At 39.8% G+C, this 288,358-nt stretch overlaps 2 protein-coding genes across 3 annotated transcripts; both read left to right on the top strand.

The window, feature by feature from the left end:
* The first annotated feature begins 8,736 nt into the window (after positions 1-8,736).
* TNFRSF11B (TNF receptor superfamily member 11b) lies at positions 8,737-25,793 on the top strand. The gene is made up of 5 exons (XM_062568396.1): positions 8,737-9,025; positions 18,816-19,185; positions 22,821-23,015; positions 23,339-23,563; positions 24,723-25,793. The coding sequence occupies exons 1-5, from the start codon at positions 8,996-8,998 to the stop codon at positions 25,109-25,111; spliced, it is 1,209 nt and encodes a 402-aa protein (XP_062424380.1). The 5' UTR covers positions 8,737-8,995; the 3' UTR covers positions 25,112-25,793.
* Positions 25,794-118,211: 92,418 nt separating this feature from the next.
* SAMD12 (sterile alpha motif domain containing 12) lies at positions 118,212-287,475 on the top strand. Of its 2 annotated transcripts, none has more exons than XM_062570568.1 (5): positions 118,212-118,279; positions 136,612-136,787; positions 165,042-165,141; positions 199,723-199,863; positions 283,763-287,475. In XM_062570568.1, the coding sequence occupies exons 1-5, from the start codon at positions 118,267-118,269 to the stop codon at positions 283,783-283,785; spliced, it is 453 nt and encodes a 150-aa protein (XP_062426552.1). In that variant the 5' UTR covers positions 118,212-118,266; the 3' UTR covers positions 283,786-287,475. The 2 variants fall into 2 exon arrangements, with proteins under 2 accessions (XP_062426552.1, XP_062426551.1); XM_062570567.1 differs by having other exon boundaries at positions 165,042-165,171.
* The last annotated feature ends 883 nt before the right edge of the window (positions 287,476-288,358 follow it).

Below are 288,358 nucleotides of genomic sequence, written 5' to 3'. Positions count from 1 at the left end.
GGGTGATCGAGAAAGGATGTCTCTGAGTGCAGCCTTCCGCTATCACAAGCCACACAACATATAATCCCTTTCTCAAGCTTCTTAGTTTACTGAAATAAAGCATTCTGAAACCAGTTTGGTCCCCAATTGTCTCCTGTGCACCACAGTGACTTCAAATGGCAATAGCTTTAAATAATTTAAGTATTTGGGCTTCCAGAACTAATATTATTCTTGAAAAAAAGTCTTTTTTCTCAATTTTTCTTCTATTTTTCATGGGCGGGCCCTTTCTGTTCTTCTCGTGTATTCTGCCATTGTGAAAATGTCCCATTGTATTTAATAACAAATACTCAAGCAAGTCCTATAAAAGAGTATTACACTTCTGCAAAAGCTACTCCAAAATCCCCTTAGAATTTATTCATGACAATCCGTAAGGTTTTTTTTTAACTATTATATCACAAGGATATAATTTTGTATTAAATTTTAACAGCTCAACAAGTGTATGAAAAGATAATCATTTTCTATTAACTGCTAAAGGACTTTTCTCCATGAGGATATAAGCAAGCCCTACAGGAACGAGTAGCTTTGCTGCAGAAGGATTTTTCAGGCTTAGAGAGCTTGGGGGAGGGTGTTTGAGTGCATTAGCATTCCCTCCACATTCCTGCCTGCTGTTCCACATGCTCTGTTTTGTGCCTCAATAAACTGCTCTGGATGCAGATCAAAATTATTTAAAAGAATTCACAGCGAAAAAAAAAAGACAACAGAGCAGCATTTTCTATGTATTTCCACATTTCCTTTCCTTTCATTGACATTTACTGTTAGCCTTTTCATAGCAATATGTAAAATGGAGTCAGAAGCAGGGAAGGAAAATGCTTTTGCTGATAAGAAATGCTTTTATATTTTAGAGAGAAGTTCTCAAAACAAATCAGAATGCTCTTAGCTTTCCATGTGCATTCAGCATAAACAATTTAAAGAAGAACCATTGAATTCTTTAGCTGAAAGGGCATTTAAAAATTATTATTATTATTTCTTGTTTGCAATATCTGCTTATACATAGGAAAAAGCATGTTCATCTCTGCTCTGTTAATCTTTTTTAATAGGGAGAACATTCACTTCCTCTATTTATTTTTCACTTCTCAGACTCTAGCATCTTAAATCAGTCCAAGAGCAGCCCTAGTGAAGGAGCCAGATTGCCAGCTTCTAGAGCTAAAACAAGCTGCAGGAACATGAACATGATCAACAAACTGTCACGAACAGTTAAGTGGATAGGATCACCTGTAATACGTGCATTTATCAAGCAACCTTCCCTTTCCTCCTGCTAAAAAAACTGGTTTCCTATTCGCAGCCTTGAGGGATCTTAACTGCTTTTGTTCACTAAGACAAACCCAGTTCGTGGCCTACCACCACAGACTGCATGCTGCTTCTGCAAGGTTTTCCATAGTGGTGATACCCTTGAAGCCTGATTCAATGGGAATGTGGTAATATGCAAAATTATCTCATAGTACAAAGCTGTATTGCTTACTCTGATAGCAGACCAGATGGATCCCAGAAATACAAAAGTGTATGAAGATCCCCATGCAAAAGAAAGAACGAAGGCTACAAAGTTGAAGGGGAACCTCAAAGGCAAAATCCTCCAAACATTGGCAGCAGACAAGCTCAGAAGGAAGCCTAGAGGGAAGCCTAGGGGATTTGTTAGAGAAATGAATAAAAGTGAAATCAAGGAAGAGTTACATCTTGCACACACACATACATATGGAGAAGTCAAATGTCCAGTGGTTACAATTCATGTTGGGTGAAATATAGCAAACTCATGGTGCTCACTGAGGCATCGTATGGTAGATGTAACACCCTTAAATCACCACCACTCCCCTGTGGACAAATGCTGTGTGTGTTTGGACAATCTTTTCAAAAACCTCCAGGCTGAAGCCCCAGTCACTGGCATTTCTGCTGTTGCTTTCAGGGAGATACACTGCTGTGCCTATGGGGAAAGGGATTAAATACGCATGAAATTGTGAGTGTAGTTTGGTTTCCATCAAAGCTTGATTTAGGTTACTTGTCAGCCCTGAATAAGTATTAACAGTAATTAATAATTTTGTTAGCACAGTGAGCAAAGAGCAGCACGCACGACAACTCCTAATTCCACGGAAACTTCAGTACTTTAAGTGAGGGCTGTACAATGCATTCCTCGCTGCTAAGGAGATAAAACATGCTTTGCAAGGTCCTGATGGACTAAACAAAAGAAAATATCTGGCCTTAGGGAGCAGAGGAATGTCCTGGAGCATCCAGCGGCAATGTAGCCCAGCTGCTTTTCTGGACTGCCTCTCCTCAGGAGTCAAAATACTTTCCACCTTCTCCCTCCTGCACTTTCTGTTTTTGAATCTTCTCTGCCAAGAAAAGGACAAAAGCTCTATTATGCCTGAAGTTTGGCCACAGGCAAAAGTACCTAAAAGATGCTTGGCACATTTACTACATGAGTATGTGCTATTTCTGCAGAAAATGTGGCAAGCTTCCTGAGTGACTACTGCCATCTCCCACGAATTGCTTATTCCTTTTGTGTTACTTTATGGAGGTCTCTCCTTTTTTTCTTGGTTTACACCACTGTACTCCCTTTGAAGCCAACATCTGCAGAACTGGCATTGCAGGAGGAATCTGAAACAAATTTTGATAGCATTTTTGGGGAGAAAATGTTCATTTTTACCACTTTTATTGTAATTCTTTCTGTGTATAGTCATAATTGGGGCTTTTGGTGGGTGGTGCTGAACAAAGGCAAAGGGAGCCAGTGTACTTTCCTAAGAAACTTTAAAACTTAGGAAGTACAGCATGTAGAAGGCAGAGAAGTACATTCAATTTTTATGCATATATACATATGCTATACATATAAAAATAATCCTTCACTTATGGTAGCCTGTCCTGCCTCTCAGATATTTGTCTCTTACAGGCAGCAGGTTGCTCTAGAAAGTGAAGAGTCTTCAAACTTCATCCAAGAGCAATGGCGTATGAAGAGAGGACAGCACTGGTGAAAACAGAGGTGGTGGTCGTAGGAAAATGGGCAAGCTGAGGCTCGGCTCAGTCATATAGAGAAATAAACACAAGCCACATGAAAAGAAACACAAATACAATTAGGAGAGGAAAGACCACATATCTCTCAAACACAAGGACAAGTAGTTTTAACTAAATTCAGTTACAAAAGGAGAAGTTATTGGAGAGAGTCAAAGGAGCATGGTATTGACATACCACAACAGGGCAGTCAGAAGCTTTTTATAAGTAAGGTCAAAAGGAATGCAATATATGTCTGAAGTTACTGAATTTGTAATGTTATCTTCATACTTCACAAGACTGGCATAAAGATCACTCAGTGTGTGAAAGTGGAAAGTATTACTTATATACCTAATATTTTTATTCCAGCTGACTTAATGTCTGCACTCTCTCTCTCATAGTGCTTTTTCTATCACACTCTCTTCAGCAAAAGTCTATATTTGAGGTTTCAGTCTCTTATTTAGTCTATACTTCAGTTTCTTCAGCTTTCAAACCCACTGCTGTACTGTAGAGGATTCTTGATACAAGAAGCAGCCAGCTACTTCTAGTAAATAATAATTGCCTTTAACTATCTTCCTGGTTGGAAGGGCAGAGCATAGCAATCCACAGGACATGAAACCATCTCGATGTAAATGATATAGCCATGCATTAAGTTGCACAAGGTGATAGCTGGTTCACACAGTTGAATAAACTCAGTATCTGAGAGGGACAATTTCAGAGTGTGTAGCACAAAACCTCAGATGTCCATGCAAAATTTATTGAAGATTGAGCATGGCATCATTGCTGGCCTGACATCTTTGCATATGTGGAAAAACAGAAGGAAGGAAAATTGGTGCTATGTTAATACCACCCAAATATACACAATGAAGTCAGACTGAAAGAAATGAAATTACAGCTGCTCTTCATGAGCTAACAGGACCATTTTCCTTAACCAGTGACCTTCAATTACAGAGTAGCAAGCAAATTAGTAGCGACAAAAAAGAAAAACCTGTTAGCCAGAAAATCTTACTGGCTAAAGCTTTTCTTGTTTCAGTTCCAATTTCCTCAGCTTTCGGTAAAGTATGTGTTGTCTCTTTTGGAGTATTGGTGTTGACTGGAAATGTTGATTCTGGGAACAATGAATTCCTTCTTATCAAATGGTTGGATATTGTGACTGGGTTTTTCATAAGACATTAAAGCTTTCTGAGTGATGGTGGGGTTTGAATCATTGCAGGAAGCTTCTTGCATCTAGAGAAATTGAGTCAGGAAGTAATTCAAGGCCAGCGAGGCCAGGGTAGGAATGACTAAATCAAACAGCCATTTTCTCAGTTTCCAACCCTCCAGTATTCCTTATGTGTGCTCTTGCTTGCCTATAGAGGGGAGAGGTTGTGAAGCAGGCCAGGATGCAGATTCACTGGGCATCAGCTCAGTGTTCCACATCCAGATGTCCAGGGTAGACTCTCTCTTAACTACAGCCATCTGAAGCTAGGAGTCTTGTCCTGTCTGATTCAGGTTGCTTATACACTTTGACAGATTCACAAATCCAGACAACTGAGGTGGTATGAATCCCCTTTGAATCCACTTTGAGGGACAGTGTAGTTAATGTTATCTACAAGCTAAGAGTGTCCATAGAGAAAGGTAGCACTCTTTATATTCACAAATTGCTTTAAATCTCAGCTAGGCAAGTCCTGCATGGAAAAAAGTATATGATCTTCTTCATTCTGACATTTGAGGAGAGGTTTATATTTATGGTTGGTGACTTTATATACATTTTGTGACTCTAATTTTTCCATGCCTTCATTGAAACCTTTAAATCTTATAATCCAAATCCAGATCTGTTTTGATAGGACAAGCTCCATTTTTTCTCTCTAGATACATAACTGAACAAGTGAGGTTTTCCTTTTGGCTTATTAGCACCTCATATCTGCCTCAGATTTACAAGAGAAATGAGCGAAGGTCTCAATCTGAAACTGAAGCCAAACCATTTACAAGATAAAGTAAGCCACATATTTAAAATAAAGATAACCATTTAGGTATACATTTTCTTTTGACAATATTATTAGCTAAAGACCTTTTCTATTCCTTCAGTATATGTTGGCATGAAATTATTTCCCTGTGGCTTCTAAGTCATATGAGAAAATGGAGATAGGAAAATATCTGGAGGTGGTTTTCACCAACTTAATCAGCAAAATCTGAAACATGCTTTCCTGCTACCTGCATTACTACACTGTCTGCAGACTATCAGGTTTCTTCAAGACTCCTTTTTCAAGTGTTTCACAGAGCAGTTCAGGTCATCAGCTCCTACAATTCCAATAGATAGATTCATTTCGAAGGGATTATTGTAACAACGTGGTAGAATGCCATATTGTCTCCTTCTTGCAGCTACTAATCTGTTTGCTTTCAGAGGCAATTGATCTTTTTGAGATTCTTCTTCCTCTCAGTTTGACAGAAATCAATGACGAAGCCCTGTTAATGACGAAGCCCTGAGTGTTTTCTAAATGCAAGGTGTAATGAACTTGGAGTCCCAAGCCTGAAGCCACAGTCTTCCCACTGTTTGTTGCTTGCGCTCAGTAAACATCCCACTGATATATTGAGATGACTCAGCTACACAGCATTCACCTGCCAGCACCAACTCACTGGTCTGGACTTGTGAGTTTTTCCAGATAGCAAACATGCATAAAGAGCAAAGCCATTTATAGACCTGGTGATTATAATGATGCATGGGAACAAAAAATAGATTTATAACAATCATAACATCCAGGACAGCAATACAAATAATGAGGATAAAAAACAGGGAAAGATAAATACCTGTCTGGAAATATGACTACTACTGAATCAATAAGCTGATGTCCCACCAAAAGCACATCATTACAGATTGAAAGCCCTATGGTATCTTCCAGCCTGCCTAACAAAAGTGGTCCTTTTTCTCCAGTTTCATGTACCGATAAAAGTTGCAATGACCTATTTCTGTTAACTGCAGAGCTGTTTCTGCACCACTGTTAACTAATTATTTTTAAAGGGCAAACTAGTCATATTCCTGTAGGACATAGCCGACTATTAGTGCATATATTCACCATGCTAGGTTTATTAGTAAAAAGAATAAAACCCGACTTTTTAGTTCCTTTTCCTATTACAGCTTGTAAACTCTGCTACAGATAGTGAGAAATTAAAAGGACATAACTTTTAAAAAATAATTTTGGGCAGTGTTCCTTCCCTGTTATGGCATGTAGTCATAACCGTGGTTCTTTTAAACACGGCTGAGAACAGTTTGGTTGTAGCATGGACAAGTGTTTATTACAGGGTTGTTGCCTCGTCCTGTGATTCTGTGCTCTGCAAAGCACATCTTAACTAATTCCCAAAGGCAAAGTGGCAGCTCTGCAGAGCACTTGTGGAAACACTGAAACTGCAGTTTAAGCCTTGTAAAAATGTAGCTCTTCTCTGAAAAGTGACACTAAAAGTGGTGTTGTGGGGGATCCTGTCTTTATTGTCTATTTGTGATTTCCAGATCAAACATGCAAAGTACAGCTATGTAGTTTCCTCCAAACATCTGCAGCCAGACCCCAGCGAGATCAGGAAGTTAAAAGTTTCATGTTCAGGTGTCGTAAGATGACGGTCCCCTTAGCATCTGTCCAAACCTGCTGCCTTCCATGAAACAGATATACCCTGGCCCCCTTTCATTTAGATGAATGAGCTTAAAGAAGACCTGTTTTCTTCTCATTAAACTGTGTTAGGTTTTCTACTTCTGATGGGAATAAAATCTATTTTCCTGCAGATCAGCAAATCTGACTCTGAATACAAATATATCTGAAGCAAACCTGTTGAAAAGATGCTACTTTTCTAACCATAACCACATGTTAGGCCAAACAATATTAACAGCTTTTTTTGTTTCCTCATCTGGTTCATGGCATAAAATACTATGATCTCTATAAAATTCAGGTATGAACAATATTCTGTATACATATTAACCTGTATAAGAAAATGCTTATGAGTTACTTTTTATTTCTCTAGAGACCCAGCTCTCATGTGTTTAGGGCTGGCACTAGTGATGAGAATACACAATTCAGCCCAAAGTCCACTGAAGTTCAGTTACACTACAGGAGCTAGATATGGGTTTGCTTATCTGGGAGGATAAAGCTATTTGGCCTAAGTAACATCTGCTGATGGGGCCAGTATTGTGAGTACCCTTGGAAGTTGGTCTCTGTATGAAGAATTCAGCTCTCTGGTATAGCTACCCTTATATGGTCAAAGATGTCCATGTAGAAAATGGTCTTCTCCCCACCTCACCAAGAAAACATAGAGGTAGATCCTCAGTTACTGTCAATCAGCACTATTCCACCAAAGCTAATGTGTCTCCCTACATCTGTCCCTTTTTCTGGGCAATAGGTTGATTAATATACTTAAGAGTAGACGTTAAAGTAATAAAAGCTTTTAGAAAGATTACAGGAACAGTTACAACATCTACTCAAGGTGCAAAAATAGGCAAGTTGTGTCTACTACCCAGCAGAAGCCAGCAACACTCTTCTGGGCGGTGAGGTTTCCTTCTAGTTTTCACATAGCCTCTTACAAAGAACTTATCACTAATTCAAGTGCCTTTGAATTTTTATTGTGTTGCCAAGTATACTCAGCATCTGTTTCAATTTTAGGGTATGCTTGACGGGGTGTTCAAATGGTTACAGATGTGTGAGGAGGCATTGGCAAGGCTTTCTTTGATGAAGAGCACGGTTTCCTGACTTTTTGTGAAACAACATGCAAGCTTTTTCCACCTCCCTCTTTTGCCAATCCCGCACAGCCTTGTGACGCAAAGGGGGCAAAACTGCACAACTCAGAGCCAGTGTGGGCCCCAGATTTCAAATGCTCAAGAGCTGGGCTACGAAGAGCTGAGGTTTTGGTCTGGCCTGTGAAAAAGAAGAGAAAACCATCTGTGAAAATTGGATGCATATCTGGGTTTGGCTTCTACCCTGGGATCCCACAGAGGCTGAACTATGGATGATAACCACTATCTGAACGTCTGCAGGTTGGGAGAAGAAATAGTTTCTCTGCCCCTTTGTACAGAAGCTGCTGCTCCGCTGCAGCACCCCGTACGCCGGGTGCAGGCAGAGTCCCGGTTACCAGAGCTGCTCCAGGGAGCGCTCCCAGAGACCTGCTCGTCCTGAACGCTTGGGCCCTGCTGCTTCACAAAAATGCCCTTTTCTCCCTCAAAGTGCTGCATGGCCGGGGTGGGGGCCAGGGCAAGATCTCCAAGGCTCAGGACAAGCACACGGCCCTGAGAAGGGCTTCACCGGTGGATGAGGGTTTGCCAAAGGCACTAACACCTCTTTTTTTTTAGACTCTGAATGTCACCCAAAAATCACAGTCCCCCCGCATGTGCGAAAGCCCCGTGTCACCCCCCCCCCGGCCTTGTAGAGCCCCTGGGGGGCAGCAGGGGCCCCGGGGCAGTGGGACAGCATGCGGTGCCACTGCAGCAGCAGAGCCGGGGAACCGGCAGGGCTTCTCCTTCCCCGCAGCCTCCCCCCAGCCCCGCTCCGGCCGCCCCGCAGGAGCCGAGCGGAGGGCGCCCACCCGGGGGCTGTTTCTAAATGCCTCTGCTGCAGGCCTGCTCCGAGCCAGCTGCTCGGCGCGGGGGGGGGGAGGGGGGCGGCAGACAGACGGACAGACAGACAGAGCCCAATTAAGCCCTCCCCTGGCCAGCCCCTGACACTCCCTCCTGCATTTTCCAGTCTGTGGTTGCGGCGCTCAAAGGGTTCCATTAAGTCATCAAGTTTTACAGGTTCCTTAAAAAAAAAAAAAAAAAAAAAAAAAAAAGGAGAGAGAGGGAGAAAAGTTTGGTCATGGATAGGGAATGAGTGATCAAAGCTGAGCCAAAGCTTCCTGTTACACCGGGACTATATATATATCGTGCCTTTAATGTTGGGGGATGCAGGCAGGCTGCTAGGAGGCTGGAGCACGAGCTGACTCCCTGCCTGATTTCCCAGCTCGCTCGCTGAGGTTTCTTCCACCGACCACAATGAACAAGTTCCTGTGCTGCACACTTGTGGTAAGTCCTTTCAGCGAGGTAGATAGGCTTTAAGATGCATCACGGCGTCAGAGAGGAGGCTGTAAAGACACAGAGGAGCCTTCTGTTTGGAGGGTTTTCTTTGTTTTGGTTTTCTTTTCTTTCTTTCTTTTTCTTTTTTTTTTGTCTTCTCTCCGTTTTCCTGGTGAATCCGTTTGTTTCCATCACACTGGGCTTTCGCGGCGGGGTTTGAAGTCAGACGGACACTTGCCGCTTCAGGAAGGAAGCAGAGATTTTGATCACTCTCTCAAGGTAGTGGCACGGTTTGCTTTTCGTACGCCTTCTTTCTCTGCTTCCCCTCACCTTCTGCAAGGCTTCAGCATCCTGGCCCAACATTAAAACATCATATCGAGGAATGAATTTTAGAAAATGTAGGCTGGGATGTTTGCTTTTGGTTTACAAAAAGCTCCATCCTTGCCTATCTGTGTAATCTTATTTACAGTGGTGCTGGTCAGCATCTCAAATGCTGGGCTGGCTTTCTTACCCTGAAAAACCGCTGTGAACTCCAGAAAGATCTCAAAAGCACGAGCATGTGGTGCTTATTTTGGCTTAGAAAATTCAGCTTCATGTGCAAGAAAATGATGAATTGGTAGCTGTGTCAGTAGCTATTGCAGACAAAAGTTGTGTTATTAAATCCTAGATAAGCCCCTGCTTTAATAAGTTTTTGTTTACTTGGTGTTCTAGAAAGATATTTCCAAGTGCAAATTTAGAGATGTCAGCAGTGAAATAAATTTTTCAAAATGTCATTTAATCTGTTTAGCTATATGAAATTTTGTATGACGTCAGACTAATTTAAAACTGTGCACAGACAAGATACTGTGTAATATCTATTTGCAGACTATTCATCTTTTGAATAAGAAAATATTAAAAAAAAAACATTAAAAATAATATTCAAAGTAGGCTGTTATGTATGCCAGCACAGCAACTTGTTTCTAGTTCGTTTTAATGAGTACATTAATGTTGTGGTAGGACATTAGAACTGAGCTCTGTTTATTCTGAAAGCTCTTTATAAATGTAGCAAGATTTCCAGGATCCAGTGAGTAATGCGTGTTTATTGCTTTCTGCATAACTTTCTGAAAGAGCTGTTTGAGAACAACCAAGAACAACCTTGAAACCCAAGTAACTAATGGTGCAAGGGCAGCAAAAATTGTTTGGCTGGTAGTCAGCAAATTGAAATGCAGGACTGTAACTTTTTCATCTAATGTATGATGGTCTTTGTCTGTACAAAAGCACAGGAAGTTAATTTGGGAATTTCAGCAATAGCTTGTTATCAGCTCGCCTTCTTATCAGTGCTTGTCATAAAATAATAACACATCAGCATTTTGGTCTTAAATAAATGTTATATGCCCATTCACATTCTTTCATAAAGTAACAGTGTTGGGTGAAGTTCAGCGTAACCCTTGTTTAGAGCTGTCTCTGTCAGGGAGGGTGATTTTTGATTTATTTTATGGGCTGAGTCAGAATATGTCAGAATGGCAGGAGTATATATCAAAGAGCTTCAGAATTCAACTACAGGCTTTATTTAAAAGTAACTTACCTAATGTTATCATGAAATTTAAGCACTGCCAGCTGCGCCAGAGCTCAGAAGAGAAGTTTTAGTACCTGTTTCATAAGAAGGTGTGTAGGCACAAGACTGGTTCACGGTTGCGTGCGTTTGGCTTACACATCTTAAGCTTGGGTTGGAGGCACCAGAGGTAAAAAAGACAGTTTGGACTTGATGTACTTTCAGCTTTGGTCTCTTTACTTAACATTTCAAGAAAAGGGGACCTGCTGTGGTAGAGCGTGCATGTACGTGCTGTTTGCCGGAACACTAAAACTGCTTACGAACAGAGAAGCGTTATGAAATAGGGCTGAATTGAAAGAAATTCCCCAGAGTTGGATCTCGTTACTTGTCACGTAACTATCTTGACCCTTAAACATGACCTTTCTCTATTTTGGATCGCTGGATGCATGTGACATGCTTTTTCTGGCCTGCGTCTTGGGTTTGTTGTGTGTAGGCAGTAATGGCTTTGCAACCCGCTAGGGTAGGAGTTTTCTTTCTGTCTGTCTGTCTTTCTTTCCTTCCTTCTTTCTTTCTGTCCGTCTTTGTGTTTATTGGTTAAAAATAAAACACTGAAGTTACTAAAAGAATTTTTAAAAGATATTGTTGTAGTTTGAATTACACCCTTTACTCTAATCTCGTACAAACTTTAATTTTGCTCCTTTTGTACTTCTATATTAGTAGATTTGTTACTCTGATGGACTTCCTGGAGAAAAACACCTGTTTCCATATAATGTTGGACATACTGTTTCTCTAGGTAGATGGTCAGTTATTAGTAACCCTGTTCAATGCAGAGGCAGACTGTGGTCACGGCTGTAACATCCTAGGTTTGGGTTAGCTCTAAATCTTGCTGTCACTGATGAAAAATGTTCCAAAATATGATTTATGGATGAGATACATCTTTGGGGTGCATAGCTGGTTAGTGGTTTTTACTATCTTCTTCCACAAGCTTCAAGGAAAATGTAATTCACATAAACGAAGACTTTCAGTTTAGCATTTCTTTGGTAATGCACTAAACTGCTTTTACAGTGAACGTCATTTTCCTACCACTGAAAATGAAACAGTAGTTTAGACCTCTCAATTGCTTTCTAAATGACAGCTAACTGTCTCACAAAATCTCTGCTAGATTTTAATTGCTGCTGTATTGCTTTACTTATGGAGAAGTGAAGACAGAGGTTGATACCCATGGTTTTGAACACAGGTGGCTCAGAAGAGTTACTAGTCATATCCCTTATATAAAAGAGAGGTCTCGTCTTTGCAAAACATCTTCCATGCAAAAGGAGGCCTTGTTATGTCCAAAGTGAGTGGATAGGTCCTTTTGTCCTGAAACGGCTGACAGAGTGGTGAAACAGCTTTATATGTGAATCTCAGGCCATTAAAATGACTCAGTTTTAGCTTTCATTTGTATGCCGGACACTCAGTTGTGGCCTGCTGAAAGGTGCGTTTAGTTTGAGCTGCAATCTGAGTGAATTACGGCGTACATAGTTCTCCACAGAGAACTCCATCATCCCAGAGAAGTCAGACTTGGTGATTGCATGGAAGCCCCCAAAACAGCCAGGCAAGGAAGATGAGGTCTGGGCATCTCCCAGCTGACCAGACGAACAAGAGTCATTTCGCTTTAGATCAGTCATTTGTAACAGATGGTCAGGGCAGCAGGACAGTGCTTTGTATGGGACACTGAGGTACTGTTTGGATTTGCAGAGCTACTGGTTACGGGGGCCTATCTAATACCTTTCAGCACTATATTTTGCTGCTCAGATGTTTCACTGGGGCATTCTGCCTAAGAGCTGAGGGGTAGGTCAAGGCTTCTTGCTTTAGCTTTATCCAAATAGTTGATATAAAGGCAAAGTAGGAGAGTTGTGAGGTTTTACTTTGAACCCAACGCAAACACTAGCAGCCATCTGACAGATGCCTTCAGCGATTATTTATCAAGCAGGAAAATATGCTTCGGTATGGCTGTGGAATGCAAACCAGAACAGATTTATCTTTCTCAGCAAATTAAACATTCTCCTTTGGTCTACAACCCAAAACCACAAAGCCAAGCTATATAATAATATTTTCGTATGCTCAAAAACCACTTTTTTTTTTCTCTCACAAAGCAGTGATTTAAAGGGATGATGCTTGAAGGACTTTTGCTGTATGTGCTTTGTCTTCTAGTTCATTTTGATTCAACAAGAAAAAGCAAGCAGCTCTTTGCCTTACATTTAAAGATGAAAGGAAAGGGCGTGTACTTCTTTTAATGCCCAGGATTCAAAATGAAATTTCACAATCGAATTATTTTTCTTTCAAGAATATCTTCTAAAGGCTCAAAGAAATGGACTGTACAGGCCTTTTATGTTACAACTGATGGCTTTGTGTATGCTGACATAAAGAAGGTATGGAAAAATACTGCTTTAGGCCTAATATGTTGAGAATCAACAATCAAAGGGTTTCTTTTTAACCTTGGGTAACTCATTTTAAGCAAAATGTCAAAATACATTAAATATAGTAAGTGACAATACAAAAACACAAAATTACAAAAATATATAAAATACTAGCCAATCCAATTTGGACAACCTTCTCTAAGCTAAAGGCTCCATTATGGTTGTGAGCAAACCCTGCTTAAAGCATCTTGCAGTACTTATTGTTATGACACTGACTCTAGACTTACATTGCAGTATTTAAAATTGATCCTAACTGTTTACACAGAGAAGTCCTTTCTCAGAGGAAGCCAGGATTTGGCCTTGAGAGATGGATGAAGACTGAGTTTTTCTGTCTTTTCGGAACTGGGCCCATGACAATGGGGGGGGGGGGAAATTTCACCTTATAGATTGATAGATGTAGCTGATGATATTAGATTTTTTTTTGTTTTAGCAATTATTTTGTTACTAATAACATTTCCTATTCATATGACAGAATAACCTTTGGGATTGCTTTTAAAATTGAGCCTTGCTTTTCACTACCCTTGGGAAGACCCTTTCCAAATGAGTGTGCTCTGAATCAAGCTAAAAGTTAATTTGCTGAGATGAACAAGGTGCCAGGTATCGTTGCCTTCCAGAAAGGATTATAAAGAATATGCTTAGGATCTAAAATTGAAGCAAACAGCCTAGATCTTTTGAATCCATTACTTTGCTCTTCCAGGAAACCAGACTTCATCATTTGTTTTCAGAAATGCGTCAAGAGCTGTATTTTAAGCAATTATGTTTTCATATACTCTGATAATGCCATCTCTTAAAGCCAAGGCTGAGGTATTTAGTACTTATCCCACCCTTACATAACAGACATTCAGTTCAATCAAAGGTTTTATCTAAGTAAGGATTTGCTACCAAGTTAGTCCTAGTATGGCTTAGGAGGAGAAAGGTCAGGAATGACATTAAATGCATTTAATTAGCATTTAATCTGGATCAGGAACGTGCTTCTGAAGGGCTTCTCTGAATTGTCTTCATTTACTGTGTTTTAGTTTGTACATCAGAGCAGACTTGAAGTGCACAAAGTGGATTTACAAAAGTAAGCTGGATTGATGAAAGTAAATCCAAAGACAGACTCCATAGACCCACCAGATGTGCTCCAGCAAGTAAGGGCTGCTTGGTCTATGGAACCAGGCTGGTGTTGGTCCTGAATCCCTCCTCACCCTGAAACATGCAAAATAAGGATATCAAGTTCTTGGCACCAACCATTTTGCTCTACAAATCTCCTCTTACAAGTGACACAACTTGTTAATGTAAGCACAGCTGAGGGTATTCTTGACTCTGTAACTGGCCAGGGGAAGGGATAAGTTAGTGAAGTTCCCACTAGCCTACTCTGTAAGCTGGGGAACAGAAGTGGTCTTTCCATTCTATTAGTGAAGCTCTCAGACCAGTTCTGGGAGTCCAAGTTACTTCAGTAAAACTATCAGAAATCACACCTAATTGCCTTGAACCATTCTCATAGAATCACGAAATGGTTGAGGTCAGAAGGGACCTCTGGAGATCATCCAGTCCACCCACCCCTGCTCAAGCAGAGTCACATAGACTAAGGATCTCATCCAGGAGGATTTTGAATATCTCCAGAGAAGGAGACTCCACAACCTCTCTGGGCAACCTGTGCCAGGGCTCTGTCACTCTCACAGTAAAGAAGTTTTTCCTCATATTCAGGTGGAACTTCCTGGGTTTCAGTTTGTGCCCATTGCCTCTTGTTGCATGGCACCACTGGAAAGAGTTTGTCCCCGTCCCCTTGACACCCTCCCTTCAGGTACTTGTACACATTGATAAGATCCCCCTCAGTCTTCTCTTCTCTAGGCTAAAGAGGGCCAGCTCTCGCAGCCATTCCTCGCAGTAGTCGAGACGAGGCTGAGTAGAGTGGCAGGATCACCTTGCCCAATCTGCTGGCAACACTCTTTCTAATGCACCCCAGGATCCTCACCTTTTTTTCTGTAAAACTTCAGAAAATTTGATTACTTTTATTTTGGCACTGAATGTAGGTTTGAGGCTAACTTCTGGTTTTCAGGTTATATATTAAATACTTATAATACTCAAATGAGCTAGCCACTTTCTATTGCGATAGAAGGAAATCTTACAGTTCTATTATCTATGCATTACTAGGGGATCTATAGTAGTTTTGTGAAGAATTATGATATCTTGGATTGGAGTCTAGAAATGTACTTAACCATAGACAAATGGCTGTACTGGGTCTAAGAAAAAAACATGAAAAAAAAAGCCCTAAAAATCTCCATATCCTCTCTGTGACAGAAATTGATAACTGACACAGAGAGGAGAGTTTAAGAAAAAAGGGAACATACAGTGATATTTCTCCAAAGCATTTTTCCAGAATCAAGTGATTTTTGATTTGGGATCTCCTGGCCAGGAAGTGATATTTCTGTTTAACGGATTTTTAAAAAATTATTTGTATGTTTATTAGAATTTTCCTTTGTTTCTTTGTCAAATTGTCTTTTGAATACAGCTGTCTGCAATATTCTTTACCAAGGGGTTCCACAGCTTACCTGTGTTTATAAGTTTGTAATAGTTATAATATAGTAAGAAAAAATGATCTAGCTCTGTGTTCAAAATGAAATATAAAATGTTCTGGTAAAATATTGAAATATTAATTGCATTTCTAGCTTTAGTTTGACTGAAGAGTCTTTGGTAATAATTATTTACAAAGTAGAAGAATTTGAGCGGGCGTGTGGCTCAGCCAATGACTGATTGATTGTTGCAGCTCCATAATGTGTGTTTCTGGGAATGAAGAGGGCTGGAATGTGATCTTCTTTTAAAAACACAAAGAAACAAATCAAATGTCAAGTCCAATGGTCCTTTTTGATGCTGATTTGTTAATCCTATTATTACATTTATTGGTTATGTTCATTTATATTACTAGTATTCTGCTCAGCAGCAATAATACACAGCTATTTGTGCCTCCAAAGGGAAAACTTAGCATAGTCTCAAACATGTATCGTTCACGTATTTTTTGATCCTCTGTCTGGGCCTATGCAGTGATTTTTTTTTCAAGTGATATAATTAAAATTCAGATCAATTTCTTTCTGGACCTGAGTCAAATTGGTTTCGGTTCTTATCGGATTGCTTCATATAGCGGTTGGTTCTCCAGGAAGCAAGTGCCTCCGTTTTTCCCCACAAAACCCCCTGCTCTCATATCCTCATTGTTGAAGTTGAACACTTTCAAATCCTGACTCATCCCCTGCAGCAAAATTGCTTACTTGGCTCTCATATATGATTTCCAAAGGAAATTTTCAAGTATGCAAAATAGACAAAATCTTGTTGCTGTTACTCCTCTACATTACAAGAGGAGTCAGGCATTCATGACATGAGACCTGTTGAGTACCTGAAAATGTGACCAAGTGCGGAGGATGCACAACCCCGAGGAGCAGGGTCTGTTGCTGCAGAGACAGCTTGGGGTTTGTAGTGGACTCGTGCATCACACAGTGGGAAAACTAGTGTTTCTGCGCTAGGACATGCTGAAATATCTGACTGCTGTCCCAAATCATTTTCACAGTGATGTCCTATTTTCAACTCTATTTCTGAAGCTCTTGGGTTTCCATAGACATCTGCATGACATGCTGGTTTATGCTTGTCTTTGCAGCATGTGCACCTCATGTTACAGTCTGAGATATTCTGTAATCCTGTATGAGAATGAGTGTGTCCATGCAAGTATTGGCCTCTGTGGGATGGATGTTTAATTCTTGCTATATTATCTAATCCTGAATAAAAATCCTAGACGAAAACCTGACTGTTAACATCAACAACTGATGAGATTTCAAGGACTTCTTTGTTACTAGGTTAATAGCTGCAGAGTTGCCAAGGATGAGTGCATTTTTTCATCAACAGAAAGACATTCACTTTTTAAAAATGTGCTGCACCCTGTTATTAAGTAGATCCCATGAAATAGATCCAGGCATTTAAGAAAAATTGATCTGTATGTCATCAACAAACTTCAATGAGAAATAAGGAATTTCTCACAGTGGAAGGCATTGTGCTTTGAGACCAAAAGAAAAAGTGGATTCTCCACATCTGTATGTCATCAACAAACTTCAATGAGAAATAAGGAATTTCTCACAGTGGAAGGCATTGTGCTTTGAGACCAAAAGAAAAAGTGCATTCTCCACCTATGAAAATCACAGATGAAAATTGGACAAATTGCAGGGCTTAGTCAAGAGTAACTAACCAGAAGAGGATGTGGGGAATATCCATACTATCTGGTATAGCCAAATAAAAAGAGGATTCATAAACAGGCAACAGGACACTGCAATTAAGAACACTCTGTTAGGCAGTAAGAGTTCTTATTTTAGGTACCTAATATTAGTTGGTGGCAATGCTGTGACTTGTGCAGGTGCAGATCAGTGATTCAGTTGTCCTTTCAAGTCTTAATAAGAATTTCACATAAGAGGTGCAGCTCTGTGGCAAGAGCGAGGCCCCTAAGTGAAGCTTCTTTAGGAAAGTTAGAATCTGAATGAATATAAAGAGTTAATTTCCCTTACTCTTTGGGGACATGTACATCAGAAAAAAAAGGGGGGGGGGGGAATATCTTCTTGAAACTAAATTGGCAACCCTGTATTAGCTAACTGTGATGAAAATAGCAATGATGACAAGTCGGCTAGATCTTTAATTTAGATGGACCTATACATAGAAAAATTTCATCATTAGAGCCAGTTTACTTCATCTTTATAGGATGAGCAAGTTTTAATAGAGAAGCAGCACGTCGATCATGCAGCCTTCAGGCAGAGCTGAGGTCTCAGCCTGAAACCCCAGCTCAAGGCTGACCACATGGGGCTATTCTTCGGGAAGTACGCAAGAGTTCTGTTTTTGAAGGGCTGTGAGAATCACATAACCAAATTTTGAGTTAGAGTAGACCAAAATGACATGATCTCTAAGCTGTCGCTACAGAAGGGCAGGGTCATCTCAGACCGCTAGTTCCGAAATCGCACCAAAATGTAGATTATTGCGGGAAGCTGCAGGGATTGTGGCTGTCATGATTTCCGTAAGGGCTGAACCGGTTCCTCCGGACAGAGCTAAGCATTCCCCGAGTGTACTTTTGAACAGGAAGTGAAAGCATTGGTCTGACCTATTCCAGCTTGTGTGACTAAGTCTTTAATGTAATGTAACTTCCACCGCTGCAGCATTCTTTACCTCCTTCTGAAGCTACATCTTTATAGTTGAAGTAGCTGCCATGTTTCATCTCAAGAGTCATTTCATTTTAATTCAAAATTAATGAAAGGCATTAAAAAGTAACACACATTGTTCATTTCCAGTAAAAATAAATATTGTAAGGAATCATCCTTTAAAGATACCTCCAGTAAATGGGGCAGTACACTTACGAGATTTGTACACTCAGACACTTGCCATTTCTTTTGCATCTGAAGTGTCTGATGTTTAAGAGTGCAAAATTCCCATCTTGCTGTGCACTGAGCATGATGCAAAGGAAATTAGCAGGCTAAGTTCTCTGATACCAGGAGGTTAAAAAGATCATTGCCCAGTGATTTTAAAAGGGTGTAAGCGGGAGAATAATAGGATCTATAGCTGTAGATGAACTAAGAACAAGGAAGTACTTATATTGGTAAGATTTTCTGGATAAAATCCAAAAGGTTTCCCGTTCAGAGATAGACATGGGAGAGTCTGGAAGCTGGCTAATATTTTCTAAATTTCTAACATAAACATTTGACTGAAGATAGGGACAGGATTAAACTCATAAACTCATTAAAATCTAGGTTTCTTTGTGTTGCCACTTAGGACTAAAGTGAACAATTTTTTATTTTCCCATCACTAGCTCTTGGATATTTCTGTTAAGTGGACCATCCAGGATCTCTCTCCTCCAAAGTATCTCCATTACGACCCAGGAACATCTCGTGAACTGACGTGTGACCAGTGCCCTCCTGGATCCTACGTAAAGCGGCACTGTACGGCTACCAGCAAGACACAGTGTGCCCCATGTCCGGACCAGTACTATGCCGAAGACTGGAACAGCAACGACGAGTGCCAGTACTGCAACACCGTTTGCAAAGAACTGCAATATGTTAAGCAAGAATGCACGAGCACACAGAACCGCGTCTGCGAGTGCATCGAAGGGAGATACCTCGAGCTAGAGTTTTGCTTAAAGCACACGGAGTGTTCTCCTGGTTTCGGTGTTGCACAGCCAGGTATGTATCTGTTCTCAATAAGCACTGAATTAATTAGAGTTCTACAATGCACAAAGTGAGGACTTGTGGCACTTACAAGATTAGGAGGCAGGCTTGTCCGGAGGAAATTACAGGATGGTAAATTGTAAAGCCAATTGAACCTGTCCCTGGTCTGCATTGTTTGGACTGTAGCCAAAGGAACATTTCTCAGTGGAATATCCCAGCGCCTTCTGTAATATATTACTTAATGGCAGTAGCAAATGCAGCAAATTGCACTCTAATGAGAAATATGATGGATTATCCCTTTTAAAGGAACATTATCTGGAATGTAGTATTTGTGTGTGTGATAAATAATGTTTTTCATTTTGAAATCTACTGTTTCAAGGAACAGTATATCTTGACAAACACCAGGAGCAGTAAGTGCTTTGACACCTAGTGTATAATTATAACACAATATTAATATAGCTCTAGCATCAGAGCAATATGTGGTAATAATTAATTATCAATGCTTTAAGTGGAACTCTTAGTGAAATTGTTACCTTTTCTTTGTTAAATAAACTGGTACCATGTATGTCTGACAGGAATAGAATGAAATGAAGTTTTTCAGTAGAGCGTATTCCTCATTATAGACAACATAATTGTTAAACCAATAGTAAGTTCTTCTCTGAAAACAAAATACATTCTTTATCATTTGGCAAATGCCATGGCCCAGTTTAGTTCCGGTATTTAATATGGCCTAAAAGAACTGTAAACTGTCATTATGCCGGAGGTTGATCACTGCCTAGAGAAGGACACCAAGGAAGGGAACACGGAAAGTCAAGAAGCGTCTCAGATACGAAGCTGAAGGAAACCAATCTCCAAAGCTCTGGAATTACTTCCCTAGTAATTTCATATATGCAGTAAGAAATTAGGGCTAGCCAGAACATTGTAGAGCTATGCTGGTCAAGAGATAGTCAGGAGTGTTTTCTCCAGTTATTAATATCTTGCTGGAAAATAACTTTGATGTAGTGAGTAATGTAGCTGCTGTAGAGCGTCACTATTCCCTGAGTAATTGACTAATTAAAAACTAACTTGGTGCCACATCTGCTTGTGGCACTTTTAAGGATTTCCATGCAGTTCCACTAGCAGCTACCACATTTCAGTATTAGAAATCTTCACTAACCTAAATTGTTTTATCCAACGGCTTGGGTCACTGAGGTTTCACTGTACCTTAGCAGCAAGTCAAAAGGGGACGGAAACAAAATTCCCAGAAAGCCCATGTGGGAAATGCACAAAGAAACATAAATTGAGCAAACCACCTGCTGCATCCCTGGAAGAACATTGAAACCATGACTACAAATTTGGATCCCTCAGTTCAAAATGAAGCAAACTTTGGAAGAAGATAAATTGTTGAATCGTATAATTTATTGGAAAGTTGGTTTCCAAAAGCGCATCAGAATGAACAGACTAAAGCCAAGCAGACCTCAAACAAGGAACAAAAACACTGTAAAAATAATTTTGTCCCTTTGAGTCAATATTCAGTTTTTGAGTTGAGACATTGACTAAGAATTTAATAAGTGTGAGCCATATCATTGTGTTCTCACTTTCTGCCATGTGGCACCATGAATTGTATTGATTTAAACTCAGGTGAAATAAAGCCTGAGTGTATTAAAAAAAGCTTCCACTGCAACATAGGGAGATAGTGTGATCCAGTGCCTGGTTCAGGGCTTAGAGGACTGGAAATCTGACCGTGGTTCCCCATTGCCAGCTGCTCGTGGTCATGCTGGGCAAATCACTTTACCTCAGTAGTCCCCATTTGTGAGTGCAAATTAAGGTTTGTTCCTTTCTGCAGCAGCCAGCCCTATGCCTGGCAGAGCTTCTGGTAGCAGTTCGCATGGGAATTAGCACTGCTACGAGGCAGCGCTATCTCCCCTGCAGCATCTGCTGTTCCCCTTGAGAGAACGGGGGATTCCAGGCAAATTGAAGGGAGCGGCAGAGGGTGGCCGGGCCGGGACGCGGCAGTTCGTGCCCTGAACACGAGACACCAGATAAGCAGTGAAGAAGAAGCTGGCAAATGCTGGAGATTACTTTATACTCAACCCTGAGAATGCTGATGATTATCTGTTTTATTTCCCTCTTGGATGAAGAAGGTTACATAGGAAACTCTAAAAAGGGAGATCAACTGTTTGCAGGGACTTTCTACTTTCTTCCCTTTCCAAGCTGCTGGAGCACAGGAATAACATGTCTGTAGTAGCGAGGGTTACTAAAAATTCAGACTTCCCCACAGTGCTGATTGCTGCCTGTGCAGGTGCAATAGGCGATAGTGTGTTGGTTGGACTTCTGTGTAATCTAGATCCAAAAGCAGCGGGTGTTCTACAGGAAAATGTGAGGGCAGACCTGCATGCAGCCTTCCACCATTTGCTGCTGCTTGCGGGGGGCTGGAAGCACAGGTTGATTTGTTTTTAAGCAATATATGGGCTCTCTGATTTTAGGTGCACAAAAACTAAAAGCGCTTTGTTTTCACTTATCTACTGAAAGAAGTGCGAGATCATGAGTATGCAAATATTATTACTTATTTCGTGGCTATCAGAAATCTTGAGCTTCATAGTCTTTTTTTTCTCTAAGCAAATGCTCAAAATATAAAATCTACCTAAAAGCTAACATTAAAATAAGCATCCACATGCAAATACTCCCAAAATACACTAGATGGAGGCATTTTCATATTCAAATATCATTTCCAATTATAAAAAAAGAATTTTAAGCATATGCTTAAGTCTATATTCAATAATGCAAGAATGGTATTAGACTTTAGACACTTGCGTAAGTGTTTGCTAAATAAAGATGACTTGGGGTGAACATAAAGCATTTATTAGTGCTGTTATTTTCTTGTCACTGCTGACTAGGCTGTTTGTGTTATTTCAGATCTCATGCTTTCATTTTCTTCCTCTAAGTCAATTTGATAGACTTAAATAAAATATTACTCAATTGTTGTATCATATGTTTAAGTCTAGAGCAATAACTATGTGATTATAGTAGCCAAACACCACGTAAAAATATGTATGTATATTAATTTTTTTGCTATATTGGATATATTTTATTTACTTTAAATATTTTTTTCAGCCCAAGAAAAATTTCAGAAATATTTCTTGCATTCTATTTTTCAAAATAGTTTCAAACTTGAAAGGTGAAAGTACAGTTCAGAGGGTCTTAGTTGATCTTTAGCTGAGTTACATTTTTGGCTGGAATTAAATAATCCTTCCTAGTAATGTTCTGCATGGGTATTACAAAGTAGAATTTAGTGTCTTGTGCCAGTTATTTGTTTTACAGGGTATTTGTAGGGATGAAAGATGGTCAGACATCATGTAATGTCTAAATAGACTCAAGTAATTATTAATTTACAAGATCTTATAGGTGCTGGTAACACGTATATGTGCAAGAACATTATTTACTCTATTACTCCAGGAGGAACATCACTCTCTGAAAATCTCTTTTGTTTTTAAAAATTAAAGCTTTTTTTTGTCCTAAATATTCTTCCTTCTTACATGGGAAACACGAAGAGCAGAAGTCATCACAATTTTGAGAGGGATATATTCACGCATTTTTGTAGTCCTGTATTTTTTTTTTTTTAACAATTTAGCTTATATGTAAGTGGATGTTTTGTTTTCCTGTTTCCAAAGGTACCCCTGAGAGTGACACTGTATGTAAGAGATGTCCAGAAGGATATTTCTCGAATGAAACATCATCCAAAGCGGCTTGTCAAAAACACACAAACTGTAGTGCACTGGGTTTGAAGATAGCGTTGAAGGGAAATGCAGTTCGTGACAACGTGTGCCAGGGAAATACAGATACATCAGCTCAAAAATGTGGCATAGGTGCGTATGATATTAAAGAAGGGTTCCCTGAAAACATACCTTTGATTATTGTTAAAATGAAAGTATCAGCATTTATGATAAAAGCATCTAAAGGTGTTAGTCATTTACCTGCTGTAGTGACGGATATAGTAGAACTGTAACTACCGTAGGTCAGAGCGAAGGGAACTCAAGCACAGAGGGCGACTGTGAGGACCACTCTTCAGTTCTTAGTGTTTTTAAAACTCTTCTCTTATCATCCTTGCTGCACACTGTTTTTTTCAGAGATGAGCAGTGTAACTGAGATCAAAACAATTGACATATTTTTTTTCTCTCTTTTCTTTTAGATGTAACCCTGTGCGAGGAGGCTTTGTTTAGGTTTGCTGTTCCTAATCAGCTCACACCTAACTGGCTGAACATACTGGCAGACAGTCTGCCTGGGACAAAGGTCAACACAGAACATATAGAAAGGATTAAGCAAAGGCACAGTTCTCAAGAGCAGACCTTCCAACTCTTGAAATTGTGGAAGCAGCAAAACAAAGAGCAAGATATAGTCAAGAAGATTATCCAAGGTACCTTGTACTGATAGCACGTATGTTAGAAGCAACCTTCTAAAAGGCATTTTACAAATTGCGTGGGGTCGAACCCCCCCCCCCCCCCCCCCCCGGTGATAGGGTATGCTCTGAGTTGGAGGTGCAGGGGTGGGTTTGGCTGAGGGGTGTTGGTGCAGGAGCACCGACGCTGAGGTCAGCTGTGCAGGGGTAACTAGGAGCAAGATTCAGCTTTTTACACTCAGTTCTGCCCAGACTTGCCACACATGGCCCCTTTGGGAGCATGCATGGTGTCCAAGTCTGGATCCCCTTTGAGGGCTGTACAGCCCGCGGAAACGTTTCCCACAGCGATGTCTGAGCAGCGGCTGTTGAGGTTAGAGGGAGCTGGATGTGTACAACTGAGAGTCCAGTTTGTTTTAAAATAAAGCTCTACCAGTGCTGATTGACAGCTCAGACAGAGACATCTTTTGCAGAATGGGGACAGCCTGGGAATACGACTGAAGAGCTTTCCCTTCTTCTTGCCTTCTGGTAGCTATTTGTCATGCCAGTTCACGGCTTTGTTTGCGCTGAAGCTGCCCGTACTGGTGCCAAAGGTGGAACAGTGCTGCAATGTTAGCACTGAGATTTTTATGAAAGCCAGGCCACCTCTTTTCATGTAAGCCACCATCAACAACCACCACATTTTAACGACCTTTTGTCTACAAGGAATAGATTAGAAAAATGCTGTTGCTTTTTCATCGTCTTTTGAATATGTATGGTTATATCAGATTGTGAAGTGTCTAAAATGCTTCAAAAACTGAAATGGCAGTGCTTATTTCAGCAAAGCTTGCCTAGACATTTCCAAATTAAGAAAAGAAAATTATTCATTCTCTGGTACCAAACATTTGGAATCCTACCATGTCTAGGGAACATTTTGCAAGATGCGTGAAAAAAGTTTATAGAAATACATACTTGCTACTAATTGTGTGTAGTTTGGGGCTGTTTGTATTTGCAAAGTTAATTACAATCTTAAGGGCTTTTCAAGATTGGAGCCTAAAATAGCATTACTAATATAATTATTTGAAATAAAATTAAAAAATATGGGAAGGAGTATTCACCTTTATGTTTTAGAAGTTTTTTTGCAGAACATCATTAAGTTGTAATGCGTTGTACTTATGGCTCTTCTTTTTGCTTTATTTAGATATTGATCTTTGTGAAAATAGTGTCTTAAAACATATTGGCCACCCTAATCTCACCTTTGAACATCTCAACACACTGATGGCAAGCTTACCAGGCAAGAAAGTGGGAAAAGAAGATATCGAGCGCACAATGAAACTGTGTCAACCTACGGAACAAATTCTGAAGCTGCTCAATTTGTGGAGAATAAAGAATGGAGACCAAGACACCATTAAAGGTTTAATGTATGGACTGAAGCACTTGAAAACATACCACTTTCCAAAAACAACCATCCAAAGTCTGAAGAAGGTGATAAAGTTTCTTCACAGATTTACAATGTATAGATTATACCAAAAACTGGTTTTAGAAATGATAGGGAACCAAGTTAAATCGGTGAAAGTAAGATGTGTCTAACTCAAGATACTTTTCATTCTCCATTGACTATTTTTCCCTAATTACTGCCAGCAGTAATTAAACTGGAACATTGTTTCCCTACATTATGTCTTTCTATTTATAGAAATGCCTGACTGGAGTAGCTCTAAGTCCTTTGCAGTGTTCTTGGAGGGTATTTTTATAAAATCACTTTTGTAAAAGCTATTAACCTGTTGGTAACACTAAGAGCCTGATTATGCATTTTGCACATTCAGAATTGAAAAGCCCCACTATAGTCACTAGATGAGAGAAGAATGCTGGACCAGGCTCTAATACAGTATTTGCTATTTATATTCCTTAAGGTATAAACATTTTTGTTGTACATATTTATTAAGTTAAATGGAAATTGTATGAGACTGAATTTTAGGAAGAGAAATGAAAAGCACACTGTATATATTCTAGTTAAACAAAAATGATCTCATCTATTTTTCTGGCAAAATTTTGTAGCATGCTCTAAAAGTTCTTAATTCTTTACATTGTATATTTGAAAAGTATAATTGCATAGTTTTATCTGTATAAGTTGTGGTATCTTTTGGTAGAGATGTTTTAATTTATCCGATGATTTTAACTCAAATACGGTGAAAATATAGCATAAGTGACCTGAATATTTAAATATTCTGTGAGAAAGTGAATGTATCATATTTAAGAAGCTGGATTTTTACATAGAATTTATAACCTTATTTTATAAAACAATTAAATTTTTCAGTTTACGTTTTGAGTGATGTTTTACTCTCGACTCTGAAATGGGCAGGAACAACAAAGACGAGCGGCATAGATTTTGATGCTTATCATGGGCTTGGCTGCCTACTACCCCCTGCCTGTTCTAGTAGTTAGTATGCGAGCCAAGTAAATATTGACCAGCACTAGATTGTCACGGTCGCCATGCAGGTGTCAAAGAACCTAAAAAGTACGAAAGATTCGAGCTGATAGGGCACAGCCAGATGCGCTGCAACCAGCTACAACTCCGTAGATGCATCTGGCCCAGTGTCATTCCTGGCCCAGTGTCATTCTTGGAGAGAGCTCGCAACCTTTGCCCTAACCACAGCTTGTAATTTCATGGAGGAGAGATGATGCACTGGCCCCGCTGGGCTTGGAATGCCTCATATATTGCCACTGTGTTTAAAGGAAGGGAGCACAGAGAGGTCACACTGAAAAAAAAAAAAAAAAAGAAAGAAAGAAAAAAAAAATCACTACCCGTTGCCCTCAGCTGCAGAATGAGGCATCTGTAGAGAAATGGGCTCAAAACAAGGGAAAAAAGAGTGTTACAACCATTGGGGCCGTTACTGAAAGGTCAGGTAATGGTAAGGGTCACTGGGCGTTCCCACCGCGAGCCAGGGCACTGGGTGGCTCGAGGGGGGATCTGCACTCTTGGGATGGTTTTTTGCTTTTTTTCTTTAAACTATCCATACAGACATGGGATATTCAATATATTTTTTTTCCCGGGGGAAGGGAAAAAGAAAAGCTATCTGTGTTTAGCTTTCTATGACAAGTATTCCTGTATTACAGATGAGAGGATCTTAAGCAAAGAATGAAAAAAATTCCTGTTAGGTACAATAGGCTTGGAAATGAACATCAAAAGCAGTGTCCTTGCAGAGAGTAAAAACAGGACATTCTGTGTAAAAACTTGGTTTTTATTTTCCCTAGAATCTCACATCACTTTTTGCTTCAAAGTGCAAGCACACAGGACTACACCCCCCCTTTTATATTTCACATGCTATGAATGAGAATCGTGTTTATCAGTGTAGCTCTTTCATGTTGATTCATGTTAAACCATTTGCATACTTTCACAGCAAATACTGGGTTAAAGTATAGTTGAAGAGTTTCAGAAAGGATCGCAGCAGAGTCACAAATTTGGAAAGCAGAACTCCGATCTTTCCATGATGCTGCTAGGTGTGGAAGTTTGGGATGTTATATAAAATTAGAATAATCGTCTTACTGGCAGCAGTATGAAGAGGAATCCCACACACCTCTTATAAACCTTTCCACCCTAATCCTTTCTAAATGAAGTCCCTTAACTACAACTCTTCAGCAATTGGTAGTGTAGTATCAAATAACAATACGATTAAAAAATATGTAAATGGAGTCAGTTTAACAGAGTTAACTGAGCAGTGGAAAGCACAGTTGTGTCTTGCTTAGTACTTCAAAGTGTTTTCACCTTTCTGGCAGATATATTTTTACTTCCATATTGCAATTATATGCAACTCTCCTCATAAATAACATGGTAAATGCTTGTGGTCCTTCCTGAGTGACAGTGCCGAAGGGGATGGTCAGAGGCACAGAGTACCTATAGGTATGCTATAGCTACTACTCCATAATTTTCTCTGAAAATTCAGCATTAAGCTGAATTTTTGAATTTGTGCCTTTTAAGATAGGGTGGCTCGTTTTGCTTTGTTTTGTTTTGTTTTGCCTAAACACAGCTGTTTAATGAATTATACCCTTTAAAGCTGCCTCAGCCAACCAGGCTGACACTTCTCATGCCTGATTTGTCACCTGAGCTCTGCTCAGCTGGAAGGAATCAAACACGGAGCAGCGCACGCAGGCAGCGCTCGGGCCGCGTTCGCCTCCCAGGGAGCCTGCACCCAAAATAGCCAGGACAAACAAAAGTGAGACCCAGGGCAATGAGGGGGAGGTGAAGCAAACAGAAAGTGGGAGGACTGCTTGGGGAAAAAAAAAAAAAAAGTAATAGTAATAGTAATGGAGATGTGGGTTTGGGGGTTGTTTGTTTGCCAAGGAAAACTGGCCTCCCGCTTGGGCGGTGGATGCTCCACAGCATCGGCTTCTCCCCGGGGTCGCTGGTACCCAGTGGCAACAGTAGGACCACCACTGCTCTCTGCCTCCTGCTGAGGACCGTGCTGTGGGGCAGGAGACATGGGAGAGCATCGCTGCTGGAGAGGCAGGACCTCTGTCCGGGTGGGCAGCCCCGTCCGCCCCTGCTCCTCGCCTCCGAGCTGTGCTCCTCCCGGTTGGTCCTTACTCCTGGGGCCCCTCCTGTCGCCACGTCCCCATGGACATCACCTCCCTCCGGCTCGCGCGCGCCGCTGGGCTCCTCCTCGGCTCCCGGCCGTGCCCTCCATCACCAGAGCACGTTTCTGTCTTACAGCACCATGGGTTTACAGCAGGCCCTTCGGATTTCGAAATTTTCTACAGCCTCAGTCTGTAGTTCTGCTCAACGCGTGCTTGTCCCCAGCGAGGCAACGTCCTGGGCCTCGGAGAAAAAGCATGTCGTGGAGTAGGAGCGAAATTAAGGACCTCAGTATCTCGTTTCTTCTTTAATCATCTCTCTTACACTGAGCACATCACCGAACGTGATAGATTCCTGGTCCCTGGCTGCTTCGTTGGTACTTTCATAGAAAAATTACCAGTCAATAATACACTTTGCTGCAGATCAATCAAGACCCTTAACTGCCTTCAGGCACCCATCCTGCGTGACCCAATGCAGGTTGTTGCCACTTCCAAGGCAAATCACCTCTGAGGTGTATGACTCCCGAGCCGTAAAGTAATTCAAGACTGAGGCTCATAAATAAATAAATTTGCAAATAAATTAAAAAGATTTTTTTTTGCATTTTATCAAAAATTACTAAATTTTGGAAAAACGTCACCTGTGGGAAATACCCATCCTCCAAAGTATTTCTTTGAAGTAACATGGAGAAGCAAAATAATTCAGAGAAAAACAACTGGAAGAAGAGTTTTGCTTTTTTTTGTTTGTTTGTTTTGTTTTGTTTTGTTCCTTCACCTTAACTAGATGATAGAACCAATATTGGCAGCAGGCTGAGTAGCAAGGAGATAAAAATAGCTACAAAGCCAACACTCAAGGACACTGTAGTCCTTAAGTAAGTGAATATTCCCAGTGGACTCCAAGGACAAATCTACGGGCTAGGGCTATGGCAATGGGTTCATAACTGTAATGAATTTCATAATTCTATTTTTATATTAGAGTTTTAGACTGAACAAAGCTTGAGACAAAGCAGGCAATTGCAATGCAAAAGTAGTTTATTCTACTTATCATCCTCATGTCTTATATTTATGGCAAGTTTGCGTAGGATTCCTCTGTTTGTTTTTACGCATTTAAAAAAAGTGCTTTCATGCTACCAGGTTATTTTTTTTAAATCATCCTGACCTTTAGTACCTAGGAGGTTATTTAAAAGGAACCACATGATGAAAGATTGTGGCTTTGGCAATATTTCATATATGAAGAGGACAGGGCGTGGTTCAATAGTTGTGAATACAGAATGTTCTAGAAAATATTTTCTTCTTTTTTTCTTAATCTAAGAAAGTCTTCATTCACTTCTAAATAATTAAACTTACCAGCAACTGAGATATATATCATCCTGAATGTGCAAAATTTTGTCAGCACACGAAACATGAATTTATTTCTATTAATAGTATTGATGGTTTTGTATTCATATTGTGCCTCAGCTGGGTCTACAACACTTTGGATTAGTGATATAATAGATCCTGAAGTATGGTTTTTCCCACCTAATGCAGTGGAAATTCAATGTCTTTAAAAAATGGGTCAGATTCTTGTTTTCCTCTGAAGAGGAGAGACAGAAGTCACAGATCACGGCTTGCAGGAGCCTGGTCAGACAGAAGGAAACCTGATGTTTTCAGGAAGCGTGTCCAAGCGCAGGAGATGGGTGAGTGCTTGAGGAAGGATGTTTTGAATTGCAACAAAATAAGCTGCAGAGTGGCTGGCAGGCAGGTGAGGTGACGCAGATGCGAGGTGGGTTTGGAAGCTGGAGCAGGGATGCAAGGAACAGGCTGTCGCTGCTGTTGAAGTGTTTTGAAGGTCCGAGAAGGTCAACACAGAAACCTCAGGAAGCCTGAGGAACCAGGCAGGGAAATTGCACTTTCTGCCTCAAAACTGGACGCTCTTGAAATGATCACAGAAACTGGGATACTGACAGCAAATACCACCTCTCTGGAGGAAAGAGATTTCTCTGACAGCTGATGGCCAAGACCTAATTTTATGCTGGCAGAGCACGCTTGCAGATAAGCGATGGCAGCACCAAAGCTGTTACATGCCCAGCTGCGGAGGGGCGATCACAGTGACTCCCCCATGCTCTGCACCTGGCCACGGGTCACCCATGAGTCTGGTTGCCCATAGGGGTGCCCAGCCTTACCGAAAGACTCACTGCAGATGGGCTGCGTGTTGAAACCCTGGTCCCTCCTTCTGCAGCCCTGCGGCTGGCTTAGGCATCCCTGTGAAACCTGGACTTGCAGCCTGATGCTCCTGGTGGGATGAGGCGTCCAAGCAATCCCTTTGGGTGCAGGAATTGCCTCACTTTCCTGCCACATCCGGGGCTGCTAGTGCCTACCTCCAAATGCCAGAAGCACTCAGCTGGGAAGGAGGCAGCAGGGGTTAATTCCCCCCCCCCCCCCGGGCCATGCCCGCAGGCTATGGGGAAGTGCCTTAGTGTGGGCTGGGGACAGCATGGGATGTGCCAGCTTTTGTCCTCTTGCTGAATGGGTCCACCCCAGAACAGTGGTTGTATTAAACAGGCATAGAAATAAGGGCGTACCCAGCATGGGGAGCCAGAACTGGGACCTGCAATGCTCTTGGCCTTTGAGGAAAGCAAGTGTGTGACAAGGGTGTGCTCCTGAGCATGGCTTCTGGTCCGATCAGCCCCAGGACCTCCAGGCAGGTGGTTGTCCTTGTGAGACCAGGGCTGTCAGAGCACATCTGGCCAGCACAGAGACCAGCAGCCTCCCTTGGCGAAGGTGGGCATGTGGGGAGGCATGCATGTATGGAGATGCCCTGTGCCTCCTGGATAGTCGTGTGTCCCTGTGGCACCAGAAAAAGGTGATGGCAACGGCATACGAGGAATGGGATGCGGTGGCTGGCACAGCTGGGCCAGGTACCATAGGGGCCATTTGAAGGAGTTCATGGACCTGATTTCCCTGCAAATTGTGCTTGTGTAAATCTAGAGTGACTGCAGAACTCAGTGGGCATTAGGTCTATCTAAAATAAAATTAAATAAAAGCAAATCCCCCAAATCTTATTCCAGAGACCCTGGGGTGTCAGTAGTTCTTCAAAGGTGAGAAATGTCTTTCCGTCTAGGAGGAGTGGATTCATTTAGCAACCAGAGTCATTTCTGTAGATAATTTTGTACCCCTAATGTGATAGTAAACTTGAAACTGCTCCATGTAATCCATTTTCCTTAATCATACTTTGACATAAAATATGTCCTGTTCCGGGGCATCAGTGAAGTTTTATTAAACTCACAGGAGTTCTTATATGACTAACTTAAGATTTTGGAGCAGGGGATTGAACATTGGTGTTTTACATGGCTGCACAAATCTGGAAGGATTGTAAGACCTAACACTTTGTTCTTTTAAATATGAAGGAAAAAAGATCTCTTCATTTTAAACATAAGAGCCTCATAATAACTCCAGATATGGAGACTTTTTCCCATCCAGCCATGCCATCCCTGACCTGTCGCTATGCAGAAAGTGAGCAAGAAACAAATTGATGCTGCAAGGAGCAATGTCAAGAGCTGTTGGTTTAGCTCCCAAGCTGCTACACCTTAAGTAACTGAACATACTCAATATACTCTGTCAATGTTCAGGCTCTATCAGGGGCTCGTGATGAGAGATAAGCACCATGCTATTGCTTTGAGCTATGCTGTATTTACAAGCTGGTTTGAAATTGCGGAAATTGCACCTATTCCCACACAAATCTCCCTTCTCACTCTGACACCGCTGTAAGAGGGTGGTTTCTGCAATATCCCACAATGTAATTCTGAAGAATATAGGACAAACTAGAACACCCACAGAATACAGGCTGAAAAGAATCTGACAACCAAAAAACCTGGGTTATATGAAGGGTAATGACTAGTAAGAACCGTTGAGCCAGGAAAATACAATCCTAGGAAGAATCATCATTGCTCCCACGGTGCAGATATGATAAGACATATGCTCCAGTTTTGCTGGAGCAACAATAAATCTGACACAAAAAAAGGGTCATTCCTGTTGTATGCTGAGTCTTACTCATGGCTAAAATCCTGACAGGCCCATTCAGCACTGAAAATACTTAATCAGCAATTTTCTAGGTTTGTTCTAAGCCTCAGAGACACCATTCCCAGGGAAAGCTAATGACAGAAATAAATGTATGCTTCCAAAGTTGGCAACTTAAACTATATATCGAAATAATTACAATTCTAATAATAGCAATAAGAATTCCTACAATTCTTTAATAACCACCTGTGTTCTTCTTTTCTAGGAGAACACTGAATTTACAGTTGGGCCCCGGAGATACTCACTTTTGCTCTGGAGGAAGTTAATGTTCAACAGGCCGAATTCAGAGATGCCTGGAGGGAGCCTCTTGTCAACACAGAAGGGAGGCTTGGGGTAATTTCCCCACCTCCTGTGCAGCTTACTACCTTGTTGGTAAGTTATCCGTGTTGGAGATAATGGGTCCTTGGCCATCAACTACATAATGCTCAACAGTGTTTTTTCATGTTCCAAATGTAAGGTGTTTTCCAAAAAAATTCCCACTGGGGCATAACAAGCTGGCAGTGTTTGCCTGAAAAATCCCAGGTATTGAATCTTCTGGGAAAGAATGTGGACTCACTGATGGCTCAATACAAGCACCAATACAAAGTAAGAGAGTCGCTTTTTTTCAGACAGGAAGAAGGAAGCTATAGATACGGGAAAGCAAGGGGAAGGTCTGAGGAAAGAAGAACTTTCCATTTCCTTATGATTAAAGACATACTGGAAGAAGGTTGGGTTTAGACTCATTTATGATACAGGTGTTCAGCAGATCTGTATGAATGTATCTGATTCAGGGTCTCAAGAGCACAAATTCAGTATTGACTCTTATGCTGTGGAGCATCTATCTCTGTTCTTATCTTATGCCATGAATTAAATCTACCCCTCCCTTCTCCCCACTGAGACTTTGAAAACCAAGCAATCCTCCTTTCCATGAATGAAACCCGAAAAGGATGAGAAAACACTTATTTACAATGGACGTTTTGGAACTGCCCTCTGTGGGAGGACATCTGATTTATGATGTGGTGTCACTCGTGACATCAGTAGAACAGCTCACTATCTAAAGTAGAAGGCAATCTTTAGCCACTCTGTCAAGCAAAAAGAAGTTTTACTTATTAAATATCTTTTTAATTACAATATAAGGTTCATATGCAGTATTTTTTGCACATCCAAGGCTTACATACTTCTGTAAGATGTGCAAATACTCTAAAGAAAAGAGCCACCTCCTAAAAAAGAATTTGCCACAGGCAGTAAAATAGTCTGTACCACTGCCAGCATAGGTACTTATTGCTACTAAAGGAAATACTTTTCATATGACAGCTACAGTCTTCAGACAGAGAATTATAATGAAAAATGCTGTTTCAATGTTTATTTGGAGTAAGAAAATCGCCTTGCGTCTGGAAAGATGTGCCGATGAGGAATGAACCCAATTCCATTTTACTTCAGCTATACCGTGCAGGATTACCCGAGCGATAACCGCAGCCATTGGGAGCCAGCCCAGCCCTTTGGCAACCTGTTCGGAGCCATCTTAATCCCCTGACTCTCAAGGCTGAGCAATAACCAGAGAAATTCTTGTGGAAGCTCGGATTGCAGATCCACGGGCTTCTCACTTATTATTCCCAGGCAGGCATGCGCTGCTTGTGCTGAAGGGGAATTCTGAGCCCCCGGTTACAGGCACCTGACTGCCGGGTTATGCTAATCTGTCTGGTTTCAGTCTAGCCTCCGCAGACTTTTTTTTCCCTCTGTGTTTGTTTTAGTTCCTCTTATCTTTTTGAATTTCTCTGTAAATAGAAATTTAATCTTTCAGTGGAAGCGTGATTCTAATCTTGCTTGGACTGGTGTTGCAGGCTCTAGTACCTTAGTTCAAAGCTTTATGTCGTTTATTGAAAGCGTAAGGGAATGGCAGGGCTCCACAACCTGATAGATTAGCTATCTGCTGCCTGGAGATACATTTTTAACTAGAGGAGAAAACAAGGGTTACCACGGGGAGCAGTGATCTTGGAACTCCTTTACTGAAGCTTATTCACTGCTGGAGGCCAGTAGGGAGCTTCAGGGAAACAATTAGCATCTACTTGCTTATGACAGGAGCAGAAAAAAAATCTCAGATTAAGTCATTATTTCTTCAGCTTGTGGGTCACTTTTTCTATGTTACTTTGAGACAGAATCTTGGTTTTCTTTTAAATGCTTAACTAAACTAATATCAATACACTACAAGAGGAAAACCCAAGTAGTTCATATTTTCCATGTTAACTATATTAACACTTCACATTTTGCTGCTCAGACCAATACATTTGTGCCCAAAAGGACTTGATGCCATGTTTTGTTTGAATATGACAACTGAAGAGGTTTGACTTAGTTATTTGTTAACTGCCTCTGCTTGGTGCAGCGCTTTGCTCCTCTTTCATGGTTACTAAGTCACCATGGCTGCAGGGCTGTGGCTGACAGAGGGAAGCTAAATGCATTTAAGTTTTTCATCTTACATGTAATTTTCCCTTACTCTGTCAGGAAAGGCTGAGGGAGTCCCAGCTCAGAATACTCTACTGTCACTTTTAGGTCACTCACATGGGAAAATTGCAAAGCCCTCTTGGATTCAAAGCCAGAGACTAAGCTACACTTCTTCTGAAAAGGCCTATTTAATTTAAGTCAAGCAAGAAATTCTGTTTGGTTTTTTTCCTTAAACCAAGCAAAAGCAAATTTAACATACTCAACATAAAACTTAAATTAATATGCAAAAAGGGTAAGAAAAAATTAATTCTTTTCATAATTCTATTCTTATTTTCTAAGCATAAAAGAGCTGAACTAAGCTAAAATGGAAGTCCGCACTACCTGAACTCAGTAACTACAACAATTCCAATTCACACAATAGATATGCATTACTGTAAAAATTGAAAAGGATATAAATTGTATTTAAACCTTTAGAAATAATTAAATAATGTGCTGATATTTATGCAACGAACAGATAGATCTAACTGCTTAGAAGACTAAGAGCCAGGAAAAAATATGCTTCTCATATCTTATACTGTGCAAATATTGTGGATATATATTCTGACATTAAATGGAAACAGAAAACCCTTCCTTTCATAGGCATTGTCACAGACAATTTCTGGGCAGGCACAGAACTGCTTAATTCCTCTGTGTAGAAAAGGCAAATAGTATTTTTACAATTTATACAAGTACAAATAAAGAAGGAACAGAAATGATAGGAACTGAAAGCATCCGTAAGTCCCTGGTTGTGGCAGACGCTCTTCTTTCGATGGCCTCCATCTTCTGCCAGGCAGGATGGTAGAGAAGGAAATGGCTTAGAGTTCCACTTGGCTTGTGTCCCTTTTTTAAAAGGGCCCCAAACTTTTTACATCATGGTCTAAAAGGACCCCAAACTTTTTACATCATGGTACTTCCAAAATTATACAGGTCCACTGTCCCAGTTTTTGCCCTGGTGCTTGCTCCCCTGTTTTCCTCTGAGTTACAGGCTGTTCTTTGTGGCATAGCTGAGGTCTTATAAAGTCTCCTTTATAAAGTCCAGTTAGTAAATTAAACCCACTAATAACGACATCCAAAACCAACAGGGCCCAAAGTCACAAAGTAAGAAGCATTTTTTCCTGCACTTCTGTATCTCTTTAGAAAACAAGCCAAACTTCTAAGAGAGTTGGCAGAATGTATTAAAAGGAGTTTTTCTTACCAAGAAAGAGCAACAACCAAGTGTTGAAATGATTACCTTCAAAAGAGCTCAAAGATGGACACATTTACTTTGCTTTTTTCACCTGGGTTATCCATTAATTTTTTTTTTTTTAGGCAGAAATTACTTGATTCATGTTCAATAAACAGTGAAAGCAGCTTTTTTCTGATGTTGTATAACATTGTTACTCAAAAGTGTAGCTTTTTTCTATGGCACAAATGAATAATTGTCATTTTTGTGGAAATTCTGGAAAGGGGACTCATTGAGGAAATCAGTTATTTAGCTCTTCTGGAAGAGAGGCCCATCGTTTCTTAAAAACTCCTGAACTTCTTGCTTAGCAGTCTATGTGCATTAATATAGCCCTGAACTAAAAAGGGTATTTACACTAACTTATGTGTCCGTCTTCCTTTGGCATTGAAATAGGTGGTGAGGAATGATGTAATGAGGCTGCAGAAAAGTCAACATATTAAAAAGAGCTGAGCCCAGGACCATATCCTGGATCTGAGCCATCTTTTCATTCTGGCAAAACTGTGATTAGGGTCTGAGCGCTCAGCTCTACCCTGGTGTCTATGACCAAACACAGGGAAGCCTCTTCCTTCTCCCACCACCTGTCAGCTCCTCAGCATAGGGGAAGTTTGAGCAAAATCCCGACTTCTAGGCTAGAAGCCTCGTTTGGGTTCATGTGCAGCCAGAAGCTCCATGAGCTGTTTGTCTCTGGCAGGCAGTTCATTTAACTGCCCACGCTGAGTGGCAGCTCCATGGCTTAACTCACACTGCTAAATAAGTTGCTGTTACGAAATGGTTGAGAATTGAAAGAGGTCTGAGAGAGACAGGGGAGAGAAGGACTACTGAAAGAGAGATTCAGAAGAAAGAGTAGGCAACAGTGAAGGAAAAGCCAGGATAAAACAAAATACAGTATAATTAAAGAGGCAACATATTTTTGTATTCTGGGACCAGCTTTCACAAGGCATGTTTGATGTATGTTAGAGACTCTGTATATCCAGACTCTGTCTGGTTTTATGTTGGTCTTAAAGGATCTTCCTAAGGAGTCTGTCAGTGTTCTGCATGGTTAGAGGTAAAGATTGCAACTGGGCACTAAGAAGGAAAACTGGGAAGAGAGAACAAACAGAACTGAGATGTACTGGCAAAGTGAACAACAATACAAGCAGAAGGAAAAAAAGCAGCAAGTTTTGCCTTCTTTTACCAGAAAAACACAAGATGACTATGCACTGACTGTACACCTACTTACTTACAGATGGCAGTCCTGGTCTTCTGCAGGTTTAGTATCCACTTAGGAAATCAGGGAAGCTAGGTATTGTCCTAGAGGGTGTCGAAAATCAGGAATCATCCTTCATTCATAGCATAGATTAGTTGGACACTTCACAACAGTAAAATAACCAGACTATCCCAATGCCACCAAGTTGTCCATGCTGTGAAACCTGCTGGAAGCTGGCCAAAAGGCCATACGTGGGAGGAGGTCTAAGGCCCATACTGCCTGGCACGGTCTCTGGAGAGGCTGTGGTGTATGTCTCAGCCTTCATCCTGCTGTAGGAGGTGTTGAACATGGTGCACAACATGGTGCTGAAGGTGGCTGGACTCCGTTTTTCTCCAGTCCTCTGGAAATCAGTCTCCCTTCCTCAGGAGAGTCACTTGTATTTGCTTTTAAAGTCTGTACTTGAAGGAAAAATTCACCTGTTTATTATAACAAAGTGGACTTGAAAATAGACGGTGTGCATGTGTGCTTAGGTCAGAAGTGCATTTGCCTCAGCTGATAATTACTCTGTATTTTTAGCGCCAGGGTGGGCAAATCTTTCTATTTTCTCTGTTAGACAAAAAAATATATTTCCTTCCTGTTACACACCCAGAACTCAGAAAGATTGTTGCTCTGACGGCACTGTCTACTTCGTTAACACACGCGCAAAAGCTGCTTAAAAGAAGATGGAAAAATATCGCTTCGTTTTATTTTAAGCTTTTCACTTTTTTACCAATGTGAAATTTCAGCTCAGATGGAGTGAACTCTAAACTTCGCAGTCCATAATTCTTCAATTCTAAAGCTGCAGTTATAATGTAGGTCTATATTCAGATCAATATTCAGAAACAAATGCTTAAAGAGGAGCTATAGATGCATGCAGAATTATGTTATTGTTAGTCTTGTTTTTTAAAAAATATGTCTCAATTTTACAGTTTCTGTGGGTGTATTTTTCAAAAAATCCCTCATTTACTCAAATAAAACATGCTTAACTAATTAACTTTAAACTACTTTCATGTTTTCTTCATTTCACTAAGATAAAGCAGTGATAAAAATATACTAAGAATGAAATTATTCCTTATATAAAAGCCTGTTTTCCAAGAAAACGGCTCCCAGAGATTTGAGATGAAGGGATTCTACCTCATTAGGAGGCTAAGTCTTGTCAATCTGTTTACATGGAGAACAAATGAAATATAAGAATTAAGATGGGTTAAGAAATCAAGTGTAACAGTTATTTAAAACCTTACAGAAAGCAACACTGTGGAACTTTTGTTCAAATTTCTGTTTATTAAGATGTGACAAATCCTGTAATCTGGCAAAATGAACACACAGACCAGATGCTCTTTCGTGGCTTTAGGCATTTCTCCTGTGTAGCAGGCCGTGATGACTGCGACCTTGACCAGACCGAAGCACCTTGCAACGGCCGACGTGCTTCGTGCCAGCCCTTCGATCGGCGCCCGCGGATTAGCTGGATGTGTGAGTCTGGAGCTCTGTCCTGCGCTGTGCACAGGCTAAAATACTTGAAGAGAATCAGATCGATTTCCCCTTCCCCTTTTGCGTATTAGTCGTTTCTCTATTTCTCGCTGGCTCCTTTTATGAGTTATATTTAATAACACCCTTGGATGGTTTTTAAAAACATGCTGTTTTAATGTTTCTTTAACAAAACACAAATTCCCATCAGACATAATTTTATAGTCTTATTACTCATACAAACGTTGAATTCTCCTCTATATTCCTATTGACCTTGGCTTTAGTGAAATCCTGTGGCTGTGCCTTAGTGCTTCTGCATAATGTAAAATCATTTCCCTTTGGTAAGATTTACACTACACTGCTTTAAATATGATTGAATATCTCCTTGTTCTTGCAAGAAGGCAAATAAGGCATCCTTTACCTGACTGTCCTTTCTTATTTGTTTCCAAATTAAACAGTCCACTGATTATTTGCTCTTACACTGGAGTGCTTTGCATAGCTGGGTGAAGGCCGTTTGCAGATTAGAGCAGTGGAGTAGGGTGAGAAGAGGAAAATGGACTGCAAAGAGCTGTTCCCCTGGCAATGCCTCTCCACTCGTGTACGGAGGAGAAAGGCTGGGGTAGTTCATTCAAACTCTTCTTCCCTCTTCCTCCTACAGGACTCCTTGCTTGCTGACACGACCCTAATTTTGTGTCTATGTTCTTTCAACTTAAAAGCTATTTCCAGTGGATGGATGTCCCTCAACCTGAGCATCATGCAGCCTCTGGTGAGGGGGTTCCAGAACTGAGAGGTATAAAAAGACCCATACACACATTGTACAGCAGCTCTGAAAGCAACTGAAAGAACAAAATACCCCAAAAGGGGAAGTTATTTTTCATGATGTTCCATATTCCAAGTGCCAGTTTAGCCCAGCTCCTAGACTGCACATTTCCCCTTTCTAATAGGGAGGCTGAGGTGGCTAAACTTTTCTCATGATCTTAATGTGTTCAGTCTGTTAGCAGTAATCATGGCCAGGTGCAAATACCAAGTGGTTCCTGTTAAAATTAACAAGCACACTGGTCTAAGACTCCACCCAGAAACCTGGGAAAATTAAATATTTTCCCTAGGCACCTTAACAGGCTATACTTCCCCTCTCACAAGCCCTACACCGCTTTGTAAACAAAAGGAATGCTATTATTGAGAAAAAAAGAACATAAAAATAATTTGGGAGAATACAGAGATAATAGACAAGTGTTTCTACCAATACTTTCTACACACCTCCCTATCTTGCAGCATCTTTGGCAATTGGCTACTTTTTTCTGTTTCCCAAGGGGCTGTGTGAATTTCTATTAGCGAAATGCCTCCTCACACATTCTTTTTGTTGCCTTATCATATCTTACTGAGTTGCTTATCAGATCCAAACATTTTTATCCTCTATGAAAATAATGTGTAATCCACGACTGGTCCTTCACACCTTCTCTTGTCAAGCTCTTACTGTCCAGCTGCAACAGGGAGTACCTGGGTTGGTCCTTGTGGGATCTCATAATCCAGCTAGTGATTTCAGAATAAGAACTTAGATTGAAGGTGCAGCTCAGCTAAGTCTTTTCATTTCTAGTCTTACCCTTTTAGCCTCAATGAGGAGTCATCAGTATCTTCGACCATATCTCTATATTGCCACCTTTCATTGCTGCCTCTAGCTGTAATGTCTAGACCTGACCTGGCTGTCACGATTACAGCTGTGGAGATGCTAAGCAGAGGAAGCTCATCATTTGTATGCTACATCTCCCACCATGATGTCATTGCATGGTTTTCCACCATGATGTCATACATAAGTCATCCTTTTCCTGACAGCTAGCAACTGCAAGAACCCACATCCCCTCTAGAATTCATGCAAACATCACCACATCATAAAGACAGCATTCACAGGCAAAAAGCACAGTTATGTAGAGTCCATGCAATAAAACTACAACTATTCAGGTCTAAAAAATCTAAACAGCTAAAATATTTGCGTTGACAGAAGGGGAGGTCACCTATTAAATGAAACATGATACAGTGTCTAGGGCACCAAGGCAGAAGAGCAGAGAGTTCCTTCTTCTGTGAGCTTGCAGAAGATCACTAAGGACACTTTTTTTGCCTGATAGTATTTCCAGGCCAGGCTTCCAGGTTTGATGGGAACATGGCTCCACATCAAACCCAAGAAAGCTGGCAGGTTTTTGGAGGCCTTTTGAATTTGCCAGTGATTGTTTCATTTCTCCTTTTCTTCAGTGCCTCTGACATAAATTCAGTAGTAAAAGCCCAGAGAAAAAGCAGAAGCAATGAAGATGGCCAGAACAATAAAGAATATACACTCAAAATAAAAGTCTATATCCTACCCTTCCGGCCTTTCCTTAGCACTCCTGCTACTGCCATTGCCAAACTAGCTTGCACATGTTGCAGCTACAGCTCTCAGCCTCATCTCAGAAGATGCCAAAGCATGTGTCACTTGAAGGGTAAGTAGGCAGTGACATTCCCTGTGCACATTAAGGCCTCTGTCGGCAGCTGGAGGGGCTGACAGTTTTAATAAAGGTGCCTTATGTAATAATCAGTCATTTACCACTTAGGTACACAGCAGGTAGATAAAGGTGTGTGTCATTCCCCCACATGTCAACACCATAACACACATTATGGTGCCTACTCCAGATCACAAAGCAAACTGTCACCATGCTTGACCTTCATCCACCGACCCACAGGCTCCTTTTGAGGGGGCTGAATCACTGGGATTTGAGAAAAATGCCTAAGCAAACATCTCTCCAGTCTTCATCACTGCAATCTGCTAGTATGGTACATGCTATGGGCTGAAGGTGTCAGCTGAAGTTGGAGAGAGGCAAAGACCAAGAAGGGACAAATGCCACAAGAGAGACTTTTTTTTTTCTATTGAAAAGCTCCTTCTGCCCTGTCAAAGGAGACCTACTGCTGAAACTCCACACAGCATGATTTTTGTGGGTCAGGAACAAATGGTAATGGGTTGCAAATGGCTTGCATCCCCAGACCTAACCACTTTTAGCCCCCTGGAAAAGGGTGGTGCTTCCCAGCTGCCTGCTGGGCATGGTCTCTGGCCAGTGCTGTCCCCTGCTGAGCCATGCCCTGGTGTTGACTGGCAGAGCGCTTGTTAGCCCTGGCCAGCACCCTGCTGGGGGCACCCCCAAACCAGTGTGAACAACCGCATACCAGTCTTTAGACATATGAATTTACTGGCAGAGGCTGGCAGTGCTCTGCTGATTGGCCAGAGTCTGTAGCCTTCCCGTTTACTGCTCTACCCTGGGCTGTCCAATGCTGTCCTTTCTGCCTCTCCAGGCCATAGGTTCCTCTTTGCCGAACCTGTACCCAAGCCTGGATGAACCCCAGATCCCCCACGCCTCTCTCCTCTTTCACTTTTCTGCCCTTAGGCACTAGCTGTTAACCAAATCCCCGGCTCCAACAATCTGAATAAGCTAATCTGAGTTTGTGGTAATCAAGTGGTAAATCAACTAAGCCAATCTGATTTTCCCACAAAACCTCGTCTTTCCACAACATTTATTTTCTCCCATCTGCCTCCTCTATCACTGAACCTCACCTGCATCAGAAGGAGAACTGCAAGCTGCAGCGCCACTGGAGCTCTTGCTTCCCCTGCACAACCTCCCCTGGAACCTGCTGGGAAGGAGGTAGTCAAGTGCTGCCCAAGGAAACTGCCTTTTCTTCAGTTCTGCCGGAACAGCCATGTGGTGCTCAGCGAGTACCATGCCCAGGTGCATGAATGTGTGAACGGGATGAACTCAGTGCAGTACTGATGGACACGCAGGCTGCACATAGGCCCAGGCTGTGCTTGGCTGCCTTGTCGACACAGCCAAAATCATCCCTGTCTGAAGAACACTGGTTACTGATACTCTGGTCGCTGGCGATGGACCTGGGATGCACACCTGTGCACAACTCAGTAGGCCCAAAATTCAAATATTCCCCTTACTGTGAAATCACTCTCTTGTTTTTCGCAAGGGACTGAACAATTGCTATTCAGGCCAAAATTTAATCCCAGTGTTGCAACAATGGACCATAATGACCTGGAGGTGTTTTGGATTTGTTTTTTGTTGTAGCAAGCCAGATAGACAGAGAACTGCAATTTTTCCCTAAGAACCTCAAAGGAAAAATCAAATTTTATTAAAGATACCATGGAGGATGATTGCTACTTTCACAATTTATTGCTCCACTTCACAACAACAAAATGTATGAAACTAGCTCAACCATATATCTAGTCATACAAAGGCAATCAAAAGCACATTACAAATAATATATGATTCAACACAATGCAATATCATTCATAATACAATTCTAAAAGTCTCAGAAAAAATGGAATCCCACAGCCTATCTGATTTTCCTGACCTGTATGTAACAAAAATTGGATTAGTTTTCATCCAGTACTTGTTTTTATGAGGCTGAAGCAAAACAAAATTAAGTTAGTGCAAGGAGGAAGCAGAACATAGAGTAAGTGTCTACATATCTAATCCTGTCATTTTAGATTGAGTGCAATAACACAACAAAAAATACAAAAAAATAAATTTAGAATCAGAAGAATATTAGTAGAATAAGGAGCGTTGACAATAAATCAGAGTTAGCAATTTTGTATGATACCTTTGTAAATTGTAATATGTATTATAGCCCAACAAAATTAACATCTGAAAGTAGTGGAAAGTACTAATGTCTGCCATCTGGGAAGTTCTTGCATCCAAAGACAATTCTAGAGCTTATTAAAGTCAGTGGTCTGGCTGGATCTTTTTCCAGGTATAACAGAACAGCTTGGGTAAAAACAGCAAAAATTGATCAAAACAGTTACAGATCCATAAATAAATATTAATCCACATCAGTTATTGTAGAAATTCTTTACAGACTAGATTCTCTGAAAAATTTAATGTTTTCTTTGAACAAAGTAGTAAATTTAGACAATTCTTTACTTGATGAGTCTATGCTGCTCATTTCCCGTACTGGCAAAGAATTGTGAATAAGCACAATTTCATGGCTATGGGCCCATGAACTGGCTTTAAAATAAAGAATTGTAGGGAGATAGTAGTGGTGCAATAAAATGGGCCGACAGCATGAGCACACGTTTGAGCAGATTTTGTTAATTGTCTGGTGAACAGGTAAGACGGATACTCAGAGAACCTGCCATGTGTCCTATCAGGAATGTGTGGATACCCAAGCGGGACATTTTCTCGACGCAATGGTTAAGAATTTAAAAATGAAGACACTATGAAATTTTTTTCACTGTCTTATTACCAGCCCAACTTCTTCCACCTAGCACCTCTTCGGTGGTGCAATGACTCTGAGGGATGAGTGCTGATGCAAACTGTGAGACACTCTTTCATGGGCACTCAGCTTAATCACAAAATCACTGAGGTTGGAGGAGACCTTTGGAGATCATACAGTCCAACTCCTCTGCTCAAGCAGGGTCACCTAAAGCACATTTCCCAAGACCGTGTTCAGTCATGTTTTGAGTATCTCCAAGAATAGAGCCTTCATAGCCTCTCTGGGCAACCTTCTCCAGTGTCCTACCATTTGGCAGTAAAAATATTTTTTCTTAGATTTAAACAAATTCCTTGTATTTCAGTTTGTGCCTGTTGCTTCTTGTCCTATCACTGGATACCACTGAGAAGAGTCTGGCCTCACCCTCTTTACACTCTCCCTTCAGGTATTTATACAAGACAAGATCCCCTAAGCCTTCTCTTCTCCAAGCTGAACAGTCCCAGCTCCTTCAGCCTCTTCTCATGTGAAAGATGCTCCAGTCCCTAAATCATCTTTGTACCCTTTGCTGGACTCACTCCAGTATGTCTATGTCTCTGTTGCACTGGGGAGCCCAGTACTGGACCCAGCACTCCAGGTGCATCTAAACAGTGCTGAGTAGAGGGGAAGGATCATCTCCTTCAACCTGCTGGCAATCCTCTGCCTAATGCAGCCCAGTATGTTATTGGCTTTCTTGGCCAAGAAGGCATATCACTGGCCCATGTTCAATCTGTCCTCAAGGGTCTTATCTGCAAAGCCTGTCTCCAGCTGGTCAGCTCCCAGCCTGTGCCGGTTTGTCCGTTTGTCGGGTTGTTCCTCCTTGGGTGCAGGACTTGGCATTTCCCTTTGTTAAAGCTATGTCCTTCCTGTAAAGGGAGAAACTTGAAAGGCAAAACACTTTCAGACTGGAGAGATGGAAGGAAAATAATAGCAGAGGGCAGCTGCTCCAGGGAATGTTGAAAAGTGGCCCTCTTTTGCCGAAAGATGATCGGTGATCCTTACAGCCTCTAATAACAACCCAATGTGCTCCTTCAAGCTATGGTTGGATCCAGCAGAATAACCACTGTCTGCGTAAGTGACGCAACTGGACCGAGGCCCGTGTGCAGCGACGTGTGGGCGCCAAACTGTGAAGACACGATAGGGGTAGGTGCGGGTGACATTTGCGGTTGGCTGGACTGAGGGCCCCATTTCATTCCTCGCACTGAGGCCCATGCCAATCACGCTGCAACACTGCCCGGATAATTAAGTTTTGAAGCAAGAACAGAAGAACAGGCTTAATCCTGGTTAACATAAAGCCTCTGCTAAAACTGATGTGCACATTTTTAAGAGTTTATTTCAAGCTGACTAAACCACTAAAAGAGGATGTTCATTATTACTATTTCTCTTGAAGCAAATTAATTTCCATTCCCCCTGAAGCGAACCTTGAAGAGTGAAGAAGGATCACAAAAGCTAATGGGGAAGGCGTCGTCTATGTAACACCACCAAAAAATATTCAGTTACTTTGTCCCCACAAAGCCACTGGGTAATTTAAAATAATAAAACATTAAAAAACAGCACAGTTTGTTTCTCTGTAATTTAGAAGCATAAAAGGGAACTGATGTTATAATTACAGACTGAAAAACAACCAAAGTCCCATTTTTAAAGTTATTTAAGTGGATTTTTCAATCACTATTAGCTTCTCCAAAGGGAACACAAAACCTCCTGTCAAGGACTTCATTCAAATTTGAAGCAGACTGAGCAAAATTAATGGACCCAAAAAGGAGCTGGAGGGGACCTTAATAAACCAGAAGTGGTTAGCATGCTACAAGGTCTATCAATGCTGAGACTAGAATTCGCTTTAGGCAGAGCTCAGGGAAATAATCACAGATTTAGCATGTCTACAACGTTTTCCATTGGGCCAGATCAGTATCCTCACCTTACACATCAGCCACTTGAGGCACAGAAACAATAAGATCAAAAGATCTTCTGCTTGTTGAATAGCCAGAAATAAAACTCAAGATAACCTGCCTCTGGTATTTTTCTTAAAACTACTAATCCTTTGGGATCTGATGTAGTTAATGACAGCCATTCTCAAAAATTAATCAGTTTAACCTTAAATGCTATAGGACCACCAGAGCCACCTAAGAGAATGCGTGTAATTTCTTCATTTATTCTTCAGGGAAGCTAAAGAAGAAGAGTCTTTTCCAGTAAACCTCTTTGGTGAAGCAGAGGGAGACAACATAGCTTTAAGGATAGTGTGGCTTTTCCAATAATATTCCTTGTTCTGAGGTAAAAAGAAGCCACTTCCAAAAACTTTGTGTCCTTCCTTGGCAGTTCAGAATGATGGTGTTGATCACTGCCCATTCCACTCAGGAGGTCACAGGGATGGGTCTCCTCCCTTGCCTCTGGAAGGCGTTGTTGCCTATGTCCGCCAGAACACATTTGCGGGCAAGGCTTCTGACTTTCTCATTTCCTTTTCTGTTTTGTTGTGCAGGGATTTTAAGCACTTGGCTTCAGGGATCTCTTTTTATAGGTCTTTTGCCTTTGTTTATTGTTATTTTGTTTTTAGTTGTTTTTGTTAAGGTGCCCAGTATCCTTCAGGCATGGATGCCCATAAATTAACATGCATTATTATTATAATAAAGTTGCGTCACCGCTGAAAGCCAGGCTGTCCAACATAGACCTCTAAATAGAGGGGTAAGTGAGAAGTTGGATGGCATTGCCCTCTACAACAAGGCACACAGCAGGAAGTATCTAATCTGGGACGTGGAAAATATGGAGAGGATACGTATGAAGTGGTGTTCATGTATGCTTCTGGTGGCCTGCAAAGTTCATCAAAAGACCTTGAAAACTGGGATGGCCATGAAAATCCTTAAAACTTTCATAGGGAACTGAGATGAATTATATGCTTAAAAGATTGTGGTTGTCCTAAACTATTGGGATTAAATGCTAAAACAGGCAGCACGCTTAGACACCCATCTCAAATGAGCTAACCAGATCAAGGGAGCAGTGACTGTGCACTACCACAATTACAGGGAAAGTTTGCTTATTGCAACAGCTACCTATGAAGTGAAGAGTGCAACAATCAAATAAAACAGGCTACTTTTTTTCCAGGCCTTTTCTTTGCATATTGAAAATAAATTATCTCACTTCAGAGCTTTGAATACAAGCAAACATTCCCCATTTGTTATTGCTTGTCAGTTCTCTGCTGTGATCAATCCAGCTCATAGACAAACCTTCAAAGATTTAGCAGTTCTCTTTGTAAGTGTGAAAATGCTAGGTCGGATCGAGCCTGCTCAGCTAGGAAACCTTGAAATTGTGCCACAATTTTGGGCACCTAACAAAGCTAGGTGCCCTAAGATGTCCATGAAGGAGATACTCCTTTAAAGGCTTTCAGAAAAAATCTTCCATCTAAGGTAAATGCATAATGTTGAAAGGGGAGTCTTCAAAAGACAAGAGGAATGCCTCCATTCAGGAGGCCTTAAAAACCTGCTTCTCACCATTGACCATCCAAGGAATGTGGTCACTTGTGGTAAAGGTATCAGGCCACAAAATTTAGCCACAAGTTAGTTGCCCTGGTTAGCTAAACTGAATCCAGTTTATGAATGTTTATCTTATTATATACATTCTCATTTTTACAGTATCTCTTATATGAGGACCTTATTGTGTTCTTACATATAAAGGCTCACCACACTCTTGTAAAGAAAGCAAACACAACTTCCGTTTTCCTATAAGGAAACTGACCCACAGAGACAGGACAAACTGACTTAAGTTAGGTTTGCAGTGACTACCTATGGACTGGAAGTTGTGTGTTGTCTTCGTTTTGTAAGGTTATCTGCAAAGGAATAAAATCCACACCTGTGGTCAAAAACCATACGTAAAATGGTGAAAATACAGCTGCTAAAAATCATTCTCCAGGCTAACATCAAAGCTCCTAAAGCCTAAAGCTCCTATAGCCTAAAGCTCCTAAAGCTAAGCTCACAGTCTCTCATATTAATGTGTCTTGTTAATTCATGGTTTATAGATTTATTCATGTTCCTATGTTTTCTGTACAAAAACATGAACTACCAGTAATTCTGCCTTCTGTTTAGTTTTAAGTTTGAAAATCTGAAATGTTTTCTTATCATTTCTTAGCTGGCTGGATTTTTTAACCTTTCCTAATTGAAAAACTACGGATTCTGTTCTGGGTTTTTTTGTTTGTTTGTTTTGTTTTGTTTTGTTCTGTTCTGGTTTTTGCACCAACTGATGACTTAGCAAGCAGAAAAGCTTACTAGAAAAACCTCTTGGACAGCAGTCCTAAAAGTCATGTCTGATTTGTCATTCCCTGGATATTATTAACAGTCAATCTTCACATTTATTTCAATTAGTAGGGAGAGATTAGAGGGCTGATCTAAAACTACGTGATAATGAAATCTGAACTCATACTTTCATTAACTTGCTGGAAAATCCTACTTTCATTTTGCAAACCAGTGAAAGCATACCTGACCAGACACTACTTTGAAAGCCACAGTTGCAAAATTTCTACATTAAGAAGTCCTTTTTCTATTTTTATTTGTGAAAAGATACATTGCCCTTAACACACATATCGGTGTCTTGCATTGCCGTATTATGAGAGTATGATGAATGACAATAGCAAACATCCCTTTCTACAGAGATGGGAAAAGATGCAGGCAAATGTCTATTATCCACGCCAAAATATTTTCACTCAGCTTGCAGTACTCTCAGTCCCGCCCCCCCCAGATTTTAAATATAATACACAAAAGTAATTGTGAAATGCAGAAATTATTATGGTGTTATTAGAAAAGATAATAAAACTGCCTGAAAATTAACAGTTACTTCTTCAAGTGAAATGAAAATGATGGGTGATTTTATTATGCATCCTCCTAAGCAGAGTCCTCCAGTGTTTGCTTGTCATTTTCCATCAGAATTTAGCCATAGGTGAAATTTGAGGAGTCCATACTTCATGTTCCTATTAATACTGATGCTAGTCTGGGCAGCTCACTACTTGCTTGCTTCATTGCTAGGATCTGAAATGTGCAGTAGATTCTGCTCTTAAATAAATCTCCTCCTCTGCACCACTGCTTCTGAGTAGGTCCTACTGAAAATTAGCTAGAAGTTGGAATAGATAAAAATGTGTGGTCTTGGATTTTATGTCATACAAACAAGAGAGAAACTTTTTTTTCTACTTTATGTCCATGCAAGAAAGAACATTTGATTTCCTACAGTCTTCTCAGCATCTGTGTAACATCTCAGTCACAGACTTCACAAAATCAGGACACTTCAGCCAGTGCATGGTTAATAATCCATCAACTTTGTTCCAGTTAAATCCACATAAAATACCTCAGGGTTAAATTTTTTATAAATTTTTTATAAATTTTTTTGGCTAAGATAAATTGGGCCATGTTAATTGAATCATCTGCCACAGTATTTTTCTCCCTCTACTGAAGTACAATTCAGTTATTCATTTGTGTTAATTAATAATCCTTCAAGAGCCAAAGCATTAGTACATCATTTATTCCTTGCTGCCAGGAAAATTATACAAAGGACTTTGTATTCATTGCTCTGTTGCCAGAAGTACTATACTTAAGAAATGGAAAAATGGTGAAACAGACATCTCGTTCTGTAAAAGTAATAAATATTCTTATTTGGCCCATTTTCACTGCAGAAGGGATATATCAGACTTTGCTTATCTTCTCCTTGAACAAAAACACAGCATTGGTGGTCAAATGGGAGACTTCAACAAGCAAATCTTGTATAAATTGCCAACTCACTTTGAAAAAGATAAGTCCTTCCCTAGACACTTTTCTTTCTTATCTATAACCAGAGCTATACAACTGTTACGTTCTCTTAACTGCAACACTCATTAATGGGAACTACTCAGTGATAACTACATCACGGTATGCAGATAATGTCCCTAGCTGTGATTCAACTAGGGAAAATACATCCCTCCTACAAAGATAAAAAACATGAAACTTTCCCATGAGTATCTGTTCCAGGAGGGGAGGCAGTTCGGTGCCCATCAGATGGCTCTTCTGCTGCAAGCACCTTCTCTGGATTCAGGAACTGAGCTGCACAGGTAGTGTCTGGCGTGGTCAGAAAGCTTTAGCTTCGCAAATAGACTGTGCAGTTAACATTTCGGTCAGTTCATTTAATTATTCTCTTCTAACTAGCTATTCTTGAATAGTGGTTGTCTGTGTTTTTATATCACTCTAAATTGCCTGTTTGTTTTCTGCACACCTTTTTACCCAAGTGTCACTACAAAATTCATCAAATGGAAAACTTGCCTAAACATTTATTAAAATGTTCATTCTTATTCAGCAAAGCTGTAACTCAAAGTAATCTACTTGCTCATAAAGGATGATCTTATCCATCCAAATGAAGAGCCCTAAGAGATATTGGAATATAATGTAGAGGTTTATGAATTCATTACATAAAAAAGTTGCCTGTCAAAGGAGTAGAATAGGCCACCCCCACCCCAAGATGTGTGTTTTGGTCTCCCTTGTCTCCAGATAAGGCACAAAGATAGTATTCAGTCGGGATAGGTTTTACTTCAGTGCATAAGTGACTATTTGAATATCTAAATATATTGGTTGTTCCTCAAGAAAACAATTTCTCCTACAAGATTATGTAGTATTTGGAAAGCACCCAAGTAAGATCTTCTTAAAACTGTCTGGTTTTCTGGTGGTTTTGTGCTCAAACGAAACAGATGTGCTCAGGTTTTGCTGCCCTCTGCCAGTACAGGCACAAGTACTGTGGTAAAGAAAAAAAAAATCTGGTAACCAAACCTTTGATATAGAAAAACCACATAGAGTTGAGTCATAAACTGTGGACACGAGACAACTAATTATGGGTTATGTTAGGCATGGGGAACAGGTTAACTGCTCCATAATTACAATTGAGATCGCTGTGGACACAGTCAAGGAAACCCAGTTAATAGAAAGAAGTAAATGAAAATATATTGGTATCTATGAAGGAAAACAAGTCCTGTCTGTTTTCTTTAGCTTCTTCTGTGATTTCAGATGTTCTTGATGTTTTACTGCTGCTTAAAAATCGTATTTACAAAGTATAAACAGGGGGTTATATTTCATGTTCTGCTATTTTTTCATAAAAATAGCAGGGAAGGAGATAGTAAGGGTTTCTTTAATAAGTACTTTCTATGGGCTGCATTACTAGTGGAGCGAAATTCTGGATAATAGCGACGCAATACAAACCAGGAGTCTGTGAAATGGAAACTTCTATGAAATGGATCAGCAAATGGTGGAAAGGAGATGGGTAGTAATATTGAAATGGGTGGTAGTCCCAAAGGGCAACGGGGAAAAGGATTTGGCACTACAAACTGGGCTCCCTTGAGGCCATCACCTGTGGCAGAGCTCTGCAGCTGCCAGGGCACCCTGTCTGGCAGCGACAGTCTCCATTCTGCCAGGGCTCAGGAAGAGCTTTCTGCACTGGGGCAACCTCTTCCACAGAAGAAAAACATCTGGCAACAACAACTGAGTGATAAAAGTGAGGTGAGCATCCTGACAGACTTCATTCCCAAGCCTTCCCTGAAGGCCTGACTCAGATCTGTTTGCAGGCTTCCCCTTTTTCTCCTAGCTGCGTGGAAACTTTTATCCTGGTTCCTTTAACTGGCCCTCCAAAAGTACACACCATTTCTGAGTACAGGGCCTATATATAGCTTCCCTCTTCAACGCCACCTCAGTGTCAGAGGCTGTTTCCCGTTGACATCAGCTAAATGTGGTACTGAAGTTTGAGGTTGAGGTGCTGGGCCTTTTACCTGAGTGAGTGGGCAGGCAGGCAAGTGGACACACAGCTTGCTTGACCTCACTGTGGCATCACAGCTTGCAAAATGCAGTTGCAGGCAAACACTGGCTCCTCGGGTTTCTCCATTTGTTGCATTGACTCTACTGTTGGTACCATTACAAGAACAACACTTGCAGGCCCTGTTGGGTGCTCTGTATGCCTAGCACCAGGACCTGCCAGCTCAGCCTACTGCTCTGCCTCATTGGGCATTTTCCTTCCAGCTGCAGGCCTGGGTTTGCAGGTGTGGACAAGAGACACAGATCTTTGGTCTTTGGGGCACACAAGCCTTCTGCTTGGCTTTGATCCGCAGCTGCAAAGGTACAGCTCTTCTCTTCTGAAAATCAGTGAGCATGTCACAACATCCTTCATTATGTGCCATAAAAATTTCTAGTAGTTTCTGAGTCCCGTATGCATCAGGGAAGTAGTGTCTATGTAAAACACATCGGCATCAGTGTATTTGTCCAAGTTAATCGTATGAGAAATGTTGTCCAATGTTTATAAATCCATCTAGTGTTTCTCAAGCCTCCACAGTTTTCATGTTGAAAACAACTTAGTCATCAGCAGATTTTAACTAGATTGCTGCCTGCTTCCTCCCACATTAGTATATGAGATAACACTGGTCCCACTACAGATCTCTGAGTTTACATCACTGTTGTTTTTTTTTTATTATTTTTTTTTCCTGTGCTACAGAACACTTCCCCTGTGTAACTACTCTTAGGTCCTTGCCAAGACTTCACTTCTTCCCCTATGGTTACCTATACACCAGCCGTTTGTACTATGGATATTTGGAAAGTCTATTCAAAAGATTATGAAGAGCTCCTTTCAACACTTAAGTAAATTTTGTTTTCCAGATCACCTTTTCTGAAACTAGCCTTCAGGCCATACTATTCCAGTCACTAACAAATTGCTCCCCCCCACTCACCAAGCCTATCATTTCGGAAGACAGAAGAACTTGTGATTTCCCTCCACACAAAGAAATGTCTCGAGACCTCAACCCTGAGTTATGAACATGTAGAAATTTTGCAGCCACTGCATATTAGAAATAACAACTAATTATAAAATAGCAGAAAGTGAAACGTAATTACAAAGGAAGAATATTTAAATGCCACCATGGTTTATTTTGAGAGATGAATCTGCCTTGAAGATGAAGGATTTCCCGCATGAGATTCAGCTGGAGAAATGCAGATTCTTAAGTTGCTTTTTGATCTAAAGGCAGCTTCTATACTTTTCGTTTTATCACCTCCTTTGAAGAGAATCATGACTCAGAGAGGCACAGGGTTAAGAATGGAATGAACATTAAAAAGCTCCTGTCACTAAAGCTAGACTACAAAAAAGATTTTCAGAGACTCCAAACCTATGATATTTTTTGCTGCTTGTCCTGGCAGTGGTGTGATAGGATTCAAAATAAATTTGGGCCCTGACAAATGGCAATTGCTGCTCCAAGTGATAGAAGAGATGATTTCAGAAAACCTTTATGTATCATCAAGCAAGGACCATATATATCAGTGTTCTAGGATCCACTTCCAAGTAATCTGACTAGAGCACATCAGGTGAAGAAATAATAATAATAAAAAAAAAAAAAAAAAGAGGAAAGAAAAAAAGGAGAGAGAGCGAGCAGGGCAGCTGGGAGTTGTTAGATTATCCAGCTACCTACCATACAAAAAGATGAAAGTACCAGTGCAGCTTTGATGACTGCTATAGTCATCTCTATAGCTGCAAGCACCTGTTTTTGTGTGTACGCAGAATTGGCTGGATAAGGTATTTGGATTTTTGTCGGCTAGGTGTGTGACTGGTTGCTCAGTGGACCCCTGGCAGAGCACCCGGGTGGGTGCTGTCTATTTGTTCTTGCTGCTGCTCTCCTGGGACCAGAGCTTGAAAAGATAGGTGGCAGTAAATGTATCTTTTGATTACATTAATTTGGAAAACTAGGGTAGTTCATAGGCTCTCCCACTACTTGGTTCAAAAAATTTATGTTAACACATTGGAGTCGTCCAGCTTCCCTTTAAACATTCAGGAATCCGAACGCAATGTGTGCTGCTGCTGGATGTATGCCATGGACCAGACTTCTCCCTTGGAGTTCACAGCAGAAGAAGCTAAACTCTAAGTTTCAATTCCACTTCAGAAATCTTCTTATATTTGCTGCTCAAATTTTTGGAGAATATCTCTGGCATTGTCTAATCCTGAGCATTGTCTGTCTTTATTTATTTTATTTTTTTTTTTTTTAAAAAAAAAAACTTTCAAGCTTCTCACCTTCTACAGTCTTATTTTGGTACCTATTTCCTTCATGTCCAATTTAGGTATGGGCCGCTTTCCCAGAACTAAAATGAAGGCATGAGTAAGAAAAATGGTATGCGGAGTATGAACTCTGGTGAGAAGCAGTTGCCCTCCATTACCGCCACTGAAGCCTTATTGTCAACATGATGAGGCAGTCGCAGCACCCACGAAGGCAGCTATGTTTGGCAGAGGAAGAGGTGATAACCAATAATCAATTATTTCTTAAACTGAGTTTCAACTTCATAGACTCACATCAAGGAGCAAAAAACACCTCTCTCTGAATCTGGGCGGGACGCATGGACATGCCGTTCATCTGCACGGGATGAGTCTCTCTCATAGAGCATCCCATACCAAAGAGGCCTCTTCCTAAACCTCCTCAAACCTGCAGGGGTCTTCCTATTGACTTCAGCGGGGTTGTCGACCTCAGCTCAGCATGCCTATGCTACTGGCAATGTCACATCAGCAGTTTTAACCTATTTTTATTTGCTTGGCATGACAATGCATTATATTCCTCTGAGTTGCTGAGATGAGTAGGTTTATTTCTGGGACCCCGACATCACTGTGGTGCCAAAACAGCCTCCCTGGCATGTATGAAAACTACTGCTGGCTCTGAATCCTGCTGCCATCTTCACGTGGTGTTTTGGCTTCCCTGTGGAGTACTTCTACTTCCTTTCTGTGAACCATATGATCCGTTCCCACATATGCTTAATGACCGTTTGTATAAAATAACATTATGACAAGTGATGAAATAATACTAAAGAAGCAAGACCACACAACCTCCACGGAAGCTTAAACTGGGTACATACAACTGCTTACACTTTCTACTGCTTCTTCTTCCTATCTTGCAGTAATACACATCAAACTGAAATTTGAAAACAAGGAGTGAATATGCATTAAAAATAAAGATCTTAATTCTTTTTTTAAGCATATTATCTTATTTACTAAAACAAATGGGTAAAACTATCATCAGGAAAACATTGTTACATGACCAGCGCCAGAATTGTATTCTTACCACTGGATCATAATTCCCTTTCTTTCCATTCCTTAAAGGTTCATTCAGTTCTAACTTCTACAGTAATGTTTATCTAGAGTACCTAATTATATAGTGCAACCTGCATCTGGAGTGCTGGTTCAAGGTTATTATAGTTCCCCACAGACATAACAAAAATATTGTTTTAAACTTATCCATTGAAGAAAATGGCTGCCTCTTACCACTGATAGAAATATAGGGATATAAAATAAAATTATTAGAACTTTATTAACATAGCAGTGTTGTCTACTCAGAAGCCTGAATTACCTTCACGACACTCGCTGTCACAGAACTGCCTCCTCATTTATACTTCTTCAGCAGACATAAAATCTGAAGAATGTAAAACAAATGTTTAAGACCTATAAAATGACAGATTGTAGTGATAGACAAATAACCGAGGTGAATTTTATGAATGCTATGAGTACATGTTTCAAACAAAGCAGGTTGGGAAAACTGGGTAAGATTAATGAAAGACAAATAATAAAATGGAGCAGGAATATAATGATTTCTCAGTACTCAATGTCTGAAAAACAAGGTTCTGCATAATCTATATAGTAATGATTACACATAGAGCACTATTACTTTTACTACAAAGAAAAAAACTTTCTTTTTGGCAGCAGTAAAAGGAAAGTGGGTAGATAAAACAAACTCTTTAATTCATATGTCCTTACTCATAGGTTTCCCGTCAAGCATGGTTTCTGCTTTATTTAGAATCAATACTAAGTAAGGAAAGGATAAATATATAAATCGCAAAACTCTTTCTGTGGGTGTATTGGTAGCCAAAGTAAATTGTCTGAGGTTTGGAGAAACCATGCACTTATTCTGTACTTGCTCTAAAATTCAGAAGTGATGAAGAAATATTTTGTTTAAATCCCTAGAATGAGGGTTCTAAGGACTGCTTGAAGCATGGGCCGTGTTTGCCACATACAGCGGGGTAAGAGATGGCAGCAGCCTTCCTGATAAACCCCTTGCTGCTTATTTCCGTATTCCTGCGCTCTGTGAGAAGGGTGAGTGTCACACAAAGCCGAAACGGGAAGTCGGGGTCCCGTGGCCGTGCGCTGCTGTTGTTTCTGCCACGCCAACCGAGTGCAAGGCGTCTACAGGCAATAGAGCCATAGGGAGCTGTAAGCATCCCTCTCCTAAGGGACTCAGGCTAAGGAGGCCTGATCCTGCCAAGGACTCAAGCTGCTGCTCAAAAGCAAACATACAAGTAGCTCCTTTAAAGTCAGCAATGACTTTAAGATAAAGAATGCGCTTATAACTGTTTTACTGGCAGTGGCATAAAGTAAGATTAACCATATTTTACCAATCCCCCAAAGAGGGCATAGTTATCAGCCAATTCACTTATCCTCTTTCTGTGTCAGTGGCCTTTCTGTGACATGGTTGCAGTAAACACCTGGGAAATGATGTGACCGTGTTGTAGAACTTCACATTTCTGGTGCATGCAAAGAAATTCAGGGAAAAGTAAGTCAGAAATGCAGAAGCACACTCTGATTTTTTTAGAACTCTTCTGGTTAGTTGCTCTGGTAAGACAGTCCTCAGATAATGAATACAGCTGGGAGAAATTACAAGTTTATTAAAGGTATGATTTAATATTATTTGAAAGCTCCTGGGATTTTTAGTATGTCAATATTTTTTATTCTATTTAATCATTAGCAACATACTTCACCTTTATGATGTGGGTAAAAAATAGTAACAATATTAAAATAGGTTTGGGAACATGGGAACTGAACCTTCCAGGTGTTTTAAATAAGGTAAAGCTGAAAAATAGGAATGTGTGAAATACATCTGTTTGATACAGGTACTGCTATGCAGCAGGGCTCATCAATTCTAGACCACTTAAATCAGACCTTAAAAGTCAGGCACTCTGAAAGCCATCTGGACAGTTAAGCCTGATCAAGACACTGTAGAAGAATCCTTCATCCTTTATGAAAGATTTGGCCCTGCAAGGAACTAAACATCACCTCAACAGGTGAGTGCCACCAGCTAGCAAGGTCTGTCTTCCGTTCAGTAAAAATTACCAGAAGTGGATCAACATCCTGAAGAATTATTGCTTCTGTTATATTGTACCTTTTGATTGAACCATCCCCTTCCCTCTCTGCCTTCTTTCTTCCTTTCTTCATCCTTTCTTCCTTCTTTCCTCCTTTCCTCTCTTTCTCCCTTACTCACATTGCCCATTCTCTAAAGAAATGGCAGGAAAATGAATCAAGCAGTCAAAATGAGCATAACAAACAGAAGGAAAGGATCTCTGTCTTTATCACTTGGGATCCAAAGGGAATGAAATCAGCTTGAGAAATTTTCAAATTTTGTATAAAATTAGCTGGATGCCAAACCACATGGTTTAGATGCGTGAGATGAAAACTGCTGTCACAGGAGCTGTGGAAGGTCAAATGATGAGACAACTTCTTCATGTGCTTGTGTCCAACAATGACAAAAATCTGGAAGGAAGCAGTGATATCAAGGGTGATACCTGGGATAATAGGCTGCCAGCACTGCCATAGTATTTTTGTTGCTTATCTAGATAGAATTGAAAGATATAGCAAAAAAAAAAAAAAAAAAAGTCGTAAGATGGGTCATCATTCACATATGAGAGGTCCAAACACATGTAGTTCTAGAGTCACTGCATTTCTGAGGGGCTGATACTGAGCTGGCAGAACTGGCAAGCATCCTTGCCTTAGGAGCAGCTGGTAGAGGAGTAGAGATGAAAAGGCAATAGCGTCAGAGGAGGGTCATGTACAGCACGGATGGTGGGAGGTGCCACATATCTTACTTGCATGGGTCATGCAGGTGATTAGGAGTGCAGGGGAAGGCCTGCAGCAAATCTCTGCCAAATTTCTTATGGTATAAACACCAGGAGAAATTCACTGGTCTTGAGTGGAAAGTCTGGGAGAGGATGACAACCCATCCTACTTCAATTTGATTATTTATTTCAATCTTTAGAAATAACAGGGAAGGTATTTGTGTTCCACACTACAGCTCACTATTCCAAATAAAGGGTAACTTGTAGGTATAATACAATACTTGAGAGAGTCTCTTGTTTGATATATAAGACCCCAGTTAAACAGTAAAAGACTTAAAGGCCCTTTAGGTCAAAATGGCAAAAAAAAAAAAAAAAAAAAAAAAAAATAAAAGAAGCAGAAGAAAGCATAAGGAGCTCCAGCAGAGAGATCAGCTGTAAAACAGCTAGGAAGATCCATCTGTAATACCCAGACGAAGAAGACCCAGAGCCTGCTAACAGAAAACTTGAGCCAGGGAGGCAATGAGAAGGGTGGAAAAGGCCAAGTGCTATAATGAAGTTGCTGCAGTTGGTTTCTTCAGGCCTGAGACACAGTAAGTGGTTTTCTTGGAGCTGAGGAATAGCCTCATTAGAAATGCCAGAAAAGAGTGGAAATTTCTACAGCTAGACTCAGAGGATGAATGGCAGACACGGGCAAGCCTGGAGCGTACAGGATACAGAAGCTGGGGCTAATATGTCAGAGTAAGTGAGAGAAAATGTCAGACTGTTAGTCCAAAGAAAGTGGAAGAATTTCACCTCTGTCAATCAGGTGAGTCGCTGGAGACCTTGGAGTAAGGTAGCTATTTTCTGGGGGTAAGACCTTCACGAAGTGGGGATGCTTTTAGCCACTGCACAACTACTGCCAGGCGAAGCAGGGAAGGTGAATAGCAGCAGAACTGAGGCCAGATCAGGCCCAAATTTGCTATAGGTTCTTATATCCAGAGATACTCCACATTTTTTTCAGACTTTCATCAATGCTGTTATAGACAGGATTGTGGGACCTGGCACATTGCTGCCACAAGACGGTACTCATGTTGATTCTAATTTAAAGGAAAACAGCAATTTAAAAAAGTAGAAAATCCTTTTTTCCACTGACCGTGCAGACCTAACGGAAAGCAATCAATCCAATCAAGCAATGAAAAGTGGTACAATATCAGGAGCTCCTCCACTGAATTAGCTATCAATATTTTTTTGTCACAGTGAAAATGATTTGTCACCCGAGATTTTCCTATGAGGTGAATGTTTACATGACAGAAAAAATGCTCCCAGGTACCCTAGAAATGATATATTTATAAATAAAATAGCTCATTGTCTCATAGCACTTCCAGACCTCCCTGCCAAGCTAATGTAATAGATATGATGCTCTTTGGGAGTTGCAGGTTGTAGTTCAGTGTATAATCTGGTTGGTTTTAGTGTGTATTTCCTACCGTTCTCTTCACACTCATGCTCAAAGGGTCCTGAGGATTATCACTGAATTCCTCTGAGAACAAAGCTGAAAAAAAGGAAAGGGTGAAATCCTTGCCTTCTGTTTTCCACTTTTCTCTATTTGCAGTGTTCTCCAAGTATGCAAAAACCATTGTCCCAAAGAAGAACCAATGCGCATAATATATATATATTCTATTATATTATTCTATATATTCTCTCTCTATATAGTCTATATATACTATTCTATATTATTCTAATATATATTCTATATCAAGCTAGGGGACAATGGGATTACAGTGGAAAATTTGCCTCACTCTTTTGTTTTCTCTTGGCTTTTTTCAATTTCAAGTGCTCGAGAAGTTTTCACTCGGAAAACACAACACAAACCATAAAGCATGTGGGTGCACTGGCAACCCATTTGGGTTTTAGTAAGCATCATGTATATTTTTACTGGGGAGAAAGAAGTTCCTGTGTTTTTTTTCCGATATACCATTGCTTCAGTGGGAGTCAAAAGTGAAGTGAAACCAAGATGATAGTGTTCTTCAGTTGTTCCCAGCACTAATACCCACTTGAAAGCTGTAAGGAGACCTTATTTCCTTTTGGGGGGTTTATTTTAGCATTTGAAATATGGCAGATAGCATAATTGGATTTTAAATATCTGATCCAAATTTATTCCAGGGGATTGAGTCAAAACAAATACAAATTCGAGTTTGCCTAGTGCATTTAAAAACTGGCAGCACATGCATTTCAGGACCTCACCAATTACAGCACTTTGCTTATTTCTGAAACAGTTGGCTGCATATTATTTCTATCTAAAACCATGTCCCACACTTTCAGGCTTAGTTGCGGGTTCATAAGTGTTTGTTTTATTATTCAATCATATTATAAAATGAACCACACTTTCCAATAGCTACTTCATGTTCTTTATTTCATTTTTAATTGTGGAATTTCTTCAAACATCAGTTGTCCCACAGGATTTCATTTTTGGACCACTTTTGCAAGCCACTAGAAATGATGAATTCTTGAAGTTTGCAATCTGAGCTCAGTTTAAGCACACATACCAAAATCTTATCCAAAACCATGTCAAAGAAGCCAAAACCAACCCCACACCACTTCCTAGGTCTAAGTTGCATAACAAAAAGGTCTGTACCCTCCCATAAGAAAATAAAGGCCCCTGGCCTCCTGCATGCAGTATTTTTCACAGGTTGAGAGTTGCCTCAGTATCAGGCATGGATTATTGTCTTCAGCCATATAAACAAGAGCCTTGTGTCATTTGTAACTGCTTTAACTCTTGCATTTTAAGCCTTCTTGTTCGCTGTGGTCTGATGACATTCTGTGGCACCCAAAGGGAAAAGGGGCTTGTGATTACTGATGGGCTAATCTTCATGAGCTAAATCCGCTCTTCATCTGAATTTTAATTTTGGAAGGACATATTTAAATTTCTAAAACCATCCAGATGCTGCTGGTGCTTTTTGTGCCTTGCCCTCTCTCCCGTCACAACCTGGATAACTCTTCTCTTTCCTACGTTGTAAGCACTAGGAGACCCTGCACTCTCTCAGATAAGTTTATAAATCTTTCAGTGAGGCCCTAGGGAACTCGAAAGAGTAATCTCAGGCCAGAGATCCAGCCTTGCAATGAAAAAGACCAATCACTAATACAAAGTTACATCTGAAAGAAACCATCATAACCTTCTGGTGGAAGAAGAAAAAAAAATCTGATGAGGGTGAAGGTTGCTGTCTGTGACTAAAGGTGCCTGGGATCCAAGAAATCATCACATCTCAGAGATTAAAAAGGACAGAAATCTTCCATTATGTCTGTTGTCACCATTCTTGTTATAACTTTTTGCTACATTGCCAAAATGTTCGAATTTTAATTTTTCATGCTTTACTTGTTGCTAAGTGCTTTGAGTGGAATTACTTCTTCTGCCTAAACTTGCTGCTTAAACTAGGACTGCAGTAATGCATTTGTCACGGGGACGTTTTTAAAAATGTACTCCTACGTAAAACACACAGCCAGGCCTCAGCTCAGTGCCCCTTGCAGCTGGAGCTACAGCGCCCAGACAGACGCAGTGCAGAGAGGCAGCCTCTTTCAGGGGTCACCACTGCTCTCTGATCCTTTCTGCTGTCGAGCGGTGCTCAAGGGCACGTTGAGAGCAGCGAGGTGGTGGGAATGCTGCCCAGCGGTTAGATCAGTGCTGCCAGCGGCAGTGTCTTTGTGCCTGGAGAAGTCCACCATGTGGCATATTTCTGGCTGCAGCTTACTGTTTTGCTCTCTCCCTCAACATGAAGTCTTGTATTGGAGGTATCCCATGCATTCAGGCTGTGCACTGGAAGAAGAGAAACTCGGAAAGCTTGTTGAAGATACTGGTAGTGACTTAACCTAATCCCAGCATGGCAATGCAAAAGCAGGCCTAGTCTTTATTTAGCAAGCTGAGTTTGCAGTTCATGCCTCCATACAGCGCTTGAAATGTTAGCCCATATTGCTACCACTGTCCCACACTGTGGTTAGAGGCTTCTTAAATATCTCTTCATGATCCCATCGCAGAAACTAGCATAAAGCTCATCTTCATGTTTCATGCCTTACTTACACAGCATATTTCCATATTTCACAGATCTTTCCTGTTTCTTTTCTGACTAGATTCCTTTAGCTTTTCCCTCAGGCCAAACAGAGCAAGTTGGAGCTGCATGCTTTCACATCTAGTGAGAAGCCAGAAATATTTCTTCGCAAACTCTTATGAAGAACATGATACTGTTGTTAAAAGGAAGGCCTGGGCCAGATTCTCCTTTCTCCTGGTTCTGAAATGACTCTTTTGGGAACTGTACTGCCAAAACGCTAGGTGAATGTAGGTCTCTGACATATGTTGGAAAGAAATGTCTCAGAATATAAAAATCAGTCTGTGTCCCTGAGTCTAAGAAGCAAGCAGATCCACTTGCTGTCCTTGTGCCCTATGAAGGAATCTGTAGAATCCCTCAGGTTGGGAGAGTTATTGGAAAAATCCATAAAGATGCAAGATGCAAAAAGATAAGGCAGGAAAAATGCAGAGTATAAAGCAACACAGCGTAATTGCGGACCTACACGCTGGCTCAGCACTAAGCTCAGAAACCCTTAGCACATAGCTCCTTTCAATGGGTTTCAGCGTTCTTCAGAACCTTGTTGTGATTCCACATCAGAGGAACGTTACAGCAGTCTAATTTTCAGGCCAATATCCTGATGATTGCAACAGGTTTGTATGCAACAGAAAAGGTCACACTTGCATTACATGTGCAGAAAAGTGCCCTTGGCCACAGCTGGTCCTGAATTGTCCAGGTACACAGCTGAAATGTGCTGAATCTCCGTTACTCTGTTACTCTGTCTTACAAATGGCAGTCATGCTTTCTCAAGGAGGAGTGCTGGCGTAAATGTCAATACTTCCGTCTTCCTTGCCTACTCTACCCTGCCCATCCTGCCTGGCATGAATGGTGAGATGTCAACCAGGGCATAAGCTCATCAAAGTAGTCCTGTCACAGTCCTGTCACTCATCATCCAGATCAAAAATGACAGTGACGTAGAAACTAAAAATCATCACTGAATTGAATGCACCAAAGTCAAAGTTCCTCCCTAGTCTTTCCAGTGTATTCATACAAACACCAAGCCCGAATCAATGGGATATAAAACTAATATGTGAATACAAACTGGTTTTAGAGTATAGATCTCTGATAAACCCCTTTCCCAAAAGAAAGACTGGTACCAAAAGCCAATTGTTTATATATATATTTTTTTTGAAGCTTTCTCAAGAGAGAGGCCATATAACTGCAGGCCTACAAAGTCAGATGGATCATACATTGCTGATGGTTTCACAATGCTATCTTAGTCCTCAAATAAACAAATCATCATCTAAAGCAACCATTGAAAATTCTCCTCCATATCTACACTTATCTTCAACCTGACCAGGCAAGGGGGAAGCCGAGGATCCAAAACATTTGACATCAAATTCTCCTCTATAAGGAAATTAGGACTCTTGAATATCCATTATTTTAATATGGCTTAATGGTGAAGTCTTCATCTGGGCGAGCAGAGTCTGTGAGTCTATGAGGAGAGACTCTGAGACTCTGTGAGGAGAAACCATGGAATTACCATATTCATGCTTTGAAGATATCTGTTGTATTTATATGCAAAGTAATACCTAGCTATAGCTAGAGCATGTTGATATGAAACTTTCCCTTGGGCCTCATAAACTATGTAAGTGGGTAGAAGAACTTTCAGAAACTGCCAGAGTAATCAGAGGTACTTTCCGAAGATTTCCTTACTGTTACAGATAAATACACTATTTCTATGTGAACTTCTAAATTCACGTACAATGCCTCACACTACTGTGTTCTATAAACACAGCAGAAACTGGTGCCCAGTAAAATTAATCTTCCTTGTTCATTCACATTGAATTATTTATAGCTCAAAGTTCCTTATAAGCTGTATGTATACATCTATACCTGCATCTATACTTTGAAAGAGTACTTTCAGAATACTCTGCTTCAGAGTACTTTGAAATAAAAATGAAATGAAAGTAAGAGCCATGCTGCATGCAGCCATGTGAAAGGACATTAAACTAAGATCACAGTAGGTATCTGCAATTCTGACATTTCCTAACTTCTGAGAGCCTGACTTGCCACTCTCTTTGTATGAAGGGACTTTTGTTTGCAATTGCCTAGATTCTTTGAAAAGACAACAAAATCCTCTCAGAAATTCCACTATGGACTCATACTGACACCAGATAGTTGCCATTGACAGGGCAGGAATTTTTGCCCAGAGAAAGTATTAACTGACTGTCATCTTCTGTGTGGACCAGCTTGCCAAGGGAATATGAGAAAAGGTCTGTCAGCGAGCTTTGCAGATGCTTTTTATATGCTGACAAGTCTCAGGGTTTCAAGTCTCGATAGTCACAGAGCTGGATTCACAAGTCTTTCTTTTCTCATTTTTCCTTTTTTTTTTTTCTCCCTCAATACATTCCTAACTTTTTTGCCTTATTCCCTCTATAATCTTTTCTTGTCTCAGAACTTCTCTTTTCTATCTGTCGAACTAGAATCTCCCACACTCTAACCTCATTCTACATAATACTAAATGTTCAGTTCCTATCACTAGTCTGCCCTGTTTCTGCTTTTTGTTCTCAGTCTTTGTGTCTACCTCACCTTTCTTTTCTCCCATGTTCGTGATTCTTGCTCCACTCCCAGCCTCCTCAAATCAGTTCTGGATCTACTAAGCATACGTAGCATCATCTTTCTCATTTGGGGTTTTTGTTCAATCTTTCCCTAGTTCAAATCAAGTCGCATGAACTCTCATTCCCACCTCCCTCCTTAGACTGCTCAGCTCTATCTTCAGTCTTCTCTCTTTCCTCAGTCCTGCTTCATCTAGACTGGCTTCTCATCCGATTTGCTCTTTTGTAACTACCTCCTCATCCAGCCACTTCCTAAAAGTGACCTATCGCCTTCTCTTCATCCTGCTTTGTGGCTTTTCCCCTAGCCAATATGACTTTCTTTCTCCTTGACTTTGCTCTAACATTACCAGTCTCACATTTTTTCATACTACACTTGTTCTTCCTCATAGATTTCAGCTTCAAGTCTCCTTGTCTAGCCAGTTTCTCTGTATATTTATCTATTTATTTAATTAGGACAAAACCGAATAGCGACCATACTTTTGCAGATCAGTTTCTTACTCTTCTTTGACAGCCCATCCAAGATCTTGACTTTTCTTGCCTGGACTCAAATTGAATGGTTTCTTGCTCTCTGTTGGTCTAGCATAGTGTGGGCACCAGAGGCGCAAGTCATGTGACAGTTTACTGCTACTTTCAAGAGCAACTGCAAGAAAAATGTTGGTTGATAAGGATGCTGAAGGCCCTGGCCACCCTCTGGAGATAATGCAGCTGGCATGTAAAAAGTAGCACATGCTCAGGACAGACAGGAGTCGTGAAGAATTTATCTGCCAAACTCTACCATATTACTACTGAGCAGGGCTTAAAACCCAGCCAAATATGGGCAAATATTTATGTGTCTGGCACCAGGATACCTCCAACCTGCCAACCTTCAAGTCAAAGCACGAAGAAGCTAGCATTTCCAAAAAAGAATTCTTACAACCAATTCATTAGCATTGGCAAAACAATATATTTTTTTACTAATCTTTTTTCTGGGAAACAGCATAACCATTTTTGCTGAAACTTTCCAAAAAAAATTTAAGTAGGGGCAGACACCCAGCATAAAAATTCAAAAAGTTATAAATAACTAAAATAGGAATTTATAACTGGAAGCATGAGGCAAATTTATAGTATTGGGTAGCATAGCATTGATAAACATTTTTATTACTGTAGCCCCAAAATGCTGCTTGAGGACACAACTCCACAGTGTTAAATGCATACAAACATGGAACAGAAATATGTTTACAATATTGTTGTTCCAAGAAGCTTATCATTCAGATTTTAGACAAAAGAAAACATACAGATCCAAATGGATGCAGAGTGCAAAGCAATAGTAAGAAGATGCTAGTCAATATGACAGCAGATCATCTCAAGGTGCCACCTTGAGATGGCACTAAGTACTGTCATGGTTTATGTAGGTATTTGGAGAAATAAGAGCTTTAAGGGAAATGAGAAGTGACCAGATGGCAATGAGGAAGTTTTCAGACATTTACAGAGAGCTTTTCCCAGGCAGTGGGGGTCAGAACAGGAAAAAATATGCAAGAATTTAACTGAAACTAATCAGCCATGCCATTGACCTCTGGACAGCTAACATTTGACAGTGAGTGAGGTCTGATAAGCAGAGGGAGAATGGACTGGAAATCAAGCCAGGATCAAGCAGGGCAGCCAACAGGACACCCTAATTGCAGGGATTGCCATACATGCCCATCTCTGCATAGAGAGGGAGTGTGCCAAATAAGGATCTGTCTCACCATACCATTATTGCCCCCTTTCCTTTTATCTTCTTACCCCCACTAAATGAGGAAACTTGGACCACTTGTTTCACTACAGGTGCACACAGGAAGGATTATTATTTTCTAAAGACCGCTATTGCTTTGTGCTCCAAGGGAAGTTGTTGGAGGAAAAGAAAACTCACAGATGCCTCTAATTAAAGTTTGTTCTTTTGGTATGGTATCAGAGTGATGTTTTCAGCTATATTTCAAAACCTGAAACTCTCTACCCATCTTTAACACCGTCCTTTAGTCTCCTCCTCTGCAACAGGGGAGCTATTTTGCATGGATGAGTGGCTCCTCAAGGCTATAAAGGTTTGCTCCACTTTCCCAGAAAGAGGATTGCAAAATAACAGGAAGAATCTCATGGATTCACCTGGGATAGGGGGATCCTCTTATGCAGAAAGAGGAAAGAGACCTTGAGGCCATCCAGTCAAGCTGGCTGTACCTACGCCCTCGGTGTTGAAACTGTGACTGTATCTGAGGCCATTGTGTTGAGCTCTGAATGCATTTCCCCAGCTGGCGACAGAGCCTGGATGCTGAATATTTATGCATTGCAGGAAAGTCGATAATCTGTGTAAAGCTGCAAACAGCCATGGTTCTCAGCACGGGAAAATAATGATGAATAGCCTGGAAAGCAGTTTGCTCACAGGCCCAGTAAAGACACGGGCCCTTTGCTCGCCAGACTTCTTCTCCAGCTGGGTTGGGTTGGGCTGGGCTGTGGGGATTTCTGTAGGATTTCGGCACGGCGTGGCATGGCGTGGCGCGGTGCACCGGCAGCATGCAATGTGAGTGCCATCTGCTGGGCCTGCAAACACTGTACAGTGCCGTCCGCCCCTGTGCAGCCTCTCCTCCTACCACGCTGGCTTCCAGCAGCTTGGGAAGCTGCTTTTATCTGTGTGTGCGTAAAGCATAGAAAGAGCCCATCATCCAGGCTGGCTGAAAACAGCAGGGGTGTGTAGACAGCAGCGTGGCAGGTCTCTCTCTCTGAGCAGCACAAGTGAACAGCACGTTACCAAGATGGGTTGACTACAGCAGGGATATACGGGTAATGGGAGTGCAGCTTGCATCCCGAGCACAACACCCAGCTCCAGGAGATCACCCAAGGGCTGTCTGCCGCAGTGGCTCTGCACCCTGAGAGAGCAGGCTGCAAAGCTTTTCCCCCCATACAGCTCCACGGGGCAGCCCTCTGCTGCGTGAGCCACCCTGGCCCTCCTGTTGCTGCTCTCCAGCCAGGCTCAGTGCCTTCTTCACACTCACTGAGCCACACCTGGTTTGCACAGTTTGGTTACTGTTAGCTAATTCAGATGATTCAAGCTGATTTCAGAGTTTTGCCTGCAAACCTGCGGTATCTTAAGTGTTAAGACAGTACTTTAGATTTAGGTGAGACATTCCTACTGGACACTGCCATTTACTTCCACAAGTATAAAGTGCTTTTTGCACTCTGTTCTGGTTTATTCTCTTTGACTGGAAGATAAGTTCTTACAAAAGCCTAAGGCTGCTCTGCAGAAACAGTAAGGGAGCTCATCATCCCAAAATGGTCACTCAGGAGTCCTGAGAGCTTGGCTGAGAGCATAACTATCCAACAATCACAGCAAAGCTGTGTCTGTATGGTGTAATTATCCCCTCTTACAGCCATCAACATCTGGGTCCTGAATGGCTGGCAGAGGCATGAGTAGATCATCGGAGGGGATGGAGTGGTATGAGGTAATCTCAGCTGTTTGTTCACGTTGGAAAATAGCTGGAGAAATAATATCACTATTCCAGTACCAGTGGCCTGGTGTGACCTATGTTGCTGCAAATGCTTGTCTTTGGCTTATGCTTTCAGCTTCTCTCCATCACATGTTCACAAAGTTTCAAGGGAAAAGGGTTCAGACTACTTTCTGATGGATTTCGCCATTATCTCTGTACTGAGTCCATTGAGTGAAAGAAGCCCTCCAGGAAAGAAAGATCAAGAGGTGAAAAATCCGTAACTTCTCTTGATTATTTGTTCCAAGGATTAATTGCCATCCTAGATAAATTTTTGTTACTGATTTCTAATTTGAATTTGTCTGTCTTTATCTACAGTTTTGTCTTTTTTTATTTTTTTAACCACTTGGTAGACACTCAATCACCTACTTCCTCAGTCTTCTTCTTAGTAGTCTGAGTCTATTAAAGTCATCACTTTAAGGACTGTCTCTAGGACTTCAACAGTTTTTGTTCCTTCCAATATCATTGCCAATTTTTCAACATGCATTCCAAAATGTGAAGAATTGGTCTGTACAAATATTCCAGTTTCAGTCTGATCAAGACCATGCAGAGGGGTAAGACACAAGACCTAGGACTCCCCTGTTAAAATATCTAAGACCATTTTGGCCCCTTTTCTTCAAAATTCACATTGAAAGCTCACTATTGTCTTTTCCTGTTTACCAGTACTCTTGTAACTTTTCTGCAACAATTGCCTACATTTATTCTTCTTGAGGTATTATTTTCACTTCTTTTTTAATAAAAATCAATTTATTTCAAAAAATACAGCTTAAGAAATGATCTTTTTTATCCTGTAATTATTTTTTACCATAAGAAACACCCCATTGGATGGTAATTCATAATGACAGCTACTTTATGAGATTTGTGGTGGCAATACATGAAGCCCAGATGCGCACATTTCAGGTAGAAATGAGAGTATTTTCTGTCCTCATTGACAGAGGCTGATGGCTGAGACCAAACAGTGATCTTACAATGTACAGCACGATGAGCTTTGCTGATGGGCTATGTGCATGCTCTTAGCCTATTAGCGAACATGAGATAAAACACTTGAGCTTAACCCTCAGTAGAAGATGCAGGCACCCTTTTGCATGTGTGCTTGTAAACCACTGTGAATTCATTCAATAACTCCTTAACTTGTGAGCAATCACTCATTTGCCTGAGGCCTGCGTTGGGGAGGTGGTCTCAGAAACTCTGTCCTTCAGCACAGCTCCAGGGCTCTTTTTTCTCTGGAGCCTCTGATGTGAAAGAACCAAATGACACAAGAATTATCAAAAATAGAGAGAAAATGTAATTGAAAGGGGGGGGGGAGATTTGAATAACATCCATATCTGCATTTCAAGAGAAATGAATTGCTTACATCATCCGTGTCTTCAGCCATTTTTTAGTCAGGTCTGCCAATAACTCCTGTTATCTCAGCAGAAATAATCTCTATGCTGTATCCAGAAAGCTTTCTTTTCAAACCTATGCTATCCAGGGACATTGCTTCTGCTTTTCAAGCCATTTTTCTCCAGTTATTTACATGCTGATAGAGACCTGAGCATTTCTCACATCCTAGATCACACTGAATTTTTGTGACCATTTAACTATATTTGAGAGTGGAGGATATAAAACTGTCGTATCAGGAAAGGTGATTTCCTTAACATTATTAGAATAATGGTGTATACTCCTGGGAGATGCATTGCTTTAACAAGGTTGATTTCAGATTAAATTAATTAAAACTGCACAAAGAAAAGCATGTGTAGATGAGTGTTGAGATATGCCACTGAGATTTTAAAGACTCTTAGCAATGATTAACTGATATCTTCTGACTGCTTAACTGTTCACCTCTGAGACGTTATCCCATAGATCCTTCTCTCCTCTCTTTTTATTTATGTTGCCTTCAAGTACCTTTTGTAAAATATATGAATGGTGGTTTCAGACCATCTGTAATGATCTTTCAGGACTCCTCTCAGGAGTCCCCATATACACCTTCCTCCATATTTTGAGATTAAGATGAGATACAAATCACCTGTAAGGAAGCAGCAGAGGGGAAACAGAGAGCTGGAAGCAAAGAATACATTCTGGTGCTCACCTGTTCAGGACTTTCCCTTGCTGTACTAGAAATTAAAGCTAGTATATATAGATTGTTTTATTATTTTATTTATTCATCTATTCATTTATCTATTTTTGGAAATAGATAAGAATTTAGCTCTCAATAGCTAGGAAAATAATGGTCTCGGTTTGCCAGGGTATAAACAAGGTTACTTACTAATTGTTCCCAATTTACCCCTTTCCAGTTTCAATAATGTGATTTAAATATCTGCTTCTGGTTTACACTCTGTGTCCTACTCAGTCATGCCTCTGTCTTCAGCAAATCTGCACCACTAGGTGAGAGAAAGTGGCAAATTTTCCAAATAAATGTAATAAAATTTCAAGCCAAGATGTTATTCCTTTTTTTAAAGCATATCATTGTGAAATCTTAAGTAGAAGGTATTATCCAAGGGATAATCAGGGTGACTTAACATAGACTATCTCCTCAGAAAGACATAGATCAATTATTTCTTGTTATGAATAGCTTTGCAACTACTTTGCAGTTTTGTCAACTTTGCCAGCCTAGTGCTGTGGGCACAGGTGAGGGTAGAGGCAGTAATATGTTGTTTTCTTCTGTTGAGTTTGCTCTGATTTCATTGCTAGACATGAGAAGATTCTCCTCAGCTACCTCTAGGACACATTTAAAAGGAGAAAAGGTTGCTTCACTCATGGAAGTAACAATTCGACCACTAGCCTGTAGGAAACCAAGACTTCTTCTTCATTTCTCAACATCAGCGCCACTGAGTAATTCAAATTTCTTCATTACTTAGGACATTTGAACATTCTCCTGTGACGAAAAGGATATTTCTGCTTTCAATTTTTCCTCGACAAATTATTTCTCTCTCTCTTCCCTGTTAATAATATCCTTTTGTATGTGTGTTGAGGAGGGGGGTAATCTACCAAGAATATTGTGAATGGCTATAAATAGCAGTGTTTGAATTCTTCTGATTCCCCAGAGTCCCTGTGTGCAGGTAACGCACACAGCGACTGCCCCTTGCGGCTGCCTGCTGGGAGCTGCAAGGGCTGTCTTCGAAAGATTGACACCTTTAAGCTGCTACACAAATACTTGTTACAGCAAACCCCAGGCATAAAGAGTTAAATTTAAACTGAATATTTTGCATCTTTCAATACTTGTCAATAAGGCTGATGACGAGCAGCTGTGGACCTTGCCTGGAGCCACCAGTGGTGTGGCAGTGCTGGGTGGTGACTCCTGCCCAGGCGAGGAAGAGGAGGGGATTCCAGAGGAAGGAGCCAGCCCAGTGCTGAATGCTCTGCAGGAAACACAGGAACGGTGCCTGCAGGAGCCAGGCTCTGCCCCGGCCTCCTCTTTGCCTTGGGCAGTAAATCAGATGTTTTTGACATTGTGGAAAGCACAAAGAAACTTGGCAACCTGTCTATAATTAAAGGGTTTACTGAGATAGCTCTGTGGTAGAGCTACTGTAACACTGAAACATCGCAGCACTTTTTTGCTGTTATCATTTATATTAACTCCCTAAAGCAAATCAGTTGTACTAATTAGGACTTTTGAAGCTGTCAATATGCAGTTGCAGAATCCAGAGAAAAGAGCTCAAGAATAATGTCCTCTTCGTACAACAGAACACACAGCAAAATATTTATGCAAACAGTTAGTATAAAGCTGGTGGAAGGGCATCACCAGCCATTTTAGATATACCTTTGTTTGTATTTGTCTGTTGTAAAATGACTTCTGGACATTGGCTTTTCTTGGGAAAACACTCACTATTTGTTCTTACCTTCAAAATACTCTGCAGTGTTGACTGCTTAGGAAAATAAAATAATTGTGGGTGATGATTTCTGGAAATCCATGTTGTTCATATCAATGGAAAAAAAGAAAAAGAAACAGAGAGGTAAAAGACATCTTAACTAATTCAAATCTCAAATGTTAGACATTCAAGAGCACAGATATTTGCCTTTTTTCCCTTTGAACTCTTCACATTTGCATGCAATTGAGATATGAAATAAATTACTTAAGAATGGTAAAATAAAAATAACTTCTCATAAACTGCATTTTCATGAAGTGGTTGTTAGAAAAGTATTGATGTTTGAATAACTGTAGAAAGAAAATCAATAATGAATGCAGCAGTTTGGAGGAAATTCTTTAAAAAATAGGATTCCTTTTAATGTCCACAGTTCCTTTTAGTGTCCACTGAAAAATATCAGAATATTACTATCTATCCAAAATAGCCAACCTATAGCTAGTCTTCTTTGTTTGAATAAATAAAATCTTGAACAAGTTATTAGTCCTTTATGTGGTATGATACAGCTTGTAATCAGTATGTATAGACTGTAACACATCTGACATCATGAGGCACACTGATTAAAAACATCAGCAACTGAGTTACAAGCTCATGATAGTGTCTAACAGTGAATTTCCACCACGTCCCAGGAATCACAGGGAACTACAACCTACATAGCTCCTCCAAAGCACTGCAGCACTCTAACCACCTACAGAGCCAAAAATAACTGCATGACCTGCAGATTATTCCAAACATTTTATTATAAAGACTCACAGCACTATGAGATCAAATGTTCCTCTAGTGTTGTGACATTTTGGATATAGCACAGCCCCAGTGAGGCCACCTCTGCAGTCCTGTGTCCAGTTCTGGGCTCCCCAGTACAAGAGAGATATGGAGCTACTGAAGACAGTCCAGCAGAGGGCTACAAAGATGATCCGAGGGCTGGAGCACCTGCCCTAGGAGGAACGGCTGTGAGAGCTGGGCCTCTTCAGCCTGGGGGAGAGAAGACTGAGGGGGGATCTGATCAGTGTCTACAAATACCCTAAGGGAGGGTATCAAGAGGCTGAGACCAGGCTCTTTTCAGTGGTGCCGAGTACAACAGGGCAAGAGGCAATGGGCACTAACTGAAACACAGGAAGTTCCACCTGAATATGAGGAAGAACAACTTTCCTCATGCACTGGCACAGGTTGCCCAGAGAGGTTATGGAGTCTCCTTCTCTGGAGATATTCAAAACCTGCCAGGACACAATCCTGTCTAACATGCTCTAGGTGACCCTGCATGGGGGGAGGGGGTGGACTAGATGATCTCCAGAGGTCCCTTCCAACCTCAACCATTCTGTGATTCTGTGATTCTGTGATACTTGAGACATGCCTCATAGCTAACAGTCTGCTGCTCATGCACACCCTTCACTGCTCCCTGAATCTGGGCTCTCATCTGTGTGTTACTCTGAACTGTTAATCTCCTCTAGCTAGATGCACAAAAACCACTGACCCCAATCTGGAAATGCTTTAAGACAGATTTACCAGGGTGAAGAACCTATTAGTACAGTAATATAGTCCTTCTCAACTAACTGGGAAATTCCTGGTGTATCTCAACGCATAGCACAACCAGACATTCAAAGGAATGCAAAAACAGCCAGGATACAATAACATATGTGGGACTTACTTTCTTGCTCAACATGGTCTAGGTTAATCTAGATTTTCAATACTAGGTATCTGTCACTCAAGCTAATGCTGAGTGATGACTCACTCTTATTTTTCACCTGAAAATTGTATGCATTGTTAAACATTATGGGAAAGGCCTGTGTTAGAGGATTTGGTTCTTAAGAAAAATACTGAATTGAAATCTTCATTTATTTGCAGCTGTGAGCTACAAAGCTATAACCTGAAAGATAGAAGTTTGTTATAACAACTGAGTCCCTAGCAGGGTGGGGACTTCCAGTTGGAATGACCTTCTAATAGCAAATATTTTCTTGGCAAAATGCAAGATTCTAATAGTGAAAACATCAATTTTCTTAAAAATTAGATTTACTTTTCTACTGAAAAAATGAAAATGAAATATTATGTTTCAGGTTGGCTTGGACAAAGTTGTTTTGTTAAACAACAGAGTGTTCCAGCACCCATGCCCAGGACACATAGCTGCCTAAGTGCAGGAAACAAGTCTGGCCTGTGGGTGCCAGCAGTTTGTCTCATGGCTGAAGGGAGGTGTTTAATTCCAGAGAGGAAGTGTGGCGTCGGACATAGTGTTCCCGTTGGCTAGCCTGTGGTCTCTCCACCTTTTTCCTACTCTGTCCAATGCTGTCGATCCTATTCTGGGATGCTGGCTCTTCCCAGCCCCTGTGTCCGGTGCCTAAGCAACTCCCTTGGGTTTCTGATTTCCACCCTCCATACAGGGTGTTCCTCGCCAATCTGCATCCAGATCACCAGATCTTTCCACCCTGCTTATTTACCCCTGGTTTTAACCTATCATTTTTGCTATTGCTCAATTTCCTGTCTGGACAACTATTCCTCCCTTTGCTAGTAATCTATCTGGTGCCTTCTGAACATAGTCCTTTCCTCATTAGTATTGACAGTCCTGCAGCCAGATAGTACCCTTAGAAAGCTTTATCCCCTGTATGCACATCCCTTCTTCAAGGTCATTGATAAGCAATGGATGCAGTTTAATAAATACTAAACTATTACAGGCCAGTTCAGCCTGTAAAAACTTAAAGACAAGACTCTTGATGAGGGACCTGACAATGGCAAAAGAGAAACACTGGAGAACCAAAAAATGCTCCTGAAAATATAAAGGAGAGAATATGGAGAAACAGGGGTGAGAGAATCAGTGGACTCAATATGACTTTGATACCACAGCATGAAAATATATATATATAAAAATACAGACTTAACCTTCCAACTTTCTTGACACAGTGAATCAAAATGGTGAGACATTTTCTAGCGTGGAGACACTTGGCTTTTGGATGCATGTCTCTTTAGTCAGCTTGAGACTCCTCAGCTGAGGAAAACATTACAGGCTTTTGATTTGAAGGCCTTTCTGGGCTAAGACAAAGTAACTGCTGGACAAAAGGATACCACACATCCACAACTACTGTCACCATACGGGCTTTCAGCCTGAAGCAAATATGTGAAAATTTAGGTTAGTTTAACTCTTTACATTAACGCTAACCTAACTCCAATTGCTTTGTATTTACAGTAGGTTAAAATCCACATGCAGCTACTGTGGATGAGGATGACAGGGAACAACTCATTACCCTATGCAGTGCCATTTCCATGGGTGCACCTCCTATTTTTCAGAGGATCTCCAAGCACCTTCTCCAGGCTTTCTGTACCCAATGGGAGTGTTTTCCTTGATGTGAATGATCCTCAGGTCTCCTTCTGGCTGATTCATTGCCAGAACATTTATCTTCTTCCTATTCCAAATACAAAATAACTGAGATGGAAGACAGCTTCAGATGCTAACATGATTAATATCAGTAACTGACTTCCACCCACTTCCACTATGCGAGTACTGTGCTGCCAATAATGGTCAATAAGAGACTGTCACAAAATAAATAAATGATATTTGTGTGTGGTAAGCTCCAGGTCCAATCTAAGGAAAGCATGTAATTACAGAGGAAAACAATTTCTCCTTTTTTAGGAACATGAGGGATAAGCCATCTCTGGCAGGACTGAGTTAGCAGCAGTCCAGCGAGCCTCAGCTGACGCAGGAATATTGTCCTTCCTTCCTCTGGTTTGGAGGCAGAATTTTAACGGGGGGCTCCTACAAGACCCCCTCCGAAGCATAGCATTGCATGTAATTCGTTACCTCAGCTGCACCTGAGGTCTTGGACTCTTTGGACAGGGTGTACTTCTGTGAAGTGACTATAAAAACCAGAGGCTATACATAAGCTCAAATCTCCAGAGGAAGTCCAGATGGCTATTCTAAAAATGCAATCAAAAAAGGCCTCTGGCCTTGATGGCTTGTAGGCTGATTTTAATAAGAATTACTAGAGCATTTTCTCTCCCAAATTGGGAAAGGATTTTTCAGTAGTGAAATAACAATCTGTCACTCAGTTTAAATTTGTTTATGCCACAAACCATGTGGAGTTCCTCATCTCAGATGGTAGATGATAGAAAGTGCCACTGACAGCCCAATTTGTCTTTTTTTTTTAATTTGGTTTTAGTTCTTCCTAATACCTTTGATCTAACTGTTTTCTTTTTTTTTTTTTTTTTTTAATATGAATAAATGTTGCAACTGTTGTGGGAAGGTTAGAGTGAGAATAATTTTAACTAGATTTGAAGAAGTCAAAGTCTGAACAATTAACACTTCAGTAAAAGCTGCCTGAGGATATAATTTAAAAATCTTACACATGCAAAGAGATGTTACACGAGAAGCTATATATTGTCTCCACTGCAGCACAACAGTGTTTGAAAACTTTCTAATGAACACAAAGGTGAGATGTGGAGAAAAGAAAGTCACAAGTATTAGCATAGATTTTGAGAAGTGATTGCCTCAAGAGATTATTTTCTAATGTTCATGCATGCTCAGGCCAGGAAGGAGCACTCTTAAGCAAAAGAAAGAGAGTAAAAATGAATCTCTTGTCTTTCATAATGTATAATTAAGTTGTGAAACTCATTGTTACAAAATATGAAGGTCAAAATTTTAGTAGCATTAAAAGAAAGGTTTTATATGATATGGATAATACTAAATCAAATGGGCTGGAAACATTTTGCGGATAATACACAACTTTCGTGCCGCAGTCATAGACAATTCCTAATTAATAAGGAGAAGAATTTTCCCCTAGGGCAGGTTATGCTGTAATTGTTCACTAATGGGTTTCTCAAAGCTCCCTCTGCCAGGAACAAACTATTTGAATGAACTACTCCAGCAATCCTGCACTGTACATCCTGTTCCCTACGTGTTTCATGAAAGGATATCACCCGGTGAAGTGCCCATCGAATGTGCGGCAATTTTAAGTGAAAAAGACCCATTCTCACATAGCCCATTCTCTCTGCAAGGTTGCATTTTTTTTTCTGAACAGGGTCAAATTAAGGAATAATACATGAATTTTCATGGACTTAGGTGTGCTGACATCAAGAGCAATAAAGCAGGAAAGCATCCATGCCTCAGCGTGCTCACCGACAGTCCAGCCTTTCAGCTTACCCAGATAAAGAAGGCTGAAGCACATCACTCATTCGGCCCTTATGCTATTTGGAGATAACCTCTGGCAGGAAAATGGGACACACAGAGATGGGTTCTTGCCTCTCCAAGCTGACCAGCACAAATATAAGGATGGGCTATTTAGGTCTCTGAAGTACAAACTGACACACACTGAAAGACCAGTTGTTCTCCCAAAAGAAATTCAATGTCACCCGAAAAGAAGTTATAGTTACAGATGGTCAAAGAATAGAATTCTTTCTAAGGGAAAAAAAACAAGGCAATTATCTGTGGAATTTCATATGCAGAATGAAGTGTGGGGAGGCGGATTCCAACAAAAAAACTGGGATGGGGAGGGAATAAAACATTCTAAATAAACAAAATTATTTTTGTAAAAAATGAAACAAGTTTTTGTAAGAAGCATCTTCTGAAAACAAAAAAATTGACCAAAACGTAATATCATCAGGCCTAAAAATTGAAACTAATTTTGAAGTGAAAAATTCTAACAAAATATCTATCAAGTTTGTGTAGAATCATCCTCCCAGGTAGAGGAAAGAACAGGACAAACCGAGGAGCTTGCTGAATGGGAGGCATCAAGTCAGCCTACAAGATTAGGTCTCGTTTATGCCTGTTGATGCATTGACTTCACACAAGGATTACAGCTCTTCGCCAACGCCCAGGACTCCAACAGTCGTGCCTTTAATTAACTTGGACTCCAGTCTCATATTTCTTAAGTGATAATGGCATTATAATAAATCCAGGGGATTACTTCTTTAACATAAGACTCACTGTAGAGCTGCCTGTGAGATGAAACTGTGATAAGCAGTTCAGAAAGTTTCAGCAAAAGATTAGGTGCTCACTCTGCTTGAGAAAAAGCAGCTAGAGCTCCAAGGAGGAAATTCAGTGGGTCACACAACTCTACATTTGAGGGTGGTGCATTGAGTACTAGGAGAATTAAGAGAGAAATGCCCCTCTCTCCCCTTGGCAAGACTGGAGCATGGAAGTCGCTGTCTCACAAAAATTATGCTTTTTCCTGAAGCATCTGGCATTACCAGGGGGAAGGTAGGACATCAGACTCGATACATTTGCTCACATAAGGGTGTCTCGTACCTTTTTAGAAGCCCTGAGAAAACTCAGCTGCCTCTTCTGGATGCTGCAGGGTGCCTCAGATAGCCCTGGACCCTGATATGCACGCACCTGAATTGAGACCCAGAGCTCTCCTCACCAGAATAGGTTTAGACACCTAAATTTAAGAGGAGATGTCATTGTCTAGGGCCGAGTCTGGCCCTGTCACGAGTGGTCAAGTGTTAACTGCTTAGTAATTAAAAGATATATCCTGGTAAAAGACTAAGTCCTTGCAAACTAGAGTGCAGGATCTCGAATGCCCTCAAATTTTTATGAAGAGGAACGGTAAATATTTGGTCTGTAAATGAGGTTCTGGAAAAAGAAATGACATTGTGGCTAAATATATCCTCTGAATGTTATCCTGTGAATCTCAGAAGACCTGAGTCTGCAGTCTTTTCTCAGTCAAAATTCCCACTGCTGTATATAGGAGAGATTGTGGCTGTAAGTGCAGTCACGGGCAGAGAGGGAAGGAGCAGGGGTGAGCTGTTCCCACAGGCACCGAGCGCGTCCTGCAAGCACGCCGCCTCCACCTATATTGCGAGCTCCCTTTCCTAAAAGGGAATCTGCTCTGTCCTCCCCCACTCTGCAGAGCAGTCTTTGCTCCCTCTCCTCATCGCCACTTACTAGAGCACAAGGAATTGGATTACGTTAACCTCCGTGCTCATGTAACGGAGGAGGAAAGACTTCTTGCTTCCCTTCTTCTCCTGCTGCACAGGTCCAACAACATCCTCGCCCTCGGGTGCTGGGTTAGCTTGATTAAACCCTGAATAAGCACAGCCAGAGTTGACTCAAAAGCCTTAAAAAGAATTCTGGAAAGGGTTAACAAAGAATCTGAAAATAATGCATCCAAGAGATGTGGCTATATGCCTGGAATAATGCAGATTGGTTTTTTAAGGTGGTTTTTGTTCCTTTCTATTTAAATTCTATGACCTTCAGGGAATCAGGTTGGTTCTAGCTTTTAGTTTATAGATTTTGTGTTTGGTATTCAAGGTTAACTTCTTGCTTGATTAGACATGAGTAAATGCTAGCAGCTGCAAGTACCATTGTGGAAATGAAATACTGTACTGTTTGGTCAGAAATGTCAAGAACCTGGTAGTTAACCAAAAAAACCTCATTTTCTCTTCCATTAGCAGCATTAAACAAAGTTAAACACTGTTTTGTTTTCATGTTGCAAAATATAAAAATGTCATAATCTGGGACATATACTATAATTTAAAGATGTCTGTCCTTATTTTACGCACTGAGTGGTGCTCTGTTTTTAATCCATTATCAATATTATCACAGAGCCAACAGAGGAAGGCTCGAGCAGTCTGGAAAAATATTTGCATGTTGAAGGAGTTGTGCACATTGTTCTGGTAACACTGCAAATGCACGTTAAAAATTCAAGAAGATTGGACAGTATAAAATTGCTATTAGGTGGCACAAAAGGGCAAAAGAAAACAAAGCATGTACACAGGACCAGCATAAGACCACACAAAGCAGCAGCGCTGTGTTTGCCACAGATTAGGAGTATGTTGTGCACTGGGACTGGTGCAAGGAGTGAGGGGGGTGTCTTGTCTTGGCAGCTGCCTGTGCCAGCCCCTGCACCCTCTCATTTCCACACCTTGAGTTTTTCCAGCCCGCAGGGACATGGTCCATATCCTGTGGCTGCCTAGTAGGCACCATTGACTGTGAGACTGCCTGACCATTTCTGTTTTGTTGGTTAGGAAAACCACCTATGCCTTTGCAAATGGCGTATCATCAGCACTGAAGAAGTCTGCCCCTCCTGAGACACTGAGGTGCTCTAGCACCTGCTGGACCTGAAGCTGGCTGGTCTCAAAGGCTGCCAAACCGAAGTTATTCTTAGATTCAGTCTAAGAAAGGCTAAGTGCAACCTGATTTCACACTGCTTCAGATCTCATTTGCCTTGGCCACAAGCCATGTCAGGGCTCTCCCCTCTAGGAAGGGGTTCAGGCAGGCACTTGAGGGGCAGGTGAAGGCTGCCAGGTCAGGCCTGGCACAGGGTGTCAATTCTCATCCACACGCAGGGAGAGCAGCCCTTGAAAAGTCTGAGAGTGCCCGTATCACTGGTTTGTCCCAGAGACATCTCCCAAGGCCTTGCCTCTGAACCTGGCCTTCACCATACAGTGATGGCCAGTGTCTCCAGGGAAATGTCACTGCTGTGCAGCTGTTTCCTATTCCCAGATCCAACAAGAGCATCAGCTTCAAGTCAGACCTTTGCCTTATGATGTTTGGTTTACAAATATTTCCAACTATATGTTCAAGTGAAGAGAGACAAATTTAGTTTGCAGTCAGAGTAAACACCTTTGAAATGACCTTGGCTAGTACATGGCTGTTATGCATCAGTCTGGAATGAGCTTGACAAGAGAATACACATCGACTGCTTCCTTTGATGCACAGTTCAAGTGCAGACTTGAGAGCCTGTTGACTGGGAACGTTCAGATATGGATCAGGGAAAGAATGTTTTCATATACAGCTTCCTCCTCCATCTTTTCTTTTTTTCTTTTAATATTATTTCCAGATATTTCTGCAAGGCATCAGCAAGAGCAGTTGCTATGTGGCCAAGAAACTCCATTTAGAAGCTTTACGAGTCATTCTGGACAAACAGTCAAAAGATTTTTCGAGATAAAAGGAACACACGACTATTCACTTCACTTACTAAGTCAGGGTTCAGTTCAACATTTCTTTTTAGCAGTTGCCAGTGCAAAATGGAATGAAGAAATATGAATTAATGCCCTGAATATTTGCCTTTATATTTGAAAAGAGCTGAATTTTCAGCATTTCTACTAAGGTACACAATTCCCTGAACTTTCAGCAAGATGCATAGTTATGTACCTCCTCAGTTCTTTGTAGAATAAGATCCTAAAAGTCATCATCAGAACTATAGCAGCTTAAAGGCCTCCTCAGTGTGGAAAGAGAAGGGATCTTCAGACTCATTTCTTTCTTTTAGATAAAAGTCCCATGAGATCTTGTTTGATTTTGGGCTGGTTGCTTGATTTTTTATTTGGCAAAATACATACCACGAAGAAAATGCGAAGAAAAATCTTCAATATGTGAAAGGAGCGTCTCCAGCAGAAAGAGTTACTATTACTCAGGGTTACTTTGAGCCACCTGAGAAAACATTTCCAGGGACTGTCAAAACCAGTTACAAGGAAGAAAAGAGTTAGCCAAGACTCTACAGCCATGTACCTATTGAGAAACGACTTGTAACTCAAAATTGGCTACATATATATATCAGGGAATTCAAGTGACTGGTATGCTTTTGGCACTGGATCTGAAGCTATCCTGTGCCCATTAGGAGGTCACCACTGGGCTAGCTTGGTCTGTAAGCTCTGAGATGTGAAGCACATGGCTCTCCTAAGACTTGTTCTACCACTGCCTGTGGACATAGCTTATGTACCATTTCCCGTCTCTCACCAGCATTTTGTCCACCCATGCCTTTCCCATCTCTAAAGACCAGAGTAGCTCACTGCTGTGGTGATTCAGGGACCAAAGCTCTGCCAACTTGATCTCCACTTCTGCAGGAATCCAAGGAGCAGAGACTGCTCCAAAGCAGATGGTTGAACAAATGAAATCCTGGTAGGGTTTTGCTCTTGTAAGGGTTTAGTGTAAGCATTCAGGGAGAGCTGTAACTTAGAGTTGTTTCCGGGCTGTTCTAACCAGCGTTAGCTGCCCCCTAACCCTCCTCACAAAAGAAAGTTTCAGCCTGCTGTTCCTAGAAGGATGACCAGTTGTGCTGTGCATATCATCTTCTTAAGCATGAGCTCAACCAACACCTCCTCTGCAGTCCTTCTCTTTCTATTGAGAAGGAGTTAAAGCCGTTTTATGCCCCAGCTGCCGTTGCACAGCTGCTAATAATCAGCACCCCCAGCTCAGCTGGCAGCACACGCAGGATCCAGATCAGGAGGGAGTGCATGGCCACACTCCGGCAGAGCTGGCTGGAGCCCACATCACCATGTTTGCTGCTGCTGCAGGACTATGGCAGGGATGGCAAATCATCTCACCTACCTCTGGGCAAGAGCAGTGTAAGCTGCCACAAGTCAACTAATCATCTAAAACCACATGAAGGTCCAGAGAAGGAAAAAGGCTTGAGGTGACCTGTAAGGTCTAACAAAGGACATGCATAAAATCTGCATGTTGCCCTTCCTAGACGACCTCTGGGCAGCCAATGAGCACAAGGAACAGCCACCTTCCTCCTCACTGCCCTTGACTCCCTTCTTAAATCAACCTTATATACCGTGGTCTGCAAACAAACAAGCCAGATAATCTTTTTATTATAATTTCAAACAACTGCATTGTATGTGACAGTATTGCAGGTAGAGCAAAACATGAGCTTTCTTTCTTAGAGCTGTCTTATTTGAAGGGCAGTTTTCTGACTGAACCTACACAAACTCAGGGCATTATTCAAAGCAGAAGCCTATAATGAACAATGTATATATTGGAGATTTTGCGAGAGAATTGTCTGAAATAGGACTCCTGAGAAGCAGGAGGAAAAGGCACAGAGAGTGACATAGCACATGAGAGGAAGCCCAGGCTGAATGCAGTAAGGGCTGAATGCTTGATTTTGTGAAAAGCCTGAAGAAAGGTTAAGTTTTGGGGCTAAAAGCTGGCTGAAAAGCAGCAACAGAGAAGAAGCTACTCGATGTCATTTAATCCTTCTGTGGAAAGAAGCAGCAATCTAATATCAACAGATGAGATTTCCTAATGAAAATGTTTCAAGGGATCTAAAATTGCCTAGCCCTCCGGTCAAAACTTGTAACAGTATTGGCTTGTAGTTGGTGGCCTATTGTGTGCAGTTCCTAGACGGCCTGATCTACTACTGGCTTTGTGCCCTGGAGGTTAACTGCATTTTGTTTAGAACGTAAAATGCAGCTCTTAGATCCAAGTGATTATTGGCTGATTTATATAAATGTTAATATTATGAATACAGAGGTAAGGGCTTTCCTTACTCCCCAGAAGACTGCAAAATAAATCAGAGATGCTGATGTTGATGTATTGAAAATTAAAGCTAAAGTAAACTGTCAATGAGACTTACATAAATGACTCCCATAATTTTGTTTTGAAGAGAACTCAAACTCTTACGAATCAGCCAGCTGGCATGTTCAAAGTCTGTCTGTAAATATTAAAAGCTTTTCCTTGGCAAGAATACCAAAATATTACTGGTATCTCTGGCACGTAATTCAAATAAAAATGAAGTCAACTGTAAATGTTATCACAAACCTTAAATAGTACTGATATGTACTAAATGTAGAGCTTCATTATGCCAAGCTGATGTAACCTCCAGAACAGTGCTCCAACAACAAGGACTGTGTTGAGCGATTCCCTATTATGTACAAGAAGTCTTTTTAAAAGCTGCCTGTTTTCTTATATAACTTGCTACATTTTCTTTATTTTTGCTTACTGTGTTACGATAACTTACCCCATCTGTTTCCGTCTGCAACTAGCCCCAGGCTAGGCTGCCATATAATCTAGTTAGGTTTTCTTCAGTTTCATCCTTTAAGTTTGAGACATCCTGAATCTCTTGCATACAATCAAATAGCACATATGCTCAAAATCCAGCACATTTTGGAGACGTGTAGGGCAGTACATGTGCTGAAGGCCACTACTGCAGGCACACTGAGGATTTCTGGATGTGCAGTGGCCCTTGCGGAGAGGCTGATCATAGATCAGAGCCCGCTCCTCACACTGATAGCATGTCCAAGGTCCGTGGCAACGTAGCTAAGTGCATATACCGAGACTTCGTGAACTCCACTCTAGCCTTGTATCCAAGCGGTAACCTCACAAATATCAGCAGAATTCTCCATAGTACAGGACCGAGCACATGAACAGCATGAACTGCAGTACTTGTAATTTAATTTTTACAGGTCTGTCATATGGCATGATGAATCTAGCAAAAATGACAATTTTGTATTCTTGAAATATCAAAAAGTAGTGTGTGTAGTACAGAAGGAATACATTGCCAGACACAATTATTATTTAGATCAAGAGTTAGATGTAGACTTTTTTCCTGTCTTTTTGAGCACAGACTTGGCAAAGTGTTAGTTTTACTTAATGCAATATTCCACGCTTATGCAGAAAGACAACTTGTACAGTATGGCATCAGATTTTTCAAGAAGGCTATCAAAACTAATGAAAAAGCACAGAAGTGTGTCCATATTTTTTTCTGCAAAACAGCAATGTGGAAGATGATAAAATATTTATGTTACATAACAAGAACCCTCCGGTTATGCTTTTTTTTTTGGAAATGTTAAAAAATACAAGGGCTGGCTTCTCTGAAATTAACATTTACTAACTTAATGGGAAACGTGATGTGGATTTAGCGGAAGCAATGAACAAAAGCAGCAGACTGAGGTAGCAAGTGGAGCACTACAGCGTTTTGTTATATCATGCTTGCGGCAAGCCACCATCACATGGAGGATTATGTGCTTCCTGCATTTGCCAGAAGGGCAGTTTTTCTCTTTTCTCCACAAAATGCATGTCTCATGTGCTTCTAAGGCTTTTAATTGAGATGGAGTGTGCTTCTGCACAGTTACCAGTGAGTAGTTAATGCTCTGCCAAGGGGTTGTGCAAGAAGAAGCAGAACTCAGCCTGAACACGCTGGTGATGCCCATACTGTCCAGACATGACTGGTGGCTGCTTTTGCTGAAGCATCTCAAATGAGGAGATGCAGGCTCACACACTGCTGGTTATGTTGGAGTGGCTGTTCTCCCCCGTGTTAACTCTCTGATGCAGAACAAGGGTGGAAATGTTCTCTGATAACATCACATAATCACAGGCATATTTGGCCTTTCCCCAAATGATACAAAAAACCCGCAGAAAGATAAATACAATGTTCCTGACGTGCTGCCTCGATGTTGCATCAGAACATTGCTACAGAGCAACGTACATCACACAGCTACATCATACCACTTCCTAGCTCCTAATAGGGAATTATCTTAAGTAAGGGTTTGGGTATCCTGTAGATAAAGATGATGGGTGATTAGATGCTGAAAAAAGCAGAAGCACTAACTGGAGAAAACATTGGCAGAGAGCCTGACCCTCAAAATTGCAACTCTACTGGTGAACAGGTAAGGGAGAACGGACACATGCACACAGTCCTGTAATGTGTTACTGATCTTATTTATTCAGTTACCAGCCTGCAATTGAAATGGCCTAACTATTTGTTAAAGATATACTTGCACGAAAAAAGTATACAAGACTCTGAGTCTTTTTTAATACGGGTAAATGGAATTTTTGTTCCTGTTTTAGCACCCATTCATCTGAGAGCTGCTTATACTAGACTGTGACTAGCCAAATTGGCATTGGTCCATAGAAAACCTTAACATCATACCTCCTCTGCCTACAGAAACCATGGTCTGTCCTAATAGCCAGGGTGTGCAGAGCTGCTTTGGAGGAGCAGATTGGATGATGGTGCAGAGACAGGCATTATTAGTAACTACTCAAGATTTGTTTTAATTTTTGTCTCCTTCATCTGTGAAAGTATTTTCTCTGAAGGTTCTGGGGTCAATCTGGTTCCTTCCATAGGTCCTGTGTTAGGAGCTGGTGAGCAGAGGATGGGCAGGTGAGCGACCAAGGATAGCTAGTTATGGATGAGCCTGGCACAATACATGCTTAAAAGCATCTGGAGAAAATGTTGTAAATTCTCTACTTATTCTCTAAGCTCCTGGAGCAGAAAAAAATGCCTAATAGATCCTGGGGTTACACAGGTAACAAACACAAAGCAAGCATCAGCTTGGATCAGGACAGTGTTAGATTTCCCGAGTCAATGAGAAGCAATTTGCTCTTAGTTGGTAGCGCCTGCCAAACGTAATAGATGAAACTCAGAAAATTTGCCAAAAGGAAAGTTTTTTATTGCTGCCCCTGGATGCTGGCAGATGGAGAGTGGGTAGCAGCACACGTGCGGAGACTGGGCAAGGATGGGCGATAACTACTTTGCTGCTGGAAGCTGTCACCCCCTGCACCCTCCATTCTGGACAGCCACTCAAATCAGCAAGCTGCCGCTGGCAGTGGCCAGTGCTGGTGTTTGAAGGGAAAGTGAAGCAATAGAGACGACTGTATTTGTCCAGCAAAGAAATACACTAATGAAGGGGAAATTCTTACTAACATATATGGATGAAACAAATCATATTTGGTAGCTACACTATCGAAAAGCTGGGGGAGCATGCTGGAGAGTGTTTCATAAAATCCAAACTGGGAGGATATTCAGCTATTAAAATCAAATTCCATGCCATTAGATATAAAGGATATTAGCATATATATGTATGTTGCTATGGAGATGTTGTTTTCTGACAGGAAATCAGTGATTGATAAACAATTCAGGGAATATGTGACTGCAAGGTCCTAATTTGCGTCTGCTACTGCAGCACTGGGCAGTAAAGGATGCACTCATATATAGTGGGTACCATGGCAGGGGGAGAATATATATGTGTGTTGAGTACACAAGAGACAGCTTGGAAAATTCCCAGCAAGCTGAATTTGCTTCTAAAATTTCTAAATAATGCAAAATCAGAAGAGAATGGCCAGGCGTGGACATGCTATGCCCTTTTCCCAGCTTTCTGCCAGTCACCATTATTTCCCATTTAGAGACACTACTTTCTCTTCTCAGCAAACGTCATACACATTCCTGCTATCAGCAGTGTGCCAGTGTGTGACTTCAGCCTTATACAATTAAAACTTTAAAGAGACTTGTAACACAGAAGGCAAGTTCCTAAATCAAATAAAAATGTTCTCCATTTGCTTCAGACTCTACCATAATTTGTTCCAAATTTCATGCTCTCCATTGGTCCAAATTACACAAACTCACACTAATTAGCTGCAGAGCTTCTTTTAAATTTACAAAAGCAATCATTCTTTGTGATAGCTGTATGCTATGCCCAACTCCCTCTGAATAGACTTTAATGACACAGTAACCATGGTTACAGTATATAAAATATGCAGCCACAAAATGTGGAAATGTAAAAGTGTAATATAATTTTCTTTGGAAAATAAAGGTTTTTGGCATATTTGCATTAATTAGGACATTGCATGAAGTATTTCACGTCTGCATTCTCTATGAAAATTTAAGTAATCACAGACAAAATGACTCTTAATTTCTATTCAGCAGCAAACAGTACTATTGGAAAAACATTTTCCCTGATAAAACATTTTAACTGGACATCTATGAGTGTCATTCTGGTAATTCTGAATTATAATGTGTTGGAAGAAGCCCAGAGATCCATTGTGACTGAACTAGCCATATGTTACAGAGCTCAGGCTTTTAATCTGAGAAGTGGTAACCACAAAGAAGCAGTAAAATCTCTCGTGCAGAATGGAATAGACAACGGGGGAAGTTTGTGAACCAGCGAACATAGCATGCTGTCAGTCTTTTTGCTTCCCTGTTGCTATTTGCCTATTATACCTATTTTACTGGCATAAACCAGCCTATTGCACAGAAATCTAGACTATTGCTGAGTGATATGTTGGATCTTCCATGAATGATGCAGACCCCCTCCATCAACTTTTCATACATTTCAAAAAAATCTGAGGGCTTTTGAATGTGAGTTGAGGATCCATACGTCTCCCTCTTTTTGCCGATCTGCTTCTCTGAAGAGGATCTGATCTCACCAGGGGCTGGGATGTGAACTGGAGTAGCTGTCGCCTGGGAAAGCCCTCAGCACACAGGGCAGGAGGAGTGCCAGTTCCCATCCATCTCTCCAAAACTGTCGGATCCAGGGTCTGTGCTCAGTACAGCCCCATCTCGCACCTCCTCACTTCCAGAGACCAGGAAGCTTTTCTGGAGACTAGGAAGCAGACCTGCTTTGGCAGTTTGTCAGGAAGAGTGAGGAGAGCTGCTGTCCAGGGAAGGAAGAGGCTAAACACAGCCCTGCCCTAACTTTTGCCCTAACTTTATTTTGTCCTGCTAGACACATGTGAAATTCAGTGGGATGGGTACCTTGCCCACCACTATGAGTGGCAGGGAAAATTCAAAGCAGTTTGGCTGTAGTGACTGAAGTTCTGAGCTTAATTCCAAATTAGAGGCTACTTGCTGCTCTGTCCCCTCCAGGTTTGCCTGAAATGCAGGATTTGACCAGAGTTTCCAGATCTGAGCACAGCTTCGGTGCAGTCCTGGCAGTCTCCTGATTCTGATTGGCAGCAGCAATGCCATAACTGGTGACAAGCATCCCTGAAGTGACAGCTCTTAAGAAATACAAAGGTGATTACTTCATTTTCTCTTGAAGCATTTATCAAATGGCATTAGACTAGATAGAAATGCATAGAAATGTATTCATAAAAGATGGTCTCTTCATGACAAACTGATGTACAAGAGAAAAGATTAAATTAATTGAAAAAAAAATTATTATGAATAGTTCGTTTAGCTCCAGCCTCAAGCAAACCACTTCCTTATCAGCTGGACATGGAAAGATGCCTGAGTTCAGAGCTATATGTCTTGTTCTCTCAACTGCAGCCTAGTGAAAGCAACACAAAGGAGGTAGACTAACCTTAGAAAATATAAAAGGATGAGAAGTTGTTGAAAATCCTTCAGTTCCATTTAGGCCACGCTGGCTTTCAGCAACAACCCTGGAAGAATGTGTCCTCATTAGGCAACTGGAGTGGATTTGCTTTTTGTCCCTATGCTGTTTGCATCTTTGTTGCAGAAATAGAAGGGAAAGGCATTTTTATTCCAGTTCCAAAATACCGATGCAACAATATTTGATCTAGGGAAAAGATACTGGACATCTTTTTTTGTATCTTTTTTGTTAGATTTTTTTGGGGGGTTCTTTCTGTTTTTGTTTTTTTCTTCCTGCAGACAAGAACAAACTTAGTACCTTAATTTTGTCTAGCTAGATTTGTTTTCTTTAATATGATCTTCTGATTAGGACTTTCAGATCCAGTCAAAGATAACACCAAAAATGCAATTAAGGTTGTCATGCATACATTCTTTGTAACCTTGGATTCAATTTCTGAGATATATTTTGTCTGTGCAGAAATGACAAATGAGCAGGACTCTTTTCTGAATCTTGTGCATTTTTAAATGATTTCTCCTCACAGTACAGAGCATCTCTCTCTCTCAGATATTTACAAAGCACCTGTCACCATGGGAACAAAATTAAACATCAAAAAAGCAAAGGAAAAAGTATTTTTTATTCTTCCGTATACTTCTGAAGACCAATGTGAACAGAGTACCAGCTCTAAACTTTATTCTAGATTTGTGTTCGTTCTAAGCATTTTCTGGAAAAAGTAGCAATGACAACATCCTCTTCCTTACTCCCGTTCTTTGAAGAATATAACAACAGCAGAAGATGAAAGCGCGTATAGGAGAAGGCAATGCTACGTCCCAGTCCACATAGTGTCATTCTGATAAAAAGCATGGTAAAATCCTAGTCCTCATCGAGTTCATGCTAAAGCCAACATAGATTTAAATTCAGCTTTTTAAAAAGATTTAACATGCTTACAGATGAACAGACATGAAGTAAATATTTCATGACTGCCAGCTATCCAGACAGAGCCCGTTAATCAGAGGAACAAACAGTTACGACAGCCGGGATTTTCTGGCCCAGGATCACCTCTCCAAAGTCTCAATGACGGACTAATGTTGGTTCGGCTAGCTTGGTTGGTTGGTTTGGTTGGTTGGCAGTCGATATGGCAGCACCAGCTGGTACTGGTACAGCACAGCACTCCATAGAGAGCAGTGGCAAAGGTGTCTCCTGCCTGGCTCTTACTCAGACATCCAGTGTTGACATTCCCACTGACTGAATTATGTACTTCAAGGATATGTCCATCAACCATTCTGATACTTGAATTCACATCTACTAAAAATATGCCATTTTCAAGAGTAATTGCAGACCACTATTACCCTCTGAAACTAGGTAAATATATTCCAATTACGTTAAAAGAAACAAAGATAGAGAAATATGAGTCCCTTCTTGTTTTTTATTGTTACTTTTGAGCTATATATTTGAGAGTAGTGACATGTGCATTGTGTTTTACACTCAATAGCAACTTTAGTTATCACATTATGGTTTCTTCTCCAATCCCACTTCCATGTAGAAATGCCTGCCAGGCACATCTTGGAAGCTGACTGTCTAAAAGATAATATGCATTATCTGATGTTACTAACACACAATACTTTTGCTTTATGGTCAAAATCTGTGCAGGAGTGTTGCCTGAGTAAGTGCTGCCTAACAGCCTTTGGCCCATAGAATTATTGCAGAGACCCTGGGAAGTTTAGTCAATGCATTGAACATCCCATCCAGATCTGCAGATGTGTTTAAACACTCTCTCCTCCTCAGCCAAAATCAAACCATATTTATCCTCTCTTTCAAGTAACTTCACTGACAGGTCCTTTTCAGTTGCTTGGAAAGGAGAAGGTTCTTGCTTACAAGTGCTACATTGCAACAGAGCTTCTCACAGCTATTCAGCATCATGTGGCATTGCATAAAAAGCCATGTCAGTGCAGGCCTACCTCGGTGCATGTTCCAGCCGAGTGTAACATGAGTCATCTGCTGAGCTTCCGCTGGCTGACTTGTGAAGAATTTGCAGGTGTGTATTTGTTTGGATTAAGAAGAGAAGAGACTTCTTACCTATTTCAAGTGGAGACAGCATGTTTCATTCCTACTCCTCACTCCCATATATACATGGTATTTGTCACTTCTGTCAACAAACATTTGTAAACTAAAAAAAATGTGTTAAATATATGTACTATATTATAGTGCTTTGGAAGATATTGAGGCATTTCTGCTTATAACATAAATTTTGTCTCTTGGCTGTCTCCCTCCTTTGAGAGACACCACTTTTGCCGTGCCAGTTGGAAAGAAAAAAGCTCATCTCTCTCTGTTCCACTCCCTCTCAGATTACTTACCATTACTCTTTAATTAGCATTCAGAGGAGTGCAACATCTTCTGAAAGTCCTAATATTTTCCAGATAGCCTTGGGAAATCTGGCTAGCATGATCTTTCAGGGCAAAGTTGTGAGACCCCATTTTCTACCAATGGAAGTTACATGTGAACAAATGACAGTCTAAGTGGGAGACCCCGAGGTTAAACAAACTTGGTCTTCATTTCCAGCAGTTTTTCTGTTTGCTCTGTGTCAATTTGCTGAATAGCTCAGACTCTCCTGGAATAATTGCCTCATTAGGTATACAGGATACGGGTTGTAAACTGCATTTTGTCATCTCAATGATAAATTATAGCCAAGCAGCTACTAGTCAGTGAGTGAGAATATAGTCCAGCACATGCACTTTGCATGACTCTTGGAACAAGCAATGTGTATATGTAATCATTAGCATCCAGGTAGTAAGGTCTAGGTCAAATCCTTGACAGTGCTTGATGTCTTCCAAAAGCAATGTAGAAAGGAGCGTGTTCTCATTATCCAGCATCACCTAACATTGTCTCCAAATATTTTTAAGAAAATCAGACCTGATTATTCTCTGGATTTTCCCAGTGGTCTTCCACATGTGATTGTGAGACAGGCAGAAAAGGCAAAGAAGGAAAAGAATCTATAGCAAATAAGGGGAAAAGGATAGGGAAAAAAGAACTACATGGAAGTTAAGCTAGAATTAAAACCAAGATAATTAAATTAAGAACTCAAGCCAAAACCAAAAAGAAGTGAACAAGTACAGAATGCAAAGATTTTAAATTAAATATCAGATAAGCATCATTATAGACACCTGTCTTCTGTTCAGCACAATCACCAAGAGAATTTTCAGTTCCAAAATTGTCTGACCTCACTTTAATTGTAGTTTAAGCATGCAACAAGGTGATCTAAGTGAAAATAGAATACACAATTATTTTCATTTTTCTTAATTAAAGCAAAATGACATTCCATTTATATTCTGTTTTCTTCTGAATTAACACTTAAAGAAAAAAGCCAAATGATTGGACCTTTTTGTCCTTGATTACATCTTCCTCTGTTTATGAAGATAATTTGCCTGTAGGTGGTTTAAGTATTTGATTAATTAGGAACCCAGGTGAAGAAACACACAGGATCCTCATTAACAGAATAGAATCAGAATTGAGGAATTTAATGATGGTTTGCCTGATATGGACAGTGCTAGCTAGTGCTTCAGTGGTTGTAACAGGAGTGCTGTATATTTAATAAATGAGTGGTATTGGCAATTTTAGGAATCATACGGTGATATATTATATCACTCTGAGGCAGTAGTACCACCTATCCAATTTTCTTAATGGTTCTGAGAGGCCATTAGGACTTTCTGCCTCACCCCTGCTTGTCAAAAAATGTCATTGAGCTCAGGTGGAGTTAGATCATGCAAGACACGCGGGACTAAGACATCACACAGGAGTACATCGAGGTGAGCTCTCAGCTCTTCTCTCAGGGTGCCTAAGACAATAGCACCCCAATTCTCTCCTGCAATTTGTCACCAGCTCAACGCAGATGTTGCACTGACTCAATAATAATAGCAAAACTTTCCCAATAAACTAGATTAGAAATACAGTCACTTACTTCTTTTCCCAAGGGAAAGTAGTGTATTTTTTGTTTATTTTGGACTTTTTGCTTCCTTTCTAAATGCTTTTTGGTAGGCCATGTTAATTCGGGACAGTATTAATGGATTCTTGATTTTAGTTATGCCACTGCCATAGGAGATACTTACGAAAGATTTTTTTCATATGCTCATTTTTAAGCCCTCCTAAAGCCATACCTAGTGGCTAATATGGTTTCCTGATGCTGTAATTGGCTACACATTGACAAACCATACGCTGGCTGAAGCTGTCCCCCTATTTGGAAAGGTGCACATTTTGCAGAGCCACGGTCCAAATGGTCTGGCTGTAATAAGTGCTGCCTGTGAGAGCAACCTGCTGCTTCAGGGACGGTGATGTGCCACTCATCACACTGAAGTCACTGAACAAGGGCTGTGACCCAAAAGTTACTTGATGTTAAATCCACTGGCCACTGCGCTGTTATGGTCAATTATAAGAGGCTTTTTTCCTCTGGCTAATATCCTTCCACCATCCTGAGATATTTCTGATTGAGAATAATATGCACAAGGAGCCTGGAGGAGAAAGCTCATGAAAGCTTATTGAACAAACCAGCCACTTGCAGAATCTCATTTCTTCGAGCAGAAGATGTATAATTTAGAAGTAATGGTTTGCAATGCAGACCGTTCACACAGCTATGCAGAAAGAAAGAAAATATTACAAATGAAAGGAAAGAAACTCTACTATTGTGGGTTTAATAGAAAACACCAAGGAAACATTCACACTGCCTGCAAGAGGATGCAGGCACCTAGCATGCTGAAAAGTGTTTCTGTATTATTTTAAAGGAGTAGCAAAAAGTACTAAAAATAGGCAAAGAGGATTGAAGATTAGCTTTGACACACAATATTCATAGCCAGAAAAAATAGTTACTATTAATGTTTATGGAGCAAATTTAGACAGTACAGGCTTCTTGGATTAAAACTGTGGCCAAGTGGAAACACTGTTTAATAATGGGAATTAATGTCCATCATTCTCCACTCATAGACAAATTAATCCCAGGTATTTCCAGTACTTAGGTGAAAAAAAAATGAATCAACAGAATAATCTAATACTCCCTTTTCCACAACCTAATACCCAGAGACAGAAAAGGTTTTGCTTCACGCACTCAGCTTGTATTTGGATTGACCCTGTCGACAGGCTGAGCACCTTGGGGCCAGGCTCTTCCCCAGCCTGAGCCCTTCAGCCCACCTACCTCCCAGTATGCACTATGGGGCTCAGCGGCAAGGAGACTGGTGCCAGAGAGGAAATGTTGTTCATCCAAGGAGTCTGGTTCATAGAGAGGAATCAGAAAGAAGAGATTTAGCTTATAGGTCCTTGGGTCACTGTGTTTTCACATATCCATGCCCCCCCCCTTTTTTTTTCTTGAAGAATTGGAGTTGAAAATTCATTCTTGTCCAGAAACATTTATGTTACTCTCCTTTTCTTCTTTCTCAAAAGTCAATGTTTTCATTTGGAGAGAGCTCTTTTTCCAAAGAGCTCTAATTAAATGAAATAGTTTCTTTAGTTAAATGAAGAATATCCATTTTAATACAGTTGTAGGCCTCTGGAAAAGTTGCAGATGTCACTATCATGAGGCATCTTCAGTAATACTAGCTGTTGTGATTGATATAATTTTGGGCTAGCACTAATGTAGTTAGCGATTACTAGTTACAGGCTTTGTGCAATTCTTACGCTTCTGGAGGACAGTATTTTCTTTCCCTGTTTCTGCCTGGCTGAAAAGTCAGATTTGTGGTCAAGAGGCAAGGGAGGTGCAGAGAGGTGCAGCTGGATGCGTGGATGTGATGTAAGTTCAGTACCAGGGGAGCAAGGACATGCAGCTTTTGACAGAGATTTGGATTATACTCCTTACAAAATGACAGGTGAAATAACTACTAGTGAAAATGTTATGATTATATGATGTTTGAATTTCCCAAGATGGATTGACTGGAAACTACTATTAGAAAAGGCAGAGCTTATACAGTCCTGACTGTGGCAGAATAGAGATTCATTTACCAAATTGTCAATGAATCAACAGGAAATAGTTATAATTTATATTCTGTTTGAGGAGGTATGAAGCTCTTTCAGAAAAAAAAAAAAAGCTCTAAAAATAACTTTAGATAGGATGATCTGTTCATATTAAATTGCAGCATAAACAAATGTAAATCTGTAATTAAGTTAGAGCAAAAAGGCTCCAGTTTCTGTGAAGGAAAAAAACTTTCAGACCATTTAATGTAATAAAATCCAAGATGTAGGGAATTTCTATCGCAGAATGTTAAAAGAACTGGAATTTGAAATGGTGAGTCTTGTAGGAAGGACTTAATGAAGCTGTAAATGTTGTCTGGAAAGTTGTAAATGCAGTATCTATTCTCAGAGAAGGAGAAAAACGTGATTCTGAGCAATACTAAACATTTGAATTCGACTTTGACTCTCTGTAAAATTTTAGAACAGATTTTGAAGATAATTAAGAGCAGAGAGGCAAGAGAAAGTAGACTAAATTACAGCACGATTTTATAAAAGATAAATCATGTCAGCCTAAAGTAATTTTTTTTGATAAAATCAGTAATTTCCTATAAAAAAATAATGCTGTAATCTATGTAGATTTAAGTTAAGCATCTCTCACAGCACTTCATAGGAAATTAGTATTTAAAGTGGAGATATTGGGGATTAATATGAAGTGGATAGGGATAGGGATAGTGGATAGGGAAGTGGATAGGGAGCTGTTTAAGGGAAAATTTACCCTAAGCTGTGTTAAAAAAAAATAATTATGAGGATGGCAGAGGTTACTGCCTCAGTGATAAGTCCTGGGACCTATGTTGCTTAATATATTAGTGGCCAAGGAAGTAGGAGCTAATGAAATTTGCAGATGACATGAAGTTGAGAGATATTATCAACACCAAGAGGGTAGAGGTCACCACAAGAAAAAAAATTGCCACTGCACAAGGCCCTGAAATACTTTGTTTAGAATATCATGTTTAGTTCTGCTCATCCATGTTCAAGAAAAATGAACCTAAACTGGAATAAGTACACAAAAAGTTTGAGAGAATTGGGTCTTCCCTATTAGGAGAAATGGTTTATTTAGGCAAATGAAGGCTCAAAGAGAATTGACGGCTCCCTGTATTCAGGGGCCAATGTAAAGAAGAAGAAGAATCATTTCAGTGAAATAATAATAAAGGCCTGAGATCAATGGTTATAAATTAATAATTAGTATTTATTAGCATGGAAATTTGAACATTCCAGGAATGAAGCCTAGGAAGAGCTTTCCTAACAAAGTGATAAGAGACAGAATCTGAACTTATTTTAAGATGGAACTTGGTATGTTCAGAGAACTTATGTTTGACAACTTAGAATGCTTCAAGACAGAAAATGAAGCCTGTAAAATACTTTGGTATAAAGTATTTTGTTATCTCCAAGAAATGGTGAAAGATGGACTGATGTTTGTTTGTACCATATTGTATTAATACCATATGCAAGGATCATTGTTAGTGAAAGCAAGGAAAATTTTGCTATCCTTGAGATATATAATTAATTCAACTTCTAAGGCTGAAGGACTGAGAAACTAGAATATTTCTTCTTTTATGCAATTCTGGAGGTTGTGCATCTTAAAAGAATGTAAATGGAAGACACTGGTGCGTGTAGTGTCATTAAATTCTTAGGGGTTGATTGATAAATCCTGTTCTCATCTTCAAGGTTAAAACAATTACCAGATTTAGGGTCACTCTGTTGGTGTGGACAAATTGGGTCAGGGCCTGTGGGTTGTTCTTTCTTCTGTTCCCTCTGTAACCTAAGGTGATAGACCACTTCCTAGCTTAACTTATTAGTTTTATCTAATACTTTCCTTCTGGAGGCATTGATGAGGTCTTTGAATTCTTCTGTTTTTCCTACACCCCATTATAACAGAATTTTTGGTTCATTTAATATGGACTTGAAGTTTGTTTAAAGATGCTAGCATGCATTCTTAGAGTTTGGGATATAGCCTGGTATAGATTAGAAACTTTATAAATTAACAGCTGTTGTGTGGTCTCCCCAACTCTAGGAAACAGAATGGAGTGACCCAAGTGGGTCTCTGTAATTCTATGTTTCTTTGTCCTTTGCTTCTGTAGTTGTACAGCTGTTCAGACAGCAGCAAGAGGAATGGATGGGAGGGCTGGCTGCTATCCCAGAAATTGCTTGAGTTCTGTTCCTGCAACACCTTTTCTTTTCACATAACTATGTCCAAGATCCATTCAAAAATTATGGCTCTTAAAGACACTCTATGAAAGACGTTCAATACACGTCATAAGCTCAGAACATGAGTGATCCCACAAAGCCAAGGAAACCCTTTGGGAGGGGGAGGAGGGGTCCACCTTATCAAAGGTTCACCAAACAAGTATTAACAGCAATGTGGAAAAAAAATCAGTACTGACAGAGGCAACCTCCTTCCTTGAAAAAGTACAACTCCATCCAGTTCCATAGACACCGCGTGTAAATGCACAGATATCATTGGTGCATCATGTGTTTTGGGGTAGAGAGATTTGTGATTTGCCTAGCAATCACAAAACAGGTTGTTGAGGAGAAACAAGCTCCATGTGGAAGTGCTGGACAGTAGAAATGCCATTATATTTAGATTATTCTAGCCTCATATTCTATCCTCTAGTCTTTGAGAATTCCTAGGATGAAGAATATATCAGAAACGTGCAGTAGCTCCTGCTCCCAAGGAAATCAGATGTGGCAAAATAAGATCAGATACTGCATTTGAGACCTCCCTTACTGGCACACAGAGAAAGAACAGGTTCGTCGGCCTCCTACAATCATGCAGATGGCTTGTGTACCCTGGAAAGCCACAGATATTTTAATAAGTAAGATTTTATTTGTGGATAGAAGTCAACCTTTGTTACACTACAAAGTTATAAAAAGAATAGTCAAAGAAGGTTACAGCACATTGTAAAGAGATTTAATAGAACCATTTGCCACACTAGTTACCTTCCATTCTGTATTTTCAGATTCATTCATGTTGTTCTTTGTCTCCACATCCGTAATTATTGATGTTATTAGTGTGAATCCCACAGTCGTATACCAAATGGATACTGTCAGATATGTATCAATTAGGCAAGTTGCATACCAAGCAACCTACCGACTTCAGGTCTGTATCCATGCAGATATTTGATGGTATGTTTAGTGAGAGAAACAATGTACGGAAGGTAAACAAAACTGGACACAATGTTCATGGCATTATTACTGAGGTGGACAATATATTGCTATTGAAGGAACAGATGTCCTAGTCTTACCTACCTTCAAAACTGCTAAATGTGTTGGCAATATTTCAGAACAAACCAGCTGGATGAAATTCAACATTTTTGCCCTGTTACAGTATTTTATATTCAGAAATATTTTTTCCAGTAAATGAATGCATAGGTTTCAATTTTCTTGTAGACACCTGCTCTATAGAGGACTTAAAGGCATCTACTCTCCAGAGTGGGTGTCCTTCCAGCCATAGTAGAAGGAGATGAACATCTCTTTTCCTCTGAGTCCCTACACAATTTTGCTGGAGAAGTCAGGAGCATAGAGTCACTCTGGATCTTACATTTCTGTTATCCTTTCCTCAGCAGGAGGTCTTATTCTCTGCCAATCCTATATTCACGGAAATCCATAAGCCTAACGGCGGAGATTTACAGAGAAGTCTGTGAAAGTATTTTCTTGGTTCTGTATCTTATTAGCTTCTGTAGGCAATGGGCCAATCCAGCTCATAGTTACTGCAGTATTAAACTAAGTAACAGTCTTAATAACATAGTGAAATATATTTGGAGCCCTATGGTGCAAAATATATTAGATTATTTCAAAGACAGGACAATCTGAGTCTCTGGAGAAAAGCAAATGTAATTAAAATTATTTCTACTCCAAAAATTCACTTCTCATTACAAGTGTTGCCACAAAGTATTCCCAATGCGATTTTTATTCAGAGTTAGAGAAAAAGATATTAGACTTCCTGAAAACTGTGTTATCTTGAATAAGATACTGTGTGTATCGCCTTGAGTGAAAGAGGAATGGAAATTAGATGGTAGATTTTATCAGATGACTGTCAGTTTTCAAACTTATATGGTCTAGGTAGGAAAACATGGCATCTGCTGAGGCAGCGACAGAAGGCTTAATCACATGCGACTTCAGACTGCAATTATGTGGTATTAAATGTAATTATTGAACATTTATGGAAAACTGTACAGGATATAAAGAAATCTAGACATAAAAGTGATGAACACTAAATAAAATTCTCACGTTACTTAATTAACTTAGAGTATTTTCTCATTTGTTTTAAGTCCATGAAAAGCATACCTTTTGAATTCATAGTCCTTGTGAATCTAGTTAATCCATTCTATTTTTTCCTGAATGTTTAGATTAAGAAAATTAAATATAAAAGGATTAGTTAAAAATACATCAGATAAGAAGACCTTCTGTTGATGGCCCTAATTCCGCATAACAAAGTACTCTAACTTAAGAGGGAGGAGGATTTCAATGAGTTTTCTGAGGAAGAAATGTGCCTTTGCCTTTTACTTTGACAGAGTATTTAGACAGCAGTAGGTAAAAGCAACATTCGAAAATACAGCCTTACAAACTTGTAGTTTTCTTCTCAACAAATAACACATAGAAAACCCTTCTTCAGGATAGTAGGAATAAGATCATTATTTCTCTAAAAAGAGTTTAGAAAAACGATGTTGAAACAGTACAGGAATAATTACAGAACAGTTGATACAAATAATCAAAATAGTTAAAAATACTTTGCCTGTGGGGACTCTAAACAGGCTTGAGATAGACAGATGGCTGTTAAAGGGGGGGAAAAGAGTTCTATCATTTCTAGATAAGGCCAGTAGGTTTAGATTTTTGATACACAGCAGAAATGGACCATATCCAAACATGCTAAAAATGTGATATATTGATGAACAGTGATATCATACAGCTTCTGGATGGCAGCTCAGTGAGGGGCTGGAGACAACCCAACAATAAATGTAAATACAGATATTAGCACAAAGAATTGCTAGAGGTCAAACAGGGAATTTATATTTCCCTCTTCTTCAGTCAGTCTTGTCCAGTTGACCACACCTGTTCTCAATTTCTAGCATCTTTGTGTTTTTGAGGTTTGTCATCTCTCTGCTAAGCAACGAGTAATGAATTTTCTGCATTCTGCCACATAAATGTTCAGAAAGACACATAGAAAAGCTTCCCCCTCTTCTGCTTCTCCCTCCTTCTCTGCTCTAAGCAGTAAGACAAAAGGATGTTCCACCACCTCCTGGCAAATGCCTCCAACAGGCACTGCAGCCTTGGAAGTACTCTGTGGCTCTACACTTCCATTATTCCCATCTTTTCTTTCTTGAAGAACAGTGCAAAAGCAATAGCAAAAGCAAATGAAAGCCCTCTGCTGTGATGAGGAAAAGCTGTCTTCACTAATAAGCAGAATCTGTCAGATCAAAAGTGTGGAAAGAAATGGAGTCTAGGCTCATCCAGACTCTTGCAGAGAGCTGAGTCTTCCCTTGTAGAAAGGATCAAAGCCTACATTACTTCAGGTCTTGCTGTAGCTGCCATTGGGCATATAAATCAGATAATCTACAAAAATAAGACAGCCCAGCAATTCCTATTGTCCATGTAAAGTGGAAAGTATTCATCTAATATCCCTTGAAAAACTGCAGTTGGTGGTGTTTGACAGGCCTCACACAGTGGCAATAGAAAACATCAATGCTAATCTTGAATCCACCTGCATCACTTCTCCAAAGTCTGTGAAAGCCTTGAATTCCTGAACTTCTAAAAAACACATACTTACAATTCATAACATTAACCTTTCCATGGAGAAAAAGAACCATTCTGCTTATACACTAAGCTGAAAGGCATGAAATAGGTTCCAATCTCTTCTTGCTCATGATAAATCATAGAATCATAGAATCGGTAAGGTTGGAAGGGACCTCTGGAGATCATCTAGTCCAACCTCCCTGCTCAGCAGGGTCACCTAGAGCATGTTAGACAGGGTTGCATCCAGGTGGGCCTTGAAGATCTCCAGAGAAGGACACTCCACAACCTCTCTGGGCAACCTGTGCCAGGGCTCCATCACTCTCACAGGGAAGAAATTCCCCCTCATGTTCAGGCGGAACCTCCTGTGCTTCAATTTCTGCCCATTGCCTCTTGTCCTGTCACACGAGACAACTGAAAAGAGTTTGTCCTCGTTCCCTTGACACCCTCCCTTCTGGTACTTGTACACATTGATAAGATCCCCCCTCAGTCTTCTCTTCCCCAGGCTGAAGAGCTCTCGCAGCCATCCCTCATAGGGTAGGTGCTCCAGCCCTCTGATCATCTTTGTAGCCCTACGCTGGACTCTCTCCAGTAGCTCCATGTCTCTGTTGTGCTGGGGAGTCCAGAACTGGGCACAGTACTTGAGATGAGGCCTCCCCAGGGCTGAGTAGAGGGGCAGGATTACCTCCCTTGACCTGCTGGTAACACTCTTCCTAATGCACCCCACGATACCATTGGCTTTCTTGGCCACAAGGGAACATTGCTGGCTCATGGTCAATCTGTCACCCACCAGCACTCCCAGGTCTTTCTCTGCAGAGCTGCTCTCCAGAAGGTTGGCCCCCAGCTTGTCCTGGTGCCTAGGGTTATTTTTCCGTAGGTGCAGGACTCTGCACTTGCCCTTGTGGAACCTCAGCAGGTTCCTCTCTGCCCAGCTCTCCAGCCTTTCCAGGTCTCTCTGAATGGCAGCAGAGCCCTCAGGTGTGTCAGCCACTCCTCCCAGCTTGGTATCATCCGCAAACTTGCTGAGGAGGCACTCTGTGCCCTCATCCAGGTCACTGATGAAGAAGTTGAACAGGATGGGACCCAGATATTGCTGCTATCAAAGAATCTGCTGCTTTGGGCAGTGCTGCTTTACAGCATATGATAGTCACAGGTGAGTCTGGAAACATGGTAGATGAAATGAAGAGAGATCCACTCACAGAAGAATATCTAAACCTTGCTATGATACTGCCAGAACAAGATCTGACATTATATAAAAGCAAAGTCATCACCAGTCAGACTGAGTTGGCCACAGCAGAAGAGAAAGTGAAAAGGTGATGCACAGCTCACACTGTTCAAACTGTAGAGGCAGTACAAACATGGTTTAAAGCATATTCTATGTTTGTACATTATATATTTAATAGGCAATATTGGAAACACAAACCCCCAAACTCTGCGAAAGTCAAAAGTACAACTGGAACTAGGGCACAGCTGGAGAGCTACGAAACACTTCGTATTACTTTAAGTTCTTGTGAATACCTTAACATGATGGGAACATGGCAGAAAAAAAAAAGGCGTTGTGCTGCCATGTCACAGTCCTCCACCCAAGCAATAGGTCCTTGAAGTGCCTGTGGTTACCCTTTTGGGTTTGGGTAGATACCATCTCAAATATAATGCAAATACAATACTTCTGGCTATCAATGTTTCTGTTGTCTCATCAGGGAGACAACAGGTCTATTTAATTAACGTTAGAAGCAGTTTTCCATAATATGTGAATCAGTTACCCTGCCGTGTTTTAAGCTTATGTACAGTGAGGTATATTTTGATCAAATCCTTGAGATGAGAAATGTTGTGCCATGTAAATGTAACTATTGGCATGTTTTATGCATGTGCTGAATTCCCTACTGTGCATACCATACAGGGACGCAGGTCTGATACTGGTACAATAAATACGTCAATAAATTATGCAGGCAAGGCTTCAGCACCATCAGATATTAATACAGTGCAGACTCCAGATTCATTTATTGTGAGAGTCACTGATGAAGAAATTTTGGCTCCACAAAAGGATTTGTTCATAGAGTTAAAATTCAGTTTAGCCTGATCCCATATAACAGAATATTATTTGCAGCAAGAGACGACGCACTACAGAAAATTAAAAACTAGACTTGAGTGATGTTATAGAAGAAATTGAATCTGGTAAATGACAAAGTATGATCCATAATGACAACAAAGTAGCATGCCAAACAAGGCCTTTGTGATCAACAGGATTCAAGTACATAAGACTAGTAGGAGTAGGACTACTAGGAGTATTTTTCAAGCTCTGTAGTGCAAAGATATATTGTATCTAAGTTGGATGAGTAACACCAAGATATATTGCCTGGGAATAAAAAAGACTTCACTGAATTTATTACAAGGGATAAACTTTTCTATTTTAAATATGTGCTATATGAGTTTACATCAGTATAGAATCATTCATGCTGGAGGGGACTTCAGGGGGTCTCTAGCCCTCCTGCTCAAAGCAGACTCAATACTGAATTTAAACCATGTTCTTCAGGCTTCTTGGATATTGAAAATCTTCAAAGATGGAGACCTGAAACCCTGTAGCCCAAAAATATGCCATTACCATTGACAGTAACATGCCACAGGCTTTGTATAAAATTTGCAAGCCTCAGGAAAAAAGCTCATCAGGCTTGCTCTGCCTGAACTTAGCTTGACCTGCCTGGGACTTTTATTTTCACTTAGTTTAGCTGCAACAGCAATTTTTCTTCTGACCAGGTGGCTACGCCTAATCTGTTTCACTTTCGCCTATCTTTGTATGTACAATCATAGTTTTATATAGACAGTAGTTACAAGCAGTAATTTTGTGTAGAATTAGATATTTATGGTTCTAACAAAATGATGCAGTACAAGGAAATACTGACCTGGTACAATAGCAGAGGTCTTGAATGGTGGGTACACAGAATGCTGTGCAGAGCCTACTGGCATGGGGTGAGGAGAGATAGGACACAAGCTTGGCCATGGAGACACCACAGCTATGAACAATTCATCCATGGTCAATTAAGAAAATGCAGACCTGCAGCTGGAGAAAATCATTTTTTTAGGGATAAAAAAAGAGAACATAGAATAAGTATCCAGCATACGTAAAATGCACCACATATACTAAATTTGGATGTCATGTGGACTTGCAGACCAATGAAGAAAGAGCAAGGTGTAAAAATGTATTGGAAAGCACATAAAAATGATCTCAGATCTTAGACTGAGGAATAAGAAACCATCAACATCATACTCCTCCAGGCAAGAGACTCACATTGTTGAACCCCTCCCCTTACCAAACTGAAGTCACCAACCTGAGGAACGAGATGGGCAGTGCAGGGGTAAGCATAACACCAGGAAAAGGGGTAGGAATGAGCAAGGGTGTATTTTTCTACTGTAGTAAATATTTACTGTAGTATTATTAAGATTGTTTCTCTATAGAAGAATGCAATTTTTTATTATTTTTTCTTCTTCTTCTGTAATTATTAAATATGGATTATAATGATTTTTGGATTAGTCTATTAAGCTCTCAATTATACTAACAAAAAATATATAAGGTACATTTCCTTTTAGTCCACAAACAAGATTTAGAATGTAAATGATTGCACAGCCCCTCTAATCCTCCTCAGAAATCTGCTCACATTTGTCAGTAACCAGTCCAAAATCCAGTATTACCTGTGTGATATTTTATTTTATTTGAAAGAATACATAGGCACAAACACAGGTCATACTATATTGCATCAACTCAGCAGAACAGAGGCTGAACTTTGCCAAATGCCACTTCCGATAGAAAGAGTCATCTTTTCTTAGGAACACAATTTTTCCAGCAGGAATCTAATCTTGACATTACAAAGAAATAGCTTGCAGGTATCAAAGTTTACTGCCACCAGAAAAATGATAGGCAATATGTTTGTTTCATAGGTTTATTTCTTTCATGTTCTTAAAGAAACTTTATCCTTATCTCTGCTTGAGGAGTAGGTCAGCATCACTTCAGAGAATCCCAAGCCCACCCCAGGCAGCCTTGCAGAAATTTGCCTGGGAACAGTGAAATCCTGGATCATTAGAAGCCCAGCACCGACCTTAATTGATCCTGTGCTACTACAGCTGTGATTCCCGATGCCTCAGACTGAGGAGTTAGAGTGCTACTTATCCAAACCCCTTGGGATAATACTAAGGCCATTACATTTGTGGCAAGAATGCCTAACAAAACCAAGTGAAAGTATTTCACTGTTGATATATTCTTGTACACAGAAATAGAGAAACTACTCTTGAAGCCATAGGTACAAACAGCGTACAGATAATTTTGCTATCAAAGGGTTGCAAACAACAGAAGGATTCAGATGAGCAGAGATATGTATTGCCTAATGGTCTGTGAGATAACTTGAGCTTACACAAGGCATAAATTCATGTCTTACTGACATGAAAAAAAAACAGATCAGAAACTGAACATAGGAGAGCCTACTGTTTGTTTCACCAGTCTTCACCTTCAATAGGCACCTACACAGGGATAATTTTGAAGAAATTGTACAGACTACTGGAATAGTTACTGCAATTATTTAAAACTGCTCCCTTATTACATCTGATTCAACAAAAGTTAAATGGCTTTCTGGCAACAAGATGCCCTAGCAATCCTAAGCATCTTAATTTGAGATTAGAAATGAATTTTTCCAAAATGCTGTTGTGTGGTATAAGTTAGTAACTATCTTTTTATTCCAGATGAACTACAGGCAAAATATTTACACTTGGCTCATGATAAACCTTAACTCATTTCCAGAAGACAAACATAAAAGTGGAATGTGTATTGGATGCTCTGAAATTCTTGTGAAATATTTTATTACTTACAAAATTCCTAAACCAGTAAGACTGATCAATACACTGCCATTTCAGCCCAACTCACAGCTGCAGCACAGCCAACTGGACCCACTGGGCCCATCAGCTCATGCACCACTTAACTGTTGCTCTGCTGTCCTCCTGCTAGGCAATGTCCAGAAATAGTACTTAAGTCACAAGTTGCACCTGCTACTATAGCTCCCCTTTTTCCTACTGTTTTCAGCACAGAAGAAAATCAAAAAGATTCAGTATCAGACCAAAGAACACAACTCTTAGATTTTGGAACTTCTTTTTAAGAGAGAAAAACATGATACAGAGAAGATCACAAGAATCTTACCTTCAAACAATCCAGAGAACCTGGAAATGTTAGTAAAATTTAGAAAAATTTAGTGACTGTTAACTGAAGGAAAGTGGGAAAACCTTCACTATGGATTTTCTATAAACTTACTGTTTTCTAAGAGGCATGTTAAGATGTAGCTTGCCAAATATTTTTGAAAGGCCTATTCAGCCCTCAGTAAGTAAAAGATTCCTTGCTTCTGACATGGCTGAATTCACCACTGGATAGTAGGCCACCACAAAGCAGTATTTATAGATTATTTTGAGGCTTATTAAATGCTTGTCCTTGTGCAGGCTCTCAGCAGAAGAGTAAATTTCATTTTGCAGAACATATCACATATTTCCTTGTTTGGAAGATTCATATTACTTTTCTCCCACATTATTGCCCTATTCAGCTTTGCCATCCTGTTTCAGTGACATTAGATAAGAAAAGATGCTATTGTAATACACACAAACTGGCAAGCAGCATCAGTGTTGTAGTAGTAAGCTTTAATCTAAATTCTGCAACTAACACACATTAAGTTCTGCACAGTTTTTTAGTATAGTTCTGGAAAAGACAGAGGTGGCATACAGAATAAAGGACTTAAAACTTATAGTAAGAAGACTTAAGAATTAACTCAGAGGACAAACAACAGCAGCAACACAGAGGAGCAGTTCAGAGCACAAAGGAAAAATGAGGCAGTCTTATGAGAGAAACTCAAGGAGGCAGATGGCAATTAGGTGTCAGTAAGTTCTCATTAAAAGTGGATGGTTTCCAGACTCAAGTAAAAGAAAACGCTTTGCAAAGCCCTTTTTGGAGCAGTAGAGAGGAAAAAGAAAAAGCTTTAAAAACATTACAAGGCTGACGTGTATTACAAAACCTTTTCTTTTCATTGTTGTTTGGGAAGAGGGTGAAAAAGCCAGATTTTGAATGTGCAATTCTGTCACATACTAACTCATATTTCTGATGCTATAAGCTTGCAAAACAGATGTGTTCAAACTAGTAGAGAAAAGGGAATAAAGGGGGGAAATAAAAGTGAAACAAAACTATTGTGCTATGTTTTCCTCCAGTGTGTTAAAAATAATGAACTCATTACAACTTACATTTTTGAACATAACCTGCAGTAGAATTCTCTTGGGAGAACACAAAGTTTTTTCATATGTAAGACACACAGAAAAGAATGCTTCTGCTGGCTGTTTTGGAGAAATAATGTTATGAAAGCCATTAGGCTCAGAGCACGGCTGCATGCTTTCTTCAGTAGTCACACTAGCCGCACTAGCTCCAGCTACAACTCCCTGCAAGTGGGCTGAACCAGCAACATTCCCGCGGTTGACCTTAGTTTGTTTCTGACTTGTATGCCCCTGCTCATAACATCATTCATCAGGGCTGAACGCAGGCCAGAATTGTGCCCACATGCCATGACCTCCAGCCAGCTTTGCTGGTGTAGGAACACACTGAATGCATTGCACTTCCTCAACCAGGGGATGAGCATGGTCTTCAGCTGCTCAGAGATGCACCTGAGGCAGTGCAGAGACTAACAAGGCCTGGCATTATCAACACCTTCCTCAGTGAGCTGAGTGCATGAGGAGACAGCCGAGCAGGTTTATAGTCTCTGTTATTCTGGCAGGTAGCTCCATGCATCTGGGACACTAAACAGTAAGTGCACAACTGCTGAATGTAGCCTCCATCTCAGGGCTCAGGATAGTCATGCCAGCTCCCACTTCTCAGGAGGAAGCCAGATTGTTTGTGCACAAGGATCATCAGAGATGTTGCTGAAAGCATCATCAATTTTGCCCAACTCCAAGAAACAGGGAATTAGTTGTAGAGATTAAAATACCCAAATGTTGGTGCTTGCGTGTTAATGTTTAGGCACCCATTGCACTCAGCAGAGATAGACAGCAGGATTCTGTTATCCACTGGCAGATAAAACACATGGCCTCCAGCAGACCCACACCTCTCTTGGAATTTCTATGGGGAAACCCAAAAGGCACTCAGCACTCAGCTGAGACAGCTGAATTGATCATCTCCTCACCAGAGTCACAGATTATTTGCATTACTGTGTTTCCTGCGTGGTTCAGAGCTTCTCCACTGGACTTTGTCAGAGCAGGGCCTGCAGGACTGCCTTCACCCAGTTTGGTACTGCTGCATGCTTACTGCCTGCTAGTAACATAGCCTGCAGTGCTGTCTTCTGTAATTTCGTTCTTTTTCTCCCTTCTCTCCTTTTCCCCAAGGCTTCTCATTACCTTAGGCAAAGCCTTTCCTTGGTGTGCAAGGATAAGCACAAAATAATTTATCTTTTTCTTGTCTCTGACATGGTAAAGTTCAACTTTTCATCTGAATGGGTTCTTTGGGCTTACTGTAGAGTACTCAGAAGAAGGAAGCAAAATGACAACGGGTTGTGGCACATTTCAAAGTCAAGCAAATGAAAGAATTTCATGTCCTTCTCTCAGTAGCATTTCCCCATCTGACTGAATATCAGTTCCCCATCGAACAACCCACTACAAACTTCCTTTTCCTGCTCCCAAACTGCTTGCATTCACCATAGTATAATCATGGGGATAGAGCTTATTCAGCCATGAGGAAGCAAGAAAAGGGACCAGAGAGCTGAACTCACAGCTCATAAGAGCATTGATGAGCTGGACTTCTTGTTTCTGCTGTTGGGAGGGTAAGAGTAGGAAAGGTGCTCTCCTTCCCCCAAAACCAATACCTCCCACATCCTGATCTTCTCCTGTGCAACGGTAGTGCCTAAACTATAGACGTGGCTATGTGTTTCCTCCAAACTGGTCTTTTTTTCCTGCTGGAGCAGGCAAATAAGTATTGCACGCCATTATTTCAGTTCTTTACCTACTACTATCAATCTGTTACCTACCCTTGGCCAGAGTAGAGATTTCTATTTTCCTGAGCTGTGAGTCAAAAGAACCATGCTAGACACAGCGGTCAGATTCTCTCCTTGCTTTTACCCCTGCCTCATCCCAGATTATCCTATCCATTTTCTTGGAATGATGGTTGAGCCAGACTGGATGTGAGGAAGTAGGAATTAAGGACTCAGCATTCCTAGAGCTTGTCTTCATTTGAAATTGTTAGTTTAAGTTCATACCTGCATGCCTTCATCTGTGCTCAGATTAGTCTTAGTAAGTACAGGCAGTCATTGAAACACCACTCCAGTTATGTGAGTGATTTGATTAGCAGTGCTGTGATTAGATTTGTGGAATGGCTGGACAGAGTCGTTGATGGCATTCAGGCTGATCCATTCTCATTGCACTAATAACTTTAGCTATGTACTTGCATAGATAAAACCTGTGCATGCTTCTGACCCCCTTTTTATTTGAGAACTTACAACCTCACCTCCTGTTAGTGCTTCTAGTCCATTAGCTTACATAGCAGAGGTTACTTGCTGTAAACTTTGTTGTTAGTTTGTACTGCAGATCATTATATGTTGTACCAAAAATGTCAGGGAGGGAAAATACTGGTTCTTTGTCATAACTCCAGGAGAGTCATTTTTCAGAATCTCTGGGTAATGTTGTTTCTGGTGTTGTTTCTTGGCATGCAATAGTGCCTCAACTGTAGAAATACTATACTATTGTGATGCTGTTGGAAACAGCAATAACCTCTCTGGAAAACTGCATCATGGCAAAAACACTTCCTGGGAAATAGGCCTACTTTTAAGGCTGGAACTCCAGACAGGTAGCTGCCCACTTGCTATTTGTGAGCACTTCTGTTCATGAACAAGAGAACATAAAGCAATTAGACAGTGACTGCAGGATTCCTCTTCATTAACTTAGCACTCTGCAAGTTGTATGTCCAAGCTAGCTGACCCTCCAGGCTACTACTGTTGTAAGGAGAGGCAATGATGAGCACCTCAATGAATACTGTTTATTCTTTCCTTAGTGACATTCAGGAAATATAGTGCTATTGAATGGCTGATGCTTTGATTGATATTCAGTGAGATAAATCCTACCTTCCTGCTTTCTACCAAAAGGAAATAGACCCATGATGCTGCTCCACTGCCAAGAAACAGCAGACATTATGTTTGCCCATATGGAGCAGTGCTCTGGATTCTTGTGCTTGGAATACAAGTGGAATTCCCTTTTTATTAAAAAGCAAAACAAAACAACCTGCTCAGAAATCAGTGCAAAGCCCTTAGGAATATGGAATAGGTGCTCTTTTCTGGATGCCAAGGCCAATTTCATGCTCTGTTGGATCATTTATAAAGCTCCTTGGCTCTCTGTGTAGTAAAAGCATGCAGAATACAAAGTAAAAAAATAAAGTAACATTGTATGAGTGATCTCAAAATACAACATTGATGAGGAAAAGTAACAAAAGAAATGAGATAGGGTAATGATGCTTTACATTTCTGGTAACAGCTGATGTGTGTATAGTGACAGTGTTAAATCCTTCTATATTGAGTCTACACCTCCTTTGCACTAGGAATTTTGCTATATGAGGTGTGAGGCAGTGAAAAATCAGGGTCATAATATCCCACTGAGCTTCTGAGTCATCTTATTGCACAGGAATAAAAGCACTTTAGAAAACACAAGCCATCTGTGATGTTAAATGCAATTATCTGATTTGCCTTAGTAAATGCCCACAAATCACTACTAACTAGTTGAATTTTTCATCACTGCACTGAGCCATTCACAAGCAGATAAAGGTCATAATTTCTAAGATGTTATCAACTCTAAGCTTTATTAAGTTATTACTATCTGCAAATCTCCATCCAAACTCAGCAAACAGAAGGATTTTAAAGAAAGAGACAGGTCATTTTTTTTTTAGGTTTGACCTTCAGAGGATCACACTAGTTCTGTTATTACACTGAAGCCTATGCAGTATTGACTGCTATTTACAGCCTTGTCCTACTGGCGTTGAGCTAAGTGACAAACATTACCACTGTTAAAGGTCAGATCCCAAGTTCTGTGCTCCATATTCCCATTTGTTAGAGCTTCTGTACATTGAGAATCCTCTAGATATGCCTTTTCCCCCCATTATCTAGTAATTTTGCCCAAGCAGCATTTTATGCAAAGCCACACTGTGAATTCAGGCTGCCAGAGGCCAGAAAATCTCAGACAAAGCCATTGTGCTTGTACAAATTAAATATTCTGGTTGTATGGAATAAGTCCACAGTGCTCAGGATGTATCAGCCCTAATGTGCATGTACAGTTTATGTTCTAGATATGCTAGACTCTCTACAGATGTACATGACCTACATTGCACAAGCTCATGCGTTTACCTCTGCAGAAACCCAGTAGAGCTATGACATTACTAACTATAACTTTGTTTCTCAGATGTTATTTGCATGTATGCCAAAAGATAGCAGTATGAATGTTATATCTCCACTATCCCATTAAGAATAGCTGCATGTGTTGTACATTACCCAAATCTGAGCATACAGAAGCTTCATGATACAATCATTGCACCTATGTATGTCTAACATACATAATGAGAGGGGGCTGAATGCTCAACTGCTAAAAATCAGCATAGAATCATCAAAACAGGGATAAAGAGAAGAGCAGGTTCAGGGGGGATCTTATAAATGTTTATAAATATCTGATGGGAGTGTGTAAAGAGGACGGAGCCAGTCTCTTCTCAGTGTTGCCCACTGAAAGTACAAGAGGCAAAGGGCATGAATATAGGAAATTCCATTTAAACACATTAAAAAAAGTTTTTTTTTTTACTGTGAAAGGTGGTAAAACATTGAAACAGGTTTCCTAGAGAGCTTGTGGAGTCTACTCTCGGAGATATTCAAAACCTAGCTGCACATAGCCTTGAGCAACCTGCCCTCTTTGGCCCTGCTTTGAGCAGTGGAGTGGACTAGACAATCTCCAGAGGTGCCTTCCAACCTCAGCAATTCCTTGGTTCTGTGATTGCAGGTTACTGAGACCATTGAATTATTCTAGACCACCACAAATTCCATTTCGGCAAATAATAGCAAAAGTCATGGTTGTTTAAAAAGTTACCCAACCATACCAGCTCAGTCTGCCAATTGGTCACATCAACCTGCCAGAGTAGGTTTTTCTTCATAAATGTCTAGCTGTTTACATACATGTCTCCTATTAGCTCTGTCTCCCTCATTTTCTTTGAGGAACACCTATTGCATAAGGCTCAATTTGATCCTGTGATTCACACTCCAGCCGAGAGCAAGGAGGGCACTCAGTGTGTTACTTTTCTCTGAAGAAAGGGGACCCAAAACATTTTTCAGGAAACTGGAAATCTCAGTCATTTTTCTCAGATCTCCAGTTGGAACCCAGCTGGGGCTATCACTGAAACAGTCAAGTTCTGCTTTGGTGTGAGGAACACTCCTTTGGCTTTTGTCAGTGATGGAAAATGCTAACAATGCAATATAATCTTCTAAGTTTTGAACACCTAATATAGGAACCTGCTCCTGTTCTTTGTGCATTTTAAGCTTCCTACATACAAGTTGCCATTTACACATGGAAGAATAAAAAGTAAAGAAGTATGGACCATGCATGCCTGTGTCTGGATTTCCGAATGCAAGCAGGTCATAAAGCCTATATGGTGGAAAGAAGTTTCAATATGTGCATACAAATCTTTTAGACAGTTTTGGCATTCTTGCTCATGGTGTCTGCTTTATCACTATGATTTGCCTTTAGCCATTTTGTATCTGCTCTTGAAAATTTATGCACTAGCAATTACATACACATCTTTGTAGAGCTTGTACTTTTTGACCACCAAGAGTATAGTTATCATGCGTGCCCTGTTGGAGGGGAAGATTGGTTTATTAATACATCTTTCTCCAGCTATTGCTGTCCTAGCTGAAAACACCACTGTACTCAGCTCCTCATCCCTAGCACAGTTACACAGTGCTGATCCCTACGATCTGGCAGAGCATGTGATCACACTCTCATCTGCTTCAGTCAAAATAAACTTGGTTGGCCACATTCTTTTGTAGAAGTTGCAGAAGTTAACCCAGCTCACTTTAAACAAAAAGATCAGGAAGCAGAAAGTGAACAGATAGGAAAGAAAGTGGTGTATAAGAGTACAGTGACAAGCAGATGTGGGCAGAAGCATCGGGTAACTCATCTTACAGGCACAGCTGTAAACAGAATATGCTTAAATGAGCTGGATGAAGAAGTCAGTCATGGTAGTGTACTCTGCACTGCAAGACAGGCTGGAGCTGCGATAACAGATGTGACTGAAACCTACACTGAGTCTCAGAGGAGGCACAGTGACAAGGAAAGAGCTCTTCTTGACACAGACGAGAGCATGATCACCTCCCTCTGAACACATAAATTTGGTATCAAGTGTGTCGCACCTCTAAAAATCTACAGGCTCATGCCAGAGAAAGAAAGCACTACCTTCACTTGCTTGTTCTCACCTCATGCTGCCCAGTTCCTAGCACACACAAACACAAGTCACACAGTGTTCGAGAGCAGGGAACTGACAGGAGTTACACTCAATAGGTTTTATGCCAGGTTACTTTTCAGTAAAAAGGAAGACTTGCAGGCTAAAGACAACAGCAGAGGACATGGAGAAGTTAAACCACTGGTTTACACAGGAGTCCTAGCTCACAGTAACTAAGACTGTCCATAGGATCACAGCATAATTCAGACTGAAGGAGAACTCGGGAGGTCTCCAGACCAATGTCCTGCGCCAAGCAAAGCCAGCCATGAGAGCAGACAAGGTTGCTCAGGGCTTTATCCAATCAGGGCTTGAAAACCTCGAAGGATGGAAGCTGTCTGGGCAACCCGCTCCAATGCCCAACTGTCCACACAGCAAAAAAACGTTTTCCTTCTACGCAGTCTGAAACTCTCTCATTTCCATTTATGCCTATTTTCTCCCAGCCTCCCACCATGTATCACAGTGAAAAGCCTGGCTCAAAAAGTTGTCATCCAAGACAGCCATAGCTATGGTCCAAGTATCAAGCCCCACTGCTGATGCGGTAACTCTTCTGCTGGAAAAGTTGTCACAAACTAGCTTCAGGAGGAAAATATGTGGCGTGTTTCCAAGTTTGCATAAAACTTTTATCTGGTTTATCACAAAATAATGTATGAATTAAACAGCTTATCATGTCATTTGAAGATGGCAACAGTCTGTACCACTCTCTGGGCATGACTTAAAACAGATGTTACCAGAGAGTAAAATTAACCTTACACTCATAAAAGGTTAGATATTTTGTATATAGGCAGACTACTGTCAGCCCCAGACACATAAAGATCGTAGGATTAACTCATCCACTTCTCTTTCCCAGTTTTCTATAACAAGAGATAACCCCCCCCCATGAATCTGAGTATTCTGAGTATTCTAAAACTCAAAATTGGAAATTTTTCTTTGCAGCGGGGAGGGGAACACATTGATTAGACAAGATTTTCATTTTTTAATCTTTATTTTAAAAAATAAATCAACTATTTGAACAGAAAAATAAGAGAAACACTGGAATTGATGATAAAATACACTTTGAATATATCAAAAGCTTCTGCCTAGTATCTCTTCTCAGTCTCCTGCAGACTCCCATATGCACTTCAGGCAGTATTATGGATTAATGATTTATCACACAAGACATTTTTAACAATAAGGGAATACAGCTGTGTAATATAGAGAATACTCAAAACATATTTAGCCAATAGTACATATACAGAACATCAATTACACAATTAAAAAGTAATGTGTTGTGGCAGAATATTATTTTATATTTATAAAGCGTTAGGAGGCAAGATTCTAAACAAGCCAAGATTACTACACTATTAAAACCTGCTTTCCAGTGCCTTAATAACATATTGTTGAAATAATATTACATCTATTTTATGGAAGTTTATTATATCTTTGGGCAGACTACCACCTCCCTCCCTCCTTACAGCAAAAAGCACTGCATATTATATGCAAATAAATGTTAAAGTATTGAATAGCTTGTCTGAAGTCATCTTCAGACCCAAAAAACTGCTTCTGAATATAATTGTTTATAACATGTAGTAGAACTTGGTTCATTCTGTGATGATAAGACTGGATCCACACAGGCTTAAGAATCTGTTTTAATGGATCAAAACATGGGACCTAAGTCTAAAAATCAGTTTCTCTCCTTTTCTCATATGCTTAGTTGAATTACGGGGCACATTTTTTCTTTTAAAACCAAACCCCTACAAAACATTAATAAGATAAAGTTGGATATGAAAAAAGATCAACATCGCACACAGCATTTTATCACCTCATCTTTCAGGCGTGAGACTCACACCTGAGAGTGTGAGACTCAGCAGGTCTTCTTCTCAGGAAACGCCACTTGCCACAGAAAATCAAATAAGGTAACATATGCAAAACGGAGTGTGCACAGAAATTCCCACCTTCCTCCTCTCACCCCAGATCTGGAACCTCATATCCCTAAGGCTGTTCTTCCAGCCGTACTGCTGGCTTGGAACAAGGAAAAGAGAGGGGAAGTGGGTCTGGAATTCTCTGTTTTCCATTTCCACCACTGAGTTTCCTGCAAACTGCTACACTGCAGTGTCCTTACAGTTTCTGCTCAAACTTCCTTGCTTGTTATTACCAAATGAGAGCAGCTCATGGCCTAGGGTGTGTGCTGAAAGCATGCCTGAAGGTAATGCCCTTCTCTCTTCCACTTTCTCTTTTGGCCTTCGTTGCCTACAGAGGTAGGGAAACAGACTCCACTACTTCTTCCTCATCAATATCATATCTGTTTATATCTATGCATGTTCCTCTCATACTTTTCCACAAGGTAAATGTACTAGGCATCAGTTACCTTTCAAAAAACCCCACTGATTTCCATGGACTGATTCCTTTCAATATGTGAGGCAACTTAAGAATCCAGACACTGAGTTGTTAGGCAGCTGGGATTGTTTTGTAGTAGGGCTACTGTTGCCGCTATCACTATCCTCACTCTGATGACACCTTTGAATGGTTTTAATTTCACCATCACAGCCAAGGCCCATTCAAGTAGATTATGGCCAAAAATGTTCAGTCATGGCTGTGATCCTGTTTGCCTCTGGTGATACCTGACTTGAGGTCGTTGATTTTCAGCTGTTTGTTCAGCTGCTCCTGAAGGATGGCGCTGTGCGTGTGCTTGGGCACCCCAAAAAATTAATCATGTTTAAAAATCCTGGCTCATAACTATGCAGCAGAAGTTTACAGTATCTCACTAATAAGGTCATCAGAAAAGACAAGTGGGGATTTCACTGTTTTACGAAAGAACTTATCAGCACAACAGGTAACTTAAATCTTAATGACTGTTGAATTTTTATAAGGTGAAAGAGGAATAAAAGGAAAAAAATGATGATGTATGATAGTGCAATGATATATACAAACCTAATATCTTGTTTAGACTTCAGAACTCTTCTAGCAGAGCTATGCTGTTGAAAGATGTACTTTGAACTAATGTTAGTTGGCAAAAGCCTTACCTAGATACAATTCCAATGGCTTAGGAGCCTTTGTCAGTATTGCTTATTTAATCTGGTGACCTAAGGCAAAGTACACAGCAAATTGCCTTTTGCTGTTACAAACTGTGTCTGTTTTAAGGAACTTACAATTCTTTTAAGAGAAAGCTTAGAAGAGATATATCTGGAGAAAGACACGGTTAAAAAGAGAAGAAAGCAAGCAAGGAAGTATGATGAGATAGCTGAGTTGAGAAAGCTGGTCTTTCTTTACTCTATAATTTAAAAGGATGTTTTTAGAAAGTTAGCTAGTTCTCTCTGATATTTTTGAAAGCTCTTCTCAAAACAGATTGTACTTTATGATAGATGAATAGAATCAGCTCGCAGCCTCTTTTCTCTAATGAGTGACATACATAAAATTACATTTTGTCTAGTCTTGACCAGAGTTTTAGACATTTTTGGTATTTTAGATATTGTTAAATACTAGGTTTCATCAGCTATTGTGTAACATCAGGTATTAAACACTATACCTCTTAACATCTTCAATGCCCTATTTGCTAGCTAGTCACAGCTATAATTTTCCTGTTCTTTAGCAGGCACAAAGTTGTAATTAAAAACTACAGGGCTTTTTAAAGGGCTTAGTAATACTGTATTCACTGGGGATGTCTTCAGGGCCCATTGCTGAAACGTAGTTACCAGTCAGAAATGCAGCATATTAAAGGAGATAGGACTCCAGCTATCCATGTATGTACTGCTTGAACCCAGAGTCTTAGTAGCAATTCACACTACAGCTTTTAACTCATTCTAAGAAAGCCACGCTATACACATGCATTAACTGGATAACTGCAATACCTTACCTCCAAATATTGCCACTGTTCCATCTGAATGGTTAAATAAATGCATTAGCTTGAAGCAAAATGTCAGCAAAATCACAAAAGTTTATGTGGTGCTGTTGAGAAAAAATTGTCCAAGGTTTTCTGTGTGTATAACATACGTTTGAAAACTGTGAAGCCTGCAACACCCTATTATTCTGACAAAGAGTGCCTGAGTATTTGCGTATTTCATCGAATACATGAGTTCTGGTAAGTGGTTGTACTGAAGTTGGAAATATCAGCATATTCTCACGATCATTGTTATTTATAATGCACTGTAAGTATGCATAGTGCTTCACAGATACATGAAAGACAAGAGTACTGCTCCAGGGAGCTTGTAGCTTGTCTCATATACAATACAAAGGCTAACAGTTCAAATGCGTATGAGAGCAAAGAGCAAGTGAGATCTTCAGGGCAAAATTGGTAATAGAAGGTTTCAAGAAAGTCTTGTGCTTTAAAGTTGTCTTGTGTAGCATTTAATTTTCCTTCATAAAATAAATGACAAACACCTAGTTTTATTTTAATTACTTTAGATATTTTAAGAATGTCAGAATACATGGGGTTTACTGATTTGCACAGTGCATGTTCTTGCACCGTGATTTGAACTAATGGATGTTTTTTTTCCAAAATCAAGCTGTCTTGTGAAAACTTGTGATAAAAAAGAAAAAGAATGTGTGAAAATGTTTTCACACTCTACCCCTATATGCCCGTGTATAGTCAGTCCCTTGGCTGTTGTCCTCTTGGTTGTAGTGGTGACCTAACTTTGGTGAATGAAGGAACTCACAGACTATTTCTGGATAGGTTAGTATGTGTTAACACATTTGAAAGAAAGAAAGAGGTATTTTTGGAGGAGAAAAATCTTTATAGCCCATTTGATATTTCACAATGAAATTAGAAAACATACAACCCAAAACTTTTTCAGAAACAAACATTTCAGGACAGAATGACAGCATTCTTGGTACAGGATTTGGGAGGTGTTGAAGTAAACTCAGCGCTCAGTTACTGGCTCCCTGATCTCCTTCGATTTTTGGATTTGTAAGAGGATATGGCCTGTCAGAGTCGGACACAATAAAGATGATAGAGGGAGAAAGACTGAGTCCTTCACAGGTGCTGCAATACCCAGAGATGCTGAACGGTAGGAAGTTAATTATGCTTTTTCTGTGCCTTTCCTTTCTCCCAGGAAAATCTTCCACTGTATGAGTGGGAGAATATGGGACAAAGATCTTGGTCACAGGAGAGCTGCAAATTGGGCTCAGATTCAGGCTGGAAACTGCTGGGAACGATGATGACTGAAATACCTCATGAAATGGCTTTCTATTGACGAAATAACTAGCAGAAGCTTCTGCACAACTATTTATTCTCACATCTGGCCTGCTTTCACACGAACTAGAAGGCCCGAAGGCTTCACGGGGCCCTCCCCGTACTGCGCTAGACCACTGCCACCAGTTCAGGTTCCCGCGACCTGCACTGTGCCCGCTGCCACAGAGTCCTCCACAGGTGGACCGCGGGTGGCCCCGAGGAGAGGGGCCGAGGACGCAGCACCGAGCACCCGGGTCACCGGCGGAGCCGCCGCCTCTCGCCACGCGCCCACGATGAAACCGGCGGCGGCGCGCGCGGGGGGGAACGGCGGCGGCGCGGGCCGGCTCGGACCGGCTCGGGCCGGCGCGGCTGCCTGGGGCCGGGACTACGTTTCCCAGGGTGCCGCGGGGCGCGGGCTGCGGCCCCGCCCGCCTGTCAGCGGCAGCGCTGCAGGTTGCTCGCCGCGGCTGCAGATGAGCGGAGCGAGCGCGCGGCCGGGGGGGCGGCGGCGGCGGCCGGGGCAGCGTGGCCGGGAGCGGGGTTGGGAGGGCGGCGGCGGCCGGGGCGCTATGCGCCGCTAGGAGGATGGCGGTGGAAGGTAAGGGCTCCGCGTCCCCTGCCTGCCGCCCCCGGGGTCCCTCCCCTGTCTCCTCCCCCGGGCACTCACCTGCGCCGCGGCGGGCCCGACCCGTCCGGCGAGAGGGGGCGCCGCGCCCGCCCCCGGCGCCCGAGCGGGCGGCGGCGGCCGCCTCGCCCGCGAGGCACCCGGCGCGGCCGCCCCCGGCGCTCCGCCTGCCCCGGCCAGGTGGCGCCGGCCCCGCGGGCGCGGGCGAGGCCCGGGGCTGCCCTGCGGCAGCCGCAGGCTTCGGCCCGGCAACTTCCCGGAGGTGCCGCCTCTGCCCGGCCAGGGCGGCCGCGCCGCCTCCCTCCGGACGGCCCCGGCGCGGTGCCAGCCGAGGCGCCGCGCTGCGCGGCGGCGGAGCTCTGCCAGCCGGGCGGCCCCCGCGGCCGGGCTGCCGCCGCCGAAGTGCGGGAGCCGGCGGCCGGGCCCCGCGAGGTGCCGGCGCTCCCGGGCGGGCCGGCGGCGGCCGCCGTGAGCCCCGAGGCGACCGCTGGCGGGGTCCGCCGGAGGGCGCCGGGCGGCTGCGGCGCCCCGGCGGGGATGCGCGTTTCCTCTCTGGGGGGCACCGGCGGGGTGAAGCAGGATGTGCGGGCGAGGGCAAATCCCCCTTTCTTCCCTGCTGTTGGCTTCTGACGTTCGCTCGCTCTTCCAGTGCTCCGGCGTGATGCATTGAGGGCTCCTAGGTTTGGGTCCCCTGTTGCTCCCTTCTCTGACCTCAGCAAAGTTTCAGAAGTCCCTGGTGTGAAACCAAGCCATCTGTCCTCATCGTCCTGTGCTTAATTTGGGATCTATATATGGTTTTTTTGAGTGCTCATCTTGAGACAGTCTTGAGCTTTTTTTTTTCAGAGGTGGTGAGATCTGTCGCTCTACCTGAGACCACTGAAATCATGCTGAAGTTGTCTTTTGCTGGGTACCCGAAGATGAGCTGCGTGTTTGAGTGTCCAGCTAAAACTGTGGATACTGAAGCCAGTGGACAGCTCAGCACCTCTGAAAACCAACTCTATAGGCCAACTCAAATCAGAGTAAATAAGACCACTAGCTATTTCTTAAAAGGTGTCTGCGTACATCCAAAGTCCGTCCCAAACCTTACGCCTTTTCATGAGTCCAGTAGTTTCCTTATGCACAGGCCACTTTATTGAATAGCATTTTGAAGACTATAATGATACAATGAAAGAAGCTAGTGGTCCTGGAAAAAAAAAGTGCTGCTCCTTCTGTGGAAAAAGACTGAGCAATGTGAACAGGTCATGCATGCCTGATAGTGGGAAAGTAAATGGACTGCCATGCACCAGATGGTTTACATGCCAGTAGCAACCCCTATTTTAGTGTACTGTCTGTATTCGCTTGAAGTCCTTCTCAGTTTGTTTGCTAGATTCTTTCGGGTCTGTAATAATTTCTGTCATATCTGCAGTGTCTTCCATCTGAGAATCTCTAAAAGCTTTGTAAATATTAATGAAAGAAAGCTTTGCTAAAGCTTTGTGAAGCGGTGTTTCTCCCTCAGAGGATATGGGCTTTTTTTCCTCTTTAACCCTTTCTTTCTTTATTCTTCCACCAGGATACGTCTCTGTTGCAGTGTCTCAAAATAGTTCCACTTGCCTGTATTTTCCTCTTTCTCTCCGCATTTTAATTTTTCTCCCAAGAGTTTCTTGCAATCTTACTACCATGTAATTCTGTTCCCCTCACTAGCACAGCAAGATGACTGCTTACTTCTCCAGGAAAAGTAGCTGCATGACTGTGACTACTCTGTGAATGCAACGTGTGCATGTATAAGGCCTATTCTTATCCATAATTTTCTGTTGGGACTATGATTCTTTGTGTGACTTGCTTTTATCTTAATGCATTCTTCGCAGTATCAGAGTCATGGGTGTGGACCATGTTCTTTTCATGAAATGTGCCTTTTGGCAGGTGACACATGACATTACAGCTTCTGTTTGGGAAGCTGAGAGGTTACTTGTCCCTCACTGCTCCAGTCTCCACAGTGTGTGGGTTGAGCTCTGCAAAAACTAGACGAAAGTAAAATTGCTGTGGAATTTTCTAACATGATAGAGTTTTGTAGAAAAATGCCAATTCGCTCATTTTTGAAATGTTTTGGACTTAAGATACACAGACTGCTTTTTTTCAGTTGTTTTGTTTGTTTGTTTTCAGTGCAATAATGTTTTCCTGGTTTTGTGTTTGGGATCTTGAGAACATACCCTGCTGTATGTCAGACCTGGGCGCTTGGAAATACAGAAAGCCTAGAAAAGTCTGGCTCAAGCAGAGGTTATCTGGCCTTCCAGTCTCTGCAGTACTTAGGTGGGAGCCTGGGTAGGGTAGGCTCTGTGGGTCTTCAGCCCTTTTCTATGAAGTGTCACAAGGCTTTCAGGCAGCTGGGCAAACTGGCTTTTGGTGCTATTAATGCACTAATGGCCGATTCTAGGGTTTAACTGGTCCCTGGAGGGGGTCTCTAGGTACGAGCGAACCACAGATCCTGGAGAATGGGAGTTTCTGGCCAAAGTTGACATCTATTCCCTGACCAGCCCTTTGCACTTCTTAGTGTGAGCCCATTTAGATGGGAGCACGGCCAAGGCAGGTTTATTTTTAGACCTAACAGTTTTGATGATGTTCCTTTAAGTGTTTTTTTTTCCTTCTAGTGAGAATGAAAGAACTAGGTCAGAGTCAGTAGAAAAAGGCTTTTGATCTTTGCTACAGTGTTCTCAAAAACATTTTTCTTCTTGCTCTTGTGCAGTGGAGGTAAAGGGGGAGAGAAATGTGTGATATTTTCCCCATGTTTATTGCATAGGAAAGCAAGAGACTGACAGCACCAGCCAGATAACATATGGATGCAGGTAATCCCACACAGTTATGTCATATCCCCCGCAGGTCTGACCTGTGGTACCCTTGAGATTCCTGAGTGAAAAAAACGCTAGTTATATCATGGAGTGGTTTCATAGTAAGTTTAGTCTGCCACTTTTATCTTGTGTATAGGCTTTGGAAAGTATATAAATATATTAATTACTAGTCTTCTCTTAAAGGTTAACAAAAAGTTAGTTCTCTACTGTCTTGTGACCCTCATTTAGTGGTCTGGTGCTATTGAGACTCTGGATTTGTATGCTAGAGAATATTTTTCATGAATTGGTGTCTTGCTGGCTTAAAGGTGACAGAATAGCTCTGGCCTTGCTCCTCAGTAATCCTGAAAGAGAATAGACTCATAAAGGAGGTTAGAGCCTTCTGGGATGTGGAGGCAATGTTAACTGCTGCAAGACTGATGTTATTTGCAGCCTGTAAGCAACTCACGTCAAAGTAGTCCTGTGAATTTCAGCCATGTGATATATTTGGGTGGAAAGCCTTCAGTGCTTAGCAAACTTCAACCCATATTGAATGTTGCCATGTATTTCCCCAGAGACTTGAGATGCTGTGAGCTCATAAGCTTGCTATGCCAATTCTGCCAAGGATGTTAAAGTGAGTTTAGGACCATCAAAAGGACAACTTTGATGTTAGCGTAGGTACCTGTTATGCTGTTCCAGGGTGTGCCCAGAATTACAAAAATCTTGACAAGTATTAAGATACTCAACCTTGCTTTATTTCTGTACACATTCCAGGCTCAGGCTAGATGCACCTACACTTAAGTTTCCAGGCAATCTGATCTAATAGGTGTGTTTTCAGCACACCTAATTGCCTGTGGAGCAAAGAAGTCACAAATCCTGTCACTGGAAAACGGCATGTGCTTCCATCATTTCTTGTGTTTTCTCTAATAGTTCCCAACTGCTCCTTAGCTTGAGGGACACAAAGAACTGCCAGCAGGGCTGAGATAAGTCTACCTTTCCAGTTGAAACTATCACATTGGATTGTAGCGGAGGAGACTGATAGGACCAGTGGTGGAGGCATACAGAGGGCAGGGAAGGGGAAGACTTGAGTTCCTTTGCCTTTGATCACAATACTGTTTCTCTGTATTATTTAGTGACCATTTACTGCAAAAATGCATTAAGCTGTTATGGGTATTCGTACATAAGTCTCTTCCCATCCCCTTCTGTTCGGCAGTCTTAGTCTTGGGTTACAGCATCTTGTCCCTTCTTTCTTGCTCAGCAACAGCCTAACTTCAGAAGATGGGTCTTGCCTTCATGCCCCCTCTTCAGTGTGCATACAGCTTGGTGGTAAAACATAGTCTTCTGCCTTGAACCACTTCTTAGAGTTTGCCCTCTGGGTTACTACCTTTAAAAAGTCAACTCCATTGCAACTCATTGCATCTGTTTGTAAAAGTCAGTGCTCTCTCAGCTATACCCAAAGGAATAATGTAGCTGTGTAAGTCCAGGAGTCTGTTTTGGACTGCAAATTCTTTGCTTAGGTACCCTAAGCATTGTATAGGGAGCCTGTGAGCTGAAGTTCAGGAGGTGCATTCCATTCTGGCAAGCAGATACCTCCAAATTAAGCTTTGGCTACAAAGAATGTCACTACACTGAAGTTTCTTTGGTTCATCTAGGCTGAGTAGCAGGTGGATATGACTGCTGATTAAATGGTCATTTTTCCCTTCCTTCTTGAGACTTTCTTTGAGAGGTTCCAGCATGGTAGGTAGCATTCAAGAAGGCTGTGTAGTTTTGTTTCTCTCGAAGGCAGCACAGTGCATGAGGCCAGGGCCAGCTGTGCAGATGCCAGCCTTTTGTGCTTCTGAGCATTACTGTATCACATGGGATATCATAGGAGAGCAGCAGTGAGAAATCAAAGAAATCACTGTAGCTAAGTGGTGAGTAAGTGCAGAGTTGCAGATCGATGCATGCTGTTCAGCTCATCACTCTGGAGAGGATTCTGTCCAAGAAATTTGAAGGCTTGCAAGTGGGTGCAGACTTAGGTATCTGGATAGCACCATGAGCTATGGTCCTGCCCATGGGACAGCTAGTTTGCAGAGGTAGGGCAGCTGGAAGAATACTGGTCAGTGCACTGAGCAGTACACTGTTCCTGTGTTTGATCAGTTCTCACGTAAAGAAATGTTTTGTTGTGTTGGGGTTTTGTGTTTCAGTTTATGTCCATTGCCTCTTGTCCTGTCACTGGGGGCCACTGAAAAGAGTCTTGCTCCATCTTCTTTGCTCTTGCCTCTCCACATATTTGTACATATTGCTAAGATATCCCCCTGTATCTTCTCTTCTCCAGGCTGAACAGTCCTAGGCCAGAAAATGGAGTAATTTTGAAGTCTTCTGAAACTATCTAGTTGGTGATAATCAAAATAGAAAATTTCAGGAACTATGAGAAAGAGTTTTCAGAACAAAGCAAAAACCTTTGTCTCTATATTGTTCCATAGTGCTCTTGTATTTTGAATGCTTCATGCAGTTTTGCTTGTCTCAAAAGAGACATTATAGGACTGGAAAGAGTACAGAAAAGGGCTGATCAGGGACATGGAATATTATCTAAGAGAGATCAGGAAGATTATGGTTCTTCAGCTTAGAAGAGACATGACCAAAAAGAGAAGCATTAGACATTGAAAAATGTTTTGGAGAAGGTGAAGAAGGAACTAGTTCATAGTGCACAACAATTAAGCTGTAGGGCTGTGTGCTTAAAATAAGCTTTTCATACAACACACAATTGCCTAGGCACAGCCTTCAAGCTTGAGACACTCGTAGTTTGCCTAGGAAAGATCAATTGATGTACAATCTTCTCTCACATTGTTTCCTTAAGCAATGGCTTACTGGGCTGACTGTACTTTTAGTCTGGCCGAACCTGATCATTTTTATGGCATAATTTAGTTCATCTTGTCTGCATCCAGGGCAGCTTCACTCATCAATGAAGCAGAGCAATTGTAGATTTGGATTAAGTAACTGAGAGCAGAATTTGATCAGGACAATCTAGGTAAGCAAAAAGGGATGGGGACTAGGGCACTGAATTACAAACATTTTTACAGCTAGAGTAGTGATATGAGATACATGGAAAAAGAGATGCATATGAACTGATACTGCTGTGCAACAGGGTAACATCAGCTCTATCAGATCAATGGGTTACGGCACAGGAGAAGGTAGAAAGAGTGGAGGGCAGGTCTAGTGTTAGGCTGCAGCTCTAGAAGTGTCACCCAGAAGAGTGACAGTTCCCTATGGCAGGTGCAGTTGCAAACTGCAGTACAGCCCTGCATAAACAGTGTGAAATACGGTCCAAGAGAAACCTTCAGGAAAGACTAAAGCAAATCAGTTCTATGACTTTCACCATCTGTGGCTTATGTCTTGGGTACGTTTTAGGTTCCCTCAGTTTTGGATAGGTCCTCTTCATCTTCAGAAGCATCCTGTGGCAAAAGGACTAGAAGAATGATGAAGGAGTTACGATCAGTGGCTAGATGTTACCCATGTAGCGTGAGCTAAACTCAGCATTGAATAGCAGGTTCATTACTCAACTCTTCAGAGCAATAATTCACCCTAATGTTTGCTACTACTGGGTGAGGCCAGCAGCAAGCAGGTGGGCAGCAGAACTGAACGTGGGTTGAAGTGAACTCCGTGTTCAATTATGTGATCTAAAAACCTTACAAAGAATACCTAACTGGATAGGAACAGGGCTTCACAAAGATATTTGAGGTGGATTTTAACCTCTCTTTAGTGCAGTCTTATTTATCTCTATATAACCTGGAACCTTGGTAGCTCATACTCCTCAGATGAGGCTTCAGATCATTAGTTATCCCACTCGTTTGCTCATTTGCTTCATTTGCTCCCCTCTGCTTCTCTCTCTCTCTCTTTTTTTTTTTTTTTTTTTTTTTTTCCTTTGCTAGAGGGGATTTTAGTTGCATTGGGAGTGATTCTCTGCAAATAACCCAGTAAAAGCAAGAAGCAGACTTTTAATAATGCTGTTTCAGAAACGTGAAGAAAGAAGAATTGTAACGTGTGTAAATAGAAGCTTTCTCCTGTATTTTTCTCTAGCAAAATAATTGCATGCTCTCAGCCAACTGTTGCTACAAGAATCAGCTAGGGTATGGGAGTGAGTAGGATACAGTGGTATGAGTAAGCAGTAGGAGGTGAAGAATTTTGCTGGGGAAAGAAAAGACAACACTTTCCAGGCCTTTTCATTAAATATTTAAGGAAAGGGATAGCCTCAAGGAATGATGAAGGTGACTTTTAAGATGAGAAAAAGCCAGAACTGAAAACAGAAGTCAATTGCTAGATCACAAAATAGTTATGCTAGTGAGGATGTATAGCTATATTTTTCCTTTGCATTTTGATGACTTTGTGCATCATACATGGGATGACAAATACAGCCTGGATTCACGCTGAATTGCAGCCATTTATGTTAGTTTTGTTCAACTTATTCGTCAATGACCTGGATGAAGGTACAGAGTGCTGCCTCAGCAAGGTTGATGAAGACACCAGACTAGGAGATGTGGCTGATACACCAGAAGGCTGTGCTGCCATTCATAGAGACCTGGACAGGCTGGAGAGCTGGGCGGAGAGGAACCTCCTGAGGTTCAACACGGGCAAGTGCAGAGTCCTGCACCTAGGGAGGAATAACTACATGCACCAGTATAAACTGGGGGCTGAGCTGCTGGAAAGCAGCTCTGCAGAGAAGGACCTGGGAGTGCTGGTGGACAGCAAGATAACCATGAGCCAGCAATACACCCTTGTGGCCACAAAGGCCAATGGTATCCTGGGGTGCATTAGTAGGAACGTTGCCAGCAGGTCTACTCAGCCCTGGGGAGGCCACCTCTGGAGTAGTGTTTGCAATTCTTGGCTCCCCAGTACAAGAGAGACATGGAGCTACTGGAGAGAGTCCAGGATAGGGCTACAAAGATGATCAGAGGGCTGGAGCATCTGCCCTGTGATGAACGGCTGCAAGAGCTGGGCCTGTTTACCTGGAGAAGAGAAGACTGAGAAGGGATCTTATCAATATCTACAAATACCTTAAAGGGGAGGGAGTGTCAAGAGGATGGTACTTGGTTCTCGGAGGTACTAAGCAATGGAACCAGAGGCAATGGGTGGAACAAACTGAAACACAGGAACTTCCACCTGAATAGAAGGGAAAACTTCTTTCCTGTGAGAGTGACGGAGCACTGGAACAGGTTGCCCAGAGAGGTTGTGGAGTCTCCTTCTGTGAAGATATTCAAAACCTGCCTGGATGTGATCTAACATGCTCCAGGTGACCCTGCTTGAGCAGGGGGGTTGGACTAGATGATCTCCAGAGGTCCCTTCCAACCTCAACCAGTGATTCCATACATTCAGTAGATATTTGTTTTTATGAAGTAGAACAGGGCAAAGCAGAGGTTTGTGAAGCATGTTTGGGTCAGTAAGCCTCTACTGCAGCAGTTGCCATAATAAAAGATTTGCTTGTGTGCAGCTGATACCTATGTTATGTGCTAGATAGGCTCCCTAGCATTCTGAAAAGGCTTCTGATGTAACACTTAGTGACAATAGAATTGAGTAGTAGTGCTAATAGCACTGGAGATGAAGCATTCTTAAAAATGTAGGTTGTGGTGAAATGAGACTAGCTGATCTCTTGAGAAACAATATTTAGAAGGAGCTTATTAGGTGATTGCAGGTAAGAAATTTGTTTCAGGAACAGTGGAACTGATAAAGCCTTGTTTCTTACCTCATTATATTCTTTATCTTTTCTGTCTCCTTTCTCTGTGCTGTAATACCACCAACTCTCCAGGCATCTGTGTGCTCACTGTGAAATTCTCATTGGGCAAGAAACAGTACTTTATCAGGCATTTGTATAAGGCAGTTAGTTACTGGCAACTGCAAGATATGATGGATACTTTTCTTTCAATGAGAGCACTAATTTAAGTCTCTCCCTCTCTGTCTACTTAGTGATTTTTGTATTTTTCGTATGTTTCCATCTTATCTTCTGTAGCACACTCTCTGACTGCAGATCTGTACATCTCGCAAACGTCTCTGAAATCCTGAAGACTTATCTTTTCAGAAGCTTAGTAAATGCTAGCACAAGCCTTCTAATTAACAAAGGATGAAATTAGTTTACAAAATTAACTACCAGCCATTTTGTACTGTGGTCCATTGTTCAAATTATGTTCCTGTATACAAGTGATGCATATGGTTTATTGTCCTTTATTACTGTGTCCAGTAAGATCCATTCTCCCTTAGCTAATTGCGTATCTCACTATTCCCTTCTTCACCATTATTCTCCTGTTCTCCTGTATCTGTGCAGGATTTGTGGTAGACTTGCCGTACTTATTCTCCAAATCAAACGGTTTCTCAATGAGTTTCCTTGTTACCAGTGTGAATTCAAGATCTGCTTGTATCCACTGTACATTTATTAAAATGGAAGAAGAAAACTCCTCAGAAATAATTTGGCTGTCCGGTCATTTTTTTCTGTTTTTTAACACACATTTCTGTTGTTGTTACAAAAGGCAGAACTTGCATTGGTAAAGTGCCAAGGTCTATCTAGCATAGTGATAATGTGCAGCTTGTCTCCTCAGGTATAACAGTAACTTAGGTTTAGAGTGTTTGCTGATATCTATGAAATGAAAGTGATAAAAAGTGGATATTACCATACATAAAATGAACAGGTAGTTTCTAGTAGAAAATTTGTCTAAAATGCAAGAGTATATCTTTTAACTTAGTAGACTTAAATACATAAAATGCCTGTAGGATGATGGACTTAAAGACAAAGGAAACCTAAATAAGATGATTTCTAATTTGGGGCTTATTGTTCTGTGGAGTAATAGGGAGTATTTAATCTCTCAATGCTTAGGATTTATATAGGCTTCAACAGAAGCTGGAAACTTTTCTGTTCAGTTTGATTAAAGATGAAACTACTGAGTTACTCATTTCCTGATACAGTCCTGATGATGCTCCCTACTACATCAGCTACCTCTTATAGCTGAGGTGAGTGTAGAAGATGCACGTGGAGTGTAATAGATTGTCTAATCCTGTCTCCATTTTTGTGTTAACCTTTGGTTTTAATTATGGGCACCTTCTTTGCTTTTGGATTATTCAAAAGAGCATTTCATCTACAAGAGCAAATGGGGTGTTATAGTAACTGGCATGATACCATATGGGTAACTGCCCAGTTGTTGCCAGCTAGAGATGTTCAGAGCTAGCTGGCATCAGTAGTGCAGTTACTTTAAACTTTGCAGATGATGATTCAGAAGGCAAAAAAGGTTTAAAGCCCCTAAATCTACAGTTACAAACTAAAATGAACAACCTTTCTCTGAACTCTTCATTCCTTTCTGCCTATATCCTCTTTGTACACCTGCCCTCCTTGACCCAGTTCAATGCCTGCTTCCTTTCTGCAGAGCCATCTTTTCTCTTGCCCTTCTGTACATCTCTCAGCTCCCCAAAGATGGAGGGTATATCCCACTGCTTGGAAAACACTTGACGGTAAACTTTATATGTTGTAAGAATTTGTCATTTCTTAAGATGATTAATCTGGTATATGATTAATAGTCCTGATAGAGTCTGGAAAATGAGCAGCTCTATGGAAGGATCTCAGGGGTGCAGCTGTATGCTGCTGTGTGTCCCAAGCCTTGCTGTCTATGTCTGTCTGAGCTTTAAACTCAAACCTTGCAGCTCACCAACAGCAGTACTTTGCAAGGCAAAGCTTTTGGCACAGCTTATTTATAATTGCTCGGTGCTGTTTTTTGATGGTGACTAATAGAAGCAAACAGTTAGGCACATGCACTACTTTGACAAAGTACTTTAAGACTTCAGCCTTACAGGAAGTTCCTGATAATTAGTCCACATGTTATCTATACTGAAGTAGAAGATATCATGCCTGATTCAGGGCTGCTTGGCTGTGTAAATGCTACTGATTTTTTGGCCATTAAATTGGCAGATTCGAGAAATAAAGATAGGCAAAATCTTGAAGGCACTTCCTCAGCATGTTGCGAGCATTCCAGCATGTTGCCAGCAATGGGGATGTTATTGTAATAAAATGCATTCAGGCAGCAAAGCGAGTTGAACAGAGGATTACAAAGCCCCTCACAAAGAGCAGTGCCTGCCACTTCCCAAGCAGTCAGGACCAAAAGCTGCTCATAGAAGGAGGAACCAAGGACACAGTACACCACAGAAAATGAAAAAGGAAATCTGACATCTGCTGAAGGAACAACTCTGCGTTAAACTTCCACTGGCAGGGCTTTGAGATGCAAGTAGTTTTGTATTACCTCTCAGCCACGCTCAGCAGGTTTGTTTGATTTTTCCATCAGAATCCTGCAGCTCAGTTCGCTTTACCAGAGGGGGAAGTTGCTGGGAAAGGGACTTAGAAGCAAGAATCTGTCAAAGCATTGTTTTATTTCCTACAGCACTGGCTGACTCAGCAGGTGTTACCAAGTGGCAACAGGAACAGCAGGTAGGATTCCTTCAGAGCTTGGTCTACAGGTGCAGGTGGTCCAAAATGACAGGTCAGTGGAACTATGCTGACTTGCATCAGCTGGAGATCCTATAGGGAGAAGCCAGTCAGGCTCTCAAAACTGGAAACTGGCTGATGAGGCAGACAGGTTATTTGAAAGCATTGTATTTGTTCATTCCTGTGAATAGCTTTCTGCCAGATAAAGTAGTCAAAATAATTCTAAACCTGATGGTAATTTTAAAGACGATCTCTAGCTTTTGTTTTTAATCCTGTTTTTTAATATTGTAGAGGTGGTAACAACTACTTAGGTCAGATGTAATCTCTACACTAAATCTAATTTAATGTATTTTAGAGATACTCAAAACTACCAATGAATTTAAAACTTCTGGAAGTATCAGAAGGGTTTTCAATGTGGACATCTCTTCCTTGTTTGGTGTAAGCAGCCATCTTAGTTTAGAACTAGATCTTTATGTGAATATCTCCCTGAATCCTTGACTAGCTAAAGCGGACTATAAATGCTATCAAACAAAAACCCTGGGGATGTTCTTTGACTACTTAGTTTTGAAAGGCAGCTCATAGAAGCTTGTAGAAACCTAACTGAACAAGTTAACTGCCTAATTGAACAAGCTGACTGCAGAATTTTGCATGGCTGGAAATTTGGCTGACCTTTGACAAAGAATCAGGCAAAGATGGAACAGACAGGTACAGTGAGACCTGCAACCCAAAGGTCTTGCATGATCTCCTTTCCTGGAAAGACTTTATAAATCTTCATGAGCTTCAAGTAGATTCAAGATGACAAAAAAGACTTTTGGATCCTTTATATAGGGTCCCTGTTATAATTTTAGATGTATTGACTAACTTCTCTTTCTCAACTATGTGGCATTTTAATGATGAGACTAGCAGGTGACTTAGATGGATTTATCTCCTAGTATTGTACAACAAAATCTTTGGTATGAGTATACAAAATGGAGCTTGTTTGCAAGTGTTTAACATTTGAAAGTTTTCTAAGGTTTGTTAGAGGTTGGATGGATGGCTCCTGTCTCTGCTTTTTGTCTCTAAAGAGCAAAAGCTAGCACATGACTGATGCACAGAGAACAGGACAGATGAGTAAGAAGATGCTATTTTTACTCGATCACTTTTCAGAATAGAGCAATTGTTATTGAATGTAACTCAAGCACTTGCCAAATATGCTTTAATGTAGTCTTAATTGATCTGCTTAAAATTTTAAGCAGCCAGCAGTATTCCCACTGAAACAAGTGGTTATGAAATGTTTGACACAGTAGGCAGTGGAGTGCACTGAGGCAGCAGTTGATCATAGGTTTATCTGCTAAGCCTTAGGCCCACAGATGGAGAGGCTAAGACTTTCCATCTGCCCTTGCAAAACTCTTTGGATGTTTCAAGACTATCTTTTGAGAAGCCTCTGAGGCTTTTCTCAGGACAGGGTTCATAGAAAGTATCCTCTAGTAAAATGCGAGGCATGCCCCTAGATGCCAGTAGCTTACTATTGCTCTTGGTGACTTTTTAACGACATCAGGCGTGCTCAGACAAGCTGTCTCTTGGCTGCTTGCCATCAGTGAGGCAGACGTATGGGAGGAAGGCAGCTAGGGAAGTATAGCATTTGTGCTGCCCTGAGAACTCTCCATTGGGACGGCATATGCATGCCGTAGGCATCTGCGTGGGTACCAACTTCTGCCCACACAAAGCGTCTTCTGGAAGGCAACAAATTCTCTTGCTCTGTCTACTGAAAAAGGACTTGGGTTTGTATTCTAGCCTATGAAAAAAATATACTTAGGGTATTGTTTTGTTTCTTCTCTAGTTTTTTTAGGGCAAACATGGTCATCTTTCCATTCTGGATGTTCCATCTATTGTTTTCTCACAGAATTTCAGACTTCTGTAACTTGACGGATCTCAGAAGCCTTTTCTTGAAAGTTCTGGAAAAGCAGATGTCTTCAGGCCAGTTCAGAGCTTAGAAATAAGCTATACCACTGAGCTAGGAGTACAAGAGCTTTTAAGTACCTTTGTTTTAAGTAATGTCTGGTTTTCTAAAAGTAATCTGTGGATGTGTGTCATTGAGTCTGCCAGCAAAATTCCTCATGTAGCCAGTGCTGTGCAGACAGAGCTATACAGAACATCCATCTACCCGCAGCCCTCCAGAAGAAAATTACCACCACAGAAAGTTTTCAGTCCAAGTTCAGTAACAATTGCTGGGAAGCACAAAGAGAAAGATGTTACCAGCTGTTAGGTGGGTTTTTTAGCACACTGTTTAGTCAGGACATTGGGGATAAGAGAATTTCAAAGTGATCTGAAACTGGATAAAGAGTTACTGAGACATGCGGATGATAGACTATATAGAAGAATATTAGAAGGGGTTCTGTTTCAAAATCTAATAATACTATTGATATCTAATGGTATTAGGCTGATACAATTGACTCATTTAAAGGCAGAGTTGGTGTCTTGATAGATTTTTAAAGTCTGGGAATTTTAAGATTGGTTTGATATGGTAGAATGAAGAGGTGCAGAGAAAGTAGGAATATTGCCAAAGTGGTGGTATAAGGAAAATGGTCTGATGCAGAGGGTGTGTTGATATCAGCCAAGGTCAGCGCGAAGAGAGGTAGGAACCTAAACAAGTATTTTAGCAAGAAATTTCTGTGTCTGTAGTAAGTGAGAATCTTTTCCAGGAGAATGCCATGAAGTCCTGAAAAATGAGCCCTACAATTAAGAAGAGTCAGCTGAGAAGATCAGAGAGCACAATAGTACTTGTATTTTGGAGAAGGTTCAAAAGGAAAAGTTGACTTGTGATGAAGTTGGCACTTTGTGGCAGCCACGAGACTGATAATAGTATACATGCTCTTCTGTAAGAGTTTCTTAAATTCAATTCTATAGATTTTTTTTTTTAACCCAGGAAGCTGTCAGCCCTTTATATTTTGTATAGTTCATCCTGAAGTTTAGAGTTGGTGTTATCTCGCTAAAATGATCTAAAAGGTACTGATTTAAGAAGAGGTTGGATAGGTTATTATGGACCAAACCTTGACCTTTTCCCCTACTTCTAACAAATCTTGAAAGGGAACAATTACAGTTTGTGAACTGACATTTAAAAGGGGTGGAGAGCTCTACCTGTGTCTGTCATGGAGATGGAATGATGCATATGCTGTGTGGCAACAGGAAATAACACATCTGTGCAAGCAAATGCTCTTTCCTGCTTAGTCTCTGTGTGCCTGAGAGATGGAGGCAGCATTGGAGCGAAACAAAAGAACCAGCCACCAGATGATGGCTCCTGAAAAAGAGAGATTAGCTTTGCCAAGTGACAGATAATACTTATTCTCACCTCTGTTTTCTCCTCCCCTTGCCACGCTGAGGATCTTGTTCTAGAGTTGTCTTCCGAGGGAACACAGTCAGTCCCAGCTTTGTCATTGGTAAGCTAAGCCTGTGTGACAGGGCTAAAGAAGCAGATTTCTTTTGTTTTCCTCACCCCCCCCCAGTACACATGAAGATTTTTTATTTCTTTTTACCCCCATTCTTCTATCAGTAACTTTGGAATGGCGTTTTCTGAGGCCATCTGCATTTTGAGCAGCATCTTGCCTTACGATTTATTTCTTTTAACCTATTCAAGCGCTGCTTTTACTAACGTTATCAGGAATACTGGGTCATTTGCTTCTTGTAATGCATGGTAAATCTTCTATAACCCAGAAGGCTTTTCTTTTGGTGGTGCCCCCCTCCCTGTTCTGCGTTGTTTTGGTGCCCCTGGGAAGGGAGGAGCTGCAGTGCACAGGAAGCTCCCTGCTGGCACTGGGTCCCCCAGGGCAGTGCCTGGTCCCATTGTGCTCTGGGATTTCCTTCGAGGGAGCACGGAGAGGGGACTGGCAGCCAAAAGCTGCCTGGATTTGGATTAGGCTGAGGTTTATTAGTGGTTAAAGGGTATGCACAGGAGTCTTTCCATTCAGCTAAGCAAGATCTTTGCAGAAGATAGTTTGAGATTTTTCTTTTTTTCTTCCCCCCCACCCCCAATTTCTTACCAAGTGCCTTTCACTGCTAATTTCCAGCTGCTGCTGCTGTTCTGGAGCAGGGTGTGCTGGAAAGAAACCTTCTACAGGATAGTTGGGATAGCTCTCATTTTTTATGAAGGAGGGGAACTGCTGACTTAAGTCTGTCTGGCTGCTAACAGACAGTTTCCATCTGCATCAGGCTGCGGAAAAGTCTGTTGTGGCAGATTGTATCTGTCTTTTTCTGTGGTCTGGAGCATAAACGAAGTAATCTTTACTGATTACTTGTTTCTTTCTGATAGATCTGAGCTAGGAGAGATCAGGTAGTTTTCTAGAGTCTTAAGACATACGAATGTAAATACAACCACAAAATAAGATCTCATTGAAGCATGCCTTGGGAGTTTAGAAGCCCCGAAGAGTCCTTCATTGTAACAGCTTGGCAGGGTCTAGATATCTGCCCATGAAGGCAGCACAGCTAGAGCAGGTGAATCCTATTAGCGTCACTGCAGAAATAAAACAAATTTTGCTTTTTCTCTGACAAGAAGGAGGTCTTGTAAGGGAAGAATCCAGCAGCAGTTATGCTCAGGAAGTTTTTTTCCCCTGTAGGCTTGTAGCAATGGTAAGAGCAAAATCAAGGAAGGGTAAGTGTGGAGTGTAACCACAAATAAAAGACTCTGAAGTTAAATGCCACTGCTGAGATTATTAAGATTTAGGTATTCACACTGTGATTTGACTCAGATGGTATGGCCGGGAAAACCAGTAGGTAGAAAGGAGTGACTGAAAATAGTCACTTATTTTCCCTTCTCATTGATGAGGTGCCACGGCAGAACTATGAGATTTGGTTTTGTGTTGTCTTCAGCCAGCCTACAAAATTGATTTGAACAGGGAAAGAAAGAGGCCTACCAATAACAGCTGAATTTAGACTTCGGAAGGAACTCTTTAGAGTTGCTTTGGGAAAGTAGGATCTGTAACAGCTCTTGAGGTGTCAAGAAGAAATTGCAAATGTCTGGCCTTTATTAAAAGGAGACAGGATGATATCCATGAACATGTATGGAAGCTGCTGTAGACCCCTTTTCCTTCTGTGCCCCCCCCCCCCAATTGATTAAAATAAAGTTCTGGTTTTTGATAAATTTGTACCTAAAGGAAACATCCAGGTTCCAAAAGACCTTGCCAGATGATTTTCAATGATTTTTAAGGCAAAACTACAGCTATCTATGCTAAGCCTAAACAAATGGAGGATCCCATATCGAAAAAGTGATTTTTAGCTGGAAAACCTCCTATGAATGTCTAGGATAGCCAGTAGATACCCTGCTTCACCTCTACAAACTCTGCATAGTTCCCTTCTGTGTTTCGCTCCCCAGTGGAAGGCCTCTGCATGGCTCAGATCTGGGCATGTAGGGGGAGACTTGACCTAAAGATTCCTCCTCTCCTGTTTCATACTGTCTTTTAAGTGCATTAACTATTCCAAGAAATATCTCTGATGTTTTTAAACACTTGTAAAAGAAGTTCAGGACAAATCCTGATTGAGCCTTTGGGTTTCCTTACAGCTACTCACAGTAATACTGGAATTTAGTTCCCTTCCTATTTTTGCTTTAATTTACTGTTTCTTTGGGGCCAGTGATGGATTCCCTTTTTTCTATAAAGGGGAAAAAAGTAATAGCTGTGCTTTGTAATAAAATACATTGTACTTTACTGCTTTCTATCACTTACTGTTGTTTATGAACAACAATATTCTTGCTGTTAATGAACCCTTCATGATGTTTCCTTCACTTGAAGATAGGAGACATTTTTATCTCTAATGTGCTGATGAAGTTGCTGAAGTGCTTGTCAGATCGTGCATATTTCACAAATATTTAGATATTTTTGCAAGTCCCAAGGAAAAAAGACAAACTTCCTGGACTTTGGTGTTTGCTTTAATCCTTCTCTAAGCAGTTGCTGTTATTTAACAGGCTCAGAGTTTTCACTGAAGACTTTGGGATTTCAAGTATATAGATTTTTTTTTAAGTGCTGTAGTTGAAGAGCCCTCTACCTTCTCAGGCTGCTTGAGCCTCTTTCCTCTGACAGGCTTTCAGGGCTCATCATTAGGCTAGCAGAAATTGGCAGTTCTCCTTCCTCCTGCTTTCCATGCTTTGGCCAAGCAAGTGTAAAGCGGTAACTTTATTTTATTTTTTTATTTTTTTTTGAGGGGGGGGTCTAGTGAAGTCTGTGAAACATTGCACCACAGTATTTGAGCAGAGTTCTTTTGCATGCGGGGGAAGTTTGGACTGTTAATTATGAGTGGCACTAGAAGCAGCACAATTACCCGGAAATATGAAAAGAAAATTCAGATACTTGCATGAAGGACAAGTTGCTTCAGGATCTATACATTTGAAATTCTGTATGCTCACTAAAAAGGTTGTTAAGGCTGCCTTCTGCGTGAATACTGGCACCGTGAAATTCCAGACAGAAAACAAAAATTAAACTATTGCTGTAGTTCTGTGTGCATTTCTGTGGTATGGTTTGCATTTATTTATTTTCCTCCTGACTGCTTTCCATATTCTGCTGTCATTAGTCCACATCTCATTATATTCTCCTAGAGAGTGCATCCCTCTTGCTTGTTAGGATGGTGAACATGGTAATTTGCAGTGGTACAAAGTGCTGAAGGAGAGATAATCATCTGGGTAAGTCTTTGCTGGATGGGGAGACTGACCTTCTGACTTGCTGTGCACAGCTTACCTCATGTTGTTTAGGACACAGAATACTGCAGTTAAGGAAGAAAGTAATAGAAAAATTCATATTTTTCTAGAAAAGAAAAAAAAGGTATGTCTGAATGATAAATATGTGGAATATATTGTCCTCCACTAGTAACAGCTGTAAATTGAGAGTCTTGGGCTCTGCAGTAATGCCAGTAGAAAACAATTCAACACATCAGCCTATTTTCTTTCTAAAATAGCCCTGAATCAGAGTCCAGCTATGGACAATTCTTTTGCCATGATCCAACCTGAGTCTAGCTACCATGTGGCATTTATTAATGTTTTGTGATAAATGCTTGTAATGTCAGGTTGTTCTTTCCTAAGCAGTATTTCCTCTTTGTTGTATTTTTTTTCCCAGCTATCCATTGCAGTCTGAATCCAAATGGTATCGATCATCCTGTCCCCACAGAAGGTATTAACCTGCAACTTGAAGGTGAAGGAATTGAATCACCCTCTGTTAAGAACACTTGTACGCCGAAAGGGCCTGAGTCAAAAGAGACACCCAAAAGACAAGTGGAGCCAGAAATATCTAAGGTAGGTTGAGCTGGATCCTTATTTGTTTGGGCGTCTTGAAGAATCCAAACACTTTAAAGTTCTTGTTCCTGCTTGAAAAGCATTTACCTTTGTACCTTTATATGCTTTTATCAGAATGATAATCATCTGAGGGGAGTGGGTGTTACAGAGGGAGATATAGCAGTTGAGTTTTAAGTTCTAGCACACGCACATTTTGGGTTTTTTTTTTTTTTTTTTTTTTTAAGATGATAGAAATAATGGAGTTGTTCTTTTTCTAGCATTGTGAAGACATGTTTTTTAAATTACTTGACTAGCAATCAGAATGGGAATAGATTTGGGGTGTTTGGGGATTTTTTGTTTGCTTTTTCTTTTCTTGGGACAGAAAGGTTCTATGGATATATGGATATGTGGATTTTATATGAATAACTGAGTTTAATAGGCTGTGTTAAGTAATTTTAGGTAAAATAAACAGGGTCAGTTTTTCTGTATTTAGTGTGTCATTGAATAGACATACTTCAGATGTGAATTCTTTGAGACAAAATGAAATGTCTACACTCATTTGTAAGCTGGTATGAATTCTTCTGTTTCTTGTTCATGCACAATAGACATGACTATGAAATGCAGACGCATGTGTGTGCTCCAGTCATTCTGGGTATAGGACAGTAATTTGTTACTAGATATGTGTTTAACTAGAATGAAAAATAAGAGAATTTAAAATATATTTTAGGCCAGATTCTATAAAAGGCCCCGTCAGTCATCTTGACCATGCAAGCTCTAAAAACATGCATTTTAGGGGTAATTTTTGCAGAGTGGAAAATTGGGTTTTTACTGAATCTGACACTTTGGGAGATAGTAGAGCAAATAAAATATGATTTTTTTTAAGAGGGAAGAAAAAATGGATGCTATAACAATTATTTCAATGACTGAACAAATAAGAGTATTTCCCGAAGTCACCCATACAATAAATTTAACAAATGATATGCATATAGCTGTCATGAATTTTACTTTTAGAATAAATTAGCATTAAATATTTTGAGCAGTAGCCTTAACAATAAAGACTTGATATGAATTCTTTATTCTGATATTTATCTAAAATATCTAGTTATAAATGAGTGCAATTTCAACTCATTTCATCCCATCTTTAAATCATTGAACTAGGTCTAATTCAGGCTGGCATTGATCAATATCAGTGCTACTTGTAGTCTGTTTTACAGCTAATATCGAGCAAGTTCCTGATTACTCTTGAGCACTTAAATGGGAGGTTTGTGCTTAATGATTTTAATTTTCCCTTTGGTAACAAGGAGACCAACTTTTGGCTGGGCTTTGAGACAAAGCTCAGCTAGTACTGTGTTTACTTGGTCTTTTGCAGACAAAAGCAAGCTGACTCTGCCCATGTTTCAACTTTGCCAGGAGCAAACCTGCTCTGTGTGGAAAGCTGGAGAGGTGTGTTAAACTCGAGCTTAAAGTCAACGCTTAGCTTGGGCATGAACTGCACTAAATGAAGCAGTGGGGCTTCTGATTAGGCACAGGCTAATCTAGTGAACTTGGAGCGTAGATGGATGAGGCTCATCTTTGCAAAAATTTCATCCTAACTGACAGTCGGAATCAAGTTATATCAGTAGGTTAATGCAGTGGAGCCTGTGTTCCTACTGTCTGAGCTGTACCTGTTTCATAAATAGAAAATCATTTCCAGTGCTGTGAATCAGGAGATGGGCAGGGAGGGAGGAGAGAAGAGGAAGCATAGGTCTCTGTGTAATGAAATTGGCCATTGGATTCCTGCATCTGATTGCAGAGGCCTTATGTAGAAGGAGTTGGGCATGCTTCAGATTTAATCCACAACAACAACAAAAAATAGGCATTTTGTGTGATGAAATAAGCTTGGCATAATGGCATCAAGCGAATGAAGTTGATTACTGCTTTTTGTGCATATGTTGCTACCATGTTAGGTAACTTTTATTTTTTTTGTCTCCTTTTCTGTGTAGTATTGACTTAGTAGCATTTCTTATCTTGATTCATACATTATAATGCGAGATAGTCTGTCTTTTCTGGCTTGCTATACTATACTATAAATTTCAAAATTATGTTGCTTTATCCTCCAAAAGGTGGATATAGAATTGAGTTGGTAACTTGGGTGATTTTAGGAGTTGAAGTAAGCTGGTTGTTATGAAACTTGATCCATGCAATCATATCTGTCCAGTGGGAAGATGAGAGGGAACAGAGGAAGGTATTATAAATAAAACACTTCAGGCAGATCCATTTGTTTTGTATTTCCTCATCACTCAGTTATTTGAATGCATAAGATTGCTAAGAAACCTTTTTTTAAACAATATTAACCCATACCTCATATCCACAGTAGAGAGATCTATATGGTACACAGCAGTGCAATATGTTAAATGCAATTTAGGATGCCTTATAGACCATTTTCTGTGCCCTTGGCCCTCTGATTTGTCTTCATTGGGCACAACTGCAGTACTTCAAACTGGAGGCAGCCCTAAGGTTTTTGCTATCCAAAAGAACAAACAAAATCTGCTCCCTAGTGGAGGGTGTCCTCTTCCTTCTGTCATCTGTTGTGGACTTGCAGAACAGTAATAATCACTCAGGCACTGCAGATTTAAACTTTCCTTTTATACAGCTACTGTATTGAAAATAGGGGAGTACAAGCATTTCCTTCTAAATTTAGGATGCACTAGCAGAAAGTGCAGCGTGGGAGAAGCAGCACTCATTTAGAAGTTCCCAATGAGTATGGCATTTAATTTTTAGAGACTGATGGAGATGAAACTTTAAAGGAAAATGCTTATATTCCCCTATGATATGTTACAAATATAAGCAAGTCGAGAAAAAACTGTAATTATTCATATCTGAACTGATGAATGCAATCCATTGAGACTGAAAGTACAAGAGAGAACAAATTAAGGAAATTAAATGTAAAAATACTAAGCCTTTTTTGCTATTATTTCTCTGTATGTAAAAATGTGTGTTTTATATGTATGTATATACATGTATGTACGCACTCTCTTAGTTGGTAATTGATTTTTCAGTATTCACAATACATCAAATATTATAGGCTGTTGAGTGGATGGAGCATAAAGCTCTCTTTGAGAAAAACAGAGGATGATTTAGATATTTCATTTCTTTAATTACCACCTTCTGCATCTAACCTCCATTGTGTGTATATTTACTGGAAATCGTTATTTTGTTAAGATGCTACTGCAGACTCCTATATCTAGCCTATTGTCTTTTCTTTTTTTTAACAGAACTGGATTTGCAGATCTCTGCAACCCCAGATTTCCTGACTTATTGTGTTCATCCAGAAATAATTATTTATGATGCAGAATGCTTTTCTATACTTCTGAAGTCCCATACTACTCTGAGTTTTGGCTTGAACAGAAGAATGCTTTCCTAACAAGATCCAGAAAATAGTTTGTCCTACAGGAATGTTAACTTTATCAAAGCTTCTCACATATTACACTCATAAAGCCCTGTTCAGTGTGTACATGAGACCTGCTTCTGATCTGTCGCTTATTAAAAGAAGCATATTTATTCAGGGATTTATTCTTACATAAGGTGTGTATGTTTGATGACATTGCTTGCATTATGCAGTAACCTCATAACAAATAACACAGCCATTTTAATGGCAACCACTACAGCTGGATTTTTTTCTTTGTGATAGTAATTGCAGTTTTATATCGGAGACAGACAAATTAACACTCCTTTAAAATGTTCATGTAAACTGTGAAAAGAAACAGTAGTAAATGAAGTGGGGTGTTTTTTCTTTGCCCTCTGTTGGAGTGCTTCATATACAGACAACAAAAAGTATAGTCTACTGGTATAATGTGGCTCATTAAGTCTTTGGGTTATGTTTGTTTGCTTTCTTAAAAAAATATATATAAAAAATTCTTCAGAGTTACATCAAACAATGCTGGAAGACTGACTGAACTTAAGAGGATGAGAATTTATATGGGTTTACTGGGTCCAGTTCAATACTGATGGGGGTGGAAGCATCTGCGTTGTCTTCAAGAAGAGTTCTGTCTCCTGGGAGTAGCTGGTGTGTGTTAAGAGTGTCTGAAGAAATATGCAAGGAGTGAGGCTTTTGAGTAACACGGATAAATAAAGATATTATAAAATTGGTTTTTTTTAAATAGAAGTATTATTTTGTCAACTATTTTAAAAAAATTGATGTTCAGGAACTGTTCTCTAGTGGAAGAACAAAGTTGGGGTTTGTGGGCTTTTTTTTCTTTCTTTTTTTTTTAAGGATCCTCTTGGTTTTTTAATCAGTAGCTTTTGTTTCACAGTGATGTTCTTTTTAATCAAGTTTATGAAATGGCTGAGATAAGGAGGACTGTATCTGCCAAGTGGTAGTCCTGGCGATCTGTAACATACACATTCCCCACATAGCTGCTTGGTATGCTCTGATTGTTTTGTTTTTGTTTTAAATTGGCTGAGAAACACTAGGGACCATTGAGTTAATTGGGGCAATGCAATTTTACTATTTTGCTTTGTTTCTGGACTATCTCCTTAAACTTTTTAGTGTCAGCAGTAAACCTTGATCAAGAACCCAGATGAGACTGGCTGAGGCTAACAAACATTTTGCCTGGCAAAATGAAAGTTTAGCAGAGCCCTGACTGCGCCGTTGTTCTTCTCTAAGCTTTGCTCTGACATGATACTAGGAGGAAGTTTGAATTGCAGACCTCTACGTGTATCCCAGTAGAGGTACACACCCTGGATGGTGAAATGAGTATTATACTGACAGAAAGTTTGCTTTTCTTAGTTTTTTTTTTTAAACCCCGGAGAAGTTGTAAATGGATTGCAAGTGGTCTAAAGGCACTGTATGGAATACCAGTTACTGATAGGAAGGGGTGTGTGTGTGGGGGGGGGGTGTATGTGCATTTGTTGCTTCTTGGATTGTAATAGTGAAGTAACATCATTTACTGTATTGGGTCTTTTACAGGAGTAGCAAAAATAACTATAGAATCTCAGTGTGCAGTGTAGCTGAAGATGATTTAAAAATATTTCAGTTTGGTAAATATTAATGTAACTGGCATATACCTCAAGGCAGTGTGCCTTCCTAATGCCTTACGTGGTAGTTATTAGTAATACACAACAGTGGTTTGGCTTCTTTCTTCATTTTCAGTAGTACTTTATATCCTGTGTTACTTAGAAGTATGCATGTTGTCTTGCTTTCAGGTGTCTAAATTGGAGGGCTGAAGTGCTTGATATGTCCGTGTGTTTTCCTCGCTCTGCTACATTTGAGTCTGAGCAGCCTGGTAGTAATCAACTTGCACACAAGTGCACACTCTTTCTCTTTAACTAAATACAAATTGTAACATTGAATTTATATGACTTACAAGGGCAGGTTTTTAGGAAAGATTAATTTTATCATATGTGCACAAATAGGTAATAAAATCTGGGTGGGGAGGCAAACTTTTACATACAAAAAGCCAATGTCACATTCACAAAAGCTTTCAATTTTTCCACTTTGAGAACTTTTTTTCAACAAAATAAGCTTGCAATTCAATAAGGGATTACAACTTTAGATTGATACAGGTACTGTGTAAATCCCAGATGACTGCTTATTTCTAAGACAAATGCTTAAATGTTAAATCATGAGGCTAATAAAGAGTGAAATATAGATGCTCATGGGGGAGCTTCTTGCTTTTGTGTTCAGTCTCCCATTTCTGTAGATGAGCACATCTGTTCCCTTTCAAAAGTAAGTAATGTTGTTTTCACTGCTCTTATAGGAAAGGCATTTTGGACTCTAACTTTTCCACTAATGAAACATGTTCTTTCAGGTTTTGCCATTAGTTTTTAACTGTAGCCAACTTATCACTCATGATAGTGGCCTCCATCTGATGTCTAAAGTTGCAAAAGCATGCAGTGAACTCTGCTGCTTCTGTTCTGAGCAGTGAAATAGAAATGCAGGGTGACCCTGCATGTTTGAAGCAGCAGATTGATTGTTTTTTTTTTTTTTTCCCCTCTGAGGATTTTACTGGTGGGAGTGAAGTGCTAGAGTAACCCTACCTGTAATGCAGAATATAGCTGCCTGTTTCAGAATCTGAGTTAGAACTAGCCAGGAGAACAAGAAGTTTTTCCATCTGGGTCTTTAAAACCAGCTTACCGTAGGAGGAGAAATGCCTGATTGAGTCTAAGTGTGTTCACTGTGTAGCATCTTTTCCCCCCTTGTTTTATCTTCCGCTCTTTTAATAAATCGTGTAATACAATGACCCACCGTTTCGTAGCGAAGTTTGTTCATTCATCATAAAAGATCTGGCATCTCCTATTCATGCGTGCCCTGGCTGCATACCTGGGGATTCTGAAATACCAGCTACCCCGAGAGGAGCTGTGTATTAAGCAAGACATCTTGTGTGAGTTGCCTTGTTATGCCCTGCCCAGGGATGGCGAGGGGGAAAGAAGAACGCCAAAGAACCCGTTATTCATTTCTGTCTCTCTTCCCTCTTTCCCCGTCTCATATGGGATTAGTCTCCTTATTGATTCATTTTTTCTTAATTGTTACCACAGTAGGTCAAAATAACTAGTTCAGGCTTGTACTTAGCTCTTTAGATGGCTGTAAGTAGGATAGCTAAAGTTTATCCATGGAGGGCATGACAGCTATTGGCCTTACAAACTTTTTTAAAGGCACCCTTTATAAACATTCATCTGTACAGGCTAGTCCTGTCACTGCATCAATATAACTTCCTCTTCTGTGAATTTCAGTCCATCAAGTCATACTAGGAACTGAAATTCCCCTCTTTGCCCAGCCTTTTAGAACTGGATTTTTACCCCTCCCCCAAAAATCAGCAATGTAAACACTTTCAGTGCCTGCACGTGCACAGTGCACGGGTGTGAAGGAAGGCAAGGTGTTGGCCCATGGGCATTGGTGTGGTTGGTGATCCTGGCTGCTGCGCTGCACTGGGTGCTGCGCAAGCACAGAACCAAACGGTGGTTCCTACCACGAGGAGTGAATGAAGCCCATGTATATGATAGGAACAACATATGGTTGCAAAGAGACAGCTGAGGGAGCATAAGGAGGGAAATGCAGGCTGTAGTGGCTCTTAGTGTCCTGTGAAAGCCATCAAAGTGAAATTTGTCATCTTTCCCATTATGCCATTATGCTAGCATGAAAAGAATCAGCAATTGCAGTATGTATTAGCAAACATAAGCAGTAAAAAGCAATGGTAGTACTCCAGAAATAAGTGGGATGTATATTTATTTATGTAATACTACAGACTCATATCGATGTAGACACGTTTTTTTAGATGAACTTCCTCTCTTCAGGGAAAAAAGAAATACAGATAAAAAGTTGGAGCAGCTTTTAGAGGAGAAAGCAATTCCATACAGTGTGCAGATGCATTATGTACTAATACTGCCACTTCTGCTGCTTAAATCTTTCTGAAGCTGCTCGACAAAGCCATCCAGAAATGTTCACTTTGAAGACACTTTATAGGGGTTCACAGATACTGCTTTAAAAATAAATCAATATTTTAATGACACAGCTGCCTTCATGGGGAAGAAAAAGTTTAAAGAAAATTCTGATTAGAGGAGTTAAAAAAATGTGTTATAGAATCAATTTAGCATTTAAAATAGGAAAACAATTTAAAGCTTCACTTCTAACTCTGCAGGTTTTGCAAATAGTGCATTTCATCTGTTTTATGACAATAATTTCATTAATCTACCACGTGTGTTCACTGGAGTCTTCTGACAAAACTAATAACCAGTTGCTGGAGGACTGTTATTTCTCTCTACAAGTGGGATCTTTCTGTTCTATTTTGAAAAGTTGTATAATTGCTTAGCACTACAAGTCAAATGTGTCACAATTGCAGGAGGAGTGTGTGAATCTAATAGCCTCGACAAATATCTGAAGGGCATTTCTTGCACTATTATCTAGTCAAGCTTTCACTTAGTGCAGAGGTGCACTAAGGAAGGAAATGATTTCATTAATAGTCTGGAAAAATGGTTTGGGGCAGAATGGAGCCTCTCCTATCCTCAGTTGGTGGGATTCATCTTGCTGATCAGGGCAATTTAATTTAAGTGTCTATGTGTAAACTACATCCATCTAAACTACTGTTTGTGAGAGATCTAGTAAACATACATAGCAGAGTGTAGGGAGGGATTAGATTCACCCTGAAGTGAGCAACAGCCAGCTGAATCTGGCTAGGCTTTATGAACTGTATTTACACCTGAAATTAAGTGTATTAATCTCAGATTGAATTCTGTCATATGCCTCACCACCTAGCCAGTGTTTTTGTTTGGTTTTGAAATGGTTACTAATGTCTAATGGAGGTGAAATCTTGCTTTAAAAGATAGTATTTCAGAAACTATTTAAACACTGTTTTGAAAACTTAGGATAGACTAGATCCATGTGTAAGTGTATGCTCGATACTTTCTTCCAGCAAGTAAATATTGCTTAATCTGAAAAATGTCTGTTCTCTGGGTTGAAAAGACATGATTGGAGTGTTTTTTTCTTTGTTTTGTTTTTTTCCTCCATTTTGATTGGTATTGGACTTCAGAAACCTGTTGCTCTTCACTGGAGGTGAAGTTCTTGATCTGTAGCTTAGTTTTTCTAAGAAGGTAGAAAAATGGTAATAATTAGGACTAGTTAAAACTAAATCTCAGAAAACTGAGATTGGGGGTAAAACCAATCAAATTTGCTATCAAAATTTTCTTTCCCATGTGTTTGTGTAAAGGTGATTCAAAAACTCTGCAGTGTGTGCCTGAAAACTGAAAAGCACTGACTTGTCCAGGTTGCCTGTGAGACTAAGAAGCGTTGCAGTGTGTTTGCTTCATATTCCCGTTCTCCTCCACTGAACAGATTGTCCAGCTGGGCTTGCCTTCCATGGTGGATAATGGTGACTACCTCCACTGGTGCTTTGTCTGCTGCACATCCAATTGAAGCCGGGATTGGTGTATGATAATATTTAACCAGTTCCTAAAAAGCACAATGGAGCTTGAAAACACTTACTAGTATGTATGTTCTTCAAATCAGTATTAATTATTGATGAAGAATATAGATGGGATTTTTCCATTTTTTTTAATGACTTTCCTTTGGGGAGGACTTTGGAGAACTTCAGTGCTTCCTGTGTGTCTTGCCTTCTAATTTAGACTGGAAGTATTTGGTGTATGGGGACTATATTTACTAGAGTGCATAGTGTGCCTAGCTCTGAGGAATATTTTATCTTGCTTTCGGCCTCTAGTTACTGCAAAAATGCCAATCATAAAGGCCTCTGAAATGAAGGAGGCTTTCGCAATCTGCCTTAATTTCACATTTTGCAAATACTGGTCCTTTTGGCTAATTTTGAATGTGCACTTAGGTCAGAACTGTTCCTCTTTCAGCTGTACTCCACAGTCAGCTGGAGATTACTGTGTACTTGATGGGCCACTGCAGGGAGCAGGAGAAGAACTGTCAGAAGCTGAAGCAGGCAGTTTCTTTGAGGTTGTGTTTTACCAGTGGGGCAAGCAGGAGGCAGGGAGAATGTCATGTTTAATGAGAGACAGTTCTCCCCTTTTCAACTTCAAATTTTTGACTAAGTGATTTGTAAGTATTAGTGAGGGATTCCTGTGCCATGGAGCTGTTAAGTGGCACTGGATAAACCTGGTGTAGTGGTTCAACCTGGGGGTGGACTTAACATGCCTCCTTCCTACTTTAGCTCTCTTGGGTCAGTACTTAAAATTATGTTGACAGGAGTGCCTTTATTTTGTTATCTGAGCATTTTCAAGGTTAGTTCCAAAATGAAGAATGATATCAAAGTATGCCAGACTCTCAAATTTAAAGAAATGTCGTAAGTTTGCAGTAGGAGAGCAGAGAGGGAAGCAGCAGTGCAACAGTCTGTTTTTGAATTTTGGGAGGTGGTAATTTTAGTGCACAGTTGAAGCATTCAGCATTTGGGAAAGACAAGTGCTGTAAATGAACTTACGCAGGATCAAACATCGCAAGTCATTTCCCTTTAAGAGGTTAGAGAAGCTGAATCCATTTCCTTCAACAAATCTCACAGTTTAGGAAGTAAAAAGACACTGCCTTTTGTTTTCTGGCCATTTACTTATTTTCCCTTTGAATTGTCTCTGGCTCCGTATATATATCCATGCAAATTCATGGTGAGTTCCATTTCCTAAATATATCAGCTGTTGTCTTTGGCCTGCCAGCTCAGTGAGAACCTACTCACTGACACATGGCCCACCAATATAGCCTTCACCTCACCTACCAAACTGATCCTGTTTTCCCCTAGTGCTTGTACTTTTTCTGCTCACCCATCTTGCTATGGAGAGCAAGGAATGGGAATGCCCTGCGAGAGGGTCTAGAGTGGAATCGCAGTAGTGGCACTGTAGGCAGGGTAGGCTGAAGAAAAGAGCGACAACTGAAGAAACACATGTGTTTAAGGGAGGATTACTCAGAGAAAGACCATGTGTTTGTACTTAGAGAGGAAAAGCCAAAAGATTGACATTTTAAAGGAAAGAATAGAAGCTGGGATGAGAGAGTTCAAGAGATAACAATTTGGATTTGTGGGGCTACAGGAGTGTTAAAACATTTCCACACTGATTTAGACCAGTATTATAAGGGGTCCTTTGCACTTCTTCCTTCGGTGATTGTAAAACAAGATGTGATCCATCTGCATGGCAGTGTCCCGTTTCCAGGGACGGAGAGGGGTGGAGGAGCAGTGCTGTCCTTTTGAGTGTCCCCACACTTCCTGCTTACCCAGAGATCAGCCGTGCACCTGCTAGCGGTCATTAACACCTCCTGAAGTGACAATTCTGCTGTCTCCCTTATCCCCTAATTCCTCAGCCACAATTCATAGTTATTACTGGTGGGAGCTGTTCTCGGAAAATATATTTGGGCGAATTAATACTTTATCAGTGTCTAGGAATGAGTACTGTGATGATAGATCAGGCTGCACCTCTAGATTTAAATGTGTCCTTGACATGCATATCCAGGAACAGAAAACCTTCTACTCTGAACAAGGTGGGGTTACTACGCATCTTGAGGCCTTTGTTCCAGCCTTAACATACAGCATCTCTTAAGTGGGTATTAAGTTCTGCCTCTTTTCCTTTTCTCTCTAATGTTTGTAAGTGCATCCATCAACTACTGATGACTTAGCTGACCTAGACACCCTCTCTTTCTTTGTTTTTTTTTTTTCTTGCTTTAAACAAAAGCATGACAATAGAGTCTGCATCTAATGGTTTTAGAACTGCTATTAATTCATCTTTTATTCAAGGCTGACTGCTTTCAGTCTTAGCAGTACACCAGATTGTCAAGGATTTTGTGGATGTTCTCATTATGAGAAGGTAGATGTGACTGAACTTGAACATTTCTAAGTTGATGTATAGTTTTTTTTTATCTAAGTACAGTTTGCAGATAAATTTGAAAATACATGTTAACTAATCAATATCCTTGATTAATTTAAAAATTTCTGAAGATAAAGGCCATTGCAGTTGTGTATTCTGCTTCACATAAAAGACTCTGTCAAACTTATTTCTGTTTTGGTGACTCAATTTTGCTTTTTATATAGGTTTGTCCTGAAGGAAGAAAATATAGCTTTAATGTCAACATTTTACTATTACATGTAGTTTTTTGAAGTTTGTAGACTTGATAAGGAAAATAGAGTGTTGTTTCATGTGCAAAGCCTTCCTGATACCTTTATTGTGGACTATAGAAGGAGAGTTTTAAACAGAAGTGGTTAAGATTCATGTGTATTGAACTGCCAGTACTGTTCGTGCAGAGGTCATGAAGCAGCCTTGCTAACTATAGTTTATTACACGTAGTGACTGATGGCTGAATGATTATTTTCGAAAAGTTGTTTTGGCTGAATGACTATTAGCTTAGCTTTGCTTACATGTTTTTTCATGTCCCCTTTTGTCTCTGGTGAAGTAATACAGTATGTCCAGGTTTTCATTTTTAAATAGTATTTTTGAAGGGGAAAAGAAACCCCAGGGCCAAATGACTGAGATGTTCAGATCAGGTAAGTGTTCAGAATATTGATAACATCTCAAATTCAGATGAAGTTCAATTAGCTGCATATGTTCATTAGAACATATTCATTAATCAAATGTCAAATATCAAAAATACTGATATTGGCCAAAAAGAAGAAGAATTGAAAAGGGAGTTGTCTCAACTTTTGAGTCTAAAAAGAATGCTACAGAATGCAGTCAGATTAAATGACAAATGAGTAGGCCTGACAGTTTTTTTTTTTTTTTTTAAAAAAAAGTACAGAGTGCATCCTATTGCTGTGCTCCGTAATACTTTATGCAAATTGCTAGTGGTTTTAAGAACCTAAAGTAAAAACAGCAGATGAAGCTGGACTTGAAAATAAAATTAGCTCTTCTATATATTGTACAATAATGTCAGATGAGATCAACTAGTTGTTGATGACTCTATTGTGTGATCATCTTCCTCTTCCACACATCTCTGTTTCCTCCCTGCCCTGGGGAGGGAGGAGAGCTAATTTTTAATTCTGTGTGGATTCTTGTTTTGTTCTGTTTCCAGAGTTGATGCCAACAAACCTGGTTTGCTTCTGGTCCTTAGAGAGGTTCGTACCAGTGCGCCTTAGGGAGAGGGAGCAGAAGGGGGTGGGAGTGCCAGTGTCTTCCAACCAAACCAACCTCATAATAATATATCACTAAATGGAGTGTTCCTCCTGTAGCAGTTGCAGTCCCCAAAATTTGCTTTCTCTCATCTTGCTGAGCTGACAGCACTGTGTTTTGACTTCAGTGAGTTGATGATGAATTTATCATTCACCTGAATTGTATCACTCTGGCCTCTGTTAGTGATATAATACCCAGCAGCAGTTGGTCAAGAGCATCTGGTGGGAACTGTCCCATGTGGCAGCATTTCCTTGTTAATTTGACCTATCTTAGTCAGCTAGCCATACTGTAGCAGCTCTAAAGGGTGTTGCTCTGCTGATTTTGCTGCTGAAGAAATGCCTGTGGAACCAGTCTAAGTAGACCTAGAGAGAAGACTAAATCAAGATAAAATGAGGAATTTAAGGAAGGTATAAATCTAAAACAATAATAACCTTGTTAACCAAATGTTTTCTGATTTTTACACCGCTTCACTAAGCACTTCTAGTGTACTAGTGCATAAAAGAAGAGATTTGGGTGCTCTTGTAGGGCAGGTAATTGCAAATGTCCTTTCTTCAGAGATGTATAGCAGGTCCTCTTTATCCGAGACCATAATCAAATAAATATGGGGAACTACATGTATTATGTGAGCACAGAGAATGGGAAGCAGTGAAATCCTACATCTCATTGCCTAACGTATATGATTGAGCTCAAAAGATAAAAGACAAAGCTGATGGAAACATAGATTGCAAGGTGGATGACAGCGGTCGGGCAAAATGATAGAGTCTGGGCAACAAAGGAAAATTGGACTGCAGAGGATGAAATATGGCATAATGGAAAAATGATTTCTAGAATGAATCTGAATATCTCATTGTATTTATATATCTGAGAGCTGAGGAAGAAACAGAAAATTATTGCTGAGGCATACAAATAGACTAAAAGAGTAAAATTTGACACTAACCCAAGCAAATAGGGCAATAAAACATAATGGAGCTTGAAACTTGTCCAGCTATTATAAAATTCTTCTCATTATTTTATTAATGGACATTAATTTGCCATGTGTATAACCGAGATTGACTATAACTTTTCCCTTAGTAAAAGTCGTATCAGTTGTCTGTCTTTTAATCCTGTTCTAAATTGATTAAGGAAATTTATTTTATAAAACCAGTGTATTGAGTTCCGCTGACCTTCAGAATTGAGATGAAATATAAAAATGTAACTGAGCTTTAGATGCATTATTAGTGTTTTAATCAGTGAAAATCACTGAAACACCACAAAGCAAAAACTGTGTGAATATTTCCTCTCTATTTTCACTGTTAAAATTAATAAGTTATCACAAGTGCTTCTTATGTTAGCAATTTGAAGGCCTGCCTTCAGTACCAGTGAATTGTGACTATTTTGTTTTTTTATTATTATTCTTACTTAATATTTTTATCTTTTATATATATATATATATATATATATATATATAAATCTAGCTCCTATTGTGTTGTAACGCAATTAGTTACTGTGTAACATTTGTAATAGTGCTAGGAAGTACTTTCAAACTATGTGGCTTATAATTTGGTTCATTGCCACTGTATAGTATACCTGAGTTTAGAAGTGATCAAGATATTATATAGTATTCCTAAGGGATATTTCTGATCAGATTAGTCAAGAGAATAGCATCAGAACCATTTGCAGATAATGATAATACTTTCTTGTTGTGTCTCAGGAACCAGCCTTATCTCATGTTTCTCACATGTAATAATTTTATGTAGTAAAAATAATAAATCATTATTCATGTTATACTTCTGCATACTAAAATAATACAAGGTTGTAGTACTATGTTCAAAGAAATAAAACAGAAGTAGGAGAAAAGTGAGGAAGAAACCCACATCTCCATATATTCTCCTTTATGAGAAAATAGAAAGATATTCCATCTCATTAACTATCCCTTGAAGCTTTCAGTAGTCTTGTGGCAAATACATCTCGCCTAGGGATTATTCAAAAGCAGTTGACTTGAACATAAAATTCTTGTTGACTCAGTAGGTTTTAGAAACATGTCTTTGTAAGCCACTGCTAATAAAATGTTGATTTATAATTTTAAAATCATAGCAGAGTCACTGTTCTTATCTGTGTAAGAGGGAAGAGTATATAAATGTGGAAGGCTTCAAAGAAAGTGTGAAATGGGGGGAAAAAAAAGGAAAGATGGGGGAGATTCACTGTTAGGACTGAACTGCTTTGTCTTGGAGGGAGTGGGATGCCTTGAGCCACAACTGCGAGGGTAGGTTAAATCGCATTGGAGAGACAGGGCAAGTGAGAGTGACAACATGACAAATACTATACCTCACTGGGGATAAAGTTGCATTCCTTAAAAGCTAGGTTAGCTGGGAGCCGTGTGCAGCACCTTCCAAAACTGTTTGGGTCTGTCAAAATGCAGCCTGTCAGTAGATGGTGCTCTTTATAACAGCTGTCTGCTTATGCTCCCAGTGCTTGTATGTATTTTTATGTAAAAGGCCTGGTAAATTCCTTAACAGTTAATTTCTCTTATTTCTGATGTCTAGTAGATTAGAAAACTTGGAGACTTTGGAGGGAATGGCAAAAAAAAAAAAAAAAAAAAAAAAAAAAAAAAATTTGCCTGGATTACTTTGAAATATCATTCATCTCTGATTTTTCTTTTTTTTGATGACTACTTTTGCTTGTGAATGTATATTGGTTTGAACTTGGACAGATTCAGAAGCTTACAACATAGAAAACATTGAACAAACATTGAGCAATGGCAAATATATAGTAGGCTAATTCAGTTTTGTAGCTGACCTGGGAGGCACTGCAATAATGTAGCCTAAAATAAAGCTGCAAAATGGATTTGGCAAGTGATCTGCAGTTCTTAAGTTTTTCTTTTGCATATCAACATTGAAGATTTACCTGATCTTTCTGGCTAGATAGAGATTAGTTTATTTTTAAATGTTATGCTGCTTAGAAAGGACTTGAATGAATCAATAGAACTGTGAGTTTCATATGGAGTCATTTGTTCATCTGTAGCTGGATGGATATAAAAAGCAGGGGAGAAAATAAAGATGCCCTTTTACATGTGGTTGAAGTGTTACTGGACCTGCTTGCATTTTTTCATTAGTTTTTCAGAAAATTTGCCAACTCCAGAGGAAAAAAAGTTAAATGTGTTAATTGTGGGGAGAGAAAAAAAAAATCAGTTGCCAAAGGTTATTGGTTGAAAGCAAAGCCCTGATCAGGAAAGTAGAATGACGTTGCAGATGTGAAGTGGAATTTGAGATGCTTGAAGTTTTATGTGTTTTTATGCAGTAGTGTGTGTATAGAGCATTGTCTACTTAATCAGAGTTCAGATTCTGACTTGTGTAGTGATGAGATGAATTTGCTCCTGGAGTAACTCTTGACAATGGTCTATTTGTTGCCTGATACTCCTTTTCTTTTTGCAAGCAGAAACCAAATAAATGTGAATTTTGCAGGTAGTCTTAAACTGCAAGCACGTGATTTCAAAAAGAGAAGTGAACTGAATTCCTTTCAGAAATGTAATTACAATATTTTTAGTTCTTATTTGGGGCTAGTTTGTTGCCCTGATGCACTGATTCAGATGTCCCTTTGCAGATCTCCCTGCAGCAGGGAAGTGTTGCATATACTCAACACATCACAGCAGATGAGTACCTGCCCTCACAATTCTTTATTTATATTCTGTCTGTCCTTCTTTCACACCAAATGCTTAAGACCGAAGTTCCTTACACTTAAGTCAGTGATATAATAATTGGCATAATGTTTGAGCTGGATTTACAGCTGGTACTTGGAACTGAAGACCTGAATCTTCACTTTACCATCATTTCTCCTGTGCTTAGACTCTGCTTGTTACCAGGGTGTTCCTAGGGAAGTCCCATTTTCCTATGAATGGCCTAATCTCAGAGTTCAGAGCACAGCAATGGTAGTAATCTTCCCCTCTTCTTTTCTCCTTTTTTTTTTCTGTCCCCCCCCCCCTCCCCCAATGTAGTCTGCCAAGTCCTATAGACATGGGCTCTAGAGCTCCAGATCTTTTGATTTTTGAGAAAAGATGGTGCTACTGGCACATCTTTGTTTCCTTTTCAAATAAGGACCTTTCTTTTGCTTTTGAGTTTATTTATATCACTAGAAAAAGAGGTGGCTCCTGTGAACATGAAAAGAGGTCTCCCTTTGGCCTATGCTGGCGCTGATGTGAATATAGGATTTGGGCTCTGCCAGTTTCTCTGTATTTTCTTGTTAGCTAACTTCGGCTGCTTCTTAGTCAGGAGGGGCTGGCCTTCATGAATCTCAGTTTGAGATGCTTTGCTTTCCCTAATAAATGGGACAAAAAGTGCATTGTAATGCTTAAGCTTGCTGTACTTTCATAGAGGTGATAAAAGAACTTCTCTTATTAGGGAAAGAATATTATTTTTTTCAACAGTAATTAGCAAGAAACTAAATTGAGGTCAAAAGTGCCCTGAATATTTTGAAAAATAAATATCGAGAAGGCAGGTATACTGAAGTTCATAAATCCTTTATGACCTTCTACATAGGCAGTACAGTGCTCTTGCTTGAATCAAATAGCTGGAGTAATCTGCCTCTTCTAGCAGCATTTACCTTTTTTTCTCCCTTCTTTGCTGGAAGTGGAAGCAATATCACACTAGGTAATATGAGGTTGACCTATCTGTTGAGGCTTAGGGACTTTTTCTTATTTATGCTCAGGTACATGTCTGGCCTGTAACAGTTCTGCTCAAAATATATTTGGCTGAAGATAATGTAGTTAAGAGTCAACTGGCAAAGATACCCAAAAAACTTTTATTGCTGTTGGGGTATAAAACGCCTTGGCTGCTATACTTACCTTCTGCATATGAATGAGCCTATCCATAAAGATTGGAAGTTGGCATAGAAAGGTTATACTACTTCATACAGTACAATCCTCTTAATTGGCACATCTGCTGGAAACAAAGATGCCAAAAATGTGATTTACTTGGAAGCAGTAAACCTTGTAAGAAAACAACCTGTCATTATTTAATAGGGATTAAGATCCTCTCAGGATGTTAAATGGTCTCCCAGTACAAACATGCTGTTGCTGAGTTAATGACAGAATTAACCTCATACCTGCTAGTACTGAAATAGTAATTTGCTTTATTGTTCTCATCTAGAAGTGCTTTGCTGTGTATGTCTTCAAGAACAAAAAATGGACCATGCCCTTCACCTCTGACATACAGCAACTATTAAAAAAACACAGCTACTTCCCAAAGCTGAGGCTGTGAGATGCAGAATATTTTCTCAAAAGAACACTGTAATTAGAAGTAGAAGGATTTAGGTGTGGTGTCTGTGATGGACAGATTTGTTTCGTTGGAGTAACTTCACCAGTAAATCCCCAGAATAAAAAAAAATCTCACAGAATCAGTAATTAAAACATCCAGAGAGACACTTACTATCTTGGCAAAAGCAACTTTTATGCCATAGATATTTTTTCTTTAATTATGTCACCAAAAAGCACACATCCCACACTGACCCTAAGGAAATGTTTCTAAGATAAAATTAGCCTGTGTTTGAAGAACTTTTTGCCTAGCTGTTCTCATTTCAAAGCAGCCTGTTCTGCAATTCTTATTGCTAACTACTGCTTGTTGAGACATATTTGAAAGAATCCAATTAAATGAGTAAAGAATTACAGATGATGCATCACCAGGTGTGTTTGCCTGTTGCAAACAGTCAGAGGTATTGTCTGACCAACTTCCTTTAACTCTTACTAAAAATTTTGTAGTATCCTTCAGACCTTACCATGTTTAACTGTCTTTTGCTCCTTATTGTTCAGTAATTAAAGAGCAACAACATTTCAGTGTAATATTAGTATTTTCCAATGAATTTAAAATTTCTTCCAGTCTAGTTTGGTCAGTGGATTTTGCTGCTGCCCTAGGTTGTGTTTGAGCAAAATTCTTCTATATCACTTTAAGTATGTGAGGAATTCCAAGAAAAGAAGTGGACCTACTTATGTGCCTAGAGTCAATCCTATTTGTACTTATTTTAATGGAGTTACTGACAAATAATCTCTGTTTAGTTGCATTTTAAATGTAGCTGTTTAGAATGCAACTTGTTAAGTTGCCAGGATTGGTTTAAAAAAAAGGTAATAAAAACCCCTTTGTGATTGTCAGTTTTGTAGTATAGGTTGACTTTGGGTGTTGTTATTCCTTTTTTTTTTTTTTTTTTTTTTTTTTTTTTAATTTTTTTTATTATACCAGGAGAAAATATTTTGACAAATAGTGAACTTCCCCCGAAGTGAGATTTCAGTTGCCCTGAGTGTGTTTTTCAATTCAGGATACAATGTTGGAAAGGGAGACTTCTTCTCATCGGTGTCTTAGCGGTTACACTCCAGTTTCTTGTTTCTGTCTGAATGGATTTGAACCTACAACTTAAGCCGAGGGGAGGCATTCCTCTGTGCTTGTTATCAGTGTGAGTGAAGTATTCTGGGGATAAAGACTCATACAGTAAAGCTGATTCATACCAGGTTAAGTATCTAGTCCGTAAGACTGAATGAAAGTTGAGCTAGCCAGCTAACTATGGGCTCCATGTCCAGAGTGAATGTCTCTCAAGTTTCCATTCTTGCTGAAGTAATGGGTGATTACATGCAGTAAAGAACATATGCTTGTAATAACGTTTAGCTTGTAATAAAGTTTAGTTAATTATTTGATGTCATTAGTACTTGGCTCTTCATTACACTTCATCTTGCTTGTTCTTTGGCTCAAGTAGGCTGGAGAAGTTCAAAGAGGAACCTTTTCTCTTTGTGATTGCACAAGCACACTTACGGGGCACTGGTTGTGTGAACAACTATTATCCCTTCTCCAGATTTATGCAGTGTCCTGAGCAGGATTCTGTATGTTCATTTTACGATAATTGCAGCCTGTGATAGAAGGTATTCATGGTTAGAGCTCTGTTTTGGACAGGGGCTGTGTGCTTTGAATTGTGACAGGTACAGAAGGGGAATCAAATTCACATCAGCAAAGAAGTATCAAACAGCTAGTCTTGCATGAATAGAAACTCCTACCCTGACAGAGCAAATCTCTTCCTCTACTTTCTCTTGCAAATATCCAAAAGCAAATACTCAATGTTTTGATTGAAAGGAGTGTTCTGTACTGAGTGAAATGGATCTTCAGTTTGGAAAGATTAAAATGCACAGTGTTTTTAAATTTAAGTGAACTTTAAAACATTACACTCTTTGCTTTTGATTTGACTGTCAAACCAAAAATTGATTGTCCTCCTGGTCCTACTTGTGATCTTATTTTAAGCATTGTTGGCCTGTCTGTCCCTGTAGTGGTTTTCAGGGCTTTGACAGCAATTAGCCTGATTCCAGACAAGTTTATTGACAATGCTGAAGAGTGCTCTGTCTTCACTTTTCTCATCCTGACACTTCAGTTCTTCAATTTGCTGATAAAGCCACTAGAATTTATCTCAACACCAACATCTGCCAGTCACGATTCTTACATTCAGAGTGTAATATCTTATTGAATGAGAGTGCTTTTGCCGAAACATGTCATGTTATTTATTTCTGGTTTTAGTCTGGATGTTGCCTTTAACTCAATCAGGATAATGCCCAATGATACTTTATTTGACAACAGAGGCTTTCCTGTTGACAATTATGCTTGTGACAGCCTTTTAACTAGTTTAATCCCTCTATTACTTGTTTACTTTCCAGATCAATCCTGTTGTTTTTCATCATTTGTTTCATTTTTTCCCCTCATAGTCTGTTTGTAACATATCCAAGTTGGAGGCACAAGTAGAGAAAGTAGTGGATTGGGTCAATCCAGGTATTGCTTGAAAGCTCGATAAACCAGCAGACAGGTCTTATCAGTCTTTGAGTAGGGAGTAGTGTTATGTTGATCTAGGATCCTGGTGTAGAAGTTACTCTTGCCTAGGGCTGACTCTGCTCAGATGTCCTCCTGTCACGATTCCCATCTGTCGTGCCTCTTCCCTCCTGTGAGATCAGAGGGGTATTCCTGTTTGTCCAGTGGCTGTAATGAGGGGACCGTGATCTGTCTGAGTCCATTTTGTGTCTCTCCTTGAACTGCAGGTATGTATGAGGCAGCTAGGAGTCACCAAGGCCTGCAGTGTTCCTGGAGCCTTGAACATCTTGTCTGGAGTTCATTATGCTTGTCAGACACAGAAAGGTGGCTACACAGAGCTGCTTGCCTTACAAACCTATATATTTTGAGAACATAGATTTAGGTGAACCAGAAGGCACTGTGGCTCTACTTACTCTTCTACCATACGATGATGAGAAGTAAATCCCTTTTATATGTATAGGAAGTCGACTGTCGTTTGTGGGACACCACACGTGGACGCTGATGGCAGGCAGCGTGGTGTGGCCCTGCACCAGTGTGCCAAGCTAGGAAAGGAAAGAGCACCTGTGGGACTCTAACGGGCGTGACCAAGGTAGGGAAGGGCTGCGGTGCAGTTTGGGTGCCACGTCCGGAGGCACACCTTTCAGCATCGGCCGGTACTAACAGATGTGAACTACCTGCTGGCTGTGCAGTCTCCAGTTCCTGCCCTTGTGTCGTTGTATGATGCCCTCCACCGTGCTGAGGACATCACGAGTTAGGCCAAGCAGTTACATTTTATGCATTGCTACGTGGAGCAAGCGAGCTTGGTGCTGGGTTGCAAACATGAAATGCGAGCTTACTTCTCAGAGGGTGCAAGGGACTAACTGAACGTGTTTCTAGCATGATTGAGGAGACCTGGTAGGTCTCCCATGGCTGTGTGGCGTTCGTTGAAAGTGGATGCTGCGTGTTCGATCTTAGGTGTGTTTGTGTTGTACAATGGCCTCTAGAGTCACTGTTTTAATCCTTCTTGGTGGCATTGATAGTAATTTATTTCCTGTTTAAAAACAAAGCCATTGCAAAGCAGGCCTTTAAAGCAGGCTTTGTTTAAACTAAATTGCAAGGACTTACTTAAAAATCTTTTATCTACTATACTGACTTTGGTTTATTTTCTGCAGTGACTTAAGTAATAAATTAAAATGCAGGCATTTGAATTTCTGATCCAATTAAAGTTTTAAGTACTCCAATTTTGTCATTATAAGAGGCAGTGTCTTGTAAAATGTTTTCCTTTATTTCTTTTTTAAAATAGAGGAACACACTTCCTTTTGTTTGTCATTTTCATCTCTTAAATAAAATTCTATTAATTTATTTCAAATTAGATTAAATGAATTAAAATTCTGAATTATACCAACTGGAACATAACACAATGGAGGTTTCAGTGTTTTATGGGGTGTGCTTATTATTGCAATTTTTGTTAGTCTATGTTAGTCTGTTAGTTTGACTATCTGAGAAAGCGTATTTCTAAAGCAAAAATGTGTCCTTTCCAAACTCTTCAATATTTTAAGATATCATATAAAAATACATTCACAGCCCTTACTCATTTAATCTGTTCTTTCCAGAACTGAAAACTTGGCTTTTATGTTAGTCATTAATTCTGAATTTTATATAGGCAGTTTAACTTTGGAGAAGTAATATGGAAATACATGAAAAAGATTCTTACTTTCTCAGTTTTAGAAATACAGCCCAAGCATGTTCAGAAAAAAAAATGATTTAGTGATTTTGAGATTCTTATTGGGCATTGATGCTTCTGCTGCTTCTTATAATAAATTATGAAAATGATGGTGTTAGTCTTGCTTACTGAACAGCCTGACAGATTTGATAGAAACTTACCTTTTGGAGTTACATAGTTTAAGTTCACTGCTATACCTGCTTATATCAAATATACAATTTTATTTTTATAATTTTTAAATATATACATGAACCTTCATAATTTACTTGCAGAAGGTATTTGCATTTTGATTAAAATATATTTCATTACTTCTCAACTTCATGAATAGTGATCCCACTTACTTCCTCCCATCCTCTTTTTGTCTGATCACAGACAAACCAGTGCTTTTCTGCCACATTATAAGGTTTCCTGCCCTAGTCTGCGTTACTGTACGGGTCACAGTCACCCATCGCGTACTGTCTGTCCCATCAGGCGGCAGTGACCTTACTGGGTTCCTTTGCTACTCCTGTGCCTTCTCTCGCAGCGTACAGCCTCCCGTTCTCTCAACGGCCGCGCTGGGTTAATGCCAAGCAGGTGTACTCGAGGTGTGCGCAGCGTGGTGGCTTCGTGTCTGAAACAGCTAGCAGAGCTCAGCTGGTAAATGATGGTGTTTCTCCTCCCAGCTTTGCCTTGCTCGTGTCTTTTGACCGGCAGAGCTGTAACAAGAGCAGCGCGACTTTGTCCTTTGCTAGTTTAACTGTAAACCCTGGAGCCGAGAGAGTCTCATGATGTGTGTTGGAACAGAACCTGCCTTCGTGCTTTAAGAAGCATCTCTTTTATTCAGGCTCTGTTTTATATAACTTTATTTGGTAGAAAGTATAGAGCCTGACTTTGGATAAATTTGTGGGTAAATGTGCATGGACTTTGCTTATGTGTCGATGATCACACTGTGCTCAGTGTGCAGGCAAATTGGATGTCACAAATGGTATCAGGCCTGCAGTCTTCTAGGAGACTCGCTCCCTTGCTCAAACGAGGAACATGATCTCCAGGTTCGCTGGATTTTGGAATCCAAGCACACTCACAAATGCACAACATACTTGATTTTGAGGCGATTTTTTCAAATAATTTGAATCACAATGCGTGAAGTGTTTTTAATAGTTATGTTCAATCTGTTATCACTCAAAAACACAAGTATTTTCTTTTATTATTATTTTCCAGTGCAAAATACAGTAAGTGGAGAAATTCTGGTGAATACATTGACCTGACAATTGGAAATTGGCTGTAAGGCTGATGAAAAAACTTGTTTGTCACTGCTTAGGAAGAACAAGGCTTGGTTGCTAATGCTATTCTAAACACTGAAATACTCTGTCTAATAATGCCCGAGCTATCGATCTGGTTTATGTATTTATTTATATTTTTCTTGAGTTAATGATTTTAGATACTGTATGCTGTGCATCATGGAACACAGAGTGTGACATTGTGTTGTGTATTAAATATGCTGGGCTTTTTTTCCTCTTGGTGTAGTCATTTTTATAGCTAGGTGTACACATAGCCAAAACTGTGTTTAGGAAATTTAGAGGACAGTTTGATGCAAAATCTTGAAGAAACAGATTTTATTCAATATACAAAGAAAGATCTGAATACTGAAGGCTTTTATACATATTGGATCTACGTATGGCACACAACTTGCATAGCGTTCTGCAGCATTAAAACTTATTAAATCATTGCTAACAAAGGGCAATTTTAGGATGAGTTTATGTTAGGAAAAAGAAACAGAAAGACCAATTTTTATCTTTTTATATCAGTTTGGCCCTACTGTTTGATTGATCTGATGAACAAAAATAAAGTATAGCATGATGTGTCTTCCACCTGTCTAGATTTTTCTTAGTGGTTTCTACACACTTAGTTTCTATATGCTTATTTTGTAGGTATGTTTTTATGGTCACGATGGTCATGGTCATGTTCCTTGGATACTGAGAATCTTCTAATATAAATAAAATCTAGCTTTAGGGCAGGTTAGAAATTCACAGATGAGTATTGTGGTAAAGAAGGTTGACTTTATTAATAAGCTTAAATCTGGAGCATCTAGTTAAAGAGCCTTTAGGTTATGACAACCCTAAATAAAGGTGATGACAATACTATTTATAACCATTGCTTCAAAATGCCAATATTCTTCTAACTCATCAAGCCCTTATGAATTAGAAAACTAAACATAATGCTTGGTGTTGCTATAGTTTCTATGATTAAAAAAATGCCCTATTTGGAGTGCAGTTACAGTCTTGTTGGACACTACGGTGTCACAGAAAAGTGCAGAGGAGTTACAATTCTGAGCACTGACAGTAAAGAATTGCAGTGTATATTCGCTGTACAGTGATTTGTGTATTACACTACATAATAACTACATTTGTAACCACATTTCAGTTCCACAGGCATGGAGAGAAATGTTACTTTGGTGCTCCAGTTGCTGATAAACTTGGTTATTTAGATATGTAATACAACAATGTTTAAGCCTATTAAAAGGAGAATAACTGCTGAACTGAAAACAGCATCCTCCCTCCAGTTATAATAAACATTTTCATCACCTGTGTACTTCCAACTAGGAATAAATAGCTTGTAAAGCTATTGTCAGTTATGTATATATTTGTATGTATATATTTATAATTTAGACATTTTTATGACACAAGAAAAGCCATTAAAATTTTATTTTTCAGGGGCTGACAGCTCTAGTCTTCAAAAATTTGAAAAGCAATACTTAGAAATATCTTTAAATTTCAGCAGAAATTCTTAGAGATTCATATGTTCATATGTTAGTCTTCTAATCCCCAGTTATTGGGGGTTTCTGTGGAATCAGAGACACTGCTACTATTACACAGCTATTTTTACTTTTTTCCCCCCCTTTGATGTATTTGTAAAGGAAATGCATTTTTATACGCCTGTAATAAAAATCGGTTAACTGATTTTTTTTTTTTTTTTTTTTTTTTTTTTTTTTGATATTGGACCCTTCCTTGAAATTCATTCTCTTTCTTGTTTGACTTGAGTAGCAGTAACAAACAGAGTGGAGCCGTTCAAAGAGGAGCCTTGTGTCTTCATAGCTGAGCAAGGTACGCTGATGGGACGTTTCTGTGCACGCAGAAGCTGTCCCTTCTCCAGATCTCTGCTGCGTCCTGTCTATACAGAAGACTGGTCTCTTTCCTGGAAGGGCTAGCGGTAAAGCAAGCACCGTCCCTGTTACAGCACAGGGTAAACAGCCCTCAAATTTGCTGTTTCTGTGGCTACAAGTCTGTCGATCACACTTTTGCCTGCTGTAGGTTGGTAGGTGCCAGTGTAAGACTAGAAACAATTATTTGAGGGGATATGTGGTTTTGCCCGTTATTTTGAGAGCTACATATTTCAATGGTGTATGCTTGCTTCTTCAGAACAGAATCCATGTTTCTAGTGAGTGTTTTTATTTGAAACAAAAAAAAAAGGGTTAAGCTAAGGGGTGTGTGTTTTACTATATATTCAACTACATTTTTTGTGCCATTTATTTAACTTTTACCCAGGTGGTGAAAAAGAGAGAGGGAAAGATGACACAAGAAATTCACAACATATTTGCCAGTCAGAATTTTAGTTCTTACATGTTCCCTGGATGTAAGTTAGTATTCCTTGCATGATGTCCTTTATGGACAAAATAAGACGTGCAAAACACTAGCTTAAAATTGCTTCTGTCCTTTGGGTTTCTAGTAATGAAAAATTTCAAAGCAACTTTGAAAAGGTCTGTCTGACAAAGTAATCTGCATAAATGTGGTAATAAACCCTGTCTGGCAATATCAAGGGAATCTGCCATGGAGAAAAACGGTTGAGATGACGTTCTTCACCTCCAATCTTTACAGAAAAACAACTCTTAACCATGTACCACAGCACCCAAGGAACTGGAGGATAGGTATTTTGCATTTACAACATGGGAACAGATACTTTGAAACTGATTTTATTCTGGAGACCCAGTTCTTTTAAAAAATCATGAAGTAAATGGATACAATGGTATTCTCACTCCTATATATCAACAATGTCCAATGTTAAATACTTATTGTTAGTAATAACTGCACATTTATGTAAAGTTATTTAGTCTGCTGGACAGAGACTGTTGCAAAAAAGATGGAATCACTTTGAATATATTTTCTTGGGTTTTTGTTTGTTTATTGGGATGTACTGGGACTCACGGCCTGGAAAGGCTGTGGAGGCAGCATCCTTGCAGATACTCAGAAGTTGTCTGGACACAGTCATGGGCAACTCTAGGTGATCCTGTGTGAGCATGGGGGTTGGAGTGGATAATCTCTGGAGGTCCCTTCCAACTTCAGCCGTTCTGTGAACTATATCCCTGTAGTTCTGTTCTTGTAGAACTCAACATTTTTATATTTTTAAAAAAAAATCTTTTATGTGGAAGTGAATTGTTTGATTAAATGAAATACAGCTTTATACATACAATAATACGATTGACTTAATCTGTGTGGTTTATATTTTTAAACTGTTAATCTATTTATTCAGCTAGTGTATTATAAAAACTAAATTTTAATGGGAGAATGGATTGAAGTCTTTTTACTTCTTGTAAGGAGGTGACACTTGAAGTGGTAAGCAGGAGTTATTTCCACTTTGTATAACAGTGAATGTAGGAGAGTTAAAGGATAAAAAGGAGGCTTTAAACCTGAAGTACTTATAAATATCACTATAACTTGGAACCATGTCAACTGAAATGCTCAGTGTGAATAGGTATCACTAACTCTACCTTCATTGGTGTGTAGTCTGCTATTTCTTGACAGAACCAGTCTTTAAGCTTGTTAGAAGTAGAATTTTGTAGCAAAATCTTTTTTGATTGTAGTTGAGGAACATGCTTGATGTAATAATGATACTCTTGATCCTTCTGTGGTTATATCAAAACTGAGACACAGAGATAGGTCTGACTTGTGAGTTTGGAGGCTTCAGCCTTGTCAAAGGCTGCAACTGTTGCCCTTTAGGTGCAGTCAAAAGTCTGACACTTCTACGCTGAGGTTGAGTTTGCCTGCAAGAACACTTGCTTTAGGCTAATCTCTTTGGTCTAGTTACTGGTCTTAGCTCAGAGCTTAACAATGATTTACTTGGTGTTGATGACCTGTCTTTGTATGATTAATTTCCCACATTTGCATAGATGGAAGAGCTCAAGTTGCCTGAGGGTCCTTTGGTTTTGGGTGTTGGAGATGGGTGAGGAGGAGTATGTAACTATATTTAACTGTGTATGTAGTTGTGAGAGAGAGCACCAGGGTTTGGCTCACAATAATGATTGCAATATAGAAACAGTCATTAGGGGGGCAGTTATTCCATACCATTCCTGATTGGTAGTACTGATTGTAGTCATGTGTATCTCTAATTTTTCTAAACATGTAATAGTAAACTAGTCAACCCTCCAGTTTGTTTTACAGCTAGTCTGGCTATCATGTGAGAATAGCTGTATTTTAAGAAAGTTCTGATTTACATTATAATGTGATTTTGGTTTGAAATGTGATTACCTGAAATGGGCCCTGTGTGGGGATCAGTTGTTCAGTGGTGCCAGATTTCACTAGCTTCTGACTTTTCATAGGGCTGCAGCTATTGTCTGTCATACAATTAACAGATCAAGAGATTGTTCTCCAAGCCAGCACTGAAGTTCAGGCTGGGTTCTTTCCATTAGGACTATTCAGTTCTCTGTTTTTATCTCTCTGCTGTATGTAATCTGTTCCTTCTGCAGCAATGGAAACTGCACAAGTGTGATGAAGAGAAGAAATAGGCTTACATTTTTAAAAGTCTGTTTTTCACCTGTAAACTCACTGTGTTTGTTACAAACTATAAAATGCAAAATCCAGAGCTTCCCTATGCCAAATGTACCACTGTTATTTTGAGCAAAATCACATTTTTTTATATATTTATCTAGGAAGTTTATGAGTAGGTAACAAATAGATTCTGAACCAGTAGTTATACTTAGTAGTTCTGAAATGACTTAAAATACAAGACTGTAACAAAAACTTAAAAAAATACTCTGCTGTGTTTTTTTTTTCCTTCCCTCCCCCCCCTTTTTTAAAATAAGACCAGGACTTTTAACATCTTGGCAGTCCATGAAGTAAAATACTTCTGAGCAACGTATAGCATTTATTATTTTAATATCTTACATGCATTTGACCAAGCCAAATTTCTGAAATGTGTGTGGACTAAATATCATTTTTCATTCTGTGTTTCTAGTCTGGTACTGTGAAGCTGACCAAGCCAGTAGCTCTGTGGAGCCAGCAGGATGTCTGCAAGTGGTTGAAGAAACATTGCCCAAATCAGTATCAAATCTACAGTGAGTCATTCAAACAGCATGACATAACGGGTAAAGTATGCAATATCAGAAATATTTTACTTAAAATGGGGCAAATCATATTTTACATTGTTGTTTAGATTTTAACTGTACACTAAAGGCTTTTTGTTAGTTGTATGACTCAAGAATTGTTTGGAGTAGTGGGAATATACCATCTTGCACTGACTGTAGTGAGTAGGTGAATATTTACATCTCTCTTTAAAAAAAAAATAAATAAGAACAGATTGTTCAAGGTTAATATAATGAGAAAAGAAGAAGACAGAGTATGCATGTGGAAAGGAGTTGGACCTGAGACTACCTACTCTTGTGTTTGCAGCTTGCACTGTTAAAAACTTGGAATTTGCTTTTGAAATGTTCATCCCAAATCAAAACAAAAGCCAAAACATTAAGAAAAGTCTTATGAGGAAAAATGTAGAGGGAGGGGTGGGTTTCCACTTTTTTTTTGAGGTGTTTCACTTTAAAGAGATCATATTCTCTTTTGAGTTTTTCTTTTGTTTTTTGTTTTTAAATTCAACTTAAAATCCTTGACATGTAGGATGCCAAGGCAGCCCAGCTGAGCTCCTCCCTAAGAGTGAAACAGGATCAACATATCAAACTCATTTCTTACAGATATTTGTCTAACTTGTTCTTGAAAATTTGCAATGAAGATCTTTACATCTCTGTATTCCAGTACCTTATGATCTTTAAAGTTAATATTTTCCTAATGTCAGTCTAAACTGTTATTTCCTACCAATGAAGCTGATTTCTGTCTCAAGTGTAGCTGGAGTAAAGGCCATCTTCTTTCCTGCAGCCTTATCTATGTTGGGTGGGAGGGGGTCATCTCACTTATACGTGCTTTTCTTCTCTAGTCTAAAAAATATTTCATCTTTCTACCACAGCTTGTCCTTAAAATACCACCAACACCTGCAAACCCTCAACACTTGGTTTCTTGTCTTAAAATAATACATTAAAAAAAACATTGTATTGTATCTTCCAGTTTTGTTCAGAAGCTAATACTGATTTTGTTGATCTAGTTGACTTGTTAACTCTTTTTCAGTTTGCTGTATTAGTATTTTAGCTGGCCACTTTGAAATGACATAATTTTGTTAAGTAACTGGGTTAATAGAAACACAAATGTAATTTGGGAGTTAATGCCTGGGATATAGGTAAAAATGCTATTAATTTATCTGTAAAAAATTTGATGTATAATATTAATTTGTTCTCTGAAGTGATGGTATCAAACATTGGGAACTGACATTCAGTCATTTAATATCAAGCAGAGATTTCAGTTTTGCATACATTCTCAACAATAATGTGTTAACTAATATGTGTTTTAATCAGTATCTGTTTGTATACGTGTACTTGGAGTGTTTTGTATTTTTCATTGACTCCCACTGCTACTCTTTACTTTCTCGTACTATATGAGTGATTGCCAACATGGCAAACTGAAACTACTGATCTTCATTGATTACATAGCCTTATACATAGATATATGCTTATGCAAGAGAGAAGTTTTGGTGCTTAACCATGGTGCTTGTTTCCTCTGTTTTGTCATCTGTTTCTCAGTATCTTAAATGTAATCCATAAGAATGTGGTCTGTGCCTCTACCCATGTGTGTAGAGCTGACTGCCTCAAGCTACCAGAAAGAACTTGAAATTAAGATCTTTTTCACTTTTTCTACTACTATGTTACATGTTGTCTCTTTCTGGAATTAAAGCATTGTGAGAAGAATTTGAAGGGAAGAAAAGGTTGTTTTCCTTTTGATATAAACATACATGGAAGTCCTATAGCGTCTTTGTAGATATGCAAAAAATTGGAACTTTATAGACCTTTATGAGAAAGGTGAATCAAGATCAATCTTTGATACTTTACACAGAAGAGATACAAGGAGAGTGTTAGTATAAGTGTTAGAAAGTAAGTATGCAGTAAAGAAAATGACTTCAGTACAGTAACTGCCAAAGAAAAAAAGAAATATGATCAATATTTGTAAAGATTTTAAGAAGTATACTGTGAGTATATTAGTGTACTATGAATGAAATCAATAACTCAGATGATATTTACAGTGCTGTTGGTCCCTGTGATCGCAATTATTTGAAATCTAACAAAGTGATAGAATAGTGGATCGTGACCCAAAAATGCAAAACATGAAAAGAGCAAGACAACTGTTCTAGCTAATATGTAGATTAAACTGAGGCAGTGTAACTATTTGTGTACACATTAATATGTGCACTATGTACCTTTAATATGGCTATGGAAAAGTGATGTTATTGTTGAAAATTCTTTGGAATTCTAATGACTTTTACAACCTTCTTTAATATGGAAAAATATGATGGAAACGAAGATGGAAACGATGGAAAATGATTTAAAAAATGGTATTTAGACCTTGCTTGGAGATAAAAATCTAAGGCATGGTCATAAGCCAGGAAAATACTCTTGGGCAAAAACATAGCTAGCAGCTGTTGGACATACGTGTTGAGAAGTCTGGCACCTTAAGTATTTGAGATTATTAACAGCTGATTATAGTTAGCTGTGTTAGGGGCAAAAATACAAAACAAAGTGTATTTTTTTTTTTTTGTATAGAGCTTTTTCTTTTATACCACCCCAGACAAATAACCAGCTGTAGATGCATAAGAAAAAGATGCTTACTCTGTTGATACACACAACAACAAAGAAGAAAGAGCTTCATATTATCAATGGCCTTGAAGAGGTGACAGGACAGAGTGCACTCTCATCAAGTGTGCAGGTGACACCAAATTCTGAGGAGCAATCGATACACTTAGGGGCAGGGCTGCCAATTCAGAGGAACCATGAGGACAATCAGGCAGTGGAGCAGGTTGCCTAGGGAGGTTGTGCAGTCTGCATCCTGGGAGAGTTTCAAACAGCAGCTAGACAAAGTCCTGAGCAGCCTGCTCTAGTCTGATGGACCTGGTTTTAAGCAGGAGCTAGTTATCTTCTAGTAAGAAGCTGAGTGTGATTTTTTATTATTATTATTTTTATTTTTTTATTATTTTTTTATTTTTTTTAATAGACTCCTCTAGAGTTCAGTGAGAGGAGCATCTGGTTAGGTTGACTTAGCAACAGCTAGGAGACCATTTCCATGGTGTTTATCCCAAAGACAACCAAAACAATTTGAAGGACTGACAGTGACAACTACCAGTGGAGAAAAAATACAACCATAAAAAGGGGTAGGGACAAAGGTGATTGTGGAACCAAGAAAGCAGTGTAGCATTAGGACTTGTCACCAGAGGATTTATAACTACTGGTGGCATTTACATTAGTGTGGGGGGTATAGAATGTTGCTGCAGTTGGCCAGCTTTTTACATCCACTTTACACCAGTATAGTCCAAGGAATAGGACAGAGGAACTGACATGTGCTTTCAGTGTTTGGTTGTGGATTTGAATTTGCTGGATAGCACTACTTTTCAATGTCAGGGGAATTATTTTTGAGAGATGAGTTGTTCTTTAATAGTCTTATCCTCCACCACAGAAATAATTTAAGATTTTTGTTTTCAGCTTAGTAGGAGCAAGACTGGACATAGAATGACCATTTGGAGGAAGGTGATCCATTGAAAAAAATAATAAAGATGCCTACCTAAGTGCTTATTGGTGTGTGATTTTTTGAAAGGAAGCAAGGAAAAGGAACCTTGTTTCACCTCTTATTTTTAGATCATGTTTCCCAGTGTGTTAATGCAGGTCTTCAGAGCATAAGGCTTTAATGCTTTTATTATTAAATAAACCTCATTCTGTCAAAGTAATACCCAAGAGATACCTTGGTCCAAGTGAAGGAATTTGATAGGAGGTACTTGAAAGGACTCAAGCCTTTTTAAATTAAACTTTTAAGGAGAAAAGGAACAGGACTCAGAATAATCTTTTTATAGTTTTAGAAGGGAACAGAACTTACGAATATTCATTAAATACTAAACAGCATTTCAGAAAATGAAATATATGAAAATCTGCTGCAAGTAGACTTAAAATCTTGCTAATTCAATAGCCTCCGAAGATGCTTGCATTGTATCAGCTGTATTGCCTTACATTTTTATGAAATACCCATTCAAGTCCTGCTTTTGCTTTAATTTGTTCCCTTGAATAATATACTTGCAGAATATTGGGGGTTTATCATATCAGCTTAAATAACCCAGGTTATATAACATTTTGGTGAAAAGATAGTCTTGTGGTTTAAGATAGTACACTGGAATTTGGAGAATTCCTGGCTTTGTTTCAGGTTACTCGTGTATCCCTATGCAGCATATTGAATTCTCTTTCTTTTCAGTGTTATGTGGATGTATGGATATTATCAGAGTTACGTTTGCCACAGTCTTCTCTGTTTTGTCCCAAAACTTTGGCAGGTTTTGAGCATTCCTTAGTGTTCTCATTTATCTCAGAAAGCATCTCAATTTATTTACAAAGAAGAAAAAGAATGTTTTTTAATAGAAACAAGAAGAATCTTCATTGTGTCCAAATGGAAAGTATTTCAGATAAAGCATTAGTTGTCTTGCTTGTTTTGCATGTGGCAGTGCTCCTAAGCACAATAGATCTCTCTTCCCACGCAGCATTCATCTGATAGTGGTTTTGTAGAAGACACTTCGATTTCGAGCCGTCTCTGGGAAGCCCTTCGCTATGCAGTGGTGCGAAGGTGAAGCCAACCCTGGCCACGTTCCTTCGTTGTACCTCTGTTCCCCACTTTTTCTGTGAGGTCTGAACAGCATTGTTGGTTGGTAGGCTGTCAAAGCAATCTAGACTACATCCGTCCGTGATTTAAATAAATAAATAAATAAAATCACCGCTTCACACTGGAGAGAGGTTATATTCTGCTACCTGGATAAGATCAGTCTTATTTGCAACAGTCTTCGTGGGCACGTGATGCTTGTGTTGGAAAATGCGAGGGATCCTGTGTCATACTTGTCTGCTCTCAGACTTTTAATATGGAAGTATTCATCCTTCGGGATAAGGCTCCTGTTTGCATAATACATAGCAAAACTGTAACTGTTCTTTTTGCATACAAAAATATCAGAAAAATACTAACTTAACCTTGTGCTGATATAGTGTAAAATTGAAAGAAATTGGATGAGCCAAATACTTGGAAAATGTGAATATGTTTTTTCATTACTGAAGCTCTTATTGATAAAGAAAATTTTGCATGGAAATGGTCTTCTGTCCTGTCTCAGCAGTGGCTCTTGTGTCCAGCTTTTCAGTTAGATTATAGCTCATGCAATATACAGTGCAACTCCCGCAGCAGGTGGCAAAACTGTAATGACTCATGAGAGGTCTAGTATGACCAGGAAAGCTGTTCTGTAGTTGAAAATGGAACAACGAGGTACCTAAGTTACAACTTCCATGAAGTGTCAAAGTAGTGCTCCCATACTAACGTATTTAATTTTTTCTGACAAGTTGACTTTTCTGTGTGGAAAAAATCTATGGACTGTTCTGGTAGAAAGGCTTTTATTTTTTATTTTATTTTTTTTTCTTTTTTTTTTTTAAGCTGGGACAGTAGAATATTTTCTAACTAGCTGCTGTAACAAAATGTTTCTTGTTAAAGAGACCTGCAGCTTGTGAATAAGGGGAAGTAGGCCCTGTGTGCATTAGCTGAAATTTAGTGAATTAGTCATGGGCTAGGCCTAACTTCATTTCTGTGTACAAGCCAGTGGGGAGGGTCCAGTCCCATTATTTGTTAAATAAAACTGTGTGGAGGAAATGGTATCATCATCTACTCAGTTGAATGTGAAAGGGAAATTGCTGAAGGACGATTGAGACTTTTTTTTTTTTTGGCCTTGCTTGCCAATGACATATTAAGAGTTGCTGCTTCTGTATCTACTAAATTTGTAATGAACAGTTTCCATACTCGTCCTTCATTATCTGATGTGAGAACTGCTGTGCAAGTAGTTGATGAATGTTTAACATTGTTTCCTGTCTTGATATTTCTTGGATAAGGTTGTCTTGCTTTGATAAGGTCAGTTCCAGATTTCCATCATGCTCTCTCCACTTGGGAATACCTCCTGGAAAGATCTTGGTTTCCATAAAGGATTCCTCTGCCCTCAGAAGGGCATTGCTCCCCAGCTGCCTGCCTGCCTCTTCTTTACCCTATCACTGTGTATGAATTCAATAAAAGACATGGTGGCCAGATTTGCTGTAGCTTTTACTTCTACGTGATATATAACAGAATCCAATTTGTCTTTGATCTGAAAGGTATATTTTTTGCCATTTAGCTTAGATTTGCAGTTCTCTGTCACTTGAGCTTTAGATAAGTTCTTCTGTACCTTTAGTGCATATATGCTTGGGTGACAGGAGCAAGAGGTATATTGCTCTTCATTTGAAGCAGTGTTTACTTGGACTTTTGCCTGAGTACTTATTCCTCAAGTCCTGTCAGATGCTGGGGAATTAATGCTTTCTAATTAATACAGAAATAATATGATTATTCCTTCCCTATAACACAATCTTTTTTTTTTTTTTTTAACATTTTTAATCTAATTTTATGTTAGCATACCAACTAGAGATCATACCATCTTTTACTCTTCTCCTTGAAAAATCTGACTTTAGTACAGGTTCTTTGTAAACCTGCTTCTTTAAGGAAATACAGATCCTCATTGGTATCATGCAAAACTTGACCCCAGAACGTCTCCCCTTAGCAGTCAGTTTCAAAATGTTTCCTTACTCAGAGGGGAGCTGAAAATGGGAATTAGAGTAAGATATGGAAAGCCATATCAAATGTCTTAGCAAAGCCTATTTCGGAAATTTTCAAACCATATTGTAAAGCTTTGTGGTATTTCCTAGCTTGCTGATAAGGCTGCACAGTGTGTCTGCAAGAAGAACTGAATACTGACTGTGATCTAGTGACAGAGCCCAAATGCTTAGAAGTTACTCACTTAGCTGTGGGACGTTTACCTCATTGTATCTTGGGTGTCTCAGATGTTCAACTTGTGATTCAGAAGACCAAGAAGAGAATAAATTGCTGAAATAATCAATGGAGGGGAGAGAGATACCTCCAGACAGATTAATTTAGTGGACTAAATGTAACCTAAAGAAATGAAACATTTTATGTTCACTTTGTTTTCTCTGTCCATTTACTTCTGTCTTGCTTCAAGTGGGTTTTCTTTTTTTTTGCAAACTTTGAAGCAAATTTTTTTATCAGCTGTTTTTTCTTTACATGCTTTAGGTAAAGTATTCACTACTATATTAATAGTTACAATACGTTGCCAAATATTGAAGTATCACCCTCTTAAGTTTATTGTCAGTTTTTTTTTTTTTTTTTTTTTTTTTTTTTTTTTTTTTACTGGTCTTTGGAACAGTTTCTAATTGTTAGTGATTAACACTATTACTTTACCATGGTTCTTGATTAGTAGGCTGTGTGATCATGTTATCTAGAAGCTAAGCAGCAAGGTGGTTATTGGGAAATCTGGGAGGCATAGGTTGATGGCATAGGAAGTAGCACTGTTAACTCTCTTGACGACACTTCATTTCCTTTTGTCTTTGTTGTTAATAATGATGGAACTACTTCAATATAGTGCTTAAGAGATTGGAGCATTTTTATTAAAACAAAACAAAACAAAAAAATGGAGTCCTTAGTTTAGAAGTGGTCATTTATAGGCTCTCCTATGAATAGCAGCAATTCGAAGTGTAGTGCTCCAAGTGAAGTTTCATTAAGCTGTATTTCTCTGTCACTTTCTTAAAACTTTTGCTGTAGTGTCTGTTGAGTTAGGAACTTGCATTTTGCTAGGCAAAACTGCTTGTTTGTGTACGATAGCATTTTTGAGGTTTCAGTTCCCTTTCTCTTTGGAATCAGGAAAAAAAGGGAGGTGTCAGAAGATCTCCTTCCAGATTACTTGTGTTATTGTCTATGAAGAGATATTTATTTTCTTGTTCTGCAGTGAAGTCAGTTTTATGGCAGAGTTGTAGAGTAAGGAAACTTGGATGGGGAAACTGCTTCAGTGATTAAGTGGAGGAGTTGTTAGAGGGCATTAAAATACTCCACTTTAAAGAAGCAGTGAATTAATTTGCTACTTAGTGGGTGGGTGTTTGTGATATCAGTGAGCAGCTACAGCTGATTCTTTTTATTTTAGCTCGTTATTTGCCAGTGCTATTCATGGTATAAGATTATAGCCTTAATGTAATCTTATTATTTGGCAATATTCCCCAATCTAATAACATGGCTAACTTAATGATAAAACATAGAAGGAAACCCTTAGAGCAGTCCTGAAATGCCAGACCTGGAGGAAGACAGCTCCAAGGGCTGGACTTGTTTTGTGACGCAAAAAGGAAGGATATATTTAATCTCACTCATCCTATCTGTCTGTAATTTCTTGTGTCCCTTCTTTCACCTCAGATTTTAACCATTGCCTAATCTGCCGACTGCTCCCTAAGCAGAAGCCCTCAACCATTTATGCTGTGATTCCATCTTCTGTGCTGTGTCTGTGATGTTATCTGAGTATACTTCGTTAAACAAATCATTTCTTGTTCTATATTTCTGACACATGGATTTCATGTCTTTCATGGCCTCGTGTTCTCAACTATTTCCTTCTTTCTTTCCTATGGACAGTTTGTCAGGGTTGTCGTGGAATTCTCCCCCAAATCAAACATATGCTGTGCAAATGTTCTGCTCCCTGAATTCCCCTGATGTTAGTGAATGAGAGGTAATAGCTGTTCCTAGCTTTCAGTACTTTCCAAGTGTAATTCGATTGATGCTTAGGAAAAAGTGGAAGTACACTTGGGAAGACAGTTTTATTTTTACCTCTTTATTTTGCAAAACTTGAACAAAAGTTCTAAAATGAACTGGAGAGACCTCATTCTTCTTGTCTCACTGCTAAATGTGATAGAAATATTCCTTCTATAGTTGAGTTCAAGGACCTCAGGAATACCTGATGTACGGTGCAATAATTTTTAGTTCCTCAGGGGGGAGCTTACACACAAGCTAACTAACTGATTTTAAGGCTCTGAGTTGGGCTTCCGGTGAACTGTGTTTTCAGTAATACTATCCCTTTATAATCCTGTATTGGGAACCTGCTTTCCAGTCTGAAGCAAATTATCGTAGCTGCTATAGGTTACTGCAGCAGGCTTTATCCCTACAGAATATCAGCATTTGTGCAATCTTTGGTCTGTGACAGCTCCGCTCAGGATTGTGTAAGCCAAGCCAATATCTACTCCTACTTTCTAAGTCTCTTCCAATTTGTAGACCATTGCTTGTCAGTTTGCAATTTTTTCATGTCCCTCTTTGAAAATGGTTCAGTTTGTGGAAATTTCAGCCCAACTAGCTGAGCCTTTTACAGAGAACAAAGAGACTAGAGGGAAAAGCGCTCCTTTCTTCCCTGCCTCCCACATATTATAATAAAAATAAAACCCAAAGCTTTTTTTTTTTTTTTTTTTTTTTCCTGAACAGCTCACATGCTGAAACAGCTGGCCTCTGAAAGTCAAGATTTTCCAAGGGAATAGCCTTCAGTGAAGAAAAGTGTCTCCCACTGTTCCAGTGCAAATTATTTTGTGATTTGATATAGTTAATTGAACAGGTTGAAAGTCTGACAGGGTCCACTGCGGTGCACTTGACACTGAATTTTATCCTTGTTATTGTAGATTGCACAGCTAAAGGAGGTCACAAATACCTGGCTCTTTTAGCAAAGATGTGAGCACCTATCTGCAGTGCTTACCTCTTAATTCAGTGAAAGGAGCTCTTGGAGCAAAAGAAACTGGATTCTGTCCAATCCCTTACTGCATTCAGGAATTTTTTTTTTCAGCCTTTCACCCTGCAAAGATCTGCACATGCTCTGTGAAGTGTTTAGCTGATTCTCCAGATCCTAGAGATGATCAGTGCTTAACTGATACAGGAGAAGCCTTACTGTCATTTCTTTGTGCAGCAGGTTGAACTGCTGCTTTTTTAAGAAGAGCAATTGAATGCTACAAACTTGGGCCTTTCCATTGACTTTGCTACTCTGAACAGAAACCCTGCACACATAAATGTAAGCCTATGCAAAGAAGTGGAATCTTATTAAGTCGTTTTTGTCTGAAACATGGACACCTAGGTTAAACCATGAACCTTCTTAAGCAGTCACATGCCTTTTGTGCATCTTGCTAAAAAACAATGGTTTCATAAAATGAAACCATTAACCTTACTGAGCCCAAATGTATTTGTCAGAGGTGAATTCCATTATGCAGCAATCAGCATTAAGTGGTTAAGCTCAGATAAAATTTGGGAGATTCCCATTGCAATGGCTAATTGTTAACGACAGTGACTGTCTAACATAATCCAATAGGTGAAGTCCTACTTTTAAGGGCTCTGTGTTGGTGCTGAAGATCAGGTGTTCTGTTCTCACTGAACTTCAATGGATACTGGTACATTTTACTATGCATTCAGAAATATCTTGCCACATGTTTACTGCAGAAGCAGTGTTAAAGGATAACAAACATGTCAGAACATGAGCTGTCCAGCAAAAGTCTTGAGGTGCTCTTTCATCTTATCAGACCTCATGCTGCTCCTGAATAGCTTGACAGGAAATAGGGAGAAAATCCTCTTCGCCATGTGGGTGAGAGGAGTCTCCAGGTTCCTCAGACAGAAAGAAACATCACTTCTAAATCACTGGCTTAAAACAAACAAACAAACAAACAACAACAACAAAAAAAACTCTCCCAAAGGGAATTTGAGGTTTTGTTCTGTTTCACAAAATGCTTAACAATTGTACACAGGAGCAAATAGGTATCTTTTTGTCAGTGAACTATGGATTTAAGACAAGCCATCAATGTAATCCAAGTCTTATCAACTGTATAGATTGGGCACCTGCATTCCATAGGGCCTGGTGACATTGTGCTGTGATTGGAGGAAGATCTTTTAGAAATTATTTGATTTCCCCCAATTAAGTTTATACATGTAAACCCCAGTTAATTTCTCTGCAGGTTCTGTTGTGTGCAATGAATTGCAGAATTGAGATGACGTACCTATTCTCAGGTCAAAGTGATATATTTGCCACAGGTTTTCATCTGTGTTGACTTTATAATTTTGAATGTCCGCTTTTTAATGTTTATTTTGCATAGGTTACATAGTTTTCTTTTTTTTATCTTGCAGCATGTGTTCTTAATCTAAATAGAACAGCACTTAAAGAAAATTTGAAGATGGATTAATAGATTTATTCAAAAAACAGTACCAAATATATGACACGCTCAAATGGCTTACAAGAAAATGTTTGTTATGTGTTCTATTTTTTTTGGTGTCGTTGTTAATGTAAACACCCTCTGGAAAAATGCTGAGAATGTGAAAATGTGTTTCAAGCATTTTAAATATATGAAAGTACAGTAGTCCAGTCTGTTGTCAAGTACTAGTTGAACCACAGTGCTAAAATGCTTGTATCTATTGGTTTATGAATGTTATATGCAAGTAAATAAAATTTATTGTATATTGGTTTATCAAAAACAAACAGGAGTGCTTGATTGTGATGAATGTCACCTGTACCCTTTATCGTAAGCTAATCTGCTTCTCAGTTTGCTGTCCACAGATGTGTGCAATCCATTTTGATGTCACATATTCAGACTTGTATCATATTGACTCTTTCCAAAAGCTTTTGTCTGCTCAAAAATGATCTTTGAGATTTTTTTGTTTTAATTACACTCAACACAAGGAGCTACAGACCTGTTAACCTCCTGTCAATTCTGCCAAAATAATGGAACAGTTAATTTGTGTTTCTGTCTACAAAGAATTGTATTGTGAGCTAATACCAGTCATCTCAATGTGCAACCTGTCAAACTAACCTGATACTTTTTTTGGTCATTCTTTTTTCTTTTCCTTTGGCGAGCTTACAAGTGTAGTAGTTAACAGGTACCATGTAGAATATAATATACTTTGATTTCTCATTGCCCCCACAAAGCTTGCAGCTTAGGATCATGTCACATCTTAAACATCTGGCTTTTAAGTCCATATATTGTGCATGGGAGTCAAATTGGTTCACTAACAGATGTCTATGTGCAGTAATGAAAAGGGTCATTATTTGTGTCTCTTGGGTTGACTGGCTGTGCGGTGCCATTCAGATTTTTTTATTGGTTACCTACATTTTGCAGCCAGGAGCAGGACAGGTTAAGAGTACAATGTCATAAAAATAATATGGCTAAGTGATCCTAACAATTTGTTTTACTGTAGTCAAATGTAGTGTAATATATGAAAAATCATTGCATCCTGCAAAAAAATAGCCTGTTTCTTCTTGGAAAGCTGTCTTGAAGGAGAAGATGAATTAAGAGGTCTTGTGAATAGCCAAGTTACATGTACTGTAAATGTAAAGCTAATAGGACTAATTTAATCTCTGGTTTTCTAGTGAATAGCAGAGGCTGTTATGACATGCACAGGTCAGGTCACTTAAGACCTCTGCTGGGATACTATGTGCATTTGTGGTGTTTTAATTCTTAGAATAGCACAGAAAGAAATAGAAATGGGAACCCCAACTTTTCCGAGGCCTGGAAGATAAGCCTTGTGTTGTGATGCTAGAGAAGATGAAACTATTGAAAGGAACAATGATAGGTGACTTGGTAACTGGGTATAGGGGCACCTAGCAGGACAACAGCATGTGTTTGAAAGCTGAAACTGGAAGCTTGGATGACCCAGTAATTGGAAAATGATTTCTGGCTTTTCTGGTCACTCAGCAGTTGAATGGCTTACTAGGAGAAATGGTGGACACTGATGGAATTGAGCTTATAAAAGGTGAGGGAGATGGGTGGAAAAATACCTGGTAACGTGCTGCACACAGCACTCGGACTGCACAATCACAGGGATCCTTTGGCAGAAATATCTGGAGTCTGTGTGCTCCAGTGTACTTTACAACCTTTTCATGTGAATTTGGAGAGAGCTGTTTTCTTTTTGTGGTTTTGTGTTTCTGCTTCTTAAGAATCTAGTTCTTCAGAAGCAGAGACCCCTGGGAAGCTCAAATGAGCAACTATGCATGCCACATAGTGTGAGAAACTAATTAGCAAAACTACAGATAAAATAATCTGCCTAGTTACCAGCTGTTGTTCTTGTTAGCTACAAGTTTTTTTTCCTACTTGCTTAATCAGTAAGTCAGACTGGATGCAGGTAAAACTTCCAATATAGGGCCTTTGTATTCAATAATCTCTGTGTGTAGTATATGTTCTTATATGTTCTCCCAACAGTTCTCCTAGAGCTTGAGTCTATTATATTTGTGTGTGTGTGATCAGAAAGCATGTAGGTTAGATTCATATATTATTTAAAGGCTAACTGAGATTTAAAGCCTTTCTCATGTTCAGTTAGAAGCCCCTTATGACTTGAGTTTTGCAAAACTGAACTGTGTTCAGTGTTGTTTGTCCTTTTTTTAAGGACAGTAGGCTTCCAAGAGATTTTATCTTGATGTGTAAATTTTCTTTAATGAAAACAGAAATAATCACCTATTCAGACAGGTCGGTAGTGTGATAATTGTTAATTTCTTTTGAATTGAGTCTAAATGTCTGTTTCTTCTTATTTCTATGAGAAATCTCAGGTAAAAACCTCAAATTGACAAAATGTAAATGTATTTCTGAAGTTCCTCCTTGATAGGTGACAAGTTTAATTTAAAGACCGTTCAAAGAATCCAGGGGAAAACGGGTAGAAAATGTACTGTTGAACTAGAGTAAGTGCTCTAGCTTGCACTGCATCTTTTCAGCTGCGGCAGAAGCCCAGCACCTGTGAGTTCTTCAAGAGATGTTGTTTATGGGGGGGGCATTTTCATTGTACACAAGTTGTGCTGCGACACTAAACTGAGGAGCTGGAGTCTGTGTGTGATGCATCTGTGGGCAGAGAGGCGAGGATAAAACAAGGAGTTGTCTATTCCACCAGGCCTTTTAGTAGAAATTGTGCTTTTGAGATCTTTTTGCTAACAGTCAACATGCGTTAGTGATGAATTAAAGAGCTCACAGCTGAAGGGTAATGTATGTGAACTTTCAGACTGATTTGTTTCGATGTGGACTTCTAAATCTCGGATCCCATAAGTGTTTCCCAGTTAAGGCTTTGATTGGACAAGGCAAAACACTCCAAAAATGTGGGAGAATTCCTTTATAACTTCCTTGCAGTCTAGTTGTTCACAGCCCTGAGTATGCTGTCAAAAGAATACAATGGCCTTAGAGCTGCAGAAGACTCTTTTTTTTTCTTTTCTTTTTTTTTTTTTTGTTAATGAACAAGCTAAATCTTAAACTAGAATATGAATTGTTCAAGGAAAAACTCTAATGCTGGGTCATCCGAGTCAAATTTCCTGCAGCTTTAATATCGCTTTCATAGGTTGTAAGATCTGCACTATTGCAGCATGACACAGCTTTGCCTGAGAACTGCTCTCAGTCTAGATTAAAGGTTGCATAGAGTGTTCATAAGTAGTCTTTTCCCTGAGCTTTGAGGGAATATGTGATACTGTAGTGGAGGAACAGGTATCGTAATGCATATGCACCAGCAAACTGCAGCTTTAACTCAATATTGAGCTGCACTGACTCCCATATTGCTCCTCAGCAGAGTTAAATTCGGTGGGGCTGTTCATGACAGCTTTTGGTGTTACAGATGTGGATGGTGGTTTCTAAGCTTCTGCAGGGACCCATCACTGCAGAACAATGAGGGATTCATTATTGCCAGTGAATTTTACAGTAACTGGCTGACAGTAGAGGAGGTCTCAAAAGTCTTCTATTTCAGGTATTAACGTCCATTTGAAAGATGGCAAACTCTTGTTTTGACTTGGTCCTCTCAGACTGGAACTGTCCACCCTTTCCCCAATCTCAGTCTATTTCAACTGTTTTTTTTTTTTTTTTTTTTTTTTTTTTTTTTTCCTGTGTTCAGGTTTTTGGCCTTTATGTTGAACAGTTGTCTTCTTTCTACCTAAGCTCCAGCAGTGGAAACCTTAAAAATGTGGGAGAGAGAGTTTTCTTCTCTTGCTTTACTGTAGAGGGTTCCACAAAGGCACTACCTGACTTGGATAAGCGATTGTGAATGAAAACCATCTCTGTCCTTTAGTCTGGGATTGGCCATGCACAGTCTCTTGAAATGATGCTTTGAGTGTTTGCAGGCAGAAATGGTGTAAAAATTCTAATATGGAAAAATTTGGGTAGATCATCATGAAGCCAGCATGTTGGCACAAAGGCAATTCTCTTTGAAGTCTTGTGTTCAAAATAGAAATTTTGATTTGTTTTTCTTCCTCCCATGGTTATTTTACTCTTTCAAACTCTTAACTGCGATCATTTTCCTTGACCTTGTGTTGGAAAAACATTGAAATTTTGGCAAAACAATTAAGTTAACAAAAAATCAGTCTAATTGCAAAATAAATGACAGAAATTTTCAGCCTCAGTGGTTGTGGTTCAAGAATACTTGGTGATTATGAAAGGTGTTGAGTAGCTGTAATTATAGTTATCATGGATCATAGTATCTTTATACTAACAATATAGGTATGGTGATGAGCAGGCTGCCTCAGGCCAAAGGTCCATCTAGCCTAGACTCCTTTTTGGCCAAAAGTATGTGCTTAGGAAAGAGTATGAGTACAGGGCAAGCATGTATAATAGTGCCAGATGTTTAAGATGTGATGTGATCCTAATGTTCTCCTGTCCTCCAATAGCTTGTTGCTCACGGACTTCCACCAGGTTAGATAACTCTTACATTTTTGAGGAGCAGATAGTCAAAATGTCTGTGGTAATATGTATGAGCAAAGGATGGGGATAAAACTGCTCATGTAACCTGAAAGCTGACATTTCACAGAATGATGGAGGTTGGAAGGAACCTCTGGAGATCATCTAGTCCAACCTCCCCCTGCTCAAGCAGGGTTACCTACAGTATGTTAGACAATTTCCTGATTTCTAAGATCTGAGCAGTGCAGCTTTAGTATGTTCATATGTTCAGTAGTGATGGTGAATCTTGTACTGGAAAAAAAGGACATTTAAAGGTGAAGATGTAATAAGGATGTTTTTGGGGAAAAAATAGCATCTGAAAAAAAGACCAATAGAGTAGAAAACTGCACGTCTCTTCAGTCTGTAGTTTGTAATTGCGTTATTTAATGTTTTATTAGAAAAATGGGTTGTCCAGATTATTTGATGGTACAACTATTTTTACTCCCATAAAGTGCCCACTAAGTGAGCACCATATATGCCCATGTGAGTTTATCTGAGGTTTTGTATGTGATTCAGACTTGTGTTGTTTGAGACATTTCTCTGAATGTTGTTGGAAGTCCATTTTGAAAAACTTGCAATGTTTACTTTCTGTCCTGACGGCTGCATTAAGTTCTGACCTTCAGAGACACCACTTTTAAGAACTCAAAGAGCCTTTTTGCTTTGAATTTGATGGATAATGTCTGGTTTCATTTCCCTGACAGACTGTTTTTATTTTTTACCAGGTGTGTTTCAGGACTGACTCTTTGTTTGTTTGTTTGTTTTTCCCCTTTATTAGAGAGCTAAGTAGTTGTCAGTAAAATAACAATTACAGCCCTGACCGTTTATTACTTGTTCTGGGACTCTAGATGTCAGAATATAACTTACAGGAAGAGATGGAAACTTGCCTTCTTCTTAGTCAGAATAGTCTTGAAAATTTAAGTCGGAGTAGAATATGGTTCTTTACACCCCATCTAAGTGAAGCTTTCAGTAGTGAACAAGTATTTGCGTGCTCTTTATGTAAGCAAACTCTGGCTAAACAGCATCTACTAAATCTTGTACAGTCTATTGCTGCCTTGCAAAAATTGCTGAGAACTGTTACACCAATGTGATCATCCATCTGGCAGAAAAAAAAAAAAAAAAAAAAAAAAGCTGTAAACTGCAGTGCCATTAACACTTTTGTATGGAAAAAGCTCTGATGTGCTGGATCCATTTTATACCTGAATGAATTGCCCACATTAAAAGAAGGGTATAAACAATCATAATTTGAAACAGACTCACTTGTACAAATCTGCAATTATATATGGTAGTGAGAGAGTACACGGGAAGTTGTATGTTTTGATAGTATCTCTCAAATACATGTAAAAAAGATTTTAAAAACTGTTAAAAAATTACTTAGCTTCCCCAAAGCATTTGAAGTATCTAGACCGATACATAATTGAAACAAACAAACAAACAAACAACCTCCCCAAATAAAACAGGTTTCCTTTTTTTACAATAATTAATGGCTTTCTTTAAGCACAGAAAAAAACAAGAATTCGTAGCTGAACTCAAACCGCAGTGACCAGTCATGTAAATTCTCCTCTGCAGGAGGCTATTGAAAGCACTGGAACTGACTGCAACTGCAGCGGCCCAGCACGGACAACCCCATGCGTCGAATAGTTTGACTCTACTTTGAATTGTTTTGTACTAACACGCCTCGTGTCCATAAACTTGGTATGTCATCTAATTGACATTGGAAGTAGATTGAATTTGCGCTCAACAAAGTAGGTATGGATGCTCTTGCATCCTCTTGTAATTCCTGCAAGCCTATCAAAATTTCCAAGTAGTTTCTTATAACCCATACCATCAGTAAAGCAGCGTCTAGTTGTGAACTGATGTGTTCTCTCCTAGGCCAGGGTCATCCAGGCAAGATTTCATCTCTACTGTTAGGTATCTGTGTGTGGCTGTTACCATCCTGTGCAATTTTAGCTTGTGGGGAGATCACGTATGTTTGTCATACTCCCAAGCGCTCCCCAGTTGTGCCTCAGGCACCTGCATTGTGGTCAGGTACTGGAAGTGCTCAGTGTGTAATTGACCCCTGGAGAGCAGAGCTTTATCTTTGCCAGGTGTCAGACAGTGACTTCACAGAGAAATGAAAACAGGAGTCAGGACATGTGCTGAGTAAGGGGATAACCAGGACTCACTTCAGGGCCTTTGTGAAATGGAACGGTTGTGATTAAACTACAGTAGCTGTATTGACAATTGTCGCCTAACAATTCAACGAGACGCACAATGCTGTAACCTGAAAATCTGTGTGTCTTTGTTCGATGGGTCTCCTTGCTTTCAAAGTTTGGGGCGGTATGAATAACATAACTTGTATCCAAACCCCAGATACTGGTAACCTACCAAACCGGATGGAGTCATAGGAATCTTCAGTGGTCCCCAGTTAGAGCAGGAACAGAAATCTCGACCATAGATACCAATTCAAACTGACATACTTCTAATTCCTGTAAGTATTTAAGACTATGTAGAAATAGAACTTAATGGGAGGAGAAATAATGTATGAGGGTGGCCTTCCTTCCATGCCACCACTGGATTGAATGTAACAGCTATGCTAGAGATGATACAAATTCTTTATTCCTCTTTTAGGGTGATAAGAAAGCTTAGGAGGAATTAGACTTATTTGTCTTTCCATTTCTGTGTGGATTTTCACCACATTACAATAATAATAATAAAAAAATCATCTAAGATTTTTTTAAAAGGCACTGAAGATAACTTGAGTGATTTATTTTTCATTGTACTATCAGTGTGAGAAGATAGAAACTTCCGTGCTAAAGAAGCAATTTAGCCGCCTTAAGCTAACATCATTCTAGCTTTGCACAGCCTTATGACTCTACAATAAAAATGTTTTAATGTGAACAACTTTCATGTTGGTGTATTATTGAGTTTTTTATTAAAAATAATAATAATCTGAAATTTCATTGCATTTCTCATTTGAAGGCTTTATACTCCTCTCTCTCCCTTTTGAAGCATTACTGCCATAACATCCAAGCAAACCTCATAAGAAATTCTGAACAAATACTATGTGAAAATAACTTTATAATAAATAGCTTATTAAAAATGGGGATATAAAATACAATTGAAAGCTTGAGCTTCTCAGTTATGATTGATACTTTGCATGCATTCACATACAAATAGAGAACTATACGTGAACCTGTGAAGTATGCAGTATTTATCACACAAGTAAAATTTTCTTATCTGAAAACATGCATTTCCCACTAGCTGCTCCTGGATTTGAGGTAAGAGTATCTCTCCCTGTCTTTTTTTAATCACTTAATTCCGTATAGACTGTTTCATGTAACCGAGATTATCTGATACTCTACTGAAGTGCCTCTCTCCTGCTTTCAGGAAAGTCTTGATTGCATTGCAGCAGTCAGTCATAGCAAGAAACATTGCTGTGTTGAGAGCCTGGTCAGCTAGGTACTGATCTATCCTTTTAGCTTTCTAAAAGCCATTTCCACCAGTCACTCTGAGATTTTTAAAAGTAGATTTGAATTATTTCTCTTTTTTTAAGCAAGTGTTTAGTGAAGGATTTTGTAAGCTTAGAGAGTACACTGAAGAACTGGCAATTCCAAAATGCTACAAGTGTTGAGATGCCATCTCTCTTCATAGATGCAGATGTTCCGTTGTCAAAGTGTGTGTGAGGCAGTGAAAATCAAGACCTTTCTAAAATCTTGACATTATAGCTCTTTCTAACCTCTTCCATCACCCCTCTAGTTAAACCTTTTGCAGTGGTCAGTGTTCTAAAGCCTGATTTAAAAAAAAAATCTTTAGGTAAATCTCAAAACTTTTTCTGTGTGACTTGATGATGCTTCAGGAGTAGTACTCACTTTCAGAGGTTAGAGTTGCAGAACTCATTAAAAGTGCACCAAAGAGTTAATGGTTTGGCACAGGCATATCCTACAACTAGTTTAATGATTCCAGTAAAGCACGCAGAATATGTATGTAGAAATCCTTAGTAGGTCTTCTGAATTGTGCAAGGCAGTACGTAGCATGTTGTCTTTCAGAAACAGTCCAAAATTGGACTCGAGATTGCTGCTGTTTGGGCTCTCTTTCACACATTATCTCTTTACAGGACATTTGAAAAACAGTATTTCTAGAAGAACTGTGATGTAACCTTCTTCAAACACAGTATCCCAGTCATTAACCCCTCTTTTCTTTCTCTTCTTGATTTCCAGTGTTTGGAAATGTTAGAATCTCTTTCTCATGTTGAGTAAGTTAAGAGCTGAGACAGACTTGAAAATAGGAGGATGCATCAAACACTTGGATGTGAACTATTAGATCAAAATTAAATCTAAGGAAAAACTGCTACAATCACAAAAACTGACCCAGACATCTACTCTCCCATCGTCTTTCTTCATTTCCATTGTTAAGAGAACTGAATTATTTTAATGGATAAGAAATAGCTGAAGGAATCCTTTGCAACTGCTCTGACTTGTACCAATGGGCACACTAGCATTTACACAGAGAAAGCAGTTTTATCTGATCTCTGAATCTCTGAATTCCAAGAAACCAGCCTATGTTCTTAGTTTTTCAGGAAGAAGCAAGGAATGCTGTGAGTCCTCCTATTTTTAAGATTGGGTAGACCCTATGTAGCAGGTATATTAGGTCGGTAGACCTGGTTGGGTTTTGCCAACAGAAGTGGCGACTCTGTAATATTGCTGTGTTGATGTCAGTGACATTTCCATGAACATCTGGCACTGAAGCTAATGGGCTCAAGTCTGTACTGCTAAGGACTTGTACTCTTCTGAACATGGTGGCTATGTCAGACCATCCAAGAGGAATAACCCCCAACCTATGCCTGCTGCTGTACTAGAAATTTCCAGGGAAGCATTAGGTTAATTTTCTGGTATGGACATAGGCAAAGAATTCACATTTTTGGAACCAGCGATAGCTGTTTTTAGAGCATGCAAGATTAGGTGAAGTTGAAAGGACTGAGTAAAATTTCAGAGTCAAAAAAGCCATGTTTTACATGCTTAATATCTCTCATCCTTCTGCCCCTCTGACCTTAGTATTCCTGTAGTATTTCCTTTATTAAAATCTGATGTCTGGATACTCCTACTGAAGGATACAGTATTTGGCTTACACTGTTATATGAACAATTTTGAGTAAGGTTCCAATCAGATAGGTGTTGGGTTTTTTTATCTGTCTCCATAGCTTGCACATTTCAGTCAAATATATTGATATAACAATTATGTAAGACTCTTGTATTCACTAGCTGCTAATTGTGACCTTGCTAACTATTGAAGCACAGGCAGCCAGATTTTTACTGCTGCTGTGTATTTTCATAGAATAGAACCATGGAATCATTGAGATTGGAAGGAACTTCTGGAGAATGTCTAGTCCAATCCCCCTGCTCAAGAAGTGTTGAGTAGAGCAGGTTGCAGAGGACCTTGTCCAGTCAAGTTTTAAATATCTCCAAGGATACAGACTCCACAGCCTCTCTGGACAACCTGTTCCAGTGTTCAGCCACCCTCACAGTAAAAGTGTTTATTCTGAAGTTTAAGTGGAATTTCCTGCATTACAGTTTGTGGCCATTGGCTCCCATCCTGTGACTGGGCATTGCTGAGGAGAGTCTGGCTCCATCCTTTCGAATCTCCTCATCAGCTATTTAAATACATCGATAAGATTCCCCCAGACCTTTCTCATCTCCAGGCTGAACAGCACCAGCAACCTCAGCCTCTCCTCAAATGAGAGAGGCTCCAGTCCCTTTGTGGCCTTTTGCTGAACTTGCTCCATACCTCTCTGGTATGCCTTTCTGGTAGCCCAGCACCAAACCCAGCACCATGCATGTGTCTCACTAGTGCTGAGAATCACCTGCCTGCACCTGCTGGCAACACTCAACCTAATGCAGCCCAGGAGGCTGTTTGGCCTTCTTTACTACAAAGGCACACCGCTAGCTTGTGTTCAACTTTTTGTCTATCAGGACTACCATCATGGAAGATGTTTCCTACAACACTATAGATGGACCTTATGTGATCTCCAGCTTATCATTTAAATAGCACCTAGCTGCTCTGAGCAGGTGAATGGGAGTGCCTGTGGCTCTCTATATGCTGCAAAAGAATCTTGAGCTTCCCACCTTTGAAGGTCATCAGAAAATTGCTTGGGAACAGACTAGGGCTACCTTGATTTAGATGGGCATCTCATGCAACTGTACTGAAGAAGTAGTAGCTCATATTTCAATATGTAGATAGCTATGATCCTACTTCCTATCTAGCTGAAGTGACTTCTGTGGTATTGACAGGATTTCACACTGTCAGTGCTCACATGGCCAATCCATAGTGTAAAACATATTCCTTAATCAGGGGAGTTTTGCGAAACTGGGGAAGTCAGTGAAAACTACAGAAAATAACTGGGGAAGAAAAATAGTTAGGGAAGAAAATAGTGAAAAATAATGAGGAAAAACAGGCATTAAATGTATACTGAAAGGGACTCAAAGGAGAACATGAAGGAGAAAACACAAGTGAATTAAGCAGGGAGTATTTACAGATATGAGTATTTGTTTTAATATTTTAATCGTACCCTGGAAGATGAACTAAATAATCGTGTAGTATTTGTTATTGCTGTTGGAGTGTGTATTGCTGCTGTTCAGATTTGCTCTGTGAATGTTGTTACCTGCAAGTGTCTTGCAAAGCTTGCGTCTACAGATGAGGAAAGACAACTTAAATGTTCATTTAGTATGCAGAAACAAGAAATTGTTTTTCATGCATAAGCAAAAGTACTTTTGAAACTAAATCTGAAGCGATTTGGCTCTTCTACTGAAGACTGAGTGCAAGCTAATGAACGGTGATGGAAATAAATAAACAATTTAGTACTTGCCTAAGAATTAAATTTATGGCTCAGTGGTAGTACTCAGAAAACGTTCTCCAGATCCTTATGGCTCAGGAAAGTTTGGCCAGGCTGAAAATGTTGTGTTTCTTGTCTTTCACTCTGTTTGTACACCAGTGGAAAAATGATTTTGTGTGTTTGTGTCTGAGCTCTGGAGGAATTTCCACTGAAGCTGTTAGAATAGTCTCTGTTTGTGCCAGGAATGTATCTGGCCCTAGACTTAATCAATGTCCCACTGCTATCTAATATATATTCCTTAGTAAAAACACTGGACTTAAACAGTGTGTCATCTGTTCTTTTGGGTGACTTACATAGCCAGTCTTTGATATTACTGTGAAGTATCGATTGTAGGAAATTTCTTTGATGATAGTTTTCAATTTTACTTCTCTGTATAAATTACTACTTATAAACCATTGATATGGACTATAGTATATTCACTAGCCAAAATTGTTGCTTTTTCTCTAGTTTGATTTTAGTGGCTGATTAATATTTGTTGAACTCAAAGCCTCTTTTGAAAATAAGTTAGTAGATCAAGTCATGTGTTCTAATGTGTCCCCTTCATACGTTCTCTGTTAAAAACAAGGCGTAACTGAAGATTCATAACACAGTGCTTTAATGTTTACTGTTCCAGAGCAATGTACACTTTCACTGAAGAGTTTAATTTATAGTAGAAAGAAAACCACTTAAATTTTCAGAAAGACAATAGTTTATAAAGCTGAAAATATTTTTGAGGTTTGGAAGTTCACCAGTACTTGTTTTCTTTATATTAATTTCTCTATCTTCCTTCGTTACTTTTTCCTACTTTTTTTTAAAGCCTTTTTGGAACATGAGGTTTTATGCAGAAGTAAACAACTTCCCAGTGGTGCTAGCTCACTCTTCTTTGATCCCAGTAACCTAAGCTTGCCTCAGTTGTCTTTTCCAGAGACTTGATTTGAAGACTGAAGGGAATTGAGAGTCACACATTCACAGTTAATTTGCTCTGATCATAAATTATTCTCGCTATTGAACTCTTGTGCCTATTTTCTCATTTTAATTAGTTTATGGTTACCTTGCAGCACTTGATTCTTGTTTTGCCCCTTCCAACTAATTCAAAGCATATTCAGGATACGGGAATTATTCTACTATTTTAAGTGTTGTTGAGGCTCCTCTCACAAGCAGCTCAGTCTTTCTAAAGTCACTGGAAGCCATTCACTGACTTTAAGCTCAGCTATAGCTCAAATTAGCCAACTTTACTTACACTAAGTAGTCCCTAAACCACAAGCTTTTGGAAGCTGAGAGAGTATTTTGGCAAAGTATTGCTATATTCTTGCTTTGCTCCCAAGCTCTTTGCTAGCATCTGCTACTGAGTAGGCAGAGGGTGAGCTGGAGGGACCTAGTATGGCCATTCCTGTGTTTGAGGACAAATCCAATTATGGACTTTGGTGTCTAACATAGGACATAGTGGGATGTTTTAGACTGCAAACTGAAACCCTAATTTATAATCCAGAACAGTCGTTTGGGTGGTTGCAAAAAAAGCCTGGAGGTGCCTGTACACCATATTTTCCTTTTTATTTTAGCTGTAAAATTTCCTGGAGTTGCTTCTTTAGGTGTGTCCAAAATTGTCTCAGTCTCAGCGGAAGAGCAACTCTGTCATATTTAAATCTGGTGGTGATTCAGAAACCAGGTCTTTCTGTGCCTGAGTCACTCAAGAGCTCAGACTAGCTTAGGTGCCTGGTCTATGTCCAATACAGGCTGTCAAGATCGGACTGCAGGCGAAATGCCGTTGTGCTACTGCTTTTGGTAAGGGAGGGAGGAAGGCAGACTTTGACTGCACAGTTTTTACGTAGCTACGTAGTTGTTAAAATTTTCATATAGAAACTAGGAGAAATAAGGTTGGTTTCTTCCTCAGCCTGATACGTTGGCGCACGGATATAGGAGTGTGTGATTGAGTAGCTCAGCCACAAGGACACTCTTCCCTCAGGCCTGGAGTCCTGCTCTCTGCTTCTGTTCTTGGAAATACATGGTGTATAGGACACAAAGTTTTTGGAAATAAGGTCTGGATTCTGTTACAATGCCCCAGTGTTTACAAATTAGATATAGTAAATCATTGTTTCTGTTTTATTTCTGATGCAAAATGACCATAGTCCCTCAGGCTTCTGTAGGTCTAGTGTAGGTATTTTGTAGAAGAAATAACCCAGCCATATAAAACCCTGATTTCCTGATTCTCCTCGTAATTCTAGTGGTAAAAGCTGGAAAAAATGCAAAGGAGCTCTTGCAAAGTTTGTCATAGTACTAGAGCAGCTACGCAGCAATAGATACTAGTATCTGTTGTTGAAAGACTGTGCACATAGTTGCCCAGAGGTGACTCTTACACTAAGAGAATAGGTTTTAAATTGATCGGCATACCCTGTAAACTGAGGGCCCGTCAGAGATCGTGCATGCAGCTTGACGGGTGCCAGGCTTCCACTTAAAAGCCCCTGAAGAGAAATGGTAGCACTTTTAGCACTCCACAGGGGAAAAGTGGACTATCCTGCAGGTTAGGAGAGTTGAGGCAGTCTGCAGTGTTTAAACTATGAGCATACTGCTTTTAATTTTACATTTTTATTGATGTTAATTATTAACATCATGAATATTAACACAAAACTTTTCTCGATTTAATTTTTTATTAAAAACAATGAAAAGTCAGTGCAGGCATGGAGGAAAGCAGCACTGAAAGCTGTTTGGAGATAACAGCATGGAGCAGAAGGGAGCTGGGGATGCAGCTTAGGAAAAGCAGCAATAATGTCTTTTTCTCAGCACTGGGATATGAAAGCTTATTTTAATAGGGTTCAATTTTACTTTTTTAAAAATAAAGCAGTAATGGAGAAAATCTTGCTAGAAAATATAGGTTCTTAAATGGTGGTTTACTGAACCTCTGAGGGCTCACAGGATTTAGGTAAGGTAGTATAGTAAGTTATCTGGGTACATGATATAGGTCCTCCTTGCTTCCAGCAAGTTTTGTGTTAAAAGTTCAAAAAATTTATTAAAGATACTCCATATACTGCTTTTTCATATAGGTCTTTGCCTAAATGCTGCATGCTGCCTAGAGTAGTCAGGAAGAAGAATGGCAGACTGTCCCCAGCATCACAGAAAGAACGGAATGGTTCTTGAGATAGCTTTCTTAGCTATTGCAAAAACATGAAAGATAACTGCATATAAATGGATTGTCTTCCCCCATCCTTCCATATATACATACCAAAGGATCTGGATGTTGATACGTATTTTGTGCTCTTAACACCTTTGGGTTATTGTTCGGATTAATTATTAACAAATTAGAGCAGGTCACAATACTTAATGATAATTTTTGTCCCTTGGTTCCTGGAAGCCAGATCCAAGAGGGTGGTCTTCAGCCATATGAGTCTTCCAGTCTTGTGCACTTAGCTTAAGGGGTACGTGTGTATATGATAGAAGCAGATGTTCTTCCTCACTTAACTAAATGGCAACTTTTTGGATTCATGTCTATATTTCACAGGGATTGCTCACCTTTACTGGATGCACACACCAGTTCTATTTCTAGAACCACAGAATCACTTTTACTTTACAAATGTCAAAAACTAAGACTTTTTCCTGTGGTTTGCAGAACTTCCAGTTCCGGTTGGGTTGGGCTTTTCAAGAATGAGGCTCTTTTTGTGTTTTGTGTCTATGTTTGTTTTTTTTTCTTGTGGAATTAAATTATGCTTTTCTGGTGGTGGAAAGTGATTTTTGTAAGGTCCACAGCTAGTAGTTACGGGAAAGGTTCTTGTCTGAATTTTCTGTAAAGAGTTCAGTCAATTCTAATGCTTTCCAAATTGGCTTGCCCTTTCCTAATCTATTCTGTGTAAAAGCTACTCATTATAATATATGAATGTGTGTTTACTCCTGAATAAATTAACAGGAGTTTTGCCAGCAGGCATGATCTAATGTGATTTTTTTGTAATTAATAAAGAAATGGGATATCTAATGCATAATGGATTGCATACTGAGCAACATTAGATTAACAAGGAATCAAAGAACTGTGTATCCTGCTGATGATAGAGAAAGTCAAAGGTGTCGACAGGTTCACTCTCTTCATCACAAACAAAAAAAGACCTTGAAGGTTGTTTATTTGAATAGGGAGATCATAAATTTACCACACTGATACTAGCAAACAATAGTCCTGGATTTTGTTTTTTTAAAAAATATGATGTGCAATACAAAGGAAGTCCGTTATTACATGTCTTTATATTTTTATATATAGCTGCAGATAATATATAATTTTGTATGGCCAGGAGGTAGGTTGACAAATGTGTATACAACAAGCAATGTGGATTTATAGGCTACCTACTAAAGGTTTACATTTATCCTTAATTTACTATTTGAGTCCTGTCGAATCCTTCCTGAGAGCACTAAAAATGGTCGTCTTGCATTTTACAGTACGTTTTAAAAGTGGTGTAATGTGATTTGTGCCTGAATTTATATTTCAGAGGGGAATTCAAGTTATTACTATTTCCTCCTATTAAAATCATCAGGTCCTGAATATGTTCAACTGAAAAACAGGACTGTCTAACAGTCTTTTACCCAGGACTGGTAAGGAATCAATATAGTTCCCATCAGTAGAGTAAATTACTTACTGAACCACTTCCAGTAAACATGATGCACAATTTCTTGTTAACCCCTTCCCTTCTCTGGACAGAACCATTATTGTCTTAGAATAAAATTATTTCAGAATATATCTATAACTCTTTGGACTCCAGGGTAATTAATTCAAAGTGTGATAACTCAGTTTGCTCTATGTGAGAATGTGTGGTGCTCCCGGCTAGGTAGTACAAGATGAAATACTTTTATGAAAAGATGTGGCTGAGTCCAAGAGCAGGAATTGCTGGCTACCTTTGTTTATGGGAGAAGTTGGGAGTCAGGAGGTTCTCACCTCTGGAGCAGGATTTTTGTCTTTAGTGTGACTTTTCAAGATACCTAGACAGTTCTGGGATGTCTGGCTAGAGGAAAGTGTCTAGTGGGGAAGGAGTAGGGGTGCACTACTGATTTTAAGCTGTTCTTATATTTTAAAAAATATGATCTCTAAAATTAATATATTAGCCCCACACTCTAGCAGTTGGCTGTCTTTCAGTATTTTACATGAATTCATCTTTATCACAGGCTTGTTGATTTCTTTCAGTAGCATAAATCCAACAGCTCTGTGACTACATTCTTGACCCTGCCCAGCAGAATGTAGCAGCACCTAAGGTAATGATAACTGCAGACGAGAAGCAGGAAATTGCTAGCTGGGAAAGATGCTTGGGAAAAGCCAGGTGAAACCAAGAGTGCAACCAAACGATCTCCTAAGGTGCTTCATTTTCAGAGACCATTGAGGAGTAGAAGATATATTAGCTCACAGGGTTTAGTCCAGAATTAAAGTAAGATATAATAATGGTAAAGCAATGACAGCCTACTGTGTGGAGGGAATTGGGAAGGGCAAGGGCAAGTTGAGAGGAAATTACCCCAAACTAAGTAATTTGAGTTAAATAGCTTCACACATTTATTACTGACCACTTAATAGAGTTGGTCAGAAACAGATAATTTCAGAAGCAAAGTCTTACCTTTGCTGTTGCTAATTTTGAATTTGAAAATGCAGCTAAATTAATGATGTATTGAATTACTTTTCTTTCATGTTGTGTTCGTGTGTCTACTTCAGAAGGATAGAGGAAGATCGGAAAGGTGTTAGAGAAGAATTGAGACTTGAGAGGGATTTTAAAGAAATTAACTGGTTTTATTGTAGACTTACTGGCAGTAGTAACAGTAGTCATCACTTCCTTTTGTCAAAAGTGTAAACAGACATGACGTGAAGAGAAAGGATGTAAGTAATATTCAGAAAGTGCCATTGTTTACATAGCTGCTTTGTTGAGTTTAACTAGACATTAATTAACCAATATGACAATATGTTTTCTTGCAAAAAAATTACTGTAGAATTGGCCTCATACCGCTCCAACAAATCATGAATGATAAAAAACAATAAAGTCATTTTATTCTAGATTGATGATGTTATTAAATAAAGGCGAGTCCAAAGCTGTTTTGGTTTATGAAAGAGACTGAAGTGCCTTCCTGTGCTTTGCACTGGAGGAACTTTGGTGCCATAGGATCTCCCATTCCTGTGACTTTCCAGAAAGTAATTCCTATAGCTCCGTGGAGGTTTGCTGCATTTGCTAACAGGATGAGAAAGCACAAGATTACTGGCACTGGTGTTAGAGAACTTCCAGAACTGAAGATCTCTGATACTCGTCCAGGTTAAATAGGCTTTGTTCTTTCTGTTCCCTATCATTAGAAACTGTTGTTCCCTCGCTTTACCTGAAACAGTACCCTTTATGTCTCTTATTTAGCAGTTCATGGTCTCTGTGTGAGTCCTCAGTTGAGAGCTGTTCATTGTATCAAGAGTAAAAATATCAGGGGTCTGATCACAGTTTCGGAAACTAGTGGTCCTTTGCCTATGCCGGCAGCTGCTATTGTAACAGGTAGATCAGTAAAGTGTTTATTGCTATGGTGAGTCCAATCAAAAATGAATCCATTTTTACTTTTGAAGCAAGCGAGTCTTCCCTGATTAGGGAGATAATAGGTAGCTAAAGCAGAGCAAACATGGTAATGAAAGCTGCAGTTTGCCTGCTGCCTGCACCAGTCTTAGATAGGGCTATAGCAGGTATTGAGACAAGCCGGATCTAACTGCCTTTCAAGAAGAACTATAGGTTTGCCAAGGCATTCATGACCAAATGACTGATGTGTCCGGTTTGACTAGTGATGAGACCGACATGCAAAAGAGAGACATGCTCTTTAATTCTGATGTAGGAAAAATGTAAGACTGCAGAAAATCTCTAGGTTATCAAGAACAGCCCTATGAGGTCATGTCAAGTTTCTCCTAAAAATTCAGTTGATTTCTGTTTTTTGCTACCTCTTCAATTGTATTCCTATCTATTTGTTCTCACTAACTTTGTTCTTTAATAGTTCTTCTCTTTCCCTTGTGCTCATCTCCCTCAACTGCCATGATGAGGTCATTCTCATTCTGCAGTTGACTTACTACATTTTTCTTAGCTCCTCTCATGAAATAAGTTTACCATTCCTCACTATGAAGTCATAGCCTCGCTCTGTGCCTGTTCTTACTTGAGTTCAAGAATAGCACCTGACCAATGATATCAGTGTGTCTCTCTCTCATGGAAGTCTCTTCTTTGATAAGTCCTTGGACATTTGTTTTTAAGTACTGAAGTGAGGAGAAACAACCATCCACCTGTATGGGCAGGAGAAAAGCTGTGATCAGACTATTTCAAGTAGAAAAACCCAGTGAGTTAGAAATATTAATATGTCTTATTAATATGTCTACGAAACTAAAAAGACAAATATGGAAGCAATATGTTTGAAATTATTCTACCCAAAAACTAGTTAAGGATGTTATTATCAATTATGTAAGAATATTCTATTGTGTCAACAAAAAAACAATTTAAAATGGTGTTTGTAGCTCATGAATATTTTTTCAAGTTTTCAGCTTGAATAGTTTAAGATCTTAGTGAATCTGTTCTTGCTTTTCTCAGTTTGTCAGCTGAGTCCATCTGGAAATATGATTGAGAGATATATGATTGAGTTTTACAAAATCATGGAAGCAACTGATAAGCTGAATGTGGAATTGCTCACAAAATATTGGAATGGAAGAACTAGGAAGCACTCCATGCAATTAAGTAAGAGATCAATATAAAACAGATAAAAATGGGCAGTGAGCTTCTAGAACAGGAGATTGCAGAGGTAGACAGTATCAGCAGGATCAAAAAGACAAATTTGTAGACATGGAGACAATAAGGGGATGCTAAAATGGATACACTGTCTAATATCCCTAGAATAATGTTTTAGATGCTGAGACAGTACATCAATCCCTTTCAAAAGTAGTGTTCCCGGGAGTCTTCCTAAATACATCTCCAACTGTCACTTTGAATACAGACCTGGATGGGCTGTTGGTCTGGTCCAATAGAACGTTTTTAATGTCCATGTCCATTCTTCAGTTAGATCCTATACGCCATGATAAGTATACTGAATATCTTGTCTTGATATTCGGGTATGCCTATCATGTTGTACTAAAGAGACAAGATCACTTTTCCCAGCCGTATTTCACAAATGCATCACTTTCTCCTACTAGTGATTTGTCATCTTCATCAACTCTAAATTAGTGGTAGTTTCTTTACTTCAAAGTTTTGTATGAGACTAACCTGTTACTATCTACTCTCATTTCCTTTCATTTCTTCAATTCTTGCACACTTCTAATAAATCCTTTTTGTATTTATTTATTCATCTCCATTGCATTCTAGCGTGCTATCCCTCTAGATATCTATGGACTGGCACTCAATTTGGCTTCACAGGCTTGGAAAAAAGACAAGCAGTAGGCTGTGACAACAGGGGGAGGTATGAGCGTTTTTGAGTGGGTACAACAGACCCTGCCACATTCCTTGCTCTAGGGCCAATGCCAACCTCAATGGACCAATGCTTATACTCATATTAATGTTCTATGGCATGTGCTGTTTCTCCATCCATTCAAATTTTCTTCTAATCTCAGCTTGATCAAATGAGATCTGGAACAGCTAAGTGATATTAGAAAAAAATTAGGCCGTCAATCCATTATTAAGCTGGAATGTATTTTATATTCTATCTCTGCCCTCGGGGTGTCTCAGCACATTCCATGACTGATCTTTTCTGAGTATTAAAGGGCTGGGTTGTAGGTGCTAAAAGATACATGTAGATACTGACTGAGATCTTTTTGAAAAAGTTATTTTCCTGCCTCACAGTAAACTAGAACTAGCACAGTTTGTGAATGTCCTGCTATCTACTGTTGATTTTTATGGTTCTTTTTGTCAAGATGCTTTTGAAAAAAATCTGCTAGCTTTTTTTTATGTATACAGCTGCTACTTCTGTGTATATAGCAGCCTTTAAAGAGGTAGCACCAGTTCTTTAATGTTGGCGATTTTTAATGAGAGATGAGTAAAGTTCCTTTATTTGCGTCATAGGAAAGATCAGAGTGCACTGTTTGAGAACTTTATGTTTGTTATGTGCTCTACACTGGATAATGTGTCCTCTACAACATACTCTGAAAATTAAAAATCTATTCCCAATTTTTACTGTGTACCCGTCTTTTTGTTTTATCCCTGATGCTTGCTGGAATGACTGTCTTTTGTGTATGCTTCCTAATTTCCTTCATTAATATCTTTTTCAATAGATTTTAATCTTGAGATCCTTTATAAAACCTTATTTCTGAGGAGGCTGAGTCATAGAATCAGAATTACAAGACAGTTGAGTTTAGAAGGCAACTCTGTAGGTTGTCTAGCCTGACTCCTATGTTCTAAGCAGGGTCTACTAGAGCAGATTGCTCAGAGCTGTGTCCAGTTGACTTCTGAACAACTCAGAAGGTGGAGACTCCACAGCCTCTCTGCACAATCTGTTCCAGTGTTCAGTAACCCTTACAGTCTTTAGTAACAAATGCTAACTCTTTCTGATATATGCAGTAAAGAAAGCAAGTCATTGAAGCATCTGAAATCACTAGCTGGTTGTGAAAATCTTGTCTTTAGTAACTATCTCTCTTTGGTGATTGTGATCTGTGCATTAGCTATATCTTTTCAAAGGTGAAAGCATGACTTAGTACCATAACAATAAATTATTCAAGTTCTGACTTGGATGTTCTTGTTTTGATGGTTGAGGGGAAAGAGAGCATGCGAAGGACTGAATTTTCTTAGTTCAGGTCACTTACTGCATTCTCGAAGTGCCATCTTTTGCCTTTGGATGTTTGCCTTCTTGCCTCATCACTGCCTTAACATGTCATATTGGATTTGGTGCAAAAAAGAGTTAATTTAAATCAATTTGTAAAAGCTACTGCAAATAGTACGAGTATTTTTTTTCCCAATAATATTGTGCTTTGAGCCAAAGCTGTGGAAGAACTGGCATGCCAGGAGTTGAAAAGAGATATGTCCGTGTTGTGCGTGCTCAATGTCCAGAGGATTAGGGTAGCAAATCTACCTGAATCTATCTGAATCTATCTGAATATGAAATAAAGAAGTACCCAGAAGAAATAGAGTAGTGGCTAAACCCTTGGCCAAAAGGAGGTGGAGGGAGCTGGATGAGATGCATAGCCTCTCTGTCCTGTCATATTAATGTTGCTGAGTCCCTGCCCTAAGATGACATGCATGCTGGCCATCTTTAAACTGATGACTTGTTTACTTTTTGCTTGCTTTCAGTTGCTAGATTGACATTACAGGCCATATTCTTAGACTGCTGTACATCCTTTGTAAATTGCTTTGAGATGTTTTAGTGTGATAAGACGATATAAAAATTGAAGTCATTATTACTATCTCTACCACCAGGGGAATTGGACAGCTGGCATTGATTTGTAAGAGAATAATTTCCGTATTTCGATATTACATTAACCCATAGAATTCCTCTTGTTTAGGACTACAAAGAAAGTTTTCTTAATCAGAAGGTCATATTCCTTAGCATAAAGGAGTGCTTGAGAAACATGGGAAGGCAGAAAATGTATGAACACTGCCGTTTTCTTATCTGACCAATAAATCTTATTTTTTTAATAGTGATATCTCAGTTTTATATTTGCATCATACCAGGATTCCAACCACGAACCACTTTAAAGAATTGACCTGCTTATGAGTTAAATCTAGTAGTTAGTGATGAAGATACAGCTAACTATTGGGTTTGGGACAAATACTCCTTTAAATCATTAGCATTTGATTTATCTTTAATTCTTTAATTAAAGTAATCATAAAAATTCTGTATCCATATAGCTGTTTTGTAAGAAAAGAAATTGAGTAAAGGCCTTATCTTGCTGTGTTGAGTAATACTTTATTATGAGCTAAATTGCACCATTCATCCAAAAGCCACAGTAATGGGTAGTACAGACGCTGTTGTGTTGTTGCAGAGGGAGTAACTATCTTTACTATCCTATTCTGGTGTCAGAATAAAACTTGAGAAATCAAAGAAGGGATTTTTAATAATTAAAAGAACTGGAAGTCAAAACTAGAAGAGGTAAAAAGTTCAGTGTGTTTAAAAAAAAGAATCAAGGTGACATTTTCGCAGGTAGTATCCATGTAGCTCCAGTGTGCTTTGCCAGTATTGACCAGGGCACCTTTAGATAGGCAAATACATATACTGCAAGGTTCAGTGGAGGGCCTCAGGACACAGGTCCCTATAGTAGCTTACAACACCTCTGAAGACCAAAAAAAATAAATTTTATTGCTCTGCGTTATGCTTTGGTTCTCTGCTTGGTCCAAATTCTTTGTTAGTGTTGGCTCAGCAAATGTAGTGCTTTCTTCCTGTTTGCTTATAGCATAGTGGTGCCCAAAAGATGGAGTCACAGTTCCACTAGTAGCATCTGGAGAGTTTGGATTGTTTGGTTTTATAACATGTCTTCTACAATGTCTGTGGGACCAAAGTTCAACGTTCTCCTAATGGAAAACATAAATGATGAACTGGGAGTGATCGCCTGCAAGGTTTTTACACTCTTTAAGAACAAGCTGGGCAGACATCTTTTTCAGGAATCGTTTAGATAAAACTGATCCTACCTGGGGCCAGAGAAGGGAAACCTGGATCTTTTTTCTGTTCTTCTGTGATAGTTGACTGTTCGGAAGGATTTAGAAGGCTGTTTCACAGAGCCCTCCTGAGAAATGTCATCCTCAAAGTATCTAAAATTGATTAAATTGGTCACATACACTTCACTGGTAATTTATGGAGAGTAATTTAAATGATGAAAATAATAGATGTGAAGAGCCATTTTAGACCTGGGCAAATAGGAGACTTATGGGGGTATTCTACCTGTGGGAGACGAGATGCCACTCCTGAAGGGCATGTATTGTATTTATCTACCAGGCTATGGGAATGTATAAATACTATTGTCATCTAAAATGGCACAAGTCACCTATTTTACATGCTTAAATGGCTCACAGAGCATCAAAATAAAATACAACTTCAACAGAAAAAGTAAAAGTAGAACATGGATCTCTGATTGTAAGAAGTTATCTAGCTGATGAAACAATATCCTTTCAGATTGAAGTATTTCAAGGCTAAAGATTTTTGCTGTGGCAAATCAACCTGTCAGAGTGAGACTATTGCATTTATGGAAATCCTTGGGTGATTTTTCTTTTTACCTTTTTCATCTAGGCCGTGCTTTGCTGAGGCTCACTGACAAAAAGCTTGAACGAATGGGCATTGCCCAGGAAAGCCTGAGACAGCACATTCTGCAGCAAGTCCTTCAGCTGAAGGTGAGAGAAGAAGTCCGAAACCTCCAGTTGCTTACACAAGGTATGAAAAATAATTTTCATGTGGGCAGCTATTTGGATCAGGTAGGAGAAGTTTGCCTGAGGGCATAAAAGATGACTTGGCATTTTCCCACAAGAAATGATGCATGAATATGTCTCACAGATTCCACATCCAAGTTGGGAACAGAAGGTAAAATAATGCATAAATAAATAAGTATATTCAGTTGCCTGTTTTGCACGATAAGTAGGCTCCATCTTCAGCTTGGTGGTAGTCTTACTCAAATGCCTGCTTACTAACATGAACATAATAACATACAAAGGGGACTATCAGAGAATGTACTGTCTTTATAGACATTATGCATTTTGCATTAGTTGTTTACTTTCAGTGTTAAATAAAAAAAGTAATTTCTGTAACTTATTTTATGGTAAGAGCTGTCAGTGGAAAATTACCTGTTGGACTCTGCTTTTTGCAGATGGCTGATTCCTTTTTCATGTTGGAAGAATTTTATTGACTTGAATAGAGTTGTTTCTAATTTATGTTGATAAGAAAGAGCAAAATTGGGCTCAATATGGAAATCCTGATTAGAATACAGGGAAGAAGGAGTAGCAGAAAAGCTTGTATATATTTTCCAAATACAGTTAAGACATTTTATAATGGATTATTATATAATCATAGTATATACAATCAGTATAAGTTTTTTCACTGCTGTGGTAACAGAACAGAAACAGTCATTGTGATGGCACTATAAAGTAAACTTTAGATATCTTCCAATATATATCTGCAGTAATTTCTCTCTGTTTAGCCTTGTTTCTTAGTCCAGCAAGATCACATAAACCACACACTTCTGCGTTTCACAGAGCCCTCCACACTTCTGCGTTGTTTTGGTTCAGTGCCCATTATATGTCACATCATATGAAAAAAACAAAGCTCTTTAGTACATGCAGTATATTTTTAACAAAATGTCCTTCACACATGACATTATGTTCCTGATGAAGCATTGCTTACTGTGTTTGGGGATCAACTCCCTGATTAGTTTGAGTAAGCTGTTTTTATCTGAAAGACCCTCTGTCTCAACTGAATTGTTCTTTCAGACTTGGTTTCATGTGGATTCTGATGAGGATAGGATATAGCTGTAGGGCTCCTTCATATCACCAGAATCTGAGAATGTGACTTCACCTTATCTTCTGTCACGTCCCAGTGTATGTGTTGCAGCACTCCTTTACTAGAGGTATAGAGAGCTCTGCTTTTTCTCTTCATCCATTATTCCTACATCCTTTTGTCTCATATTAGCTTGTTTCTGTCTTCTCGTATATATGGAATGTTATCTGAGTTTGTTGGGCTAGTAAGGTTTGGTCTACAGGCGCTACTGGTTCAGGCCTGCTTACCGAAGTTGGGACTGTGTGGATATGGGACAGTGAAAATCTATTAGCTATAAGTTTAGGCTAGTTGCTCCCTGTAGTCCAGTTAGGATTCTCCATATGTTGTATTTGGTATTGAGGATTAAGCATTTCCAGGCTTTTCCTTTATTGTTCTCCTCTGGCTCACCTCTGGGTTGGACACATCAACTGGTGGTGTGAGTCATGAACAGTCAGGCATGTGATGGCCATTTCCAGGAATTTAGTGCAACGTTCATTGAGATTTATTCCTCATCCGTGCAACTGAGGATACAGATTTGGGTTGTGGTAAGAGCATGAATAAAATCATGCTGGATCGTAAAGGTCAGATTAGTGATAGTTAGATATCTTTTGCCTTGTACAGATGTGCCTTTAATGAGATCTCTCTCTGGCATGTAGAGAAGGTAGTGTAATTTAGTCTGATCGTATGAAGGCGTGCCATCATTTGCTTTATGAAACTAGGCACAAACTTACCAAAAGATGATGGACTGCAGCTCTTACTTTCTTCCTCTGCAGTGGCATTCAGCTATTGCACAGCACTTCAGTTCCGTTCCAGCCTTTTTAAACAGAGATGAAGGGATGCAGCTGCACAACAGTCCACAAAATGGTACCCTGTGCAGCAGATCTGTGTTCATCCTTTGATCCCAGAAGTGGGGAAAGGATTGGTGGCAAAGCAGCGGTGCTTTTGTTCCTTATTACCTCATTTATAACACATTGGAGTGTGTATTTGTTACAAGTGCAAGTACTAAGGTTAAGATATAGTTTATCAACCACAGTGCAGTCCAGAAAGCTTTGTGAATTTCAGATGTTCTCTGAAACTGGTTCTGTCTCTTTGCCCAGTTTCTTCAAACTCTGTCCACACTTATTATGGCTTATGCATTCCTAATCAAGGCTGGAATTAGAATAACTTCCTTTTAGCGTTTTTCTATTTCACACAACACTTGTTCTCTAACAGTAAAATTTTTACATGCCAGCAGTTTCTGTCTTTTAGAAATTCCACTTGCAAAATACAGGTCACAGTGTAGCCATGCGTCTCCTTCGTTGTCCTCCAAATTGTCCTCCAAAAAGGGGAGGGGGGGAGGAGGGGAAATACCCTCTACCTCTAAGTGCCCACCTCAGGAGATCTTTAGGTCAAAGAGATAGTTAACAAACTCTTTTTGAATTCATTTAGTGCACGTGCTTGCTTGCAAGTAGTGAGGTCCTAAATCAGAGCCCATTGATGTCAGCAGAAAGACTTCCACTGACTTTAGTTCATAACCTGATTGAAGATGGAGTGAACACAGAAGGTTTTGAAAAAAGTATTATGTAGTACTTATCAGATATTTTAAGTGGTTTTCTGTTCTGTTGTTCACGGAGAAAGTTAACCCAATTAAAAAAAAAAATCATCAGAGAAATACCATCTACTCTGTTCTGGAGATCTTAAAGCTAGAATAGTAAGTGACTGTGTAGTTGAAGACCTATCTTCAATTTTAGGAAGACTTTTTGTAGGAGTAAGGACTGCTTGATTGAGGTTATTACCAGCAGAAATACTGTTCCAACTTCCACCAGGCTGGAAGGGCACAGGCCCAGCTACTGATCTGTGCTTTTTTTCCTAGACACTTAGTGAAGCAGAGGAACTAATTTGACAAAGTATTTTCCATTGTCTCATGGGGAGAGCTTCACACTTTCGGAAACATCGTTATTGTACTGTTTCCATTCTAATCCTGAGCTGAAAGATAATTTCAAAAAAAGAAAAGAAGAGCTTTACATAACTACACAGGGAGGAAGTTATTTTGAGATTTTCAATATGAGCCGTGCTTTTGGCTAGCATACGAGAGTCTCTGTCTCAAAGTGGCAGAGCAATGCTATGTGTGGTTCTGAGGAGAGTATCCATAGACAGGAACCTGCTAACAGGGCTGAGGTTATGACGCACGATTGGTTTTTGGATCATACCTGTATTTAAGATGACATTGGCCATCCTAATCTTCTATGCGAGTCTCTCTAAGGCAAAGTACTACTTGAATATACAGCCAGCTCACAAATACTGACATTTTTTTTCGAGATTTCTGCTGCTAGCAAAGTGTATTAGAATAAAGGTTTAAGCTTCATTAAAAAACATCATAGCTGTTGATACCTATTGACATTATTTCTTCAGTAAGGTTTCTGTTCATCCTGCACTGGTGCTTAGCTACTGGAAAACATACGCGCACAATGATGAGACTAATATTTTCCCTTTCTTCAGATTCTAAAACAGTCCCATTCAAAAGCCATTATGGTACTCTAGTATTGTATTCCTCCAGAAAATGAACTGGAGAACATTCAAGATGCATCTCACCTTCTGAGGAAGAATGAACTGAGACCCATGCTTTCTAGTGATGCATGGTTCACTGGGTGGTAAAGGAAACTTGTAACCAGAAACTGCCTTCAGGGTGGATGTGGTCAGAGAACCAGGACCATTTGAAAAAAAACCTACTGAAACAGGTTATAAAGATTTTTACATTATTAGCAGCATCTTAATACTAGGGTAAAGGAAGGCATGATCAAGCAAAGAAATTTTCAGGTGTTTGCTGCTGAACCCTCACAGACTGTCAGAAACATTACCCTGGTTCTTGTTCACCTTATCTGTTTCCTCCTTGTGATTACTGAGGGTGGAAAAAAGCTGAACATTGCCATTCCAGCTTGCATCATCATGCTTGAGGAGGTTTACTGTCTTTTTCCATAACAAAAGCCTCTAAGTACTAGACTCACTTGCACATTCTGAATTCCCACATACAAAGACCTTCACTGTTGTAATGCCTCGTGTACACAGCAATGTTTGGAATTACATACCTGCCTAAAAAGGCACTTGAGTAATCAAAAAATTTGAGAACACGTGACCTTGAGAAACAGACAACTGGAAGGCCATTTCAATTCAAGGAATTTCCAGCTTGCTCTCTCACTTAGGCCTTCTGGATACATTCCTATCTGAACTATCCTTGTCTGTTGTTCGTCATGTTTCTTGAGATGCATTGCCTGACCTGACCTGAAATCAGGACATTTCTTTGTCATCCCTGTAAAGAAGTCGTAACTGAAGTTTGTGATACAGGATGATCCTGTTACACTCCAGGATGTTGCATTTTCTTTCCTGGGAGCATTCTGGACTCAAGGTTTTGGCGCCTGAAGAATCTTGGAATCCTTCTGCCAGAAATACTCTCTTTCTTATCATGAAAACACAGTAAATGTTGCCTTTGAGAAAACTCAATGTAGGCAATGTGTTTGCCTTCACAGAGAGATTACAAAGTAGGTAACAATATGGCATCATGTTTTCATCTCTGTAGTGGTTTTCTGAGATATGCAGTGTCTGAAATATTGACAGTCTTTTTGCTCTCTCACCAGGGACCCATTTTAATTTTCATTCTCTTGACCTAACCTTTCCCTTTTCTGTCACCCTGAAGCTTCCAGCTAGTCAGCAAGAGCCCATCTTCTTACAGCGTAAGTTATGCAAATGTTTCTAGCATATACTGCGTGCTTGACATCCATCCAAAGCACAGGAAAAACATTTGATACTTCAGAAAAGCTCAGACAAACCCAGTTCCTTTGCCCTATGCTGCTTTTATGCTACAAAATTTCTGAGACCTCGTGAGTTGAACACAAAGAGTAGCATGGGTACACTGGCAGAAGATGTCCAAAAATAGTACTTTATCCCTTGTCATAGCATAAAAACTGCATTCCAGGGCTCAGGATGCAAAATTGCCTGAATATATATAAAGAATTTTTAACCTTCTCTATATTGGTTTATTTTCACTGTATGTCCATATCCCTTTTAGTTCCTTTCATTTTATGTCCTGTTTTCCTTTACCACTGTAGGAGTCTTAGCACTACTCCTATGTTAACACTTCTCTTTCAAGACCGTAAAACCACTTTACTACTATCAGTTAGAGTATAAAAGAGCTGTCTTCATTGTGCCTTTGCCCTCTCTGTTGAGGACATATGCAGCACTTAGAGAGGACCTAGTCTAGTCTAGGGAGTCAGAAGCCATGGTTGTTTCTGAGACGTTTTCCAGACTTTAGACACTGTTACGACTTCTGAAAATCAAAATTTTCAAGTAGGCGTTGTGGATTTCCCTATAGTTTTTGTTTGTTCTAGCTGAAGCAGAACATCATATGGGAACTGTGTATCAGTGTGCAGATAAAACGTTTAAAATGGATGCCTCAGTGAAGATAAATGTCCAGTTCCATCTATGCCATCAGTTACTTGAATTTCATATGTCTCATTTCTAACCTGAAGAATATACTTTGCAGTGCAGCCAATTTTTTCAGTCTCTGATAGACTATTGAATTACTGTTCTGGTAGTTACGTTTTACTTGTTGGAGTGATGCTAATACATATTCATATCAAATAATCTAATGATTCAGCTAGCAGATAGAACAAGTTCCAATACACCAAACAATACATTTTAATGCACTTTGAATGTGTTTACCACAGGATTGTCCTTCAATATGTGTATGTCTGGAATATGAATAAGGAAACATATATGCAACTATGAAATTTGTATTGATGAGCATATAAAGCAAGACTTTAGTTGTATAATGTTACTATGTGCTTACATTTTAAAATGTTTTTATAAATAATGTTGCAACTCTGTTGAGTGTAGTTTTGCCTATGTGTGATTGCAATGACATGATTGCAGTTGCTTGTTTTTTAATTATTTTATTAATGTTAATCTTTTTTTATTCCTGTTTTTCAAGTTTCTTAGAAGTTGGTCTACTGGAAAATTTGGTCTGGAAAGTTTGGTCCTTCAGAGCTAACACATAACTAAAACTGTATTGCATATTTAATTCATTTATGTGTATGTATATACATTTGTATATGTGTGTGTGTATCTAATATATCTATATATATATAAAAATTTTTCCCACTTATTTAAATTTTAAAGAAAAGCAACAATTTTGCTCCAAGTTTAAGAAAAAGAAAATTAAACATTACTGTTTGTGCTGAGGCCAGTCATGACAGACTTTCAACCAAACAGAAAAGTTAAGAACAGTCAGAGGCTGTGATATAAAAACAGCTGTTTGTGATCAGTGCCAGTAGAAATCACTTGTTTTTACCCAACTAAAAAATGTAAGCTGGTAAAAGTGATTCTATTAACAGGTACAATCTTTCACACAGAATTTAAATCAATCAAGTCTATATATTAAGATGGTGCCATGTACAATGTAACATATGTGTCATTTCTAATAAGATTTTTCAGACATCAGGCATAGAACAAAAATTTGGATTTTTAATTGTTTTATAAAATAAATGAGGAAATTGGAATCCTTAATTCCTTCCTCCCCTATGAAAGTACATGGAAATTTTCACTGCTGGGCTCCTGGTTCAAAAACTGTCTGTCTTAATCAGCTAACACCTTTATGGTCAAACTGGACAGATAGAGTTGGAAATAAGAAATGCACATCTAGATCATGCCAGTATCCATCTGTCTTGGGGTATTCTGCCTCTGACGGTGTCAGCAGCAGATGCTGCTTAGGGAGAGTGCAGAAGCCTGGCCCCTCTCGGTGGTCTGCTCTCCATGTGCTCCCCTGGTATGCAGAATTGTTGTATTAAGAAGGGTACTTCCCTGTCTAATTCTTGTAGTATCCATTTAGTATCATTCTCACTTTGTCATTAAACAAGGTTGTTGAAATCAGTTTTTTTACAAGCTAAATCGTAGTCACTGACAACCTCACTGGAGCCAAAAGTGCCAACGCTTAACTTAGTGCGCCTGCAGTTGGGTGTGTATCAGCTGCCTTCTGCAGAGACTTCAAGCAATCCTGCTATCTGATGTGTTCAGTACAGCCACACATTCTCTGTATTTCTAATATACTATATCATATCTCAGACACATCAAGTAAGTTTTGCTTGTTTTTCTCCAGTGATTGTTATAGAAACTCAGGATGATTGTCAGATATATTTGTTTGGTAGCTGTCTAAACTTATGTGAGATCAGTTCCTACTCAGTATGCCTAGATGTGAATGCCCACAGTGAAAAGCGTTGGTATGAGGGCTGAATGAATTGCCCTGTTTACTTGCATCAGCTTTGGTAACACCATCTTTCTGAAGAAATTTTTTGAAATTTTATGAAATGAGTGTTGCTGACGCCTGCATGAATATGCTCTGTTAGCAAAGTGTTTCATCATATTGGCACTTTTAACAAACATGAAAGTTACTTAAAACCTTTTTGAAAATATGTAATACAGTTTTGCTGCTTTGAATCCCTGGAGGTGAATGTTGCCAACTAGTTCAAAAGCATTTTTCTTCCTGTTGTTACTAGCATTTATTGCCTGTGCAATAAAGATTTATAATTACTGGAAAGATGCAGGGGGAGGAGGGAAACCCTCTCCATTTTATGCCTTTGTAAAATTGCTGTTGTAAGTTGTATAAAAAGAACCTGTTTTATTTAAGAGTTTTTCTCTTTTTTTTATTTACATTTTTTAAAATTCTTTCTGTAATACACTTTTAAAAATTAATGTGGTTTTATTCAAGTAGAAGTTTCCTCTTAATGGCTTTTATGCTTCATATGATAGAGTACCTTCATCTGCTCAGTTATACATAGGCACTCAGTAGTGTTATGAATTGCTTCGTTATTGCTAGGCAGTATGTAGATCTCGGACATCTTCTACAAAGGAAAGGAGATCTTTTTTAATGTCTTTATTTGACATGACCATAACACATGTGTATTAGCCCAGTGTTTTATGACATGGTCAAGTATGATAATTAATTTAACTGTGCTAGTTCTCCCTTAAGATCAATATTATAGAATTTTTCCAGTCAGTATTTGAATAGTTTTTTAATTGAAATTGATTCCCTATAAAATAATATGTTAGAGTGTATTATCAATGATCTTGTGGTCCTTGAGGTTAAGGGGTTGTGAATTGTACCAAAATGCTGAACAGTTTTCAAAAAATGCCTGATTTCTTCTGTGCAGCGTAAGTAAACCTACTACTCAGAAAGTACTTTTTTTTTCTTTTTGAGTGCTAATATCTAGAGGGTGACAACATAAATACAGCAGCTGTGATTTGGAACATGTGTGGAAATGTGGCAGGGAATTGTTCTTTTGGGGATAAATGTATTTTTTGTTTGCAGTTCAGCTACAGCTTTGTTGTGTGAGCCCAACCTTTGTGCATAGTGTTACCTCCACAGAGATTGGTAAGTTTTTAGCAGTAAAAAATAGCTCCCAGTCACCTGAGTTATCAAAAGTTATCTGTTCAAAGAAAGGATGCAGGGTGATATATCTTCAGTGAGTAGCTCCTAATGAACCTCAGTCCTTTTCCAAAGGTATCACTTTTAAAGATGTTGAGTCAGTCTGTGTTCTTCTCAGTGTCAGTGGAGTCAAGTTGTAGGCTATATTTACATGGCAGTACCATATGATTCTGGAGCTTCTCAACCACACTAATGCTTCATTCACACCCTGGAGCTTATTTTCAGTTAGGTTTGTCCATACTGTTGGCAAAACACTTGGTTTACATACATTTGACTTGTAGAACTGGCTTTCACCTCAAGGCAAATTGATTAGGAAACAGCCTGCTTGGGAGTGCTCACATCACTTTTATATCCAGACAGTTTGAAATGAAATGTCAGGACTCTGGCCTGAAATACTCATTCAGTTACCCCAAGAGGGCCAGAGCTCATCCTCAGGAAATACCATGCTAGAGACCTTTGCATGTGAACATAAAGGGATTTCAAGTCTCCTCTTCAAGTTTAAGAGCAGACTGAAAGTGTATTGTTGACGTTGTCTCAGAATTTTGAGTCCTCTACCGCCAGGAATAGGATTCAGATCTTCTCAGTCAGTTCACCTTGGACACCTAGCTGTTATCAGCTGGCATTTGACAGCATAAGATGGATTTGAAGCAACTCCAACACCTTGGCCTTGAAACAAATTATTTTTCCATATTCTTTCATTCTTTACTGAGACCATTTCTGAAGCTTCTTGTCAATAATGTCAAACAGCTAACAGACTCTGAAGTTCTCTTCTGCTTAGTTGTGATGAGAGAGCACTGTTGCGTAGAAATCTCGGGAGCTGGGGTTTGAGAGAAAGACTGAGAGACAAAGATCTTGCACGGCAAAGAAAGGGCGTTCTTACCAACTAATTATGCCTTTTTTCAGGGAACGGTAAATGAAAAACTTCTGTTGTTAAAACTTGTTCTCCCAAGTCCTTTAAGCTTTATGTTTTTTCTTTTCTTTTCTTTTCTCTTCTGTATATGTCAGAGGAAGAGATGGAGAGGGAATGGTAGTCACATTTCCTCTTTTCTTGAAGCATTGTGTCATTCTGGCCTTATCAAGAAATAAAGAGGAGAGCCTCTTTTCTTCCTCTACAACTTTTTGTCTTTCAGTCCCTCAAAAAATTCTGAGTAACTGAGGATTGTTGTTAAAGTTGGGTGAAGAGATTAATAGCTCCTGCTCTTGTTTTACTTCGTGGGTTTTCCTTTAGCCTGTGTGTTTAAAGGGCTGATTAGACTGCAGTTGTCTGCTAAGGAATTTCTTTAGCTTGTTCCAGAGGGTGTAGGTATGTGAAACACTCATCAGCCATTCCTTGCAAATTTCTAGCATAGGGCATCAAGATGGTCCAGCCATATTTAAAGACTCTTGGATGCTGGAAGAAGCAATCAGCATGATGTGAGGCAATGGACCAGCTTTTAAAAGTTACAGGCAATTAAAGGTGCAGGTAGACCTTTGAAAATTCCCTAAGCTCATCACTTCCACAGTATTACGGTAATTTTAAGTCTTGGCCTAAACTTTGAAGAGTTTTTGAAGCAAACAAACCATATTTTGGATGAAAGGGACATGAAAAGAAAGGAAGTGATAATCCTTTCTCTAAAACTCTAGTGACAAATCAGTTGTCACCTGTGCACTTTCTGAATGCATCTTTCTGTAGACTCAAGAATCACTTCCATGCGTCCTGCAGTGCAGCTGCCTTCCATTCTGTTACAGCTGTTAACTGTGACATTAATCACTTATATCGTTGGCTTTTGTAGATCTCTACTTAAACCTGAAATGTAGGCTTTTTAGGATCATAGAAAAATAGCCAGCCCTTAAAGCCCATCCAGATAATAAATATCCTTTTGCTGGGATACAGCTCCTTAAAATGAGACATCTGTGAGCTTTTCGTCTTTTTCTAGAAATATTTCTTCTAGGCATAGAATTTGTTTTCAGCTATGATAGTGAAAATAGTCTTGCATTTTCTTGTAAACCTAATGAGCTCTTTTCAGAGTGAATTATTATTGTTTACTGATATTTGTTTGCTGGTATTGTTAGATGATAAATTCTCTTTCTTCTTTCTTCAATATTAGCCACTGTGTTAAGCAGCTGGGATCTGTGAGTGTTGCTTTGTTAGCAACATTTTTTTTCCTTTATTATACTGTAACTGCTCTCCTTGAAATATCTTTGGTTCCCTCCAGTAATCAGACCTTTCACTGTGGGAATTTTACTATAGTTCTACATGACTTAGCTGATCACATGATATTTCTGGTATAAGAATGTATATGTTTTACTGGTTCCTTCAGTGTTTTCTCTTGATCCAGATGGTCAGAGCCCAGGTTATTTAGGTGACAAACCTAAATAACTAGTGCTGGGAACAGAAGAGAGAAGTGCTTCTATCAAGACTGTCTCTAAAAATTAAGAGCAGTTAAAGCTGGTATCTATACCAGGATATAGTCTTTGGGGAAGTCTTCAGCTGAGTCAAACCTTGATCGTGGATCCCTTTTCATGGACACCTGGCAATTCTAGCACTATGAGCAGATAGCAAGAGTGGTTACTCTATTCAGAAGAATGTAAATTTTTATGTACCATAATGTTTATTTTATACCTCTATTTTATACCAATAATCTACCTTTGAAGATTTGAGACCTCAACTTTGCTCTTATTTCTGTGAGGGCAAATGAAGGAGTAATGCTCCATTGATTTCAGCGAAATGTGCAACTAGTTAAGATGAGAACAGAATCAACCCCATTATTTTCCTCAACAGCATGAGACTATAAAGCCCATTCAAATCAGTGAAGGGTACCAATGACTTTGGTGAACTTTGGATCAAATACGTAGAAGTTCTTAGTAATTTAATTAAAATCACAAATACAGAAACATAAGTGTTCTGTTCTTTAGCGTAACGTAGGTCTTGCTAAAGTTGAAAAACATTGTGATCCCTTGCCAATTTTATTATATCAAAAATACAATTTGAGTATTTTGTTTTCTTTAGAACATTGTTCTTAATTCTATAAGACCTAATTTTTACTTGGTCTCAAATCTTCTTTTGATAGTGTGCACTGCCTATATTATTTGAAATCTTAAATTCATAATCACTGGTGAAAATGAAATCCACAAAATCTGCTTTTTATTTTTTATTTATTCATGCTCTTTACTAAACAGCATAAGCAAAAATAAAAATCAAGTGTAATGTCTTTTAGCTTGAGCAGTTTAAAGTGTCTTTGTCTCATCTTACATTAAACATATAAAAGTTAGGCATCTATTTGAACTCATTGCTCACATTTCTCAAATAATCAGTGAAGAATAATAGCCATCCCCAGAGATAACTTGCACCTTTCTAAAATAGATTCCTATGCAATGCATACCACTCTGCAGGTTCTTGCCTCTATGTGCCAGCTAGAGGACTAGCCATCTGATTTGGGATAGCTAAAATTGAATAAAATCTAGGCAGTAAGTTTTCCTATTTTTTGCTTATCAGCATGAAACCAGCATAAACCAAGTGAGTTTACCCACTTCTAAATCACCACCAATCTTACACTGCCTTAGTATATTAATTTTTCTGATTTTATCTGCGCTGGTTAGCAAAATTCAGTTAGGCTAATACTCTAACATTGCATTTTTTTACTGTAACTGATAACATCGTATTTCCTATTCTATTACTTATGAAGAATTTTTCACCTTGTGCTAACTACTGCTCACTAATCGTAGAATCATAGAATGGTAAGGTTGGAAGGGACTTCTGGAGATCATCTAGTCCAACCCTCAGCGTGGCCCTGGACAGAGATTGAACCCGCGACCTTGGCATTGGCAGCACCATGCTCTAACCAGCTGAGCTAAACCTGCCCCCCCCCCCATAGTAGAACTAAAGAAGCAACCAGAAAGATGAAAACTAATGAGCTACAAGTTCTGGTTAAGGGGCTTTGAAGTTGATTTTTTTACTTGTAATTTAGATGCACCTTTAGTCTAAAGCAGAGAAAGACTCATTTTATTTACTGTCTTGGGGTAGGGTTATAACTTACCTGTGCTAGGCCATTTTTCTCACATATTCTTTAATAGCTACAGTTAGATAGATCTTATTCCTCTGAGTCCATCTTTTCATCCAGATGTGGTTAATCCTGATACCAATATTATACTGTTATGGTTATTTTATCATTGTGGCTTTGTTTGCCTCTGTGGAGTTGGTTGCAGTCTTACACAGAGAGGCCAAGACCAGGCTGAGAGTCCCAGCCGAAGTGCTCACTGGAAAACGAACTTTTTGCTTTATAATTCAGAAAAATTACTGAAGAGTTTTTTCTCTTTCATATAATTAGGATAGGCCATGAAGGTGAAAGTCTCTTGAAAACTATGTACTGCATAGGTTTTACCAGCTTTTCCATTGAATTGAGACTATCTAAAAATGACTTGAAATAATAGCACAGAAAAGTGAATGAAGAACTAAGCTTCTTCCTATTTTGTTTGGACCTTCTGTGTCTCCCTTAAAATTCTCTTGCATTCTCATGCAGCTCCTTCATTTTATTGAATGCTAAAGCCTTTTACCATCTGCCAAAAGGTTTTATTTTGGGGTTTCCTCTCATGTGGGAGGGTGGTTTCCTCCTTCCCTTCGTGTTAGTTTCATTGCTATCTTTAGGATTCAGAGCTTACTAGAGACCTTCCTGTCTCCCTTTTGTAACTTATTCTCATCCTTCCTTGCTTCAAGTTCCTGCCCCCTGGGGCAAAGAGTAACATGAGAACTGAAGCTGCCTTTTAAAGCTGCCTGGCTGATGCAGAAGGCTTTTGTTTTAAACAGGGGAGACCAGTTCCTGGAGTGCAGGTCTAAGCATACTCATTAGAAAAGTCCATGGTGTGGGTGTTTTTAGGAACAGTTCTTGCACAAAGGTACATGTAATTGCCCAGTTCTTTGGCTACAAAAATCAATGGGCCCCTGAAGAAGGGAGCTGTAACCTGTAACCTAGGGAAGCATTTAGCCTAAAAACAGTCTACTCTTCTCCATTTGTTAGTGCACATTAATCCTCAGCACATTAATCCAAGCTCTTCTACCACTGTTACGACATCTTTAGCCATAGCCCTTTAGTTTCTTCCTTTTATAGGAAGTTTCAGATGTTTTTCTCTAAACAAATTGATTTCCTATCTTTACCTTTCTTGTGCTGTAGAGAAAATGAAGTGAAATTTGAGGCGGTATATTTGCAGAGGGATAGAATTGCATCTTCTTTCTTCTTCTTCTTCTTTTTTTTTTTTTTTTTTTTTTTTTTTTTCCTGCTCAGAGCAACATAAAGAGGATGGCACTCTGGGGAGTTTCAGCATAGCGAGCTCTCAAGGATGCAGGCAATACAGCTGCAGTGGGATGTGAGCACCCAAGTGCCCAGCCACATGCATAGAAGGAGGCATGCCACGAACATGGCAAGTGCTGGACTCTATTTTGTTGTGTGCCCTGGAGCTCTTGCCCTGGTCTCTCCTCACAGTAGATGCTCTCGGGGAAACAAAGGGACTTGCTTTTTCCATTCAGCCTCTGCCTGCTGAGAGTGAGAGCAGTTCCTGCCTGAGACTGCAGTCCTGTTACTGCCTGTCCTCATTTGCTGTACAACTGAGCCTGCGACCAGAGGCAGTCTGGATGTAGAGGGCTCAGGCAGAGAATTGCTTTGGGAGTCAGATCACTGCCTGAGAGCTCTGCCAGGATCCATATCAACCACATTATGCCTCTGCTGAGTGGATTTCTGACTCTCCTTTTTTGATTTTTTTTAATCACTGGCATTATAGCAACCAGCATGTGAGGTAGTAATAGGTATGTGATGTTATTTTATTTGTGATTAGCTCATTTCTTGGACTCTGAGATTTTCTATTGCCCAGCCTTCCATCATCACCCAGCTCTCTTTGAAGTTCTACCCTTCTTTGATTTATTTACTCTCCCTCCATAATAGAGAATTTTATTGTTGATTCCCATGAAAAATCATCAGTGCCTAAAAATAAATGAGCTATTCCTTCAGTGCATCTAGTTTTTATGACCATAGGAATCTATTGAAATATTGAAGTGGAAGTGAGGAGGATGACGGTGTACCAAGGCATTTTTTAGATGTCTGATCTACAGATGAAAAGGAGTGCTGGGATTTCTATTCAGGAAAGTGCCCATTTCTTAGCAGTGGCTGTTTTAATGGCATTTAATGCCAAACTCTTGGTTGAGCATTGTATAGAGAGATCAGCAGTGCTCATATCTAACAGCAGAATGGTGCAACATGGCATAGCTAAGTGACATTCTCCTAAAAAATAGGAGGCCTGCATGAGAAAATTTCAAGCAGAAGGAGGCATATATCTCCTCACTTAGCAAGCAGTTTTTTTAAACACTCTTGATGTTTGGAAGGGGTAGCAGTTTCCCTAGAATTGATAAGGAATGGAAAAAATTTGTTCCCAAAGAACATCCAGTCATTGTACTTCCAGGTGAACACAATTTTCCATTCTCTCTCTGTCACACACTCATACACACATCCAATATCTAATTGGATAAAAATGTAAACACTATATTAAGAATATGATTAAAAATTAAACAGCCACTGCAGAAACCATCAATAGTAAGTGCTTATTAACTTATATATAACTGCATGCTGGTATGATAGCTTCAAGCTGGATGCTGGATGCTGAAACTGATTTGCAGCAAAGAAGACCAACTTTCCAAAAGGGTGTTTCTGGGTTTCAGGATCAGACCCCAAGCTTTAACTGCTTGTTTCTGTTCCTTCTCATTTTTTGTCAGCATTTTTAAGAAACCGATAATATGCATGACTTGCTTGAACTATGGTGGGTGATGTGCTTAACATGATGTCCATGGCCTCTGGTGCTTTAGCAGAATGAGACGATGAAGTTCTGATCCAGCTTTGGCCCATCTCCTGCATTGTGAGACTCCTATGATTTGCCACTCACCTCCATGCCCTTTTCCTGTGAGGCTTCATGCTAACAGAAAGATAGGGGATTCACCAGAACCTCTATCAGTTCTGTGACCCACTATGCTGGGTGTTTATTTATATATTCGTTACATGATAATTTGAAGGTCAAAAGCTAATTTATGTGTATTCCTTTGCCCGTCTTGAGCTCTACGTACCATGTACACAGCTGTGATTCACAGACTAGTTGCATCTGGTACTACATGGTAAAAGCTGTTGTTTTCTCGAAAGGGCATTCCCCCAGCTCTGTGGTCCCATCTCATAATATTTATGCCCTGCTCTTTCTTGTAACCTGCAGGTGGAGTCCTGCATATCAGAGGATGGGGCATTTGCCCATCTTGCTTTATGGGAGTCAGCATGGTTGTGAGTTAGAGCAAGTCATTCTCAAAATAACTGTTACTGCCTACATTCAGCACTGGAAATTCAACGCTAGCGTTAAATACTTAGCGGGAGGTTGAAACAAGGTTAAAGACTTCTCAAACTTCGGACAAATCTGGCCGGTCCCAGCAGAGCAGAGTCTTTTCCAGTGTGCTGTCTTCTTGGACTTTTACTTTTCAGAAAAGTTAGATAATACAGATAACATGACCAATAAATGGTACCAAGGAGCTTTTGCTTACTTGTTTCCTGTCTTCCTTTGGCTAACACTAAGTGCTGCACATTTGAAAAAGCAGCTGAACTTTGTGCTTGTTAGCTGGGTCTCCTGTGTTCGTTCAGGCTAGGGACTTTCCTCCCCTTTTTCTCCTGCCAGTCAAAGGTGAGAAATGAACGAATGTTACTTGAATTCAAGATCTGTAGCCAGCCGAACATCAGTGGATTATATATATCCTGAAAGAAACCTTTATTTTAGTTCTACCATAATGTGAAAAAGTAGCATGTTCCCTGAATGACTGCCAAACTACTTCAAAATATATCTACCTGTTTTGCTTTTCTTAAAATGTGGCTGGGAGATAGTTCCTGTCATGAACCTTAGCCTTGTCAACTGTATATTTTCTTGTTCTGCTCTGTATCTGGAGCCTCTGTATATACAGTGGGCAGCTCTTTGGTTGCTAGTGATGTTTCGGTTCAGTGCTGACTACATCTGTTCTTTGGGGAATTAGACAAATGAGTAGCTAACACAGTAGCAGCTACTATCTCTTCCAGTTTGCCTTTAGTTGCTTAGACTCAGTGACTCTGTGAGGGGTATGAAGGCTATCCTGACAGGGGATTCACTGTGGGGAGTTTCTGGGTGTAGCTGGGAAGTTACATGAGGGACTGGGACGAGGACAGTGAGAAGGGATGAGGTAGCTCTAAGAAGGTAGCAGAGGACATAATGGGTGTGAACCAGGTCTGAGGTGCAGATCAGTGAGTCCAGCTCAATACTGAGCCACTGCCAGAGCCAGGATACTGGGTTAGGTCAATGCTGTGGTAAGGGCTTTTCTCTTGCTTTCTGTATTTTTTGTTTCCTGCCTTTTCTGAAGCCTTTCACGTATAATTGCATGCCATCCTTGCCACCAGGACTCAAACTTTGTAGAGCAGGGAGAGGAAGCCGCACAATGTGCCCAGGTGGACCACAGGAAACAAGATTGGAAAGCTACAGGGTTAGACGGGAGAGCTGAATTGCTGTCAGCAGCAGAAGCACACACCTCCAAAATGGTCTCAAGAGTACAGAATGCCACAGGGAGCAATTCCATCTGCTCTTTAGGACATAGAGAAGAAAAGGCTCTCCGATGTTATTGCTGTAAGCGGTATTGTTTTGTCAGCACATCAGATCTAGATGCTGCCAAAGAGAAAATAAAATTAATCCATGCCCAGTTTTATGGGTTTTAGCATCGCTAGTTCCTTTTTAGAACTTTTTTTTTATTACCCAACTTATCCAGTGTACAAATGAAGGGGTATTTTCATTTAAAATTAAGTGAAGGTGTAGACAAACTCTTACAATTACAAACCAGTCTGATGAGCTTTAAAAGCAGTGTTTGGCATCTTCAGCTTTTTGGTTCAGACTTACGTCTAAAGTAGGAAAAGTGTCAAACTCAATGCAGAAAACTTGGGTGAACCATACTGTCAGCAGTGAAGCAAGATTTAGTATATGCTACAGCTTAAATAGCTTGAATTTTTAAAAACTGTGTTAAAATTGTAAAAGCATGAAATAAAAGCTTTTTGAGGGCAATAACATGTTTGTTTTAAAGTCATTGCATCGTAGTCCTGAATATTGAAACTTGACTTTATTCGCATCTATCCCATGCCTATTTTTTCTCCCCAGCACACACTTGAATTCTGTGGGGGGTAAAGGGGTAAGTGTTTCTGTGTGTTCTTTCACAGCAAGGCCTCTGTCAGATTTTTTTATTCTTCCTCTTAAAAAAAAAATCAAAGAAAAATTGCTTTAAAATACTGCAGTATTTCCAACAGTTGCAAACTCTGCAGTGCAAAGTAGGTATAAAATATTTAGTGTGATTTTAAATTGAAACTGTGCTACCTATTTACTTTTTAAGGAAGAGTAAGTTAAATTTATTTGAACTTCAGACAGCAGAGTAAGGTTAGATCTTACAAGTTCTCATAATTATTTAAATTCATATTTTTTGATGTGTAGCAGTATTTGCTGCTGAAATGCAAAGGAAGTCAGGAAACTGAATTGGTGAAAGTCATTGGTTAAACACCTGTTGTTGAAGTGCTAAACTCTTTTTTGACTTCTGCAGGTGCAGAGATAATATCTTTTTCATGTTTATTTAGCTATTTCAATTCAGTGACTCGTTCATTCAAAGGTAAGAAACCACTTGGGAGAAGAAAAAATTGAAAGCTTCTTTTCAACTTTTAATCTGTGAACAAAATCTGGGCAGTAAAGAATATGATCTACCAGTTCTGAGATATTCAGAAATGTGGTAACCAGAACTAAGACATTCAGTTCTCCAAGTGAAGCTAATACTTCCTTGTTTAATAAGACAACTAACTTACTTACAAAAAGTATAATGATAATCTTATTTTTATCTTGTTTATGTAGCATATTTGGAAAATAGTTTTTCAAATTTAAGTGAATTTTCTTTTACACACTCAGATCTATTTTACAAGTACAGCTTAACATGAATTCCAAATAAAAAAAACATCTAGTGTAGTTTATCATTGCTCGTGCCCTAGTATGATAAGAATTTAAGGAATGAGGATCAAGAGAATTATGCACAAAAGTTCTAATCATGTAAATAAATATGTGTAGGTTGTGTTAACTGAAAAAGAAATGCCATATTTATTGACACATGCTATATTTAATTTTGTATCAACATACTGACAAGTTCAGTATTACATCTGGGGTCTACTGTCCACAACTATCTTAGGATAAGTACTTTCTATATTTTTTAAAAGGTTAACAGAATTATTGATAGGAAAGGACAACGAGGTAAAGAGAATTGTAACTACCAAGAACTACTAGCAGAATGCAGTTGTATGAAGGACACAGGATAAATTCATCTCTTCTGGTTTAGAGGTCCAGGCACGTGAAGGTAGGAACAGCCAGCAGGAATTTGCTTAGGGCAAAGCAACCCCATTGCCTTCTATGATGAGATGACTGGCCGTGTGGACTAGGGGGAAGCAGTGAATGTTTTATACCTTGACTTTAGCAAGGCCTTTGATGTAGTCTCCCCCAGTATCTTTATTGTCAAATTGTTGAGATATGGACTGGTAAGTAGACAGTAACATACAGAGAATCATCTGGACTGTTGTGCTCAAAGGGTTGTGATAAATGGCATAAAATCCAGTTGGTGGCTTTTACTACTGGTATCCCTAAAGGATCAGTACTAAAGCCAGTGCTAATACCTTTTTTGGTGACCTGGATGATGAGACAGAATGCACCCTCAGCAAGTTTCTGGGATCATACCAAATTGGAAGGGAGCACTTGATATGCTGGAGGGCAGTGCTGTCATTTAAAGGAGCCTGGATGGATTGGAGAAATAGGCTGACAGGAACCTCATGAGGTTCAACAAATGCAGATGCAGCATCCTACATCTGGGAGGGAATAACCCCCTGCAGCAGTCCAAGCTGGGGCCTGACTAGCTAGGAATCAGCTTTGCTGAAAAAGACGTGAGGGTTTTGGCGAACAGTTATTTGAACACAAAGCAGCAGTGTACTCTTGCCTCAGAGGACAAAAACATACTGGGCTGTACAAGCAAGAGTGTAGCCAGCAAGTTAAGGCAACTAATTCTTCCCTTCTATTTGGCACTAGTGAGAGCACATCTAACCACTGTGCCTAGTTTTGGGCTCCCCAGTACAAGAAAGACATTGACAGACTGAAGTGAGTCGATGGACAAGCCACCAGGATGATCAGGGAGGAGGAGCCCACCATAGGAAGAGAGCCTGAGGGCTGGATTTGTTCAGTCTGGAGAAGAGAAAGCTCAAGGGTATCTTAGGGTGAAGGGAAGATGGAAGTAGATTCTTCTCAGACATACACAGGGACAGAATGCAAGGCAATCAGCACAAGTTGCAATAAATAAATTTCTAACTAGATATAAGGAAAAATAAGTGTATTCTGGGTGTGGTGAAACAGCAGAACGGGGACCCAAAGAGGTTGTGGATCTCCATCCTTGGAGATATCCCAAACTCAAATGGACATGGTCCTGAGCAAGCTGCTCTAACTGTGCTTTGAGTAGGAGGTTTGACTAGAGACCTCGAAAGGTCCCTTCCATCCTACATGGTTCTGTGATTTGATAGAGGTACTTGTGAGCTCTGTCATGTGACGTACTTGCCAGAGCTTCCCTTTATGTTCATTGTAGGAAAAATAGGAACAATTAGAGGTGTTTTATGTGATACACTTAGGCATCCACTATAAAATAAGTTGTATCTCACTCTGGGAGGTCCTAATACCCTCTCTGAAGTGACAAGCTGAATATATGCATACCCTTGGTCAGGTGAATCTTGTCTAGATGATCTGATAAGAATTAAAATCTCAAGAGAGCTATTTCTGTTTCTGAGGGCAAAGGAAATTACTGCAGAAATTTACTTTATGCTTGATTCTGATTCAGAAAGAAGTGGTTGAGAATTTGAAGGCAGAAGGCAATGTGAATGAAAATGACCACAAAACAAAAGAGTTTCTGATCTGAAGGAAAGGAATGAGTAAAAGCAGCTGAATAATGTCAAAGGACTTTAAAAAGGCTGGTTTCTTTGAACTTTGGAATTGGTAGGCAGAGTGTGGGTAGGCAAGGAAAAGAAAGTTCAAGGGAACTGATGGGTTTTTGAAAGACAAAATATTACAGACATGGTAACAGACTGTCCTGATAAAGGAGAAAGATATAAAGTATCATATGGCTGCTGTAAGACCTCTTCAATGACTTGCAAATCAGGAATACTACAAATAAGGGAAACAGGAGAATGTATTTCTAAGGGAAAAATCTGAAAAAATAGCAGAACATAATATAATGATTAATATAATAATATAATGAGTTGCCTAATATAGTGAATTGTCACTACAAGGAGTATTAAAAGCTGAGTGTTTGAAGACCTTAGAAATAAGAGAAAGATGAAGGAAAATGAAGTTCTGTTACTTTGAGGAAAAGGAGGGGAAAGCAGATCTCAAAGATGGGGCTGAACAGTTCAGCCTTTCTTGACTTCAGTTTTCACAAATAGCTTAATTGTGACCAGGTGCTTGGCAAAGTTAATTTTAATAGATGGAGAAGAATGCAAACTGGAATAGGGAAAAAATCAGGTTAAATGTATGAAAGTAAGTTAATTAAATGTAGTCAAGCCATCAGGATGTAATGAAATTAACCCTAGAGGACCAAGAAGTCAGGTGGGATAATCTCTCAATTGTAAGCTTTTATCTTTAAGAACTTGTGAAGGATGAGGAAGGAAAACTTAAACTCTTAAAATGAAGAAAATGATGAAACCTTGAAAAATGCTGCAAAAATTATTAACCAATCTGTAAACTTCTTGAAGATAATAAGTTAATAGGAAAACAGCCAATTTGGATTTGTTAAGAAAAAATCTCTCTAATTTCCTCTTTGAATAGGATAACAGATATAGTAGATAAAAAGGAGGTAGTAGGTGGATATATTTTTACTTTAGTAAGGCTTTTGACTATGTTGCAGAAGGCCAAATAGCCACCTCACAAGCAAACAAGGAAAATAACCATCTAGATGAAATTACTGTGAGGTAGGTGAAGAGTTTGTTGAAGTGCTGTATTGAAAGAATAGTTACTGTTTGCTTGTCAAATAGGGAAGGAACTCGAAGTGCAATTCTGCTCGGTTCTGCCTTAGGTTGGGTGCTATTCATTATTTCCATTAATGTTATTGGTGATGGGCTGGAGAGTACAGTGTGCAAGTGACTCAAAGCTCCAAAGGGTTTTGGGTACATTGGAGAGCAGGTTTAGAGTCCAAAGTGATCTTGATAAAATGTAGAAATGTTTGAAATGAGGAAGATGGGAATTCAGCAAATGTAAGTAAGAAGGCCTGCAATGAGGAAGGGAAAATAAATGTATGAATACAGATGAGGAACATCTGAGTAAGCAACAGTAGTGAGAGAGAGCATGTGGTATTGCGGTATCACAAGCTGAATGTGAGTCAGCAGCCTGATGCTGTTTGGGGAGAGAAGGCCTGGAAGATCAGGCTTCAGTATTAAGTCTAAGCCATAGCTGATTATTAACTCCTTTTGGCTCTGCTAGAATCGTATCCAGAGTTGGGCTTCACTCTATGGAACAAAATAGACAAACTGGAGGAAGCCAGGAGAGAGCTATAGGAATGAGCACCGAGATTTAGAAAAGACCAGTAGGCAAAGGTTGAAAGAGCTGGGTTCAGGACACAAGGACAAAGAGAAGCATGGAAAGAGACACAATATTTCAGGTATATTAAAGGGTTTGTAATATGAAATAGTAGCTATATGTGTCCATGCCGTCTCTCTGCATCCAGAGGTAGGATAGCAAGCAATTAACCAATGACTTCTTAAGCAGTTGTGAAGTGCTAATGAAATAGTTTGCACCAAAGGAGATTTAGTTTGGATGTTAGAAACTTAGCATAGATGTGTCCCAGAGTGAAGTATTTGGGAGAGTCAGGGTAGAGGGGAGCTGTAGGTTTGAGGAACAGGTAACAGTTACCTGTCAGGATATTCATCTCTGCCTCTGAGCAGAGGGATAGACTAGATGATCTTTCTAATGTCCACTTCAGCTTTATGTTTCTATCTACCAAAGGAAAACAAAATAAAAGAGAAAAGCAAGAATAAAATTGATTTAAACTAAGGGTTCCTATTTGATAATTTGAATTATGATTAATATTCCTGGTTTAAATTAATCCATCCTGTTGCAATAGTAGCATCTTTAAGTTCTGAATGTCTTTTCACAGAATCACAGAATGGTTGAGGTTCAAAAGGACCTCTGGAGATCATCTGGTCCACCCTGCCCTGCTCAAGCAGAGTCACCTAAAGCATGTTAGACAGGATTGTGTCCAGGCAGGTTTTGAATATCTCCAGAGAAGGACACTCTACAACCTCTCTGGGCAACCTGTGCCAGGGCTTTGTTACCCTCGCAGTGAAGAAGTTCTTCATTATATTCAGATGGTACTTTCTGTGTTTCAGTTTGTGCCCATTGCCTCTTGTCCTGTCTCTTGGCACCACTGAAAAGAGTCCGGCCCCATCCCCTTGACACCCCACCTTAAAGTATTTGTAGACACTGATAAGATCCTCTCTCAAGTTTTCTTGTCTCCAGGCTTAACAGGCCCAGCTCTCGCAGCCTTTCCTCATAGGAGAGATGCTTCAGTCCTCTGATCATCTTCGTAGCCCTTTCACGATGCTTTTGTATTTATTAAAAAACAAAAATAAGTATTTTCTCCTTGCGATAATCTCTTTTGAGTATGGGTGGCACAACTAATAATGAAAAGACTAGGATGTTTTTAAAACTGTTCTGAGGTATTTGCTTTAATACCTTAATTTTTCAGTAAATTGGCTGTAAAAACTAGACATCTCTTGAGACAATGTACAAATTTCCTAAATATGTAACACTTACATAAAGAAAGATGAAATATCTTCCCTCTGAAAATGAGCTGTTCTCTAAATACACACATTTCATCCATACAGTAGCCTTGTGCATCTTATTTTACACAATGCCATACTAGTGGCATTAATTCAACAAGGAGACCAGAATGGGAGACTGCTAGTTATTTTTCATGTTTGATTTTCTTCTTTATGAATTTAATATGAAGATGGCTATGTTAAGCTAATTATACCTCAGCTTTTTATTTTCTGCTGCTGAGTGAAATCATGTAGAAGGGTTTTTTTTTTCTTTTTCCCTGAAGAATGGAACATTTGACCACAATTACCATTTTTTACATTAGATAAAGCACCTTCCTGTCTATTACCAAAAGTGATTTATTAGTACATAGGGCACACTATTTCAGAAACAGTGTCTGACTAGCCAATGAGACATGAGTAATCACACAATGCAGTGCTTGCAGAATCAAATTATGTTTGACATTTAATATAAACCCAAACACCTAACTGCAAAATATGACTTTAAAAAAACCCAACAAAATCCTCGATAAAAAAGAGAAACAAAAAGAAAATGGAATCCAGGTGATTGTTGAGATAAATTTTCTTCTTATTGGAAATCTGTGCTGAGCAGAATGACCAAGGCAAGAGAAAAGCTGCTTTTTCCCCTTTTGCATTCTGCTGTCCTCAGCTGTCCTGCTTCCTCTGTCTGTCTCACTGTACATATGTGCCACCCACCTAAAGAAACAAATAGGAATGATTGGTCCCAGTGTGGCACTTTCATCCTTCAAGTTGATTCTGACAAATTTCTTGTGTGTAAAAAATAGGTTATACACACTGAAGACTTGTGCTTATGTCATGAAACCTCATGCTCACCCATTGGCACACAACTGTTATCCTCCACTGAGCTCCTTTTAGACCAGTGCTCAACAACTTTCATTTGAGAAAAACATTCTTAACAGCCACTGTTAAAGATGCTTCTGACTGGTACAGCATATTAACAGTGGGAAAGAAAGAGTTAATTCATTTTCCATCCATAATTTTTTCTTTGTAGAACTGATTTGACACAGTCTAGCAGGGTGCTGTTATTGAAAAATTGAAGCACCAGGTGTGATTAAATAAGATCACATGTTTCATTCCCTCTTTAATTTCACATCACCCTTCAGCAGCTGTATCCCTTTGCTTTCCTATAGCTGAGAATGCATTGCATTTATAGCAGGCAGCGTGCTGCATTGGTAGCATGCACCATTGAGCTGTTGTGAATCAAATCTGTTTGTGCACACAAATTATTTATTGTTTGATGGACCAGGCTTATTAATCTGTTTATTTCTCAAGAGCATAAAGTACAGAATGTGTTTGGATAATGGAGACAAACCTGGCCTAACTCCTCAATATGTTTGGAGGTTCATGCATGCATCAGAACAGGTTTCATTCCACTGCAAAGAGAGTAGAAAAGTAAAGGGTAGAAAGAGTGGTGGCGTTAGGATCCTTTTGCTGTTCATGCCAGTTCTGTAGGGTCTTATAAAGTCTCCTGATGTGCTGAGGTTTCAGTGCCCACCACTGACACAAGGAGGCACAACTGCTGCCCTTTTGGCAGCAATACTGCCACCATATGTAAAATTTATCCTGGCCTCTTCGCCACTGGGTCAGAAAGGTTGCACCTGGGCCACAACTGCTATTTATAGGTGGAACATGATACCAAAAAAAGAAAATGATCACTGATGCATTTTTAGCTTTCTGCTGCTGGAGAATAGCATTCCTAAACAAAATGAACTATATTGTTAGAAGATGACTGCTAGTTATTGCAGGCAATGTCTCCATTTCCAAGCTCCGCCTGGCCTCACTCCTCTGAGGCCCAAACAATTTCAGAACAATGAGATTTTTCCTTCCTTCTTTTATTCTCAAAGGAGAATGGGGTTGCTTGCTATACACTGACACTGTTACTTGCTGTAAAAACGTCGTGCCCAAGTGACCCTGGCAAGACCTAAGAAGTTTCTGTGCAGTTCTGCTGAAGTGAACCCAAACAATAGTCTATGTTCTGCCTTGCATAAGGATATGATGTTACAAATTATCATCCTGTGGTATAGGCACTAAGGTATCCAGTTCCTAGAAACAAGGTTTGGAGTGTTCGGAAGAGGTCTAGTGCTGCTGTTTTGGCTCATTTTTGCCCTCTTGCATCCCAGATGCTGCACTCTTGTGGTTTGCTACTGTAGGCAGTGGTGATATCACACATCTACAGAGATGCAGTATGTGTTCATGATGCAATATGGAAACGTTTTTCAGCAATTTTGAGCATCACTTTCCAGCATTCGTAAATAAGCAATAGGTATACGACCAGCATTGCCTCTTTTCTGTCTTGTGGTGATCCTCGCCCTCTGTGCAGACATGCAGTTTTGCTCACCAAGGATTTGTCTGAAAGGGGTATATCAAAATTAATCAAATGAACTAAGTATGTTAAATAGTTTCTGAAAACCTCTCATACCCAGTGAATGCGTTTTGGTTTGCTTTAACGTAATTCCCACATAAAAGGAAAAAAGATGCCAGGCCCAGGTCACAAGAGAGGTTTGCAGGTTTGAGGGACACATCTGGCCCTGTGTCTGAGTATAAATAATGCCTGTGAACACCTGTCTCTTCTTAAATTTGATCTGAGAAGGAGCACTGGGACCAGCTCTTATGATGTCTTCCATTTTAAATTGAGCTCTGCAGATAAAACTGGCTGCATGTAGTGCAAGTCTGTCTTAAAAACGGAGCTGACATTTTTATATACATGACAGTTCATGCAAGAAAAGATACTCTTTGATCTGCAAGAGGACAAAAAATAAAACTCCACAAAACTCCAAAGAAAACGCTTTTTCTTTTCTGTACGTTGGTAGAAAAGTCTTCTTGGAGATGAAGGAAACTGTTCTGACCTTCTTTTCCCTGTGTGAGACAAACTGAGCGTGACTGTTTCATCATAACTGAAGCCAATATCAAATCATTGGGTTTGCACTAACTTTGCCAGTTTCTATGTAATTATTGCCGTATTCAATGGGACGCCTTTTCTGCAAATGCTTCTGCAGTAGCTCTGGGTCATCTAAGATTTACTGCTGCTAATACAAACAGCGTTATTTCTTAAGTGCATATTCATGTGCACACAAAGGAAATGTTACAAGAGGTGAAGTTATATTTAAATAATTGTTTATTAGGCTTTTTCTTTTTTTAATATTATTTGTTTTCAGGTAGCAACAAAGGACTTAGGAATATTTCTCTCTGGGTTCTGGTTTCTTTGCATGTTATCTAATAATGTCATCCTAAAGCATTGAAAAGTCCAGTGTTGAGTCCCATCAGAAATGATGAGGTTTAAGAAGAACCTACTTTTTGCTCAGTATGTTTTGGGAATCTGAGTCTTTAGGCTAGTCTTTGATTCAGGCTGAAGCATTAAACCTTTTTAAAAAAGATAAAGTAGAAATTTTCTTGACATTCCCTGGTTTGTAGAGCCATTTCTTTAAGGGAAAAGCTAAAGTAATATTGGAAAAGCCGGCACTAGTGATTGCTCCTCCTGTCAATGCATACCATTTCTTTAGGTAGAGGAACTTATCTTTTTTCCTCGCCAAACAAGTGTTTTTGCCATGGCTGCTGGTTTTCAAGCAAGGTCCTTTAGTACCGCTCTTTTCCTCTCGACATGCAAAGCATCCTTTGCTCACACCTGCCATGTGATAGGATCCTTCTCCCTGAGGAGATCACAGCATCTGTTTTGCTTCCTAAATGGAGAAAGAGAGAGACATTCTCAAGAAATTCTCCTGCTTTCCTGCTTGCTTACAACAAAAATGATTTGAAAGCATTTGGTCTTTCTGGAGAGAGGAAAACAGTGGAGCCCTAGACAGGAAAAAATGACTCTGGAAAAATAATTTGAATATAATTTGAACTATAATTAAAGGTCTTAAAAAGAAGCCAACTTGCCAAGTTGGAAAGAAAAATGTGCATTTTTAAATTAAATACCTTTATGGAAAGATGTGCGTGGGGTTACAGTGTGGGACATTTGAGCTCTTTCTGCTCTGGACTTCCTGGGTGATACCAGACAAGAAACTTAACTCTTATATCCCTCAATAATCTGTATGTAGAACATGGATAGCTCTACAGTGGTACTGTGAGACTTGATATTTCATACTGCCTGTATGCACAAAGATGTAGAAGTTCTTTAAATAGAAGCTGCTGTGGCATTGCAATAATGGTAGCTTGCTGTTCATTATATTAACAAGATTTCATATCCTTTAAAATATTAAAAGCATTGTGAAACCATTTGGTATGTAACTGCATCCCTGGGGTATCTGTTTGATGTCAGCGTACTGTAAGCTGCAGCTTTTGTAAAGGTGGGACTTACTTCAGAATGAATTAAAAAATAAAGTCAAAAAGAAGTGTTTCATAGAGAAGGACCCTGCAGTCTGCCTGCTGATGTCATCAGTGCACACTGCACATTGCTTAAAAGTAGCAGATTTTGCTTCTTTCAATCTGCTTGCTAGTAGAAGGCAAATTGAACACAAAGGCTCTGAGCTGAGGTGCCTGTGATCTGGATAAGGGAAGATTTCACATTCATAAGATTGCTTTTACTATCTAATAGGAAGCTCACAGGCTTCATCATGTGATCAATGGGAGAATAGGGCACCCCCGCTGCTGCCTGGAATATCCACATGTGCTGCTTTAAACTACAAATTTGCGAGTGTTATTTACCTACCAACAATGGTTAGAACTTGTGTCTTGGAGATGACTAGTTCCATCATTCAGAATTTCTTAAATATGGATAGATCCAAAAAATATATATATTTAAAGGTGACCTGCAACTCCTCAAACTCCTTTTTTTACGTTTATCATTGAATACCTCAGCCACTCTGACAGCATTACCGATATGCACTCAGCAAATCTGGATTTTATGAGACAAATGAAAAATCTAGAATGTGCACTTCCTTCTGCAGTATAAATCAGAATAAATCAAAGTTATTCTCTCTTATTCTCACTACTGGTATCAAAATCAGCAGGGAAAAGTAAAGTAAGATTTGGATTTCAGTGGCATCATGATTTAATATTTTTATAAAATTATAATTTATAATTGTAAAATTTCACATTCCCTCATGGTTATTGTGCATTTGAAAAGCTAGTAAAAATTAAGTTTTCAGTGATGTCAAAGCAGAATATAATCTTAATGGTATTTCAGGCCTCTTAATTTACCAAGCAGCTTCTTTGCATTTGTTTCTGCAAATCAGTTTAAACAATATTCTGTATTTAAAAATTCAACTAACAACTTCACCACATGGTATCAATCACATAATTTAGTGTATATCCTAAACTGCTGAATATGGGACATGTGTTGTGGTGTAAAACTGAATAGTCCTGTTGTTGCATCCTTTGACTGCATTGACTGTAACGTGTAACACGTTAGAGTAGCCTGAACTTTGGGCTACCAGTGGCGATTCTGTCCCTTCTCCAAGGCTCAACACGATACCTGCATACATTTCCCAGAGCTACTGTTTGCCTCCACTGTTATCTCTGTGGGTTATTAGAGAAAACCACCAAATTTCCAGCTTCACTGAGGACAGTAAAGCTTGTAGATAAGCAGCAAAGAACTGTGAAACAGAAATGCTTTGAAAAAAGTAACAACCAAAAAAACCCTGACTACTGGAAACAGCAAATTCAGGCTTAACGTTGGTTGAGTTGCAGCAGAAGTAATGAAGTGTGAAATGTGCTGTTCCCAACCAGTACGCCATGCTGCTTTAATTTACAGAGTATATAATTGTATAACATTAACATTCTGATACATCAGTCTTTGACAAAAATTGAAATGAAAATAGACAAATACATAAATCTATTTATAAGACAGTTATTGTAATAAGAATGGAAAAGAATATAAACTTTAACTATTTTCATTATTTTAAGATTGTGGTCTTAAGATCCCTTGATTTGTGCCCTGGTGAATACTCACTCACTGTTGCAAACCAATTTAGTTTAGTAAGCCTTTACTAACTGCTTCTAAAAGCCCTTCCAGGGTACTTGCAACCTCCTCTGAATCACATGAGCGTAAGTCCAGATCTGCTAAGAGATACGCTTTTGAACTTCAGGGGAAAATTACATGTGAGCTTGGTTTTCGCAGTCAGGCCGTGCTCCGTCCAGACCGACATTCTGCCTTCGGCGGTGGCCCCAACGAGCTGGTTAACCAAACGTGCAACGCTGAGGCAATTACAATGAAAAACACCACATCCCATCACTCCCGGCATCTGCGTTAACCGCAGAATGCTTAGAGTAGGAGATGCCCTTTTATTTCCTTTGCAGAGAGATGACAAATGTTTATTATTAATGATTCTCACTAGATGATTACAGAGGAAGAGGAGAGAATCCTTTCCTAATCTCTGCAGGCAAATTTCTCCTCTGAGACTCTATTAGGTCCTAAATTGACCTACTGCGTATGTGGTGCAGTCCAAGTATCTGTTATTTAAACTAATTTTAAGAAAATCCACTGAGGGGCTGGATTGCTCAGGAGGCTCTTAGTGGTCTATGCCGTCATTTGCTTCCATGCAGCTGAGGCCAGAAGTAACCAGAAGATTAAAATCAGATTGGTTTTGGATGACTTAGGAAATGAATATGCTTTTCCAACATGGCCATTAATAGACAAGTCTCCCTGCTGCAAAGCTGCCACAGAGGCATCTTGCTTCCTTCAGAAGGGCCAGGGAACCCGCTTTGCAAGGCTAGTTAGCCTTGCCGCCTCCTTCTTGGAGGCTACTTCCTCATACGTGTGCATTTGAGCAGGGAATTTAGGAGGCTGAAAATTGTATTTCTTTCTTTAGGTTTTTGTTCTGTTTTGATTTTGGCTTTTTTTGCTTATACCTTAACATTCTTTTCAGCAGAAGAGTAAGTCCCTGGATTTGATTTTACTGTTTTGTTTTTTTTTTTTTTTTTACTTGTTTGTTTTTGTTTTTTTTTTTCCCGGGAAGAGCTGCATTAAAAAGCAGATTAACTTTCATCCTTCTACCACTTGATAATGATTTATACTGAGTCCATAGACATCCTGTGGGATAAAGAGTGCATATGCAGAGTTCTAGTTGGTTCAGAAATGACCTTTCTGCGTTCTTGCCTCAAGAGGAATGAGACTTGTTTGGTTTCTAGGATGCTAACAGGACAGTGCTGAGAGACAAATGAATTTTGGTAGCTTCATGAAGGGACAAAAACTGCTGAAACTTAATGACCTTCTCTGTGGTAGGGAGGAAGGCTTTAGGCATGAATATACTAGTAGAAACAAGATTGTCATCTGGAGAGTGGGGAGAATACAGAAAAAGAAATAACTGAAATACAATATGATGTGTTGGAGTTAACTAAAAAGTATTGTTTTGGCGTAGAAGCACAGCTGACAGGGTAAAGTGTGATTGTCAGCATACCACACCACTGTATTTAAAACATAGCTCTTGATCCTTCACAAGGAATGAAGCAGGATTTTTATCAAGAAATTGTTAAATTCTAAATTCCTAAATTTGCATGTCTCACATCATCAGATGCATCAGATCGTAGCAGCATTGCATATTCTGCATCATCAAACATTGTGTTATAACCAGAAGGAAATTGTGGAGCATGTGATAGGAGGTTGTGCTGAATTTGGGGAAGTGGGTTACATTTCTGACAGGAACAACAAGAAATTCATGTTATTGAGATTAGATTAAGATGAACAGATCTATATGTTTTCTTGGGTATAATATTTGAAGAGGTGGGTCTGGTTTGAAAAACAAAATAAACTATCTAGAATATTTTTATGAGCAAGGGTTGTACTTATATGTACAAGTTATGACCATTTTCACACAACAATAAATCGTGGCATGGAATGATGATGTTTGTGAACAGAATTATTCTTGGACCATAAAGTTCACTGGAAAAAAAAGTCTAAATTGAAAACAGATTTAAGGGGTTTCACAGATCATGTGGTCCATCCCTTTGCACTGAAACAAGGTCAGTGCCTAGTTGTGTCTGTAGTTTTATAGTTGTATCTAAAAAACGGATGGAATTATTCTTAGTTGGCAATATTAATGGTTTTGTAGCATATCACAGATGACCTCTTATAATACTGATTAGACAAATCATCTAGCAGCCATACAATTGCTGAAGGACATGATAATGGAATAGCAACTTATTCAAATTCATTTGTCTTTACCCTCCCATGCACTTGTGTGATGACCAAGAGAAATAAGCTTATTCTTATAGCATTGGTAAGGCTATAGATACACAGGAATAGAAGCCTGAATACTGATCCCAAACATCTGGTGTGTCTCTGAAAAGAGATGATGTTCCTGTACCACTATGGGGACTCTGATGTTGGAGCTGTTTAATGCAGAAAGGGGAACACTGTGCCAAAAAAGCTGTTCAGAGAAGGAGCGGCTGTGATACTTCTCTAGGTGGCATTCCACATTAGACAGGCAGTGCTGGGTCTCGTGGGAACTCCCACTGTGCAAAAGGCTGGCAGATGCTTTGGGTTGACACAACAATAATACCAACTTTTGATGATATATGTGTCAGAGGAATTTAACATATCCCTAAGCGAGCTCAAGTCTTTTGGTATTCTACTTAAAAAATATTGACAAAATGGGCCGCCTTATCACTCGAGTCATTAATATATAACATATAAAAGACCCTGGGTAAAAAAAAATAAAAAATAAAAACTCTAAACCAAACCTATTTTCTGCTCCTATGCTCCTTCTGCTGGTTATGCAGAAGCAGTAAACAAACCCTATTCCCAGGGCTGTGCTGACAACACTGATGATGGTGGTGCACAAATTAGGAGGTAAACAAAAAGCCGTGTTAATTTCAAGCTCCATTAGAAACACAGGCGGTAAAAAAAATCAATGTCTCCCAAACAGAAAAGGTCAAAATTGGTCGGGGAAGAAAATTGGGTTTTTGTTTCGTAAAAGACTTTATTATTATTTATTTTAAATTAGACATAAGCAAGAGGAAGCTACTGGTCACTATAATCTTAATGACTAATATAGTGAAAATAAATTTACAAAGAAAAGAAAGAAATTTACATTCTTTTTAAAGAAAAATATGCTTAGTTTGGCTGAGGTTGAAATTGTTGTATTTAAGGACTGGTTTCTATTTTAAGTTTTGCCTGTAGAATCTGTGGATATTTGGTTACATTTATAATCTTGGCATGACACATTTGAAAGATCATTCTTTTGAAAAGTGTAATCATCAGATTTCACTGTTTTCTCTTGGCACAGTCTATTCTTGGATCAGGATCCTTGGGGCCTACTAGTTTAAATTTTAGGCTTTGTTGTGCATCCAGATTAAGGCTGGAAATATGTGTGTATCATTTTGTTATCAAGTTGTCTGGCAGATGACAGGAAGAACAAATACTGTTTTTTATGTTTTCATTTCATGGTAGTGTGTCACCTTCAACTCCACTAACATTAAATGTTTATAATTTCATGTGATCTTTGCTTTGCATACTAAACTGAATTTCACGTGGCTATGTTAAATTATATATGATGATGTTTTGAGGCATGGTGTTAGGAACCACCTCTTGAAATGTGAATGCATATGCAAAAGCGTAGGCCTGTAAGCAACACTGGAGTAAGTAAGACCTCTTGCAAGAGCTAAGTTACTCACTTTCTAAGTGTTTGAAGAACTGATGGTCTTAGTGCATCAACAGATGTTCTGAAAATCTTTACTCTTAGCTTCTTCATTGTAACTTCTATAATTATGAGTATTCAGTATAACCTCCTTTCAGCAGGAGCAGTGTTTGGAGCAAGGCTGTTACCAACAGCTCTCTGTTCTCCGGCACCAGCTAGTCATATCATTTTACAAATACTCGTTAGTGTTCATCCCTGTGTATCAGGGGACATTCACCTTCATGGATTAGAAACCAAGGCCCAGGTAGGTCAAAACCCATGTTTTATATACAAAAGCTCTCCATGTTTCCTTCCAAACAGCTGCCTCTCCTCCTTGCCACTTCATCTCATCCCTAAGACACAGCTTGCAAGTCTAATTGTCGTTCCCTTTGGTGGACATTAGCATACTTGTTAAATTGGCCATTTGTTTCCCAGGGCTCCCATGTCTGTCCAGTGACTCACACAAATGTGTATTTTGCACACCTTGTGGGCATCAAGTTATCTCCATACCTTCATCTTCTTATCCTAAAAGCATTCTACACCAGATTCAGTTCTCCCTTACTGCTTCATTAACCACTTCATACCACAATTATTGTCAGCAAAAAAAAAAAAGACTTTTAAAGAGAGAAGAGCCTAAAAGGATATGTTCTGTCCTACTGACTTATGTATCTTCTTGGGTTTTTTTTCTAATGAGTTACAAGAAGCCTTTTTCCTCCCTTACTCTGCTGCCCTGCCACTGTAACTTGACTGATTTCTGTTTCTTAACACAATCACTAACAAAAGAGGCTACTTGTGGCCAATAGTATTGGAATTAAGGCATAAAGTCGCATTTAGAAGTCAGTTCACTCATCCATAGTTATATTAGCAGTATATTGCTAACAGCAGTCAAAACTTGTTGGTCAGGAAGGTATGATGTGAACATGGGTAGAAAGCTGACAGATATACTCAGGCCCAGTTTTAGACTGTTGCCGTGATCATGCTCTCTTTAATTCCATGTTTTGTCTCTCTCTGTTAGTGATGGTCCATGCTGAGAACATGACATTTGTTTTTGTTTCAGAAAATGATACTTATGTCTTAAATAGACACTTACATGTTCTATCAAAACTTCGGATATAAATACTTCCTCTACCCAAGTATGAGGCCAAAACCTGCTTGTTGTAATCATATGAGAAATTAGCTTCAGTCAGTCTTTGACTTTGACTAGCTGGTTTCTGTGTTTACCTGGTAATAAATTATGACTGTTATGCTGAAAAAGTCATTTTTAAACAAACCTTCATGAAATGTAAGTTATAATGATTTCTGTGAAGCTTGAGGGCATACAAAATGCTCACCATTTGTTACTCCAGTGAATTCTTTCACAAGGCTTTCCTCTTTTGCAGCACAATTAATTTTACGTTTCATTTACTGACACTGGCATGCACTTTGCTTTATAATATTAGTTAAAATTGGTTGATGATGTCAGTCTTATTTTTAGCATGCTGAAAGCAGGAAAATAATTGAAGTGTACTGTTATACAATTTAGAGCTTGTGGTGGACTCAGAGAATATGAGATGAAGCGATGAGGAAATACCGTTCTTGGTTCAGTCAGTGTAGAGGGAATAGCTCTCGTCTTTAACATTTCATTGTAATCTTTCTCAGGATGCCTCAGAATGTCAGCTTGTGCCTCGTAGCTTAAGTTAAGCTCTTCCCAAAATAACTTGTGATGTACTTCAGAAGTTTAAAAATTAAATCTCAGTGATATACACCAACACCACATTCAAATCTGAAAGGCTGTTGAAATTCAGTATATCATTCATTCCATTTTAGTTCCTTTTCCAGTTTTAAGTTATCTGCTGTACGTTGCTACCAACAAACTGGCTTTTTAGATTGCAGAGAACACTTAGTGCTAGTTGTGCTGAAAAGCTTTAAGTTGCAAAGCTGTATTCTAGTGAAGCCTTAGGAACTTTCCAGGGTGAAATGTAACTAAGAAGTATTTTATTTGGAATTTTTTGCTTGCTTTATGTGATTCTTCACGAAGAATAATAGTGTTTTGGTTTTAAAATGTTTGTTTTTCTAATGAAGATATTTCTTAGCTTTTCTAGAAAGAAATAAATGTGTTAGAATGAAGTGTCAATTAAAATCTGGTTTGAGGATCTTGCTGATTTCCACAAGCTTTACCAAAACCTTGTGATGCCTTGGAGAAAGGGACATTCATAAATGCTTCTTATGAGGAGTGATGTCTCATCACAAGTTGAAGGAGGAACAATACTGAGCCAGATGCATGTGAATGGAATCATGCTTGACTTGCCTTCAGGGAAAATAATGTATTTAGATCATAAGGCTGGCTCTGTTTTTAGAGTTTATGGAAAGTTTTTTTGTTAGGCTTGTTCAGTAACTTTCATGTGCCTCATTTTCTGATGCCTCTGTTTGCTTTTCTCTATGAAATAAAGCACCACTTGGAAGCACTGGAATTCACAGTGTGTTGGGATACACAACATGCAAAACTCAAAGAGTGGTAAGCTGTATGTGTCAGCCCATGTACTGACCTTAATTAGTTTTTTGCTGTTGGAAAAGTAGGTTACTTTCCAAAAGGTAATTTTGAACTCTCTCTATAAAACATAATTTTTCTTCTGTGCTTATATCTAAAAGTTATCTTTTTTATTGCCATCTCTATCTGAGATATTTCAGGCTAATGAAGCAATACGATTGTTTTTACATCGAAAGTATTTCATTCCTATTGAAGAATATCATACAGTAGAGTGCATATCTAACTCTGAGCAGATATCTCTACTAAGCTGCTTTTAAAAATGAATTAGATTAGGAAAGAATTGTCAGATATACACTGAACATTTTGTGAGGATCACTGATTATGAAGTTGTGTTAAACTGCTCTTTCTCTAAGCATGTGCAAAACCAGCAACTTTGGAAATCCTGAAGCTGTATTTTTTTCACAACTGAAACCATGATGAGACTGCATGCTGCATTCTTCCCTCTTTTCCTCTTTGAAAGCTGCACAGTGCCTTGGAACTTCAGGAAACATGAAGCGTGATACTTGATATAATTGACTATTCAAGAAATAGGTACAGTGTGCCATTATAACCATTACCCAGCAATTAGGGTTTGCAGTGTTGAGTCTCCTTCCATATTTATTAATGAGGTCATTAACAAAGATATGATACAGTCTTCTGCTACTGTTACACAGGCAGCAGAAATGAAGACTTCAGTAATTATCCAGCCTGTATTACTGTCTTTATGAATGTACCTCTATGACACGTGTATGCATAACCAAAGAGAGCTTCAGCAGTCTTTGGTAAGTTGCCCAAAACATAGTGATTGGGAATCCTTTTCAGGCCTGACATTTTTCTACATAGGAAACCTAAACTGCTTCTCTTTTGTTGCATCCTTTCTTAGTTTCTCTCTCTCACTAGCATCTTTTATGGAAGAGCAAGGCCATTCTCCATTGCGGCGGTTCCATCACCCATTTCTAAATGTGTTAAAAATTCTGAATTTAGAACTTTTCATCAATTTAGAAATTTTCATCGTGTCTTCATTTTTAAATGTTCTTCGCTGGGAAGAGTTCCCTGAGAGCTACCACAAAGTCACCCCATGTTGTCCTTCAGATCCAAGCTGACAACTTTATTTTTCTGACTGAAAATTTGCAAGTGTTCGAGCTACTGAAGTGTGCTAACTGCTTGATATCTCATTGACCAGTATTGTCTCATCGTTTCCTTGTGTCTCTGCATCTGCTGTGCCTACCTCATCTTCAGCTTTCTGTGCTGCCTTCTGCAGTGAAGTCTACCAGCAGGAGGAAAAGCTTTGTGCTCTGCTCCCGTAGCTACTTTTCTTGAGTCAACTCATTCAAATTTCAATAACTCTACCATATATTATGCTCAAAAACACAGACTTTCTGTTTGTTTTGTGTTGGGGCAGCACTTGCATATGAAATGGGGAGTATTTTCATTTCTAATAGCCAAATATACTTTCACATGAATTAGAAAAGCGATATATTAGTATACGTTGCAGAGCTGCCCTGTAATAATGGAAAAAATGGTTAGAACTCACCTTTTCTTCACCAGTTTGAAGGAACGTCCTGAATCATAGAATATGATCCATAGCATTGGTAAGGTTGGAAGGGACCTCTGGAGGTCATCTAGTCCAACCCTCAAGCAAGTGACCCATACAGGGATCGAACCCACAACCTTGGCATTATTAGCACCATACTCTAATCAACTGAGCTAAACCTGAACCCCTTTGGGCTCAATCTTGTGTGTCTTGCATGGCTTCAGGACACATCCAAAGCAACAGGAAGCTGCAGGCTCCCTCCATCTTCATAGGCCTTACAGTAATACAATTAGTAGGAGTGTAATGTAAGAATCTTAATTTTTCTGTTAACATTGCTGCACAGAGAGCATTAGAGGCTGATACCTTAATGAAACTGTCCGTTTGGCATTTCCATGTCTCCTGAGTATTTTGATAAATGTATTTTTTTACAGATCATTTCCATTTTTTTTTCTTCTTGATACTGTTCAGGTTGGACCGAAGAAACACCTAACTGCTCTGTGGGTTTTTTTTTTCTTATTAGCTTGCTAGAAAAAAATGGCGGTAGAAAACAAAACCTTGACATTTTGAAAATGTTTTCCAACTCTTTTAGTTATTGTTTTGTATCACTGTTGTATCTGCCAGCCCCCTGGTGAGAAGAGCCATATATGCATAGTAAAAGGCAGTGCCTGTCCTAAACAGCTCATATACTAAACAAGACAAATGGTAGGAAGCATAGTCTCAGGATTGCTCCTTGGAGGATGAGGCTCAGAAGCATTAAATGACATGCTTTGGGCTGCACGGGAAACCTGTACTGGAGCCGGGAACTGAGCTCCCACTTCTGGAGTGCTGCCCCGTGCTTTAGCTCTGAGTCCATCCAGCCTTTACTCCTGAGGAAAATTCCTCCTCTTCAATATTTTTCGAATTCCATCCAGTAAAACAGTCATCTAAGAATCTTTGTGGGCAAAACCCGAAGAAATGCTGAATATTGTGGCCCCTTTGAAAGTCGGTGCTCTCGGTATCCTACATTTGTGCTGCTTTCAAGAGCACTAATGAGATCTACCAGCGTTTTTCTTCCAACCTGTGAGCTGAGGACTGGAGGAAGATGTGATTTATTAGATAGGAGCAGGATGGATAGCATCATAAATCTCCTCTAGACTGCAACAATTAAAGTCGCACTGTAGTTTACCAAATGGAAACTGCACAAGTCTGACCAGATATGACCAGCTTCTTCTGCTAAATGCAACTGTTGAAATGACCATCCAGAGTTTATTAATAAGTGTATAAATCTGAACTCTAAGGGGAAAAAAGATGAACTGGTGCTAGTATATCTGTGACATATAGTTAATAATAAAACTTAAACTCTTATACAGCCTGATACAAATTACTTGCTCTACTGCGCCAGTTCTGCCACAGATACACATTTCATCTTTGTGATATGCCATGTGGCCGCTCAGCTAATAAGTGCTGAGAAAGGATAGTAATAGATAGATAGATGTATCTTGTATTTATAGAGGACTATTTTAATGGTGCTAAAAAACTGATGTGCTCAGCGTTCCTTACAGCTGCAGTTGCGTTTTTGTCAGTAATCCTATCAGGAGGGTTGCTAGTTTTCAGAATAATTAGAAGCCTGAAGCAAATAAACACCAAATGAATTTTCTTCTTTTGAAGGTATTTTTTTTTTCTTTTTTAAATAGCCATTCTCTGGTATAATTATATACCAGTCATTATAACATTAAAAATCATTTTAAGTGAATGGATGTGATTTTTGTTGTTGTTACTGCTGCTTGCTAATTATTACAAACTAATTGCAATTTAGGATAGTCTTCTAAAGATCTCATTTCATTACTGCATGGCCTCTGACTTAGACTACTTCCAGCCTTGATCGCACAGAGAGCAAGTAGCTCTAAGATCAGTTCATCTAAGCTGGTCTAGTGGCTTGTAACAAATATGGATGAGGTACAAGGTGCTCAAAGACATTTTAATAAACTGCTCTTCCAACATTTAGGCCATAGGTTAAATATAAATTCATGATACAGTGTGTGCTTGGCACAAGGCAGGTGGCCTTGTACCATAGCATCATACTGTGTGATAATATAGAGAGGTAAAAGTTTCCTATCTGGCTTTTTGTGGCTGTGTCTAGGAGAATACATTGAGCCCTGAGCAGCTTGTTTCCCGAAAGGTATTGGCAGGAGTTCAGAGGACAGTAACAAAACACGCAATAGTCTGAAGCAGGTTTGACTCTAAACTGTTATATCTCCGCCATTTATCTTGGTTATTAATTTTGCAATGTTTGTGGCTTTAGTCAGATCGTTTGGATTTGTGCTTAGGTATGCTGAGTTACAATGTATAGGTACTGAGTCATCTTTATATAAACTGTATGTTCTGGTTTGCATTTTTTTGGCTCTTGCAGTAAACTCTTTTCAAGATAAAAAGAACAAAATAAGGATCAGTTACAGCTACATAAGCAAATATGTATTAATTTACATTTACTAGTGATGAGGTATGAGAATGAAAAACCTACTCTACCTCTCAGATCCCAGCTTGAGATTTTAAGATTGGCTGTTAGAAGAAAAATGTCTTTGTACTCACAAATTGAACACATTCAGTCCAGCGTTACTAGCACATAATAAACATGGAAACATCTAGTGACACTTTCTTTAATGGAATCATTCTTCAGAGTAGAACCACAGTTTTTATAATTCAGATTCTTAAAATACCTTTTATAATGCAGTTTCTTAAACAGCCTTAGCTTCTCTTGTCCTGTAAGAACAATTCCCTCCTGCCAGGATATGTTCCTGACCAAGATGTCACAGCCCTATGGCTGCAGCTTGACATACTCACATAAATACCTCGGAGAGATGTTGTGGGGATAGTAAAGCTTCATATGGTTCAAGTATTTGTAGAATATAATTCAAAATGGAGTTCAGTAGTACTTCTGTAGTAATGCCTGTGCTGAGGACTTCCCTTTCATTGTAACCCCTCCCACAATCGTTTTTGGATGAGAGAGATTTATATCAATAGAGCAAATTGCATTGGTAAATCTAAGCTCAACTTTCCAATCAGTCGTCACAGAGCAGGGCCATATACACACACATACAGAGAATAAAGATAAGCCAAATCAGCTAATACTTTAAGTCAATGCAGCTGAGGTAAAGCACATAAAATCTCTTTAGGAGAATTACAGTGTAGTGAGTTATGATTTCTTTATGCATGAATGAAAAGCATCCACTTGTAGGCTTAAGGCAGACAACATCAGACACATGGTTCAGTCTTTAAGGTGATTTACCTTAATTTTCCTGCATGTTTCCGTGTTTTAAATTTGAGCTCGTATATGCTGAATTATAGTTTATAGGCTTTGGGTCATCTTTTTCTGAACCCTGTGTTTTGTCCTGCTTTTTTTGCTTTTTGGCCTCGAAAGACATCTTCTGAGGAAAAAAATGCGGTTTTGTGCTTGTGATACATCTCAGAGGCTATTTAGGTAATAGTTTCTTGTCAAGGAGGTGTTTATGTTTTTTACCAAGTCTTTTGTTCCAATTATGATAAATCTGTGCTGTATAACAGTGAAAATAAAAATGCTATAGTTTTGTTTTGTTTTTTTTTTTTTTTTGAAATGAACTTAGGATCTAATCATCAAAATGCCTCATGCTGTCAGAGAAACCCTTATCATCCACTGTTGCACACACTTCTGCTGATGCAAGAATTTTTAAGCAGTGAAAGCAAGATATGCTTCAGAGGTGTGCATCACTTCATTCTCCAGTCCCAAAAAGAAAAGGGAATCCATTTAGATGGGAAAAATCCGTTTTTAAGAAAAAACAGAATTACTGCAGAAAGTACTAAAATCTTGCAGTGGTCTGCCAGGTGGTAAATCCTGGAAAATATCTGATCCCAGATAACACAAGTGTGTCTGGTACAGGCTTCTGACTAATATCTCCGTCAGCTAAATGTGGAAGATAGAAGTGAAGCAGAGGTAGAGAGTTTAATCATCCAAAAACACACACATCACATATGCGCTCTCTCTCATCCAAGAGAAAATGAACATAGCAGTTCACTTAGAGTCATGGCAGGCATAAAAAAATAGTTTCCTAGTCCAGAGAAAAACCAACAGTATAAAAAAGGATGTTCTTATTAATTTTTGCCCTCAAAAATACATTTAAATTTGAACATTTTAGATGCAGTTTAAGGGACAGAAGAAAGAAAAAAGCCAGACTGATACTGTGCTCCTTACAATTATTCATGGTGCAAAATATACACATTGACAAGAAAATTGTCATTTGTAATTACTGCACAGTGTTGGAAAGAGCAGCATGATAGCGAGTCCCAGGTAGGTCTTTGATGAATAAAGCAAAGTTATTTATAGTGTTACACAGTGTTGCATTCTGCCAGTGTATTAAAGGTGTGAATTCAGTGGTCATGTAGATTTGGAAAAAGACTGTTATGCCAAGCTGTTCTGGGCTGATTTTGGGAAGAGGGAGAAAGAAGAGAGGTGGAGTGGCAATGTCTATCTTGAAGAAAAAAGGCAGTGAAATGCTACTCTTTTAATTAAAGGCTCCCACAAAGTAATTTCCCCTCCTTTAGCTTGTGATAATAAGCTTTTGGCAAAAAGAGTAATGCAAACAGAACATTATTCCTTATAAGCAAAATCAAGGAGGGCAGCCAAATTGTATCCCATAGAAATTCGTTGAAGAATTTGTCATTTGTTTCTGAACTGCGCTTTGAGCTGGACAGTAGGAGCAGGGTGGGGTTTTTTGTGCTTTGAATGGCAGTAGCAGTGGGTTTTGAACCTTTTAGAGGAGTCCGGGGATATTCTCCTCTGGGAAGTTATGGAAAATACCTGTCATTCTTAATGGAAACTCATCATTCCAGAAGGAAGCTAATGCGCTCTTTGGAAGTGCATTTTCTCAACCTTGAGTCCTCTCTGTGGCAACATAGAATAGGGTAAATATAATAGAGGTAGTGAAATCTCGTGAAAAGTCTCCCCAGCTCAATACAGAATTTTTTAAAAAGAGCTACATAAAATTCCCTCCAGATATTTGAACAAGCCATAAATAAGGTCAAAGGTTGTTATTTTTTCCGTATTTTGATCATTGCTGATACATTTGTTCCATATTATCTGCCCAATTTGTGAATCCCCTGGACTTTGCAGGCCTGGACTGCACCAATACACATGATTTCCGTTTTCCAGTTTAATAGCTCTTTTCCTTATGAAATGACCTTTTGAGAACATATGGCTAGAACAGGCAAGTCCCCTTTATTTTCCACTGTATGGATAGGATTTTAGTCTGTATCCTCAGTGGTATTAGAGAAGTGCACCATTCTTTTACAAACACACATACACACACGCGCGCACAAAGATGTGAGGAAACCACAACTGTATCAACCCTGAATTTAGCTTATTTTGCTTTTCAAAAAATAAAAAGATACGTAGTATGGGAGAAAGTATAGAGCTGAGATAGCTTAATTTATATATTTTATCTCTCATCATAGAGTCTTTGCATAATAAGGCACACAAAGCGTTTTCTGCAGTGGTGTAATGCAGCATCCTGTTGACTAGATAGGCTGCTCAACTGAATGACCCTGAAGTGTGTCTGCAATTAGTGGAAGAGCGATAGCCAGGAGAAGTCATGCTGCATATGACACACAGTACCGGGCTCGCCAGCCAGAAGAGACACATGCACAGTGCTAGGAAACAGCTGATGGCAAGCCTTCCTGAAAGAACAAGCTGTAACACAGCAAAACTTAATCAGTGCTGTCCTTCCTCTTTCCTGATCCATGTGTCTTTATTTCTTCCTCATGCATCTGCTACTCGTATTGAAATTTCATTAATGTTTAATGTCTAAAACAGTGATCCTGCAGAAGAGACTTGCAGCATGATGTGTTTAGGTAAAGACTCCGAGTTTTAGGAAACTGAAAGAGGTTAGGGATACAATAGTTACTGTTACTGGAAATCTGTTAAAACTAGATGCAAATTGAAGTCTAAAGGCATGAAGAAAGTCTAAATGCTGTGCTGGTACCAGATTTTATTATCATACTGATCAGAATAGGGTTAGGTTCAGTATGAAAGACTATCTCAGAACAATTTGCAACTGAATCCTTCCCTTTGATCTGCTGATCAATTTTGGTCCCTTTACTTGAATAATCTGTGTTTAAAAAAAAAAATGTGAACTGAACCTTCAATCCAGTCTTTCAAAAGCAGATGAGTCATTACTGCTCTGAGTGTCCTCACATCAGCTCAGAGAAGAAGCCTGAACTGAAAAGCAGAGGGTAGAAAGCTGATTCTGACAGTGACTTTAATAAACCACCTAACCTTTCTGAGCCTCATTTGTAACAAATAATTATGCATTTGTCCCACAGTAACACCATCTGGGATTTTCTTTAAGGCTCTTGATAGATTTTCACTGCAGAATTAGCTCGAGTAATTCTTCTCTAACTATCATAGCTCAGATGAGAGTGGCCATAGTGCAAATTAAACCTCAGGCTACTGCGTCCAACTTGTAACTTCTGGAGTCACATTAAAGCATTCCTTGTGCTACTGTAAATGCTCATAAATCCCGGACAGAAGGGGTAGAGCACTGAGTGGTTGTCTGCATGTGTCACAAGGTGATAGTAGGGATCATGTAACATTTCTAAGGATTGTTGCAGTTCTCATGCTGGCTCAGACCCCCATTCCAGGGTGCTAAATTTTTCTGTATGGACTCATTGGCAAGCAGTATTTCCATCTCATAGCCAATAAGCAGCAAGAGATTTAAACACACAGAGATTTATTGAATGGGAAATGGAAACAAAATGACATCTTAGAACAAATGAATAAGGAAGTTAAGATCTTTGCTGGTAGCAGAAGCCAGACCTCCACCCTGCACCTGGGGTGGCAGAGGCTGCCCTTTCTTCTTCCAGGTGGTATCCAGGCACACTTGCTGCCTGAACTAGAGAGGTAGTTGAGGAGGTTGACCCTTGGTGCTCCAAGATGTGTGCGGTCTGGCAATTGCTGACCCCAGTGAAGTGACTGTGTATTTGACAGTGTGTAAACAGACTCTGGAGAATGTCTTCAAAAAGTATTGCTGCTGTTTTCTCTGCTGCTCTGAGCCTGGTGGTCCTTTTGTGGATCTCTAATACTGATCAAAGCAGTTTGGGTTTTTGTTGGGTCAAGACAAGAGGGTTTTATACCCTCTTTCCTCTCATGGGAAGACAGGAAAGGCATAATCTATCCAATCTGAATCTTTAATAAAATTTTCTCCCCTTTTCTTGCCCATAGCTCTTTCATCCTGCTACTACAGGTGGAGTTCTGACCTGGTACATTTGACTGGCCATTTGAAGCTGCTTGGTGATTCTAAGACAATATTATGACATTCATCAGCTAGCATCTCCCACAATTTCCCCACTTTTAAGGATGTGTTGCTTGCATCTAATTTTGCAAAAGCTCTTTCTGTTCTGCCTTCTACTTGTAGTTTGAATATTACTGAGTCTGCACCTCTTCACAAGTCTGTTAATGATACTTTGCCCACCTACCAGAAATTCCAGAGGAGCAAGGTATAGGATATCACGTCCATTGTGCAGGAATCTGAAACTCATCTTTCAAACTCCAAAAGTCCTTTTAATGGCAAATCTTCCTTTTTTTTCTTTAATGAGCCTCATTACACCTAATTTGTTCAGCTTTTTGTGAGCTGCCATATGGCATCAATAGAAACTCAGTGAAAATGTATTTATTATCTCACAAAACATGTATAAAGATGTCAAACACATGTAATCAAAAGAGTTTGCTTTGAGATATATTCTTACCAATTAGCCACCTGGAGCTTCCAGACCACGTCTTATCAGCTGGCTGGCAGAGGATATCTTGAAGATATGTATCATGAGGCAGGATGAGATATAGAACAAGTGTATCAGTAGTGTTATTTCAGGTATCACAAGCTACTTCTGAGTTCTCAAAGTTCTTGAGTGACGTGTTTCATTCTTATCTCTTTGGAAAATCACTCCTGCCACAACAGACAAAATCAGGCACAATGAAGAAGTGTTTCGTTCCTCTGTTGGGAGTGTATAGTCATTGAATAGTACAGCCTGGATTCTTACCATCTAACTTACATTAGTTACACACCTGAAGTTAGGAGACAAAACTCCCTTGTCTTTCCAGCCAACAATTCAGAAAGACATCCAAAGGGCAGTTCAGATTTCAAACAGTATTCTTTCAATTTAGAATATAAAGTAATTAGGTTTCACGCTTATGAAGGCAAATGCTTTCAATTGGGTGGGATGGAGCCAGGCTATAAGGTCTAGTTCTGAAGGGTGATGGAATTTGCTTGGATAAGAATTTGGGTCTTGGGGGATCAGGAGTTACAGATAGAGCTTTACTTAGAAGGGTTTCTTACCCTTTGATTGTAGATTGTTATAAATGTTATAAAAACGTTTGATACAGCTTCTTGCTTTTCCAAGACTAAGGTCAGCTGGTTCATTGGTTAAACATTCTTCCTAAAATCAGGCACATCTTTCATTCTCCATTCATTAACTCATAGATTTTTTTTTGTTTGTTCCATTTGCCATGAATGTAATGTAGAGTAAGTTGTGAGGTCAAACTTGTGCTGAAGCAGGACTAATCAGCAGCTGCTTTGAAGTGCTCTGCACCTAGTACAGTAGACATGTCCATAGAAGCACTGAGATCCCCATCACAATTTTCCCTATAGTGTAGTTCTGGGAAGGTTTAGTCTCAAGTTTTAAGATGTTTCCATGAAAATTTAAGGCAGTCGGAGTAGAGGTTGCTGCAGACTTCCCTTCCCCAACTTGTAGCAAGTTCCTACCTCCTCTCTTGGGACTCAAATAAGTATGGTGAACTGATTTACTGGGTTGGTCTACTCAGAAACTAATCATTTTAATGACTACCAAACCATTCAGATTTTTGTGCACTGAGACATTCATTGTTCAGGTTAGCACACCTTGCATCATGAAAATATGTTCTCACTTTCCTGTACACCAAACACAAGTCCGTGCATGTTCAGTTATGGAATCTAAACTGTAACATATTACTAAGATCTGACATTCTGATCCCTGATTCCATCACACATCAAAATACAGAAGGGTTTGTGCTTTTTGAAAGGTAGGACCTTCTTTAGCTGGGCTTCCAGGAATTGCTGCAAGAATTTCAGTGCTTTTTCCGCATGTTTTCAGATATACCGTGTGCAGCATGTTGGTACTGGAACAGTGTATGCTGGATTTGGCTGCCTTGAAAATCTATACCAAAATATTTGATGCTGTGTCTGTAGCCCAGCTCGGTGGTGGAATGCATACCCATACACAGGGTTTTTTGTCAGTTTGGTTTGTTCCCTGAGGGTGCTCTGTATCCCTGTTTGTGTATGCCCTGCATACAGGACAGGTCACCTGCAGGCTAATGGAAAAACAGCTCTAGATTTCTTCTGAAATGGAGGCTGGGGCAGTTCAGGGGTTATCTCAATCTGTGGAGGGCTCCATGAGGCAGTATGGAGGGGAGGTACTCTGGGCAGATTAGTGGATGAGTTGATTAGTGGATTGCTCCGTGCAGCAGATCACACAGAATATAGACATAGACTGCATGTGGGTTTCACATTGCTAGCTTAGAAGGTAATAGGTAAAAGGTCTTTCCTTATAAACTTACCAATTGCTGATTAGTAACAGGAGCACAATTCAGAGAGGGGGCACTGCTTTCCTGTACCCACTTTCCCACCAGTCTGTACCAATGACTTTAGTAATAACTGCTCATCATTACAGAATGCCTTTCTCCTTGCAATGCTTCAATTAAAGTCTTCAATTAAATAAGCAAGTCAGGGAAAATAGGGGGTGGTTGCCTAGTAACCAGTTGCCTTGAGATCTGGAAAAATACAGCAGAGTTAAGGGTTAATTTTTGCAGGTGGAAGTAGAATTGTCCAGAGATGTGGGTGGTGAAGTTTTTAAACTAGAAAGATCTAGGACATGTTTCAAAGAAGAAGCAGAATTCCCACAGGATTCTCTCTCCAAATAATAACACAAAAAAGAATGGTGTTTGTTTAGTTAAAATCCAGGCTGATAGAGATTTAGAGAGAACACAAACAGGATCACTGTTTGATGGTACTTCCTTGACTGTGATATTTATATAGTTTGTCACATTATTGCAACGTTTTCTATCAAGACATCTATTTCAGAGTTCAAAGATTGGCTTAGATAATTGGCTGTAAATGGCTGCATATCTCACAAAAAAATAGCAATTGCTTTTGTGCACACATTCCATAGGACAGTCTAACTTTTCCAAGGAACTTACAGGTGTCAAAAGAGCACTATTAAATCTTTATAGGTTTATTTGGAGAGACTCTGGGTCTTCATAGAGCTTTTCGGGTCTTCAAACATCTGAAAATCAAGCAGCAATCGTGCTTCTTCAAAACTTCATATTTACCTCATTCAGTATATATTTTTCCGTCTTATATACGTCTTAGATACTTTTGGAATGGAATTAACAGAGAAGAGAGACAGTTTATGAGATTTTCTGTGCTACTTAGTGGAAATATCCTTGGCATATACTGTTTGGCATTCTTGATCTGAAGAACCTAAATGTGGGGAGATGTAGTTCAGATGCAGGGAGTTGGGTGGTCTTTCAGGACACCAGCATGCCTTTTACCTGTGCAGGGAACATTTGTGAAAGGGCCAATAGCGAGGCAAGTCACACACTCAGGTGCCTAATTGAGCTCCAGGTTGGACCCTGTAGGGTCATCAAGAAGAATAAGGAAGCTAATTTGCAAATAAGTGAATGTAATCATGAAGCGTCTTGTACAATTTCTTCCTTGACCATTAACAGGCATGTGTACTCTATCTACAGTATATCCTATTTATTTTCTGTCTGCATGCAAGACTACCCTTCTTTTGCTGATGAAAAGCGTGCTTTTCTAGAGAGTAAAAGTTGTTTCAGGAGTTGTTGTTATTTCTGTGTGCTGATTTGTATTCTGATAGCACTTCAGAAGACCTCCTTGTGGTCCAACATCTCACCGCACTAGATGCTGTATGAACACAGAATGCAAAGGCAATCTGCCCCCAGAAGATAACATGCTAAATATATCAGAAAACAATAGGTAAATGAAACAAATAATACAAGAGCATAATAAGACAGTAGTTCTCTTATAATAAGCAACAATCCCAACAAATATGTCTTGTTTTTTAGACATCATGGTAAAGGAGCATCTTTAAAAATAAGAGTTTTTCAAGGGGACGGTGAGATGTGGCCTTGCAGATGTTCTGAAAAACATCTGGGAAAAAACTGGGACATCTGGGACACCAGCAAAGGCTGATGTCACTGGCAGAGTTGAGATCAATAGATCAGTGACAAATAAGAAATGACGGGCAAAGATAGTCTGTGCTTGGAGGGACCTTGGAATTCTTCAGGCATTTTTGTTTTAAATATGAATCCATTATCATCAAAGCAAGGAAACAGGAAAACAGTCTTCACAGCAGTGTTTTGAATGGGTGGGAAATAGATCAGGAGAATCTGTGTAGTGTTACAGACCAGAACAGGTGGACCTTGACTCTCAAGATTTTCACAAACTTGGACAAATTCTTATTTGGTGTTGGCGGTAAAAAAATGCTATAAGGGCATCAGGGAAATCCTGCCAAGAGTTAAACTTATTTTAATCTGTACAAGATTGTCCGAGACACTGGTGGGACTCTGTTTGTACTGTCACATTTTTAAAAGATGATTGGGTTATTGTGCATCAAATTTTATACACACTGAGTCAGTTGTGAGTACCCTAAAAATATCTTAAAGCTACCAGCTTTGCATTAGTGCATCCTGGCAGGAGAAGGGGGATGTGAATGTGTGATATTTTTTCACTCTGTTATCGTGAAATCTTTCTAGGTGTAACTTAAAACAATTAAATGTCTCCCTCCTCCTGTTCCCAGACACAGAAAGACGTGTGCCACTTTTGCTGTGCAATATCACACATATATAGAGACAGCCACTGTGCACAGAATCGCTTTCCTGCCTGACAACTGTATTTTGCGTTGAAATTCAGCAATCCCAAAGCACATCTCTGTGTATCGATTTTCTATAGTCAATGTTTCTAAGTAATCAGCCTGCTCCCGAGCAAGGAAGCAACTTTGTTGGTAATCAGACGATCTCAAAGCATGAGGTGTGCTTAGTGTTGTTTATGTAGGACCTACAGGCAATAAGTTTTTTTAATTAACTTACTTAGACCAAGAATGAGGTTTAATTAAACATCATATTAAACAGACTTAAACAAAAAGACATTTAATAAACCACTATGCAAATTTCAAGGTAATTAAAATTTGAGGTCTCTCTGCTTCACACTGTCTCCTTAATTGATGCTAAATGTGAACAGATCAAATAAGTACACTTTTTATTGTGTTTCTGTTTTTTTCATGTGCAAACTCTGATTGGTAATGATTCCTTTAAATTATTTCTCTATCTGATCCATTGGATTCATCATCAGAGTGCGTATCTTTGGAGATGGTCGTTACTGGTTGGTTTGGATGCACCAGAGAAGTCTTGCATAATGCAGAGGTGACAGGGCACACATTAAAGAAAATGAGATAAAGTATTAACTGAAGACAGTAAAGAAGTGAGTCTTAACCTGAAATGTTGACTGCATGCTTTCTTAGTTAGGCTGAAAAGAGAGGCTCAGAGGGAAATGTATGTGGAACCAGTAAAGTATAAAAATGGTCTTCAAGAGTTTCTAGAATTGGAACGGGACCAAAACCAATACAGCAGGACTGTATCCATATCAGCAAGACAGCTGACTAACTTAATTTTCAAGACTCAAGTCAAGTAAGCAGTGAGCAATATGCATCATTTTCTATACAGGGCTGACAGACCCTTGCTCCCATGATAAATAATCACTATGCATTCATTAGGAAATTTAAATAAATGCTCACAATTAGGCCAGTGTGGCCCCAAATGTTGGCAAAACTGGAAGTACTGTTTGTGCTGGTAGATAAAATGGGTGGTAAGGAGAGCCCCACTCCACCCGACTCTACAGAGACAGAGTCAAAGATGAACGTGATGTGGGGGGCTAGCCTGCACTACCTCTGCAAAACCCAAGGCTTAACCAAGCCAACACATTTATGTGTTGTAGCATCTGTTACTACTGCTTCGTACTCTGCAGCAGTTGATGTGACCCAGCTGCAGATCGGCATTTATGAAGGAGCTGAGGATTATGTGCTCGATATCTTTTCAATACATCCTGCTGAGAACTGTGCTGATTTCCAGGGAAGGCCTCCAGAGAGCAATCTCAATGCTCAGAAAGCTGCCAGCTTTTCCTGTTGTTGTCCTCTGCATTGTCCTGCCTCTTCAGCTCCCCTGCTGTTCCCCTCTTACCTTGGGAATTCTTTCATCCCCAGCCACCTCAAGAAATGATCTTGGTTTTTAACTTTCAAAGTGGCAGTTCTGTGTCACAGAAAATTATAAAATAACCAGAGCCAGTTGAACAGATGGGATTTAGGATGACCTGCGGAAATCTAGAGACAGAACAGAACATAAGTATAGATCAATTAAAATTCTGTTTTCAAAAAAAAAAAAAAAAAAAAAAAAAAGTGAAAACAGTGTGCTTTCTTATTTACCCTCCAGATTACAAAGGAACAGAATTCAGTTCTTATTGTATTGAATCCTTTAAAAAGATCTACCTTTATCAGCATTTTCATAAATTAGGCTGACTTTGAAATTGTGGTTTGTGGATGGTTTCAGAGGTGAAAAGATGAGCATTATTTGCATAATAAAATCACAAAGGGAGTGAGTATGCAAAATTTAATTTATTTAAAATTCACCTATCCAGCATGCTGGGCACAGGTGCAGAAGATTGATAATAAAAATAGTCACCTGCAGCATACAGATTAATGGCAGTGTCCAGAATGAAGGACTTCCTTCCTCACACTCAGAAAAAGCTTTGAAGAACAGATAGGAAGCAAGATCTGAATGTCATGAGTTGTGTTTGACTACAGAAAGGGAGAGCGGCCAGCTCTGTGCTCCGTTGGTTAAGAGCAAATCAGTTATTATGCTCCATTTTGCTTTGGGCAAGACTCACTGAGCTGCTGTTGGGCAGATTATCTGACTACAGGGATCTGAGTGGCAGCAGTAGGCCTGCTGAGCGAAGGACGTTTTAAGTGTCTTGAAGGATCCACTCTTGTGTTCCAGAGACGTAAATGTATAGCTTTATTCTAAATCATATCTCTGTAATCAGTTGACATAAAATGGATGGCAGGAGAGTATTTAGTAATTTCAGGATCTTGTTAAAAATAGGTGGTTCTTCTGTTACAAGAGCCAGTGACTGTAATACTTGCAACAATGCCACTACATTTCTGACAAAAACTTGCTGAAGAGATGGTGTTTTATCAGTATTATTTATATTACATGCTTAGTGATGAGTTACACTTGCAAAGCCCAAACTGAGGCACCCTCATTTCTTTCTGTGTGCACTGCATTTCCTTCTGGACAGCTTCCAAGGCTCCATGCCAATGGGGAGTGTTTGGCACAGGGAAAAGGAAAGATGTTTTGAGTTTGGGTCTTATAAAGAGTAAGTTTGGCCTCTTCTCTCCTGCCTGTAGACACTAACAGTGTGCCCTACTTCTCGCCTGATGTAAATTCTTATTTCCAGATGAGATGAGATGAGCTGCACACCAGAAGCGTCTATTGCTCTTCATTGCTGAAGAAAGAAGGGTAGCCATCTAACCCATGTCTGTTACTCTACAGACATCTGTTGTTGGCTAGATGAATCTTATCCTAAGGGGATTGAATTACAGCCTGAAAACATTTAGTATATAACTGTGCTATGGTATTGAAATTAAATCTGTAAGAGGATGTCCTAGGAGGCTTCGTAACAGAGATTAAAGCATCTGAATATAAAGTGCATGTAAAGAACAAAGACTGCTGTTAGTTTTTAAATGGTTTTGTGATTTGAATATATGATTTGCAAGTATTACTGGGTTTATTTTGGCTGTTTTTTTTGATCAAGTCCATCCCAAGAAGTATGTCCCAAAACTCTGCAAGCAGCTATGCGTAGACAAGGATTGTCTGTTGACTATATTTTGTATACTTTACTGGTGTGTGGTCCATTGATATGAACCACTCTACCCACTAATAATGTCAGCTTTGTCTGTCTTGTGGGATTCGGTACTGCTTCCCAGTTTCCTGTTCTTACTACACAGGTGCAAGACCCACATGCTACCTCTTCTCAGTAGACCCTGTTGCCCAGGTTTCTATTCAGAGAAAGCCCATGTAGATGGACTGAGATGGAGTGCAACAGGATGCTCCAGCTGGCCACTCAGGTGGGGTGTAATTGTGGGATAGGTGCATTTTATAGCATGTTTCTGCCCAGTATCGTAAACAGAACCATAGTGATATAGTTCACTCTGGCAAAGATCACACACATGCTGTTATGAGTATAATGCTTGATTTTACTCCAGAAGTCCATCGTTCAAAGTTTTATAGAATAGCTCAGTAAAAAATTGGTTAACATGCAGACCAATCAGGTATTTTCTTCCTGCTTTCCTTTCTTTACCTTTCCTTTTCTTGTCCCTCTTCTGAGCTGGCGTGTGTTTTATCTTTCTCCTCTAATCTCAGTTCTCCTCACAAGGCAGAAGTGCCTGCTAACTGCTATCTCTATCCTTTCTCTCCTTCAGCAGGCTTAGCTGCTGCAGAGATGTTTGCATCACAGCAGTATCTGAGCAGCCTACCAGATAAAGGACTCCCAGCTTCAATAGTTGACAAATCTGTAGTAAATGATAGCTGAACAGAGTTTACAGCGTGAAAGCAATGATGTGGTGAATGAGTGGCTGAGGGACAGAAGAGTGGTGAACTCAGTGTGGAGCTGTTACATGCAGTGAGCCAGTCAGGTGAAGCATCTGTCATCAGAAGAACAAAGACCAGAGCAAATCTTTCTTTAGAACAAGGAGGCTGGGACAGAGAAGATTTCAGAGAGCTGTAGTAGTGGGGTAGGATGTCCATGGGTGGAGCTATAGGAGATGTGTGAAGATGATGGCCCTCATGGAAACATTTTGAGTGCAGTAGAGAACTGCAGCAATACTTGAAGAGAATTAGGTGGCAGGTGGAAAATGTGTGATATGATCAGAGATTGGTGGAGAAATTTCAAAGTGTGAACAGCATGTAGATTAATAGATCAGCAAGATCTGTAGTAATAGAGTTGAGACCAAATTGTGCTACCAGGACTGCTGTGCAGCTAGCTGAGCAAATGTTTAAGAAGTGGCACAGCCATGGGAAGAACTCACAGAGCAACATACCGTGGAAATGAGGAGAGTGTGAGAAAGGCTGATGAGGAAACAAGGACCCTAGTGACTAGACTTCCCACTGTTTCAGAGAAATGGCCTTGTGTCTGGTAGCCCCTTGTTACCAGAAGGGGATCTTTGCATATGAGATCTCATATAAAAAGATGTGATTAGAAAGGAGATCGCTGCAACTCTGTTCCCTCATGAAAACTCTGTGGAGAAAGAAACTGAGAGGTGCTTTTTAGGAGAGCAGAGAAATAGCAGATGCCCTCTCCTGTATGGAGAAATTAGCCTGGAGGAGGTCATTCAGCTTATCTGCTTTGCCTTTGTTACATTCCCTCAGCACTCAGGAATAAATCCTGAAGGATGATACCAGAGCAGGAACAACAAAGAGATGACCTTAATTTACCATAAATCCTCTCCTCCTGGCCCACTTTCCTCTTCTTCACTCAAGTGGCATAACAGAAGGTCATCTCATGACAGCATTGTGTCTAGCAGCTTTTCAGAAGATGAAGCACAACTCTTATCCACTGTGGAGTATTGTAAAACCTGGCTAATACCATTTGTGGAGGAAAATTGTTTAGGATAGATTTGTGCTTCAGTAGACATGAAAATATGTAGCATGAGATGCTGTCCAGATGTGGGAAATGCCTTTTTATTTATTCTTGATCTGGAGAAAGTATGAATGAAAGTAAACAGTGTTTGCATCAGAAGATTTCTGGCACAAGCTTAATGTGGGCTTCTCAAGAAGGTATGAGAGGAGAATATAAAATGAAACATGGATGTTTATAATTGAAGAACATTCTCCCCAGGGGATCATATCATTTTTTTAAATGAAAATTCCGTCAACTAGATATTTAGTTAGCCCAAGGAAATGTTTTCAGTTATCAATTAAAGAGAGTATGTGTGTTCTGTTGCTTGAAGATGCCATATCTTAAAATGAATCAGGATGCTAGATAATTATCACTTTACTCTTTATTAAATTGCTGCTTTTCCTCCAGCAATGGCTGTAGCAGCTGTTCAGCCACATTCATTAACTTGTAGAGTGAAACTTTTATTCTAGCCACAAATACTCGGACTAAGGTTATTATTTTAGAGTTAGTTTTTCAGCTGGTATTTGAAAACTGGAAACACTAGGTATTTAATTGATTTCATGTTTGAATACTGTTTCCCATAAAGACACATCTCTACAAGTTAGATTTGGGATGGACTTACTGTAAATTTGCTTTCAGTGCTGCTCTAAACGTCTGTATTGTTGAGAGTTTACAGTAAAAAATACAAAATGATTTGCTGGCTTATTTAAGCAAATGAATTAGGAATGAAGACTATTTTCCAAAAAGCATTTTTACATGAAAAAAATTTTCTTCCCTGAACATTAACGGGGCAAAACTCACAAAATTATGCCACGTATTGAACATTCAGTCAGGATTTAGGCCAGTGCACAGTTCTCCTGCTGTTGATGAAAAGATGTTCTAATACACTGGTCAAGGTGTGATTTTGTTGTCTTTTCCGGTTGTAGACTGTCTCAAAACCTGGTGGTTCTTGAATGCCCAGGGATGATGCTGCATCACTGTGAGCACATGTGCACACACACACACACACACAATCAGCTGTAATATTTGCCAGTATCTCTGTGTGATAGCAGCTATGAAAATTTTGTAAGCATGCCTTTTTCAGGGCCTAGGTCTGGCTATAGTCCTGGTCACTACATCCCACATTCACATGCTAACTTTCGGCCATCCTTTCTCTCAGCCCCTCAGAACTGTTTCTAAGCCCCATTTAAGTATGCACTTCATAGGATCTATAAGTTTAGTTTCTGAAGTGTTTCTGAGAACACTGCTAAATAATTTCAAATCTGTAGTGAGGGTTTGATGCTAAATTGGATGCCTGCGTGTCATACATGATGAAGTAGGAAGTCAATATGGAAAGAAAAAAGATTTGAGGAAACTCTCCAGCCATAAGCACACAATAGGGTACTTTAAGAGTTGAGTTAGCATTAAATATATTTCTGCTTTATTGCTAAGTGTAACACTGTTTTACTTTGAAAATTAGCAGCTATAGAAAAAATTATAAGAATACAAATCTTAAATTGTTTGGCACTGCTGAAAGGAAAAATCCCAGAACAAAAAAGTTGAGGCTGGAAGGCAACTCTAGGGGTTGTCTAGTCCAACCCCCCTGCTCAATCAGGGTCAGCTACAGCAGGTTGCCCAAGACAATACCCAGGCAAGTTTTGAATATCTCTAAGGATGGAGACTCTACAACCTCTTCAGGCAACCTGTTCTAGTGTTTGATCACTGACAGTAAAAATATCTCTTCTTTTTTTAAATGGAATTTTCCATAAATCAAATTTGTCCCAGTTGTCTTTTGTCCTATCACTGAGCACTGCTAAGAAGAGTCTAGCTTCATCTTCTTTGCTCCCCCTCCACCCCTGTCTGGTATTTATACACACTGGTAAGATCCTCCTGGGCCTTCTCTTCTCCAGACTGAACAGTCCTAGATCTCTCCGCCTCTCCTCATAAGAGAAATGCTCAGTCCCTAAATCATCTGTGAGGCCCTTTGCAGGACTTGTTCCAAATGTCCATGTCTCTGTTGTACTGGGTAGCCCAACACTGGACCCAGGAGGCCATTGGCCTTTGCTGCAAAAGCACATTGCTGGTCCATGGTCAGCTCTGTAATGCTGTTCTCCAGCTGGGCAGCACCAGCCTGTACTGGTGCATGGGGTTGCTCCTCCTTAGGGACAGGACTTTGCACTTCTCTTGAAGTGCGAAAAAACTTAAAGAGAACAAAGACATTGAAACAGCAGATAGTGAGACGCACTGGAACTGAAGTTTGTTGAACTGGACAGAGTAGGTTAAACATTAAGTAAAATTAAAGGATCCACTTGTAAAGTATCATCAGCTGCAAAAGTTTCCTGCGGGTAATCCTGGGGTTAAATCTTGCCATTCTGTAGTTGGCAGGCTGGGAACTAGTTTGCTGAATTGTTAACATTAGACTTCCAAAATGAGATTTGGGCTTCTGATTAAGTAGCTTAAATTTGCAAGTGCTGGAAGTCTGTAGGTCCCATTCCACGGGCTGGAATTTTGACATGACACATGCTTGTTAATGTGGACCATTAAAATAATTTGGTTAGGTCCTAACTTTAGGCTCCTTTCTCTGAAAGCACTAAGCTGACCTTTTTCGAGAAGAAGCTTAAAGAACGATTTTTGTCTTATGCATGCACATACCTAGATAGACCCAACTGTAGTGCAGCTTTTTCAAAAGTTGCATTCTCAACAATCCAACTTTCCTGACATTCACAGACCGTGCTCTAAGGCAGTTTGACTTGTTCAGTCCAAGCCAAGGTACTGTGCATGCAATAAAAGACCTCTCCTTGTTCTCAAACTTAGTTGCGAAAGAGTGTCTAACAAGTGCAGACAAGTTTTTCATTGTGTGTTTTCAGCTTAACTGGGGTTTGAAAATGGATAAAGCTAATTGTAATGTAGAAGAGAGGATTAAAAAAAGAGAGAAGAAGAGTCTAAAGGGTTATGAATAAGCATCTAGTCACATTTTAAGATCATGATTGTTAAAGATAGTAAGATACATAGATACTGTGTGCTATTAAAAATTTATACACTGATGATGGCCAAACATTTTCTTCTGAGAGGATCAGTTCTCAAAAAAAAAACTGTTCAATGGGCCTGAAAGAGATCTCTTTTGCAGACTATGCAAATACACTGCTGAGTTTGTGGACAAAAAGTGTAATGCAGGAATGCCTGTTACTAGAGAAACTCTTGCTAAAATGGCTCAGAATTGCTAATGGTCCCAGTGCACCTTCATCTTAGTTCAAAGTTAGCCTAGGATGATGTAGGAACATGATGCATCAAACCACTTACTTTTGCCTGTTCCATGTGATCTCAGTTAAAAACAAATTTCTTTCTTATGTCACATTCTCTGTTTACAAAAACAGCAAAATTACCCACCAAGTGAGGTAGGCAGTGCTGATACACCAGTTGTGTTTTCTGCTCTATCGCCGTTAAGCAAAATTCATGATAAATCTTTATGTGTAAAGACTACCAAAAATGAAAAAAAGCGCATATACTGTTGGCTATCCTAGGACCACTGTTTCTGTATATTGTTCTAAAGTATAACACAAAGCCCAAAGAATGGAGATTTCTTGGCGTGGTAGTGTATATTCAGAAAAAAAATGTTGGCTGGAGGTGGAACTTGTTTTTAACTGTTTGGAGCTGGCAGGGGGAAGACGACGGGGAGCATACGGGGGATGGCTGTCTTTCACAGACATTTGACTGACACTGTGAAAAGCCAAGTTTGCGCGCAAGAGGCATGTCTTCACAGCTCTGCAGTTCGCATGCTGCTGTCAACATATCTCAACTAGAGAGAAATCTCAACTAAAAGCAGACAGGGTCGCTGCTCACCAGTACTCACACCCTAACACCATCTGGTGAACGCAAGAAACTCTCTGGAAGAGCTTCGTGCAAGTGGGTTCGGCAAACACGGGCTGTAATTTCACCTGGAATTACTGTAAAATGCTTCCAGCTGCCGTTCTGTCAAAAGATAGTGAAGAAAGGGAAAGTATCTAGGAGAGCTTTGATACTATAAAAAGTATTATTCTCAGGCAAATATGCAACCTCATATCTGACTCGAGCTGTTCTTATCCAGTGAGATTTTGATTCAATGTGTTACACAGTCCTGGGACAAAAGCAACAGTATATTTTCTTAAAGGTTAAGTTGTATGCTTTTAACAGACCTTTTGTTTAATTATATTTCTGTTTCTGAAAAGCAGAGATTTTTTTAGATTTATCTTAAATTGAGATCAGTATGATTCAGACATCTCTGGACGTCTCAGAGCAAACCTGCTACAGGCTGCAGAGACTTGAATATGTCTGAACTTAGGTCTGTATGCATTGAGCGCTTTGCTGTCTTTCACTTTCCCCAAAATTCCAGTTTGTAGAACAGATGATTGAGTGCAATTTTTGTGCTTAAAATAGTGAAGGGAAGTTGGTGCATTGCAAGGAACAGAGGGCCTTTGTGTCATCATAAAATAGCTTTTAGCAAAAATTTTTAATAATCAGACTTCTGATGTTTTCTAAAATTTCATCATTCTCTTTTCGGTATTGAATTTGCCCAACAGCACAAGCACTAGGAAATATCTATTGAAATCCATATGCTTTTTTTCTGACATGGGAAGTTTATCTTTGGAAAGTACTGTTGTTTTTATTTTCCCCTTTCAGATGCACTGCTAGCAATTTAATGCATATTTAGCTGTAAACTAACATATGACTCATTCTCTAGATGAGAGTTTGAACGGGAAGTCTTTATATGCCTCACTTGTTATTGTTCTGCTTGCATTTTAATATTTCAAGATTTGCTTTTTATATTAAAAAAGGCTATAGGTGCAAAATGATAGCTTTTCAGAATCGTTGAGCTTTGTATCAGATGCTTTTTCTATTCTCATATTACCATTCTTTTGGATAAATTGGCAATTCACGAGAAAAAATTTGCAAAATTTCAAGAAAACCAGTAGCCTGGAAAACACTAGAAAAAGCACTAGAGGGCAAACAGTATTATAGGAGGGTCTGGGTATTTGAATACGCAGTATTGCTTTGATGCTTCTCTGAATCAGTTATTTTCATGTAATTTCAGTGGCAGAAAAATTAGGCTAAATGCTTTTGAAAATGGCACCACTGTTCTCCACATATTTTAAGTTCTCTGATCAGAAGAACAGCTTAAATGTTAAGTTTACTGACTCAATCATAAAGTATTGCAATACAGGATCAAATGCAATCAAGAACAAGGAATGGAAACCTGAGATTTCAGATGTGTTATTTCCTCTATGAGAAATCTTCTACCTGGAATTTTTTCTACATATATTGGATTGAAACAGATGAATTTATAAATTTCTGTAAATCATACAGAAAAGTTTACAAAATATCCGTGCTGTACTAGAGTTTTTAACAGAAGTAGCTATATTCTTTCTTTTCTCTCATAAAAAATGATTTTTCAAATTTTATTACAGCACATGCCTTGCATATTATCTCTCTGCATGGCTTGCTACCCAAAGGCACATTAGCCATCAAAACCTTAACTGTGGCCAATCTTGTGGTTTATCATGACTGTGACAATATTTGATATTCTTCTGTGAGCCACAGCTTTTGAAGTCATGTGAAATTACAAGGTTTTGGCTTTCATTAAGCAATAAAAAATAGCTTTCTGGCCCGTCATGGTTTGGCGAGAACAGCCTGAAAATGTGACTCTAACAACAGAAAAATCAGAAAGCAAATCAATCTCTTATATTGATTTTTCACCTAGTCTTATGATTTTGTGGAAGAGAGCCTGGCTCTCATCTTCTGCTGAGACTGGCAATATTGTCAATATTCTGTGATCTGTGGCAGTCTATTTATTGTCAAGTTCTCGAATTTTATACAAAAATAAAACTGTTGATAGGTTTAACTGAGGGTAGAAATAGGGAAAAGGGAGAGAGTACATATGAAGATAATTGTGTTAAAAAACAACTATTTCTAAATATGTCCTGAAGTTTCCTTTTGGCAGGAGTATGTATGTGTATTTGTATGTATATATGTATATGTATATATTTGCATGTTTACATGTAAGCGCATATATATATATATATATATATGTATATGTGGGTGTATCTCTGTTGCAAATATGCATGATCCTGCACAAGACTGTGAATATGAGATTTATTGCAACAACTTTGATACAGCTCAGAGTGCTTAGTGTACACGTAAGATTCCTGTCCTTTAGATACTCAGTGCCCTGTTTCACATGATACATCCAAACTCATCTCCTCCAGCCAGGAAAGAAAAGTGCAGGGCAAAGTTTTTCTGTAATTATAGATGTAATAAACCACTTTTATATTTTTTCAGGAGCAGTCAACTGCGAACACCCATAAGCTTAGATCCAGCAATCTACTATTTTAGAATTGCCCTGAGCAAGTTAATTTTAGGTTTAGTGCTTTGCAATTTAACTAGAGAACTGCACCATTTTAAGATTCAGTTTTGCAGACCCTTAAGATTATCTTCTTCAAGTTTATTATTATTTATAGTTGAAGTGCATTTAATAATTCTCTATGTTCATAAAATTACTACTACAATCTCAGTTTAGCAAATGGTAGTTGACAGCATTTTTGTTTTGTCTCCTGGGGTGTTTTAGAGACGCTATAATGTGATCGTCCTCTGATCTTAGTAAGATCCACCCAGAAGTTAAAGAGTAATACCCTCTCTGCACACATCCCCACCAGAAATGTCAGTGTATAGTTTTTTTTATTCAAGTTAGTGATTTTGAAACTATCTGCAGCCTCTAGGGTTTGGGGATTACTGTGAGGGGGCAGTAAAAGGCAACTAGGAAAAGAAAGACTATAGTCAGTAGGCTTCAATTCATTATATAGGGTCCACATCTCCCGAGGATGTTTGTTGGAGTTCTGCAAATTGACACAGGCTGAAAACTTCCTGTTCCTTGTTTCTGGTGTTTGTCCTCCTGCCCTGACAACGAGCAGGAGCTGGGCAGTGGTGAGCAGCAAGGAGCCCCATGGGCAGATGTTCCCTCCTCAGCTCGGTATCAGCCGGAGGTCGTGGCATCCCTGAGCTGTTGCAAGCCCTCCCTCTCCACTGCAGGTAAAATCGGCCCTTTTGGGCCGTGCAGCTTAGAGAGGCGATCTTAGCCCACCTGGTTGATTCTGAATGTAGCGGAGTGGGAAGTGTTCACTGTCCACATTGCTAATTGGGCTGGCTTCTGGCTAAGTGGGCAGTGATAAACACCTGGCAGTTCAAATCTGGAGGAAAACATCTGTTCACAGCCTCAGAAAACCACTGCAGTAAGCTGATGTTTGGGGTCCATACACCCCCACGAATAATAGCTCTGCTTTCAGCATTGGTCGTTTTGGACCAAGTCCAGTTTTGGAGAATGCACTATTTCTATGCAGGTGCTTCTGGCTCCCGCAGGAGGAGTCAGATGTGGCAGTACACCACTATCGTGCTCTGACAGTTCGGCAACTGCTCACCCCTTCCAATATATTTGTAAGTTATCTAAAAATTAGATGCTGATTTGCACTTACTTGAGCGTATGAAGAGACTGGAGGAGGAGGCAGAGGAAGGATTAACTATTTGTGTTTCTTGCTTTAAATGAAACAGAAATGTCGATCGTGCCTGAGCAGCACGTCAATGAGGTTGTTCTCAGTTTGGCATGGAAATCCGACTGTTTTGTAGCACCAACACTCTTGCAGCCATCCTCCAGGTGTGGGGACCCCAAGGCGTTAAATCTAGGTCTCCTTGGTCACTTGGATACCTGTTTATCTGAAGATGTCTTTCCAAACAAAAAGATTGTGCTAGACTAGCTCTAACGCTTGTAGTGCAAGGTACAGACTTGCTTTATCTGCCTGCAGGCTGCCTTGCAGACAGATTACATCCTGAAGGAGACTCTCTGGTTAAGTTTCATTAGACCCAGTGATACAGAAAAAAAATGGGAGGAAAAAGTGAGAAGGATGAAGGCCTGAGTGTCTTTGGCTGCATCTTACCATAATAAGTAAAGTTTATGCCCTTAAAAAGGAAAAGAAAAAGAGCGAGGAAAACCTCTAAGGAAACATGTTTAAACAGCTAAAGATGAGTCAGCATGCAGGAAATTAATTCATATGACTGGTGAGTACAGTGACAAGATTATCAGTAAATCTTTTTTCCAGTTTCCCTCTCCCCCCTCTTCCCCTAAATTACAGTTTAGTGACTCTGCCTTAAAAAAAATACTGGGTGAATTAAGTATGAAGCCTGTCACTTTTCCGGAGCCTCCCAGGACAGATTGCCAGCTGTCCTGCAGAGAGGATATCTCTCTTCTCCAGGAGCCACTGAGGCACAGAGGGACTCACCCTGTAGGCTGTGGGATATTTTAAATCTCCAGGCATGTATTAAAGCTCACTTGCTAATCATTAGGTTCAGAAAAGAATAACTCAGATTTCACAGTGAGCATTTTCAAGGGCATTTTTTTTAGCAGTGCAGAGAAAAGATTTTCATTGCTTTCAGTCTAGAGTGTTTAAGTGAAAATGTGAGACTGTAGGGTCTGGATTCAGACCATCTGTTGAGGCACCTAAATACCAAGGACAACTGCACTGCTAATTTAGGAGCCATCATTAATTTAGGGATCTTAAAGTAATTAAGGGTAATTAATAATCGTCCTTAATTAAGGAGTAAATTAGGGGGGATAAATCCAATTGTAAGGTCAGACTCTGGTTGACATGATTTCTATATGTAATGAAGGAAAGGGGTCTGAAGGTGCCTTCCAGTCCCCTTCCAATAGTCTCAAGTAATATGCCTTGCTTAGCTACTGATGCCAAAATCTTCGCATCTCTATTTCTAGCCACACTTGCATCCTACACAGGTTGCAGAGAACAGCTCAGTGTTCGTCTGAGCTGAAGTGATCCCTTGCTAGTTCCAGACACTGCGCGGAGGTACTGAACCGCCCAGGCGGAGAGCCCAAATGTTGAGTCCTCGAGCCTGGGCTGAGCTGGCACCAGGAGAAGTGCTTCTTCCGTTCTTTCCCCCGGTCCCAGCAACCGTTGAGGTTTGAGATCCATTACAGAGGGAGGGCTTGTACTGCTGCTTCCTTTGTGGAAACCATTGTAATGATGGTAAGAAAATGCTGTGCTCCCAGACTGTCAGTCTGCCGTCTTTCGCAAGAGCTAATCTTTTACCAGGGAGGTGGGAAGCTGGGGTTTGGGTTTTTTTTTTCCTTTTTCCTTCTTGAGAGTTGCAGTATACTTGATAGAAGGGTTGGAACTGCATGCACTGGCAAGCCTGCCACACTAATCCTCGCGGGATGCCCAGCTGCCTGCCTTCCCCGGTACGTGGTGTTCAGCAGCGATCAGCGTAGGCTGTGAGGCAACTTGAGCCAACACCCGGAGTATTTAATATTCTTGACATAACTTGATTCCAGGAATGACTAACACCAAATCTGCTTTAACTTTTCTGCTTCCTGATTTGCACTTCGAGCTTTATTCACCTGGATTTTGGGCTCCTGATGCAAGTTTGTGAAGGCAAGCGGCAGCTCAGGAAGGAAGGTGCAGCTTGCTCCTTTGTTCCAGCGCGGCGCCCCGAAATAGTAACGAAGGGAAGGCAAAAAAGTCTTTCAGTTGAAAGGAGATGCATCAGTGCAAAGCAGTCAATATTTGATAATGTCCCTCAGCCTATCCAAGTGAAGCTCCTCCTTACTCTAAGTTCAAGCCCTACGCTGAACCTTTTTAACACACACTGATGGAGATTTCCCAATGCCGTATTTTCAAGCTCTTCATCAGGTACTTCAATAAGTGGCCTGATTTTCAAAGGTAACAGCACTACCCTTTTTTGCTCAAACTTTAATACAGTTTGAGACTGTTGGGAGCTGCTGAAGGTCTGTCATTCTTAAAAAAAAGAAAGAAAGAAAAAGCTAATCTTCTGAAAATCGCCACCTTCAAGCAAAGGGTAATAGTGATGTTATGTTACTCTAATCTCACTGATGACTATTTTTACAAACCAACTATAATACATTTACTAGTACATGATGAAGAGCATAAATAATTTAAACAACAGTTGTCAAAATAAATGAGCAAAGTGCATTTTGTGATAAATTACAGTGCTTTTTAAATGTGTTTCTCAGTTGCAAAATTCAGTAATTTGCAATGGATCTCTCAAACATTAAAGTGAATTAGCAAACATCTACTCTATTAGCCATAATTCTAATCTTAACTAGAAAGGAATTATTTAGTACTATTTTGGCAAGGGTTCCTCCTTAATATTCTTTTACAGCCACAGTCTTATAGTGTAGTATAAGTTATATATGTGTCCTGGTAATTTTAGAGCTGAAAGATGATTATGAACAGTAAAGAATTTGAACAAGCGTAAAGATATAATTGTTTAAATAGAATTTAGCAACATTTCATATTATTGGCTGCTTCAGTTTTTCCTTTAGTATGCTAATGTTAACCGAATTTATACTTGCTTAAGGAAAGCATAAGAGGAAGTTATTTTTTAAAGGCCCAGTATCAACATTAATATATATCCAAGGCATACATCTGCTTAATTTGTCTGCTAGCTTGTATTTAGTTTAGAATTTAGATGCTGAAACTCCATTGCCATTGGTCTTTTTTTCTTTTCTTTACGTACATCTAGACTTGTTTTTTTGTTGTTTTGAGTTGAGATTCTTTAGATAGAAAAAAAAATGTGGCTGAAAGCCCACAAAAATTGGTAGCAGGCTTCAGGTACACTGATGATAAATGAAGTATTTTTTTAAGCATTTGATTTGCATGGACTAGTTATGGAGGTGATGGTATGTTTTGAAATAAATAAGCCCTAGTCCATTTAATCTTGCCTTGGAATCAAAGAGCAAACTTCCTTTAAGTATTGCCCAGAATGAGGAGAGACAAAACAGGAATAGTTAAATGAAAACATTTAGGGATAAGTCTGGTATGCATCATCACACACAAAGGATGAACTGGAACAGAGGAAAATATTTTTGGTTGGAGCTGCTGGCAGTGTGGGTGTATGCAGAAATAAGTGTGAACACAAGAGAGACAAGACAAATTGGATACCCATGGAAGTAAGTAATAATTAAATGGACAGCTTTGTCTAAAAGGGGTATTTTCCTAATTCATCCTCACTGGTCAGACATGCCTATATCTGCACTAGGGTCCAAGTTCATTCCATAGACCCACATGGCATCTTCAGAAGGGCTGAGATTTTTTTATCCTGGTTCTTGTCTTGTCAACATCAAAAAGGCCTTTGCTTTTGGAAATAAACCTCAAAACATACATTTCATTTGAAGGTACAAGTGTCATCCTCCCCAACTCTAGATATTCTGTCTACTTTGATATTGAGCTTAATATTTCTACTGGAGAAAGAGACTGATAGGTTATATAATTTGATTCCATATTCACTATTAAAAGGATCAAAGTTTGCAAAACTTCCAACAATGGGACATGGGGAAAGACTGTCAGATGATACTGGAAAACAGCTAATAGCTAACCCTGATTCAGCAGGTTTACAGGTATAAGGATGATGCTTTCAGGTTCCCAAGAAGGATCAAAAAAGTTTCTAATTCCTCATTCATAGTACTTGTATATGCACATACATAATTCTGTGCGTAAGTTTTGTCCCTTTCTTACACTAAACAATTACTGTGGAGTTGGGAGGCAACATCATAAAGTCCCCGAAATGGTAATGATTGGGGTCTGTTTAGGATGACTGCTGCTTCTAGGTGCTGAGAGCTCCATTAGCCCCAGTAAGAGTAGACCAAGATGACCAGCAAGTCCAAGAATCAAAACAGGTATAGAGAATTAACAGGGAAAACTTATCAAGAAAGGACAACTCACATTATAGTCCTCAAAACCTTTTGTCTGGTCCTTAAAATCTCAAATAAGTTTTAACGTAACTTATTACCAGCACTAGAATTAGCAGTGGTTTACCAGAACTCAGTACTGTAAAGGGCCTTGACTGTTCCCAGTCAAGTCAGTAATTTTACTGTTGTGCAGAGCAGTCAGCACCAGCCAAAGGGCAGTCAGGATCTTCCATAGAAATGATCTAGGGAGACTTTTTTTCACCTTTCTAGTGCTTGCCATGGTGCATCATCTTCAAAAGGCATGGTTTCCAGACTAATTCCGTTTCTCACAATCAAATCCTGTAAAACATTTTTAGAGTGTGTTATTACTCATAAGTATTTAAAAATGGCACCACCTTACTCAAAAATCTGTTCCCTGTGTGTATTCAGATTCATGATTGCCTTGATTCACTGAAATAGTTTTGTTGTTTTTTTCCCCCTTAGCTCTGCAGAATGAGCACAACTGACATTTCATCTACTCATTTGCTAACTAAGGTTCAGATTCATCCCATCTACCTTCAGGTGCCTACCAGGTCTCTCCATGCTCCCTCTATAGTCAGCTGAAGCAGCACTAATGTCTGGAGAGTGATGAGATTTGGATCTGAGGACAGGAGGCTAGTGCCTGTCTCTCTCCTCCGACTGCATAGAGAGGCTACAGATGTAATTTAGGTAACAGGAGAAAGTGTCTGAAAATAGTTGGATGAATCTGGGCCACACTTTTGTATGCAAGGACTTTGTTGGTACCAGAGAGAAAAGATACCAAGCATAGTAGTTACACTTCAGGTTGGATATGTCGTATAAGCAGCTAATTTTGCGTGGTGAGTGAACTAATACCTTATAGCTGTTAGCTACTTGCACGTTCAGTGGTACTTTCGGCCTGGTCTGTGGTAGATGATTTAACATGGTTTCAGAGCAGACCCACGTCCTCACCACAGATGTTAAAGAACATTTGGAAAAGCCCAATGGCGTTCTGAGTGTCAGGAGTTGAGAAGGATGTGCCGTAGCCTTGGCTTTAATGAGGAAGTCTGTCAAGCCTTCCAGGAATCTCGTGCAGGCTGCTACAGAGGCTTCAGTAGCAGTGCATCAAACATGGGGAGAAAACGAGGTCGCAAAACTCTTTTTCCTGTTAAATCTGGTGAACTGCAGTTTTGTAAAGACATTAGCCACTCAGTCATGAGCTCCTGTCTTAGACAGTTGTCCTGCAGGCAGTCCTGCTCCCTGGGAATAGCGGTCATTTTCTTTAAAGGGTATTGTAAATGATGCCTCAGCATGGTGGCACGGCTGATGTACTGTCAGAAGTGCCGCTGGATCTGCAAAATGTAGGTTTTAGTCATAATCATTTGTGGTTATTATATATATATAGTCACAATAGATTTTGTGGTACATACGTAAAATATATATTTTTGATATTTTTCATGGTATATTTATTTATTTATTTATTTATATTTTTATATTTTTTGTGACATTTTAGCAAGAATTACACCTACTTACAAGCACCATATATTGGCAACCAGAGATGATGGCTCTCTAGTAATGGACACAACAAACTCCTTTGTTTATGGACAACTGAATGTACAATTCTGCAGTTGGTTTGTAAACTACTATAACACCCACTTATATGAACAGCACTCTGTAAAAGCAAGATAATCACCCTTTATCAACAATTATTTTAAAATATAATGTACATAAATAGGCTTTCAGTTCTTTATCTTCTACTTCAACTCAAAAACAATATACTTAATTAAATTGAAAAATTTGTTGTTAGCTAGATTTAAATATCAGCACTGTAGTGCATATTTTTTCCACATTGTTTCATTACAAATGGCATATATCCCATTTGTCTAATCTCTATTTCTGTGATTACAAAATAGCCATGTTATATAAAAACAACTAAATTATATATTTGCATACAATACTGCTGTGCCTCTGTGGAAGCCATTTTGCACTGCTCAGTGCATACAGTTTCATTCATTTAAATGATTTGTTATTTCACCAGCACTACTGTGGAGTTGTTCCAGTCTTTTGCTTGAAAACATCTTTTTCATTATTCTACTCTAATTACTGAAAATGAAGTAAATAATGTTTAGTAAAATAAATAATAAAAAAAAGAAAGTACTGCTAATGTACATTGTAATTTTTCATGTCATTTAAACCTATGAGATTTTTGTAGCTTGAATTTCAAAGTCTTTGGGCAGACACCAGCCTTTGGTTAAATGGATAAATGAATAGCAGAGTGGAACCCTGATTCCTGGCTGGGCAGTGACAAAGTAACACTGCTAAAAATAGTTTGCAGGATTGGGCCCTCTGGTATCAAAAGAAAAGTCAGAGAATACATAATTCAAACAAAAGCTCTGGCAGTTGCCAGTGTGCCTACTGTCCCTATGGCTATTTAAAAACAAAATCAGTTGTGCCTGTTACCTGCAGTGTAGTCAGTCCATTTACAAGCTACTGGCTTCATTCTTTGTTACCTTTCTAAATGAAGTTAAACATCCACGTTCTTTGGAAGCCCACAGTTAGCATCCAGGGAGGCACCCAACCCACATCCATGCTGTGAGTACTTCGGTAGTGGAGCCAGCTTCTGAGGCTCCTACCACTGCCCACAGCCATTCTTATCCACTCCCTGCCAAGGCTGCTGGAGCTGTGAGTGATAGGGGAGTGGAGCTGTAAGGAAATCTGTGAAATGAGATGGTTTAACTCATCTTTAACCATCTCAGATGAGATGGTTTACCTCTTAACAGTGGCACGTATTGCTTTTGGGGTTTGTTTTTCACGACAGATTACTTCACAGCTCTGCCGTACTGTGGTATAGCAGGACTGCTCCAGCTGAAAGGCAGTGTTATGTACTGGAGGAAGGGAAAAACAAATTGGAGGACCAGGGCCATCTGCACTATGGCACGATTCACGGCATAGAATTGTGCTCCCAGTATTATATAAATGTGCTGGAAACAAATCCATGCTTTTCATTGCACAGGTAGAAGGGGAGTCTCTTTCCATTGCATGAAGGCACAAAGACAAAGCTGGCTTGGTCATTAAACAGAAAAGCTGCTGTTAGGCATCCTGAAAGGACACTCCAAAAGCAGATGTCAGGGAAGTATTCTCAAAATGCCATGTGGAATTTGCACAGACAGATAACAGCATTGCATAAATAATACACTTTCATATAGGAAGCTGAACAGGAAGAACTAGTGTCTAAAATTTGCTTTCCAGCAGAGAAGTGCAAAATTTTGGGATCTTCTCTTTTATATTGCAGCCTCAGAAGTTTTGCCTTTTAACCAGAGATATCACAGGTTATTTGCTGGCTGAATTCTTGAGAATTTGAATCAAAATCAGAAAGCTTTTTTTTTTTTTTTAAAAAAAAAGAATATTTGTTTTCTACATAGACACAATAGTATCTGCAAGATGACAATCAGGGATGAATGGATTTCCTTAGCTTCCAACAGATTGCAGAATCACAGAAGGGCTGAGATTAGTAGGGACCTCTGGAGATCATCTAGTCCAATCCTCCTGTTCAAGCCAGGTCACCTAGAGCATGTTGCATAGGAGAGACAGAGACCTACTGGAGTGACTGCAGCAGAGGTCTACTAAGATGATAAGGGACTGGAGCATCTCTCATATGAGGAAAGGCTGAGAGAGCTGGAACTGTTCAGCCTGCAGAAGAGAAGACTGGGAGATTTTATCAATGTGTATGAGTATCTGAAGGGAGGGTGTAAAGAGGATGCGGCCGAACTTTTTTCAGTGGTGCCAAGTGATAGGATGAGAGGCAAAAACTGAAACACAGGAAGTTTTGCCTGAACATGAAAAAAACTTCTTTACTATGAGGGTGACTGAGCACTGGAACAAGTTATCCAGAGAGGTTGTAGAGTCTCCATTCTTGGAGATATCCCATAGCTGTCTGGACATAATCCTGTGCAACATGCTCTAGGTGACCCTGCTTGAGCAGGGATGTTGGACTAGATGATCTTCATCCTGTCCGTTCCAACCTCAACTACTCTGTGTTCTGTGCTTCTGTGATGACCTTTCAAAGATGATGGAAAGTGGCCTAGCAATGATGTCCTCCAGTTCTGTCAGCCCTCATGGGCACATCTCTTCAGGGCCCATGCGCTTGAAGATGTCAGGTTTGCCTAAATGATCTCTAACCTGATCCTCCTTCACCAAGGGAAATTCTCCCTTTCTCCAGACTTTCTCCCTGGTGACCAGGGCCTGGATTTCCTGAGAGCTGGTCTTAGCTGAAACAAAGAAGGCATTGACAATCAGGGATGGACGAACTTTCCTTAGCTTCTGACTGATGGTCAGGGTAAATTTATGGTAGCCAATTTAGAATTGCTGACTGGAATAGCCACATCTGTGTGATAGCTATGAACAATATCCATGCACAACGAAGAGAAGCTTTTCAGCGATAGCAGAAGGGGTAGCTTCTTAAGCTGCAGGTCCCACCTAGGTTTGGAATTAATTTCTAGTCTGGAATATAGGCCAAGAAGTCAAAGACAAAAGTTCTTGTTGGTGGGCTGCATTCAGCCAGAAAAAATTAACCGGTATGCTCTGTTAGGCCACAGATGCAGTAGTCGCATGGGAGCTTCTAACCAGAGAAAGCCAGAAAAAACTGAAGCATGAGCTGTAGCAACGTGTTGTAGTTATGTCCTAACGTGATGACATCATTTTCCTTTGTAATCTCAGAAATGAAAGTAGAAACTGAATGGGAGTGTCAGTTAGAAGTTGATATTTAGCATATTTATAGCTCTTTAGGAGATCTTCATACCTCACACCCTTTGGGACTGAACTCCAGAGTCCTGAAATCTGGGACTCAGAGAAAACCCCTTGTGCAGGGGGATGAAAAAAATGGCAATTCCTTAAAGTCTCATACTGTAATGAAACACTAGTTTTCTGAGAGTTTTTTAGTTTTGCAGCCTCTGTAATGTCACAGTTTTGTTTTTTCCATTTAGGCATTTTATTAGCAAACTGTTTAAGTGCAACCTCTCCAGGAACATTGGTTCATCTAGCTAAAATATCAAGGCATGGAGTCTACTAGCTAGATGGTGTCCGACATCCGTTTCTTTATGTTGCACCCAGTTTGGTGCTGAGCCTCCAGCCTAAGTAGGGATGAACACTGAACACAAAATCCTTAAAGTGTGGATTGGAGGTGGCAGTGAACTGGCTAAAAACACTGATTGGTGAAGAACAGTCTGTCTGTGTTTATTTTGAGGCTCGTGGAACAAATATGAAGGCATGGCTACCTGAACAAGTTGCTGTGAGGTAATTTGAAGTGAGAGTGCAAATGCTGAATGTGTGTGGTGTGCTCTTACTCAGTAACTGCACACCAAGCTGCCTTGCACTTAGCACAGAGTAAGGGCATGCACATGGATACTTACAGCAGAGCATCTGTTCTGCTGTAAATCCAGACGCTGGTTACCTTGCAGTAATGTGTTTGTGGAGGCATACCCTTAATTATCCTAAATAGACAAATGCATGATGCAAGCTGAAGATTTCAGCCATATGGACATGCCAGAAGTTTCAAATCTCTTGTGCGTGAGGCTGTAGAAATGTCTTGAGGGGTTACCAGAACTTGTTGCAGCCCTAAATCTGCTTTTGAATGATATGTCAGCACTTGCGGGGGATAAATATTAAAAGACTTGTAGGAATCATTAGAGAAAATTTTCACAAGTAACTTAGAAATTAAAGTCCTGTTGACTTTTAATGAGACTTTGGTGTGCGAATCACTTGGTTTGCTTGGTTTTCTTTGTTTGTTTGTTTGTTTGTTTTTAATAAAAAAGTCTTCTCCATCTTCTTTCTATCCAAAATCTGTTTCATGCTCCAGTGGCAGCAATCTTTTCTTCCCTCCTTCCTTCCTTGAAGCAAAAATTTAATTGGGATTTGTATCTTTCTGGCACTGGAAAAAAAAGAAAAACACACATCCCACATTCCCCTGATTTTTGGAAGCAACTGAAGTTTGCATGCACACGAATTGTGATAAACTGTTTGGCCTGAGATAAAATGGTAAAACTTCTCCTACAATTGTGTATTCCTACCAACCTAATTGTTTACCATGGGTAAAATAGTAAAGATTTTTAACAATAAACAAAGCTTACACTTATTTTATTTGCCCATGGGAATTCTTTAACTGTGATGTTGATTTGTTCATATATTGCAAATAGAAATAAAAAGCTAATATCAGTGGCAAATTGAAACAATGTGGCAGCATGGACACAATAAATTATTCAGCTGCAAAATGTTATCAATAGTACTGAGTAAATCATTCCTCTAACAAACTTCAGTACTTTGTGGATTGTTTGCAGGAGGCATCTCATTTTATCAGCTGTGTCCCTAAATATCTAAGAATATCTAAGAATATTATTCAGTGTGTAATTTCTGTGTCAAATTCCAATATCCAAGACCTCAAAGGAGTTTAGGGATCTTACCTTTCCCTGGAATCTATAACATTTTTTATTTCAATAGAAATGTAAGCATTAAACATGCTAATCCTGAGCATTTTGCATATTAATTGGAATTCGTAACAGTCAAATTAAAGGATTAATTTGCAATTACTGTCACCTCTTACCTGCCTTTTATTTGCTGGATATCGACTCTGAGCTAGTTGTCTTGGTAATCAGTGGCGGGAGGAACTCCCAAAGAATAGTTTATCCAGTATGAGAGGTACTGTAGGATACAATGGATCACTCTTCCAAGGGGCCTGTCTTTCTCCAGTGGTTGTAGATGAAGCCCAGATAGCTAGCTTGCCCTGACTGCTTGTGTAGAATAGGAGAAGTGAATTTGTTTGTGCAAACACCTGCTGAACTTCAGAGTGAGGGTCAAGTGAGTTGGCACTCTGTGGAGGGAGTTATTTCTCATAGCTCAACAAATCCAGGGATGTATTTCCATATCCTGCTCTTGTGATATACATTTATTCTATGTTGCAATTTGCAGTTATCTGTGGAAATGGCCAGGCAGCTTGAAATAAGCTACTTAAACCAGTTTAACTGAATCATCTCAGAAATACATGCGAGTTTGTTTTCTTACGTGTCTAACCTTAAAGACAAGCTCCCAGGTGGGAAAGAGGTAGGGTCTGAGTACCTTCTATTAATGCTGTTCCACTTTGTGAAGAATACTGATTTAGCTGATTTAGTGCTTCTTTAGTTGTTTATTTAGCTAGACAACAAGGGGAAGTCTAATGGTCCATGATATGGAAGATAAGGCTTTCACCTTCACCACTGAGTTTTAATCACTGTTTTGCTGCATATTTCACTGTCTTGTATCCCTCAGCCCATATGCTATGTTCTGCAGGTGAAGAATCATAGAGTCATAGAATCAGTAAGGTTGGTAGGGACCTCTGGAGATCATCTAGTCCAACCTCCCTGCTCAGCAGGGTCACCTAGAGCATGGTAGACAGGGTTGCATCCAGGCGGGCCTTGAAGATCTCCAGAGAAGGAGACTCCACAACCTCTCTGGGCAACCTGTGCCAGTGCTCTGTCACTCTCACAGCGAAGAAATTCCTCCTCACGCTCAGGCGGAACTTCCTGTGCTTCAGTTTTTGCCCATTGCCTCTTGTCCTGTCACATGGGACAACTGAAAAGAGTTCACCTCCATCCCCCTGACACCCTCCCTTCAGGTACTTACACACACTGATAAGATCTCCCCTCAGTCTTCTGAGGAGGCCCAGCTCTCACAACCCTTCCTCATAGGGCAGGTGCTCCAGCCCTCTGATCATCCTCATAGCCCTATGCTGGACTCTCTCAAGTAGCTCCTTGTCTCTTTTGTACTGGGGAGTCCAGGACTGGACGCTGTACTTGAGATGAGGCCTCCCCAGGACTAAGGAGAGGGGCAGGATCACCTCCCTCCACCTGCTGGCAACACTCTTCCCAATGCACCCCAGGAGACCATTGGCCTTCGTGGCCACAAGGGCACATTGCTGGCTCATGGTCAATCTGTCACCCACCAGCACTCCCAGCTCCTTCTCTTCAGAGCTGCTCTCCAGAAGGTCAGCCCCCGGCTTGGACTGGTGCCTAGGGTTATTTTTCCCTAGGTGCAGGACACTGCCCTTGCCCTTGTGGAACCTCAGGAGGTTCCTCTCTGCCCAACTCTCCAGCCTGTCCAAGTCTCTCTGAATGGCAGCAGAGCCCTCAGGTGTGTCAGCCACTCCTCCCAGCTTGGTATCATCAGCAAACTTGCTGAGAAGGCACTCCATCCCCTCATCCAGGTCATTGATGAAGAAGTTGAACAGGATGGGACCCAGTACTGAGCCCTGGGGGATACCACTAGCCACAGGCCTCCAACTAGACTCCACGCCACTGATGACAACCCTCTGAGCTCTGCCTTTCAGACAGTTCTCAATCCACCTCACTGTCTACTCGTCTAACCCACACTTCCTGAGCTTACCTATGAAGATGTTATGGGAGACAGTGTCAAAAGCCTTGCTGAAGTCAACGTACAATGTCCACTGCTCTTCCCTCATCTACCCAGCCAGTCATTCCATCAGAGAAGGTTATCAGATTGGTTAAGCAGGGTTTCCCCTTGGTGAATCCATGCTGGCTACTCCTGATCACCTTCTTTTCCTCCATATGCCTGGAGATGACATCCAGAATGAGCTGTTCCATCCCCTTTCCAGGGATGGAGGTGAAGCTGACTGGCCTATAGTTGCCTGGGTCCTCCTCCTTGCCCTTTTTGAAGACTGGAGTGACATTGGCTTTCTTCCAGTCCTCAGGCACCTCTCCAGTTCTCCAGGACTTTTCAAAGATGTTGGAGAGCGGCCTGGCAACAACATCCACCAGCTCCCTCAGTACCCGTGGGTGCATCCCATCCGGGCCCATGGATTTGTGGATGTCTGGCCTGCCCAGAGGATCTCTAATCCTATCCTCCTCAACCAAAGGAAAGTCTTCCCATCTCCAGACTTTATCCCTCACATCCAGGCTGCAGGATTCCTGGGGGCTGCCCTTAGCAGTGAAGACTGAAGCCAAGAAGGCATTCAGTAATTCTGCCTTCTCTGTATCCCTTGTCACCAGGGCCCCTGCCCCATTCAGTAGCGGGTCCACATTTTTCCCAGTCCTCCTCTTGCTACTGGTGTATTTGAAGAAGCCCTTCCTATTGTCCGTAACGTCCCTTGACAGACTCATTTCCAAATAGGCCTTAGCCTTCCTTGCCATGCCTCTACACACTCTGACAGCATTTCTGTAATTCTCCCAAGTAGCCTGTCCCTTCTTCCACATTCTGTGTATTTTCTTCTTCTGTCTGAGTTTGGCCAGGAGCTCCTTGCTCATCCATGCAGGCCTGCTGCCCCCTTTGCTGGACTTCCTGCACATAGGGATGCACCGCTCTTGAGCTTGGAGGAAGTGATGTTTGAATACTAGCCAGGTCTCCTGGATCCCCCTTCCTTCTAGGGCCTTAACCCATGAGATTCCTCCAAGTAGGTCTCTGAAGAGACCAAAGTCCAGTCTCCTGAAGTCCAGGGTTGCAATCCTGCTTGTTGCCTTCTTTCCTTCAGGATCCTGAACTCCACCGTCTCATGGTCACTGCAGCCAAGGCTGCCCCCAACCTTCACATGTCCAACCAGTCCCTCTTTGTTGGTTAGGACAAGCTCCAGCAGAACACCCTTCCTCGTAGGCTCCTCCACCACCTGTGACAAGAAGTTATCATTGATGCACTGCAGGAGCCTCTTGGTCTGTTTGTGCCTTGCTGTGTTGTCCCACCAGCAGATATCAGGGTGGCTGAAGTCTCCCATGAGAACCAGGGCCTGTGATATTGAGGCTACTTCCAGCTGTCTGTAGAAGGCCTCATCAATTTCCTCTTCCTGGTCAGGTGGCCTGTAGTAGACAAATCCAAATGATGAATGAAAGTCTTTTTCCTGAAATGACATTTAGCCCCCAAAACCTCTGTTTGAAGTGTGGAGATGCCCTTCTGTTTGGCTTTTAAAGGTCAATTTTCTACCTCGTGTTGAATTATTTTCTGCCAGGAGATTGGTGCTATGGCTGGCTATGCCTATGCTGCAGCACCTGAGCACTTCCCAGAGTCGGATGCTCAGCCTGCCCAGGTGATAAGCACGCATGAAAGTGAGAACAGAGAGTGTGCCCTCTTCTAGACACATGCACATCCCTTGGAAGGAAAGCTAGCTTTGCAGCTACTGAGGAAGATGTGTGGTGGAGAATACCCCAACAGGTCCTGTAATCTGCCCCAGAGGGCCCACTTGCCACCCATTACAGGCATGGCTCATATTGCTCTAGTTTTTAGGGAGGGGACATTAAACAAGGCTGGTTGCTTGGTTGGCAGCAACTAAATTAGCAATCATCTCTGCAGAATACAGAGAAGACATTGTGGTCTGAAACCATTTTAATATGTTTCTGTGTCATTGTTTTTTCAGGAACATGACCTGCATGATGCAGAAGGAGACAGAGTAATACCCAAGTGCTTTGGATAGCCTCCAAACAAAAATAATAGGAAAGGGGCAGATCAGAGTAAAACAGAGTTCACAACTGATCCAGGGGTTCCTGTGCTAAGGTGATTATTACTCCTCAAAAACGTGAGCAACTGAACATCTCTTGCCTTCTGGATATTGGCTAGATACTCTTTTTTTCCTGTCTTGTTTTCATGAACGACTTATGTACTTGGCTCTGTGACCAATACTGCCCACAGAATTTCAGGCCTTAGACTTCATGCCTGGCTTAGGAGCATCTTTGATGCATACAGTCCATTCTTCATTATCAAGCCTTTCAGCAGAGGTAGTGTTACTGGTATCTGTTTTATGAGGAAAAGTGTGTGTGTGGGGGGTCCCACTACTGTGCTGAGATCGGCCTAAAAGATAGGGGGCAAATAACTCTTTTTCAGGAGGAGGTGAGACAGCAAAGAAAGGATTACATGCACCTTCTGGACTCTTGTCAGACTGTTGCCTAGAGAGTCAGGGCTAAAGGTAGTGACGACCTGCACATAAATGCACCAAATGCAGCAAATCCTGCTACGTACTCTGAAAAAGCAGATCTGGAAAAACATCTTAAATCAAACGTCCGTAGTCAGTGATTTTTAAAATCTCTTTTTAACTTATTATGAACTGTAAAATAAGGTGAGGTTTTTATCACTGAGGGATTTTGAAACTGAGACATTTTGTTTGTGAAGTGCTTGGACAATGACCACCCCCCCAAGAAGAGCCCGTGAGGACAGCAGTGATTCCTTCTCCAGAGCCAGGGTTGAATGTTTTCCAGTAAAAGAGGTGGTGGGCTACCACTGAACCACAAGGATATGCTGAACTAGAAGGACAGAGCAAAATACTGAATGACTGCTCTTTTTCTGGGTTCAGTCTATTTGGTGCTCAGAGCAATGCAAGAATCCTGGGGAAAACTTAAGATGTGATCATACAGGTAAAAGGTATATCATAATTCAGTTCTCTGAAGAGTTAAATAAAATTGCTTGTTCTTGGGAAGGGGACCGATTTTATAGACTTCATGATCTGTTTTGTTTCAGCGTAAATATGTATGTTGGTGGGCATGTGCGCAGTCTTGTAGGTACTTAGTTTTAGCAGGTTTCTTTTTTATTTTTGCATGGATAATCATTTCACAGGGTGGAAACTAACTTAAAATTTAGAATTCAGGAACCTTAGAGTGGGTTGTCTCCCTAAAGATGAATAGTTTGTTCCACCTATTCATTCTGCGTATGCTCTGCGTAGGCTTTGCACAGGCAGTGAGGGATCTGTAACTGCGGAGAGTTTCCAAAGCCTTTTGTTGTAATACTTTGATTTTCTAGTGAAATCTTTATTTTTTTTCTGATTGTGCTTCTGAACTTAACGCGTATTTTGCGGAAGATCCCTAAATGAGTGGTACGATGATATGTTGGCCAGAACTGGTTCCCAAATGCTGTGGCATGGTTTTGTACGCAATAGGCTTGAAAGTGTGGTGCAGAGCTGCAGGACAAGAACAAGGACAAGTCCCAGGTGGTGTGCAGAGCCACCAAACCGCTGCGGGCCACCTGGGACTGTGTGGCTAAGCACCTTATTTGCATGCTGAAGACACCATTTAACGCAGTATTTTTTTTTTTTTAAGTTTGCTCACTTTGCACAGTTCCTGGGGCTTTATATTTAAACCCAGTCACTTGAGACTGAAATAATACATATGCAAAGGCTCAATATGTTGTTCAAATGGCTATTTAGAGCCACCAAGTGTGGAGGACTATTCATCTGTGACAATCTTTTCACTTCCTGCAGAGCACCCCACAAGGACTTGTGAGATCAAGAACTGATTACGGGTATGCAGTGGAGAGATCGGCATGATAAGGAATAAAGTCAGCAATCTCATATGCATTTTCAGTTTCAGACAGCACCAACTGAAGCTATCAGGCTTTTTAGCATCATATTCATTTAAATCTTTCTGTTTTCTATAATTTGAAGAAGGACCTGTGTTTACAGTCAGTTCACTGTTGATATTGATGGGCAAGTCTGCAGTATATCAGAATCCTTTGAAAGAAACCCTAAACACAAAGGAAGTGGTTGCATGCACACTTTCAAAATATTTTAACTGCTTGTTAGTTAAAGGAAATCATCACTGTGTTCTGTTGAACACAAATGTGCTTTTCTCTTTTTGTGTGTGTGTGCATGTGTTTCCAACAGCAGGAAGGTGGTGGGACATATAAAACATGTTGAGTAAGAATGAATGAGCCAATTTGAAAGACAAAAGTCTCCTGCAGGATTTTGTCTGATTTTGGAACCAAACTTTTAAACATAGGAAATGTTCAGGTTTTGGTTAGGGTTAGGAAGGAAAAGGCCGTAAATTTATTGAGGCAGATTTTTTTCTGAGGTTTCCAGATTAACACTGCAAAATCAAGCTCTGAATCTTCTAAAAGCCAACAGTTTTTTAGAGTGTTTATCAGAGCAGAGATGGATTGTAAGCTCAGGCCCATTAGAGACCTGTCCGTCATGAACTCTGATTTTTGAAGGAAGAGACAAGGAAGCAAAATTATTGCAGAAATCATCCCTACAAAGAATCAATATATATTCTTGTTTTGTTTAACATAGTAAAGCGATTGAGATATTTGCTTTGGTAGGGAAGCTGGAACTGTACGTGACTCATGAGGAGAGTCTTGGCTATTCTGACTATTGGAGGACATAGAATAGCTCAGTGAAACACATTTTGGACAACTACATTTTCAACCCATTCTGTGTGAACCAACTGTGTTCCACAGAGCAGCTGTGATAACCTCTGACTAATTGGCTTTTCAGAAGGTTACCTGCTGAGAGCATCTGCCATGGCATCCATTCTCCCAGAAATGTTTCATCTCAGAATTGCCTGATGTAGGCTGCAAAGCCCAGCATCACAAGCAAGAAGTGAATTTTCACTTTAGTCAGAATATAGGGGAAAAGATTTGCCTGGCCTTGCTGGATATTCATCATCTGTCTTAAATCACTGGCCATGATTTTCAAACCAGCATGTCCCCAGCTGAGCTCTAGATCTGTCATTGGGGTCTTAATAAAAAATAAAGTACAGGAAGAAAATAATCTTTGGAATAAAATGATAGTAGGTATGTCTAAACTATCTTTTGAAGGCCTCCATAAGGCAAGATTTGCTGTTGAACCAGACAGCAAATGTGCAAGTGAGCCAGGATCCTGCATATCCGAGCACTTGCAATGGCTTAAAATGGCTTTTTTGATGGTGTTAGGCAGCATCATGCACAGCGTGCCTTGCCTGAGCAGGCTGTGCACACGCAGTTTGCCAGCTGCTTCTTCAAAGCCGTTGTGTGGACCTGGGACCACTCAGAGGGAGCCATGGAGAGATATATACATAATGCCTAGAAGTTTATTGTGTATAAAGTCATTTTCTTGCATATCTTGTACTGAAATACTTATTCAGTAGCATATTTATGGTGATGGTATCAAATATTATTAAAACTGTATTTAGGTGGATTAAGAGTACTCACTTATGGGAGCAAATGGTCCCCCAAAAAATGTTTTAAAAAAAGTAACCCTGAGCTAAGATTTACAAAAATAACGATTCACATGTCAGCTGCTTTTTGTTTTAAAGACTCTGCTCCTGGAGCCTTGTGATAATACATCTATATCACTGTTCATTTGGGAAAAAAAGGCTTTTGGCTTCTTGATTGGGGATGAAAATGAAAAATATGTCCTAACTGTAACCTAAAAAAATTTAGATGAAGGGAAGGCAACATTTATTTTTAATTATGTGATTTTTCAGTCATCATAATTATTTTACAGGCCTCTCATTAATGAATGCTGAGCACTTGGGATTAGAATTACTGTCTCTGAAGCTCTAGATGTAATGCTGGTAGATCCACCTTTATTGTCAGCCTACTCCAAAGCTAAAATATTGTCTTCCTGCTTTGCAAGCAAATTCAAAAATCAAAAGCAAGAAGGGACTCCCTTCCTTTTCCCCCCTTGGTATTTTTCTACAGTACCTGCACCACTTTTGACGAACAATGCTAAATAACCTTCAAGAATGTATTAGCTACGAGGGCTTAGTAACGAGGGGAGAATCAGGCCAGCCAGACCAAGACGTGACCAATTTGGAATTAAAACCAAATTGACCGTCTTATCAAAAATTGTGCATGTCTGTTTGCTCTCCTGGCTGCTGGATGTTGCATTCAGTCCATTGATTAATATGTCACTGCTTAACATCATTTTAACAGAGGCTGTGGGGCTGGGACGCTTGCGCGGAAGCAGGGAGTTGTGTCCGTGCAGCTCCGCGGGCTGACCCGTGCATGCGTGGCCGAGCGGAGGGGGCTGCCGTGGGACCGAGTTCGCTGGCCAGTGCTGCTCAGCTGTCTCTCCTGGGCTGGCTCCAGCGAGCTACAACTGTGCTAACAGTTGGAGGCAACCTTTGATCTCAGGCAGTGTTGACTCTGCTTATCAGTGGCCTGTTAGATAATAAGGATGTGCAGCAATAGCTGCATTTACCTAGGGGAGACGAGATGCAGAGATTCCTCCCATTGCACCCACAACAGCAGTTGGGTGATTTGATGATAGGGCAAACTAAGCCCAGCCACAGCATCAGGGTAATCCAACCCAGCTGGCGCAAATTGTCGCAGTGGGAAACTGTGGGAACCCTCATTCCTCTTTGGCCACCATGATTGACCAGGATCCATAGCTCCCCAGAATAGATATTTTGTTTTTAAATTAACTTCCTTAAAGCCTCACAGAGACACATCAAGCTCTCACACTGCAGTGATTATAATTCAGCATGCAATAAATAAAAGAGTAAATCTACAAATCATCTGGCAACCATTTCCTTTTGTGATGGTATGAAATTCTTCAGAGCCCGTGATATGCCTAATTATTAAGCAGCAGGATGCAACAGGTCTAATAAGCTGCAGAATATTGGAATGCCTTGAATGACGTAAGAGACAGGAGAAACCTGTGGCCTTGCTGTCACAGGAAAAACACTAGTAGATGTAGCTGAATGCAGGTTTGGACCAGACTCAATAGAATAGTTGGGATACGGAGGTTGGAAATAGGCATTTTTCATAATAATTCCATGTTTGAAATGTTCTGACCTTAGCAATATAGTGTAAAGTTAGTCCATGTGGTTAGTTCTAGTAAAGGTAAGAAAATCATGTTTTCTTTATCAGGATCTCACAGCTATGGAAATACGACAGATAATATAGCTAGGTTGAGCTGAGTTAACATGTATTTAAAGTGGATGAAAAATATGTCATTTTCTCAGTTAGAAAAAAAAATCACACAGTACTGGTACTCAGAAACAGAATATGTCTTTGGCTTTGAAATGATTGGTGTCTTTCTACAGCAGCTCCTTGAAATGTCAGGTGAGATTAGATCTGTATGTCAGTGTGTTGGTAAGCAGACAAACCCCTTGCAAAAGGCAGTCTTCGTTCCAAAGAGCTTACAAACTAAGGCAGTGTTTTCAAAGGCAACTGCTCATTTGTGATACCTTTGAAAAGGATTGAATTTTCAGAAAAGTGAAGTATGTAGTGTTAGAAAACCAGGATCCTGAGAGGACTCTCCACTGGGCACCAAAACTGTAGGTAAGTAGGAAGAGTAAATCCTGCCCTCAAGAGACAAGGTGATGAGAGCAGAAATGTGTTAAATCACAAGTAAATCCTCAGTTTACTGGCTCTAAATTCAGAGCTTAACAGAATTACTATTTTCTCTTTGGTTGGTGTCACCGGTTGCCTCCAGCCTGGCTCTGTTAGGTGCCCACCTGGCACAAACGGTTACACTGACACTGCGGCAAGCAGGCCGGGCTTGGGTTTGAATCAGTCTCTGTTTCTCCTCATTCCTGAGTTTCTCAATCCGAAAGGCCAGCTGGCTTGCTTCAGACGATGTAGGCAAGGGGGGGGGGGGTGGCTGCGGCACTGTGGCAGGTGCCTGGTGCCCAAACTTCCTGACAGTTCTTTCAAGAAATAAAACATTTCCTGGGTCCCAAATGTGCACCTTTCTCAAGACGCTACTGACACAGGTATATCACATAGTATATAGTCACAGATGGTGATGGGATCATCACACTCAAGACTTGGAATGTGAAGGCAATGCACTTGTAAAAACAAAAATGAAAAGTAGCACTGTAATCAGAGGAATGTGCCTGTGCAAGGAAGGGAAGAGCTGGGGACACTAGCATTCACTGTTCCTGTGTTTCACGCACTGTGTTTAGACTGAGGAGTAAAGTGCTCAAGAGAGGGTGGTTTTTTTTAATTTTAGTCTACATTTTTCCAGAACCTGCTGGTTTAACATCCCATCATCTCCTTGTCTGGCTGGACCTTTGCTACTGTAGCTGCAAGGAGCTGGGACTGGGAGAGGCAAATATGAGCAGGCCACTAGGCTGATGGTGCCCCCCTAGAAAAGAGCCCATTAGGCATGATTTTTGGAGGGGTGAAAAGCAGAAAGCCACTGCAAGCCTTGGCAGCAGCCATATCCTGTTAGCTTTACAACTTGGACTTTGGCCCAAAGAAACCAAAGATCCAGCTCTTTCTGCAGGTACACACGTGTCCGTCCATGCAATAGGAAGAATGTAACTGGAAAGGGAGCAAAGCACACCCCAGTGACTTCTGCCCCAGCTCTGCCCATCAGAGATGGGGTCCTTCACTTGCCCTGGTATAGCAGTACACAACGGCTGTAAAACAGATCCGAGCTAGTAAAACTGGTGATGTTGAGGGCTCTGGGAGAAAACAAAGCTGTGTCCAAACACAGCCTTTGAAATAGCACACCGAACTTGTCTCGCTGCATGACTCCCTGTCTCCGAGGTCTAGAGTAAGCCAGTGAAGAGTGGTTTGTATGCATTTGAGTGGCTAAATACTGAAAAAATGAATGAATACATTACTGTGTGAGTAGTCCTGCACAGGCACTCATCTCCTGCTCAGAAAGGCAGAACAAATCCTCATCAGAAAACATACAGTCGTAAACCAATTTAGGTTGGGAGGGCCTTCTGGAGAGCATTCAGTTAAATCCTGCTCAAAGCAGGGCCAAGGTAGGTTGTTCAGGGCCTTGCCTGATGGTGTTGTGAGTATCCCCATAAATGGAGATTACACAGCCTCTCCAGCTAACTTGTTCCACCATTTGACCGCCCTCCCTAGGAAGAATTTTTTCCTTTTCTCTAACTGGAATATCCCATATTGCAATTTGTGTCCATTACCTCTTGTCCTTTGACTGTGCACCTTCAAGAAGCGTTCTGGTGGAGGAGAAGGGGAACTACTTGAAACCTCCACATATTCCTCCCTTACGATGTGAGCCCCTTACAGTTATGCAAGAGCTTTTGGGCAAGGAATAGCAGCATCAGTGCCACAAAAAGTCAGGGAACTTCACTGCTTCTGACAGGGAAAGGGAAACCCCTTAGGTTTGTTATGGGGTCTGAAGCAGGGAAGGAAATGGGTGAGCTGTGTTCACGTCTCCTACTCCTTGCTGGCCAACTTGTACTGCCTTGGCTGGCAGAAAAGGTAAGGGAATATTAGTCCCTACTTCAGGATTTGGATGAGTCTTTCCAGGATTATCATGCCTTCAACAGTGCATGCAAGCCCACCCAAAAAGAAGAGCCTGCTTTCTGGGACACAGACTACAGGAAGAGTAAACACTAGTTTAAGGACAGGCAATAAATTCAAGTAAGATTTGTTAATTTACACAAATCATTGCCAGTCTGCACTTTATATTTATCTAAGGAATTGATTATGTGCTGAGTTTTTTGGTTGATGACTAAAGCTGATTAAAGTAGTTGGGTCACAAGATACATTTCTAGGAGTAGTTTATCTTTACAGCAGAAGTACATTTACTCAGCACAAACCTGACTTTTTTGTTTTAGTTCAAATATACTGTAATTCTTTTGCTCTATTTTATACTTACTGGATGGTTTGGGTTTTATGTTTTGTTTCTTACAGCCCCAGCAGAGAGCTCTCCATAAATATTTCCAGCCTCAACAGCTGCTGTCCTGCCACTTGACATGAAAGTGAACTTTTCTTCCTGAGAAAAACCATAATAAATGGCACTGCCAGAAGGTGACCATGGAGGACTGACGACAAACTTGAAGTAAAATCATCCTGCTTGAGATGATACATTCTGGGAAGACCTGGTTTGCAGTGGATTAAAAATGCGGTGCATAATATCCAGTGCTAGTTTGTTTGAAATGGTCATTGACAGACCTTTAGCTGGAAAATTTCTTCCAGTTTTCATCACTGTGCATAACTTTGAGTTCCCTTTAGGGGATAGTCTGTGCCCTTCACTAGAAGTCCTGTTTTAGCATGGCAACTACTGGATTCTTTTGTTATGTATGCAGATGGCATGATGTTTTAGGAAAAACTTGCAGCAGTTCTCCAATCTCGGTGGATATATTCACAATATTACACCCCTGATAGGAATGTAAACATGTCTTGTATATGTTAGTTTTGCTGTCTAATGGTATTCTGTTGAAAAATATCAGCACTTCATAGGTGCTTTCTGCACAGAAAAACTAGCACAGTCCATATATATATAAATGTCTTTTTTTTTAATACAGAGGATATATTTCAGTATTTGTGCTGAGACTATATCCAAACTGAAGTCCATTACTTGCATACCTTCACTAATTCACAGTAGATTGTGTAGATAGACTTGCACGTGGCAAATGTGTGACTTTTACTTTATTGAGACTTACAGAAGAGCTGTCACAGAGGTAGCCAAGAACAGGGTAAGTTGAATGAGCCATAAGAAACTGTCTGTTCACCCTCTTATCCACCAAAAATCAAAAGTTGTCATTTCCAGGGTGCCAATGCAGTTTTCTTAATGAGGGAGAAGAAAGGGAGAGAGCCTTTCTCAGAGATATGTTTGACCCTGGGTTTGGTTTTCAATAAAAACAGTATAAACTGGAAGAATTCAGTTTTTTTATGCTAGTTACCTTTTGTGTTTTGGGCAGGATTGGGGAAACATAGTCCAAACTTTGAGTTCCCTCTCAGAACTCAGTTCAGAACTCTCTGAATCAGGTAAAGTGTAAAACTGTATATTTCTAAGGAGCAAGGCTCTCTCTCTGGAGAGGGCAGACTTCATTAACTTTTTTCCACTTTCTACCCAAAACAGTATTTTGGTAGGAACCTGGAATAAGCAAATGGTTTTAATAAGCCTTTCAGTATACTGTAGCAGGCTCAAGACTGTTGCATTCAACCTGACCGTTGTTATTTGTTCAGTCTCTGGCTGGTCTCATCACTGGCTGTATCACAGCTGGCTGTGGTACCGTTTTATCCATGGGGACTTAGTGGAGTTAGTGTCTGTCCCTCACATCAAGACCTTCTTTACACACTCTTTCTAGTGAATTGATGTCATCAGCATGCTGAGGGGACTTAATTGTTTGTTCCTTTTCTCTTGAAAATCAAGGGTAGCTTTGGGGGTATTTAAATACCATCATTCTCTCCAGCTAGATGGATAGGTGCTGTAGAGTTGCTGTTAGTATAACTGTGAGTGAGATACTGTACCAGTGTGAAGATGCAATGATGGAGAGAAGGTGCAAGTACATTAAGTCAGAGGAATACCTTAGAGCCCGCTTCTACTTTTTAAAAATTATTGTACAGTTCATTGCTAGGGAATGCAAGGTCAACCAGTGAGGGTCCCTGTACATCCAACACTCCAACACACACATACATATATGTGTGTGTGTGTATACAAATATATATATATATACATATACATATATATATATAGATATATGACAGCTCTCCACCCATCTAAGATTCAGCATGTTGGATACTTCTATGCTATTCAATTCAGAAACAAATCATTTTTATTAATGGCCAAGATTTTCAGAAGTGGCTAGTGAGTTCTGAAAGTTTGGGTCTTTCCATGGGTTTTCAAATGGAGCGCCCCAAAATTTTGAGGCAATAAGCATGTATATTCTTTTTCTGAAAATCATGGTCCCTAATTATAAATTAACTGTTTTTAAAAATTTCCTTAAAACATAAGAATCTTTGCCAGCTGCAACATACACATTTTTAGAGTTCTAGCATTGCAAGTTGGAATCTGATACTTATTAAATGAATTGGCCATGCGCATTGCTGAATTCTATTCTAAGCTTCAATAAATTTTATAGCTCTTTCTGTTACAGATTTTAAAAATGTACTCTGGCAACTGCCATCAATTTCATATCAGTAAAGTGATTTAACAGAAAGTTTGATATCAGTTATTTTAGAAAGAAGGAGACTGCTATAATTTTGCAGTAGGGGTTCTCTTATTTTACTACCTAATGAAAAATTACTGAAAAAATTTTGAGTGATAAAAGAAGCGTTTATCAGAGAGCATTGCTCTAAATGGGTTTAAGAGAAACTGCTGGGTTAGGGGAAGAGCCACTAGAAGCATTTTGTGTATCAATGTTAGTTTTGAACATCTTCCAGTATATGGGCATGAATTTAGTTGTGTGAACTCCTGTTAAAACAGTTTGTTTTAAAAGCTTCCCAGGATTTTAGCTATGGTAATCTAGAAAAGCAGTGTTACAGGCCCTGAGAAATGTGAAAATAAAGTCCAGATCCTTGTCTAGACAAACATGGTGAGAATTTTGCTGTAGGTTTCTATTAGACCAGTCTTGTTGGAAGCTGTTGTAGACCTCCAGCTGCCAGACAGCCTACGCATGTGAATAACATTTATGCATAAGCAAGCATCATTCCACTGAGCCCAGTGACACTCCTCACATGTGTACCTGTCTGCAGGAGCCATAATGAAATAACTGTACTTCTGACTTGCATTTATTCATCATGTTTGGATTTTTTAATGACTGTTATGCTCCCACAGTAGGCCATGCTTCCTCAGGGATATTTATGAAATTGTTCTACATCTGTTGAACAACTATCTGGTTCCCAGCATATTCTCCTGAAAACTTTGTAATATAAATAAATATGTGGGAGAGATTTTTGTTACTATGAATGGGGGCAGGTACTGTGTTCTCGGAAAGGCTACTGAGTGCAGACAATCAAGTCTACTGCATTTTTTATGCTGAACACCTTATTAATAGCAGACACATCCGCTTTTGCCTGAGTCGCAAGAACAGGTCTATGGAACGAATGCTTTATCTCTAGTCAATAAATCATTTATGTCAAGAGTGCCAAAGACCAAGTCAACATGAAAGGGAACGAATAAGTTATTCCGGCAAGGGAAGTGAATTTAAATATGCTCAGAGCCATTAGTTGAGTGCAAAAGAGTGGGAGGCTAATGCTGTTTTAATAAAACAGCAATTATCAGCCCTGTGGAGGGAGATATATTCACAAAGGCCAGTACTACCATTACATTGATTACTAGTTGTCATCTCTGAAATACAGGTAAAGCGAAATAGTGTCGCAATCAAGACGCTATTCTCCATGTGCAGCCGGGCAGCCTTCCTCCTGTGAGCAGGCACTCGCCTGCCTCCGCCGCTCGCCTGGTGTCTTTGGAGAAAGGTTGCAGGGTCAGGCCCCGCTAGGAAGCACGGATAAACTCAACTCTCCTAAGTACTCAAACTGCGTGGAATCTAACACTAGCAAGCTGAAAGGATTGCTGGCCTCGGAAAATATACTGCAGCAGAAAAATATCCTTTGCACTATCTTATTCTTTGGTTTTTTGTCTTATTTTTTTTTTCCATTTCTGGGGCTTTTTTTTTTTTTTTTTTTTTTTTTTTGCCTGAAGCCCCCTGATTTACTCTGTTAAGGACAATAAAAGCTTTCTGCAGGGGAGTTTGCAGAGCTTTGCTGGCTCGTTGGTCTCACCGTCTGTCTACATGCAGTGCTCCAGCAGTGGGTTTGATCCTCACTGCCTGTGTCTTGGAGTAAGTGTTGTTACTTGACAACTAGACTGAAAGCAGCTGCAGTGCCATTAAGGAAATCCAAATTGTTAAAAATGACAAAATTTTTTTTGTTTAGTTTGTTTTTCAGCAGACCCTAGGCCAGCCCCCAGCAGATGTAAACTGGCACTGATCCATCAAAGTCACTGGAGGTTTGTGGATTGATGCAGCCATGGAGCCAGTCCTGGTGTGACTTTTTTGTTATAATTTCAGCTAACCTCCCCCACTCCCCATGAAGACACAGGATTTCAATTATTTAAAACTATCTCAGGCAAGCAAAGTAAAAAATCCTGCATTTTTCACCTCAGTCCTCTTTTAACAAACATCTTTGCAATCAGAGTCTCCTTGAAAGCCCCTGCTACACGACTGTGGTATAATTGACCATGGTATATATAGACTGTGGTCAATAAGATTTTAATTTAAAATGAAGAGGTCCTCTGGTATAATTAAAATTGATAGGGGAAAAGTACTACCAGCAATACCTACAACTTCCTACAGTAAAATTTGCTAAAGCTATCCAGAGTGCAAAAAACCCCTACTAACATAATGTGTAGGTGATTAGGCAGCAATTAAGGAAAAAAATAGATATTTGATGAGGGAAGCCAAAGAAATGTGTGGAAATTCAGTGGCCAGTAGGTATAGCTAGTAATTCTTTAAATATATCCTAATAAATACAGTTGTAGCAGAGCTAAGTCTGATGTTAGAC

The sequence above is a fragment of the Rhea pennata genome, chromosome 2 (assembly GCF_028389875.1).
Source record: "Rhea pennata isolate bPtePen1 chromosome 2, bPtePen1.pri, whole genome shotgun sequence".
Taxonomy (NCBI): Eukaryota; Metazoa; Chordata; class Aves; order Rheiformes; family Rheidae; genus Rhea; species Rhea pennata.
This window is presented reverse-complemented; position numbering and strand designations above follow the sequence as displayed.

Excerpts from the sequence above, each read along its gene's own strand:
- TNFRSF11B (XM_062568396.1), top strand. The coding sequence starts at position 8,996 with ATGAACAAGTTCCTGTGCTGCACACTTGTG. Across the intron at positions 23,016-23,338 it reads AGCTCAAAAATGTGGCATAG|ATGTAACCCTGTGCGAGGAG; the intron begins GTGCGTATGATA and ends CTTTTCTTTTAG. Across the intron at positions 23,564-24,722 it reads AGTCAAGAAGATTATCCAAG|ATATTGATCTTTGTGAAAAT; the intron begins GTACCTTGTACT and ends TGCTTTATTTAG.
- SAMD12 (XM_062570567.1), top strand. Across the intron at positions 165,172-199,722 it reads CAAACAGCATGACATAACGG|GCCGTGCTTTGCTGAGGCTC; the intron begins GTAAAGTATGCA and ends TTTTTCATCTAG. Across the intron at positions 199,864-283,762 it reads CCTCCAGTTGCTTACACAAG|CCCCAGCAGAGAGCTCTCCA; the intron begins GTATGAAAAATA and ends TGTTTCTTACAG.